Source organism: Symphalangus syndactylus, chromosome 7, assembly GCF_028878055.3.
Source record: "Symphalangus syndactylus isolate Jambi chromosome 7, NHGRI_mSymSyn1-v2.1_pri, whole genome shotgun sequence".
In the NCBI taxonomy this organism is placed as follows: domain Eukaryota; kingdom Metazoa; phylum Chordata; class Mammalia; order Primates; family Hylobatidae; genus Symphalangus; species Symphalangus syndactylus.
In genome coordinates this window covers 132,288,712-132,577,069 of record NC_072429.2, presented here as the reverse complement: position 1 = coordinate 132,577,069, position 288,358 = coordinate 132,288,712, and the positions used below count along the sequence as shown (strand labels likewise).

The following is a 288,358-nucleotide window of genomic DNA, read 5'->3' as shown; positions in this document are numbered from 1 at the left end:
AACTCATTTGGGGGGCTGGGCACGATGGCTCATGCCTGTAATCCCAACACTTGCACTTTGGGAGGCCGAGGTGGGTGGATCACCTGAGGTCAGGAGTTCGAGACCAGCCTGGCCAACGTGGTTAAACCCCATCTCTACTAAAAATACAAAAAATTAGCCGGGTGTGGTGGCATGTACCTGTAATCCCAGCTACTCAGGAGGCCGAGGTAGGAGAATCGCCTGAACCCAGGAGGCTGAGGTTGCAGTGAGCCGAGATCACACCACTGCACTACTGGGCGACAGAGTGAGACTCCATCTCAAAAAAAAAAAAAAAAAAAATTAAAAGAAAACTCATTAACTCATTTTTTGGAGGGGTCAAATACATCCTTACAGTACATTGTATCAATTCCTGAGATAGACCTCAAAGCAAAATGCCGTGGCAGATCATGGGAGAGAGACTGGGGCAGTGCAGTGCCCTAGATCACAGGTTTTGCTGTCTTTGAAATGTTTGAGGAACCCTGAAACAAAATATTTTGATTCCTTTTAATAAGTGTAGAAGGACCATTGTCTTAAGAGAATAAAGGAGGCTGCACTCGTTTCCCCAGTCTCAGCAGCATGTGAAGTTCAAAGGTCTGATTCTGGCCAAGAAACTTGCCCCTCCCGGGGTCATTGACAGTCTCACTGAGGGCTTCCGGAGACAAAATGCCTAGGAAAACAGTGAAGAAGCCCAGAAGCTCCAGTTTGGAATTTTACCAAATTCAGTACCTACATCCACGTACAAACACTCCATCCTCCAACCGGAATAGCTGGATTATCTTGCCCGGTGGTTCTTCAGCCTCCACTTTCAAATATCCTGAGGGTGCTCAACCCAGCTCTGGACAGGTCTGATGGGGAGAATATTCTCTCCCAGTGTTACCTTAAAGATGTGGCTATCTCCCTGTGGTGTCTAGCTCTTTGTCCTTGTTCTCCCCAGATTTCCTCACAAAGCAAGCCTGCTGTTTTTCCACGATAGCCCCTAAGAAGCATGATAATTCCAACTCAGTCCTGTCCCCCAACCACCAGGTGCCTCTTCCCTGGGCTAAACTGCCCTTGTTCTTCAACTGGTTTTTTTTTGTTTTGTTTTGTTTGTTTTTTTTGGTTTTTCGGGTTTTTTTGAGACAGTGTCTCCCTCTGTCGCCCAGGATGGAGTTCAGTGGTGCAATCTCGGCTCACTGAAACCTCTGCCTCCTGGGTTCAAGCGATTCTCCTGCCTCAGCCTCCCGAGTAGCTGGGACTACAGTTGCGTGCCACCACACCTGGCTTATCTTTTGTATTTTTAGTAGAGACAGGGATTCACCATGCTAGCCAAGATGGTCTCGATCTCTTGACCTTGTGATCCACCCACCTTGGCCTCCTAAAGTGCTGCAATTACAGGCTGAACCACCGTACCCAGCCCTTCAACTGCTATTTTAAGCCACGACTTTGAACCTCCTGTTCATCCTGTCCTGTCTTGTGAATATATTTCAGGTGGCCTCTCAAATGAAGTCAGCTTTAAACTGAGAGATGAAAGAACTGAATGAGCAACACTATTGCTCAGGAGGAGGGGAAGGCAGAGGCAAGACCCTGAGGCAGAGGCATGCTCGCAGCTCCTAGAACAGCAAGGAGCACAGTGCCGCAACAGAAGCATAAGCCGAGCAGAGTGCAGTCAGAAATGAGGTGAGAGGGCAGGGCATGGTGGCTCACACCTGTAATCCCAGCAGTTTCAGAGGCAGAGGCAGGAGGATCACCTGAGGTCAGGAGTTTGAGACCAGCATGGCCAAACTGGTGAAACCTCGTCTCTACTAAAAATACAAAAACATTAGCTGGGTATGGTGGTGAGCGCCTGTAATCCCAGCTACTCCAGAGGCTGAAGCAGGAGAATTTCTTGAACCCCGGAGGCTGAGGTTGCAGTGAGCCCAGATTGCACCATTGTACTCCAGCCTGGGTGACAGAGCAAGACTCTATCTCCAAAAAAAAAAAAAAAAAAAATTGAGAAATGAGGCGAGAGGCAGTCACAGGTTAGGCTAGGCTGGGTCTTATAGGTAGACCGGGACCTGGGATAAACTTCCAAGTAATGAGAGTGGCATTATTAGGTTGATTTTTGAAAGACATCACAATGTAGTTTGAGAGGCAGGTGGCAAGAGATGATAGAGCAGACCTCTGAAGCAGTGGCCACTGTGGTCTGGGAGCCTTGACATGGCATGTCCTGGTGCACAGACATTGGTCGTGGTCCCTGCAGGAAGCATAGTTGGGGGGGAACTCAGAGGCCGAGATGGGAGAATCATAACATCAAGAGTTAACTTTATTATTTTTTATTTTTATTTTTTATGCTTACAATGTGCCTGGCACTTTTCTACGTGTTGTACATGCTTTAACTCATGGAATTCTCATGACCATCCTTGGACAAGGGTTTTGTAAGAATTACAGCCCCCTTTTACAGCTAAGGCAACTGGGACACAGAGAAGTAACAACAAACGCCATGGGAAAAATACTGGTGCTGCTGGGAAGAGGTCTTGGGCTTCCCAACTGCCAGCCCCACACTCTTCTGAAGTGTTCTTGTGTTCATCTTTGTGTTCAAAGCCTCAAGAATGTACATTTCCATCCGAGGTCAGCATGGTAGGGGGTGAGGACTGCAGCAGTGTTGTCCACTGAACTAACCCCATTATGTCACATTGGATGTGGAGGAGCAAACCAGGCAGAGTCAGTTCGTGAAGGGCTTCAAGTTGTTCTGCCAACCAATGGGGAGTCATTAATGGTTCCATGGTCCCCCTGGGCCATTGGCATGATGTTGATAATGGAGATGAAGAGATTTGTGTCCTTGATCTCCAAGGCTAGGCAGAGATAGAGCTCATCGCCAGGTTCCAAATTAGCAGACAAGGCCCTTGGAGAACTTGTGGGGCTAATTAGTATTAGGGATGAGTTTAGAGATGAGCTTGTGTGCACACGTTCTTGGGACACTCCCACTGGACCCATCCTTGGTTCTGAGTGTTAATTAAAGCTTCTAACTGCAGCTTGAAATTTAGTAGGAAATAAATTAGCATAGGTTAATTCCATAGACAAAAGGGACCATCCTTCCTTGAAGTCTCATTCTCTTCCATATTTGGGCAGCTGGACAAGTTCCGGGGGCACCACCTGTATCTTAGAGTTCATTCTCCAGATTTGTTATAATCCCTGTAGTATCTCTCTAATTAGCAATGTCAGAATCTTCCTCCTGGCTCCCAAATCTCTTAGGTTAATTGAAGGGCAGAGTGGTGAGAGGAAGTCTGAAAGATTGGGGCTGAAATTCTTGCTCCGGCAGTAACTAACTCCAAGACCTTAAAGTTGCAGAGCCTCTCATAGCCTCAGTATCTCCATCTGGAAAATGGGAATTAAAACAGCAAAATGCCTCCTGGAGTTAGTGTGAAGATGAGAGGACTGAGTGATATCCAAGGAAAAGGCATGAAGTGATCCCTCGGGAAAGGGCTGCCTCCATGTGCACAGTCCTGGAGTGTGTCTGGTCACTGTCCTCCAGGTACCTTTGGAGAGATGCACCCTCCTGATTCTAACCTACAGCAAAAAGCACAGATGTATCTCTAGTGCCCTAGGACTGGTGCTTTATGCAAAGGCACCCTGGTACCCAGAGATACTGGGTCTTTCACTGTGTTGCCAGGCGAGCCTCCAATGAGAAGGAGATGCCAGACACCAAGGGGCGAATCCACAGTAAGGAGGGCTCTGATTGTACTTGGCACTTGGACTTGGTCCAGTAAAGGCAGAGATGATGAAGAAAGCCCTTCTTCTAAATGGTTCCAGAGCCTTCTGCAGACCATCACATATTAGGACTCTGTGGGGGTCATTAGCCAGAACCCTGCCCACCTCACCCAGGGAACTCTGACCATCCAAGGTATGCGGCTCCTAGTGCATTTAACTCAGAACCCACATCGCTCCCTCACTTTGATAAAAGGCTTCCCTGCGGCAGCTGGACCCACTCTGGGGGTCAATGCAATGGGCAGAGTCCCTGGGAACAGCCTTGGGTTGATGGGTACAGGATATCAATACTACAGCTCCCTGGCCCCTGCCTAGGGCCACCCCGAAATATGACCTACACCGTTTCCCGAGCTCCTCTGTGGAGTTGAGCCAAAGTCAACCTCCACGGGCCTTTGCTTGACATCATAGCCTTGCTTGGTCTCCTCCCCTACACAAGCCCACTGCCCCACAACCACACTAGTGTTTTCAGGTGCACACTTCCTAATGCACCACTTTCACATTCATTATTTCAGGATCTGCTTCTGGAGAAGCCAACCTAAGGCAGAAGGAAATTCAGATGACAGGTATTTTGTACCCACTATGTGCCAGTCACTGAGTTATAATGTTTTTCTTATTTTTAATATATTATCTCATTGTATTCTCATAATTAATGTTTGGGGATTTTTAGAGGTAAGGAAACTGGGGTTCAGACATTTAAGCAACTTGCCCCAGGTTACACAGCTGGGAAGGGGTGAGCATCTTAGCCTGGGAATCCAGTTCCCTTGCCTCTGCCTCTTTGCCTTGGAGGGTAGGGTAGAGATGGAGGCAGGAATGCTAAGAGCATCTCCAGGGTGCTGCAAAGCTTCTGTCTCTTCTATATGTTGAAGTTTCTGTGCTATATTTTATTTTTAAAATAGGTACTATTTTAAAAAGAGAAAGTTGAAAGCCGGTGCATTTTATCTTCTGCACGGGACAGCAATGAAGATAAAATGAAATAATGACTGTAAAATGCTCAGCACAAAGCTTGGCACACAGCATACAGCCCATAAATGTCTGCAAACAGGATTATATATGTATAATGTGCACTCACAATTTATATGTGCTTGTCATAAATATGCCATCTATAATTTAAGAAAACATATAATTTACCTATTTTCAACAGATGCAAATACTGTCCATGTCTAGTTAGTAGAAATAAATTATAGAAGCATGCATATATGCATTATTTCTAGCTATGTCTTTAGAGCGAGTGGATACAAATGATTTGACTTGGCTGGACGCGGTGGCTCCCACCTGTAATCTCAGCACGTTGGGAGGCCTAGGCGGGTGGATCACCTGAGGTCAGGAGTTCAGGACCAGCCTGGCCAACATGGTGAAATCCATCTCTACTAAAAAATACAAAAATTAGCCGGGCGTGTTGGCAGGCGCCTGTAATCCCAGCCACTCAGGAGACTGAGACAGAAGAATTGCTTGAACCCGGGAGGCGGAAGTTGCAGTGAGCCGAGTTCGTGCCATTGCACTCCAGCCTGGGGGACAAGAGTGAAACTCTGTCTCAAAAAAAAAAAAAAAAAAGATTTGACTCTAAGTTATGTGCATGTGTGATTCCTCACAGTAATGTAGCGGGTTCTGGAATGTGGGTCCTTAAGAAAGGTGAAAATTGGCCAGGTGCAGTGGCTCACACCGGTAATCCCAGTACTTTGGGAGTCCAAGACAGCTGGATCACCTGAGGTCAGGAGTTTGACACCAGCCTGGCCAACATGGTGAAACCATTTCTACTAAAAATACACAAATTAAATACACAAATCAGCCAGGCGTGGTGGTGCACGCCTGTAATCCCAGCTACTTGGTAGGCTGAGGCAGGAGAATCCCTTGAACCCGGGAGACGGAGGTTGCAGTGAGCCGAGATCGAGCCATTGCACCCCAGCCTGGGCGACAAGAATGAAACTCCACCCTCCCCCCACCACCCCCCCAAAAAAAGAAAAAGAAAGGTGAAAATTGGCCAAGCATGGTGGCTCACACCTGTTATCCCAGCACTTTGGGAGACCAAGGCTGGCGGATCACTTGAGGTCAGGAGTTCAAGACCCAGCCTGGCCAACATGATGAAACCCCCATCTCTACTAAAAATATGAAAATCAGGCCTGTCGCGGTGGCTCATGCTTGTAATCCTAGCACTTTGGGAGACCGAGGCGGGCAGATCATCTGAGGTCAGGAGTTCAAGACAAGCCTGGCCAACATAATGAAACCCTGTCTCTACTAAAAATACAAAAATTAGCCAGGCGTGAAGGCACAAGCCTGTAATCCCAGTTACCCGGGAGGCTGAGGCAGGAGAATTGCTGGAACTTGGGAGGCAGAGGCTGCGGTGAGCCAAGATCACACCACTACACTCCAGCCTGGGAGACAGAGCAAGACTTCAAAAAAAAAAAAAATTCAGCCAGGCATGGTGGTGGGTGCCTATAATCCCACCTACTCAGGTGGCTGAGGTAGTAGCTCGCTGGAACCCAGGGAGTCTGAGGCTGCAATGAGCCAAGATTGTGCCACTGCACTGCAGCCTGAACAACAGAGTGACAATCTGCCTCAAAAATAAAAAAATAAAAAAATAAAGGAAAGAACAGGACAGAAAAGAAAAGAAAAGTGAAAATCAGCTTGATACTCCCACCTCAGCCCTATCCCTACTCTCACCCTCATTGTCTGTGTATTTGTCAAAAATTGAGGGAATTTTCCTCACCATCATCAGCTCATCCCATCCCTGTGCCGCTGTGCACCAGCAGAGAGGACCCACGGACGATTATCCATCCAGGTGTGGGCCACCCCTGCCCCAGACTCAGAGCTCCATGCTGTATCCACCCATCACATGGCAAATACTTGGCAGGACCTATTGCGTGTCATGTTCTATGATAAACACTGGGACAGACACAGCAGAGAAACAGCAATGACAATAATTCAACAGGCACTTCGCCTATCCCCATAGTGGAGGAGATTGATAATAATCAACCAACCGTACACACAAATGTATATGAGCAGCTGTAGGAACTCTACAAGTGCTATGGAAAGAAAACTGTTTCATGATTCTAGGACAGACGCGTTCTCTGCAAAAGAGACATTTGAGAGGAAATCCAAAGATGAACAGGTGTCAGCCAATGGAATGAGAACATCTTCAGATGGAGCTAAGACCCTAAGGTGGAAGGGAGCAGGGGATGCTCAGGCACAGGGCCGGCACCCGGAGAGGGTGCGCAACATGAGGCTGGAGAGGTGGGCAGGGCCATACAGGCCACATTAAACACATCGGGCTGGATTGCCTGTGGGACCAGGGAATTATTAAGTGATGAAGTTCAGAATTTGCACAAAGCACTCGAGTGACTAAACAAAAATGGATGGTGGGAGAATGGAGAAGGCACAGGCAGCTTCCAGTCCAGAAGCTTCCCATTGCTCCATTGTTCAAAATAAGACAGCAACCCCCTTCCCGTTGCTGGCTCACTGGTCTATGATTTAGGGGCATGCCGCACCTGCCGAACCACCAAACATTACCTACTCTCACTCCCACCTACTCCCCTCTGGCCACGTGGACAAATAATAATAGATTATTTCCCAATCCCCAGTTTTCCTTTCATTCCACTTTGATAAATAAAATCAGATTCAGAACATGGAACCGCTTACTAAATATGTAAACTCACTCCTGGCCTCTATGTGTTTGTAATAAAATGTATTTTTTAATCAAAAGAAATTTCTAACTTACTGCAGGGCTCAGTTTGATGAACTTAATCTGTGTGAAATGCCGCTTTTCTATAGGACATGGGCTGGCATCTGGTAGAGAATTAAGCAGCTATCTCAGCTGGCTCTGATGAGCTCTTTAAGAGGCCACACACTTGGGAATACATCAAGATTGGAGGAGTCTGAGGCTCATCACCAAGAAGGTGTTTGGGTCGGATATGTTTGAAAATGGATGAACACCTGAAAAAAGCTTGGCCCGAGGAATGGAATAAGTCGATGTCATTCACTCAACTGTTTGTTCAACAAATACTTATTGGGCTTCATCTATGAGCTTGACTGTTTCAGGCATGGAACGTCTAGAAATGACTCCCGTATGGTTCCAGCCCTCAAGGAACACCCGAACTAGTGGGGAATCAGATAGACCAATCATAACCTGCAACGCAATGAGCCAATTATAAACTACAACACAATGATGAGCGCCCTCAACGAGAGATAGACAGCGGGAAGACAAAGAACAGGAAGAATGAACGCCTCATTTTCCGGGAAGAGAGAAGAGCTTCCCCCAGGGAGGAAGCATTTTACCTGAAACTACTCAAGACCCTTTCTTTCTTTTCTTTTCTTTCTTTTTTTTTTTTTTGTGAGACAGAGTCTCGCTCTGTCGCTCAGGCTGGAGTGCAGTGGCGCGATCTCAGCTCACTGCAGGCTCCGCCTCCTGGGTTCACACCATTCTCCTGCCTCAGCCTCCCGAGTAACTGGGACTACAGGCGCCTGCCACCTCGCCGGGTTAATTTTTTTTGTATTTTTAGTAGAGACGGGGTTTCACCGTGTTAGCCAGGATGGTTTCGATCTCCTGACCTCGTGATCCGCCCGCCTCGGCCTCCCAAAGTGCTGGGATTACAGGCGTGAGCCACCGCGCCCGGCCTCCTCAAGACCCTTTCTGTTGCCAGGGACTTATCCGGACTCAACTTGGCTTTAACGAAAAAAGGGAATTTATTGGCCCAAGTAAACAAGTCCAGAGGTAGAGCTTCAGGCATGGATGGACCCAAGGAACCTGGCTGAAGGAAAGGCCTGTTCGCAGGCCCCAGGGCAGCTCTCTCTCCACCTCCTGGCTTGGCTTTCGCTCTCACCAAGCTTCAGCCTTGGGCACCTTTCCCTAAGTAGTGGTCAAGCAGCCCCCAGAGCATCCAGCAACTCCAGAGAAGAAAAGAGCATATTTCCCAGTAGCTCCAGGAGTAGTCCTGGGCCGACTGTCTTTGTCCTGGCTTAGGTCTCGTTTTTTTAATTTTTTTATTTTTATTTATTTATTTATTTATTTTGAGACGTAGTCTGGCTCTGTCGCCCAGGCTGGAGTGCAGTGGCGCGATCTCAGCTCACTGCAAGCTCTGCCTTCTGGGTTCACACCAGTCTCCTGCCTCAGCCTCCTGAGTAGCTGGGACTACAGGCGCCCGCCACCACACCCAGATAATTTTTTTCTGTTTTTAGTAGAGACAGGGTTTCACCGTGTTAGCCAGGATGGTCTCGATCTCCTGACCTCGTGATCCGCCCACCTCGGCCTCCCAAAGTGCTGGGATTACAGGCGTGAGCCACCAAGCCCGGCCCTGGTTTAGGTCTTGTGTCTCCCTGGGCCAATCCCTGCTACTAGCAGGTGTGAACCCAGAAAATCTGAGACAGGTCTCAGTTAATTTAAAAAGTTTATTTTTGCCACGGCTGAGGACACACCCGTGACACAGCCTCAGGAAGTCCTGATGACATGTGCCCAAAGTGGTCAGGGCACAGCTTGGTTTTATACATCTTAGGGAGACCGGAGACATCAATCTATACATGTGAGAAGTACATTGGTTCAGTCTGGAAAGGTGGGACAACTTGAAAGGAAAGCAGGAAGACTCACAGTGGGAGGGAGCTTCCAGGTCACAGATAGGTGAGACACAAACTGTTACATTCTTTGAGCTTCTGATTGGCCTTTCCAAAGAGGGCAAATCTGATGTGCATCTATCTCAGTGAGCAGAGGAGTGACTTTGAACAGAATGGGAGGCAGGTTTGCCCTAAGCAGTTTCCAGCTTGAGTTTTCCTTAGTGATTTTGGGGGCCCAAGATATTTTCCTTTCATGCGGGGGTAGGAGGTGTTGCCTGCGGTAGGCCTGGGCCATGTGCCCATCCTTACAGTCAGAGGAATAAGGAAGAGGTTGTGCCAACCTTTCCTAGTGACATTTATTCCCGAACATTCATTAAGGAATGTTGTGAGCCAACACTGCCGTGAGAGAAGAGGGGGCACCAGGACAGAAAGAACAGAATTCGCTGCCCTCAGGGAGCTTACAAACGAGTAAAAGACATAGTGGGGCAGATGCAGGAAGCGCAAGCACTCGGGGAAATAAACCAAGCAATGAGGGTGCAGTGCTGGGAGAGGGGCCTAGGCTGCTGTATTAACAAGGGGAGTTGAGGGTCTCACTGAGAAGGAGACACCATTCGTACAGAAGCTGAAGGGGCTGAGGCCTGAGCCAAGTGACTCCCTGGGATAAGAGAAAATTTAACAGAGGAGGGAAGATTTTTTTTTTAGATGGAGTTTTGCTCCTGTGGCCAAGGCTGGAGTGCAGTAGCGCCATCTCAGCTCACCACAACCTCTGCCTCCCAGGTTCAAGCAATTCTCCTGCCTCAGCCTCCCAAGTAGCTGGGACTACAGGTGCCCAGCACCATGCCCGGCTAATTTTTATATTTTTAGTAGAGACAGAATTTCACCATGTTGGCCAGGCTGGTCTCAAACTCCTGACCTCAGGTGATCCACCCACCTCGGCCTCTCAAGGTGCTGGGATTACAGGCGTGAGCCACGGCGCCCGGCCGGGAAGATCCATTTGTAAGGTCCTGAGAGAGCAAGGGCCTGACAGTTTTCAGGAGCAGCAAAGAGTCCCCTAGATTGACCCAAGCGAGTGACAGGGAGAAGAGCAAGTCAAACGGGGGTGGGAAGGCAGGGCCAGAGCATGTGGCACCTTAGAAAGTGTGGGAGAGGTGGCACCCGGGGAAAAATTAAGATTCTCTGATCAGAGACCCAAGGATGGATCCTGGGGAGATGAGAGAGAGGTGCCTTGCTCAGGGTCCAAGAGAAGCATGAACGGACGGGTGAGGAGAGAGTGGCCTTGATACAGGGAATGGCAGGGAACAAGGACAGAGAGATTAAAGACACAGTGCGTTCTAGGAGCCAGCCGCTGTTTGGGCTACAATATTTAAAGAAAGAGACTGCGTCTGGGTCAGGGTTGCCAGGAGGAGACGCAGGAAGGAGAGGGACCAAGTGCACAGCGACGCTTTGCTCCGGGCCCCTGACAGAACTGTGCTGGCATTCAAGAGAGTCTCTGGAGGCAGAAGAGGGCTCACAGAATCAATTGAGCCTCCTAATCTCCTGTCCCAGGAAACCTGCAAATATTAAAATGACCACTCAAGGGGAACATAATTTGATTTCAGGTTTAATTGAAGGACATTGTGCAAATGTGGAGATTTGGAGAGAGAAAATTATTCCTGGAGATGGTTTCATTTGCATTTCTTTCCAAAAACATGGCAAGCTGCGTATTTAAAATGCTAGATGAAGAATGTTGCAAGCAGATAACTATCTATTTTCTTTCCCTAGAAAGGGTAGATGACATTTGGGATCCCCTTGGCAGATAATAATATTAGTGAATATTCACAAAATACTGAAGTTGGCAAAGCACTGTGCACATGTGTGTATCATTAGCAGAAACGGTAGCAGCTAATATAGTGGAGTTCCACCCCACATAGAGTGTGAAGGGCCCAGAGTCCTGGGAAATCTAGTCCCACCCAGCAGACACATGGAATTCAGCAAACTCTTGGGAAACTTCATCAATATGCCACAAACTGGGCCAAGCCCTGGGGGTAAACCGGGTTTCTGTTAGAAGCTAGGACGGTCCTGGAAACCAGAAAACATGAACCAGAAACACGGCCTTCCAGAATAATAAGAACAACTCCATAAAAATGGTCACAAGCACAAGCTCTGACCTTATTTCGGTATTTGTAGAGCATTTTACTGTTAGCAAAGTGCATTCTTGTGCACTAACTTCTTGCCTTCGCAGCAATTCTGTGCAGTAGGATTTGGGCCAGATCTGCATCACTTTGGTGTTTTGGTGAATAGGATCTGATCTTTATCTTAAAATCCTGGACAACCTAATCCAGCACCTCCTTCTACTTGCTTCCTGACTTCTAAGGAAGCCTAAGAGCCGTGATTTTCATTGATTTAATTCTCAGAATAACCTATGAAGTCCCTATCTTCGGGTTAGGACATTGAAATCTAGACTGAGTCAACTGCTTCAAGGTCACTGTCTAGACTTGACCCCAGGCTGTCTGGCTCAGGAAGCTACAGTCTTCACTACTTCCCTATACCACAAATGTGGGTGAATGTGGGTGTACCCAGCCCTATGCTTATTGTCTGAGGGTTGCGACTTGGATGTGAATGCAATTTTCAGCAGAGGTGTTCCCCCTTTTTTTTTTTTTTTTTTTAGACAAAGTCCACTCTGTCATCCAGGCTGGAGTACAATGGCATGATCTCTGCTCACCTCAACCTCCACCTCCCAGGTTCAAGCAACTCTCCTGCCCTTAGCCTCCTGAGTAGCTGGGACTACAGGCATGCACCAGCACGCCCAGCTAATTGTTTTTTTTGTTTGTTTGTTTGTTTGTATTTTTAGTAAATACGGAGTTTCACCATGTTGGCCAGGCTGGTCTCGAACTCCTGACCTCAAGTGATCCACCCGCCTCAGCCTCCCAAAGTGCTGGGATTACAGGTGTGAGCCATGATGCCCAGTCTGAGGTGTTCTTTTTAATGCTCACTACAATCCCTAAAAGCTTGCTCTTAGTAGCCCCACTCTTAGGTCTGGAAATAAAGCCTTAGAGATACTAAACCACCACTAACGTCAGAGTTTATCAAACATTTAAAAGATGCCAGAAGACGGGTCCTGATCCTGCTCAGCCCGACTCAACTCTCTGAACCTTTATCCAGGACTTTGCATCTGTCAAAGGCTCATCTTGTCATCATTTTCCTCTCTTCTCCTCCAAGAGAAGCCCACTTAGGATGTCCCCGAAGGCTCAAATGGGAGCAGGACTCACATTGTCACTCTCAACTTCTGTCATGTCCTGTACCGAAGCTGAAAGACTCCTGGGGGAAATCAGGTCATCGGTATTTCTATGTCCACAGACACAACCAGTCTGACCACAATTCAACTAAACGGATCCACTGTTAATCAGGAAATGACTGCAGAGGACCTGTATTGATGGAAAAGATTGCTGAGCTGATATTCAGTCAATATTGCCTGAAGAACCGGTCAGTTCTGTCGTGACCGGGGAGTTTACTATGGTGGAAAGGATGCTAGACCCAGGGTCGGGGGACCTGGCTTCCCACTCTGGCCTCGCTCAGCTCTGTACCTCTGCTTCCCCAGCTGTGAAATGGTGGCAGTGAGGCCTCAGTGAGGACGAATGTGTAAACATGCCCAACACATCATCTGCTCATAGTAGGTGCACAAAAAACACTAGTGAAACGTACTGGCTGAATTGAATGGAACCACTTTAGTTTGTTAGTTAATAAAAGGAGACCCTTTTTTTTTTTTTTTTTTTATGAAGTCTCGCTCTGTAGCCCAGGCTGGAGTGCAATGGCATCTTGGCTCACTGCAGCCTCTGCCTCCCAGGTTCAAGCAAGTCTCCTGTCTCAGCCTCCTGAGTAGCTGGGATTATAGGTGTGCACCACCACGCCCAGATAACTTTTTGTATTTTTGGTAGAGATGGGGTTTCACCATGTTGGCCAGGCTGGTCTCGAACTCCTGACCTCAGGTGATCCACCTGCCTTGGTCTCCCAAAGTGCTGGAATTACAGGCAGAAGCCTCTGCACCGGCCGAGGGAGACTTTTTAAAGTGACTATTTTTACTGGGTAAATAAATAGTTAATTTTTTTTTTTTTTTTTTTTTTTGAGACGGAGTCTTGCTCTGTCGCCCAGGCTGGAGTGCAGTGGCTCAATCTCGGCTCACTGCAAGCTCCGCCTCCCGGGTTCACGCCATTCTCCTGCCTCAGCCTCTCCGAGTAGCCGAGACTACAGGCGCCCGCCACCACGCCCGGCTAATTTTTTTGTATTTTTAATAGAGGCGGGGTTTCACCATGGTCTCGATCTCCTGACCTCGTGATGATCCGCCCGCCTCAGCCTCCCAAAGTGCTGGGATTACAAGCGTGAGCCACCGCGCCCAGCCTAAATTTTTTTTTCTTTTGTGGACTGGTAGAGTTTGTAGAAGGACCTTGTGAAACCAGTCCTTGCACTGGTCTCAACAGCCTCTTGGTCAAGCTGGTTGTGTTGTTGCTGTTTACATCTCCTGCTCTGAAATTCCACAAAGAAACCCTCTGCAGAAATCCTGAAGGCCACCTGGAGACTGTTCCCTTCTCCAGGGGCTTCTTTTGAGCCTTTGATCCTTTATATGAAGGATATAGTTGGAAGAAGAAAGCAGCTGCTAAGAAGGAGACCCAAGGGGGCACCTGAGAAGTAGGAACTTAGGGCTGGGAACAGGGTGACTTGAGACCAAAACCTCACTCTTCCACTAAGAGGCTGCTTAGCTTTGAAAAGCCACTCTATTTTCCCTCTGGGTCTCTTCAGGAGGGGGAAGGGATGGGTCAGAAATCTAATACTCACCACAATAATTAATTAGAAGAAGAAATATTTTTCTGAGCCGAGAGGAGCTGACCATGTTATTAAAACACATGATAGTCACCATCTCGTCAAATCCTTACCACAAACCTGCAGACTGGGGTGAGCCTCCCCATTTTCCCCATCAAGATATGGAAGGAGAGATGAGGTAGCCAGCCTACTGTCACAGGAAAAGAGGTGGCAGAAATAACTTCGAGGACAAGCCCTTCAGGAGCCAACGTCGAACACGTGGACGCCCTCTTTTGGATGGTCTTTCGTTGGGATGCTCTGTGAGGGTCAACTCTGACATATTAGGAGCTGATGCTTCCAAGTAAAGTTGGAGTTAGTCCCTGCAACATTAACCGCAGTTATGTTTTGCCTTTTAAAGATGACAAGCAGGCCGGGCATGGTGGCTCATGCCTCTAACCCCAGCACTTTGGGAGGCCGAGACAGGCAGATCACCTGAGGTCTGGAGTTCAAGACCAGCCTGACCAACATGGTAAAACCCCGTCTCTACTAAAAATACAAAAATTAGCCAGGCATGGTGGCGTGTGCCTGTAATCCCAGCTACTCAGGAGGCTGAGGCAGGAGAATCGCTTGAACCCGGGAGGCGAAGATTGCAGGTGAGCAGAGATAGTGCCATTGCACCCCAGCCTGGGCGACAGAGAGACTCTGTCTCAAAGAAAAAAGAAAAAATAAAAATGACAAGCATTAAGCCTGACTTTGTGGGAAATTAATTTCAGTGTTTCCATGCAAGTTAGGAGGGGCTTGGGAGGGCAGGCAGCACACATCACCATGAGCCTTCTCCCACCCTCTCTGTCTCTCAGGGCATGGCTCCGTGCTTCCCACAGCCACCCAGTAAGAGACCTCAAGGTCTGCTTCACGCCACCTTCTTCCCACTGAAATCCAGTGAATCACGCACTCCTACCCAGCACTTCAACCCCATTCCCACTGCCTGACATCAAGCTCTGTGTCTGGCTGCAGTGTCAAGAGTGGTAATACCTCCTCTCAGAGCCAACACCTTGTGGTACCAACATTTACAGGCATTCAAATTATTATTACTCTGCTTAGCCTGCACTGATTATTCACAGGGTGCTTCACACTTTGTAAAGCTCATCCACACATATGGCAGTGTTGGGATGTGCTGTCAGTTTCACCAAACTTGGGGTCTTCAGGGTTCAGGAAGCTCCCCTTCCATGGTGCCCCAGTCTCACTGACATCTTCACACCACTCCCTTTGAAAACCTGCAGATTGCCATTGCCCTCATAGGTCAGCTCAAATGCCACCCTCTCTGGGGAGCCTCACACCCTCCCTTGGACTTCTGGCCCTGCTTCCTCTGGAGTTCCCCATCTCACACTGACCTTGGTGCAGCATTTTCCATGTTGTGTTGCAATTTAGTCATCACTGATTCTCCCTGCTGGATGAGGAGCACCACAAGAGCAAATGGTTCAGTTAACACCTGAGGGTATGAAGAGTGAATGAATGGGTGGACGGATGAATGAATGGGTACCCAGCTTCTTATTAGCTAAGCTTATTAGCCCATAGGCTTCTGTATTAGCTAACTTCCCTCCACTCCCTGATTCCCTAAGTCAACACAGTGCCACCCTCACGCTCACCATACAGCATATTTATGAGGGCCTTCTGTGTCCCCAGGACTATGCCAGTTATGAGAGACACAGAAGTGAGCTGGAAAGGTAAGGCCCTGCCTGTCCTCGTGGAGTTTCCATTATGCATGTACACAGGGCACTTCTCACACAGATGTTTTGATATTCGTCGCTCCAAATCTCTGCAAAGACCAGGACTATGTATGGCTCATCTTCATACCCCAGCACCCAGCTCAGTGTATGGTAAATACGAGTACTCAGTGAATGTTTGGGGGATGGATGGGTGGGTGAGTGGAAAGACATCCACCACAAGCCAGGTCCCTTTGCCTGCCCCTATTTCTGGGTTCTATCCAGGACCTAGGAGTAAACTGTAAACATATTTCCTAACGTTCCAGAATTTCAGGCAGCACCCCGAGCAATGAATGCTTTTATTCTTAACCTGTTCATGCTCAAGACAGGGCTATTGGTAAAGCCTGCATGAATGTTTGTGTGTGTGTCCCGCTCCCCCTCCCCGCCCCATACACACACATTCATTTATATCCATCACCAGTTCATTTGCAAAACATGGAACAGAGTCCTGTAGTCAAAACCTACTTTGGTGAAGATTTAGAAATCAAAATAAAGATGAATAGTTGTGTCTGACATGCTGGGACCACTTCAACAATGCTGTCTTTACACACACACATGCACACACACATACACAAACACGTGTATGTATGCACATACACCCCATTTGGAAACAGTCCTCACATTATGGCTCAAGACAAACATTAATTCGTGCCAAGAAAATAAAACAGAAATCTGCCTTCTGCTTTTCTCAGAACTGCCCTGGAAGCCACTGAGGTAAACAGGCAAGGTGGCAGGGAGCTTAATAGGCCTAGAGTCTGCTTGGCCACCCACTAGCTACATTAACATGGGCAAATCACTTCACCTCTTTGAGCCTCAGTCTTCTCACATGTAAATCAGTGTAGGAATAAAATAGACAACCACATTTTACCTACTTGCTGTCACTTATTTTTTTTTTTTTATTTTTTTTTTTTGTACAAAGAGGCCAGGAGCAGCCAGGCGCAGTGGCTCATGCCTGTAATCCTGGCACTTTGGGAGGCTGAGGTGGGTGGATCACAAGGTCAGGAGTTCAAGACCAGCCTGGCCAAGATGGTGAAACCCTGTCTCTACTAAAAATACAAAAATTAGCCAGGCACGGTGGCAGAAGCCTGTAATCCCAGCTACTTGGGAGGCTGAGGCAGGAGAATCGCTTGAACCAGGGCAGCAGAGGTGGTAGTGAGCCAAGATCGAGCCACTGCACTCCAGCCTGGGTGACAGAGTGAGACTCTGTCTCAAAAAAAAAAAAAAAACCAGGAGGCTAGATCTTCAAAACAGGCAGAGGAGTTCAGAAGAAGCAGGCAGCAGGGTGTGCACCAGAAGTCAAACAGGCAGGTGAGTGTTCAGTGAGGTATGACTGGGGCTCTACTTCTGGTAAAAATATAGTCTAATCCAGATCCTGTCTCCTAGCAACACTGTGGCCTTGGGCATGTCACTCCAGCTCTCTAGGCCTCTCTTTCTTCATCTGTAAAGTGGAAATCATAATGCTTTATCTGGCCTCAGGGTCTATAGCTGTCAGGTGCCCTCTTCCTGCCTCTGCTTCCTGCCTCACCTCTCTGGTTTCTGGTCTGCAATGGGTGTGAACTTGTGGTTTCCAGTCCAATAAGGGTGTCTGTGCTAAGCTCAAAAAAGGTTGCTGCACCCTCCAGAATGATTTAAATATAAAATACAGTTACCTAGTCTCAGGGAGGTATGAAACAGATGGATCTGTTAGTTACTGAAGATGGAAACAATAACCCCTTTATGCAACTGTGTGGCAGTACCTACAAAGGTTGAATACACACATAAACTTTGACCAGCAATTCTGCTCCTAGCTATGTTTATCCAAGACATGCACTAAGGTACTCATACCAACACAGCTTCTGGTGGAAATACCCAAATGCCCATTCACTGTAGAATGGACAAATGGATCAATTGTGGACCCTTCACATCATGGAATATTACAGAGCACTGAGGACACAGCTCTGCAACTACACACATCAGGCTTATGAAGAAACCTCAAAAACATAATGTGTGGCAAAAGAAGCCAACACAAGAGTCTACCTGATTCAATGTATATAAAGTACAGAAAAAGAAAAAAACAAATCTATAGTGATGATGTTGGAAGTGAGTGTTGGGGGTAGTTAAGGACAGAACACACTTCTGGAGGCATGGGTCACCATCTGTATCTTTGTTTGTTTGCTGATTTCATGAGTGTGTTCAGCTTGTGAAAGTTCATTAAGCTATTTATACACTTAGGTGCACCTTTCTGTATGTATATTATACTTTACTTTTATTTAAAGACAGAGAGAGAAAGAAAGGAAGGGAGGAAAGGAGGAATGAAGAAAGAGAGGGAGGGAGGGAGGGAAAGAAGGGCCAATGAACTGTGAACTTGAGGGAGGGAGAAGCGAAAAGGAAGATGAACAGAGAGATTCCCTTCAAAGGAATATCAATAGGACTGATAGTTTACTTTTTAACAGAAACAATATGAGCCGGAAGACAATGGAATAACATCTTTCAGTTGCAAAAAAGGAAATAAATGCCAACTAGAATCTTATATAAGCAGTAAAGTCATCCTTTGAAAATGAAGAAGACAGAATATTTTCAGGCAAATTGAAACAGAAAGAGAAGAAAAACAGAGTGTTCATCACACAAGAGGAAAACAATCCCAGGGAGAAACATGAAAATAAGAGTGTGATAGGCCGGGCGCGGTGGCTCACGCTTGTAATCCCAGCACTTTGGGAGGCCGAGGCGGGCGGATCACGAGGTCAGGAGATCGAGACCACGGTGAAACCCTGTCTCTACTAAAAAATACAAAAAATTAGCCGGGCGCGGTGGCGGGCGCCTGTAGTCCCAGCTACTCGGAGGCTGAGGCAGGAGAATGGCGTGAACCCGGGAGGCGGAGCTTGCAGTGAGCCGAGATTGCGCCACTGCACTCCAGCCTGGGCGACAGAGCGAGACTCTGTCTCAAAAAAAAAAAAAAAAAAAAAAAAAAAAAAAAAAAAAAAAAGAGTGTGATAAAAGAACGTTGGGGAGGATAAATAAAAGTAAGTAATGACTGAATAAAGCAATACTTGTAATGTTTTGTGCAATTAAAAACTATGTTGAACCAAAATGCAAAATGCTGAAACCAAACAAATAAAGACAAATGGTGCTGGTGTGACAGAGCTGCCCATCCCCTCTCTTACATGCAAGAAAGAAGCATGTGCCCCCCTCAGAATCACCATGACAAGCAATGACTTCTCTGCTGAGTCATGTCATTACAGCAAGTGCTGTCTAACACATACTGCCAACCCATAAGGCCCTGTGCTGGGACTCTACCAGCAGATTGCATCTTTACTCTTCTCGATCAGGAAGTCCACAGTTGAGGAAACTGCAGGTCAGAAACAGGAAGATCTTTATTCAAGTTTACACAGCTGGGGCTTGCACCTTTGCCACTTTGACTCCAAGGACTCTGCTCCTAACCATTTCATCTAAAACATATATGACCATGATGTATAGTTGGTGTACAGTCTGATACGCTTGGATTGTTAGATGCATTCTATACTTACCTGTGGATTTGCAGTATCTGTTTCTGAATATGTAAGTACAAGGGTTAAACTTACAATGATTCCATTAATTCGGCACTGTTATTCTCCATTAATTGGATGAGAAAGCTGAGGCACAGAGAGGTTCAGTAACTTGCCTGAGGTTACAAAGCCAGGAAAGGGTAGGATGGATCTGAACCAAGCATTCTGCCTCCCTTTTTTCCCTTTCTCTTAGCCAACAAAAAGGCATCACAAAAGCCTAAATCCTAATCCTTCTACGGGGGCACTCTGGAACCCTCTCTCCTCCAGGCTTCATTTCCCCATCAATAAAATCGGGTAGTTGGAATGGATTTACCTCTAATTCTCACCCCCATACCCCACCATGGCTATACCAATTTGGGTGTGCATGCATATGCACAGATTGTATTTAAGTCCAGTTGCAATACAAATGGAATTTTCGTCCAAGAAGTTAAGAGAATTAGATGACACTCCAAAAGATGCTTAACACAGAACAAATGCCCAAAATGACTACCCTGGCAGATCCTCAACTCTGCAAGTGAATTCTTTCAGTTACTCCTTTCCCCTGCTAGGTCCATCCTATCAGCTATAACTGAGGACTCAGATTTGATAGACATTTATTTTTGTGCCACAAGGGTCATGTGTCTGATCTCATCTCATCCTCCTCTCCAGATGAGGATGCTGATGCTGAGGGAGACCAAGACATTGGCATAGGGTCACACCCCAGTAAAAAAGTGAAAGGTCCCTGAAAATCCAGCCATCTTCACACCCCCAGCCCTTCTGCAGTCCTCAGCCATCTCCACAGGCTCCAGATCTCATCCTCTGAAAGGCCTTCTCAGCTTTCTCATTCTGATATCTACCAGGACAGAGGATTGTAATCTTTCTTTTGAGACAGGGTCATCTCTGTCACCCAGGCTAGAGTGCAGTGGTGTGATCCTTGCTCACTGCATCCTAAAACTCCTGGCTCAAGTGATCCTTCCACCTCAGCCTCCCGAGTAGCTAGGACTACAGGCATGCACCACTATGCCCAGCTAATTTTTTTTTAACCGAAATTTTGTAGAGACAGGGTCTCACTATGCTGCCCAGGCTAATCTCCAACTCCTGAGTTCCAGCAATACCCCCATCTCGGCCTCCCAGAGTGCTGGGATTACAGGCTTGAGCCACCATACGTGGTGATTGTAATATTTTTAAAATTAAATCTCTCCTGCTTGTCTTCCAGTTAAGGAGATGTGCCAGACCTTCAGCTGTCTCTTTAAACCTCATCCTCTCATTTTCCTCCATCATTTGATCTTGCTTCAAGACTCGGTTTGGTCCTTCATATTGAAATATTCCTTGCTGGATAGAAATCATCTGACAGTCCCCTCCAAAACAAACAGAGAATGTTATTCTCCCTTTTTCAGTCTTACTAGGAAAAGGGAGACAGCAATCCTGGAGACTTGGGATCCTGACTCTCTCATGGATTGCACTTATTGTCCAGCCTCAGCTGCTCCCACTGGACCCAGGTTTGTAGCTCCCTGGGGAAGGCAGGGTTTGGCACACAGCCCTGGAGTGGAGCTGCACCAGGTGGTCTCCTTTGGCCTCTGCACTTCCACTGCTTTGTCTGTAAAATAAGACTAATAGTGCCTAATTGGGGCACTATTAGGGTTGTGGAAGGAATAAAGGTGGTGGGAGGATTAAATGAAAATATCCAGGTAAAGGACAAAGCCAGGCGGTAAGCAGAGAAAAATAGTAGATGTTTCTGTGGTGGTGGCAATGGTGGTGGCGGTGCTTCTCATGACTGTTGTTTTATTACTACTTGCCAGGTAATACCCTAGGCACTTTACATGCATGACCTCATTTCATCCTATGAAATCTGAATTATCCCCATCCTCCTACCTTGGGCATGCCACAGCTGTACCCTGCAGAGTGAGACATGCTGACTCACACGACACCACGACATCACCATCCCCAGCCACTCTGACACTGTATCAGTGTCTCCTAGTGTCCTCACCATGTCCTCAACCCAACTTTAGAGGCAAGCTGGGCAATAAGGCTACAAGGGCTTGATCCAGACAAGCTTCCCAGATTAGAAGAAAACCTGTTCTTAGAGGGTGTGTTAGTCACAGCTCTCCAGAAACACAGAACCAACAGAATATGTGGAGATGTGTTATAAAGAATTGACTCACACAATTATGGTGGCTGAGAAGTCCCACTATCTGCCATCTGCAAGGTAGAGACCTGAGAAAGACAGTGGTGTTATTCAGGCCAAGTCTGAAGGCAGGAGAACCAATGGAGTTTGTGGTATATATGCCAGTCTGAGGGCAGAAGACGATGAAGGAGATGATTCAACTCAGGCAATGAGGCTGAAAAAAGAGGCAAGTACCTCCTTCCTTCACCTTTAATTCCTCAGGCCCTCAACAGATTGGATGAAGCCCAAATTAGGGAGGGCAATTTACTTTACAGAATCCAATCCAAATGCTGAGCTCATCTGAAACACCCTCATTGACACACAAGAAATAATGTTTAATCGGGGCACCCCTTGGCCCTAGTCAAGTGGATACATAAAAATAACCATCTCAGGATTGTTATGAAAGCCAATTGACATAATACCACGCATTCTCAAAGTTCAGCTGCATGGTAGACTCACGTGGAAATCAAACAAAAAACCCATGCCCTGAGATGTGGGCTGAATTGATCGACGGTAGGGCCTGGGGATGAGCATGTTTAGATTCTTCCCTCTTTCCAAGTGACTTTAATGCACAGACAAGTTTGAGAACGACTCCCTAGATAACATGCAAGTGTGTGTTTCCAGCCCAGTGTCCCGCACAGCGTGAACAGAGTCAGAATGCGACTACTATGGACCTGGGGAGGTGTGGTCAGCCATCCAAGAGGTGGTGTGTATCTCTATCATAGGCACTCACTTGTTCTCTCTGTTTATTGTCACTTTGTACAAACACAATTTGTTATTGTTACACTTTTGCTGAACAAATAGAAGTCCCAGTCGGATTGCATTTTGTGTGGAAATGCACATGGCCAGCTTCCTGTGCCACTGAGCTGCCTACTCCATCCCATTCCCAGAGCCTCCCCGGCCCCTACCTGGGAGGGACTGCAGTACAGTGAGAGGCAGAGCTCTTTCAAACAAGGGAAATCCAGTGCCTGCTCTGTGTCATAGGTTTTCAGTTGAGATCCAAATCTCCCCCCCGGTCCTCATCCTCTGACAGCTCATGTGCCACCTCATTTTTTTTTATTTATTATTATTATTTTTTTAGATGTAGTTTTCACTCTGGTTGCCCAGGCTGGAGTGCAATGGAGTATCTTGGCTCACTGCAACCTCCCCCTCCTAGGTTCAAGCGATTCTCCTGCCTCAGCCTCCCAAGTAGCTGGGATTACAGGTGTGTGCCACCACACTCGGATACTTTTTGTATTTTTAGTAGAGATGGGGCTTCACCATGTTGGTCAGGCTGGTCTTGAACTCCTGACCTCAGGTTATCCACCTGCTTCAGCCTCCCAAAGTGCTAGGATTACAGGCGTGAGCCACCACTCCCAACCCACCTCCTTTCTTCTACTCAGATTGTGCTGCCTAGTCCATGGTCATAAATGTGACCCAACAGTGGGGGCTACATCTCAGCCAAAATATCAATGAACTGAGCAGCAGTTGAACTTGTTCTCAACCAGAGCAGAGGCGGCCTCTTAGGAGCCAAGGAAGCAGGGCTCTATTATACCCATGTAGCAGAAAGGTGAGGTACAGGGAAGGCCGCCCTCATGCCCCAAACTATCCACTCTAACTGCACCCCCGGACATACTTGGAGTTATACCTGCTCAACCGTAAAGTACTACAGTGCAAAAAGCAGGGCTTTGAATTCAGGAAAATCTGGGTCTGTTTAGAAATATAGTATTTGGAAAGTCATCTTGCTCCTCTGAGCCTCAGTTGCCTCAGCTTTCATATGAAGTTATCATTTCTGCCACCTGGGAATACTGTGACCATGTGCAATGACATATGTAATATCCCAGATGTGTGGCAGGTGCTCAGGAAATGCCACTGTCCTTCCCTTGCCCATGCTTAGCTATAATAGCAACTATCAATAACCCCTCAATCTCTGCCTCTGGCCTGAAGCCTAAGGAAGGAAAGGTGCTTTCGAGAAATTCTAAGCCAAGCTAGATCTGCTTTATAGATTAAAATCACCACCTGTGTCTTAGAACTTGATATTACTTCAAGAAGGCTGAACAGAAGATGAGGAAGATAGGGAAGGTAGGCAAGGAGATGGTAAAGGATGTTAGGCACTTTTTCCCCTAGAGTTGGCAGGATTATATCTGATTTTCCACCCACTGCCCGAGCAACTCCACTTCTTCATTTGAATGCACTGATCTGATTCAGGACAACAGTAGTCTCTGTTATTCACCTATCAATTCCTATGTGTTTATTTGAGTGAGCATTGACTGACCATTTATAATCTTCTAAGGTGGGGGTTGGCAAACTATTCTTCTAAAATAGGGCCAGATAGCAAATATTTTATGGTTTTTTTGTTTTTTTGAGACGGAATCTCGCTCTGTCACCAGGCTGGAGTGCAGTGGCTCAATCTCGGCTCACTGCAACCTCTGCCTCCCAGTTTCAAGTGATTCTCCTGCCTCAGCCTCCCAAGTAGCTGGGACTATAGGTGTGCGCCACCACGCCTGGCTAATTTTTGTATTTTTAGTAGAGATGGGGTTTCACCATGTTGGCCAGGATGGTCTTGATCTCTTGACCTCATGATCCACCTGCCTCAGCCTCCCAAAGTGCTGGGATTACAGGCGTGAGACACTGCACCCGGCCAATATTTTAGGTTTTGTAGGTCACAGGGTCTCTGTTGTAAGTGCTCAACGTTGCCGTTTGAGCATGAAAGCAGCCACAGACAATAAGGGTGTGTCCATGTTCCAATGAGGGTTCATTTATAAAAACTGATGAAGGGCCAAATGTGGCCCATAGTTCAGCACTGCACTAGGACATATGCTCAGTGCTTGGAAAACAGAGATGACCAGTTTCCCTTGGAGAAGTTCACAGAGAATGAAATAGCAAATGCAATACCCCCAGGCCTTTAATCCAGAGGTTTCTATAACAAGATGAAGGGTCACCCAGAGAGGAGCGGTAGATGCTTTCTGGGAGGCCCAGAGAAGGATCAACGTGGGAGATGACTTCGATTGGTCTTGAGAGGTCAGTAGGAGTTCACCAAGTCAAGGGCAAAGAGTCTTAAGGTGAGGGGAACAGTATATGCAAAGCAACAGGGCTGGAAAGAATGCTGCAATCAGAAGACTGGGGTCACCCTTGGAGCACCATGTTCCTTCTCTACCTACCTTAGGGCAAATCTTCTGACTGTTTGACTTAAACTACTTCCTTGTGAGTGGGCTCCACCTGTGTAGTGTAAGTTCTGTGAGGGCAAGAATGACCCATAACATGGAGTGAAATGACCCCCTTTATGTTTTTCTAGCACCCTATGCCTGCTAGCACCATGGAATCCACTACCAGTTTGGAGTGATTTTCTGTTCGTGTGTCTACCTCTCCCTCTATGGTGAGCTGCTCTGGGTCAAGACCTAGGTCATCTTCTGCTCCAAGATCAGTGGTTGAGGCTCAGTAGTTACATGTTGTTGGAGGCATCAACGGAAGTCACTCTGTGTAGGGCAAATGTGGAGGTCAGGGACTAAAGCAGAGGTATAGGAGATTGGTCAGGGTGTGGGAAAAAGTGTAGAAAGATGCAAACCTTCTTGGAAGGCTGGAAGGTTTTACAAAATCTTCGGGAAAAGATTTGGCTGAAGGCAGCTAGACTCTCTTATCCAGTGCCCGAAAGCTTAGGTTAGATAACGAGCGGATGTAAAGAAACTGATCTAGATAAGTTGGTTTACTTAGGCCTTGGAACCTGGCCTTTAATCATCCGAGCGCAGGATTACTCTCTCGGAAGGGGGCGGGGGCAGGGGTGGAGGCGACCATGTGAATTGCCCACAAGCGTGTTGACTCAAGGTCTTTGTCATTAAATCTATACTGAATAAATGCCTGCAGCGCTGGCTGGTCAGGGCCATGGCTGCTAACTCTTTACAGCATCCTCCTCGGTGTCTGTGAGTGGCCCCATCCCCTAGCCCGCTCTTTCACTGAATGCCTGTGTCTGAGTGCATTTGTTCATCCCTCATAAGGCTAGGGTCTGTGGGTCAGACTCAGCAGAGGGAATGTCAGGAAGTGAGGCTCGAGAGGGGTCAAGAGCCAGGACACAGATGGCCCTGTGTATCATGGGAAGGTGTTGGAAGGTTGTTCCAGATGTGCTGAGCATGGGTTAGACTGAACAAAACTCAGTCCCTGTGCTCACAGATTGAGGAGACAGTTCCATAAACTGACAATGTTAACACATTGTGAAGACATCGATAGCAACAGTGTAGGGGCTCCTATATCATGAGGAAGGGGTGCCCTGGCTATCTGATAAAGGGTAGGTAAGCATGGTGATGGACTTCAACACCTGTCTTCCCCCTAAACTAGGGGGCAACCACACCTCTCAGGAAAGGGGTATTTACAAACCTGTAACCTGAGGCAAGTTAAATCACTGTGTGGTCCATCTTTCTTCATCCAAAATACAGAAGGAAGCAGAACACCACTGTCCAACCACAGGTTCCCTGGGAAGCAAGCCTGGGGAGAGATGTGGGTTGAGAAGGGGTATGAGGGAGTAGACCCCATCAGCGTTTGTAGGGAGGGAGGAAGTCAGGTTGGGTAGGAGGAGGAGCTGGGCTGCGAAGTTGACTCCTCGGGGAGCTCTGGGTATGAATGGTCCTGCAGGGTTGGGCTGAATTGCGGTCAGGGGGCCTGGCTGTGTGCCCCTACTCAGACCAGTCATTGGATTCAGAAAGCCTGGGGACAGAAGCATGACCCGAGGGGAGGCAGCTCCCTTCAACTACCAGCCATTGCTGGTTGGGAGGATTCAGCTATGAGTTTATGGCTGACAACTCTCTCAGCAACTGAGGGCCAAGAGTCTTCCCGAAGGGGCCCTGGGCAGCCCACCACACCCACTACAAACCTGCTGGGTTGAGCACAAATGTGGACCTCCCCAAAGACCCAGCCACTGTGAATTGAAAACATCTTGTCATAATTTGTCTGACAACAAGTCAGGTGACTGTATGGGAGTGGGGCCATTTCTCAAACACTGGAATGACTTTCTATAGTTTCCCCTTGAAAAATAAAATTGAGAATCCCTCTCCCAATCCCTGCAAAAAAAAAAAGACAGGGAAGCTTGAAATTGTCACTCTTAGGTAATGAGTCTCTTTCAGGTCCTCACACCGTCACAGCAACCAATTCAGCCTCCCTTTGAACACATGGGAAAACTGAAGCCCAAAAAAGAAAATGGCAGTTGTGGATCAGAATCTACATTTTCTGGGACCAGGAGCTGTTGGTCATGCCTGTAATCCCAGCACTTTGGGAGGCTGAGGTGGGAGGATTGCTTGAGTCCAGAAGCTTGAGACCAGCCTGGGCAACATAGTGAGACCCTCTCTCTACAAATAAGCAAAAATTAGCTGGGTGTGGTGGTGTGCACCTGTAGTCCCAGCTACCCAGGAGGCTAAAGCAGGAGAATTGCCTGAGCCCAGGAAGTCAAGGCTGCAGTGAGCGATGATTGTGCCACAGCTCTCGGCTTGAGAAACAGAATGAGACCCCCTGTCTCAAAAAAAAAAAAAAAAAAAAAAGAATCTACATTTTATTTTCCAACAGACAAGTGTCTTTCTATGTCATCCTGCTGGCTTTCCTTTCCACCAAGATTCTCTCAAAGCTCATATCCAATTGTGGAAACAAATTTCTTAATCCTGATTTTTTAAGGTCCTTGTGATATGATCCAGGGATTAAGCGCTCTGGCTTTGGAATCAGGCAGATGTTAATGTGGATCTGGCTCTTTCATCCACCAGCTGCAGGACTCTGAGGGAGCCTCTCACCTTCTGACCTTGTTTTCCTGTCAGTATACTGGGCATGGTAATACCTACCTCATAGACGATTGCAAGAATTTAATAAAATTCAGTGTGGATGAAGTGCTTAGCATGGGACTCAGCACACTAAAAGCACACAAAAAAGGCAGTACCATTATGATGGTGTGGTTGGTGCTGGGTTAGGCACCAAGAGGCTTGGAGGGAGGATATGAAGATGATCTCTCTTTGTGGGATTTATGATAAAGAGCTGAGATTTATAGTTAGGGATGAGTGCTTAAAGGACAAGTAGCAGGGAAGGTATAATTAAGTGATTATATATATGAGAGTGAGTAAAATATATTTTTAAAGAAAGAAGAAGGGGGGTATATTTTAAAATATATTTTAAAAGAAAAGAGAAGGGGCTGAATTCCAGCTGATTATTAGTGGGCATTTGACGTCTTTTTACTTTTTTATTAAAAATGTAGCTTTAGGGTCTGATATCAGGTGCTCCCTTATCTAATCGTCAAAGCAGTTCAGCTAGGCAGCGGAAAAGCATTTCCATCTTACACAACAAGGCACATGACTCAGAGGAACCAAGGGACTCGCCCCAAACCACACAGTCAGAGACTTTCAGGGTTTTTTTTAAATGACGAAAGAGCATTTGTGGGTGTCTTTTAGTTATTGTGATACATTTTTTCCCATTAAGATGAAATTCACATAATATAAAATTAACCAGCCGGGCACAGTGGCTCACACCTATGATCCCAGCACTTTGGGAGGCCGAGGTGGGGGGATCATCTGAGGTAGGGAGTTTGAGATCAGCCTGGCCAACATGGTGGAACCCTGTCTCTACTAAAAATACAAAGAAAATTAGCTGAGCGTGGTGGCACGTGCCTGTAGTCCCAGCTACTGGGAAGGCTGAGGCAGAAGAATTGCTTGAATCCAGGAGGCGGAGATTGCACTGAGCCAAGATCGCGCCACTGTACTCCAGCCTGGGTGATATAGAGTGAGACTCCACCTCAAAAAAAAAAAAAAAAAAAGGAAAAAAAAACAACCATTTGAAATTACAGTACAATTGATTAATATAAAATTAACCATTTGAAAGTATACAATTGGTTAATATAAAATTAACCATTTGAAAGTATACAATTGGTTAATATAAAATTAACCATTTGAAAATGGTATTTAGTACACTCACAATGTTGTACAACCACCACCTCTATCTACTTCCGAACACCTTCACCACTCCCAAAATAAAACCTCATACCCACTAAGCAGCGACTCCCTCTTCCCTCCTCCTGTAGCCCCTGACAACTAGCAATCTGTGTTCTGCCTCTGTGGATTGTGAATTATGCTGTCATGAGCATTGGTGTGCATGGGTCTGTTTGAGTAGCTGTTTTTGGTTCTTTGAGTATATATTTGGAGTGGAATTGCTGGGTCATATGATAATCCTATGTTTAATTTTTTGAGGAACTGCCAGCTTTCCACACTGGCTGCACCCTTTCACATTTCCACCAGCAGCAGATGGGGGTTCCAATTTCTCCACATTCACGCCAACACTTGCTATTGTGTGTGTGAGTGTGTGTGTGTGTGTGTGTATGAGTGTGTGTGAGTGTGTGTGTGAGAGTGTGTGTGAGTGTGTGTGTATGTGTGTGTGAGTGTGTGTGTGTGAGGGTGTATGTGTATGAGTGTGTGTGTGAGTGTGTGTGTGTGAGTGTGTGTTCATACTATTGGAAGGGAAGTGGGATGTCATTGTGGTTTTAACTTGCATTTCCCTAATGCCTAATGATGTTGAGCGTCTTTTCATGTGCTTATTGGCCATTTGCACACCCTCTTTGGAGAAATGTCAATTAAAGACCTTTGCACATTTTTAAAAATGATTGTTTGTCCTTTTTGTTGTTGAATTGTAAAGGTTCTTTACATATTTGGGATACTAGATACCTACCAGAAAGATGATTTGCAAATATTACCCCCCCTTCTGTGGGTTGTCTTTTTACTTTCTTGATAGTGTTTTTTGATGCCCAAAAGTTTTTCATCTTGAAGTCCACTATGTCTATGTCTCCTTAGTTGCTCATGTGCCTTTGGTGTCCTCAGGGCTGGTATTTAAACCCTGGCCCTCTGGCCGCAGATCGAGGTCATTCCTGGTATAACCCAGCAGCCACTGACAGGGCCATGAGGGGAGCTTGTGCCTGATGAACACTGAGCAGTGGGTCATGAGGTCTGGGGGTTCTGGGGCCAGAGACTGGGTGAACAGACAGTCCCAGGTGAGGGATTGGGGCTCCCACAGCTGTTTCTTCCCTCTCAGCTGGAGGATGGGAAGTGGGGTGGTCCCCATTCTAGATGTTTCTGTGGAGCTGCACAGGAGGGGCTTGGAAAGGTACTGCTCTTAAAAGAGGGCAAATCTCCAAACAGAACCTTCGAGGCAGGGAACTAGGGACAACCATGTGGGATGCAGGTGACAGCAAGATAGAGGAGGGAAGGGACAAGGTGGGGAAGAGAGGACTGTCTTGGCCTGAGGAAGGGACTAAAACAGATGTTAGAAAAATAACTGCTTTTCCCAACACTCAAGCACAGACTCAAAAGCCTATCTGGGAGAAATAACGGAGCACGGGCAGCTTGGGGCTCCAGCCTGTGACCCCCAGGGTGCCCTGGCGACGTGTGGAGTGAGGGCTTGCCTTGAGCGGCTGCAGGCTCTGATTAGGGATAAAGAGCAGGTCTGGATCATCTAGCAGGTGCCAGGTGTCTCCACATACATTATCTCATTTAACCCACGCAGCTTATTCCCTGTGGAATAAGTATTTGTCTCCTGTACTTTACAGGTGAGTAAACTGAGACTCTGAGAGCTGAAATAACTTGCCAAATGCCCTGTTATAAATAAGGGACAGATTCAGGCCAAGATTTGGACTCCTCTTACCCATAGCCTTGGATTCTTTCTGCTACAACAGAGCCACAGACGAATCAACAATGACCCTCAGTGAATCCTCGAGGTTACTTAAAAGCAGGGGCAACCTCCACATACAATTGGCTTAGAAAGTGTTGTTACTCAGGCCAGGCATGGTGACTCAAGCCTGAAATCCCAGCACTTTTGGAGGCCCAGGCAGGCAGATTACCTGAGGTCAAGAGTTTGAGACCAGCCTAGCCAACATGTTGAAACCCCATCTCTACTAAAAAACACAAAAAATTAGCCAGGTATGGTGGTGCACGCCTGGTATCCCAGCTACTCGGGAGGCTGAGGCAGGAAAATTGCTTGAACCTGGGAGGTGAAGGTTGCAGTGAGCCAAGATTGTGCCACTGCACTCCAACCCAGGCGACAGAGCATGACCCCATCTCAAAAAGAAAAAAAAAAAAGAAAGCCTTATTACTCAAAGTGTGATCTGTGGACCGGCTGCCTTGTGTGCCCTGGGTGCTGGTTAGAAATGCAGAATCAGGTCCACGCTAGGCCAGCTGAATAAGCAACTGCATTTAACAAGATCCCTGGGTGATCTGTGTGCACACACATTTTAGGAAGCATGCATCTATGGGGTGTCACTTTAGACTTTTAAGAACTTTTGTTTTTAGAAATAAAGATAATAATAACAGTAATCATCATAATCGAGCTTAGCATCCTGATCCATCCACAGACTACTCCAGACTTTCAAAAATATCATCTGAAGAGAAGAGCTTATAAAGTGCTTTGCTTATCAGCCAATGGCTGATCTCAGTACCTCTGGCAAGACAAAACGTTCTGCTCTCCCAACGAGATCAATATTACACTTCTGGTACTGTATTTATTTAGTTATCGTTTCTGACATGTATTACATAAAATGCCCCTCTTCTTTCTGCTATCACTAGTTTATTTGAATTTCTCTTATATTGACCCTAAACCACATGGAAGCTTATGCAACAACCCAAATGGCGTCTCCTCCAAAGTCCTCTCTGCCCCCTGCAGTGGCCTTGGCTCCCTGCCCTCATCCCACAGGCATGACAGCTGTGTGCAGCCTCTGATTCTCTAGGCAACTTTGGGATCCAGCACTGGCTTAATCCTCGATGCCTTCTATTCTTTGAGGATTTTCTGGACTTGATGAAGCTCCTTTTCAGACTCTTGTTCTCAGCTTTGCAGATCTTAAAGACTCATAGAGAGAAGAGGTGCCTGGCTCAGAATCTAAGCAGGAAATACTGAACAGCATCTTCCTCCCATATCTAGATGGGGAATAGGGTGGGCCAGCTGGTAGGTCAGGACCAACCATAGGATCAGCTCTGCCTCTTATTATGTGATATTGGGCAAATTACTCATTCTGTCTGAACCTTTCTGGCCTCATCTATAAAATGAGGATATGATGCCAACTTCTGAGGGTTAAATTAGGTAATGCAAGTAAAATACTGGACACTATGCCTGTTATGGACTGAATGTTCATGCCCTGCCCCCAAATTCTTATGTTGAAATCCTAACCTCCAAAGTAAACATATTAAATGGTGGGGCCTTTGGGAGGTGATTAGATCGTGAGGGTGGAGCCCTCATTCATGACATTAGTGCATTTATAAGAAGAGATCCCAGAGATCTTTCCTGCACTTTCCATCTCATAAGGACACAGGGGCAAAGAAGACATATGAACCAGGAGGTAGTCCCTCTTCAGACACCAAATCTGCCAGCATCTTCATCTTGGACTTCACAGCTTCTAGAACTGTGAGAAATAAATGTTTGTTATTTAAGCCACCCCATCTATGATGTTTCTGTTATAGCACCCAACCTAAGCCAATGTCTGTCACATACAGATATTAAATAAGAGGAGCGTGTATTTTCATTAGAGAGTAAATCATTGAGGGATCATGTCAACAAATACCACGAATCTCTCAACTTTTAAAAACAAAACAATTAAAAAAAGTTAGTGTGCTTCCTGCATAAAATTCCACAAAGGACAACTGAAAAAATAAAAAGATAAATGACTTCTTTAAACACTTGGTGCAATTTCTAACACATGACATATGCAGTGTTGGCAAACAGCAGTGCACTAACCAAATTCATCCATGCCATAGATGTCTATTTTAATGATCCACAAACTGAGAATGAATTTGACATTGTTAAAGATTTGTTTATGTAAGTCTATCTATCTATCTATCTATCTAATCTATCTATCTATCTATCTATCTATCTATCTATCTATTATCTATATGCAATAGAGACCATGTGTGGGCAATGAAGGCTAAATTACTATCTTTCCTTTGTAGAAAATTATTGCTGACTCCAAATTAGAGAATAAACATAAGAAGGGCCCATCCATATCACAGGCACACATGTTGGGAACCTTTATGGATAACATTGTTTAGTCTTCACACTAACCCCGTAAGATACCCATTATCATCCCATTTTACAGCAGATGAGAAACACCAAGCCTTAGGAAGTATAAGTAACTTGACCAGGGTCACAAAACTAAGGACCTGCTGAACCTGGATTGAGTACCAGTGCTGTAAACAAATTACCTTATTGTAGGTCTTCCGAATTGATTCTACAAAGAGTCAAAACCTAGAAAGGAATATCCACAAATGCCAAGGGGCCACTGTACACACAGAAGGAGATCCAAGCCTGTGGCCTTGTCAGGGAGGCTGAGGTCAGTCAGGTCCGGAGTGAAAATGGTCTGTCTGGGTCAAGGCAGGAGCTAAGAGCAGGGAGAGAACTGGGGTCTGCTACCAGTGTGGGCTGCCCCGGTGATGTCTCGGGCACGTGTTGGGATGCTGGAAGACAAATAGGGTCTGGGGAGTAGGCTTTGCAGCTTACTTCCTCAACCCCATTGATCTCAACTCAATTTATCAGTGGTGGGGCCCCACCCACATGCTGGATGTGGTCCCAAGTGCTAAGAGAATGCAAAGATGAGGAAGGTCTACTCCCTACCCTTCAAGGTCAAGCTAGTGGGTAGAGAACAGGCTGCAGAGATCAGGCCCATGCATCACACGCTACAGCTCAAATGTGATAGAAGCATAGGCGAGTCCACTGGCGTCTCCTTTTTCTCTTTTCTCTCTCCCTCTATCCCTTCTTTCATTCCTTCCTCCTTTTCTCCCTGTCTCCCTCCCTTCCTTCTTCCTTTCCTTCATCTCTCTGATATTTTCTGAGCATGATCAAAAGCCAGGTGCTGTGCTTGGTATAAAAGGAAACATAAAGAAGCAGCAGACACATTCTTCATCCTCACAAGCTGGTGAGATGATGAGGAGAAGCATGGAGCAGAAGTCCACAACAGCACGGCAGAGGCGTGTGCAGGCATCAGGGAAGCTGGAGGGGCTGGCAGATGGGGAGGCCCTCCAACAGAGCTTGCCAGGCACAGTCAAGAAGACTTTACCAACAGGGTTCCATCTGATCTGGATCTTAAAGTGGCACAGTCAGAGCAAGGACTCAAAAATGCAAATATACTGAGGCAACAGCCAACTCTGTGAGCTCACCCTCTTGTGATCAAATTATGTGCCCTGGTGGGTGCAGCGCTACACCTGCCCAAAGCAAGTGGGACTTTTTTTCTCCAAAAGTAGCCACTGCACCCCAAGTTGAGCACTGCCCAGCAGATGCACCTTTTCCTAAATGCCTGAAGAATTTATATAAGCCAGCAATGCTCAGACTCTCTGACTGAGGATTTAGAGGGAGCCAAGCCTAAAGGGCCTGGAGAAATAAGGCATCTTACCTTTAAAGCATACCAATAAAAACAAAGCAAACATTGCTCCCTCTGTTTTACAGATGAGAAAGCTGAGGCTCCAGAAGGCAAACCAACCTGTTCAAGGCTCCACGGTTTGTTAGTGGCACCACTCAGAGAACCCTTACTTGTGGCAGTCCTCCCTCCCAGCCCTGCAGCCTCTGAGGGGGTTCCTAGAAATGCAGGAAACAGGACAGGGAGAGCTGACTTCAGGGCTCAGTCCTCAGCATCACAAACAATGACTGGGCCACAAGATGGTGTCATGTCTTTATGACTCCTTGGAAACTCAAATTCCTTGGGGTCGGAAGACTTCCAAGTTCTTTATAAACAGCAATCATCGTATTCATGACTATATTCAACACAGGCCTGGTGAAAATAACAATAGCCGCAAGAGCAGCAACACATTGTGGTAATTTTCTAGTCAACTTCTATTTTCTAATGTAGTGCTACATGTTAAGGTCTTTTGTATCCCTGTAAGTGAGGAGTTAGAAAAAGAGAGTATAAGTGATGGGGGTAATGTTTATTGGCAAGGGGATGGAAAGGGAAAAAAGAGAGTGTCACTTACATTAAGAATTCCCAGAATGTCTGGGCGCAGTGACTCACATCTGTAATCCCAGCACTTTGGGAGGCCGAGGTGGATCACTTGAGGTCAGAATTGTTAGAGTGGAGCAGCGTAGGGTGCTGGGAATGTCGTATAATGTGATTGAGGTGACATTTCTTTATGTAGATACAGACACGTGTAAAAATGCATTGAGCTCTCCACTGAAGATTTGTGCATGCTGTATCAGTCATGCAAAGGAGAAAGGTCCCTGCCATGTACCTTTCTACCATAGGCCATTTCATGCATCATCTGGTCCCATCGTCATGCAGTCCTGTGTGGAATGATTGATAGCTTCATAGAGGAGGGGACTCAGTTCTGACACTTGAACACACAAGCTCAGACAGTCTGCTGGAAAGTCCACTTCATTATCTGAAAGTGACTCAAGTTAAGTTCGATTCCATGGAATCATCTGTCCACCATTGGTCACAATGGAGGGAGCACATCAGCCTCTGTCACCTTCCTCCCCCTCCCTGCCATACTTACTCATCATGCTAATTGATGTGGATGCGTGTGTCTGCTCATGAATGGGATGACAGGCTGGCTGTTGGAACAAGAGGGTGCACTCCATCCAAAGAGTCTTCATGTCTCACTTCTCCCTGTGCCAGCTGTTGGAACACATCATGGAAGGACGGGCATGGCCTCTCCTTCCTGCTTAGTGTAAAATACTCCTTTGCACACTTTGTTAAGCTGTCATAAAACTGTTTAAAAACCCTAGCTGGAAGGCCGAGGCAAGCCTACTGTTTCCATGCTACTTAAAATGAGATCATTCACTGTTAAACCTGGAAAACCACTGTGTGTGTTATGTGTATGTGTACGCGTGTGTGTGAGAGAGAGACAGAAAATGAGATCATTCACTCTTAAACCTGGAAAACCACTGTGTGTGTTGTGTGTGTGTGTCGTGTGTGTGTGTGTGTGTGTGAGAGGGAGAGAGAGAGAAAGGAGAGAGAGAGAGAGAAAGGAGAGAGAGAGGTTAATGCAGAAAGTAAACACCCCAAATCCCTTTTTTTTGGGGGGGAAGGAGTTTTGTTCTTGTTGCCCAGGCTGGAGTGCAATGGCGTGATCTCGGCTCACTGCAACCTCCACCTCCCGGGCTCAAGCAATTCTCCTGCCTCGGCCTCCTGAGTAGCTAGGATTACAGGCATATGCCACCACGCCCAGCTAATTTTGTATTTTTAGTAGAGACAGAGTTTCTCCACGTTGGTCAGGCTGGTCTCAAACTCCCGATCTCAGGTAATCTGCCCGCCTTGGCCTCCCAAAGTGTTGAGATTACAGGCGTGAGCCACTGCGCCCGGCCCCAAATCCCTTTTATCTTAGAGACTGCCTGGTTGTTTTTTCTGCTGAGCTGTTAGTCTGGTCAAAGTACATGGACAAATGTGTATTCATTTAAAATGCTCCTCAAGTGGTTAATTTGTGCAGGGGTTTGGAAGAACTGGTACAATAAGTGCAGAAATTAGGGCAGGGCTGAATGTCATTCATCAGCCCCTGCCTGTGCCCGCTTCAGCCTCATTGTGGTTGGTAATACCATGTTTGTTGAGCTGAGCAAGGAAAAGCTGAAAAACAATCCATCTCAACTGTGTTCTCCTACAGATCAATCCAGGCATGCTCACATCTCATCGAGTCAAATCCCAGCCACCAAGTAATTACTGAGCTGCTATTATGGACCAGAACATATTGTCTTCAGTTGTTTCCTACTTCATTCAGCAGGCATTAGCTATTAAGTTTCTGTATCTATTGGAAACTATGTTGGCTATGGGGCAGTCAGTCACGAAGGGGTAAAACCAGAAGCCTCACCTCAATTAACCCTAGAAAAGGACGGACACATGACCTGATAAATATATGAGTGTGCTGACTCTCCTGGCATGTGCAAAGTGCAGAGAAGCATTTTGGCTGGGGGCATTTGGAAGGCAGACAGATACGTTACAACACAGTAATCTCACTGCAAGTTCAGAAGTTCAGAAAAGGAAAGGGAAGAACACAGGTATTGGCTAAACTCCTCTGTGTTCCTGGAATTGAGTTAGGGGTTATCCACACAATGCCTGTCACTCTTCGAAAGACCCTTGTAAAGAAAGGGATTTTCCTCCTTCTGCAGATAAGGAGATGGAGGCTCAGAGAGGTGAAAATGAGTGTTCAGGGTCATGGAATTAGAATGTAGCAGGTTCAGGAGTTGGACTGTAATTTTCCTGACACAGGCAGAGGGGGCAGAGGGCAGACAGGGTGGTGGGGTTGGGGAGGCTGGCTAGGTAGTATATTCTACAAAGAGTTTGCACTTTGTCCTTCAGGAAAGATTGCAACTTGGCAGCACAGGGGCCAAATTTGGGTCCTCATGAACCTTAAAAAGCAATGAGGAGAAGTATAGAAGGTAAATTCTAGAACAAATGCCTGGTCTGTAATCACAGTTCCACCTCCCACCAGTCGTGTGATGTGGGGCAAGTTACTGAACTTCTCCGTCCTCATTTATCTCCTCTGTAAAATAGAGATATTCACGACCAAATCTGTCTCCCAGGACTGTCTGGAAAGTTGCATGCGTCATAGATGTCACCCCACATTGAGAAATGCCTGGAATATAAGAAGTGCATAAAAATTGCTAACCATTCTGATGGATATACAGCACGGTCTCTGGGAACTAAGAAGCGCTTAATAAATGACTGTTATTCTTATAATACACTTTATCAAAAATTACCAAATGTCTTGAATAATTAGTTAACCTCTTTCACAGTAAGGCAAAGCAGGGGTGTATTTATTATCCACTGATCCCATCTTCAAGCAGGGACATTGGGTTATAAACTGAGTACATGGCTGGGTGAGGTGGCTTATGCTCGTAATCCCAGCAATTAGGGAGACCAAGGCAGGAGGATAGCTTGAGACCAGGAGTTTAAGATCAGCCTGGACAACACAGGGAGACCCCATCTCTATAAAAAAATAAAAAAATAGCAGTGTGGTGACTCACACCTGTGGTCCCAGTTATTGAGGAAGCTAAAGTGGGAGGATTGCTTCAGGGAGATTGAGGCTGCAGTGAGCTGTGACTGTGTCACTGCACACCAGCCTGGGCAACAGAGTGAGACTGTGTCCCAATAAATAAATAAATGTATAAAACCTTTTTTGACAGCTCAGATGTTAGAGAACAAAGAAAACTCATTTTCTTGACTCACTGTGAGCTTGTACTTCTAGATGTGCCGCGGGGATGTGAGGGAGTGAATGGCTATTTGCAAATAGGCTCATGTGGTTTGTCCTGTGGGCTCCTTCAGCGGTGGGCTTGGAGACAGTCAAAAGTTTCTTACTCTGAAATGCTGCTTGAAAAGTATCTCGGGTCCCTGGAACAGCTAGATTTTTCTTTTGGCTCTACCACCAGTTGTGTAATCTTGGACATGTCCCCTTCCAAATCATGCTCTTATTAGATCTTTATACTATTTCATGTAGTAAATGGAAAAGTGATAGAAATTAAGAGATGCATCTCAAATTACAGACAATTAGCCTAAGGATACGATTGGAATGAGGAGAATACACTAGACTGAAAACTCCTGGCCAGATCTGGATGTCGAGAGGATTCTGCACTCTACAGGGCAGGTGGAGCAGACCCCCTCTTCCCCCAGAAGTCCCCTCAGCTCCTCACAGCTTCTCCTGTCTCGCTACCCTGGCCACCCCAGCTGTTGCTATTCTACCCCAACTCTGCATGGCCTCAGGGACCCGCCCCCACCACTACCATGACAGTCTTCTCAAGGGGTCCATCTCTCTGTGGTTGCTGAAGTGGGAGATGCCCAACCCCCAGCCATGGCTGTGCACCGGTACCCTGGACAGGGCAGGAAACGTAATGTCCATGGGGAGAACTGTGGGCTGACGGGAAGCAGGGCTGATGCGAAGTAGCGCAGACATTCTGCTCCCTCCCCCCTCCCACCCTCACAGTCTGTTCCGAGGTGCAGTAGTTCCTAAGCGTCCTGGAAGACAGTCCAGGAGATAGAACAATCAGTGCACTTGGCACCAAATGTGGCCAGCTTGGTAACACGACCTCTCATTTGTCCCCTTTCTTCCCTGCCTACCTTCTTCTCTCTCTCTCTCCAGCTTCTCTGAGATTATTCTCTCTGGTAAAGTAGCAGCATGTCAGGTTTTCATTAGCCTCAGCTTTCTGGGAAAGCCAGGCTGAGACAGATTCTAAAAGAAAGTAATTTCTACTCTCATTATTATTAATTGGGATGGCTAAAGAGAGGGAGGAAGGGAAGAAAGGTGAAGGAGAGAGAAAAAGAGAGCCATTGGCTGTCAATGGATATTGAAGAGATATGGTGAGTATTACAGGAGTAGAAGCCAGTTCAATGCACGGAATTTGGAACCAACTGCCTGGGTTTGCATCCCTCTTAATAATTACAAACCTGTAATTGGGCAAGTTACTTAAGCTGCAGTTTCCTCATCAGCAAAGTGTGAATAATAACCCTAAATGTCATAGGGTTTTTGTGCATTTAAAAAGTGCTAATATTTGTAAAACACCTAGAACACCGTCTGATACACTGTAAGTGTTATCTACGTCTTCATTAAATGTACAAATCAACAAACAACTCCCTTAAATTTATAGGCAGGACTCTGAGGAAGTCAGTGAGTTTCTCTGGGCCACAGTTTCTTCAGCAATAAAATGACAGACCTGAATTAGTAATGTTCAAGTATCTGCCAGTTCTGACCTTGATATTCGAAGGATAACCCAGGCACTAACATGAATTCAGCCCCTTTGTGGTGCAGGAATAGTCTGAAGAGCTTATATATATGGTCTCAAGGTTAGAAATATTATGCTATAATGAATCCTCGCAAGAGCTCTGTGACATTGTGGTGCATTCTCCTGTAATTTGCAGATAAGAAGGAGGATCAGAGAGGTGAAATGGCTTGTCCATGGTGCAGAGTGAACTGAAGGGTTAGGATATAAACTTGGATCTGGTTGAGTCAAAAGCCCTTCTTTGCAGTACAGAACCCACTGATTAAGTAAGACTGGAGATACCTAAGCTTTGGTGTTGAAGATGTAAATAGTGAGGCTGGTTGCATTCTTGGCAATTTTTAGATTATGGAAGGGGTACCCTTCTGCATATTTGATAAATCACAATAAAAATGGTAGCCTTTACCAAATGGTCTGTGGCAGATGTGTGAAATGAGATGGATTCATATTTGTGCTGTGTTATAAGGGTCTGAATAAAGAATAACACACAGGCTGGGTGCAGTGGCTCATGGCGGTAAGATCAGCACTTTGGGAGGCTGAGACAGGAGGATCCCTTAAGGCCAGAAGTTTGAGACCAACCAATGTGGACAACATAGGGAGACCCCATCTCTACATCAAGTACAAAAATGAGCTGGGCATGGTGGCAATGCCTGTGGTCCCAGCTACTCAGGAGGCCGAGGCAGGAAGATTGCCTGAGCCCAGCAGTTGGAGGCTGTAGTCATGACCAAACCACTGCATATCTGCCCACATGAAAGAGCAAGACCCTGTCTCAAAAAAAAAAAAAAAAAGAAAGAATAAAAATCTCCAGAGGGAAAATACAATTTGGATTAGAATCCACTTGTTGGTTTCCCTGCCCGCCAGGCTGTGTGTTAAATCTGGCACATGGTAGGTACCCAGCCCAGGACTCCATGTGGCTGCTGCAGCTTCCCTGACAATTTTGGATAAATAAGGGAATTTTTTAATTAGTTTTTTTTTTGCAAGATGCTGTCTGTTTGTTATCATAAACACTTCATATTTATTAAAGAAACAATTGCATAAAATAAACAATCTATGGTTTCTTTTGTCACCTTCATAGAAGAACCGCCATGAGAGAATTTCAGAGCCTTTGACTTCCTCTATCGGTTTGGAAGGGGAAGATGCTGAGAGGTCAAGGGTGTGGCGACTGAGCAAGAGAGCTGCGCACCCATAATGTCATCTCTTTGCCTTGGGTCCTGTTTCTGTGCACATCCTATCATGTTCCTTCAGTCCAAGCTAACGGCATTTGCTGTGAGTTTGTTTTGACACTGTCACACTGTCCCCAGGGTGGCACTGACAAGCTTTCTTTTCACCTTGGTATCACAGTACCAGATACATTGCTCACGGGTATCAGAATCATTTCACCTTGACACCAAACCCTGGCATCTACAGATTTCAAGTAACAGGCTTCTGCTTCCAGGGAAAGCTCAGACAGTCCCTCATGTTGGGGTGAGCAGAACATGACAGCCCATCTATTTGGCTGAGATTGCCTTTTTATTTAAGGCCACAGTGGGCCTGCATTTACAGAGATATGCAAATATGTGAGTGGATAAATTTGTTATTCTATTTGAATCAGGTTCATTTGAGCATCTTCTTAAGTCACTCATGTTAGGCACCGGGGAACCAGCTAATCAAAAAAAAATAAATAAATAAGACAGTCTGTGTCCTCATGGAGCATGCCTTTAAGAGAAGATGCAGAAATCAAACCAATACTTACACCAATAACCAACCCAGCTAGAATAATGCTCTACCAGCCAGGCCCAGGAAAGAAAAGCATGTCAGAGAGGAACAGTGTGGTCTGGGGAAGATTACATTCGGGAAATATTCCAGACAATTGGGTCTGTGTCAGGGACTAGGTTGACAGTCTGTTCTCAAGGAGGTCACATCTACTGCTCGTAAAAACGGAGTTATGTACCAGGTGCAAATGGGCAGTAGAGGAAGCACTTCAATGACAGGCCTGGGGAAGTCAGGGATAGTTTCCAGGAAAAATAGCATGGAAGCTGAGGCTTGAGGAGAAGTGGGTATTGCCAATTGGCCAAGAGAGCAAGAAGGAAAGGAAATGCATAAGGTATGGAGGCATGAGAGGATATGGAATCTACAGGATGTAGTAGGAGGCTGGTGTTGCTGGAATATGAAATCTGATGGGAGGAGGAGAGAAGAGGAGAAAGATTTGAGGTGGAGAGGTGGCAAGGGCAGTCCATGGAGGTCTGTGAGCATCCTGCTGAGGAGTTGTCACCTTCAGTCCACAGATAAGAGGGGTCATAGAAGAACTGTTAAACGGCAACACCTAGCTGTGGTCCCAGCTACTGGGGAGGCTAAGGTGGGAGGACCGTTTCAGCCTGGGAGGTTGAGGCCACAGTGAGCTGTGATTGCCTCACAGCTCCTAGGTAGCCCGGAGGAGGAGAGATGGTGCTGGTGCTGTTCTCCTTCTCTCCCCCTTCCTTCATTTTAAATTGGCCCTTGTTGAATATATTGTAAAATTACGAGTTTAGTTCCTTGTTTTAATAAGCGATTCTTGTGAACATCATAGGTCCTCCTTGGCTATTTGTCCAGAGTGTGAAGTCACTCTTCTGCACATGACCCTGTGGCCCAGGCCCACAGAGGTAACTGGAGAAGGAAGTCAGAGCCTGTAAACCAAGAAGGATCTCTTAGCATAATTGAAGGCAGTGGGTCTTGAACTGTGTTAGTTGGTGGCCCCTGATCCGTGATCTTAAACTGCAGCAGGTAAAGGGAGGTCAATGAGGTGAGGGCAGGGCTTTTTCTTCCTGCACCGAGGACACCTTCTTTTACACTAGGCTTGCCACACCCAGAAGTCTTTGCTTACAAGGAAAAGAAACCAACCCTAGTTTAAAAAAGAGGCAAAAAGGCATTTACAGAATTGAAAGAAAACCTCAGCAACTAGGTCTTAATAATAAAAATGGTAGTGATAAATAATAATAAAATAATAATAAGCATATATTGCGCACCTCCTGTGTACCAGTTATTCTAAGAGTTTTACATGTATTAACTTACCCTTATAAAAATACTAGACAGAGGATACTATTATGATCCTGATTTTATAGATGAGAAAACTGAGATTCGGAGAAGTTAAGTAACAAACCCAAGGTCACGCAGTGAAGAAGCATCAGAGCTGTGATTTGAACACACAGAATCTGGTTTCTGAATCAGTACTTCTTACTACTATGCTAAACACTGGAAGCAAGAAGGTAAAGTCTAGTGATCTAGGTAGGTAGAAGGAAATAAAGCACAGACTGTTCAAGTAAGTGGCATGGAGGATTTACCTGGCTGGGGACACCGGCCACCCTGCAACTGAGGAAGGGGAGTCTCTTGCCTGACAGGTTTCCCAAATGACTTGGAATGGGGGAGGGTCACTTCTCAAAACAAAAGCCAAACACAAGATTTCACGTTAGATTTACTTTATTTATTTCATTTTTTGAGATGGAGTCTTGCTCTGTTGCCCGGAATGGAGTGCAGTGGTGCCACCTTGGCTCACTGAAACCTCCACTACCTATGTTAAAGTGATTCTCCTGACTCAGCCTCCTAAGTAGCTGAGACTACAAGCACTCGCCACTACTCCCGGCTAATTTTTGTATTTTTAGTACAGATGGGGTTTCACCATGTTGGCCAGGCTGGTCTCAAACTCCTGACCTCAGGCGATCCACCCACCTCAGCCTCCCAAAGTGCTAGGATTACAGGCATGTGCCACTGCACCCAGCCCCATAATGATAATTATTCATTGATTTTGTAATTCCTGGCCTTCTCTCCTACAATGTCAGCCCTCTGAAGAACACACAGTGCCCAGCTGGTATGCCACTTCATGCCCACCATCTAGTCCACGGACTGACATCCAGCAAACATTCAATGAATATGCGCTAAATTGATTGATGCAGATGGGTGTCCAACGTGGAACCCCTCAGGTTCCATAGAGGCTAGTTGGAAAATACTGCTCTAACTCAACTTTCTCATTGTACTGATGAGAACATTGATGTCAGAGAGGGAAACTGTCAGAAGTCAGGTGGCTGCAAAACAGCAGTGTGAGGACTTGAAGCCAGAACATCTTAGCAAAAAGACTGCCTTGTCCCTTTGGGATTTATGCATGGGTGGCTGAGGACTGGACTGTCTGTGAGTGTGGTCAGCCCAGCCCCTACAGTCATGACAGAAGGGACTTGTTTTAAACAGGCAGATTCCTGGACTGCACTGCAGGTCTACTGTTTTAGTCTGTTTGCTCTACTCTAACAAAATACCTTAGACTGGGTAATTTCTAAACAACAGAAATGTACTGCCAACAGTTCTGGAGGCTGGGAAGTCCCAGGTCAAGAGGCCAACTTATCTGGTGTCTGGTGAATACCTGTTCTCTGCTTCATAGATGGCACCTTCTAGCTGTATCCTCACACTGGGAAGGGGTAAATGAACTTGACCTCATTTATAAGGGAAGTAATTCCATTCTGCCTTCACGATCTCCTCAACTCCTAAAAGCTCCACAGTAATATTATTGCACTGGAATTAGGACTAAACATATGAATTGGAATGGGACAAAAACATGCAGATCTCAACGTCTACTGAATGAGAATTTCTTGGAAAAGGGGTTCAGGGGTTTATGTTTAGAATAAGTCTCCTGAAGTGGTTCTTGTGCACATTAAGGTTTGAAAAGCAGAATTCTAAGGTTTCCTGTCTGACTCCAAAAGGTAACTAGAGGCTCAGCCAACTGAGATCCTCTTACATGGGCCTGACTAAAGAATCACTGACCTGGGGAATTAGCTATATAAAGTCATGTTCTTGAATGAATTATTCATTCCATTAGCCTTTCCTGTGAATCACCATGTCGGCAAGACCCCATCCTTGGCCCTTTTTTCATTTTCTGCAATATTCCCAGGCAATCTCCTCCAGCTCATGGCCCCCAGCTCCTGAAAATGCAGCTGCCTGTGGCTGTATGACTCTCTAAAACATGGCCACAGACTCTTTGCCTTTCTCTCCATCAAAAGGAATACAGTTCAATGAAGTAAAGCTACCTTACTTCTGGAGCTAGGCCACAAGAGGCACGTGGCTTCCCCCGGTTCCCTGGGAAATCTCACTCTCACAATCTAGCCCCCTTGCTGCAAAGCGCCCAAGGCATGTGTAGAGGCCACATGAACATGCTCCAGTGGGCAGTCCCTGCTGCATCCAGCCCTCAAGTCAGCTCATTCCTTATCCTACATACATGAGTGAAGAAGCCTCTAGGTGACTCCTGTGAGTTATCCTCAGCTTCAAGTCTTCCCAGATACGGTGGGGCAGAGACATGTTATCCCTGCTGAGTATCATCCAAATTTATGACCCACAGATTCCATGATCATAATGAAATATCAGTTTTATGTCTCTAAATTTGGGGATGGTTTGTCAGGCAGGATTAGTAACTAGAACCAGCTGCAACTAAATGGTGCACAGAAAGTACTGTGACAAATAAAAATGACATTGCCTCCTCTCCTCCATCTTGGCAGGTGTCCCATTCTGGAGATTGTCACCATCCACTGAGTGTCGGTGACGGTTTTACTTGGGTTGCAAGTAACAAGAAACCTCCATACGCTATCTTGAAGGACTAGGACTAGGGCTGAGTATTGTTGCATTTTTTTCTTTCTTTTTTTTTTTTTTTGTTGGTTGAGACAGAGTCTCACTGTATCACCCAAGCTGGAGTGCAGTGGCGTGATCTCAGCTCATTGTAACCTCCACCTCCTAGGTTCAAGCAAATCTCCTGCCTCAGCCTCCCAAGTAGCTGGGGTTGCAGGCATCTGCCACCATGCCTGGCTAATTTTTGTATTTTTAGTAGAGATGGGGTTTCGCTACGTGGGTCAGGCTGGTCTCGAACTCCTGACCTCAAGTGATCCACCCGCCTTTGGCCTCCCAAAGTGCTGGGATTACAGGCATAAGCCACCCAGCCCAGCCACTGTTGCATATTTTCTTTCATAAAACAAAGACAAGATCCCCAGATAGGATACTGCTGGCATCGATTCCAATGCTCAAGAATGCCTTCAGGGATCAAAGAGCTTTCTATCTTTTAACCCCATATTTCTCATGCTGGTCTTGCCCTACTAGATGGATGCTACTAGATGCATGGTATCTCCAGATACCACATGTGTGTTTAAAACAAAACAAAAACAAAACAAAAATAATTCTGTTACCAGAAAGTAGTAAGAGATGGATGCTAGGGGGCAGTGCAATTAGCAATGCCACTGCTTGCTCTCATGGAAAACAGAAATACAAGCTTTTTCCTTCTCCTCCTGCCCCTGACCAAAATGGTTGTGATCTATCTATTTCACCTTCTTTGAAACTCATCTACCTCTTTTTAGGCTTCTGCCACTTTCTTAGGTCAGAGCCCTGGCAGCACTTAGATGATTGAAATTATGGTCTCATTGCTTCTTGTCTGGACATATGGCCACAAGGCTGCCTGAGGTGTCTGCCTAGCATGCAAATCTGCCAATGCTCACCATGTAAAATTCTCTGAGAGCTTCTGACTGCTCTCAAAACAGAGCCAGACTCTGGCTCACGGAGTTCTGCTGGCTTAGGGCGGCACCACACACACTCGGCTTGCACACTCGGTTCTCGGCGAAAGCCCAGGGAAGCTGACCCCAGAGGAGGTCTCACTACACCCACTTCTGCCCAAATGTGGAGAAATAACTGGAAATTAGTCAGGCCCCCACCAAACTGTGGATTCCCTGAAGCAAGGAACTACGTCATGTCCACCTGCACGTCTTCAGCACTTAGCAAAGTATTTGGCACATAGTAGATGCTCAAAATTTTTCTGCTGAATGAATGAATGAAAGAAGGGAGGATTGCACCTCTCCTTCAGGATCTGTCCATCGAACAGGAAGCAGAGCCTAATAAGTAAGTAACTGCAAAGGTGCAAAGTGGTGACGGATTTTAAGGGAGACCCAGTAAGGATAAGCGGAAGGGATAAGGGCTGTACAGGGCCAATAGCAAAGGCCTCATGTGGGGGCAGCCCTTCCACTACCCACCCCCACTGCCCCCGCTGCCTTGGGAAGAGCTGTGCATATTAGACAGGAGGAGATTCAGGTGATAGAGGGCCTTCCAGGGAACTCGTGGTTCATATGCAAAGCCAGGTGGTGGCTCTTCTAGAAGGAATGATGGGTATTCCATTAACTGATGTGTGTGGAATGCAGGTGCAATAGGTATGGCAGGACACTTCAAATATTCATTTGTGGTTTTCGTCCCCTATAGATTCCCATTTCCCCCATTTCAAGCCTGAAGTCAAGCCCTTAATGTTTCCTTGCCTCAAGGACTGCTACCTTAGGGAAAATTAGAAGTTGCTGAAGGTCTAGCTTTCTGGAAATCAAATTTTCATTTACATGAAAAAAAGGGGACAGGAGTCTGCTTCTGAGAACACCAGAAAGAAAAGGATGAAAAGGGTTTCCAGGGCTGCCCGTCAGCTGAAGCTACAGAGAATGGAAACCATCTGCTCCAGAGGTGGGCATGGAGATGTCGGTGTCCCTGGTTTAGTGGGTTGAATAATGTCCCTGAAACATTCATGCTTACCAGGATCCTCAGAATTTGGCCTTATTTGGAAATAGGGTATTTGCACATTTAGCCAATTACATATGTTAATTGGTTAAGCAAGTTGAGATGAAGTCATATAGAAAGGCATGGGACAGTTTCTCTCTGAGCCTCCAGTAGGAACCAACTTTTGCAACACCTTCATTGCAGCCTCCTGAACTATGAGAAAATAAATTTCTGCTGTTTCTGGCCACACAGTTTGTAGTAGTTGGTTATGGCTATCCTAGGAAATGCATATACCTGGGCCAGCTGAACCCTATGACGAGGAAGCTTAGGAACCATGATCCTTATGGATCTCGCAGCCCAGGACAGTGGGAGGCTCTGCAGAAGCAGTGAGGATTGCCAAGAGTCAGAGTTTCCTCACACCAGGCCCTGCATTAGCCCTCTGGACTTCTGTATATACTGGGGGCTTCACCAGCCCGGCAAGATAGAGATCTATGTTGATTTTAAGAACATAACATGTAAGTTAACCAGAGCTTCTGGGCCAAGTCATGCCTGCTAGAAGAGGGTCTGTAAAGAGGAGTATTAGAAGGAAGCAAGTGAGAAACACACGTTAGGACCACACCAAGGAGGGTCTTAAGTGCTAGACTCAGGAATCTGGACTTACATCCCTAGGCAATGGGAAGCCACAAATGTTTTAAGGGGTTTGAGCTTGGAAATGACTTGAGGGAAGGAGAGGGGCTTCGGGAAAATTAATCTGACTGTCGTTATCAAGTGTTTTGTTGCAAGTAACAGAACTATGACCTAAAGTGGAGTAAGCAAAAGAATTTTATTGACTCATGAAACAGAAAGTCCAGGATAGACTTCATGTATAGTGTGATTAGGACTCTGAACCTAATGTCTTTATTTGGCTTTCTTCATGGGCACAAAGATGCCTCCCAGAGCAACTATGTTAAATATGCTCTTTTGTTCATGTCCAGTTAGAAATAAGCTATACTCAGGGCTTATTCTTAGAAACTTTTTTCCAAGAAGACTTAATATATTTATCTCTTCATCTCGATGGTCCAAGTAGGGATTAAAGCTACTTGTTCATGAGCTGATTTTTGACAAATTGATTAGGGTGGGCAGGATGGACTGAGACTAATCAGATGGCTTAGCATAGATTTCGGGTCTAAGACGGTCGGGAGTGGCTTAATGACAGAGATACATTCCAAGAAAAGCATCATTAGGCAATTTAATGGCTGTGCAAACCTCACAGAGTTCACTGTAATACAGCCTCAGGCAGGACCTTCAGGATGTGTTCCAGGGAAAGGCACTGTTACCTTGGGGGATGGCAACTCCATGCAGGTTATTGCCCTTGAAGACCTTCCTGTGGTTCAAGATATGCAGTGAGGCCGGGCACGGTGGCTCACGCTTGTAATCCCAGCACTTTGGGAGGCCGAGGCGGGTGGATCACGAGGTCAGGAGATCGAGACCATGGTGAAACCCCGTCTCTACTAAAAATACAAAAAATTAGCTAGGCGTGGTGGTGGGCACCTGTAGTCCCAGCTACTCAGAGAGGCTGAGGCAGGAGAATGGCGCGAACCCGGGAGGCGGAGCTTGCAGTGAGCCGAGATTGCGCCACTGCACTCCAGCCTGGGCGACAGAGTGAGACTCCGTCTCAAAAAAAAGATATGCAGTGAAAGACAGTGATATTGATGACTGACGCTGTGTGGGCCTAAGCTGATGTGAGTGTTTGTGTCTTAATTTTACTAAAAAAGTTTGAAAAGCAAATGAATAATTTGTGAATAGAAAAAACTTGTGAAATAGGGATATAAAGAAAATATTTTTAGGCTGGGTGCAGTGGTTCATTCCTGTAATCCTAGCACTTTGGGAGGCTGAGGTGGGTGGATCACCTGAGGTGAGGAGTTCGAGACCAGTCTGGCCAACATGGCGAAACCACGACTTTACTAAAAATACAAAAATTAGCCTGGCCTGGTGGTGTGCACCTATAATGCCAGCTACTCGGGAGGCTGAGACAGGAGAATCGCTTGAACCCGGGGAGCGGAGGTTGCAGTGAGCCAGGATGATGCCACTGCCCTCCAGCCTGGGCAAAAGAGTGAAACTCCCTCACAAAAAAAAAAAAAAAAAAAGAAAATGAAAATATTTTTAGTGCAGCTGTTCAATGCGTTTGTATTTTAAGCTAAGTATTATTACAAAAAAGTCAAAAAAAGTTTAAAAAGTGTATACAGTAAAAAAGGTAACAATAAGCTAGGGTTAATTTATTAGTGAAGAAAAACACGTTTTTATAAATTCAGTGTAGCCCAAGTGTACAGTGTTCATAAAGCCTACAATAGTATATGGTAATGTCCTAGGCTTTCACATTCACTCACCACTCACTCATGACTCAACCTAGAGCAACTTCCAGTAACGCATGCTCCACTTATGGTAAGTGGCCTATACAGGCACACTGTTTTTATCTTTTATACTGTTTTTCTATAGTAGATTTTCTATGTCTAGATACGTTTAGATACATACATACATACCTACCATGGAGTGACGATTGCCTACAGTATTCAGTACAATAACATGCTGTACAGGTTTGCAGCCTATGAGGAATAGGCTAAACCATATAGCCCGGGTGTGCAGTAGGTTTTACCATCTAGATTCGCATAAGTACACTATGATGCTGGCACAGGGATGAAACTGCCTAACAACGCATTCCTCAGAACGTATCCCCGTCACTAATAGACTCATAACTATGTCCATGGTGGTTTGCTTGGTTTGTTTCTTTTTTTTTTTTTTTTTTTTTTTTTTGTGCTTTGAAGCTCCAGCTCAAAGGGTTTTTTGAATCTTGGATTTGCTTGTAGGCAGAAAATGCACCATGAACTTTCCTCTCTATTAGTGAAAACCTTTCAGTTTTGGGGTCCATATTTTCAGACTTCTTAAGGAGCTTGTTGGAGTCTGAAAAAGCTTCTGCTAAACCCATCACTGTGAGTGTTCTTGGGAGTTCTTTTTTCCCTTCTCCTGCACTTTCTTTTTTCTTTTACCTCTTCTTCAGCTATGCACTCCTATTCCAGTTCCAACAGCAACCCATTAATCAATTCCTCAGGAACCCCCTCTAGGAATTACTCAGTGTCATCCACATCCATACCCAGGTCAAAGTTGTTTGCCATCTCAACCACAGCCTTCTTGATTTTTGCAACTTCCTCATCCTTGGCAAATCCTTTGAAGTTATTGACAAATCTCTTGGGTGTCTTCTTCCAGGTGCCATTCCTGCAGTCCTTAGCGACATACTCCAAGCTTAAACAAGGTTCTTGATGCTGTTCAGAATTTCATCAGAATCTTCTCAGTGTCTTCCCCCACTGCAGTATGGGACTGGGCAAAAGTCCTCCCTCCTCAGGTAGTAGAACTTAAAAGCTGCTGTAACTCCTTGCTCCATTGTGTGGATCAAAGAGGTGGTGCCTGGAGGAAGAAATATCACTTTGATATTGGGAATGAAGATCACCAGTAAAAAAGAGGACATGTGGGAGCATCATCAGCAATAAGTAAAATCTTGAAAGGTGGATCATTCTCCAGAGTGCTTTTCCTTTCACTGGTACAGCAATGCAGGAGAGCATCCTGGAAAAAGACCTGCATCCGTTATGACTTCTCACTACTCCTGTAGCCCACTGGCAGTATGTGCTCAGTGCTGTGCTTGAAGGCCCTGGGGTTCTCACTGGGTCAGATCACAAAGGATTTCAACTAGTAGCCTGTACCATTTCCCTCAAGCAAGACTGCTACCCTGTCCATTAAAGCCTTGAAACCTGACATTGACTTGGCTTCCTTATAGGTAAAAGTCATTCCAGGCATCCATTTCCAGAATAAGGAGGTTTCATCCATATTGAAGATTTGCTCTGGCAAGTAAATTTCCTCCACAGTCAGCTTATCTACAGTTTCCAAAAATCCTTCAGCTGCCTTCACATCAGCAGTCACAGACTTACCATTCACTTTCATATTACATAATAAAGAACGATTCCTGAGTCCTTTAAACCACCCAGAGCTAGCAGTAAATTCAACATCCTAGTCAAATCCAACCTTTTCTTTCAGCATCACAAACCTTCTGTTTTGGCTGGGATCATTGTGGGGCTGGGTGGAATACACTTGTGTGTCAGTCTAGTCTTCAATCCGGGTCATAAGAAATTTCTCTATATCTGGTATACGCCCTTCTTAAATTGTTGAAAGTCTCATTATCTTCAATGAAGCAGATAGTTTCAACTTTTGTCACTTTGTTCTTCTTCTCCAAGATCATAACTATGAAGAAATTCGACCTACCTGCCTGGCGAGCAATAACCATCACCAATTTTCCACCTCCATGGTCTTTAATCACTGTTAATTTCATTTCCAGCTCAATCACTGATATGGTTTGGTTGTGTCCCCACCCAAATCTCATCTCGACTTGTAGTTCCCATAATCCCCATGTGTCATGGGAAGGACCAAGTGAAGATAATTGAATCATGAGGGCAGCTTCCTCCATCCTATTCTCATGATAGTGAGTTAGTTCTCACAAGATCTGATGATTTTATGAGGGGTTTCTCCCTTCACTGGGCACTCATTCTTCTCTCTCCTGCTGCCTTGTTAAGAAGGATGTATTTTCTTCCCCTTTGGTGGTGATTGTAAGTTTCCTGAGGCCTCCCCAGCCATGCTGAACTGTGAGTCCATTAAACCTCTTTCCTTTGTAAACTACCCAGTCTCAGGCATGTCTTTCTTAGCAGTGTGATAATGGACTAATACAACCACTCAATATGGCTTCTCTTTGGCAACATTAGCCATGGATTCTGTACGCTTAGGGACCGTGAGGAACAAAACAGCATGAGATTAAATCAAGCACGAGAGAAAATCATGCAATCACGAAAAAAATGAGATGAATGAGGCTACTGCCGGTATGACACAGAATACTGTTTTACAGTAAAGTCTTGGTTTTATAAGCAGAAGAAGCACACTCTAAAATGATTGAAAGTATAGTACAGTAAATAGATAAGCCTGTAACATAGCTGTTTATTATCATTATCAAGTATTATATACCGTACATATTGTATGTGCCATACGGGCAGTGCAGTAAGTTTGTTTATACACCAGCATCACCACAAACACATGAGTAATGCACTGAGTTGATGTTATGCCAGCTACACCACTAGGTGACAGGAATTTAGCAGTGCCATCAGTGGGGACCACTGTCATATACGCATTCCTTTTTCGACCAAAACGTCATTATGTAGTGCACGACTGCACATGTGAAGAGTGTAGCTGGGTTCTGCCAAATAGTTCTGCTAACTCAAATGCCTGCCAAGATTCTCAGAGTCAGGACCATGTCTCCTACATTCCCTCTAATGCAACATCTCCTGGGGTACTGTCCTTCTTCACAGTCATTCATGGGATGGGCTTAGGCTGCCTGGGCAGTCCATCCAGTGTTGGATTGGTGATTCATGACTCTGTAGATGAGGCCTGTCAGTCAGATTCCTCTCCTGGAAAAACTAAAACACCTGGTGGAACCACAGTGGGAAGTGAAGCTGAAAAGATTGTTTCCACAATTGCCAGGATGCAGAAAGGCTGGGGCCATAAACATGCAGAAAACTTTAGAACGGACCCCAGGATTTAACAGAGAATCCTGTGGGCAGAGAGAGAACAGAGCAGAGAGTGGGAGGGCAGGCAGCCGTGGGGGCTGGGAGGGAGACAGAGACACAGAGATGGGCTCTCTCTCCTTCTAGCTTGTTTTCAGCTTCAGTCTGCACATCTCTACATTAAAACTCTTTTTTTCTAAAGAAACTTGAGTGAGTTCCTCACAGTTCCAAGACCCCTGTCTAAAACACAAAACACCATGTGCTGTGCCCAGCACCCCTGAACTCATCTCTGACAAGTGAGGCAGCCCTTTTCTTTTCTGCACAATCACCCAAATGGGATCAGAACCCATTAGGATCTTTCCACTCTGCTGTGCCAAGAAATGCGGGTAGGGAAAGGATGAAATCAATTTCCTTAACCATCATTACTGAAAGCTTTGCTGGTGCTCCAAAAAGGTAGAAGGTAGCAGCATGCAGTAAATCAATGTCAGTGCTCCCTGGGGACCCACTGTGAAGACACTCCCAGTAATGACTATGACTCCTTGTTCTCTGGCAGGATGTGATGGGATAAACACTCAGGGTGACAAAGAGGAATGCATGCACACACTTCTGACACACAGCCCCTGGAAAGGGTCCTAAAAGGGGGTGTTAAGAGTGCTACTTGCACGGAATGTCAAAACTCTGGAAAAAAAGGGAGAGGCAGAGGCTGTCCCTGTTACCTGGGAAGAAATGTAACAGAAAGAAAGTGGGGCTTTCAGAAAAGGCCTTGCCCAGGTTAACCCTTCAGAGATCAACTAAAGATGCATCTGATGTACAACTTTTTATTCAAATAACTTGGTGATTTATGTGTGTTTCACCACAATGCCAATTAATAAGGAATTTCCATCTCACTATAGAGTCATCCAGGGGAACTTCCAAGACATGCTCCTGAAGCCTCCCTCCAACCCTGAGAATCTGGGTGGGAATTTGAGTTAGCAGAACTATTTGGCAGAACCCATACAATCTACACTATTCACATGTATAGTCATGCATTGGATAACCTTTCGGTCAATGACGGACCACACGCATATAAGACAGTGGTCTCACAATATATTAATGTAGCTGGAAAACTCCTGTGCCTAGTGATCAGAACATCAGCTCAATGCATTACTCACATGTTTGTGGTGATGCTGGTATAAAGAAAACTACTGCACTGCCAGTATTGCATGTATAGTACGTACAGTAAGAACTCAGCTAAAACTGAGCTACTTTTGGTTTTTGGCTGCAAAGTGGAACAGCTGGATGACCTGGGGCTCCTTACTTGCCAAATCTGATCCTCTTTCCACAAAATCTACTAGGATATAGTAGTGTAGTCTTATATGAGTATAGCATTTTCTATTTTTTGAATATGTTCCCATGCATTATTTGATCCATACAATAAACAACACTTTTGTTATTTCATCCAAAAACTCTTTATTGGCCCAAATGATATTCCCAGCCAAAGCTAAAAGTCTGGTGCATGTTAGAAGCTCTTCCTTTCTGGAAGACACTGCTGCTGCAGAGGACAGTAGCTGATGCTAGCAGAACTCTCTGCCCCCCTCCTCCCATGCACACAAGCAATCTGGAGATGCAGTGAACACCTTGACCTGAGTTTCAGAAACAGAAAAGCCCACAGGATGTGTCCAGGCAGACAAAAGGGCTCATCCCTTCTCTAGGATTCTATCAAAAACCAAGGGCGTCAGGCAAGAGGTCTCAGAGCAGGTCTCGAAGCACCTAAAAGGCTATTCATCTTTTCCTTCCCTTTCTAGTAGTTATTTTTTCTCATTCTCTCTCCTCCCCCTTTTAAAAGCTGGTTTTTCTTCTACTTTTCTCATCTCTGAATATTTCTCCTTTTCTCTCCCAAGTCCCTGAAGTCTTCCCCAACACCCTAGCCCCCATCCTCTAACACAGGTCATCTTCCTGCTGTGGGCAGGGACCTGACACTGGAGAAACCCAGCATCTACACAGCTGACTTACTACATGTCAAAGACAGTTCCAAAGGTTCTATGTGTATGAATTCACTAACTCATCACAACAACTTTATCAGACAAACACTTCTTAGGTCGGTTCTCACAGATGAGGACACCGAGGCACAGAGTCACCTAGGCGGGGAGGTTCAGTCACTAGCCCAAGCTCACACATCCGTTGAGTGGCAGCCCAAGCTCACACATCCGTTGAGTGGCAGTGCAGGATTTGAACCAAGAAGTCTGGCCATGCGGGCCCTGGCCTGAATCCCTGTACTACAGCAGCCGTCTGATGACACAAAGGCTGGGTGACTCTCCCCTTCCACTGCAAAAGGCTGATCTCTCTCCAGCTGGAGCAAGGGGCGCTGGAAGGATGCAATGACCCTAAAGCCAAACTGTGTCTCTTTCCTCTAACATTCCTCCGAAAAGTTGCGAAAGAGGTAGTCTCAGTAAGGGGCTAAGAACCGTAAAACCAGATTTACATGACTTGTGTACTCCATTTAGCATCAAAGCGTTGCACTCTGACATTCAGCAAAATAAGTCTCCACCGCCCCCGCTTCCCTGTAAAAGACAGAGGGTTAAATAACTGCAAGCCTAATCCGCAAACCCCAAGCCCCAGCCGCAGCCTCCGCATCTGGAAGGAAAAAGCGGCCGCAGGCGAGCCAGGGCAAGGGCTGGGCCAGGGGCGGGCCCGGGACCACGGCCGGCCGCAATGCCCGGCTCTGTGGCTCTGCAAGCAGTTCTGGCTGCAAAAGTCCTCTAGCCCACGATCCTCCCTTCCCCCTCCCTAAATCCCACCTCGAGTCCCGCGCCCTTAGAGGAAGTGGGTGACTCTGCCCGGTCGCCATCAGGGGATCGGCCCCTTCTCCCCACCGTGCCCCAGACTCGAGTTCTTCTGGGCACTGCCATCCTCTCGGTGCTTGCCCGTCTTCCTGCTGAAACGGACCCCAGTGGCTCCCAGGCCTCCCGGGCCCTCTTCCTTAGCCCCGCCAGCTTGAGGGCAGCGTCCAGGGAGCGGGGAGCTCCTCTCGGGGCGCCGATCAGGTCCCCGCGCCGCAGCCGCCGCCTCCGGCGTCTCTCAGGCTCGGCCTCTGCCGAGCCCGCTGCGGTCCACGTGGCTTGGCAGAGCTAAATTCGGCTTGCAGGAAGCCCGGAGCCAAGGGAAAGCCGAGCCCAGTCGGGGTGGGCGGGGCCCAACGGAGGCGCAGAGTCGGGAGGGGCGGGCACTGGGCGGAGGAAGGGGAGGGCCCCGGGGCTCTAGCGCGCCCTGGCTCTCGGCCCCGGCCGGCCAGGGAAGGCGGCTGCTCCTCGGTCGCCCCGCCTTTCACTCCCGTTACACCCGGGGGAAGGTGTTCCCGAGCCCTCTCCCACCCTTATCCCGCCTCCTCGCTTCCCCGGCTCCAGCCTCCGCCGGCTGAGCCCACTATGCCAGACAGTTTCGACACTTTGAAAAGACAAAGAGCCCTAGACCGGAGGCAGGAGGAGGAGGAAGAAGAGGAGCGGAGACAGAAGGAAGAGGCGACGTGAGCTGGGAAAGGGGAAAGTGTCTGGGACACCCACACCCCTTTATTCTCCTCCGAATCACCTCATGCCCAGATCCCGGAAACTCCAGCGTGCCTCCAGCCGTGGTGAGTGCGCGCGCGGAGGCGAACCCTGCTCGGGGTGCGCGGGGGCTGCGTCCGCCGGAGTTGGGGCTCGGGCAGTTTCCTGTGGATTCTCGGAGTGGAAGGTTGATTGTCTGGACCCGGGAACTGAAGGGGTGGGGAGGGGACTGGGAGGGTGTGACAGTGGAGCTGGGACTGAAGACCCCAGGATTCTAGTGGAAGACATTCGAAGGGAGACCCCTTCCTTGGCAGCGGCGACCACCCAGGGCTTTGGGAGAGGAAGAAGGTCGGGGTGGAGGTTCGGGCTTAGGGGTCTTCGGCCGACACTGGAGGAGCTGCCTGGAGCTCTGTGGGGAACCTACGCCAAGTCCCGGGCAGCGGTTCCCGAAAGCAGCCCCAGTGACATTGCACCCGGCGCGGGGCTGGGATCTCCTCCGCTGGGGCCGCCCGTGGGAGGAGACCTCGCTGGGTGGCTGGGTTCAGGCGCTCTCGAGCGGATTTGGGGTCACAGGCTGGGACACCGTGCAGGCCGCCAGTGTTCTGGACGAGCGGCCGTGGGACAGTATCCGGATCGAGTCCCCCAATCCGCTGCAAGCAGGCGCAGATCCGGAGGTGGCTATCGGCCCCGCGGACGCCGTCAGCGCGCGCTGCTCCGGATCTGAGGGTGAAGTTGGCACCCGGGACAAGAGAGCTGAACGCGGCGTGGCGGACAGTGGGGGACGCGGGTGGGCCAAGGAGAGCGCGGCCGGAGTCGTGTTAGTGGCAACTCGAAACTCTGAATTCGCCCCAACCCCGTGAGGCGTCGCAGCTCCGGAGAAATAATCTGACAAAAGTTAGCAGCTTGCCTGTGTCTCTCGTGTGTGTGACCTGCGTGAGGGCAGGGAGGGCCACCCCTTCTGGGAGCGCACGGGGACGGACAGCGGTGACACTGGGGCAAGGCGCCCTGGTGAGGGTACAGTTAGTTTGGAATCGGGACGCTGGCGCAACTTTCCGCTCCTCCTTTCTCTGCGCGAGTGTTTAAGCGTGACCTTGCGGGAGGAAGCGCGGCTGAACTTGAGATGGGGGTTGAGCTTGCGCCCCGGCTTGGCACAGAGACGCCGGAGCGCGCCTTAGCCTGGCCTTTCAGCCGGGTCTCCCAGGAAGCGTGTAGTGATCGTCTGCCTCTGCTCGTCTGCTGGAGCCCTGACTCGCTCCTCCCTCCTACGCGAGGGGTCCTCGCCGGCTGTACCACGCGCGGGGCTCGGTGGTGCGTTCGGCGAGGGGACACGTGCGCGCCCAGAAGCGCGCAAGGGGGTGGGGGTTGGGCAGGTCACTGCGTCTCGTGGGCCGGGCGAGTCCTGCAGAAAGGGAGACAGCCGTGACCCTGAGGGCAGTGACTGGCTCGCCGCGTCCTTGCATCAGGCATTCGCCCGGCTTTCTTGTGATTGTTTCCGGGCACCCCTGGCCTCTCCCGACTTCTGCCCCTCGCGGGTCCCCAAGCCCCGCAAGTTTGCGATGAGCTGGTTCTCCAGGGAGACAGCGAGCGCCCACCCCCGCTCTGCGGCTGGGTGTGTGTGGCGAGAGGAAGACACGGGAGGAGGAGGCGAGGCCGACTGGCCAACGAGGAAAACGGGGTGAGAGGGGAGCCAGGTTTTCCAGTAGTCGCCAGGGCGCCTGGCACGTCGTAGGTGCTAAGGCTGTGTTCATTGACAAGGCCCCAAGGTGGAAGGTGCTGGCAGGGGCCCGGACGCCCCCTTCTTCCCTTCCAGTCTCTAAAATGGAGTTCAAATGTATCGATCAAGCCCTTTGGGCTTCTAGACGTGCCTGGAGCACCTACTACGTGCGGGGCTCTACTCCTGGCCTGTTCCTAGAAGCTGCGGGCGGAGCCTCCTGGTTTTCTTTACCCGGCGCTGCCCAAGCGCCCAGAGGCTTCGAAAAGGCAAGATGCACTGCCCCCTGCCGGCTGCTGTGGAAACTGCCGCTTGTCTCTGCGGTGGGGAAGGGGCGCCCAGTGCCGGAGGGGTACCTCACAGTGCCTTCCCGCACCTCCCCTTCCTGCCTCAAACATTAGGACCCCTGCCGGCTGTTTTCTGAAATCCCATGGTTGGCTGAAATGACTGACCAGAGTTCACCACTCCGTGCCCCCCAGCCTCTGCCAATATCTGGGTACAGCGTGGGGCCTCTTCTAGTCTCCCGTCTCTCTGTCTCTGTCTGTCTTACTTTTGTCGCCAGAGTTAACCTCTCGGCGTCTCAGTTTCTATATCTGCAAAATAAGGCCAATAATACATTCTCCAAAATACGTTCTGCATAATAGTGAGTGGCTATAATACATATAATTAAGTGAACATGTGTATGTATAGGTAGTTCATACTTTACATGTGTGTATGTGTATACCTTGACTTCAGGTCTAGGGGAGAAAGTTCCATCGTACACTTTTTGCTAAATAAAGAATGAATAGAGGGCTCCTTCTCCTCCTGCCTTTTCAAAATCCCACAAACCCTGAAGTTTGCTTTCCCTGCATTTTTCTGGGCTGGCATTTGCTGTTTAGAGTCTGACTGGACAAGGCCAGGGCCTTTGTTGCCTACCTCCCTGGCTGGGAGGCCACAGCACCCCACCTAGAGTGAGAGAGAAAAACAAGAAGTGTTGTTAGAAGTGATGGCAGAGGAGGGTTTCTTAGGGAGTGTGGAGTCTGTTCCTCGAAGCTGTGCAGCAGCAGGCGGAAACTGCCTTCTGAGCAGCCTTCTTGCTGATTGTAGACAGGGCTGTACTGCCCCGCTTCCCTGGTGGCGCTCACAGCATTGGCTGTCACTGATCTGCAAGCCCTTCCTATGGGGATGAAGTCGTCTGTGAGCTTGACAGGAAGGAGTCCGTCTAGGTCCTGGGTCTTTGGGGGTGAGGTAGATCTCTGTCTCCCCTCCCCACCAAGCAGCCCCAAGCCAGGAAACCACCCAAAGGCAGGCAGTTGACATTACGCAAGGAGGGGCCCTCTCCCATGTGTGACTCTGAGGCTTCTGGTCAGTTAACCTTGCTTGAGTCAGTTCCTGTGTAGAAGGTTGCTGACTCAAAGGGTTTATATTTGGGTAGAGCTTTGGCCAGGGATCTAAACATTAACCCTCACTCTAGGCCCCTCCCACACCACAAAAAGCAACCGGGAAAGCAAAAAATAAAATCCACCAGTCATCTCGTAAAAGCTTTCCAGTGAGTTCTGCATGCCTGTGTACACACACTCCACAGGCCGATGGAAGAGCTGGCCCGGTCACAAAGAATTCTAGAATAAGACTTACATGCAGCTTCGTTCATTTGTGTAGCCTTCGTGGAAACTTCGGCATCCCTGCTGGCACACCTGAGGAGCTGAGAGCTCTCTTCTGCTCTAATTTGGTCACAGGAGCCCAGACCGGGGCCCTGTGAGAGCCTGCGTTTGAGTCCCAGTGGCGGCTCTCAGTTACTTTGCAACTTGGCTCCCAAACTATTCCAGGCTCTGGGTCTCAGTTTCACTCTCAAAATAAGAGGCTTGGCTGGGCACAGTGGCTCAGGCCTGTAATCCCAGCACTTTGGGAGGCCGAGGTGGGTGGATCATTTGAGGTCAGGAGTTTGAGACCAGCTGGCCAATGTGATGAAACCCTGCCTCTACTAAAAATACAAAAATTAGTCGGGCGTGGTGGTGGGCTCCTGTAGTACCCAGCTACTCAGGAGGCTGAGGCAGGAGAATCACTTGAACCCAGGAGGTGGAGATTGCAGAGAGCTGAGATCGTGCCATGACACTCCAGTCTGGGCGACAGAGTGAGACTGTCTCAAAAAAATAAATAAATAAAAAATAAAGAGAGAGAGGCTTTAGAGTTCTGCTGCCCGTCACTGAGGGTCCATTAAAAGCTTCTCTTTGTGAGGACAGCCACCACCTGATTTATGTTCGCTTCAGCCAACATCACCCTCAAAACCCTCCCGGTATCACAGACAACCCTGGCTTGGGGCAGCTGGACTGTCTACTACCCCATACCAAGGGCATCTCCCAAGAGTGGCCAGGACCATTCAGAGCCCACACCCCCTTGGCAGAGTCATTTTGTAGCAGTTCTCAACACTAGATTTTGAAAGCAGTCCCAGAAGTTTCGGACTCTGAGGTCTGAAACCTGACAGAGCCAGGGTGCCATCTGTGGGGACTCCCAAATGGTACATATTACAGAAGGCACCCCAGTGATCTCACCAGGGCCTGTTTTGCTTCCCATCCACAAGCTGAACATGACCTTAGAAATCACTTTGGTCAACCCCTTCACTTTAATGCAAAAATATTGAGGCTCAGAGGGGAAGTCACTGGACTGTAAAATCAATCTGGGGTTTTATTGTTTATTTGGTCTTGTTATTGGTGGTGGTTGGGTTGTTTTGATTTCGGTTGAGCCAACATTTACCGGGAACTTATTACCTTCCAGAAGCACCATGCGAAGTGCTGAGATACAGAGAGGAAAGAATACTCAGTCCTTGTTCCTTGCTGTCCCAGAGGTCACAGTGCTGTGGGGAGGGGGACAAGGACATACCCTGTCAGGCTGCGTATAGAAATACACAAGTGCTAAGCAAAATGGGAACGGAGAAGGGAAAGGTTCCCTCCGCCTTGAGAGACCCACAGAAGGGTGTTCTAGAGATGGGTGAGTCAGACCGCAAGAGAGCAAAGGTATCTTCTTGAATACATTCAATATCATGTGCCCTGTGTGTGCAAAATGATAATCATCATAATAGTAAAGTAAAATAAAAGATTGGCTGTCAGCCTGTTCCACATGGTTCCGAAGAGGTAAGGGAATTGGGAATTTTAGAGGTTCAATGCTTTGGCGCCGTTTCCCTCCTTAGGTCCTGATCTCTGGTTTGTTTGTGTGAGAGGAATTGTTGCCCTGCAGCCAGCCTGCAAGTTCCTACACCACGAGAGCCTCCAAGCATTGGAATGCCCGTGTATAAAACGGAGAGTGGCTGCTTTGCGTTTGCCTTTTTAAAAAAAATAAAATAAAACTTAGTGCTTTATTTTTAATGCTTGCCTGTATACTTTATCTCAGATTTTCATAGCTGATTTGGGAGGGTGGCATGGCAGGTGGCGGGTAGGAGAAAGCGCCCAGGTTTTCAGGGGGATGCTACTATCCAGGCTGGCTAGGTGAGCTGGAGCGAGTCCCTGCATTTCCGTGAGCCAGGTTTGGGGTGCATGTGAGTGATCACCCCCTGCAATGTGGGGGAGGCAGGGTTCCCAGGAAGATTAAGGGAGAGGATTCTTGGGAGAGTAGTGCACGTGGGAGTCCCAGAGCCTCCCTGATTCCAGTTGCATTAAGTCTGTTTATAAGAGAAAGTGATGGCGTTCCTCAAGACAGAGCCTACCAGAGACAGAGGAGTTGACTGAAGGCAGGAAGTTTTGGAAAACTCCTGGAAAAGTACTTGAAGTAGGAGGAGGCTGATTTTAAGGTAAAATGGTTTGTGAATGATCCGCCTGGAAGCAGTAAGGCCTAATGACTGTGTTGGGGGAGCATGCTCCTCTCATTCCTATGGGTTGTGTCAAACTTTTGGCTTCTTTGTCCCTAGGGCAGGACACAGAATTACTAGTTAGCCAGAACCCTGGCCTAAGAAGCCACCCAAAGCACTGTTACCAGGAGCAGGGACACACAAGGGAGGTGGGGGGCAGCGTAAGATGGTCGGGGTGCCCAGCATCGTAAGCCACCTGGGGGGAGCCCTTCCTATGTGGCCTGGCTGGCCAGCAGGGATGGGACTTGTGTCAAAGTTCAGGGCACCTGCAGTGGACGCTATTGTGGTTCCCACCTGGGACAACTGTTAGAGAGGGCTCTGGAGTTGAGGTGTTTTCTACAGAGTCAGGGGAATCCCTGCAGGGAAACCACTGGCCAAGGACACAGAACTCCTGGGCTCTGGCCCTGGCCCATCTGCTCCAGGCTGGGGACCTTGGGCACATTGTTTAACCTCTTTGACCCTTCGTTTCCTCAACTGGGAGATGGTAGTATAAATTCCCACTCCCTCTATTACAGGAGAGTTAGGAGGACCCCACAAAATGAAGCACAGGAACCTGCCTTATTGATAAGAATTTTAGTAGCATCTACTTTTTATAGTTTAATGTATACCCAGTAGTGCCAAGTATTTTGAACATCTTATCATTCTGGAGTTCAGCAGGAGGCATTGAATGGAGGGTCTGAATAAAGGTGTGCTTCCAGAGTTGGTGCCCGCGTTCAGAGAAGTCAGCAGGGGATGCTCTAGCACCTGGGCCCATTTACCACCCCCAGGAGAATGGCACAGCGGGGAGATGGGCTAGGGCAACCGGGAGAGCATCGCAGTAGTTGCCAGAAGCCTCTGGAAGAGAGAGGCCACAGGCCCCCTCCTCAGCTTGGCAGGAGAAGAGCCAGGCAGATCAACCCTGCAACCTTGCTCTCCTCCGTCCTGTCCTGTGCAACTCTGTGGCATCAAGAGCTGAGCCCACCCAGCAGCCAAAGGCAGGGAGCTCCTTGATGGAACCCCCCAGGGCAGGACAAGGTGGAGGTGGATTAGGAGCAGGCCTGGAGGGCAGATGGAGGACACACACACACACACACACACACACACACAGGCACACAGAACTGTCATCTCATTTGAATCTGCAACAGCCGGGGGCGGGGAGGGGTAGTCGCAAGATTACCAGTTGGCAGGTAAGATGCCCAGGAACTGGAGGGTAACCCCCTTGCCTAAGGCCACACAGCTGGTGGGAGCCCACATTTTAATGCATTGTGTCTTATCAGCCCTAGTAAAGTAGGAAGCTCCATTGTAAGACATTATGAAGACCTTTAAATTGTTACCAGTAGCATCTTAATGAGAAGCAGAATAGTTTAAGTGTTAAGGTTTGCCTGGGTTTCAATCGGAGGTTTATTAGTGATCAAATTACTGACCTTTTCTATGTCTCAGCTTCCTCTTCTGTCATGAAGGCACACTTTGTACACAGTTGATGTGAAAACTAAACAAGTTTATTCAGTAAAGGTCTCTCAACAAATGTTAGTTTTGATTCCTGAGAAGGTCAAGATTTGGACAGGGCGGTGTGGGGGTGAGTGGTACTCCAACATGGCCTTTTAACCTATTCAGCATTCAAATAATATGATTTGAATATTTGTAGGTTAAAAGTTTCTTTCTTCCAGTTATTCTGACAATGTTTGTTTCATTTCTTCTGACTCTCTCTCTCTCTCTCTCTGTGTGTGTGTGTGTGTGTGTGTGTGTATTTTCTCTTTAAAACACATGAAAGTGCCAAAGGACAGAATGACAAGAAATTTAAAGACCTAAATTGGCTTTATTGTGATTCTAGAATTGAGCAACACTTCGTTCCACAAAACAGAATAAGTTTTCCAGTGAGCTGAGCAGAGGAGGTTGGCTTTATAAACAGGACTGAAGAAACCAGAAGCAACAAAGTGTGTATTCATTACATTTAGAGAGAACACTAGAAAAATAACTGATTTTTCATCCGGTTACTTTAGGCTGCCTTTTTTTTTGCTAAGGATTAAAGCCGAGGGAACTTCATGATCATACCAGTTGACAATTTAATCCTGCTTATTTGGGAAATTGACTGTCTCCTGATTTCTCAGGAAGTGAGATGACAACTTAGTTTTGTCGATGGCTGTTGTAAAACCTCAGTTCTTGTCTCCTTAGTTTAAAAGAAATTAAACAAGAGACACACAGCAAAGGAGATGCAGCATGGAGTGATTTGTTGCAAAAGAGGCAGGATATTCTGAAAGTGACGTGCAGAATAGACAGTACACTCTGAGAGAGGATTCAGGGCAGGCTGCTCATGAGGATGGGACAGCATTGACTTACTGGGGAGACTCCCTTGATGAGAGCCTTACATGGTTATTCATAAGGAGGCTGGAAGAGGCGCTAGTAGTAAGCATGTTCTGGGTGGTCCTCGGGGTGCACATGTGCAGCAGCTGTACATGCTTGCTTGTATGTTACATGTCTCATTAACATCTGAAATCTCCACCCAGAAGTGTGTTTTTTACTATTATAATGAGCAAAGGTTCAGTCTGAGGACAGGTAAAATCAAAATGTGCACCCTCTTACGGGGGAAATTCCTTACTGGAGGTAGTTTGGCTTGAATGAACTGGATTACAGTGTGAATGCTGGCGCTTATTGTGTTGACCCTGAGGTCGCCATGCCACAGTTGCCACATCTCGAGGACATGGTTCCCTTTTTGACTACCTATCCTGCCTCAGTTTGGGTTTGGGGACCTGGAACTTTAGCGTGGGTAACTCCATTTTGATTTTCAGTCTGCCCTGTTGGGGCCTAGTGCGGAAACTTAGTCCAAAACAATGGCCTTCTATAATTTTTATTAAACAAATCCTATCTAATCATGTATGATTCTAAAGCCCTTAAGGGAGTATAAAATATGACTTAAAAATTACTTGCAATAATTCAGAAAAGTTGAGAAGAAAAGAACGTTAGCTCCAAATTATTTGGCAGAATTAAAAAGAGGGGTACAAATGACTTTTGGAAAGTACACATTGGGGTGTGCAAATAAAGTAGTTCCTCTGAATTTCATTAGCTACATTAAAAAAAGATCAACCCCAACAGATAGGACTGTAATAGATTTTGCTACATTAACAAAAAATCCATTTGAATCCACAGTGAACTAAAACACCAGAGTGGCTAAAAAGTCCCTTCATGCATATTTACTTAGCAGAGAGCTCTTGGGAAAGACCCAACCAATAAACCCCAACCAAAGCAAATCCAGCTACTTCTCTAGCTGAGAGGGTGGAATGACTCCAAAATATTGTTTCAAGCTCAAAAAGCCTAAAACAACTCCACATAAACAAAAATCTATCTAATTAGACATTTACCTTTTTGGAAATAAAAGGCCCAGTGGAAAAAAAAGAAAGAAAGAAAAAAAAAAAACCCTTTTCTTAGATCCTTAGAAGACCCGACTGGAGCCCACAATAAATCCCCTGAATTAGCCAAGTATTAAAGGACTCTGTTCTCCTTCCCTGCCTTTAGTGCGCTGGAGCCCTAACAAGGGCAAAGAACTCCCAGTGGTCAAGAGCTCAAACACCCGGAACAACCCAGCAACATTCACAGACACCAGCATCTACAGCCCTGACCCCAGTTGGCCCTCAGTTCAACTCTTCTGAGGGTCCTCCTGATTTTGCAGATAAAGATGTGGATTCAGGCAAGGCCCTGTGGCTCATACCTGTAATCCCGGCACTTTGGGAGGCTGAGGTGGCCAGATCACAAGGTCAAGAGATCGAGAACATCCTAGCCAACATGGCAAAACCCCATCACTACTAAAAATACAAAAATTAGCTGGACATGGTGGTGTGTGCCTGTAGTCCCAGGTACTCGGGAGGCTGAGGTAGGACAATCACTTGAACCTGGGAGGCGGAGGTTGCAGTGAGCCGAGATCCTGCCACTGCACTCCAGCCTGGTGACAGAATGAGACTCTGTCTCAAAAAAAAAAAAAAAAGATGTGGATTCAGAGGGGAGAAGTGACTTACTGGCCAAGGTCACATGGGGCCCTGCCTCCAGATCTTCTGTGTGTCTGAAATTATCATTTCTACTTGGTGGGTATCTCTTTTTTTTATTTTTATTTTTGGAGACAGGGTCATGCTCTGTTGCCCAGGCTGGAGTGCAGTATGTGATCTTGGCTCACTGCAACTTCCACCTACTGAGCTCCCACCTCAGCCTCCTGAGTAGCTGGAACTACAGGTATACGCCACTGTGGATCGATCACTCTTAATGAAGGAATAAGCCCAGATCTTCACCAACCTTGCAGTTCTATCACACTCGTCCTTAGTTTATCAATCACCCTTGCCACTCTGAACTGTAGAGAAGTACACAGCGCAGTGAGGTGACTTGATCAACATCAAGTCGAGTGTCTGGGAAATGGCAGATCTAGGCCTCGAGCCCTAGTAGAGCTACCTTGCTTCATTCCTGGCACCCCAGTACCTTACTGCCTCCACCTCACCTGCGTGCTTCCTCCTTGGCTGAGCGTGAGAACAGTGGCAAAAACAACAACATAAATCTAAGTCTACATCCTCAGTAGATCCTAGAGTCAGCTGATGGAGCCCAAATTATCATCACAACAATATAACGTGACACATAACATAATACGACCACCATTTACAGTTCATGTGAAATAGGAGTGAACCAGAACCAGAAGCTGACTTGGCCAATAACCATTAGGATGTCAGAGAGCTCATTTGCCACCTGTGAGACTGAGGGGAAGCAGTGGAGGGTTCTGATGGTGAGACCCAGGTATGTGTGTCTCAGTGGAACCTCCAGAAAGCTCAAGGAATTCACGGCACTCAGAGATATGTAGTTGGGTGGTTTGCCCATTGTTTAGTTATTTTGCATGTAAATCCTTTTCTTGCAGAGGTGGAAATCAGCTTCTAAGGAGATGGAGTCAAAGTCAAGCAACTGAGGCCAGAGGGGAGGAAAATCCTGCAGATAGTTTGGGGACGGAATCGTGCTTGCATATTTTTTGGGGCAAACTGATTAACTGGCAGCAAGCAAAAAGATGGCTGTGGGCAAACCTTGAGTAAGGCTTCACAGAAAATAATTTCAGTTGATTGCATTTTCTAGAAAACTTTAAGAGTTTAACTGTGCATTCCACATGACAGGCTGTCTGGGTGCTGTCTGCCCTCCACCTGGGCTGGGCTGGATTGCCTACTTCCCCTCATTAGTTTCTCATTCATTTACGATGGGAGCCTAATCTTTACAGTGATTCTCTGTAAAGTGTATGTTTCCACTTTTTTCCTAATCCCATTTTATAGATGTGGAAACCAAGGTTCAGAGAGGTTAAGTCACTTAACCCAGGTCACTTAGCTAGAAAGTGGCAGAACCAGGATTTATAAGCGCACCATTTTGGTTCGAAGCCTGAGACCTCAGGCCCCATGCGATGTAATTCCCAGGTCATCCTATATCCCTGGCTCAGTGGGGACTCTGGAAGGGAAGGGCAGCTTCTCTAAGGTTCAGATAGGAAACTGGTCACACCAGTTGCCTGGCCCCCAGCCCAGCCCACGAGATGTGCTCTTACCACCTGTGTCCTCTGGTGACCATGAACCCAAGCTCTGTAACACCCTTTTGGGCAGGAGTTCCTGACTTTTCTCCACCTGGTGCTTTCCAGGTCTCACATCAGCAGCTTCATTCTCCCAAAGCCTGGGGCTCTGAGTCTTCTCCCTGATTCACCATCACTGGGTGAGTCCGTGGGTTTATTTAGCCTGTTACAGTCTGGTTTTTTTTCTTCTAAGCTGCTAAATTCATCATAACTTATTACACAGCAATAGATAATACACATGAAATGCAAACACTTTTTCTGTTATAAGTTGTCATGCTGATGGGAGTGATGGTATTTCAGTGTGTTTTTTTTTTAATAAAACTGACACAGAGTAATTGTACATATTTATGGGGTACATAGTGAGTTTCCATACATGCAATGTAGAGTGATCAAATCAGGGTAATTTGCATATCCATAACCTCAAACATTCATCATTTGTGTTGGGAACGTTCAAAATCCTCTCTTCTAGCCATTTGAAAATATATTATAAATTCTTATTAACTATAGCCACCCTGCAGTGCCACAGAACACTAGAACCTATTCCTCCTATCTGTAATTTTGTTTCCTTTAACTGCTCCACGTCCATCCCTGCATGGCTGCTTGCAAAAACTCATCTTTGTGGCTTGTTGGTATAAATTGAATTCGAAGAGCCCCAAGGTGCCTGGGGATTGAGGGAGGCAGTGAGCCACTTTGAGCCTGCCGGGGGGGTTGGAGAAAGGACGGAGCAGGAAGGCTGAGTGCAAAGTTTGCCATCAGGCATGTAAACTTAGCCAGCTCCCTAGCTAGATGGGAGCCTCTTGGAGGCAACCTGCTTCACGTAAAAGGAATCGTCAGCATCGCTGTTGCAACCTTGAAAAATTCCCTTTTAATAACATCTTCACAATGGAGAGAAAGGTTTGTTGTTCTTCTTCTTACTTGAAAACACTGTTAATCCTACCACCTGGTGGAGAGTTTGATGAATAAAGACCGTTGCTCAGGAAACATATTAGCTGCCACGAATAGGAATGTCTTTGTGAGGTATATTACTGGTTGTTTCTAAAGCATAATCTTATGTTTTAAAATTCAGTCTTTTGGCAAAAAAAAAAGGAAATTAAAATGAAAGGGAGAGATTAAGCAGACAGTACCATCGTTCTTTCTTTCACCACTTGATAGAAGCTTCAAATGGAAAACACACCTTTCAGAATGGGTTGAAGAACTGGTTCCAACCTAAGGTCTGCTGCTATTTTGCTGTTTCTCCCTGCGACCTGGAACAAACTGAGCTCAGCAAACATGATCCTTGGACCACAGTAAGTCCTCACTTAATGACATCGATAGGTCCTTGGAAATTGTGAGTTTAAGGGAAACGACATAAAAAAACTGATTTCACCATAGGGTAATTGATATAAACAAGAGTTAAGTTCCTCTGGTGTATTTCCATTCATAAAAACATCACCAAACTTCTAAACGAAGGCCCCAAACAGCGTCGCAGGTGGCCACAGCCTGTCCCAGTGGCTTAGGACGTGCACATATGCACACACACACACACACACAAAACCACACTCTATCGCCCTGGGACCACATAAACACATCAGTTCACCTGACATGCACAGCTTTTTGGGGTGTGGGAAACTGGAGTGCCTGCAGAAGACCCACGAGGATATGGGGAAAACTTGCAAACTCCACACACACAGTGGTCCCGGCCGGGAATCCATCTTCTTTTCATCAATGTTATAATGAAATGATGTTGAATGAAATGGCATTATTGGAAGACCTGCGGTATAAGATTTTATACATTAAACTGATATTTATGCAATGTCAGAAATCCAAACAAGGAGAAAAAAATATATACTGGCTGTGGAGACAGTTTTGAATGTCAGAATACTTCTGCACTGTCAGGAACCTACCCCAGATGGAGTGAAGGAGGTTTTTCTCTTTTTCTCTGAGCCACGGTGTCATAAACTTTAGTCGCCATTACTTGCAGGAGGACGGGGTATGGTTTGTTGGTTGAATAATTAGTTACAGAGGTTGCACACTTAAATAGTGTCAAAGAATTACAAAATCTTAGCATTTGCAAAGAGCCTTAGCGGTGACCTTGTTCAACCTTCTTCTGTCTACTGAGTCATTCATTGATTCCTTGATTTACTCAATAGAAGTATTAGCTTTGCTACTGCCTAACTGCGTGTCCTTCAGCAAGTTGCTGAACCTCTCTGTACTTCCCTTTCCTCATCCATAAAATCTGGATAATAATAGTACCTACCTCCCAGGAGGTAGTAAATAAGCATTCAATGAGTTAACACTTGGACCGTGCTCAGAAGAGTGCTTGTTAAAGATATGCTGTGGGCAACACATCATCATCAATTACATTCCTGTTCCGCCTCCTTGAGCAGCATTTTTCACTACCTGTGGTAGAGAGCTCTGTGCCCCACACTGTGGCATCTTGACCTCTGGGCAGCTTTGTGGTTTAGAAGGCTCTTTCTCATTCAAAGCTTCCAACCAGAGAGAGCTTCCCGGAGCAGATGGCAGAGTGGTGTTCTCAGGAGCTATCTGAACTTAAGGATGGGAAAGTTGTCTGGACCGTTCATTGCTGGACATCAGAGGCAGAAGAGACATACCTAAGATTTTAGCCATGAGGGGGACCTCAAGACCCTGGCCTCTTTTTTTTTTTTTTTTTTTTTTTGAGACAGAGTCTCACTCTGTTGCCCAGGCTGGAGTGCAGTGGCATGATCTCAGCTCACTGCAACCTCCGCCTCCCAGGTTCAAGCAATTCTCCTGCCTCAGCCTCCTGAGCTCACTGCAACCTCCACCTTCTGGGTTCAAGCGATTCTCCTGCCTCAGCCTCCTAAGTAGCTGGGATTACAGGCACACACCATCACGCCTGGCTAATTTTTGTATTTTTAGTAGAGACAGGGTTTCCCCATGTTGGCCAGGCTGGTCTCAAACTCCTGACCTCCTGATCTGCCTGCCTCAGCCTCCCAAAGTGCTGGGATTACAGGTGTGAGTCAGACCATGGCCTCTTTATTTTACAGCTGAGAAGACAGCTCAGACGGGGCCTGGCTGGTGCGACAGCTCAGCCCATCATCAGGCAGAACCTGGATGGGAGGCCAGCCCATGGGGTGATACTGCCAAGGCCTGCATTACCACTCAGTTCTCCTCTCATCTTGGGCTGCTCAGGGTGCCCTAGAGAACATGCCTTCTGTGCCCTCCTGCACTAGAGCAGGCAGGAAGAGCAGCCTGGACCATGGGTACCAGGTATCCTATGAGGACTCCATTGTGCCAGGCCTTGGTTAACTGGATGATTTCCACTGTGTTTACACTGCACAGTCTCCTCGCTTCCTTTAGACCTCCCTGTGAGCAAGCTTGTATTGTCTTTTGTGAATTCTGGCATCTGCCTCCCCTCTTTTTCTTCCTGAGGTTCCACCCAGGAAATACCACATACTGGTCATTCTAGGCCCATTCACTGTCTAATCAGGCTTTGAGCTCACTAGTGTTATCAGTGTTTTACAGCTGAGAAGGCAGGCTCGCTGAAGACATTGCCTGAATGTCTTCCAGGTTGGGAGGGTCAAGGTGGGGGGTTGTCACATACCCCTTTCCACCATGTCACAGTGTTTCCTTCTAACACATGCATGCACATGATAAAAGGCTTGAGACCCAGTGTATCTGGTCTCCCTGCCTGCATTAATAGCACCGCTGCCAATCTCCCTCCCACTTCCCTCCACTTAGTTTTATCATCTAAGAGGCCAAAAGAACAATATGTCCCCCCTCCACCACACCATATTTCAAAGGGCTATAAATAGGACTGTTAGTGGTGGCACTGTGGGTCACATTTGCCAGGGACAGACTTTATATGATGTCAGCCGTGTCCTTGGGTCCAAGGTTTCCATGGCTAATACTTTTCTTTCTCCCTTCTCTTCCTTCCCATTTTCATTCCTTCTTTTTTTTCCCTCCCTTTCTTCTTTTGTTTCTTCATCCTAAAAATCTTGTTCGAAAGTACATAGCTGTGCAGCCTTCATTAGCTGAGGTTGCCTAGAAGACAAACAGGTCCATGTTTCACAATTCCTCCCAGATCCGAGAAAGGAACACGACTCTGAGCAGACAGAACAGTAAATGCTGGGCCCAGAGGACAGCCGTACAGCCTGCCAGCATCTCACTCCTCTGAAAGCAAATTCAGTCCATCCAAGAGCAAGGCCAAGGGGTTGTCTCCTGTCCAGGAGGCCAAGGCCAGGGGGAGAAGACAGGCTCTGGAGTCACCAGGCCTGCTATTGATCAGTGGTGAGATCTGGGGCAAGTGACTTCCACGTCCGAGCTTAGTGTTACCCCTTGTGCTCTGGGGGGTGACACCAACTCATCTTCCCGGGTGAGAGTGGAGATTCAAAACAAAACAGGCCGGGCACGGTGGCTCACGCCTATAATCCTAGCACTTTGGGAGGCCGAGATGGGCAGATTGCCTGAGCTCAAGAGTTCAAGACCAGCCTAGGCAACATGGTGAAACCCCGTCTCTACTAAAATGCAAAAAAAATCAGCCAGGCGTGGTGGCAGGCGCCTGTAATCCCAGCTACACGGGAGGCTGAGGCATGAGAATTGCTTGAACTCGGGAGGCGGAGGTTGCAGTGAGCAGAGACCGTGCCAGTCCACTCCAGCCTGGGCACCAAAGTGAAATTCTGTCTCAAAACAAAACAAAGCAAAACAAAACAAACAAACAAACAAAAAAAACAGGGGTAGGTTGGGAACAGCCCCAGAGAAGAGATGACCTTCAAGCTGGGACTGGAAAGATGGTGAGCCGTTCCAACAGCAGCAGTGAGGGTGGAGAGGGCACCCCATGAAGGAATCCACTGCCCAAGCCAGGCACCTGCTGACTCCTGTGATTGGAGGGAAGAGGTGGAAAAAAAAGAAACAGGGAGGCCCCAATCAGGTGGGTCCTAAATGGCTTGATCCTTTCGGTAATGAGGTGCAAACAAGGTTTCTTTTCCTTCCTGCAGAGTGGGATTTCATTAGACTCCCCCTCCTTTTTTTTTTTTTTTTTTTTTTAGGAAAGCCATGTGGCCCAGGTTCACAGTGGATGGGAGGGCAGGACGGAATGTCCCATTAATGGTACGGGTGAGAGTCACTGTGAGCCACATTTGGAGTGTTTGCTCCAATGTGAGAATTGGTGACTTTATGGGGTTTGAGAACAGATTGCACTACAGTGCTGAGAAACGACGCATGGAAAGTGACTTGGAGATTTCCAGCCTTGTGGCTGAGAGAGGTGGGGAGCCAGGGATGACAACGGTGGGGGGAGCAACAGAAATCCACACCAGGGAAGTGTGCTGTTCCTCCCATTACAGACCCATTGGATCTGAGATGAGGAAGATGAACTAAAGCCCAGCCAGGCTGAGATGGGTGAAGAAAAAGCAAAGGCAGAGGCGTGAAGCTCAGTTCAATTCTGGAAAGGCTGAGCAGTCCCCTGCGGGGGTGGCCTGCTTCCTCCCCAGGCCGCACAGACACCAGCCAGGAAATTCCTTCCCATTCCCTTGTCTTCCCAGCCCTCAGAGTGAAGTAGAAGAACCCAAGTAGGCCGGGCGCGGTGGCTCACGCCTGTAATTGCAGCACTTTAGGAGGCCGTGGCTGGCGGATCACGAGGTCAGGAGATCGAGACCATCCTGGCCAACATGGTGAAACCCCACCACCTCTACTAAAAATACAAAAATATTAGCTGAATATGGTGATGTGTGCCTGTAATTCCAGGTGCTCAGGAGGCTGAGGCATGAGAATCGCTTGAATCCAGGAGGCGGAGGTTGCAGTGAGCCAAGATTGCGCCACTGCACTCCACCCTGGCGACAGAGCAAGACTCCGACTCAAAAAAACAAACAAACAAAAAGAAATAAAAAAACCCCAAGTAGATGGCTGGGCCAGCACTTAGGAGGAAAGTAGGTGTTCAGTTAAAGTTTCTCCAATCTGAATCAGACAGGCAGTAGCAGGTGTGAAGAGGAGGAAGTGGTGGCCCAGGAGAAGGTACCCTCGCTCACTCATGCTGACCTGGTCATGGGCAGTCAGCACAATCCTAGCCTTCTTGACATCCTTAGTACCTTCAGAAAGGGCCCATTTCCTTTGATTCATAGTTCTCACTCTCCAGCTTTCAGCCCCTCATCTGCCTACACCCCTACATCCCACTGTCGAGTGTAGGATTTTGGAACGCCATTGTCAGAGGATCAGTGGAATGGATCCACCGCCACCGCTGCAGTGTAAACGTGGCTCATTCATGTCATTCACTGCAAGGGAGCATGGGGTTGGGGCAGCCGGAGAGCAGCAGATGGTCATATGCATTCAGGTGTCTTCCAGAGTAGCCTGGTGACTTTGGGCAGGTGATTGCAGACTCTGAAAAATGGGCCTAGAATTTGACTCATGCTCATGGTTGCAAAATTAAATTTTGGAAAAGTGCCTGGTCCATAGTAGGAGCTCAACAATGAGGAGCGGTCCTATTCTCTAAAGACAGAAATCCTCCACCTTTGATGAGAATCTGAAGCTGCTGTACAGCCCTGATTGGGTGGATCTTGTCAAAGGGCTCCAGTTCCAGGGGCTCAGTGCATGGAGTCTGCAGAAGCAGTAAGGCCCCAGACACCTCCCTGTACTCTTCTCCCTTGTGTCTCTTGCTCCTGGCCCCCTTAGCACCCTGCTTACTGGATCCTTCTGGACGCTCACTGTGAGGCCTCTCAGATTTCCCCAACCTATGTTGCAAACTTTGTTCTAGGAACCTGGTATCCAGGCTGTTGGCCATCTCTACTTTAGTCCTAAGATAGATTCCCAAAGGTGGCACAGGTTGCCTGTGGACCTTTTCACTGCATGATCCTAATCACAGCTGATGTTTTCTGGTGCTCCATGCTTTACTAAGTGCCCTCAAATGATGATAACAGAAAGATACTCGCTACCACTTCTCAACAAGCATACGAGGCAGTGTTCTGAGCTCCTGTGTGCATTTTCTAATTCATTCTCATAACCCTATGAGATCAGGGACTTTTATTATCCCCATCACCAAAAGAGGAGACACAGGTACTGAGTGATGGGATAACTTGTCCAAGACCCTGGTCAATCGATGGCATAGCCATTGGCCAAGTCATTATTGTGTTTGTCCCTTATGAACAGCAGGCAAAGTGAGGCTCTTCCTCATCTGTCTTCTTCATGACCATCATCATCAGCATTTCCACATTACAGATGAGGAAACTGAGGCTTCCAGAGGCACACGGGCAAGGCTGGTGAAACAGGAGCTGGGATCTAGGGTTTGGATGCTGGGGTACAGGAACTCATCCTGGGCTTGAAGGTGGAGAGAGCGGGAACTGATTGTCTCAGTTCTGCTTACGTTCTGGCCCCAGTGAATCTGCTCATGAACCATGTGGTGCTGAGAGCTGTTAACAGCAGAGCAGAATGGAGCAGGGAGGGCTTTTTATGCAAACAGGGGGGTGCACTGGGGGTTGGATAGTGTGTGCTTCAAGGTCATGTCAACCCTGGCACCGCCTCTGCATTTGAACTCAATATCCCTTTGAGCACAAAGGGATATTGTGTTCAAGACAGACCTGGCTTTGAGTCTCATCTCTGCCAATTTCTAGCTGTGTGGCCCTGGGCAAATTATACTCTTTCAGAATCTTAATTTCCACATCTGTGAAATGGGGGTAAAACTACCAGCCCCAGAGGACTGCTGTGAAGCTTGAATGAAATCATGCACATGAGATGCTTTGCGTGCTGTTGGCCTCATTGTCCGTACTTAACCCATAGTTGCTATTGTTGATGATAATAGCTCTTCCAGCGAAACAGCCAGACCTCAGTGGTTAGCCTTCAAATTCAGAAAGGCACTTCATTATGAGGGATCCCATGTGTTGAACCCATTTCAGAGAGAGAGGTTATAAGTGAGAACAGCTTTCCCAGTCTAACAAGCACACGTGCTTCCTGCCCAAAGTTCTTCTCACTTTTACTTTCAGATCAGCCGAGTTGGCCCTCGGAGTCCCTGGGTCTCCACAGAGGGAGATGCCACTGCACCCAAAGGGGACCCACCCTCTGAGCTTCCCTGCTCAGTTTGCTCACACGCTGGCATGAGCCATGTCATTCCTGGTTCACACACCCGGAATTTCTGCCCGTAAACCTGGTTCTCGACATGCAGCCCAGCCAACGGCCCTGCTGAGGGCCTTCCAGCACTCACACCATATGTTTCTAGGTCTTCTCACCATTCCTCACTCAGCTTCTTTGTCTGCTCTTGCACTTTCCTACTTCCGGGGCAACTTGTCCCATTTTGCGAACTGATCTGGCTAGACTGTCTCAGTCTTGATCTCCTTCTCTGTCAGTGTCATGTCCTGGATGGGAATCTAGATTAAGAAACCACCTACTTGCACATTCATGAGCCTGCCCTGGACACAGAATGGTGTGGTTCCTTGCTGATGGACCTGTGTTCTCTCTCCCCCTGCAGTGGGCTTTTCTAGGGCAGAGCTCAAAAGTGTACTGTTGTCCCCAGCAGGGCAGAACACAGTGCTTGGCCCAGCCCAGTCCAAGGCTCAGTAAATACTGAAGGGGAGTAAACTGTGTTAGTCCCAGACTTTATAATACAGTAGAGTTAGGAATTAGTTAATCATTCAGGCTCCAGCCTTTATCAGTCATATGACCTTGAGCAAATTACTTAATCTCCTCAAGCCTCCATTTACTCACCTTCAAAATGATGAAAATCATAGTACACACATCCAAGGACCATTGTGAAGATTAACTGAGCTTTTGAATATAAAGGGCTTAGTTTAGCAAATGCAAATGTTATCTGTTATGCTAGTTTAAGTGTTATCTGTTATTGCTGCTACTAGTATCAAAGCGATTTCATGTTGTTTTGTATTCACTTACTTCTTAGCAAAGCCCTGCAAAGTAGTTGAAGCAGAGACAGTTCCATTTTATCAATGAGTAAAGTAAAACTCAGAGAAAGGCTTTCTTTCTTTCTTTCTTTCTTTCTTTCTTTCTTTCTTTCTTTCTTTCTTTCTTTCTTTCTCTCTCTCTCTCTTTCTTTCTTTCTCTCTTGCTCTTTCTTTCTCTCTCTCTTTCTTTCTTTTCCTCATTCTGTTGCCAGGGTAGAGTGCAGTGGGGTGATCTCAGCTCACTGCAACCTCTAGGTTCAAGCGATTCTCCTGCCTCAGCCTCCTGAGTAGCTGGGACTGCAGGCACACCATCACACCTAGCTAATTTTTGTATTTTTAGTAGAGACGGGGTTTCACCATGTTGGCCAGGATAGTCTTGATCTCTTGACCTCGTGATCCACCTGCCTCAGCCTCCCAAAGTGTTGGGATTACAGGCATGAGTCACTGAAAGGCTGTTTTTCTAAAATCACACAGCTTGACTTGACCAGTGTCCCCTGGGGGCACACCTAGAAGCAGGCCACACTGTTTTGGATGGAACATGTCATGCCCACAGGCCTCAGAAAAGATCCCTATAATTTAAAAATGCAGCAATAGTATTTTGCCAGACCCAGTGGTAACAGTTATCCAGATGATTGTTTGCATGGAAAGGAAAAGCTACGATTTATTAAGCAAACTGGCCCTGCTCCTCCAGGAGTGGTATCCAGCTTTACTTCTAGTTTGCTGCTGTACTTCAATAAGACACAAAATTGGAGAATACACTCTTTTATAAGAGTTATTGTATTATATTGTACAGTAGAAAGGAGCCTCAGGTGGCATGAGGGGGCTGTGGATAGTGGAAGTGTGAATATGGGCCAAGAAATAATAATTTATGGGTTCAGAACAGGAGGAATGAGAACATAACCATGATTTGTTTGAGTGGAATTTGTCCTAATCTGTGCTCTAGCTGGAGAAGGTAGACATTTTTCTTGCTTCCAAGTCTCTTGGTTTAAGCCCAGCAGTTCCCTGCTTAGCTCCTAGATTGGTGCTAGTGGCTACCGGTTGGATGGATGGAAATGAAAGGGATGAATGGGCTGGAATAGGACGATCGTAATTCGCCTGGTATTGGGAAGAACATTGAACCCCGGGTCTAAGGCCCTCTGCCCACTGTCCAGCTGCACAGCTCTCCAGCTGTGTCATGGAGGAGCCACTTCTCTGGGCCTTGGTTTCCTCATTTGTGGTCTTGGAGAGTCACGTGAGCTTTTCTGAGCCTCTCCAAAAATGGGGACACTTTCTGATTTGTCTTTCTTGTATGGCTCGTGTGTATGAACACGCTTCACAGATGTTTCAGCGGTAAGAGTTTAGTTGTTGCTCTTAATTGGAAGCAATCTTGGAAGGGTGGGGAAATCGGGACTCAATATAGAAAGAGGCATGACAGCAGAACACGAGTGAGAAGAGAACTGGGACACGGCTTTTAGAAAAGATTTCCAGGGCTCCTGTTAAAACCAAACGGCAAGGAAAGTCTAAGGAGCTCATCAGGCTGTTCCTGGGATCTGGGGCAGAAAGACAGTGGAATGATTGCCTTTTCTCTGCATTTAACACCCCAGTGCTGTATTAGAGAAGCTGAGAAACTGAGGCTGCAAAAGGTGAGCCCCACATGGGGTGCATTTCTAGTTTTGTTTGTTTGTTTTTGTTTTTTGAGACGGAGTTTCACTCTTGTTGCCCAGGCTGGAGTGCAATGGCACGATCTCGGCTCAGCACAACCTCTGCCTCCCGGGTTCAAGCGATTCTCCTGCCTCAGCCTCCTGAGTAGCTGGGATTACAGGCATGCACCACCATGCCAGGCTAATTTTGTATTTTTAGTAGAGACAGGGTTTCTCCATGTTGGTCAGGTTGGTCTCGAACTTCTGACCTCAGGTGATTTGCCCACCTCGGCCTCCCAAAGTGTTGGGATTACAGGCGTGAGCCACTGCACCCAGCGAGTTCTAGTTTTTAAGATAAGCCTCCAGGTTGCAAACTTGTCAGTTGGAATTTGGAATCCAATGCCATTGCCAGCTTATTTTTTTCAAAGCCAACTTAAGACCAATGAAAGAATTGGTTCAAGATGTTATGTGTTGCTTCATGAAGAGTCTTAGGCTTTAATTGAAGATCACAGTTGGCCACAGGTGCCAGGCTGTGGAGTCAGAGGCTTCATGCAGAGCAGGGCTCCATGTTTAATCTGATTCATAGATTACCGCCTTACATCTTATGGCATAGAACAGTTGCAGTATATATCCTGATATAGGCATATATACATGCAGGTTTTTATATTACAAGGATTCTCAACTATTTAGTAAGATGTAACATACATAAGGCCCAAACTCAGTAATTAGCTTCTGCAGAGTTATAAATCAGCCACATCCTGATGGATTCTCTGAGATTTATCTGGCTGTTCACCCATTTATTCATGGATTCACTGGTCATTATTTAGTGCCTCCTACACCCATATGATAGCCAGTGGGGGTGAGAGTGGGGAAATCTAGTGACAAGTAAAATACAGCTCCCCTTCCCCACCTCTCAAGGCTCAGTCTAGTGAGAACAACCAACAGTGGGATTGAGGTGATGCCTGGTGCTTAGTAAATTCTTGCTAAATGAGAGAATGAATGAAGAAACACATGAATGAAGCTGTGGGTGCTCCCGGGTAAGGCCCTAATCCAGCTTCCAGTTTGGAAGGGGGTGTGTCCAAGAAAACATCTTAGAAGTGTGATACCTGTATTGTTTTGGTCACTCTCTCATTCAAGAAATAGGAATAGACTTTCTCCCACATGCCAAGTGGTGTACTGGGTGACGAGGGCACAGTGGTATGTAGGGCAGACACGCCCTTGCCCTTATGGAGTTAACATGTTGGCGATAATGCTTTGTAGGAATATAGGGAACACTGAAAATAAAAAGGGGCAGTCCCCAGCCTCATCCCCAGAGTCAGCGAAGATGTCTCTGGGAAGTGGTGATTACACTGAAATCTGAAGGGTGAGTGGAAAGTACAGAGGGAATGGGGAAGATGTGAGCCAGTGATGCAAGGGAGGGAAGCCTGAGTTACAATTTACAAGGATCCCCCTGGCTGCTGCCAAGAGAGGGAGTTGGCATTAGAGGCGATGGCTATTTTAAGACTGGCTAGGAGGCTGTGGCAGTGAGCATCGTGCCTTAATTCTCATTTCTGAAAAGAAAGGATTTTGTTCCTATAGCTTTCCTGGACCCTGACCCCAACTGTGCTGACTCTGGTCACATTCATGTATCTTCTATGTAAACATCCTGCCCCCATCAGCAGGTGCCAAATAGAATCTGTTTATACTCAACACCACACATGGTTTCCAGAACCAGGCAAATGCCTTTAGATAACTCTGGGCATAGACAGTCACTAAATGCTGTTGTTTCTCCCTCTAAAAGAGCTCTTGAATCTCCCACTCCTCCTTTTGCCCAGGGCCCTGTCTTCTGGCCCTCATTATCTCTTCATAATCACCAACTCAACAGGGGCTGAACTGTCTTCCTAACACACAAGTTTATCCTCATGTATCACCATTGCCAGTGGTATAAAGAAACCTCAGTGGTTGTATCTGTCAGCTTTCTCTGTATAACAAACAGCCCCAAACCCCAGTGCCTAAAACCAGACATTTATGATGTCTGTGGGTTGATGATCTGGTCTGCACTGTTTGTGTTAGGCTGATTGCCTGTGCTGGTCCATCCACACATCTGGGGGCTGAGCTGGGGTGCCTCAGCCTGTCTCCACACATTGTCTATTATCCTTCAGGGGGCTACCTCAGGCTTGCTAATGTGGCAGCAGAATGATTTCCAGCAGCAGCTGGGCATGGTAGCTCACGCCCAGGAGCTCAAGACCAGCCATGGCAACATAGCAAGACCCTACAAAAAATAAAAATAATTAGCCTGGTGTGGTAGCACGAGCCTGTAGTTCCAGCTACTCAAGAGGCTTAGAGGGAGGATCGCTTGAGCCCGGGAGGTCAAGGCTGCAGTGAGTGGTTGTCATGCCACGGCCCCTCCAGCCTGGGCAACTGAGTGAGACCCATCTCAAAAAAAAAAAAAAAAAAAAAAAAAGAATGATTCCCAGCAGCAAGGGAGAGGAACTTTTAGGTATAAGCACTTTTAAAGCCTTTATTTGTGTCACCTTTACTATTGTGCCATTGGCTAAAGCAAGTCTTGTGGCCAAACTTCGATTCTCCCTCATGCTGGGAGGGGAGGCAAAGCCACGCTGCAGAGTGTGCGTGCAGGTGGCCTGAACAAATTGGGGCCATTTCTACAGCAGTGGTTAAGAGTTGAGGGTTTCTGTGCTATTTTTCCTGTCAGATGAAGTCTTCTTCTTTTTTTTTTTTTTTTTTTTTCCTGAGATGGAGTCTCGCTGCCGCCCAGGCTGGAGTGCAGTGGTGTGATCTCAGCTCACTGCAACCTTGTCTCTCAGGTTCAAGCAATTCTCCTGCCTCAGACTCCTGAGTCTCTGGGACTATAGGCATGCGCCATGTGCCACCACACCTGGCTAACTTTTGTGTTTTTAGTAGAGACGAGATTTCACCATGTTGGCCAGGCTGGTTTCCAACTCCTGACCTCAAGTGATCTGCCCACCTTGGCCTCCCAAAGTGCTGGGATTACAGGCATGAGCCACCGCGCCCTGCCAGACGAAGTCTTCAGAAACCCTTTCCTATCTGGCCTCAGCCTGATTTATTATCCTAACCCCGATGTCACACTTTCACGTTCATATCTTACATATTTATTTTTCCTTTCCCCATGTTTTGTGTTTTTACTAAACAGCACCTCATTAGTGCTTTGTTTAGGGAGCAGCTAAAAATATCATCTCCTGTTCAAATTCTTCTTCTACACGGAGTTAGTCATTTGTCCCTTTTGTTTTTGTTTTTGTTTTTGACAGAGTCTCTCTCTATGTCCCTGGCTGGAGTGCAGTGGCGCGATCTCGGCTCACTGTAACCTCCACATCCCAGGTTCAAGTGATTCTCCTGCCTCAGCCTCCCAAGTAGCTGAGACTACAGGTGTGCGCCACCATGCCCAGCTAATTTCTGTATTTTTAGTAGAGATGGGGTTTCACCATGTTGGCCAGGCTGGTCATAAACTCCTGACCTCAAGTGATCTGCCTGCCTTGGTCTCCCAAAGCGCTTGGATTACAGGCACCCAAGCCGCCTGTATTACATTGTCCTGAATTGTTTGTGTATTTTTCTGTTTTCTCCCAGTCTTCAGACTGTGGAGAGGAGTTGTGAGTTACTCACCTTCCTGTCCTGGTGTGTGGCTCTGTGCCTGGAACAGAATAGGTGTTTGTTTAATAGATAGTGCTATATAAATATTTGGGTGAGTGAGTGGAATAAGTGGGTGAATATCTTTTCATTATCTTGAGTCATCCTAAAAAGGCAGAGGATGGACTAATTGTCAAAACTGACTTAAACTTTTCTCCTCTTCTCTTCTAGTTGGTACCATTTTCAGATTTCATCTTCCTCAACTGGAAATGTCAATGAGAGGAAATTAACATCCCCAAGAGCTGCAGTGAGCAAATGCATTGAGCTTGGGTCAGGACAATTCCATTTGGGGACCAGAGATGGACAGTCACTCAGCCTATGGAGGTAAGTGACTAATCTGTCTGCAGCACAAGTGAGATGTGCTGTCTTTTCTGTTTTGTTTTGTTTTGTTTTCCATTGATTATGTTCCATGGAGGATGTAGAAGATATTCTTCTATTTCTTCGTCTCTTAAACATGTCCTGCTTGCCCAGAAACTTGCCATTAAGAGGAGTTCCCATGGAAGGGGAATACGGTGTCCCTCAGGAGAAATATGCAGACTGTTAGTATCTAGCAGCCTTTCTTTTTCTTAAATGGAGGGCTTTCTGAGCTCTCATGAACACTGGTAAGTAAAAACCTGGATTCAGAACATCCTTTGATGACAAGGGCCTGTCATCCTGAAGAAGGCCTGGCATGACACTCTGGTGTGTCCTAGAGCAAGCTTCAGCAAACTGTGGCCTACAGGACAAGCCTGGCCCAGCCTGCCTTTGTAAATAAAGCTTCGCTGGTGCCCCGCCGTGTTCATTTGTTCAGGTGTCAGGTATGGCTGTTTTCACACCGCAGCAGCCCAGTTGAGTCATTACCATAGAGACCGTGTGGCTGCAAAGCCTGACATATTTGTTCCCTGGGCCTTAACAGAAAAGGTGTTGCAACCTCTGGTCTACAGCTGAGCTGTCCACACAGAGCCACTCCTTATGGGGATATTGAAATTTTAATTAAAAGGAAATAATATGAAAAATTCAGGCCTCAGTCATATCACATTTCATGTGCTTAGTAGCCACATGTTACTTATGGGTAACCATGGATAGTGCAGAGAGAGTACATTTTTTTTTGTTTTGTTTTGTTTTGGTTTTTTTTTTTTTTTTGAGACAGAGTCTCGCTGTTGCCCAGGCTGGAGTGCAGTGGCGTGATCTCGGCTCACTGCAAGCTCCGACTCCCAGGTTCACGCCATTCTCCTGCCTCAGCCTCCCGAGTAGCTGGGACTACAGGCGCCCGCCACCACGCCCGGCTAATTTTTTGTATTTTTAGTAGAGACAGGGTTTCACCGTGTTAGCCAGGATGGTCTCGATCTCCTGACCTTGTGATCCACCCGCCTCGGCCTCCCAAAGTGCTGGGATTACAGGGGTGAGCCACCGCGCCTGGCGAGAGAGTACATTTTTATCAGTGCAGAGTTAGCTTGGGAAAAATTGAGATCACCCTGGATGTGTCACTTCGCTCTCCTGGTCTCTAACCCAGCTTGGGGATAATTGCAATCATTGCAGAACAAGAAGGAAGGCTGATGTCTGTGAGTGTGTAGAGCTGTTTTCTGTATGATTATTGGCAAGGACCTCTCTCTCTCTCGTGCGCACTCTCTCACTCTCTCTCTCTAGTATAAGAATGGAGTAACTTTTAAAATTTCTTTGGGAGCCATCTTGTGGTCTCTCTATGTGATTCCATGTAAAACAAATCCATTTGGGCCATGGGGTTTATTAGTTTTATTTATACAAGTAGATATGGATGTGAGCTTGAGCCCTTCTGGTGTCACAGGTAGGTCAGGGGCCGTGTGGGGCCTCCTCTAAAGGGGAAGAAGCAATGGCTTCTGTGTTCCCAAGGGGTAAATATATGGGCAAGAGTGATAAGAAACAAGGAGAGGAAGAAAATGAGCTGAAGATGTGGCATGTGTGAGTCTTAGAAGAATGAAGAAGAATGGAGACAAAAGACAATATGGTTCCCGGTTATGGTCATAGATTTACTTTGAAAGAGCATGTTGAACACAGTAGTGATGCTTGGGAACATACCACATCTCAGAATTGTGCTGAACACAGCCGGTTCTATACGATAGACAGGTTGGGAAGAGCCTTGGACCTGGAGCTAGCTCACCATCTTAGATGGGACAAGACTAGGGGCATGGCAGGAGGTTCTGCTTGGTGCATAAGCCAGTGCGAGTGGGAATAACAAGGGCTGATCATTGAGATGCACAGTTTGTATGGAAGGGACCCAAGAAGGAACAGAGAAGAGACTCTAGATGGCCAACAGGTCTGGGCAAAGGCCCCAGATTTGGCATTTAGAAGTGGGGCTTTCTTATCTTTGGGTTACCCAAGCACAAGCAAGAATAAAGCAGAGACTCCATTGATGAGAAAAGATCCAATTGATATGTATTCTCCACATCTAGATTTGAAAATGGCCCCCTGCCTCTTTCTTTTGGTTGGTCTTCAAGCACCTCACCGTTACAGAGGAGTGCTGTATGCATTTTAAGCAGGCATTTCTATAACAAACCTTCAAACAATGGAGTTTAATGCAGATATGAAGTAATTATAAGTAACACAAATAATAGTATTAATTTTTTAGTTCTTTATTAGAATCAAGCATACCAAGAACGATGATGATGATGATGATGTTAACAGTGATATTTTTTGTCCATTTCCAGCTTATTATGTGCCAGGTGCATGTTCTACTAATAATTATTATTACTTTACTTTTATTATTATTACTAATAATTATTATTATAGCTTTAAATTATTGGCACATACAATGCACTAAGTAATATATTGATTTTTTCTCAATCTCATGAACCCAGAACATTTGTTTCCATTTTTAGTTTTTTTAATTGTTTTATTTTTATATAAATGCAAATTTATAGAAAAGTTATAAGAACAGCCAACAAATTCCTGGACTCCCTTCGTCCAGATTTTCAAATGTTTGCATTTTATTATGTTCATTTTTTCTTTTTTCTCTATATTTTTTCCTGAAATCAGAAACTTGTATCTTAGAGTACAACTTTCTAAGTCAGAAACTTAACATTAATTTGACTATTATCTAACCTTCTGATTTCTCATTCAGATTTCATCAGTTGCCCCCGCTAAATTCCTTCATGGCAAAAGAAAAGCCAGTTGGCATGTGTCTTTCTTGGAAAACTTTCTTAATCCTGTATTTCAGCATGTTAACCTTTTTGACAAGTTCAGGCCAGTTATTTGATAGAATGCACTCAATTTTGGCTTTTCTGATGTTTCCTCCTGATTAGGTTGGCAGGACTAACCCAGAGCTGATGTGTCCTTTTCAGTGTATTCTATCAAGAGGCACCAGTGTGGCTGTCTCCCATTACTGGTGATGTTAGCTTGGAGCTCTCAGTTAAGGTGGTGTCTTCCAGGTGTCTCCACTGCAAAGTTATTGTTTCACCTTTGCAATTAATAAGCATCTCGTGGGGAGAACTTCTGAGATTGTGTAGATTTCTGATTAGTCCTCAGTCTATCAGTCATTAGTTTTAGCATCTTTTGATGATTCTTGCCTGAATAGATTTATTATTATCATAGTGGCCAGATGGAGATTTTTCTAATTTCACTGTTTCTTTTTCTTTTATTAGCTGGTTTCCTACTATAAAGAAGAAATTTTCTTCCTCTGTGCATCTTTTTTTTTTTTTTTTTTTTTTTTTTTTTTGAGATGGAGGAGTCACTCTCACCCAGGCTGGAGAGCAGTGGTGCAATCTTGATCTTTGCCCACTGCAACTTCTGTCTCCCAGGTTGAAGCAGTTTTCCTGCCTCAGCCTCCTGAGTATCTGGGATTATGGGCATGTACCATCATGCCAGCTAATTTTTGTACTTTTAGTAGAGATGGGGTTTCACCATGTTGGCCAGGCTGGTCTCCAGCTCTTGACCTCAAGTGATCTGCCTGCCTTGGCCTCCCAAAGTTCTGGGAATACAGGCATAAGCCACCATGCCCGGCCCTTCCTTTCTTTATATCAGTGTGGATTCATGGATTTTAACTTTATTCAATAGGTTGCAGTCTTTTGTGATCATTAGTTATTTTGACATTTACGTTGCCCCAAATCTGTCCACTAGGGCCTGGCTCCTGTGTCTGTAACATTTCTCCATCGTCATTTGAGCACTTGCTGCCTTGTTGTCACAGCAAGGTATCCCAGCCTTATCTTCTACCTTTCTCACCTCAGCGGTGGAATCAACATAGGAGCCCTGGTTCCCTTTCATGGAAAATGGTGTTTAGAAACCAAGATCTGGCCACTAGGTGTGCCCATTGTTCCTGGGGTAGCATTGCCTCTAGGCTCTCTGAGCAGACATAACTGGGATGTGTGTGTCTGTGTGTGTGTGTGTGTGTGTGTGGTGTATCACACAGACACCCACATTTATATACATACATAATCACATCCACATGTACATTCACACATCATTCAGATCATTTTCAAATTGACCTATTAAAATCACCATAGGTTCACACTAATGATGCTAGGACATTCTGGAAATTCATGTCTATCTGAATGATGCTGAACAGTCATTCTACTCTCACTGTCAATGCCGCCACCAACTGCATTTATTAAACCATGTTCAGGCCCAGTTTCAGACCCTTTCCCTTGCTGTTACTTCTGACATCAACTCAGTAGCCCAAGTACAGATGAGCAACCCAAGACCCTGAAAAGCTAATCAGCTTGTACAGATTATACAGCTGATAAAGCGGCAAGCTTATAACAAGCACCTGTTTGTCCGTCGGCTTTTGATCAAAAGGCCTAGGGAGAAACCTCTGTCTCAGGACAGAAACAAGAGCAGAAGACCGGGAAAGCATTTGTCCCTGCTGACAGCAGTGTCTGGCCCTCACAGTGCAGGCCAGCCAAAACATGTGGACCATGTATATGGTCTGCATCTCTCAGATGGATTCCTGTTAGGAGGTGTGTGTAGATGCATGTGGTGGTGTGTGAGTTGCATGTGGGAGAGAGAGTTTCTGTGGGGGTTGCAGGACTGCTGTCCTGTCCTTGTGAAGACCTTGATCAGGTTGAGGGTGTGATTATAGAACTGGGCCTCTCTGCAGAGGGAGCATTTCTTCTTTTGCAGGGTGGTTTCCTGGGAGAGCTGCTTCGGTGTGGAGGCCTTAACTTAAACATGTTTGTGTCTCTAGCTCCCAGCAAACAGGCAGAATGTGCACCAGATAAATGTTGGTTTCAGGCAGGCATTGACAAACATTTCTGAGCTTCTTCTGTGCCAGGCACTGCTCTAATCAGACAAAGATCCTAGCTAGGGGTGAGAAAGAGGAAGAGATACACAGTCTACATATATATACATATATATATATATATATATATATATATATATATATAGTGTGGGCAGGGGCAGGGAGTCCCAGGGCAGGGCATAGCATGGGTGTGGTGGTCAAGGAGTGTCTCTTCCAGGAAATGTTTCTAGAACCAAGTCACATGACGGACAGGAAAGAGCAAATAGGGAGGTGAGAAGGAGAGCAGGGGCTGTTGATCAAAGGACACAGGGACTGATTCAGTCTTCTTCAGGGGGCTGTGGCCTCCCCTCAGAGAACCAGGCCTGTTTTCCTTCTGGGCAGTGTCACATGGGTGGACACTCCCCCTTGGAGCTAAAGCATTTCCTCCAACAACAAAAAAGTGTTATCAGCTGGCCCAGAGACCGACTGCAGGCCACGGCACTCTGACTAGATAAGAGGACATCCTGGCAGTCGTTCAATATTCTGATGGGCAGCAACAAGGAGCTGTTGGAATTTCCGTTGCTGATAACCTTTAAGAGCAGCAGTGGCAGAAACGGGTTGTTTGGGGTGGGAGGGGAGAGGAGACTTGGGAGCACTCTGGAGTATCTGAAAGTCTGATGGGGAGAGAAGGATTAGCGGATTAATGTGTAGAGGGTGATTTTGAGGATGGATCCAAGTGGCATGAGTGAAATGAAGAGCGGGGGAGCTTCATTCAGGCTGTTTTTCCTTTCTTCTTATTCATTCATTCATTTAGTAAATACTGAGTGCCTTCCAGCTCACTGGCACTTGGCTGAGCACTGCAGGTAAAACAGAATAAGATGAGAGCTATGTCCTCAAGATGTTAATAACTTGTTTGTTTCCTTATTTTTTTATTTATTTATTTTGAGACAGAGTCTCACTCTGGTGCCCAGGCTGGAGTCCAGTTGTGTCATCACAACTCACTGCAGCCTTGACCTTCCAGGCTCAAGCGATCCTCCTGCCTCAGCCTCCTGAGTTGCTGGAATATGAGCGTGCACCACCACGCCTGGCTAATTTTTATATTTTTTGTAGAGACAGTGTTTTGCTGTGCCGCTCAAGCTGATCTGGAACTACTGGGCTCAAGCAATTCCCCAGCCTCAGCCTCCTAAAGTGTTGGGATTTCAGGTATGAGCCACCATAACTGGCCGACGATAATAATTTAATGGGAGAAACAGATCAATTAATGAATCAGTGGTATGTTTAGGTGCAGTTCTGGTTCTTTGGGTCCTGAAGCTTATACAATTTGGGAGTTTTCTTTAAGGAAAAATAATGCAAAGTTATGACTTTAAAATAAAATGCAAGTCCTAGATAAGTGGGGTGCAGCCCAGGGGCTGCAGCGTCAGCTTCCTGGACGTGCTCTGGTTCTTTGCCCAGTTTGCGAGCTGCAGTGTCAGTGAGAGTGCCTTCTCTTACCTGCTGCCTGCTGGGTGAGCTGGCCACAAGGGGAGTTGGCGGTGGGAATCCTGGTGCTCCATGGTACAGTGAATTTAGTTGCCTTCTGGATCCTCTGAGTCCTTGTGCCTGGGCTCAGGGAATAGAGCTAAAGAACTTTGTTCTTCTTGGTTCTGCTGGGATTTTCGAAGGCACTTTCCTTGAAGTTCTGCAGGCTGACCTGTGATCCCACATCAGGGACTGCATTCTCAGGAATCAGCTGAGCTCAGGAGTCCTGGGGCTGGGGGAGTGTTTGTGAGCACTGTCTCAGGGCTGGCTGTGGCTCTTAGGCCTTTCTAACAACCCCACACACATAGATTTCACCCCACAGCCTCCCTGGCAGCCAGCTGCTGTCATTTCCCTTTTTTACGGATGATGAAACCCAGGCACAGACTGGTTAAGTAACTTACAATCACACAGCTAATAAGTTGGGGGGCTGCGCTCTGAAGGCTTACAGCGTCTCCAGAGCCCAGTCCACTTGCTGCCTCCCCATCATCCTCACTGCCTAATGCTTTTCAGCAATATGCTGGAAATACCTGCAATGTCAAGATTAGGAGATGAGCTAAATCCAGTACAGCCGCAGAATGGAATAATATGCATTTGAGCCACACAAGGAGTTTTTAACCAGCATGGTGGAATGCTCTGATTTTTGGTGTGAAGGTAGGATGTCTAATTACATATGCACAGAGAAAGGAATACCAAGTGCTAACAGTGCTTGAATTCACTCAGCCTTTTGCATCCTTTCCTGGGCAGCTATAACACTCACTCACTCACACATGCATTCAATAGGTTTTATTTATTTATTCATTTATTTATTTATTGAGACAGAGTCTCGCTCTGTTGCCCAGGCTGGAGAGCAATGGTGCGATCTCAGCTCACTGCAACCTCTGCCTTCCGGGTTCAAGTGATTCTGCTGACTCAGCCTCCCAAGTAGTTAGGATTACAGGCTCCCACCACCATGCCCAGCTAATGTTTATATTTGTAGTAGAGATGGGGTTTTGCCATGTTGGCCAGGCTGGTCTCAAACTGCTGACCTCAGGTGATCCCCCCACCTCGGCCTCCCAAAGTGATGGGATTGCAGACATGAGCCACCATGCCCGGCCATTCAGTAGGTTTTAATTCAATGCCTTTGACATGCTGAGTACGGGGGATACAGCAGCAAAAAACAAAAACATGGTTTCTGCTGTCATGGAACTTAGTCTGGCCTGCTGTTTGCTCCTTCTGCCTATACTTTCTCCCTCCAGCTTTCACTAGAGAGATCTTTCCGAAGCCCTCCATGGTTCCCCAGTGCTCTCAAATGCAGTCCCTCCCTGCCCCTATTGTCTCATGTGTAAAATGGACCAGAAGACGCACAGACCTTCCAGACCTCGGAGTGTAGCTCTTCTCAGTTGATGGCTAGAGGCTTTGCAGTCACAACTCTCATCATTACCATCTTCTAGAAAGGTCAGGCACCGGACAGCTGAAACCATGGCAGCCGGCAACAGGAAGTGCCCTCCCTGGGTGCTCAAAGATCCAAGACAGCCGGGCCCTGTGTTTGTAGGAACAAGATTCCAGATGCCTCTGCCGCTTGCCAGCCTCGTGACCTCCATTCATGCAGGGCCTTGTTTTCTTGATTCAGTGGGGCCAATCCCGGCTCCCAGGGGAGATGGATGCTGCGGGGATGTGCAAGCTGTAGAGGGTTCCAGAGAATGGGCCTGGCATTCTGCAAGCCTGGCATCCCTCCCGGATGCTTTTCTCCAGCCCTTGGAGCTTGGGCAGTGTGGTGTTAGGATGATTATTGGATTTCCTCCACAGTTCCTGGCTCATTCTTTTGTAGCCCTTGTTACAGCCTTTTGTAATAATATTGGGTGTGGCAGGCCTCAGGACACAGGATCTCTCCAACTTTCTCCTGCCTTCCTTCCCCTGCCCTAACACAGGACTCTAATCTTTCCCCGCCTTTCTGACTGTGGGTCTTCAGATCCTCCCCAGAGAGAGTCCTGCCCTGTACCCCGGGAGAAGGAATGCTGATGTCAGGAAGCTTCTATAAAACCCCAGAAGACTGAGTTGGAAGAGCTTCTAGATAGCTGAGCCCTGGAGGTTCCTGGAGGGTAGCACACCCCCTTCCCCCATACCTCCCCCCATGCATCTCTCTATCTGTATCCTTTGCACCAGTAAATGTGTTTTCCTGAGTTCTGTGAGCCATTCCAGCAAATTAATGGAGCCCAGAAAGGGGGTCATGGGAACCCAATTTGAAGCAAGTTGGTCAGAAGTTGCAGAGACCCGGACTTGAGACTTGTGTTTGGGGTAGGAATTGGGGACAGTCTGGGGCACTGATCTCTCAACCTGTGGGAACTGACACAGTCTCCAGGTAGATGGTGTCAGAATTAAACTGGAGGACACCCAGCTGGTGTCCACTGCGTGGTGTGTGGGGAAGAATCCCCATGCTTGTGGGCACAGAAGTCTTCTGTGTTGACCGTTAGGGTGTGAGAGCAGAGGATAGGCGGGGTTTGAGAGATTTTATGAAACAGGTGGCAATAACACTTTCTGAGGCTTAGTTTCCCCATCTGTAAAAAAGGAAGTAATAATAGTATCCACTTGGGAGAGTTCTGTGAGGATTAAATGACACGAAGACTCAAAAAGCTGGGTACAGTGTCTGGACCATCGTGAAGGCTAAGTAATTGACAGGTGCATTTATCACTATGGTTCCTCGCTGGGCCTGTGATAAATGAGCCTGTGGCAGGACATGAGTGAGCTGCAAGAACAGGAGCCAGGCCTCCCACCTTGCTGGCTCGGGAGACTGTCTGGCTGAGCAGAGACATTCTTCCCAGAAAGAAGGGGCTTTCCATGGTGAACCACTGTGGCCAGGCCCAGAGGCCTTTACAATGCCAATGTCCCAAGAAGAGAGGGGCCATCAGAAGGATGGAAATTTTCTATGTGCTTCTAGAAGTCAACCTACAGATTGATCCCTTCTCAAAAGACTAATTTTTATTCTAGTCATGCCCAACTATAAGCACTTGGGCATTTACAGATAACCTTTGTTCCTGAAGGGCATCCGGGTATGTCCTTCGTCCTTTGAATGCCCACGACACTTACTATCCTGGAACAGAGTCCACATTGCAGGAAGGACAAGGCTCACCACGGTCAGGGCCCCATTGAGATCCCCAGCCTCATCTGTGCTCTCCCAGTCCCACCCCACCCCACCTTCTGCTAATCAGAGTCATCTTCACAGTGTGAACCCTGAATACAGATTGACCTGGGTTCAAATCACACATCTGCTTCTTTTGCCACCTTGGATACAGTATCTTCTCCTGATCTCAATTTCCTCATCTGCAAAATGGACATAACAGATAACAACAGCACCAAACTCCAGGATTGAATGAGTTAACACAGATGTGGAGATATTTCAGGCTTGGTTCCAGGCCACTGCAATGAAGTAAGGATTGCAGTAGAGGAAGTCATACAAATTGTTTTGGTTTCTCAGTGCACACAAAAGTTGTATTTATACTATACTGTACTGTAGTCTATGAAGTGTGCAGTAGCATTATGTCTAAAACAACAATGTACATATCTTAATTAAAAAATACTTTTTTGTATTTTATATTCACTCTCTACCAAAAATACTTTTTTGTATTTTTTAATTAAAGCCATGCTAGCTTATGCTCCTAGCACTTTGGGAGGCTGGGGCGGGCAGATCGCTTGAGGCCAGGAGTTCCAAACCAGCTTGGGCAACATAGCGAGATTCACTCTCTACCAAAAAAAGTGAAAACATTAGCCAGGAGTGGTGGTGCATGTGCATCTGTAGTCCTAGTCACTTGGGAAACTGAGGCCAGAAGTTCAAGGCTGCAGGGAGCTATGATCAGAGCTTGACAGAGCAAGACCCTGTTTCTAAAAAAAATTTAAAACTACTTTCTTGCTAAAAAATGCTAATGGAATGAGCACATACTGTTGGAAAAATGGTGCCAGTAGATTTGTTCAACACAGGGCTGCCACAAACCTTCAATTAGTAAAGACAACAACAACAACAAAATAATGCAACATCTGTGAAGCATGATTAAATGAAGCATGCCTATGTATATGAAAGTGCTTAGAACCCTGCTAGACACAGCAATCTCTAATAGCCAGTATTCTATAGAGAATATGAAGCCAAAGATGTGGCTATGGATATAGATATAGATATAATGTAGCTGTAGCCTGAGCTCATCACCCCAAATGAAGTACCTGCCATGTCTGCAGGACTTGGTCTGTGAGGTTTGCATGTGTTCTTCTCTACCTGGAATGCCCTTCTCTTGCTTTCCTGGGGAGCCCTCAGCTTTAGCGTTGTCTCTTCTGGGACTCCTCCTCCCGCTTTCCACTCCATCCTCAGCTGCAGGGCTTCTCCCTCGTCAGCCCTTAAACCCCTGCCTGTGTCTGCCTTCCCTTCACTGACCACACTGTCTTGTGAGGAAGGGCCCATGTACCTTTCCTTTTCCCCTGCTGCACTGGGAGCCCCTTGAGCAGTGATAGCCTATGCTTTATTCTTCACTGGACTCACAGAGCACCCTCTGGGCCAGGCATGCCTTTCCCTCACCAGCACTGAGACTGGTGCTCTGAAGGCTGGTGCAGTGTGTCCATTTGTGTCAGCCACACAGAGCCAGCCCAGCTGCTGGTTTGATAGACATGACGTCCAGCTAGCTGGCCTTGCTACTGGCCTGGACACACGCCTGGGCCCCCTTGGGGATTACTTCTCTCTTCTTTAGCTCCTCCGACTTGCCTCCAGCCTTTGGAGAACTGGAAATGGGCGGACCCCATGTCTGTGCGCTCCTGGTCATTTCACTTTGCGATCCACGCCTTATCTGCGTTCCATGCAGGCCAGAATACAGAATACCTGCTGTTTGCAGTTCTGTCTGCCTCCAATTAACTTAGGCAAACACACCCTGCCAAAATCCCACAGCCCTTTCTGATATGGATGGCATGGGGTGAAGGAGCAAGGAGACGCGAGTGAACCCAAAGCCAGTGTGTCTGAAATCCATTTGGCAAGCATTTGTGCCATGACCTATAATATATAAATATCCATATATAGATTATAATATATAAATGTCCATATATATTATAATATATAAATGTCCACATATATTATAATATATAATATATATGTTATATTATATAATATATAATATAACATATATATTATATATAATATATATGTTATATTATATAATATATAATATAACATATATATTATATATAATATATATGTGTTATATATTATATATTATATATAATATATATATTTATATGTCCAGTGCCTGTGTGGGGAAGTCACTTCACCATTTTTCTCAATGGCAATGAAGAAATGGCATTCATGTAAACACTTTCTCACAGTCTCTAAAAATATCCTTTGTGCTGGAGGATTGGCTGTCAGAAAAAGAGAAAGAAGGGAAGGCCTTTGGGTCTGGGGAGATGATTTGCTTATTCTGTTGGTTGAATAGAATGGAATTGGCTTTCTGCACTTTGCAGCCTCAACAGATGGTCAGTCATCTAACTGGAACCTCCTTGGGGGCGGGGCCTGTCTTTTTCCCCATTGAATCCCCAGTACTTTGGTGGAGGAGAAGTCACTCAGGGAGTGTTCTGGAATTGCCCAGAACAATTATGCTATATGGTTGTATTGTGTTAATATTTCATCAAGAGGAAGTGCCATACTTAAGTACTCATCTCTCCCTGTTGCTGCATATTTGCATATTAGTGTATGTCATCATCATCATTATCACAAACACTGCCGTGTTGCCTTTAGCATTTTCTGTCATTTGAACTATGTCCTTGTGATAAGTTTCCAGGAGAGAGATACTGAAAATGCTTTGAAGGTTCTTGCCACCTATTACCCATTGTGACTTTGCTGTGAAATTAGGAGTGGAAGGGAGATGGGGGAACAAGAGCTGGAAGGGGATCCCTGTTGAGGCTGGGACAGGGACCAGTACAAAGGCCAGGATACAACCACAGTGGGATTGTTCGACAGGCAAGTGGATCTGCCTCCAATGGGGCACAGGGTCAGGGAGGAATGAGGAGCTGGGAGGGATGGACACACGGATGAAAAGACAGGAAGTTCAGACAGAGGAACTCGGTCCTGATGGGAGAGAAAGCCCATTCTCATGCCTCTCATTTCTTTGGGGCTAATGTGCGGTGAGTTGGTGGGGAGTGGGGTGAGCTCTCACACCCGTATGTAGGCTGCTCTAGAGCCCATGCCTGCACTAGAGCCCATGACTCACCTCAAGTCCATTTGAAAAATTAGGGTGTTGGTAATTCACACGGGAAAAATAGCACAGACAAGGATCATGAGATCCTGGGCGTCTGCAACACCTGCACACCATTCTCTCTGGTCCTCAGGGTGCCACAGACTTAAGGAACTTTTCACAACTCTGAGGTTTGGAATTCTATGGGTCTCCACGGAATTCAGAGTGCCATTGGACTGCAGGGGTGCTGGGGGACTAGAAGGCCCACATTCCATGGAAATCTAGAGATTCCCGGAATTCCAGCATCCAGTGGAAATTCAGAGAACCATGGCCCCTGAGTAATTCCTCTGAGGGAAACATAAAGAAAGACAAATCCATTTACACCTACTCCTTCAGCTCCAGCCCGCACTTAATTAGTACCTTAGTGGTTTGAATGAATGAATATGGGAAAGAGTGAGAGAAGGGGTGAAGCAGAAGTTAGCCCTCAAAAGCTATGCTTCTCGTCCCCAAACAATCACCCCCTCCACGCTAGGGAGGGGCATGTGGCTGTCCTAGCACCTGTAGACTCTTCTGGCATTTTGTAGATGAGGGCTAAGGATGCTATAGATTCTGCACAAGGGCAGGAAGAACACTCCTGGCAAATTGCTAAACGTGTCCTCTTCAGAACACCACTGGACATTCGGTACTGAAGAACAGCAGTGTATGGCATCACACGAGCCGCCCCAAAGTTTTTGCTCTCGAGGATGATCCTTTCACGCTATTACTATTGATTGGTCCCAAGTAGCTTTTGATGTCATGGCTTTTATCTGTTAATATGTATCATATTCTATATTAAAATCGAGGAATTATTTCAATATTTATTTAGTACTTCATTTGAAAAATCACAATAATGAATCTATCAATAATGAATCTATCATATATCTATCATATAAATGTCTTTTTTTTTTTTTTTTTGAGACAAGAGTCTTGCTCTGTTACCCAGGCTGTAGTGCAGTGGCACAATCTCAGCTCACTGCAACCTCTGCCTCCCCGGTACAAGCGATTCTCCTGCTGTAGCTGGGATTACAGGTGCATGCCACCGCACCTGGCTAATTTTTGTATTTTTGGTAGACACAAGGTTTCACTATGTTGGCCAGGCTCGTCTCGAACTCCTGACCGCAGGTGAGCCACCCGCCTCAGCCTCCCAGAGTTCGGGGATTACAGGTGTGAGCCACTGTGCCCATCCCATAAATGACATTTTCATGAAAAAAATAACTACTTACCCAAACAAACATCAACGACAAAAAAATAAGAAGAGTGGTATTATTTTACAGATCCCTTTACTATCTGGCTTAAAGGAAAACAGCTGGGTTTTCATCTCTGCCTCTGTATTCAGTCTTTCGTGAAATCAGATGTCATTTGTCTCTGGGGAGCTCTACTGTATGTGCAGGAGAGAACGAAAGTGAAAGAGTAAATGAAGCCTTCATCTCATTATGAAAATGGCTTTGATATCATGGATTCCTCAGAAGGATCTCAGTGACTCACAGAGATCCATGAAACGTCGTTTTAAGAACTGCAGTACAGTGGTTAAGAACATGGCTTTTTTTTTTTTTCCTGTTTTTAAGTTTCGGGATACAAGTGCAGAACATGTAGGTTTGTTACATAGGTATACATGTGCCATGGTGGTTTGCTGCACCTGTCAACCCGTCATCTAGGTTTTAAGCATGCATTGGCTATCTGTCCTAATGCTTTCCCTCCCCTCGCTCCCTGACTGGCCCTGGTGTGTGTTGTTCCCCTCCCTGTGTCTATGTGTTTTCTTTTCTTTTTTTTTTTTTGAGACGGAGTCTCGCTCTGTCACCCAGGCTGGAGTGCAGTGGCGCAATCTCGGCTCACTGCAAGCTCCGCCTCCCGGGTTCACGCCATTCTCCTGCCTCAGCCTCTCAGAGTAGCTGGGACTACAGGCGCCCGCCACCACGCCCGGCTGATTTTTTTATATTTTTAGTAGAGACAGTGTTTCACTGTGGTCTCGATCTCCTGACCTCATGATCCGCCCGCCTCCGCCTCCCAAAGTGCTGGGATTACAAGCGTGAGCCACCGCGCCCGGCCTATCTATGTGTTTTCATTGGAGAAGAACATGGCTTTTCAAGCAGGCTGCCTGAGGTCAGGGAGGTGGTAGGAAGGAACTGCATCCTGGTTCCACTTGTAGCCCATTGGGTTACCATAGACAAGAGATTTCACTTCTCTGCATCCCACATCCTCTATAAAGTGGGATAATAGTAGCTACTCATAGGATTATTGTAAGAGTTACATTAGCTAATATTTTAAAGCTCTTAGAACAGCCAGGTACATATTAAATGCTATACAGGTTATGTATCTATAGCTACACACACATATCACATACATACTATATATGTACATATGTATATATGTACACATACATTATATATATATACTATATGTGTGAGTATGTGTGTGTACTATATATTCATGTATATTTGTGCTATATATATATTACATATACTAAAACCAATTGAAAAATCACAAATGTTACTATAGCAAAAGTCACCCATTTCACATTATTTCTAAAAATATGAATGTGTAAGAGCCATTTCTTAAGGCAGCTTTTCTATCCCCTACTAAGAGCAGGGACAGCCACTGCTGTGTTTGGGGTGCTGCAGATCATAATCATAAATGTAGGAGTCCAGATACAGGTCAGCTGTTAGGGCTCCAGGAGTCTGCGGACCCCTGCCCTCACCTCTTTGTGTCCTCGGAGCTCCGGATTAAGGGCTTTCTGACAACTCCTGACCACATTCCTCATCTTCTTCCCTCCCTTTGCTGATGAAGCAACTGTCTTCATTTAGCTGCCTGATGGAGAACATCTGCCTCCAGGCACCACAGAAATCAAAGAAGGAACCCACGACGCTGGCCCCAGGAAGTCCCCAGAAACCCCAGGCTGCTCCTCCTGTCACACGGGATGCTTTTCCCGAAATGCTTTTTGTCTGGAAGCTCTCCATGTGAGCTTTACAAAGGCACGTGCATTTGCTTAGCCTTTGAAAACGCTCATAGGTTCAAGAACAACAACAACAAAAGCCTCGGTGTCAGTGATCTGAGCACAGCATTGGAGTATGCTAAGAAGGCATCAGGGACTGGGCGCGGTGGCACATGTCTGTAATCCCAGCACTTTGGGAGGCCGAGGCGGGTGGATCACCTGAGGTCAGGAGTTCACCACCAGCCTGACTAACCCCATCTCTACTAAATACAAAAAAGATTAATTCAGCGTGGTGGCACATGCCTGTAATCCAAGCTACTTGGAAGGCTGAGACAGGAGAATTGCTTGTACCTGGGAGACAGAGGTTGCAGTGAGCTGAGATGGCACCATTGCACTTTAGCCTGGGCAATAAGAGCAAAACTCCGTCTCAAAAAAATAAAAATAAAAATAAAGAAAAAAAAAGAAGAAGGCGTCAGGACACCGGCTCCTTGTCCTCTGAGTGCCTGCTGTGCGGCGAGGTCCTCAGTGTGACGCTCACCTGGAAGGCATTCTGAATAGTACGAGACCCACCATGTCACCCCCCTGCTCTAGTTTATTCATTAATTCAATTATCAAACATCAGTGGAATGCCTACAAGGGCTGGGCAGGGTTCAGAACGCTGGGGACACTTCCATAAACTCACAATCAAACGTTCCTTGCGAAACCTACAGTTCAGTCGGGGAGACTTCTGATAAAAAAGTTCACAAATAAGAAATTTCATGATGTGTAGGAGGACAGGTGCTAGAAAAGAGTGGGCGGGGGTGGGGGCTGGGGAGTGCTGGCAGCAGAGGGGCCCAGGGTCAGCAACACTGAGAAGAGAAAGATGAGCAGAGACTTGAGGAAGGCAAGAACCTTGTCCACGTGGGTGTCTGGGGGACGGCCCTCAAATGGGGGGTACAGAGCTATGCCTGGTGAGTCAGGGAACTGAAAGTCTGGGAGCCTGGGCAGTGCATGAGGGGCTAGTGGGTGAGTGAGATGAGAAGGGGGTGGCCAGACCAGAGGGGTTCTTGTTGACCTTTGGTGACATGGCATGCCTCCAAGGTGAAACTGCCCCTTGCTGGACTGCAGTGACTTCCTGTTGCTGACTTCCTAGGCTTCTCTGGCCATCTACCCTAGAGCCTACCATGGGGCCCGGAGCCCCTCCTCTGGGTCCCCTGATATTCCATGTCAGCTCTTGCCTGGCGTCGTCACCTTCAGGTGGGAGTTCATCTGTCTGCCTGTCTGTCTCCCCTGTTAGCTGGGCATTTCAATTTTCCGTCCCACCATAAGGGACAGCCGGCAGGTCCTGAGTTTTACGACCTTGTACATTTGTTCGGTAGCAGCACCTTCAATCTATAAGCTCTTAAGGCCCGTCTCTCTCCTTCATCAGAACTGCTGCATCCTTTCTGGCCCACTTTCTGTCTGGCATTTGCCTGACATATTCCTCCAGTAGATGCCAAATTCCACAGGGCGAGGACCCAGTCGGCCTCCATCTGCGTCACCTTGAGCACTGTGGCAAGAGGGCTAGAAAGCCTGTCCCGTTGGTGAGAGGACCCATCACCACAGGGGTTGGCCCGCGAGACCCGTATGCCTGGCCCTGCCCAGCTGTCTGCAAATCTGTGTATGCTCTGCTCAGTCACCGCTGGTTCACTTTGTCCCACCTGTGCTGTGTTTCTGTACTGGTTTGTTAGTTGCAGAGCCCCATGTGTCTTAGCACAGTCTGATTCCTCTACCACAAATGCCATTTTTCTGTTTATTCATCCAGAAAGTGTATTTACTGGCCCTTGCTAACTCATTGGAAGGACCATCTCCATTGGGAGGCTGATGCCCCGTCTTGTGACATGTTTTCATGTGGTCACATTGGACTGCGAATGCGATGCCCTGGGGTGGAGAGGGGAAATGTGGTCCTGCCCTTGGAGCCCTAATACCCTAGCTTCAGGGGTAGCAAATGTTTTCTGTAAAGGGCCAGGCAGTAACTATTTTAGATTTTGTGGGCCAAATCATATCTCTCATGACTATTCACATTTGCTGTTGTAGCACAAAGCAGCCATAGACAAAACATAAATGAATGAATGTATTTGTGTTCCATAAAACTTCATTTACAAAAATAGGTGGCAAGGCCAGGTTTGGCCTGTGGGCTGTCATTCAATGACCCCTGGTCTTGACTCAGTGTAGGCCGTAGAGGGAAACAGCTTGTATAGCTTAATGTACTTGTTAATTGCTAATTACTAGTGTTCCCATCACTGGACAGAGACTTCCAGGGCACAGACTGCCCTGCAGTCAGGATCGTGCCCTCAATGCCTAGCACGGTGCCTGACACAGGATAGGCACGCAGGATGTGTGAATAAATCAATGAGCAAGTGAATGGAAATTATGTGGGTACTGAGCTTAGCAATCTAGGCTAGGCCCTGCTCCTTCCCTGCAGGCACAAAGTGCTGGCAAGGGGCTTGGTGTGGTCTCTGGGGACCCTGGGAGTGAAACTAAATAGGCTTCTCCAAGTGCGCCATTTCTGGGTAATTTTTTTTTTCTTTTATTTGAGATGGAGTCTCGCTCTGTCACCAGGCTGGAGTACAGTGGCGTGATCTTGGCTCACTGCAACCTCCGCCTCCTGGGTTCAAGCAATTCTCCTGCTTCAACCTCCCGAGTAGCTGCTACTACAGGTGTGCGCCACCACACCCAGATAATTTTTGTTTGTTTGTTTTTTAGTAGAGATGGGGTTTCACCATGTTGGCCAGGATACTCGCAATCTCTTGACTTCTGTCTGCCCACCTTGGCCTCCCAAAGTGGTGGGATTATAGGTGTGAGCCACCACGCCCAGCCCATTTCTGGGTAATTTTAATGAACTCTCCATGGGAATGGGCTCAGTCCCCTGGGGTGGCCAGAGCCCATCTGGATTGACTTCAAGGAGCTACGATGCGAGCTGGGGTAGGTGGAGACCTTGCAGTCTGGGACCCCCCAGCAAGCAAGCTGTTCTTCCTTCCCCCAGATCTTCTCCAGCTCTGTGTGGGCCATAGGCTGAGTCCTGGCATATAGTTTTCCCGTGCCTAGGATGAGCCAAATGTTATTCTGACGGTTGTACACACATGATCTCATTTGTCATGACAACCTAGGTTGTGACTATTATCATTATCCTCATTTTACACAGGGTAAACTGAGTCACCGATATGCGACTTGTCTGAGGTCACACTGTAGCTTAGGGCAAAGTTGGGATTTGAACCTGGCAATCTGATTCCAGGGTCCTTGCTCATAACCATCATTATTCTAAGCTGACCTGCAGTGTAAAGGATTCAGACTTGCAGGGACCAAGAGTGGACACTTCTCACCCCACCACCTCAACCCATTTTCTCCCGATGCTGACACTGTTGCACAGAGAACTAAAGTAATTGGCCCAAGACCACATGGCATTAGTAGAGGCAGAATTTGAAGCTGGGTGATTCGATTTCCAACTCAATGCTTTCTCCACAATCCCAAGCCCCTCTTTTGGCTTGGCATCTGTAGGCAAACAGAGGCAAGTCTCTCCCCTCTTTCTCTCTGCCTCCCCTCCCCTCAGAGTAGAACAACCTCTCATTTTATCCTTTGTTAAAGAGCAGCCCCTTCACAAAGAAGTGACAGTACGAACTTGCACCTTAGTTAGCATGGATGGGTGCCCTGGGCCTGGAATCAGTCAGATCAGGGATCAGGTGAGCTTGGGCAAGTCTCCTCACCTCTCTGACCCTCTGTTTTCTTGTCTAGTGACTAGGGGTACAAGGCCTGACTTGGCTGAGTTGTTCTGAGAACTGAGTGCAGTGATATGTCTCAGTGTCTGCCTGTCACAGCCCTTGGCCTTCAGCAAATGTGGTTTCCTGTCCTCCTTCCTCATCTCTCCCCACAGCTCCCTCCCCCACTCTGCCCCAGGAACAACAGTGCACCCCACCCACTGTACTCAGCTGGAAAACTGCATCCAATGACCTCTCTTTTAAGCAACCACTCTGACGTCACCTTGTGCAACATTCTAGGTCCATCCAGGAAGCAACTTTGGGTTATTTCTACCCCAGGCACTGTGGCAGTTCACTTTTTTCTTCTTGCCCTGTAATGACAGGGTTTTGCAGTGGTTTCTCTGTTGCCTAAAAGTCCCAAAATTTTCTTTGTTTCTCCCTGACACATAATTGTATCTCAGGAACCCACAAGCCATTAGGTCCCTGACCCTCAATGGATGTCCCTTTCTATGGAGACAGACATCTAGATCAAAAGAAAGATGGTGGCTGGTTGGAGCAAACTACTTGATTAAACAAAACCCTTCATGAGGCCTCTACGTGGATTTTGTGGCCCTGGGTGGTTGGAGAGACTTAGGAGTCTTCATGAACTTTTCTACTTCCCCTGTTTTTGATGTAGAATTATCTGCAGGAGCCCAGGTCCCAGACTGTGGCTGGGGAATGAGTATGGTAGAATAATAGCAGAGGGTGGGGGCTCTCGTGTCTAGGAGACCCAGGGATGGGTAGAGTTGCCATGTTTGCAAAGGTGGGCATCCTCAGCTCTTGAGCTTGCCTGAATGCAGGCTGCCTGGAGCCTGACCCAGCTTTCCTAATTCATGGCTACTTTTGTGAGCTGAAAGAATTGTCAGTGATGGCAGCAGTGGCCTGTCTGGAGCAGCTGCTGTGGGGATGCCAGCTGCAGCAGGGGAGGCGTAGCTGGGGCTGCATGCTCCACAGAGCTGGCAGGGGCCAGGAACAGGTGGGAACCCTGCCTTCTATCAAGTTGGCAGGGCAGGAGCCCTGAGCTCCCAGGCACAGCTGCAGCTACCTACCCACAGCTCTGGACCCAGGCATCCCTCTGCTCTTGGGGGCCCAGGAAGCCCCCCTGTCATGCAGGCTTGTCATTGCCTGCTCCTGCTCCCTGGCATCTCACCACTCCCAGTGCCCACTCTGATTTTTGGAGCAAAGTTGAAACTGAGTCTGGGTGCTGTTGCAACCCAGCTGGGTGTGTATGTACTCTGGGTGGTGCTGACATGCCAGACCCCTGTCACCTTGGCCCCCTATAGACTTTGGTCTCCGACAGGCACAGGAGGGAAGCCAAGAGGAGACGGAGGGCAGCTCAGTGCAGGCCTGCAGGCGTCCCTCAGCACGCACAGCCTGGGTGCTGTGGATGCCATGTTGATGGTAGCAGGAGGCAGACAGGCTCCTGGGCAGAAAGGGGCAGGTCCCAGGTGAAACACCACCTTCAACCCAAGGACAGCCTGAAGCCTGGGGGCCAGGCTGCCAGTTCCGGGGGGAATAAGAACTTATGGTGCTTTATCCAAGCCCATCCATGGCCATCCATGGACCAATCAGCACACACTTCCTCCCTTCTGAGCCCATAAAAACCCTGGACTCAGCCAGACATGCAGGTGTCAGGACTACACCTGCAGGAAGGAGCTACCCACTCTGGGTCTCCTTGACTCTTTGGGATGACCTAACTGCAGAAAGGAGCTACCCATTATGTGTCTTCTCTGCTGAGAGCTAGACGTTCACTCGGACGACCTGCCTGTGGAAAGGAGCTACCCACTGCAGGTCTCCTGAAAGCTGTTCTGCCACTCAATGAGGCTCCTCTCTGCCTTGCTCACCCTCCAGTTGTCTGCATACCTCATTCTTCCTGGACATGGGGCAAGAACTCAGGACCCGCCGAATGGTGGGACTGAAAGAGCTGTAACACAAACAGGGCTGAAACACGCCTTCCTCCCTCCGTTCACCACGTTGCAGGTGACAAGAAGGAGAGAAGAGCTGTGGCCCGTTGGGGAGCCCAGATCTAGGGGCTCCCCAAGCCAGGGCTGTGACACCCTCTTTGGGACTCCACAATTCCTGGTGTCTCTAAGCTTCCAGCTGCCACCATATTCCCTTAGAACATTTCTAGATGTGTTACTTAGGAATGTGGCAGCTGTCTTGCTTCTTCATCCAGACGTGGGTCCAGAAATGGGTGCCTGCAGCAGAAGCCATGTGTGGTACATCTGGTCCAGCCACAGCCTCACACAGAGCTGGCACCTGTGCCAGTGCCCAGAGCTGCCCATCCTGTCACAGCAACCAGTGTACCTGGCTGTGCACAGTGGCTGGACCCTGCGCTAGCTCACCCACACACCCCTTGCTGCTTCATGCCTGGCTTGCCCTTAGCAGGTGTGTGATCTAGGCTGGTAGCATAAGCTGAGCACAACCTACTGGGCCAAGTGGGTGAAATGAGCCCAGCAGGCATGAGCAATACTCAGGTAGAAGGCGCTGCTGGCCACAGAGGTGTCTGGCTGGCAAAGTGACACCAAAGGATCCTGTGACATCAGGATCTGCTCACCTGCAAAATGTTGGTCTCACCTGGGGCTGTAGTGTTGCCTGGTTGTTGAGAGCTCTGTCTCTAGGGGACAATGCCTGGGTTTGTGTCCTGGCTCTACCACTTTCTAGCTGGGAGACCTTGGACAAGTTCTTAACTCTTTTGTGTTTCACATTTTCATCTGAAAAACTGGGGTAATAATAGCTCATTCAGTCTTCATTAAAAGCTTAAGAGGTAGGTTTTTAAATTATTGTTCCAGGCTTTGCTTGAGCTGAGAGGGCCAGCCAGAGTCAAGGTATAGGAGCAATTGAGCAGAGAGGTGTATCAGTCAGTTTTTGCTGTGTAACAAAACCATGAAATGGCATAAGAGCATTCATTTATATTTCATAGGTCTGTGGGTCACATGTGGTGGTTCTGGCTTAGCCTTTGAGTTGAGTTGGCCCTGACTGGAGGGTTACAGGCTGCCTGAAGCATGTTTTTCTAATAAAGGAGGTCAGACGCTCCCCAAAGGACACAAAGCTCTTATGATTATGGTTCTGAACTAACATCTTGGCACTTCTTCCCACATTCCATTGGCTGAAGCATGTCACAACATCCAGAGGGTGAAAAAATACACTCCCACTTCGAGCGACGAGGACAAGGGATGGAGACCCTTGTGGCTCCCATACCCAGCCTTCTGCCAGTCCATTTGTACTTGTTCTCCAGCAAGAAGCTCAACAGACATTTCTCAATTAGTCATAAATCTGGTACCTAGGGATGGTGCTGACCTCTTGCAGGCCTTCAGGGAGGTCCTGAGAGTCCCATGAGAGTTGACTTTGCTTTGTCACAGAGCAGGACAAGTGGCCATTCCATCTACAATAAGACCCTTCTAAATGCTCTGCAGGAACTCCTGATGCATCCTTGCAGTGCCCCTTTGAAGTAGCTGCCAGTTTAAGCATCACCATCTTCACTTTACAGAGGAGGAAATGAAGGCACAGAGAGGTTGAGTTACTTGCCTGAGGGTGCCCAGCAAAGAGTGGGCAGAGCCAGATTGAGGCTCAGGTGGTTTGGCTGTGGAATCTCTGTACTGCTTCTAAGGGTGGAGAGAGCAACAGCTGCACACCTCTGTGACTTGTGCTAGGACAGAGGTGTGCATGGGGGTGTGGCAGTGTCTGTGAATCGAGACCTGGACCCTCCAGTCTCCCATGTGCTCTGTGGTATTTGGGAGATTAGCAACCCCCCACAGAAGAGTTAGGACCCACTTCCCCTGCTCCCAGAAGCCATGCAGCTCCCCTCTCAGCAGGGCAGAAGGGAGAGGCCCCTTGCTGCTCGCCAGGGCCCTGGGCCAGTTAGGAGTGACAGAGCGCAGCCCCATCTGTTTGAAATTAGAAGTGAATTGAGCACAGTTGTCCAGAAACTCCATGATGTTTAGAAACACCATGCTGAATGTCTCCCCCAGCAAGCCTGTCTCTTCTTGAGAGATTTCATCCCTGTCCCTTCCCCACAGTGCTCATTTTCTCAGCACCTTCTCTGTCCTAGGCTCTGGGGACAGAGACAGTGAGATGAGCCCCTTCCCTTGCCTGGTGAGGGTGTTGGGGGCACACCAGGAGGCCAGAGAAGGATTGTACTCCAGGGAGGATAGTGGTGGCAAAATAATGACAGTAATTAGTGTATCCATTTAGTGTGTGCTTGTGGAGTGCCACGTGCTTAACACTTTGCCCTTTAGGCCAGTGTTATGTTTGTCTTCAGTTTTTGGATAAAACCCAGGCTCTCAGGGGTTAACTAGCAAGACCCTGTGGCCACCAGGTGACTCTGCTGGATAGGAACATAGGCTTTTCTGTGCCAGCACCTCAGCACCCTGGACCAGCTGGAGTACAGGGTAAAGTACTCTGAGAGTCAGATGTGAAGGCTTAAGGTCCCACTTACTGCTCTGCCCCACACAGGCTGTGTGGCCTCAGGCAAGTCAGTTGACCTCTCTGAGCCTCAGACCCTCAGCTATGACTTGGAATTGCAACACATTTCCAGAGGGGTAGAGATCAAACCACACTGTGCCTGTGATGGGGCTTTGAAGTAAAGCTGGGAACCTTCTGTGCCTGGGGAGCCTCAGCATCTAGGGGCAGTGTCCTGAGCCACCATTCCAGGGAAGCCATTTGCAATTTTTTTTAGATTTTTTAAAAATGTTGCTGGGTCTGCATTTTTCTATATTCTCTGAACTTTCCTTCCTGCTAGCTTTCTATATTGCTTCCTACTTTTTCTCTGCTTTGGGCATAAGCTTCTAGAAATAGAATTTTAAATCTTAAATGGCTTCCCCATTCTATATAGCTCTTGGGAGTGCTAACGTCAAAGACTTCTGGGAGGCTTTCTGCCGAGAGTTGGGCGCTGGAGAAGATTATAAAGGCACCACCATTTTTAAGGTTTTTGTTTTGTTGTATTTGGAAGTTTGGAAGTTTCATTTTAGAATCAGAAAAGTAGCCCATGACCACTGAAACAAATCCTGAAAACAGAGAAAAGTATAAAACCTCAAAACAAAAACAAAAAATCCTACAGAAACCACTCTCCCAGAAAGTACCTATCTTAGTAGTTCATACTGTTTTCTTTCACGATATTTTGGTTCCTCTAGGTTGACATATACTAAAATTGGAATTACGATTCTGAAATGCTTTTCTCTTTTCGTTTCCAATTTAACAGTGTAGTAGATATTCCTCCATGTAATTTAAAATTCTTCATGAGCATTATTAATGATTGAAAATTTCTGTCCTGTAACAGATATTTTAACATATCATGATTTATTTAATAACTTCCTTAATGTGGAGCATGCAGGAGGAGCTCTCTAACATTTTGCTGTTAAAAATAACATGATAGGCCCGGGGGCGGTGGTTCACGCCTGTAATTCCAGCACTTTGGGAGGCCGAGGTGGGTGGATCACGAGGTCAGGAGTTCGAGACGAGCCTGGCCAAGATAATGAAACCCCATCTCTAATAAAAACACAAAAATTAGCTGGGCACAGTGGCAGGCGCCTGTAATCACATCTACTCAGGAGGCTGAGGCAGGAGAATTGCTTGAACCCAAGAGGTGGAGGTTACAGTGAGCCGAGATCATGCCACTGCACTCTAGCTTGGATGATAGAGCAAGACTCTGTCTCAAAAAAACCCCCAAAAAACCCAAAAATTAGCTGGGTGTGGTGGCACACACCTGTAATCCCAGCTACTCTGGAGGCTGAGGCAGGAGAATTGCTTGAACCCAGGAGGCAGAGGTTGCAGTGAACCGAGATTGCACCACTGCACTCTAGCCTGGGCAACAGAGCAAGACTCTGTCTCAAAAAAAAAAAAAAAAAAAAAAACCTATAAAAACAAAAATTAGCTGGGTGTGGTGTTGCACACCTGTAATCCCAGGTACTCAGGAGGCTGAGGCATGAGAATTGCCTGAACCTGGGAGGCAGAGGTTGCAGTGAGCTGGGATCGCACCATAGCACTTCAGCCTGGATGACAAAGCGAGACTCTGTCAAAAAAAAAAAAAAAAAACCCACAAAAAATAACATGATAAACATCTTTGGGCACACAACTGCACATTGAGCCATTTCCTGGAATAGACTCCAAAAAGGGGAATTATGTATGCAGTAGAAGCAGAGAGCACTTTTTGAGGTTTTTGATACCTCAAGCGAATGTCCTTTTGTTCTAGACTGGAAGCTGTGGTGGGGTGGGCTGCCAGAGACCCTGCTTCCCTGCCAGGGGCTCATGTTTCTGCTGAACAGGGGTCCAAACCTATGAGCTCCTGACTCAGGAAAGGTCCTAGGTGGGCCCATACCCAACATCTTTTCATAGTGACTTGTGAGAAGCTCTAGGAGTCCTGATGATCTAAATTGTTTCAGTTGAAAGTGGAGCAAGTAGGAGCATTTTGAAGGCAGAAGTGTCAAGATGCGGAAACTTCTGTGGTGCCAGAAGAGGGGGCTGCCTCCATCAAGATGGAATTCACCACGGAATAGATACCAAGGAGCGTGTGGGCAGGTGCTGTGCACACCACACCCCACTGCGAGCTGTCCCTGGCTCCAGCCTCTCCACGTTCCTCCCTACCGGCTGACCTCTACACACTCATTTCTTTGCATAGTCTCTGCCTCCCATAGAATTTCAGCTCCCTTCATCTGTTTTGTTCCCTGCTGTAGCCTTAGCCCCCCAAAACTACCTGGCCCATTGCAGCTGCTTAGTAAATATGCGTGGGCTGAAGGAATGATGAGTGGGGAAGATTGTAAAGACCTGCTCATAGGTCCCAAAATACGATGCTTGGAAGTAACAATACTTGCCCACATTCCTTTACTGGGTTCATTTTGTTTATTTTGTTTTGTTTTTGAGACAGAGTCTCACTCTTTCACTCAGGCCGGAGTGCAATGGTGCAATCTCAGCTCATTGCAGCTTCTGCCGCCCAGGTTCAAGCGATTCTCGTGCCTCAGCCTCCCGAGTAGCTAGGATTTCAGGCAAGTGCCATCATGCCCTGCTAATGTTTGCATTTTCTTTTTTTTTTTAGTAGACATGGGGTTTCACTATATTGGTCAGGTTGGTCTCAAACTCCTGACCTCAAGTGATCCACCCACCTCGGCCTCCCAAAGTGCTGGGATTACAGGCGTGAGCTCCCGAGCCCGGCCTCCTTTACTGAGTTCTTAATGTGTGCCTGGCATGTATCTCTCGGACACCTCCAAGGTAATTCTGTTATGGATAAGGTGACTACTGTCGTCCCATTTATTTGCTGACTCGTGCCAGCTTGACATTATAATAAAGCATTTCCCTCATGCTATTTTAAATTCTTTGTGAACCATAATTTATCTTCCTTTAACATACATAAGAACATTCTGGAATTTGTTCAATAGCTTGCACAGCTCTAGTATTTACCCAGGAATGGAATTGCTGGGGCCTAGGGTGTGCCTGTGTGTAACTTGCCCCGTACCGCCAAGGGCACCTAGTGTGGCTAATGAGTCCACACTTTCACTGGCAGGGCGTGAGGCCCTGTGTCTGCACATGCCTGCTAACACTTGGCATCACAGTGCCTTCTTGGCATCACAGTGCCTTCTAATTTTTGCCAGGCTAGTAGGTGTCAAGGATGTCTCATTCTGTTTTTATTTGCATTTCTGATTGCTAATGAGGCCCTAGACCTTCACGCCTGCCCTGCCTGCCCTCACCAGGCCCCCTGTCCTCCCTTTCTGTACCCCACCCTGACCTCCATGTCTTTTCTGCCTACCCTTCAGAATTTAACATAGACAGACGTTTGCACCTCCCAGGGGCTCTAATCTCAGGCCTCCTCTCTTCTCTCCATGGGCTGCCCTTGTCAATAGCAGGCTGAGGTCGTGTTTACAAATTCTCCTCCAGAGCCTTGCACTGCTGGGATCAGTCTGCTCCAGCACCTACAGGCTCTGTGGCATTAACCAAGGGCCTTAATCTCTCTGGGCCTCAGATCCTTACCTGCAAGCTGGGGATTAAAAATAGCACCTCCTAGAAGACTTTTCTTGAGAATTAGGTGGGATAATTTATTCAAAGTGTTTGGCGCATAATACGGCTGAGCAAACGGTAGCTTTTGGGTTTTAGAGTCCTTGCAGTCCTTCCTGGTCACTGTGTTTACCTGACCAGCCTCTAAGCCTAGGGAGGCTTCCTGGGTGGGGCTGTGTTTGCTGCATTTTTGTATTCCCAGCTTCCAGCAGTGCTGTGCAAACCTGAAGTCCTTGACCAATTCGTATGTGTCAGTCTCGCTGGATAAGATTTAAGCATCAAATGAGGTGTTGCTCTAGATGCCCTTTTAAAAGTCTTTTCCAACCCTGAAATTCTCTGATCAGGAAATTATCAAAGAAAAAGTTCTCCTTGCAGGATCCTTTCTAAGATTTCTAAATGGGGACTTTATTACACGGGGCAGGTAGTTACAGGAGGCTGCAGCTGCAGCAGAGAGCTTCACACGGCTGGTGGCTGATTGGTGCATTTGGAGGCTGTCATCTTTGTTCTGACTGGGGGATTGGAATCCTGGCAGAGGCAGGGCCTCTCCCTTAGCAGTGCAGTGGAAGGCAGCCCTGCGGGACCCACCCTCAAGCTGGTCAGCCCTCCATTGACTGCCCCAGGGGATGGCAGGCAGCATCTGGTGGCATGTGAATATCAGACAAGTCATGGACAGTAGGAGCAGAGGTGACCGTTGGAACACTCAGCCCAGGAGTCAGTTTCATATATCCCCAGGGGCCACGTGGGTAACACAAATGGGTTGAAACATCTGGGCAAGACAGTAGAGAGCAGTGGGGTCTGCAGTGAATTGTAAAACTGACTAGGTGCCAACCAAAGGAGATTGTCCTATGGATAATGTGAGCTCAGGGTTCCTGGATCTTCCCCACCTTTTTCAAAGGTAGCCAGAACTCTAGATTTCTATGTAAAACTTTCTGATTATTGTTGCACGTAATTCAAAGTTTTGTTGTGCTCTGCAGTGCAGACAAGACGTGCCTGTGGGGCAATTGTTTTCATACCTCTGATTTAGCCCAGTATTTGACAGGTGGGGAAACTGAGGCTCAGCAGTTAAGAACTTTCCAGAAGTCCCCAGGGAGTTAATGACCATGATGGACACAAAAGTGCACAAGTCTGGGCTGGGCGCAGTGGCTCATGCCTGTAATCCCAGCACTTGGGGAGGCCAAAGCAGGCAGATCACCTGAGGTCAGGAGTTCAAGGCCAGCCTGACCAATATGATGAAACCCTGTCTTTACTAAAAATACAAAATTAGCCCAGCGGGTTGGCACACGCCTGTAGTCCCAGCTACTTGGGAGGCTGAGACAAGAGAATCGCTTGAACCCGGGAGGCAGAGGTTGCAGTGAACTGAGATTGCACCACTGCACTCCAGCCTGAGTGACAGAGTGAGACTCTGTCTCAAAAAAAATAATAAAATAAAAAAGTAAAAAAGTGCACAAGTCTGGGTGAGTTATCCACCAGCTTGGTGGCCTCTTCCCCAGCACCTTTATTCAAGGCAGGGACTAAAGTTTAGAGGAGTAAAGGGACTTGCTCAAGGTCACATAGCTTGGAACAGCAGAATCCAGAGAAGGACTGGGGCTTGCTGGCCCTCGTCCATGGGACTGTCCAGCCACTGTGTTACTGAAAACGTCCCTGTAATGGTTTCAATAAAATCCTAACCAGGAACTTGGCACAGGGCAAATTCTAGCCTGCTGCCAACCAGCAGGAAAACAGCTCTCATGCCAGTGGGCAGGAAGCTGCCAAGGTGTCACTTCTGCTCAGAGAAAGTGGTTTGTGTATTTGCTGAACTAATATGTTCACCCTGAAAGTACAGAGATCAACTCTATCTCTTTCTGAAGGGTCCCTCCAGCTGGATGCCTGGAGTCTGATTTAAGGACATTCCTCTTGCCCTTGACCTGGTGTTTTTAGAGAGCCTGCCTATAAAATCTCATAATCAGTGAGGGATGTTGATTCTTCTTTGTGATCGGGCACATGACTTAGGAAACGAACCTGGGCTTAGAGTTATGAGGGTTGTAAGCAGTCCCAGCTTGCAGTGTTGTAGCTGTGACATGGGGCTGGCCACTTTTATAACTGCTGCCCTGCCAGCCTCACAGAGCTATTGTGAGACTCTGGTTGAGTGGATGGATCTAAATTGCCAAGAAAACAGCTAGAGAAATGTAAACTGGTTTTGGCTTTATATTCCTCCTCCTTGAAGGATGACATTTGAGCTGGGACAGGAATGATAGGAGGGAGCCAGAAAATTCAGCAAGTGCAAAGGCCCCAGGGCAGGAATGAGCTTGATTCCCCAAGAATGGATGAGGATTGTATCAGTCTGTTCTCTGTGTTGCTATAAAGGAATGCATGAGGGTGAGTCATTTATAAATAAATGAGGTTTATTTGGCTCACAATTCTGCAGGCTGTACAAAAAGCATGGCACTGGCATCTGCTTTTTGTGAGGACCTCAGGAAGCTTCAAGTTGTGGCAGAAGAAGAAGGGGAGCTGGCATGCCCCATGGAGGGAGAGGGAACAAGAGAGAGGGGAGAGTGCGCATAATAAATATTGATAAAAGTATACCTTCTAGGCATAGCAGGGAGGATCAGTAGGCTTACCCCCATTAAAGGCATAATAAGGCCCAGTGCAATGGCTCATGCCTATAATCCCAGCACTTTGGGAGGCCGAGGTGGGTGGATCACCTGAGGTCAGGAGTTCAAGACCAGCCTGGTGGGTTTAGTAGAAACTCCGTCTCTACTAAAAGTACAAAAATTAGCCGGGCGTGGTGATGGGCACCTGTAGTCCCAGCTACTTGGGAGGCTGAGGCAAGAGAATGACTTAAACCTGGGAGGCTGGAGGCGGAGGTTGCAGTGAGCCGAGATCGCACCACTGCACTGCACTGCACTCCAGCCTGGGTGACAGAGCAAGACACCATCCCCCGCTACCAGAAAAAAAAGACATAATAAAAGCTAACATAATATTTATATAAATAGAGGGCATTTGGTAATTATGATTTATCATAATCTAATGAGTTGAAATCATTTGTTTTGGTTTAACTAAGTACCAATTCAATTCATTCTAACCTCTTTTGGGCTCACTCATAGGCTAGGCCTAGGATTAAAATAATAATTTGTATGACAGCTGTGCTAATTATTAATTTTAGGTTGCTTGTCTGGAAAATTCATGGTAAGGGTAATAGTAAGAAGGTTTCTCCGTCAAAGAGGAGAAATGTCATGGCTTCTAGAAAAAGCTTTATGGAAAAGGGGAGGTGGCCAGAGCCTACTGGGTCAAAACCACATTCGTAGGGGCTCTTTTAAACAATGAGAACCCTTGAGAACTAGCAGAGTGAGCACTCACTCATTACCCTAAGGACAGCGCCAAGCCATTCATGAGGGATTTGCTCCCCATGACCCAGATGCCTCCCACAGGGCCCCACCTCTAACACTGGGGATCCCATTTTAAGGTGAGATTTGGAGGGGACAAATATCCAGACTATATCAGGAGCTGACATGACTGAAACAGAGTAAGGGAGAAAGCAGGAGGACAAAGCAGAGCGGGGCCAAAGTCCTGCCAGGAGTGGGGTGTGGGCCCAGGAGGCCTGGCTGCCTGGCGTGGCATGGGAGCGAGCTCTCCTGCAAGATGGCGGTGAGGACCTCGTCCTCGGAGGCAGGCCTTTACGCTAAGGCCAGGACCATGACGGGACAGCAGAGAGGTCCAGAAAATGAAGAAGCCGCCAGAGGGTGGGGGAGTTGGATCACCCAAAGACATCATCAAGAAGGGAGGGGCAGGTCATCTGGGCTGTGAAATATGAGTAGGGTTTGTCTGGGCAGCGAGAGGGAGATGGACTTTCCAGAGGGCTTGGCATCTGCCAGGGGAGCAGGGGGCCGGGGCTGGGGGTGGCACATGGCAATGTGCGGTGTTGCTTCCCTCCTGCCTTGGAAGCTGTGAATGCCCCCACAGGATTGAACTGAAGGCCTAGAACCCTGGATGGGAAAAACCAGGAACCCAGGAGATCTCGAGGGTCTTAGCAGGCAGACCCATGTGATGTCTGGACCCTGACCCTCCCCACCTAGCGCCCTAGGATTGCAGGACATCTCCTTCCTTGTAGCCTTGCTCATTTGCTCAGAAGTCAAGGCCCAGGATGGAATCTCATTGCCTGAGAATGCAGGAGTACGAGGAGATTCTAGGGAGCCCTTGCTTCTGTCGTGGGAGGGCAGCCTGTGCATTTACCATCCCACAGGGAGAGCATGCGGTGGAGGAGAGGTGCTCCCCAGGAAAGGACTGGCGGCTGTGAGATGGGAGCACAGGATCCTTTGGGAGCAGGGCAACCGCAGCCCACCCTCACCATCTTGATTCCTGCCTGTTCCATTCTCTTCCATGGCATGGAAGGAGCCCTCACCCCAGGCTCCTTGCTGGAGATATGACGGGGAGCAAATAGCTGTGACACTGGTCCATTCTGAGCTCCTGCAGTGATCCTAAGCCAAAATGAATAGTACCCACTGCCTGTGGCCAGGGAGCTTGCTGTACTGGGTGGGAAATGGTCCTACGAAGAATGAACTAGGGGTGGGTCATTGGTGTTAATCTTAGATCCCCATGAGTAAGAAAGGACATACCTTTGTTGTCTGTGTCACTTTGATTATTAGCGAAGTAGAACTACTCTTTGTAGCCTATTGGTTGTGTGCATTTCTTCAATATTGATTTGTCTTTTATCTACTATTTTAATAGATTTGTGTTGTGTGCATTTGTGATGATCGTTTTGCAAGAGCTCTTTGTGTTTATTATGGATATTAGCCAGGTGCCCGACATGGGCTGAAAATACGCTTCCTGGTTTGCCATTTAGTTTGCACTGTCATTCAGGGTATTTAGTCTCTTAGCACAGGGATCAACACTTTTTCTTTTCTTTTTTTTTTTTTTTTTTTTCCGAGACAGAGTCTTGCTCTGTTACCCAGGCTGGAGTGCAGTGGCGCAATCTCAGCTCACTGCAACCTCCACCTCCTGGGTTCAAGCAATTCTCCTCCCTCAGCCCCCCGAGTAGCTGCGATTATAGGCGCGAGCCACCACTCCTGGCTATTTTTATTTTTGTATTTTTAGTAGAGATGGGGTTTCACCATGCTGGCCAGACTGGTCTTGAACTCCTGACCTTGTGATCCGCAAGCCTCAGCCTCCCAAAGTACAGGAATTACAGGTGTGAGCCATCATGCCCAGCCAAAACCTTTTTCCAGAAAGAATCAGATAATAAATATTTTAGGCTTTGAGAGCCGTGCCATCTCAGTTCCATCTGTTTGTGCCATCGGAGCACAAAAGTAGCCGTGGACACTGTGTACACAGATGTTCACATTTCTTATGTGTTCAGTCTTTTCTTCCATATAAATATGGGAGGACTTCCCTACTACAAAATTAAAAGAAAGAAAAACAAAAAACTAGAGAAGAGGAAAAGTCCTCAAAAGTGGTGTAACTGTAATGCCCCAGCAGTGACGAGTGCTCACAGAAGATGTACTGGCATCTCCTTGGATCTCGGTAGGTCTTTAGTCCTCAGGAGAAGAGGCGAGGGTGGGCACTGCTGCAGACGGGCAAAGTCACGAGTGAAGGCCGACGCATCTGGGCCTGGGGGAGCTCTTCAGCAGGGCCAGGGTGAGGGTGGCACTCCAGAGGGGCGTCGCCTCGTACTGTGCCTCTCCTCTGATCTTTATTCTCTCCACTGACATTGATGACCGTGTTCTTAGAGGACACTGGGCCCGTTGTGTCTTGAGAGACATGTTCAGCCAACCAGCTGGTCTTTGTCAGTCCCAGTGAGACCCCAAGTGAGACCCTCCAGCTTCCTTCTATGGAAGCCATCGGGCCCCTTCCTCCCCTCTAATCCGGACCCTCCCAGAGACTGGATTGTCAGGTCTGATCTTAAGGAATCACATGTGAATTTTACACCTAGCTCCTCTACCCTTTTCTTTTAATGCTGTTTCAAAGATGTTCTTAAACCCAGTGCTGTATTTAAGATATAAATTTCCTATCCTATAACTTTGAATGATAAACTAAAAAACCCAGCTGGTTTTGCAGAGGGTTTTCTGAGTATGAGAGGGTCGGATGGATGTTCTCCCTGTCTCCTCCTGACCCTCAGTTTGGTTGGTCTCATGACATACTGGAGAAACAGGCTTGGGCCTGGACCAACCCTGTGCAGACTCACAGACTCACAGCTGGCCGTAGGACCTGGGACAGGCCCTTCACCTTTCAATGGCCTCCGAGATGATGGCATGTGTGATGCTTAATATTGACCGTCAACTCGTTTGACTGAATGATAAAAAGTATTGTTCCTGGGTGTCTTTGAGAGTGTTACCAAAGGAGATTAACCTTTGAGTCAGTGGACTAGGAGAGGCAGACCCACCCTCAATCTGAATGGGCACCATCTAATCAGTTGCCAGCATGGCTAGGATAAAAGCAGGCAGAGGAACGTGGAAGGACTAGACTGGTAGACTGGCTGAGTCTTCCGGCCTCCATCTTTCTCCTGTGCTGGATGCTTCCTGCCCTCGAACATCAGACTCCGAGTTCTTCAGCTTTTGGACTCTTGGACTTACACCAGTGGTTTGCCAGGGGCTCTTGGGCCTTTGGCCGGAGACGGAAGGCTGTGCTGTTGGCTTCCAACCTTTTGAAATTCTGGGTCTCATACTGATCCACCACTGGTTTCCTTGCTTTTCAATTTGCAGACGGCCTATCATGGGACTTTACCTTGTGATGGTGTGAATCAGTTCTTCTTAATATTTTTGTTTTGTTTTGTTTTGTTTTGAGACAGAGTCTCACTCTGTTGCCAGGCTGTAGTGCAGTGGCTCATTCTCAGCTCACTGCAACGTCTGCCTCCCGGGTTCAAGCGATCCTCCTGCCTCAGCCTACCAAGTAACTGGGACTACAGGTGCGTGCCACCATGCCCAGCTAATTTTTTGTATTTTTAGTAGAGATGGGGTTTCACTATGTTGGCCAGAATTATCTCAATCTCTTGACCTCGTGATCCACCCACCTCAGCCTCCCAAAGTGCTGGGATTACAGGCATGAGCCACCGTGCCTGGCCTTCTCCTTAATAAACTCCCCTTTATATATACATCTATCCTATTAGTCCTGTCCCTCTAGAGAACCCTGACCAATAGTATGTGACTCGAAAGGTCTCTAGTGAAGGTGCAGTGAGACAACTTAGGTAGTATGTGTTGGTGTGACATGTTGGCATCACTCCAGAGCCTGGTGACCTAGGTTTGGGTGGCTGACTTTGCTGCCTACTAGCTGTATAGTCTGGAACAAGCAACTTCACCTCTTTGTGCTTGTGTAAATACGGGGCGATGATAAGGCACCTAATAATAGATTGTTTGGAAGATTGAATGGCTTAATCCACATCAGGTGTCTGAAACAGTGGCACATCTACGTAGTTGGGAAATGTTAGCTATTGTAGGCCAAGTGCCAGTCACATAGTAGGTGTTCAATAAATACAACAACGCTTCTGTTATTAGATGTGCTGGAACAATTCCATTACACTAACTTTTGCAAGAACTGCAGGTTTAATGCCTATCTACCTCCCCCTAAGCACTGTTAATTAAAGCCCCCAAGCCCAGATAACCTTGCTTTTCTGTCCTTTGCAAGCTTTGGCTTGATAAGAATTTTTAAAATGTGTTTGTTGATCTTTTAAAACCCCTAAGATGAGTACTTACTGCCAAAATGTGCAAGTGTATCACAAGGATTTAATTCAGGCGCTAGATAATAATGCTGGAGATTTAAAGAAGGAAAATGACGAGGTTTTCATTTCTTTGCCCTCTATCTGCTATGGCTATGAGCACTTCTGTTTATCATTTAAAATCCTATTTGAAAAGGTCACTGGTTTTTTGCGTGAATCACAAGGTGTGAGGACTTAGGAAAAAAGAGCCAAAGATTGGCCGCCGCAGTCACCTGCTTCATTCCCTGTCCTTCCCCCGTGATGGAGTTTGCTCCAAGTCTCTGCTGTTGTCAGCTTACGGTGGCCACCACGGGGTACAGGAGGACCACTGGGTCCAGGCTACATGACACTGTCAGTAATGATGAGAAGACCAGACACTGCTCAGAGTGCATGGAGTTTGTAAATCCACTTGAAATTGGGCTGGTGCAACTGAGGAATGGTGCTTTAAATTTTATTCCATTTTAATTATTAGCTAAGTATTTTAATTAGCTAATTATTTTAATTAGCTAATTTAATTAGCAGCACTAATTAGTTAGTTAATTAATGCAACTGAAAAACTGCATTTTAAACTGAGATTTTCAATCCACTCTCATTTTTACTTGCATTCCCATTTTGCAGATGAGAAGTCTGAGGGTCCAAATGCTTTAGCACTGGTTTAGAATTGCCCGGCACGTATGTAGTGGACCTGCTGTCTTCAGATAGGTGCAGACTATCTCTGAAAGATCACTCTGTCTCTGTTCCTCTCTAACGATGTTCAGCAGGTATTCTTTGAGCTTCCGGTAGCCTGTGTTTCACATGATGTGAGGTGAAGGGGCGATGGTATATTTATTGGCCTCGTATCTGATAGTTGCCTGCACATTGTGCCCAGAGAAGCACTTTGGGAAGTGGAGCTGGTGTTCAAAAGGCCACTAATTGGCTTATTCCCAAGGATTCATCTTCAGTTGTTGAACTTTCTTTTTTGAAAGACTTAACCTGGGAAGTCCCCTGAAAACAGGTGTGTGATGCAGTAGGGACAGCGGGAAACCAGGGGAAGTTTCCAGAGAGAAGTGTGAAGAGCCATTCTCCATTGCTATTTTTTTTTTGAGACGGAATTTCACTCTTGTTGCCCAGGCTGGAGTGCAATGGTGTGATCTTGGCTCACTGCAACTTCTGCCTTCTGGGTTCAAGCGATTCTCCTGCCTCAGCCACCGGAGTAACTGGGATTACAGGCGTGTGCCACCAAGCCCGGCTAATTTTTTGTATTTTTAGTAGAGATGGGGTTTCCCCATGTTAGCCAGGCTGGTCTCGAACTCCAGACCTCAGTTCATCCACCCGCCTTGGCCTCCCAAAGGACTGAGATTACAGGCGTGAGCCATGGCGCCTGGCCCTCCTTCACTAATTTGCTGGGTTACATTCACTGCCCTCCAGAGGGGTGTGATCCGCTCTGCTTCCCTCACTGACCTCGTCCTGTAAAATTATCCCTTTTACTCAGCACACCTGTCCCACACTGGCTGAATACCACCGGCTCCCTTCCACCCTGTGATCTCCCACTGGCGTGTCCCTCTGCCTGAGCTCCACTCTCCTCACATGGTGATGGCAAGCGGCTCACTCAGGAGCTCAGTCTCACGGTCCCCCTGGTGCCCTATGCCCTGTCATTTGCAGTGGTGTCCTGTGATCCTCACAGGAGGCTTATGAAGTCAGTCCTATTCTCATTTTACAGACAAACCTTAGAGAGGCTCCATAGCTAAGTCAGAGTCTCACGGCAAGTGAAACACAAGGGTGGAACCCACGTCTGTCTGGCCCTAGACGCTGTGCCTCAACTGCGCAACCAGTATGCTCCGATAGAACTTTCCCAGTGATGGAAATGTTCAATATCTGTACTGTCCAGTTCAGTGGCCGCTCACTGCATGAGGCTACTGAGCACTTGAAATTTGGCTGGTGACACTGAGGAACTGTGCTTTAAATTTCATTCAATTTTCGTTAATTAGCTAATTATTTTAATTGATTAGCTAATTTAGTTAGGAACACTAATTAATTAATGAGTGCATCTGAGGAACTGCATTTTAAACTTAAAATTTAATTTTAATTGGAAATAGCCACATGAGACTAGTAACTGTAAAGAACTGTGACAAGCCTGAGATGTCTCCCTATTTGCGAGCTGACAGATTAGCCTGCTGACAGATGCTGGCAGAAGACAGGAGCTTCCTGGATCAGAGACAAGGGACTTCATTACTCAAAGCACTGCGGGCAGCCTGCTTGAGTTTCATACTTGCATCATTTCTGCTTGCCTCCAAGTCTCATGGGGTTTTGTGCAAAAGCATTTATCATTATCTGCACTGTTTTGTATGATGCACAAGCTTTCAGAGAGAGGGACTATATATTTCACTCCTCATTGTATCTCCAGTATCCCAAAGAGAGCCTGGCATATTCTGGGAACCCAACGAGTCTTTACTAAATGAGCAATGGCTCTGGTTCCTCGCAAAAGCCAAGAGTCTGGACCCGATGGTTATTGAGGATCCTCCAGGCTCTTGAGGAAGGTCTCTGAATTTGAGCAAGTGCCCTGCTTCTGAGGTTGTCTCTTCCTTACAGTCGCTGCAGAGATCAGCCTCAAACTGGGATCTCAGTTTCCTCCCTGTAGAGCCTGAGTCTGGGACTCCATGCACGTAGATTGCAGAGGAAGTGTTCCAGGGAAAGCGTGGGGGACACAGGGCTACACAGGGCAGCTGCTGAGCAGGGGTGTGCTCCCAGCTAGAGTCAACCTTCAGCCTGATCCCATGGCCAACCCCAGGGCACAAACTGCACCATGAGGCTGTCCCACAAACCTGAAAGTTTGGCCTGGACCCAGGGACATTTGACAGCCTCAGAAGGTTATAGGCAGCAGAAAGGAAAGACAGGAATCCGAGAATTCCACATAAGAAACGTGTTCTGGACTCTGGAGCCCAGGTAGTTTGGTGTTTGACTCAGACTCCAGGTGGCAGTAGGGAAGAGAAGTGAGTGTGCTTCCATGCTGTTGGAGAAAGATGCCTTTTTTTCAACTCTAGTACTTACCATCAGCGGGGGAAACTGAACGAAAAGGCAAAGGAGGCCAACTCTGTGTAACCCCATGTCCCTCCATCACTGTCTGTGGGCTGCCTAGGGTGTGGGGGGTGAGAGGGTGGGCACCTCCCAGGGGAGGCAGCTCCTCTGTGGCCAGAGGCAGTTCTCTGGATCAAGGGACAGCTGTGAGCTGTCAGCAGCCAATAGTCACAGCAGCTGAGGGGTGGTGGCCCAGCCAGAAGAGGCCCCTGGGCAGAGTGCCAGCAGCGTCTACTCTGCAGGGACCCAGCACCTTCCAGGCAGCCTGACCCCAGCTAAGGAAATGAAAACCTGAAACCTGCCTTTCCAGGTGAAGTGGCTCCGAGGGTCACCGGGCGTAATTTGCTACCTAAGGAAAGTCCAGCGGTTCTTGATTACCATCCCCTGCCCTCCATGCCGCTCAGGTTTCCTGCTGGTCCTCTGGGCCGGCCTGGAGAAGAAAGAAACAATATGTCTTCTTTTCTTCATGTCCCTACAATGTGCCAGGAACTCTTCAAGAAACTTGGCCTATATTATCTCATCTAACTTTCCCAGCAACCCCGAGAAATGGGCCTTGTAATGTCCGTGCCTGCAAGGTGGAAGCTGTGGCTGGCAGAGGTGAAATACTTTCCCAGGACCACACAGCTAGGAATGGCAGTGCCAGGACTCGAAGCCAACCCTCCTGGGCCAAAGCCTATGCTCTTCCCTACCATCGCCATGGGCGTGGGTGGGGGAAAAGATGCATCACAGAAAGACTGTGCCTTCCTGTTCTTTCTCTTTCTCCAGGCAGCACCAGAAAGCAGAACTTCGGGGAGCAAAGAGGGACGTCAAGAACCCTATTCTGTGGTTTCCCCTACTGATGAGTAGTGGAATTGACAATGTCCATCTTTCCCCAACAGCATGGAAGCACACTCATTTTTCTTCCCTACTGTCACCTAGCATCTGATTCAAACACCAAATTACCTGGACTCCAGAGTCTAGAACACGTTTCTTATGTGGAATTTTTGGATTCCTGTCTTTCCTTCCTGCTGCCTATAATCTTCTGAGGCTCCCAAATGTCTCTGGGTCAAGGACTAACTTGTAGGCCTGGGTTTTGATGTCCCTCTTCAGTTTGCCAAGTTTCCTTTTATTTATTTTATTTTATTTATTTATTATATACATATATTTTTTAGTAGAGACAGGGTTTCACCATGTTAGCCAGGATGGTCTCCATCTCCTGACCTTGTGAACCTCCCACCTCAGCCTCCCAAAGTGTTGGGATTACAGGTGTGAGCCACCGCACCCAGCCCAGCTTTCTTTTTTTTTCTTTTTTTTGGGACAAAGTCTCTCTCTTGTCCCCCAAGCTGGAGTGCAATGGCATGATCTTGGCTTACTGCAACCCCCGCCTCCCAGGTTCAAGCAATTCTCCTGCCTCAGCCTCCTGAGTAGCTGGGATTACAGGTGTGTACCACCACGCCCAGCTAATTTTTGTACTTTAAGTAGAGACGGGGTTTCACCATGTTGGCCAGGCTGGTCTCGAACTCCTGATCTCTGGTGATCTGCCCGCCTCAGCCTCCCAAAGTGTTGGGATTACAGGCATGAGCCACTGTGCCCAGCTGCAGTTTGCCAAGTTTCTTTCAATCAGTCCTATCTTTCAAGGTTGCCCATCACCATCTCCCACAGTAATACAAAGGATATCTGCCATTTATTTGCTTAATACCTAAAAATATTTGCTCTTATTTAGGGAGCCCTTGCCACATGCCCGAGCTGGGCAGATCACTTTGCACGTGTTGTCTTGTGTGAGCCTCACAAGGACCCCATCAGGTCAGTCTTGTTGTTCTCATCTTACAGATGAAAAATTGGAACTCAGTGAAGTACAATAACCTATTCAAAGTCTCAAAGCCAGTGGGGAATAGAACAAGGGTTAATGCAAGTCAGTCTGGCCCAGACCCTGTGCTCTGTACATCTCAGTCAGCACTCTCCAATAGAACTTTCCCGATGATGGAAATGCTCTATGTCGGTACTGCTCAGGTCAGTAGCTGCTAGCCACATGAGACTGTTAAGCACTTGAAATGTAGCTGGTGCAACTGAGGAACTGTTCTTTAAATTTTATTCAATTTTAATCAGTTAATTTAATTAGTGGCATTAATTAATTAATGAGTGCAACTGAGGACTTGTATTTTAAATTTAAAATATAAGTTTAATTAGAAATAGAGGGTGAGTGCAGTGGCTCACGCCTGTAATTCCAGCACTCTGGGAGGCCGAGGTGGGTGGATTGCGAGGTCAGGACTTCAAGACTAGCCTGGCCAACATAGTGAAATCCTGTCTCCACTAAAAATACAAAAATTAGCCAGGCATGGTGGCGCACAGCTGTAATCCCAGCTACTCAGGAGACTAAGGCAGGAGAACTGCTTGAACCCAGGAGGTGGAGATGGCAGTGAACCAAGATTGCACCACCGCACTCTACCCTGGGCGACAAGAGTGAAACTCCATCTCAAAAAAAAAAAAAAAAAAGAAAGAAAGAAAGAAAGAAAGAAAAGAAATAGCCACGTGAGGCTAGTAGGTATAAAGAACTGTGACAGACCTGAGATGTCACCCTATTTGCAAGCCAACAAATTAGCTTGCTGGCAGATGCTGACAAAAGATAGCAGCTTCCTGGATCAGAGCCAAAAGACTTTACTCCAGCACAGCAGGCAACCTAAGTTTCATGTTTGCATAATTTCTACTTGTACCCCAAGTCCCACGGGCTTGCTTCATAGATGAGGAACCACAATCTTTTATTATAATGGACTGCAAGTGAACCTACTCAACTTTTCTCTTGGAGGGAGGCATTATCTTTATGATACTGGAGAGTGAGCACACCTGAGCCCTGCTCTGGAAGGAGACACTATCTCTATGTTCCATGCTCTGTGCCTCCTTAAAAAGGTAGTTCAGAAAAGAAGCCTGTCAGTGCTTCTGCTTGCAAGACACACAGAAGTGCAAGAGACCCATGAAGAATTGTCTGTCAACCATGGATGCTGCATTGGATACTGCAACTCCAAATTGTCTGCAGTGCCTATTCTGGGATGTTTCACATGTGTTGCATCATTGACCACCCCCAGGTGTCTGCAGAGTTAGCTTGTCTTTTCTGTTTAGCAGATGAAGAAACTGAGGCTCACTCCCACCCAACTTCCTGAACTTCGAGATCATGGATTCTCCTACCCATTACCAACTCTTTCTACTTCCCCTTAGTTCCCCTGAAAAAACAGAAATCTGGAATGTTTGTCCTCCTCACTCCTTTTCAAAACTTTACCCTCCAAGGCTGGAATTCCTTTTCTCTTCTGCCTTGTCATCTTCTTCCCATTTTCCAGAAGAGTTGCCAGTCTGACCTCCTCCCCGAAGCCTTCCCTGCCCAGCCCAACCTATGCTGAACTCCCCTGTCTCCTCTCAACCATAGAAGGTCCTATCTCATACTCTTGAGTGACAGCTCTTGAGGGCAGAGCCTGTACCTTCCCGTGGCCGCTCTCCCCCAACATGGCCTATCTGAGGACTTGGGGGAAAAACAAACCAACAAATAAGGACTCAAAAAACTAAACCAGAAACAAGCAGCTATTATTTTATGCCTGGGATTGACTTCCCACTTCACTACCCACTTTCAATTCCAGGTCCCAGGGAGTGGGTGAATGGGCTTGATTCTTTTCCCAGAAAGGGGAGATGTTTTGAAATGACTCAAAGAAAAGCTGATTGGATTGGATTGAGTTTTGGTAAATCCACCCACAAGAGTAGAGAAACTTGACATTTGCCTTCCAAGCCAGCAAAAGGGGTGAATTTCATTTCCTTCTAACTGAGCAGGAGGCGATGGAATGATGACTGAGCAGGTCTCAGGAGACTGGGTTCTAGTCCAAGTTCTGAGGCTGGCTGGCTCCATGACCTTGGGGAAGGCACTGCCCTTTTCCAGGCCTTAGTTTCTCATCTATGATGCAGGACTGGAGGAGAGGGAGAGGAGTCAGACTCTCCAGATGCCCTCCCTCCCTACCTTCCATTCTGGGCTTCAGTGATCCTCCAGGCCGGGAAAGCCCAGCCTTCACTTCACAGGAACCCATTGAAGTTCTGCTCCTCCCAGTCTACTTCCTGCCACCTCCCTGAGCAGGACCGGCCTCCCCTCTTCTCCACGTACAGTGTAGACATCCCACACTGCCTGGCTGAGGGATCACCTACTGTAAGGCTGTGCTGAAAGAGCAGCACTTGATTCTAATCCAGACTCCTCTGTCTTCAGCCCTAATACATCACCTCGTAGTAAACATAATTCACAGTGCCACCATCGCTGCCTTTCAAGGTGGGCAGTGCATGTTTTTTTTTCTCCACTCTCGTTCAGTTATTTTTAGGAAATGCCATGTAGTTCCATACACTTGACATGTACCTGCTCTCACTACATCTGGAGATATTCAGGAAAGTCCTTGTTAACGATAAGGCCTAGGGTGGAGCTGCGATGTACTTGCCATTTGTAAAACCCAGGCGGAAGAGTCCCTGCAGGTTAAAGACACAGATAAAGAAAAACAATTGATCAAAGAACAGTTGGCCCAGCTAGGGTGGAGTTTCTGGAGGCAACCAGGAAGTGGGGGGCTGGACAGAGGGAGGAAGGAAAGGAAGGAGGAGGGCCTTCAAGGAGGGGTGGCGGGGATGGGGCGGAGGGGGAGCAGACAGTGGATCCTAATTGTTACAGGCACTGTGCTGAGAACTCTATCACCTCTCACTGAATCCTTGCAGCAGCCCCAGGACGTGGGGCTGCTTATTATCCCTGTTTTGCAGATGAGAAAACTAAAGTTCAGAGATGAAATGGCTTATCCATGGCCACTGAACTGCAAAATGGCAGAGCCTGAGTGGAAGTCAGATTTCCTGACTATCTACTCAGTTCTTACAAATCAAACATTTGTTGGGGGGGGATAGAATACTTGCAAAAGGAACTCTGTGTTTGTCAGCTTTGCTGCATAACGAAATCTTCCGAGCTCAGTGACTTGCAACAGATGTTTATTTCTTGTTCATTCCAAGTAAAAATGCTGTGGGTAACCTGCAGTTCAGCTGTGGCTCAGCAATGCTCTGTGAGTTTTCTCAGTTTAAGGTCCAGGGTGAAGGCAGTCGCTAACCAGGACATGCTGTCCTCTAACCAGAACGGAAAGAACTATATAGTCAGATTTCAGCTTTCCGCTCAGAGATGGCACATGTCAGAACCGTGCACACTCTATCAACCAACGCAAGTGACATGGCCAAGCCCAATGTCAGTGAAGTAGGGAGGTATATTGTCTGTCCTCCCACAGTGAGAGGTGGAGGGTGCTAGAAGGGGAATAAATAGTTGCATAACGCAGTTGGCCACGCTGGGCTCTGCAGACAGATGCATCGGTCTGACTCCTACTTCTGTCACTTAATAGTTGTAGTCATATGGCCGTCAGCAAAGTGCTTGACCACACTGCGCCTCAGCTTCCTCATCCGCAAAATAGGGATGATAATTATAGTCCTGCATTAATTTGCTAGAGCTACCATAACAAAATATCACAAACTCAGTGGCTTAAATGACAGAAATTTATTTTCTCACAGATCCGGAAGCTGGAAGCCCAAGATCAAGGTGTCATCAGGGTTGGTTTCTGATGAGGGCTCTCTTTCTGACTTGCAAATGGCAGCCTTCTAATTTGTCCTCACATGGCTTTCTTATGTGCATATGGTGAGAATGCTTTCTGGCACCTCTTTTTTTTTTTTTATAAGGACATCAGTTCTAGCAGATTAGGGCCCCACCATGATGACCTCATTTAACCTTATTACCTTCCTAAAGGCCTTATCTCCAAATCCGTCATCTTGAGGGTTAAGGCATCAACATATGAATTTGGTGGGGGTGTGGGGGACAGTTCAGTCCATACCAAGGGCCAATTCTGCAGAGCTCTTGTGATGCTTTAAATGGGTTAGGACAGTGTCTGGCCTACAGGCAAGCACTGAATAAGAGCTAGGCTGCTGTTAGTGCCCCGGTGGTAGCAGGTCCCACATTATCATGATTGGCCATTCCCTGCACTGATAATGCCTCATTTGCTTTCTTTGTCCTTTGGTGACCTCTCCCAATTCCTGGCATAAATGAGGTGACCAGGAAATGGATGCTTGAGTCCCCTGGTGAATCCTAAGGCAGTTGACAGAAGGCATGCAGGGTTTGAGGTGCCCCGGGCTGCACTCCCTGCTGCGTTGCTGACCTGCTTGGAGACTTTGGCCAAGCCACCGTCTTCTGCCAGCCAGGATGCATCTCATTAAGACAAAGCTTGTTCTGCCCACGAAATCTCAGCAGATTTCATTTCCCTGTAGCCTTTTGTGGCTATTCCTAAGTAATGGGTAGTGATCAGAGCCAAAGTGCTAGAGATTTTTTTTTGTTTTTGTTTTTGTTTTTTTTTTTGAGACGGAGTTTCACTCTTGTCACCCAGGTTGGAGCACAGTGGCGCAATCTCGGCTCACTGCAACCTCCACCTCCCGAGTTCAAGAGATTCTCCTGCCTCAGCCTCCCGAGTAGCTGGGATTACAGACGCCTGCCACCACACCTGGCTTATTTTTGTATTTTTAGTTGAGACAGGGTTTCACTATGTTGGCCAAGCTGGTCTTTGAACTCCTGACCTCAAGTGATCCTCTCACCTCTACCTTCTGAAGTGCTGGGATTACAGGCTGAGCTACTGCACCCGGCCAGAGAGATTGTTTCTTTTACATAAATGTTCTTATAGATTCCAAATTGACAGTACTTCTCCAAACCCCCTCCCACAGCTACTGCTCCCCACCTCAAGAGAGCACCTAATGACCCTGCCGGATAGGGCCAGGCTGGACGGGCATAGGAGAACTTACTCTCGCTGCCTGCCTCTGGGGCAGTTTCTGGGTTATGACTGGGAGCCTGAGTGTTTTCCTGCTCTTGAGTAGCCACCCACAGACACAGAACCACCTAGGCTTGGGGTGAACTCTTGGGATTCCATGGCAACACTGAGAAACCCTGCGCTGATTTTTCTATCCTCGCTCATGTTACCTTTCCCACATCTGGCCTTGCTTAGAAAGAACGATGTCTGAGGCTGTTTGTTTAGTAGAGAGCTCTGTTAGCTGAGGAGAGACAGATTAAAGGCCGTGGGGACAGCCAAGCCTGTCCAAGTCCCCTTGCCTGGTGTGGCTCAGCCCAGCAGCGTTGGGAAGGAGAGCACCAGGTGAAAGTTATTGGTGTCCTCCCAGCTCACTGCTAATTCATTATTTGTATGATGACTAATTCAGTGTGTTTTTGACCCTCTCAGTCTCAACTTCCTCATCAGGGAAACAGGAACAAAGATACCTTCTGTGAGATGTACAGCATCTGGCCCAGAGTAGAAGGTGATGATGATGACGAAGATGATGATAGCTCAGCTCTTAGGGAGCGTGGCTGACAGGCCAGGCATGCTTTAAGAACTCCATATTCATTGATCCTCTTAATCTTCTTGGCAACCCTAGGAGGCGGGGACTGTTATTCTTTTTCTTTACAGATGAGGAAACTGAGGCACAGTGAGGTTAAGTGACTCCTGGCAGTATGTACAGCCAGTGAATGACAGGGCTGGGAATTGGACCCAGGCTGTCTTGCTCCATAGCCCCCCACCCTCATCACTGCCCTCAGACCCAGGCGACATTAGTTGTGTTAAGCTGTGTCTCCTCCCTACAACCTTCCCTGCAGTGTTGGGGGAAAGGACATGAAGAGCAGGTGTTGCTTGTTCTGAAAAGTACTTACTTTTAACTATACTAAAAATGTCCCTTTCGAGTTGTTTCTCTAGAGAGTCAGAGGCAGGGCAGCCCCGCCCTAGGCACCTCCTCCCTCCTTCTGGCCCCCGTGGGCCTCTTGGTGTGATATTAACGTCTGAGGGCCTCTGACTCATCCATTATTGATGGGGCATGGGGAGAGGGTGAGAACGAGGCCCAGGCGGTCTTAACAGCTCAGAAAGTTCTTTTTATCCCTGTCCCTGGTGGAAAAGTGCATTACAGGTGACAGGAGCAAAAGCAGCTGCCAGCTGTGGGTAGAGCATGATTATCATTTGTTATTGCCCTGAGCACCCTCTTCTCATTCAAGATTTAGGAAAAACATTACAACAATGACAACACCACTTCTCTGATCTTGAGTCTTAGATTCACGTCTCTCTGTTCCTTCACAAAATACCTAGCTGTCTAGTTCCTGCCAGTTAGAAGAATATGCCAGACTCAGAAGTACCTCCCACCCCTGCCCAGTGAGATCTGTGACCTGCCCCCAGCCCTGTTGCGAGTGCACACGCTTCCTTGGGGATGGGGCTGGGTGAGAACAGCCTTTGAGCTGCAGACCTGGGTTCCAGTCCCCTTTCTGCCCTGCTCGCCTTAGTACGCCGAGCTGCTCAACCTCCGAGCTTCGGTTTCCTTCTGTGTGTGGTGGCGAGGCTGGAGCTACCCCAAGGGACTGTCATGAGGCTAAATAATGTATGTGAAAGGCCTTAACCCAGTGCCAGGAACACAGCAGGTCCCAGAAAAAGGATGTGCCATCCTCTCACTTTCAGTCTACCCCACCCGTCCTTATCCTTCAGGGTTTGAGCAAGAGCCCTTTGTCCTGGCCCTCTTTGACTCATTCTTTCCCCATTTCGGTGTTTTGCACGTTGATTAAAACTCTTTGTGGCAGGCTCTCCAAATTTAGCATTTTTACAACAGGAAGTGGTCTTAGAGATCATGCAGTTCAGAGCTTTCTGTTTGCAGTTTGGGACAGGAAGCTTCTGCACGTAGGTCCCCTGGTTCCCATCCAGTGCTCCTTAGGTGACTCTCTTCTCTCCCCACACTGCATGGCTTGAAAGGGCTCAGAGGCTTTACATGAGCACTTAACATTTACTGTGTATATCTGAGCCAAGTAGGGACAGAAATTGTCTCACCGATCCTCACGCCCTCTCCCCATGCTAAGTCTCCTGAGTATTTTCTTCTGTTTTTCAGATGAAGAAACTGAGGTTCAGAGAGGTTAAGAGACTCCACTGAGGTCACACAGCCGGTAAGTGGCAGAGCTGGGATTCAAACCCAGCTCTCTTTCATTCCAGAACCTGTGCTCTAAATTGCCTTGCTTTCTTTGCCTAAAAAGGGGAGAACTGCAACTTTGTTTTCTGTTTTGATGGTGCTCACACAGATTCCTGGGTTGAAAGGAGAGGACCCCTAGGTCCAAGAATTCAGAAGGGTGGTGGCATTTGAGAAAAACATCCCCATTCCCAGTGGGTACCGTGGCCGGGACAAACCCAGAGCTTCAGCGCACCTGGGTTCAGGATCGAGCCCACTGTGGCCAGCAGGGGCCTGGGTCCATTCTCCCAGGAGAGTTGCTCTGAGGCCCCAGGATCTCTAGGAACCAGACCCCTGGGACCCCACAGCAGGGCCCAGGTGCCTCTTCGTGTGCTGTGTGCCTCACATTCTGCCTCAGCCACAGAGGATCCTGGCAGGCAGGACTCAATCTCACTCAGCACCACTCTAGATGGTTGCATAGTTACACGGTGTGGTTTGTAGTATTTTTGGTTTTGTTGTTTTTGCAAAAGCCAAAGGAAGTCTGTGGGCTGAGTTCTACCTTCCCTTCTTTGAGGATAGTTGGTCTGCTCAGTCAGGGGCAAGCAGAGCTCAGCTAGAGAAAAAAAAAAAAAAAAAAAAAAAACCTCCAAACACGAGGTTCACAGATCAGAGGGCACCTGCCCTAGCTGGACACCAGCCCTGGCTGTTCATGGGCAGGGCTCATTGGAAGTTTCGTTACAATCATCCCATTTTCCAGATGAGGACACTGAGGCCCAGAAACGACCACACCCTCACCTCTTGGGAGGCACAAATCAGAATGAATCTTTGCTCCCTGAGTGCTGAGCGCTTTGCTGTTTCACAGCTCGCTGTCCCTGCAGTCCACACATACTCATTGAGGGCCTACCACTGCTCCCAGCAGGCACACAGCAGTCAGGGAGTCAGACGAACTGCCTGCCTTCTGGTGGGAGAAGACAGAGAGACAGACATTCAGTCCGCTGTCGAGCGCTAGTTCCTGATGAAGGCTGTGAAGGGGAATGCCACAGAACAAGTGGCAGAGACAGCGATGCTATTTTAGGGTGACCAGGGAAGGCTTCTCCAAGGAAGGCATTTGGACAGAAACGTGAATGCAATGAATGAGCAAGCCATATGGATTCTGGGGTAGGAACAGTTTTGGTAGAGGGAACAGCAGGTGCAAAGGCCCTGGGGCAGGGAGCGTGCTTGATGTAACATCACGCTGTTTGAGTTTGATTCTCTGGGTGTTTGCTGCCACACCTCCCTACCATCACAGTGGCTGCTCACTTCTACTATCCCTTCCTTAGTCACCTCCAAGTGTCTGCAGGAGTGTGGCAGTGGGGGTGGGGGTTGTGTAGCAAGAAAAATCCAACAAAATTGCATGGGAGAGAAAAAAGGTGTATCTCTAATAGGAAACTACTTGTCTTAGTCCTTAATCCTCTTTGCACAATTTCTGTCTTTGATGAAGTTTGCAATGGTTTTATCTTCTTGCTTTGCATGTGTTCTCAAAATGTCTTCTTTAACTAGGGCTGTGAGTTCTCAGCACACTGCAGTCCACTATGTCAGGCCCATCTTTCCAGGCAGGGCAGGAATCTGGATTCAAAAACCACAGAAATAAGAGAAGAAATAGTTTTGGAAACTATACTGCTGACCTTGTGCTGAGCTGAGGGCGGGAGGTGCAGCAGGCAGACAGGGCCCGGGTGGGGGTGCAGTGGCTGACAGACCTCTGTCTTGGCACAGCCATTAGGCTCAGGCCCCTGTGTGCGGGCTCATCACAGGGTGGCACTGGCACCAGCCTGGGGGAGCAGTTCATGGGGCTGGGTGTGCTGGAAGAGACATGCTGAGAAGTTAGGGACCCCAGGTTCTCTCTGACTTTGTTTTCTGTTTTTATTTTGCTCACATAGATTTGTGAGTTGATAAAAAAGAAGGGTTCCTGGGGCCAAGAACTCGGAAGAGGGGTGGTATTTGGGAAAAACAGCCCCATCCCCCTTGGGTGCTGTGGCCTGGACAATCCCAGAGCATCAGCACACCTGCGTTCAGGATTGAGCCCATTATGGCCAAGAGAGGCCTCAGTCCCCGTCCCAGGAAAGTTGCTTTGAGGCTCCAGGCGCTCTAGGAACCAGAACCCTGGGCCCCACAGCAGGGCCAGGTGCCTCCTCATGTGCTGTGGTCTCATCTTAGTGCCACCTCGGCCAGTGTACAACCTTGGGCTAGTCACGCCCCCTCCTGGAGACTCTGAAAATGGAACAGAAAGGTGTGGTCATCTGTGTGTTCCTCTGTGATCTGGAAATGCTACAACCTTTGCCTCTAAGGCAGGTAGTAGCCAGGCATGGGGACGGTGCTTCTGTCAGCTCCCCTTTGATTTTGTAGACCTCTGGCTCTTAGCAAAGAGATGTCCTGGGAAGCAGGGGCAGTACCTTGGTGATCCTGTCTTGCACATTTAGACCGGAGCTTCAGCCCATTCTCACCTCTCCTTGACCTGAGACCTGTGGCTGCAGAACCAGAAACTCATTTCCAGAAGCAGCAGAATGTCTCTCTTTCCACAGGGCTCAGAAGTATTTATTAAGCCTTCCATTAACTGCATCTTACTCAGCTGGAAAAATGATACTCAGAAAGCAATTCTGTCTGGTTTCTGGCCTATAAGCTCCTGAAGGGTTCTCGTAAGAAAGCCTCAAAAAACTCCTGCGCTGTGTGACTCGGAGCCCAGCCCTGTAGCCTCCCTCCAAGGAGCAGGCAGCTCAGTGGTTGACCAGCAAGCTCATCATCATTCAGCACCACTGGGTTATCCATCTGTTCGTCTGTCAATTAAACAAGTGCTTATGAGGGCCTGGGGCCAGGGGCACATACCGAGAGTACTAAGAGTAAATAAGACACAGTGTGTGCCCTCCACAGCAGTTCAGGCGCAACCTGACCACTTTCTCTATTTGATAAAACTCCAGAGAGTTCTTGACTTTATTATTTGCAGTTCAAAAGCAGCATGAACTTTTGTGTCTGCTCCCCTTCACCCGCTAAGTGCCATGGCGGGCAGGCAGAGGGCCCATATAGATGCCGCATATGCTATAGGTTACAATATAGGACAGGAACACCGAGCTTGGGGGATCCACCATCTTGTGACAGACAGCAAGCAAGCCAGCTTTTTGTCCCAGAGGGAAACATTACCTCATGTCTCAGGATTGGTTGCTGCACACCCAACCCAGGTACAGAGCAGTCAGAGCCTTGCATTCTTTGTCTACCCAGCAAGATGTGTAGGAATGCAAGAAACTCATGGAGAAGTGTCTCCAAACAATGCATTAGCATTGCACATGTCTGGCTTTGAATCCTACGTCTAACAATTTAAGTGCGAAATTAAGTGCGAAATTGGGTAAATTGCAATTGCTGAACTTCTCAGCCTCGGTTTCCTCTTCTATAAGATGGGGATAATGCCTACTTTCCAGGTGACTGTGAAAGAGAGTGTAAGGTCACTCCTCTGGGAACACAGTAGGGAACTAAGAAAGCCCTTGAGTTCAAGAAACTTAGTTGCATGGGGAATCATTTCAGCTATATATTAAGTATGCAATGCCAGTTAGTCATGTGTGTGGAAAAGAATAGAGGAGGCTGGGCACAGTGGCTCATGCTTGTAATCCCAGCACTTTGGGAGGCTGAGGCAGGCGGATCACCAGGTCAGGAGATGGAGACCATCCTGGCTAATATGGTGAAACCCCGTCTCTACTAAAAATACAAAAAATTAGCTGGGCGTGGTGGCACACACCTGTAGTCCCAGCTACTCGGGAGGCTGAAGCAGGAAAATTGCTTGAACCCAGGAGGTGAAGGTTGCAGTGAGCCAAGATCGCACCACTGCACTCCAGCCTGGGCAACAGAGCGAGACTCCGTCTCAAAAAAAAAAAAAAAAAAAAAAAAGAATAGAGGAAAAATGCAGAGGCCGATACATATCATGGTTCAGGGAGAGTTTCTGCAAGGATTTGCCATTTGACCCAGCACCCTGAATTGAGTAAAGGAACGACCTTACTACTACCTGTGGGAAGAGCATTCTGGGCAGAGCAGATAGCCTCTGCATAGGTCCTGTGGGTGGCCTGCTTGAGGGACAGCATGGAGGCTGAGCTGGAGTGAGCAAGGAAAAGGTGTGAAAAATGGAATCAGAGAGTAGGCAGGGGCCAGTTCATTGGAATCAGAGAGTAGGCAGGGGCCAGTTCATGTAGGATCTTGCAGGCCTGGAGGAGAGCCTTGGATTGCATTGTGGGTGTGGAAAGAACCCACTGGAGGCATCAGGTAGGCAGGGGCATGAGCAGAAAATAGCATGGAGGAGGCCGGGAGAGGGTGCAAGGTCTGGGATTTGCTTTTATCCTGCTGCCACTAACAAGTTAGCCTGTTAGTGTTTCGTGGATCCTGGCAGAAGACATGAGATTCCTGGGTCAGGAGTGTTGTAAAGTGGGAAAGATCTCACTGCTTTTTGTGCACAAAGCCTGAGCTCAGAGGGAACTCTTCTGAGTTTGAAGGGGAATGATAACTCAGTCAATACTTTCAGAAGCTGAGCCTCGGTCAACAAACAGGAATGAGATTCTTGGAACAGATTCCAGGGCACAGTGTATCAGTAGGCTCTTATTCTCTCAGCCTGCATGTCTTACCTGTAAAATAGGGAGAACGTTGCTTCCCAGGCATATTGTGGGGCCTTATAAATAGAAATTGAATCTGAAGACCCTGTGCTTATTCTGTGCGTTAATAAGAAACAGCAAATTCTTCCTAATAATTTATCCTTCTAGGTTTTTGATTATCCCTTTTCTTCACTGAGAAGCTATTAATGTTTGCTTTGTAGCTCTAGTGCACAACACACATACACTCAGACATGCTTGCAAAATTTGCCTGCCAGCGTCTTCCTGGATAAAGGGTGGTGTTGGTCATTTAGGGGAGAAGGAGAGAGAAGAAAGTGAAGAGTCAGAACCCCAGAGGGGCAAGAGAAAATAGCTAGGGTGGCCTCGCTCTCTTTTTTTTTTTTTTTTTTCCTGATACAGAGTCTTGCTCTGTCGCCCAGGCTGGAGTGCAGTGGCGTGATCTCAGCTCACTGCAACCTCCACCTCCCAGGTTCAAGTGATTCTCCTGCCTTAGCCTCCCGAGTAGCTGGGACTACAGGCACTTGCCACCATGCCTGGCTAATTTTTTATATTTCTGGTAGAGACAGGATTTCACCATATTGGCCAGGCTGGTCTCAAACTCCTGACCTCGTGGTCTACCTGCCTGGGCCTCCCAAAATGTTGGGATTACAGGCATTAGCCACCGCACCCAGCCAGGGTGGTTTTTCTGTAGATCACGTTTCTTCCTCCCGCCCCATGCTGTACATCTGAAAGGAGCTGAGGCTTATTATACACAGTATCCCCCACATGCAAACTCATGTGCACCCTCCACGCCCCCCAGGATGCTCAGCCAGCTGGCCAAGCATTAGAGCTGGAATTCAGATGGCGGTCTCTAGCCAGTGCTGGGCACATTCTGCCATCGCCATCCCTAGACCTCCTGCCCTTCCTGTCTTCGTTTCTCTCCAAGACCCAAGCAGTGCAGCCAGCCTTGGCAAGGCCCGCCTCTTATCACTGCATTGTGGGAGGAGATAAAATGACACTTGTGTGTTTTAATGTTGAGCAGAACAAGATGTTTTTAAAATGCTGTGTTCCCTCTGTGGGAGGCCTTCTAATGGGCAGCTGAGGACAAGGCGTCCAGTCCTCCCACCCCCGGGAGGTCCCGGAAAGGACTGCAGCGTGGGATGGGAGGCACACTCTCAGTGTTGGATGCCTACCTGGTGGCCAACTCAGACAGAGCTGGGACAGAGCTGTCTCTAGCACCTCTGGCCATGAGAGTGTTTGGACATTCCCAGTAGTCATTCGGCGTAGCTCAGTTTACCTCTCCTGCCAGAGTCGCCTCCTCATTGGACGGAGGGTGAAGAGCACTTGTGATCACTTTGTAGGGAGGGTGGGTGGAGTAGGGCTGAGTGGAGGTGAACTCCCCCTGAGACGCTCCCCCAGGTCGGGCATGGGCGCCATCCAGAGAGACCAGCTGAGGCCGAAAGGTAGATTCTTAGCATGAAGAGCTGGACCTCTGGAGCCGGGCTGCTTGGATCACCTTTTATCTTATTTTATTTTTTTGAGACAGAGCTTTGCTCTGTCACCCAGGCTGGAGTGCAGTGGTGTGATCTTGGCTCACTACAACCTCCACCTCCCGGATTGAAGCAATTCTCATGCCTCAGTCTCCTCAGTATCTGGGATTACAGGCACATGCCACTATGCCCAGATAATTTTTGTATTTTTAGTAGAGACAGGGTTTCACCATGTTGGCCAGGCTGGTCTCGAACTCCTGACCTCAAGTGATCCACCTGCCGCAGCCTCCCAAAATGCTGGGATTACAGGCGTGAGCCAGCACGCCTGGCCCCATTTCTTCACTTTGAAAGAGAACATATCACCCTTTGGTAAAGCTGTTGAGGTCAAACAAGCAACCTAAGAGAAGTGCTGACTCGGAGCCTGGCGCAGAGTTGGTACACTTTAGGGACAGGACCCAGTGCTTTCTTCCCCAGCCATCTCCAGGACTCATGAGCTGGGGGTGCACTTGGGGAGACATCAATACTAGTATCTCGCTCTCTCCATGGTCCATGTCTCCTGCCCCCCAGGGACAGGCTCTGGGAATGCCTCCTGGTCAGAACTGACCTCTGCTCTCCCACCTGCTTGCTGGGCCTCTGCTGGCCCAAGCTGCCCATTGTCCCCTCGTATCTTCCATCCCGAGCCTCACCAGGGCTGCCAGGCCTCAGCTGCTCTGAACGTGCCCTGGCCCCGTGGTGCCAATCCTTGCCCATCTGCTCCGGCCACCCATGCTCTCGCTCCTCCCAGTGGACAGCTTGGCAGTCCCTTGTCAAGAGGGCAAGGTCTCCCTCCTTTCCTGACTGCTGGGCCCTTTCTGATGAGAGCTACCCTTCCTCTCCTCTGGGGCCCAGGGATAGGGGTGGGGCTGAGCCTGGGCCAGGGCAGTTTAATCCTGTGATCCAACTGAACACCATGACACCCCTCCAACCTTCAGTGTCTAGGGATGGGATGGTTCATCCAAATGCCTGCTGTCGCCTGACGCTCCCACCCATCCCAGAACCCTGGAGGGTGCTGCACGCCTCGCCATTGTAGCAGCTGGGTTTATAATGTCATCTTAATCCCCATTGTGGACACCACTAGAGGTTGCCCCTCAGCTCCTTCAGGCACCTCCTGGATGCCCCCGAAAATCAGTAGCGTTAAAATATTTCCATGAAGTCAGGGGCTAGGGAGAAATGGGCCTCCTTAAGCCACATGTCAGACTGTGAATCTCAGCTCCAGAGTGGCCACACCTCCAGCCCTTCCTTTATGCTGAGGGTTTTAGAACCAGCGATAGATGCCTGAGGGCAGGTGCAAGGGGCATTAGGAGCTCTGAATTGTCTCTTCTTTATCAGCCTCCTGCACCACCCAAATGGGGGGAAATCCTTTCTTCTGGGACAGGTGTGAGCCTGGGTGCGCATATAGTGCAACCCCTTGAATTCCCAGCCACATGACACGCTTCTGATGTCATTTGGATATCTTAGGACTCCAAATTTAGCGCTCCTCAATCCACACACATAAGAAGATTTATGGATTTAAATTCTTTTTGTGAGGCTGTGAATATGAAAACATATTCGCCTCCTTCTCATGTGACCCTAATCCTGGTTAATCGTGTTTCTCTGGGGCACTTCTCCACACTGCCTACTCTGAGCCACTATTTGTGCTTCAGCGGCATCTTTATTTTCCCCAACTTCCCCAGCAACGGAACAAGCAGGAGGAACTAAGGTGCAAAGAGGAAGATTTGCAAGCACAACGAAGGGCTCTCCCAACCTGCTGGCACTGCCGGGCTGTGGGGGAAATGGGCAGGCGTCGATGCAGAAAGGAGCCGGGAAACAGGCTCCAAAGGAAACAGACTTTCCAAGTCACGCTCTTGGAGACTGGGCCACTTTCTAGATTCCCACAGGGTGTCCTGTGCACCCGTCTCCAGTCCAGCCACGATGTGCCAGGTGCAATCACTGCTGTCTGCTGCTCAGAAGCCAGCCAGGCTCCCCTCTGCCTTCAGTCCCCAAGTCCACGTTCCTCAGGACTTCCACAATCCAGCTCCACCCACAGCAGCCTCTCTGAAGGGCGCCCTGTTTTCTGTAACATACCAGCGTCTCCATCATCACCACCATGTGCTTTTTTGGGCACAGGCCTGGTTTACCCTCCCCCTCTGCCCTCCTCCATCAGTGCTATGCCCCCTGTCTCCATGGCCACCCGCCTTACACACCCTTCCCTCTCCCTTTGGTTGTCATTCACCTGCCACTTGTGGATCACTAAGGCCCTTGGCGTCATGTCCTGGGAGGCACTGGTTCTTCATGAGCAGGTTTATACGTGTGAACTGCCCTGGGCTGGATCCTGGAGCTGGCCTAGTCTGTGGCTTCGCTATCTAGCAGTGAAGATACGCATGCCGCCAGCTGTGTTCTTGAAGCATCGCAGGCATGCTTGGGTACCTGGGTGAGAGGTACGGCAGTGGAGCATGGAAGAGCAGGCTCAGGAATCAGCCCTCGCCCCTTCCTAGCCACGTGACCTGGAGTAACCTACTGATGCCCAAGGGCCTCAGCATCCCCTTCTGTAAAATGGGATTATGATGTCACCTCCCTCATTGGACCTGGAACTGTACTTTAGCTAGTCCCTAAAATACTGCATAGTCTCTCAAAGCCGAACTTCCTCCTCTGCCCAAAGAGCAAATGCCTGCCTGAAGAGCCCCTGGGGACTTCAGCCAGGCATCCACACAAAAGAAATGTGTTAGCTATGGATGGGTCAGGCATGCACAGATAAGTTGGGGAGGCAGTGAGATGGGGAGAAGGAGGGGCGGACCAGAGGCCACTAGATCTAGTTAGAGATATTCCATGACCTTTTGTCTGCAGGCTTATCAAACAATGAGGATTCTTTGATATTTAAGCCTGGCAGGAGTCAGAGAACAACAGGAGAGGACCCAGCAGATCAAACTCCAAGAGGTGCCCAGGAGTGGGTGGTGGTCAAGCCACAGGCACTGATTGGAGCAGCCATGGGCGGGCTACGGGGACCTTGCCCTCTGGCTCTACTGGTGTTGACTACATTTCTATGGGAGGGACTGATGCTGTCATCAGGGAGCTTGGGGGACAGGCTTCTTGGAGTGTCCCCCTGGTGGGACCTGGAATGTGTTGAACTTGGCTGAGTGGTGCAAGGGATCCCCTGGTGCCATCCCTGCCAAAGATCCTATCAGTGTCATGAGCCTGATGATGAAATCTCCCGATGGGTGAGTGCCCCAGCAGCAGTTGGAGCAGAGTTTGGGCAGATTCTAGAGAGAGCAGCTACCCAAGGTGGAGGGGAGGCCTGGGCTCAGGGCATCCAGCTCACCCACACGCTTCTTGCAAATCCTCTGAGGTGGCCAGTGCCTCAGAGGGGTCTCCGGGGTGGGGCAGGAGGCATGGCTTTCTGTGGGGCACAGCTCCTAGGGCACTCATTGCTTAGACCACATTGTCAGCTGTGCCCCTTGGAGTTAGGTCTGCGGGGTCACCTGGACTGGTCATGGTGCTGGCAGGACACAAATGGTGCATTCAAAGTGGGCAGTGGAGGGGAGCTGAGTTGAAAGGTTATTCACAAGGTCATAGTGTGGTGTGGGAAACAGCAGGTGTGGTGCAGTCCCTGGGGCTGGAAATGGTGGGACTGTTTCCAACCCTAGGGCTGAAGGGACAAGAGGCCAGAGACTTACTGAGACCCCCAGGACACAGCTAATGTGTGGATGGGGTCATTTGACAGGAGCAAGGGGCCATCAGCCCTTGGCTGTCCCACAGGGAGGGCACCAAGGGAGTCACTGCCTGTCCCCAGTTCCCTCTCTCCCTCTGGCCTTCCTCCAGGTTTTCCTGTGGCTCCCAGGAGGTTGTCCAGACCTTAGTGGGCCACCAGACCTTGCCTGGCCCACCCCTGCCTGCCAGTGCCGCTGCAGTCTTCCAGTCCACTTGACTTTGTTTCTTTCAGTTCCTTGGACTCACCTACTGTCCCCACAGGTCTTCACACCTGTAGCTTCCCCTGCCTGGGAAGCTCTCACACTCCCTGCCCAATCACCTGTCCACCCTGTGGACCCTCAGTCACTACCACTTCCCCCAGACACCAGCCAGTCCCTCCCACGCCCTCTGCTCATGGCACTGAAGGCTGCCCGTCAGGGCTTTCCAGAGGAGCAGAGCCTATCCCATATTTGTGTATGCATATTAAGAGATTCAACTTCTGGAACTGGTTCAGGCAGTTGTGGAGGCTGCCAGGTTCAAAACCTGGTGGGCAGGCCGGAGGGCTGGAGTCTCAGGCAGGACTTGATTTCTCTGTTACAATCTTGAGGCAGAATTTCTTCTTTTCTAGAGAACCTCAGTTTTTGCCCTTAAGGCCTTCAACCTATTAGATGAGGCCCACGTACATTCATCTCGTTTACTTAAAGTTAACTGATCGTAGAGCTTAACCACATCTGCATGCTACCTTCCCTGAAACACCTAGACAAGTGTCTGTCTGACCAAACTACTGGACACCATGGTCTAGCCAAGCTGGCCCATTACATTTATTTATTTACTTAGAGATAAGTCTCACTCCCCCAGGCTGGAGTATGATCATAGTTCATTGCAGCCTTGAATTCCTGGGCTCAAGTAATCCTCCTGCCTCAGCCTCCACTTAGCTGGGATGACAGATACAAGCCACATGCCTGCTGATACATTACATCTAACCATCACAGCTGGTCTTTTGTGCGATTCCTTAGTAATCTCAGCCTCTGTCCCGCCCTGTGATGTTGTTTTCAGTAAGCAAGGACGAAGATCATTCTACTTTCTCTCTCTCTCTCTCTTTTTTTTTTTTTTTTTTCCGACAGAGTCTCGCTCTGTTGCCCAGGCTAGAATGCAGTGGTGCAATCTCGGCTCACTGTAACCTCTGCCTCCTGGGTTCAAGCAATTCTCCTGCCTCAGCCTCCTGAGTAGCTGGGACTACAGGCATCTGCCCCCACGCCCAGCTAATTTTTTTGTATTTTTAGAGATAGGGTTTCACCATGTTGGCTGGGCTGCTCTCGAACTCCTTGCCTCAACTTATCCACCCTCCTCAGTCTCCCAAAGTGCTGGGATTACAGGCATGAGCCACCGCACCCGGCCATTCTACTTTGTCTAACCATTGTTTTGTTCAGCACTTGACAGCAACTGCTAGATGGCCAGTGCCCAGTAATTGTCAAATGAAGGAATGAAAGCAAGAAAGAGAATCCACAAAGGGGCTTGGCAGTGTCCAGGTCAGAGATGTTGCCAAGACAAAGTGAGATGCTGTATGTAAAGTGTCTGCATGTAGTAGGTGTGAAACTCACACTTGCCATTTCTTCTTCATTTTCAACCCCACCAGCCACTATCCACACACACATACATGCAGTTCTGAATTTCTCAGAGGAATGATGATCCTGGGTAGGTGACATTTCCCTAATGTTAATATTAATGTTAAATATTCTTTTGTGATGGTCGGGAATAGTATTGATTCCAATGTGTGTTAAATATTCAAGATGATTAGTAACATGATTGTACGGCATGGTAGCTCACGCCTGTAATCCCAGCACTTTGGGAGGCCAAGGTGGGCAGATCATGAGGTCAGGAGTTCAAGACCAGCCTGGCCAACATAGTAAAACCCTGTCTCTACTAAAAATACAAAAATGAACCAGGCACGGTGGTGCGCATCTGTAGTCCCAGCTACTCGAGAGGCTGAGGCAGGAGAATCGCTTGAACCCAGGAGGCAGAAGTTATGGTGAGCCGAGATGACACCACTACACTCCAGCCTGGGCAACAGAGCGAGACTCCATCTCAAAAAAAAAGAAAAAAGAAAGTGACTCTCGGGACTAACCAATATTCATTAATTTGTTCAATTAGCTGAGTCTAGGTGAGCAGGGGCTGGGATCATTGTTGCATTTTACAGATGAGGAGCTGACTGGCCTCGGCTCGTGAAATGGCCCAAGTCACTCTGTGCTCTGTGGCTGCTGTCCCAGGGGTTGGGGGTGGGTGTTCTCTCCTCTCCTGGGAGGCGCAGGGAGCCTCAGAGCAGCACAGTTGCTGGCTGGCTTCATTCGAGACTGATTTTTTTAATCGATAGAAGGAGAGAAATGTCCACCCCAGTCCTGCCATTGACAGGGAGGTTGTCATCACCTGTTTACCTTGCAGTAGCCAGGGCCTCCTCTCAGGCCTCACCTCACTGTGGCCCTGTTTCTCTTGGACGATGTTTTCTGGAGGGAAATGGGTCTGGCTCCCCTCACGGCTGATCCTTCCTGACCCAGGAGAGGAGAGCAGCGTTGAGTGGGTCCAGGCCTGGCTCGGCCATGAGAGCACAGCTGCCAGCTTCAGGGGTGACTCAGAGCGGGTGGAGCCGAGCTGGAAGGAGAAAAGAAAACAAAACAAGGGAAGGGAGGGCTCACACTCGCCCCTGCCAGGCCCCGAGCTGCGCCACACGCAAAGCCCACTCAGTGCTCACACTGCCACCACGGAGTGGGGATAGTCTGGTCCCACTTCCACAGCTCAGACAGCAAGGAGGCCCAGGGCAGGGGCCGACCTCAGCCTGGCCTCATCCACTTCACACCAGTAGGCGTGAAGTTGGGATTCTGCATTGGCCGTAATCCTGACTTTACACCTACCGGCCGAGGGCCTTGGGTAGGTGGCTTGACCACTGCGGGCCTCTGTCCCAGCTCTGAAAGCTGGAGATAATACCCAGTACCCTCATCGGGAGCTTGTTGTGGGCCCAGCCAATGTGCACCGGTATTGTGCTTAGAACAGGGTGTAGAAAAGACAAAGGCGATGGTAGGTGTCCTCGATGTTGACACATTACTGCTCTATGCAGTCACCTCAAGTAGGGATGGTTTTTAACCGCCGCTTTATGGATGAGGAACTTGAGGCTCAGCAGCCCATGTAACTTCCTGGGGGTCACCGCAAACAGCCCCCCACCCCTTGTGGCAGCAGCTAAACCAACTCCCAACCTTCTCTCCTCCCCAAAGCTCCACCCTCTCTCTCTTTTCAGTTGCAGCCCATGACATCTCCTAAGATCCTGCCCCTGGGAATGGGAAGAACACCTACTCCGGGGTAGCCACCCTGTAGAATACAGCAGGTTCTTTCTAAGGAGTCAAGCGGGTCCTGGGACTTGGGCATCTGGTTTTCTTTAGCCCTGGTGCACTTTTCCCGTGTATTCTTGGAAAAGTGACTTCCCGTTTCTGAGCTCAGCTTCCACATCTGTGGATTGAAGTGAGGCAGCAGCTTGAAGCATGAGGATTTGATTCAGGGATTCAGGTGCTTATGAAGTTCTTGGACGGGCAGTGAGAATGGGGACCCTCCAGGGTTTGGGCTGCAATGCTTCAGGTTGAGGCCCACAGGCCACAAAGCTTCAGGAAGTCAGGGCAGAATCTGCAGCTGCCCTGCTGCCTGGAGGTAGAAGAAGGCAGGTTCTGGAGTCCGGATTCTGGGGCAGCTACACAGCAGCTTCTACCACTGCCAGAGGGAGGAAGGGTCTTGCCTCACCTACCTGCCAGTCCCAACTATCACTGGTCAGATCTCAACCATTTCCAGAGCACTATGGACAGGGATGCTGGGAAATGTAGTTCCCAGGCTTCCAGCCCCTGCAATTAAGGGAAGCACACAGCAGGTGGGAACAAACCCTCACTCCTGTAGACAGTGGCCAGCATAGGAACCCCTGCTGGCAGCAAGAAACAGGGTGCCCTGAGAACCCTCGAAGGCAGGCAGGATTGATGCAACTCTCAATAGGTCATTTGAGCCGTGTGGATTGCAGATACCACTCTAGCTTCTAGCCTTATTCATTGATCATAGATACAAGTTTGTTGAGTTCTTAAATGTTTCTGAACAGTCTCCGATCACGATTCCCAGTATGTGATACCCAGGGAGCAGGGAGGGTTAAGGACATCAGCAAAGAGAAGGCTTCATCACCCAGGGTCAGTGGTGTCAGGCCAGGAGTACCCCTTAGCTGCAGGGGGATGGACAGGTGGCAGGAATCCTGGGGCAGGGGTGGGCTTGCTAAAGCCCAGCAAGGCTTCCAACCAGGTGCCTCTAGCTCTGACTCACTTGGCCCAGCTTTCTTATTAGGCTGATTCTCCGAATGAGGGATTAAAGTGGAGGTCAGACACACTCCCTTGTAATAACACAGGGGCACAAGGGACTGTGCTGGGAGAGTTCCATGTGGAAGTTCCACACACTCAGCTTCCAGGGACTGCATCTTCTTCCTGGGGACCCACGCCGAGCACAGAGTATGTAGGAAAGGAGGGAAGGAAGGAGAGAGGAAAGAAACGTTTAGACATTGATCCCAAAGATACAAAAGAACTGGTCCAAGTTGGCTCTACCATCTCCTGGTTGTTGTAACTCAATCCAGGTGCCTCCCCTCCCTCAGCCTCAGTTTCTTTGTCTGCAAGTTGACAGTGAAGGTAACTCCCATGTATTGAGCATCTGTTAAATGTGAAGCATTTATGTACTTAACTCTCATGTGAACCTTTGAAGAGATGTGATTTTCCCCATCTTGCTGGTGCAGGCCCTGAGCCTGATGAGGTAGATGAGGTCCCTACCCAAGACCTCTCAGCTAGGAGGTCGGAAATTCAGGATTCAAACCCAGATCTGGCTGACCCCCAATACCCGTGTTCTGTTCACCACCCAGTGAATGGGGCTGCTGAAAGGGTCAAATGGATGGCAGCTGTGACTGTTTTGGCAAACTATAAAAAACAATGCAAAAAACGAGACGACCCCCAATTCAAGACTGGCAGTCGGAGGTTGTGAGGTGGCCAGGCTTTCCTGGGGATGTGTAAATCTTGGATACTTCAGAAGACAATGCATCTGCCTTTCCAAGCATGTGGGAAAAAAGACTGATTGGAGAGTGAAAAATTGGAGCTATCAGAGCAACTTTGAGGAACCTTTTCCTGGGGAAGGTCAAAGCTGGTTGCAAACTCGGGTGGGCCTGACTCCTTACATAAGCCTCTGGGACCAGCTGCCTCCTGACCCAAGGCATGGCTGTTGCAGAGTCTGGGTCTGGGAGACCCTGGGAACCCTGACATTTCCCCCAGTGTGTTAGGAGCTCCTTCCTGCAGGTCCTGGGAGGTCTTGGCCACGGGAGTAGAAAGCATGAAGATTTAGCTGTTTAGCACATCAAGGAATTCACACAAATAATGAATTCGGCCAGAATCACCATTTGTGTAATACCACTAGTTTGCATGATTTGATGCCTGATTTCATTTGGTCTTTTAAATAACCCTGCCAGTAGGACAGGCCAAGGGTTCTGCTGGACTTTTTCCTTTTTGTTTACAAATGAGGACCTTGAAGCTTAGTGGCGAGAGACAGAATTGACCTTTGTGGTCATCTACTCTGTGGCAGGAACTGAGCTGTTCACTTTTGTGCAAGGCCTTTTATCCCACAGCAACCCTTCGTGTGAGCATTTTTGTTTGTTTGCTTTTTTGAGATGGAGTCTTACTTTGTCGGCCAGGCTGGAGTGCAGTGGTGCGATCTCGGCTCACTGCAACCTCCACCTCCCAGATTCAAGCGATTCTCCTGCCTCAGCCTCCTAAGTAGCTGGGATTACAGGTGCCCGCCACCACACCTGGCTAATTTTTGTATTTTTAGTAGACACAGGGTTTCACCATGTTGGCCAGGCTGATCTCGAACTCCTGACCTCAAGTGATCCACCCATCTCAGCCTCCCAAAGTGCTGGGATTATAGGCATGAGCCGCCATGCCCGGTCTGTGTAAGCATTTCTAATCCTATTGTGTAGATTCAGGAATTGAGGATCAGAGAGGGCAAGTGCCTTGCCTATGAACACACAGCCAGGAATGGGAAGAGTCAGGATTTGAATGCAGTTCTCTCTGTGCCTTTATTGTTGTTGTTCAGACAACTGTTGGCCATGACCCACTAGGAAATTCTTCACAAAACCAGAATAAATGGGCTCCAAGCGCCCAGTAACCAGGCATGGGCCGGAGAGCAGTTCAGAAAGGAGTCATTCTTCTTACTGGAAGGTTTGAGGGCCATTAAGTATCCAAGATTTACTGGTCAGGTCTTACTTGGTCCCACCCTGTGCCCATACATGAAGCCAGCCAGCCAGGATCCCAAAGGCCAGGACATGGGAGGATCTGTTTTTCAATAATGGGAAGTCCCCGGATGTGTTGCATTGGAAGTCATCCTCGCTGTCTGTGCAGAGCTGGCCTGGGAGCAGGATGTTCTGACATAAAGTGAAAGCAGATGCAGTGGGACCCCTTGGGTGGGGCAGGGAGGTGGTGGCTGTCGTGGCTACAGCTGCAACTTTCCAGCCTGCAGATCTGCCTCTTTCTCCCACCATCTGTGCACTTGGCTGGTGTGAGGAGGTTTGCCTCGGCACCTCTGGGGACTCTCTGGGCCCCACCCTCTTCTCTGAATTTGCCAAGCCCCTGACACATGCAGGCAACCACTCCAAGAACAGGAACATGGAAAGGCAAAGGAAAGATGCTGTGACTTCTACTTCAGGCAATGGCAGAAGCTTGTACCAGATCTTTTCTCCCACCGAGAACTATAAAAGCTGGAAAAACTTGAAATCCAGCTCTTTGAAGGCATTAGAGAACAACTAAAGCAGCCAGGACTTGAGGTGCAAAGACCCGCAAGAAAAAGGAAATAAGTTGGGGGACACCCAATATTCTCTGCTCCTTTTCTGCACAAGGTATGTGCTGATTTTTGCAGAGGGTTCAGAGGATGAGCAGAGAGCAGCAGTTCAAAGTGTTTGGCAGTCTCGCAAGGTGAGAAAACAAAACAGAGATAGGTAGGTAGGTAGAGGGAGTCTAGTCCTACCTAGGACTACTAAGTCAACCAAAACCCAAGGAACCAAGAACCTAGAGCAAAAAGAACCACAAAGAAAAGAACGTGTGCTCTGTGCCTTTTAAAATTTGCCTTTCAAGCCATTTGCCAGCACTTAAGTTTCATGGGTCCAGAGTCTAAGAAACCAAGCAGAAAACAGCAGATGAAAAGCTGAAAAGACTGGGCATGGTGGCTCATGCCTATAATCCCAGCACTTTGGGATGCCGAGGTGGGTGGATCACCTGAGGTCGAGAGTTCGAGATCAGCCTGACCAACATGGAGAAACCTTGTCTCTACTAAAAATACAAAAGTTAGCCAGGCATGGTGGCATGTGCCCATAGTCCCAGCTACTTAGGAGGCTGAGGCAGGAGAATCACTTGAACCCAGGAGGTGGAGGTTATAGTGAGCCAAGATCACGCCACTGCACTCCAGCCTGGGCGACAGAGTGAGACTCTATCTCAAAACCAAAAACACAACAACAACAATGAAAACAACAAAAAAAAAACTCTAAACAAACAAAAAAGAAAGGCTAAAAAGTTAAGCTAAGCTTATGGTGATCTCATAGTACAGGGGAGACAGAAATTGGAGATAGGAGCCTATAAGGAAGAGTCACCCTGATAAACATCTCAGTTTACCTGTTGAGAACGGCTATGCCCCAGGGGTAAGAGTAAACCAGAAATAGACCAGTCTTCATGAAAAGTGAAACACAGCTGCAGTTAGAACAAAGTAATGTGCCACTTCTGTACCTGCTCATCAGGAGACAACCAGTCCTCTCTGAAGGAGGACAGCCTCATCCAGAGCCTCTGCATTTTTGTCATACACAATACAAACAGCAACCAGGCCTGCCAAGGACAGAACCAAATAACCAAAGAAAGAGAGAGCAATCGAGAAAATAGACAATAGAAATAGACCCACATTATCCAAGTATCACAGGATATCCAGTGTGGGCTTTAAGATGGCTGTGGTGAATAATTGCACAAAGATAGATGACAAGGTGGAGAAATTCACCACAAAGTAGAACCCGTCAAAAAATTAGGTAGAAATTCCAGAACTAAAAGACACCACTGAAATGAAGAACTGAATCCATAATTCAAATAGAGTAGGCACAGCAAGAAGTGGGGTGGGTAAACAAGGTATTATCCAACATAAGAGGCTGGGAAGATGACAGTAAACCAAGTCCAAGGAAGTTATCCGAAAGGGAATGGGGAAGAAAGGGAAGATAAGAGCAAGTATTGATGGAATTGAATGATGAGCCACAGCTACATAGAAAGCCACAGGAGAAGGCAGGAGTCTGTGCTACCATTTTGCTGTGTGACTTTGGATAAGTCACTTGCCTTCTCTGGGTTTTAGTTTTTCATTTCAGGGAGACAAGCGTAAGGGTTACCCACCTCTCCCTTGGCTTGGGGATTACATGGGGAAAGTTGTGCCTGCTCTGTATTGAAAGCGTCAACTTTGCCAACAGCCTGCACAGTTTGCTCAGGCATTTCTCCGGTGACCATAGTGCCAGGGGCTGTGTGAAGGGATGGGAGGGCATCCCAGCCTGTGATGGGTATTTACTACCATCCCATTCAGCCGGTATTTACTACAGGTTCAAAACCCCGTGCGGTTCATTCATTTGTGTTTCCAGGAGTTTCACACAGTTCTCTCAGTCTCTGGTCATTGCCCCCCAACTCCCTATTGCCAGAGGAGTTTATCTTCACTAGGGACTCTCCTTAGGGAAATTCTTACTTTTCAGTCCCCAAAAGTGTGCTGACATTTGTCAGTCTTGTGCTGGTGACCCCACTAAGCTCTGTTGTGTGCAGGTGCTTCATGCCCCCTCGTATTGAGCATGTGGCTGGGAAATGACTGCCATTTGGCAGAGGACAGGGAGCCAGCTTCCCTCCTTTCCCATCCTTCCCTGCTCCCTCTCTTCTTTCTCCTTGTTCTGGGAGGCCAGGCCTCCCTCACCGCACACTTGGCATGCACAGATCTTTGGTCTGTGGCGTCTTGGCCCAGATTTCATTTCAGGGAGCCAGGGCTGGCGTTCCCCCATGCCTGCAGGCTGCCCCACACTTGCTAGAGCACGGAGAAGACATGCAGTCCTGGTTTCTCCCCTGCAGCCAGGGAAGGGGTGGAGCGGTGTTCTTGCTTTTCCACTGCAGTTTTATCCAGGGCTTTGGAAAGAGCTAAATAATACCAGCTCAGAAGCCTCTGATGGTTATGGGGAGTGCCTTGGCCTTGGAGGTGTGGCTGCAGGATGCCCCAGAGGAGAGGAGGCTGTCACAGTCCCACAGCCTGTGCAGCACAACCTTGCCCTCTGCCCTGCCTCTCACCCCACCCTTAGCAGCAGCTTAGAGCATTAATATCTCTCACGCAGAGGCAGGACATCGTAGGAAACCTGACCTCTCATCCAGAGCCTTGTTTGATCAACACGGTTCAACAGTCATCTGTTTCAGGGAACTCATCTCTGCCCTGGCATTAGGGGTGCAGAGGCACTAAGGGCAAGGGTGTCCTAGGCCCTGCTCATTATAAAGGCAAATGTAGTAAGACCATGGCATTCCTCTGCTCAGCCCCACCAGCGGGTTTCCATGTCACCCAGAGAAAACTTAGTCTTGACTGTGGCTTCTCTGGCCCAACACACTCTCACCCCAGCTGCATGCTCAGATTCCCTCTCACCCCCCACCCACTCCTCTCCTCCACACTGTCTGATCCAGCCATACAGACCTCCTTTGTTCCACAGGGTCTGGGGCCCTATTGATGCCTGGGAGGCCCCTACCTTAGATCCTTTTACGATATACCCCAGCAACCTTGTCCAGGGCCTGGAGAACGCAAGGACCAGCAAATATGCAGTCAATGAATGAGATGAATGGACAACCTTGATGGGCTGATGGCCCCAAGAAAGGAGCAGAATTTGTGTTATCAATCCCTTTTTCCCATTGAAGTGATGGTTCAGAAGGGCTAGGTGACTTGTTCATGGTCACACAGTGAGTAGAGTGGGACAGGCTGCTGAGAATGGAAATGTGACTCGGAGTCTGTGCCTTCTTTCTCCGATCTCCCTCTAGACTGTTGGCCATTTTGTTTCCCTTCATTCATTTCTGGGTTCCTTCATGACCCAAGCCTCCACTGAGCATTGAGTGTGTGCACGGGTGACAGGGTCACTGCCATAGCGAGGCTGAGTTTCCATCCTCACATTGCTCCCAGTCCAGGGAGGAGACATATGTGTGAAGAGCACAGACAGAGTGCAGCCAGGACCCTGGGGAACCAGGAGAGGCCCCTAACTCACCCCAGGAGAGAGCAGGGCTTCCTCCAGGAGTCGGCACCAGCTGAGCCCTAGAGAATGAGTAAGAGCCATCGGCCAAGCAGGGTGGGGTGGTTTTCTGGACAGTGGGGACAGCCTGAGCAGGGGCACAGAGGTAGGAGCAACTGTGACCCGTGAATCAGTCATGTTGCTTCAAGTTACAAATAACCTACTTTACCCCATAAAGGAGATTTATTCCCTCATGTAACTGAGGGTGGGGCTGCAGGTTGAGCAGGATCAGGGACTTAGCACCATTTATTTGGGTTGTTCAGCTCTGGTCTCTTCTACACACGCTAGCAAAATAGCCAGCAGGATGTTCCACGTGTCAACAACAAGTTAGCCAGAGCAAAAGAAAGTTTCTTCCCTCCCTACAGAAGCTTGGCTGGATGAATTAAGGCACATGCCCATCCCTGGATCAATTACTGGGGTAAGAGGTGGGAACCCTCTACCAGTCAAGTGAATTGTGAGCCTACCTGTGATGATGCAGAAGTTATTCTTACTTAAATTACAGAGCTGCTCCTTGATGGGGGCAGGTGGGGAGAGAATTGGATGGGATACCTGTGGACACCACTAGGTTATAAACAAAATCTAGGTTGTCATGAAAAGTGAAAATTGGAGCAGAGGCCGGATAGAAATGACGTTGCCAACTGAGCTGCAGAGCTCAGACCTTGTCCTCCATACGTTGGGCTTCTAGTTCTGGAAGCTGTAGAGGATTGCACCCTATGCATCTTGGGCCCTGGATGTCTCCAGAAAGGCACTGTGGATTTAATATAGTTTTGGAGCTACCCCCCTTTCTACCAAAAGGTGATCAATCTCCTTTCAACTCAAATTTTCCTGGAAAAAAATATACCCTGTTTATTGACGATCTACACCTTGAGGATGGGGAGGAATCGATCAGATTCCTTCCATTCTTCAGCATTCCAAGCAAAGACCAAAGAGACCATGCTCCAGGGCAGAGGTGTAACCACAGTTGTACCATACAGAAATCCCAAAGTGTGGGTGAGAGCCAGGGGGTCTCCAATGGGCATTTGAGAGGTACCCATTTGCCTTCTTCAAAAGAATACTGCCCCCTTGCTCTATATCCCTCCAGCCATAGTAATCTGAAGACCAGTTAACAAGTCAGGTGTCTGCTCCAGGGTAGAGCCCCGCAACTCCCTGTTCCTGGTCCCTGAACCCCTCCAGATGCAAGGAATCAGAGGACTGTGGATTTGGACTCAGATCCTGCACCTTCCTTTCCTTAGGCAAGTCATCTAAGCTCTTTGAGTCTCAGTTTCTTCCAAGACAAAAAGAGAAACTAGTATCTAGCTGGCAGTATATTCTGAGGATTATCTGAAGAGATACGTATGCATGAATATCTCATCCTCTCAGCTCTTAGTGGATCATCAGAGAATATTGATTCATTCACATGTTGAAGAAGGAAAATTAAAGTTCAGCAATGGCCTAATAGATACCAGAAGCCCAGCATACATCATTTTATCTTATCTTCATAACCATTCTATAAGTAGGTGTTGCAGAAGAAGAAACTGAGGGTCAGGAAGGTTGAATAACTTTCCCAAGGCTCCACAGCTGGGAAATCACAATTTGAACCTGGCCCCTTTTTATGGAACTGAGGCCAATTGGCAGAGCTTGAATGCCCAGGTAAAAGGAACCCTGGGCCACTCTAAGCATACCATTGTTGTTGTGCTTGTTGCCGAAATCCAAAATCTGGAAGAGAATGAAGTAGAGAGAAAGGCAAATAACATGCATTTAACAATCCCTGTGTGTATTGTACCTACATGCATCACGAGCTCTTTGACAAATGTTTGTTGAGTTTGTCAGTGTGCTAGATTCTTGTTGGAAACATGGAGGGGACACCTTCTGCATCCCATAATAACCTTGCAAATAGATGATAACATCCATTGTATGCACGCACTGAGGCTCACAAATGTAGATAAACCATCCAGAGCCACCTGCCAGGTTGGCATGACACCAGAAGGAAGACCACGGAATACATCCTGGTGGAGATGTGGAGAGAAACATTTTTTATAGCAGGATCACAGAATCTCACCCTATTTTCTTCCTCCTTTTCTTTGCAGATGACAGACAACCTTCTGTGCCTTCATCAAGCTGGTTGCATACCCACCATGTCCCTGGCAACAGGATGGGAAAGAAAAAGCCCTAATTAAGGATCATCAGAAACCACAGTTGGAGGAGGACGGCAGAGACAGCTTCCCTCCGGGCTATACCAAGACCCTTTCTTCGAGGTCGTCGCTCCTGAGGGACCCTGGACTGTCACAGAGATTAATGACCCCTTATCTTCTCTGGATGGGAAAGGAAATCGCTGGTTAAAGCTTGATGAAGAGACATTATCAGCTCTTTAAGGATTGAAGAAGAATAGGCTACTTTATTTTCTGAAAAGGTAAATATATGCAAGCAAAGCCAACATGCCACGAATGGCCTTGGTCTACCACACAGCAGTGTCTGGGACACAGTTGGGGGTCATCCCCCAGTGGGAGTGAAATCGAGCTTAGCGGCCCTTGTGTCCTCCCTTGGAATTCCCGCCATCCCTTCTAATTGAGCCTCCACCTCTGGGATTTTTCTTCCGTTTTTCTCCTCTCTTAGGAGGGAGTTCCTGCTACCCATCGTGGGAGGCCACCATCAGGACTGCGAAGATGGTGACCCTGCGGAAGAGGAGCCTGAAAGTGCTCACCTTCATCGTGTTCTTCATCTTGGCCACCTCCTTCTTCCTAAACTACTCCCACACCATGGTGCCCACCACCTGGCTCCCTAAGCAGATGGTCCTGGGGCTCTCCGAGAACTTCAAGAGGTTTATCAAGCACAGGCCTTGCACCTGCACCCACTGCATCAGGCAGCGCCAGCTCTCGGCCTGGTTTGACGAGAGGTTCAACCAGACCATGCAGCCGCTGCTGACTGCCCAGAACGCACTCTTGGAGGACGACACCTACCAATGGTGGCTGGTGAGATGCTGCCTGGGCGCGGGGTCTGGGCTGAGAGTTGGGGTGTGGACTGAGAGCAGGGTCTGGGCTGAGAGTTGGGGTGTGGACTGAGAGCGGGGTCTGGGCTGAGAGTCGGGGTGTGGACTGAGAGCGGGGTCTGGGCTGAGAGTCGGGGTGTGGACTGAGAGCGGGGTCTGGGCTGAGAGTGGGGATCTGGATGACAGTGGGAGGCCTGGCCTGAAAGTGGGAGTCTGGGCTGAGGGTAGGGGTCTGGTAATGAGAGTCAGATGCTCCCAGAGTTAAATGCTCAGTCCCTGTGTACACCTGGGGCCCTGCCAGGCAGTTAGTAGGATTCAGATTATTGTCCCACACTATTTATTGAGGATCTATTATATCTAAGTCAGAGCAGGAAGCACGGCTTTAGTTTCCCGTGGCTGCCATAACAAATTTCTGCACAATTCATGGCTCAAAACACCAAAAGTGCATCCTCTCGCAGCTCTGGAGGCCAGAAGTCTGAAATCAAATTATGGGCAGACTTGGCTCCTCCTGGAGGCTCTGAGGGGGAAGCCGCCCCAGGCCCGCTCCTGGCTCCTGCCGGCTGCCGGCAGTGCTGGGTGTTCCTAGGCCCAGAGCTGCAACAGTCCAGCCTCTGCCTCCACTTCCACGGGGCCTTCCTCCCTGTGTCCCTTTATGTCTCACATGTCCCTCTCCTTTTCTTATGAGGACACCTGTCATCAGGTTTAGGGCCCACCCTAATCCAGGATGATCTCATGCAGAGATCCTCAACAATTTCACCCGCAGAAGCCCTTTTTCCAAATGTCATGCTCACAGATTCAGGTGACTAGCACTTGAACATATCTTTTTAGGAGCCACTATTTCACCCACTACAGCTATTGAAATGCAAAAGAGAGAGAGATCCTTATCTCATGGAATTTTATTCTGACTAGGAGGGGAAGATAAGAAATAAACAAGGTAGGCTCACACAGAAGTGCTCTGAAGACAGATCCAATGAGGTTTATCATAGAAACTTAGAGGGGGGCTTCCGTAAATGGGGTCACCAGGGAGTTCTCTCAGACAGCAGGACTCAAGTTGAGACCCACAGGCAGAGAAGGCAGCGGCCATGAGAAGAGCAGGACCGTGCACTGCAGGTGTCTGGGACAGCGGGTGCAGGAGCCCGAGGGTGGCCTCTGCTGGATGTATTGGGGAGTAGAGGAGCTCCGCACGGCTGGGGGCTGTAAATCAGGGGAGGTGCAGTGAGACGAGGCCTGAGAGTCAGCAAGACCCAGGGGAGGACTCTGGGATTTCTTGTAAGTGCAACAGGAAGTCACTGTAGAATTTTTGTCAGGGGGTTTCATCTGATCTTATCATTTGAAAGGTCATTCCCATTGTTAAATGCAAAATAGATCGAAGAAGAGCAAGATATATGTGTTCATTTCTTATTTATTGAGCACCTACTATATGCTAAGCATCACTACATTGAGATGGAAAAGATAGAGTCTTTCCTTTCTTGGGTTGCGGGAGTGATGGGGAGAGAAGGGAAAACAGACAAACTCAAGCCAGGATGATAGGTGCTGTGCAGGAAGTGCGCGCAGGAGCGATGGTCTTCATGTCCAACTCCCCTTGGAGCCTGGGGTTATCACAGAAGGCTTCCCACAGGAGGTGATGGCCAGGCTCATCATGAAGGATTCAGAGAGGTTATCCAGGTAGATTCTGGAGGAAGGTCTATTGGAAGTGTACAGAAAACATGCGTGAAACTTAGAAGGGTCGAACGCCCTGGGCTATGCTTCCGAAGGCCTGGCTGAGTCCTGGTTTGCTAATCTGTGTTGAGCACCACTGTGTGCTGGTCCTGGGGTGGGCTCTGGGGAGGTGACAGAGAACCGGGCAGGTAGGGTCTTTTCCCTTTCAAAGATCCAAGGGTCTAGGGAAGGAAGTGGTGAGCCAGGCATGGTAAGGGTTAGGGTCTGCTCTCAGCCTCGGCACTATGTACTTGTGAGGCAGGATCAGCCTTAGTCACAAGGGCTGCCCCGTGCATTGCAGGATGTTTAGCAGCATCACTGGCCTCTACCTACTAAATGGTAGGAGTGCCCCATCCCTAGTTGCGATAGCCAGAAGGTCTCCAGACATTGTCAGGTGTCCCAGGTGGGGTGTGCGTGTGTGTTGGTGCACATGCATGCACAAAGTTGCCCTCCCTTGAGAACCAGCAGGGTTGGGAAAATGACACATTGATGGCAGAGGTGGCTTCACACACATCCCATCTCCTCTCTGGATCTGATTCCCCCTGTAGCAGCAGTTGCTGGGACCACATTAAGTACAAACTTCCTCTTTAGAGCGTGGAGTCTGTGATACTCAGTGTCACCATGGGATTCTGTTTGCAAAGGCCTTTTGGGACCAACAGGGTGCTACACAGCCTGGATATAAATCAAACAGGAAGGGACCTTACATATCAGCAGGTAAAGGAGAAACTTGGGGGCCTTTGTCTTCATTTTACAGATAAGGAAACTGAAACTCAGAAAAGTTAGGTGACTTTTGCAAAAGAGAACATCAAATCCAGCCTCTGGAAATACCGTATTAAAAACTGTTATTAGAGAGCATCACCAAGACAGTATCGATCTTTCTTCTTGGGGAGGGTGGTTTCTAAAGCTCTTAGGCTGGTGTCGCCCAGGAGGGTTAAAAAGGCATAAGGGAAAAACATCAGCTTCTGGATATAACCCATGTGTCTTCAAAGAACACAGGCTATAATGTAGACTTAGGAACTGGGGCCTGGCATCAGCATTCCTAGGTTTTGTCTCAGAGTTTATAGGTCCCATCAGGAGTAACTTTGAAGAAGCTCTTCATCTCACTGAGTCGCAGGTTCCTTCGTGTTACATGGGAGAAACAAGTTACTTCACCAGGTTCTCTACAACCCTGCAAACATTCGTTTTAACAATTGTATTTATTTTTGTTGGTTTAATGGGCAAGTAATACTGAACTTAGGTTTTTTTTGGTTTTTTTTTTTTCAGTACTAATTAAGGCTGAATATATTTCTACTTAGTTGTTTCCCATTTACCAGATGTCTTGCCCTACCTGCAGCCCTTCTCTGCAGTCTTTTTCTGAAGTTTAGCCTCTGGTGGCTAATCCCAGGGTAGCCACTTGGAAGGAATGGGGCTTCACCCTCTGGAAATCAACAGAAAGGAGCAGGGCATTAGAGCTTTGGGGTTCTAAAAAATGCATAGATAATACAGAAACCACATGCTTTGAATAAAGAATCAGGATACAGGCATGGAATATTTGACATCAAAGACATCCTGGGAATTCCAGGCTGCGCCATTGCTCTGCTTAAAGGCCCCCCTGCAGGCAGGACTATTTCATGAACGGAACGGGACTTGGGTCCTGATACGGTTTGGCTGTGTCCTCACCCAAATCTCATTTTGAATTGTAGCTCCCACAATTCCCACATGTTGTGGGAGGGAACCGGTGGGAGATAATTAATCATGGGGGCGGTTTCCCCCTTACTGTTGAGGGGGCTGGAAGAATCTTAGGTGAGAATGTGAGGTCCTGAGCTCCCATCCTGCCCTGAGCTTCATAGTCCTAATCAGTCAAGTGGGCATCACAATTCCAGCTCATCCCAGCCCTGGCAGGAACAGGGACACAGGAGCAGTCACCCGGGCTCACTCTTTTAGTTGAGTTGAGTCGAGTTGAGTTAAATTGTGTTGAGTTGAGTTGAGTTGAGTTGAGTTGAGTTGAGTTGAGTTGAGTTGAGTTTACAAATCAGCCCCATGCCCTGCAAGTGAAGAGACTGCACCACCATCCCAGGCTGGACCTACTGACCCCTGTGACCCTCTCCTCGGGTCTCTGTCCCAGACACCCAGGAACAGGGATTCCTTCTTCCCCAGTCCCCATGTCCAATTCAGAGACAAGCCATGTCAAATGCTGACTCTGCCTTCTCTACTTGTCCCCAACTTGGGAAACCATTCTGTGATATGCAGGGAACATTCTCAAGGAACAGAAAGAGTGCAACCCTCCCCTGATTTCCGTCCCCTGCCCTCCTAAGGCATCTTCCCATCCCAGACATCCATTCCCAGTGCCCAAATGTAAAATAATACCATCATACTGTCCACCCGGCACCTAGCACCAACTCTGACCAGGTCCTGGGCCCAGCTTTCCAGGTACCACTGCCTTGCCCTTACCACCCCCACCGCCAGGAGGGTGTAGGTATCTCATTGTCCTCACTTTGCACTTACCAGTTCACCCGCTGTCAAAGGGCACAGTCAGATCCCCTTCTAGTTAAAGGACATGATCTGGAGTCTGGCCCAGGATATTCAAACTGTCTTGGTCCTGGGAAACTCACTTCACCTCTGTAAGCCTCAGTTTCCTCACCTGTAAAATGGGTCTATAAGATCACCTTTCTCATACAACCGTTATAGAAACTCAGTGAGAAGCTGCCTATCAGGTTCTCAGCATAGGGCCCTGCATAGAGCAACCATAGAACATGCGCTTCTGCTCAGGGTGAGCCATCTGAGTCCTGCATGAGCCGTTTCTAAGCACTGCCTGTCACTGCGCTAACCTGTCCACTCCACACGGCACCGGGGATGTGGTAGGGGCTCAGTTGTGATGAGTTGAATGAATGAATGTGTGTTAGCTTTAGCAGTTGTCATTCACTTATTCAATGGACATATCTTGAGCCTGTACTACCTAGCATGCTTGTGTCTGCTGCTTGAATGCCAAAGGGGCCAGGGAAACCAGCAGCAGCTGGGGATTGGAACGAGGCCTGTGGTGAGGCCCCAGTGGTGCCAGCCATGTGTGGAAGGCCAGAGACTGATATTTCCAGGGTCTAAGGGAGGATGCTCAGAAGGCAGTGCATCATTCACTGGCCATGGAAGGAGGAAGGAGGGTGGGAAGGGAGCGCGAGTACCTCTTCCCAACACTCTCGGGACGGGTGTGGCCTGTGGATAGGGACGACTTCCAGCCATTGTGCCTCAAGACAGGACAAACTGCCACAGCACGTGCTCCAGAGTTCCTGTGTCTCATGCCCGAGTGCAGGGTGAGGTGAGGCACCCAGGGCTCCAGCTTCAAGGAGATGCCTGCTCTCGGGCCGTGCCCCTGGGCATGAGTGGGCTTCCTTATCCCACTTGCCCGACTCCTCACTTGCCTCGCCCACCGTCGCCCCCGGCCTGCAGTGCTTGACTTCATGGAGACCTCCCCTTCCTTCTCCTGCCTTGCTCCTCGTCCCTCTCCAGACAGCACCCACCATGGACACCTGCATCGGTGCCCCAGCCTCTGCTTCCAGGGAAGCCGACCCAAGGCCCCGTGCTTCTACAAAGCGCTCAGGCCACCAGGCGGCAGGCATTGATTGAGCGATGATTGTATACAGAGACATATACTTGGAAACTAGTCAGGAAGGCTGGGGAGGGCGTGTCCCTGAACCTCCAAACACTCTGTCCTGTGTTCATATCAGTAGCACTGTCATACTTTTTTTTTTTTTTTTTTTTTTTTGACATGGAGTTTCGCTCTTGTTGCCCAGGCTGCAGTGCAATGGCGCGATCTTGGCTCACCACGACTTCTGCCTCCCGGGTTCAAGTGATTCTCCTGCCTCAGCCTCCCGAGTAGCTGGGATTTCAGGCATGCACCATCACGCCCAGCTAATTTTGTATTTTTAGTAGAGACCAGGTTTCTCCATGTTGGTCAGGCTGGTCTCGAACTCCTGACCTAAGGTGACCCGCCTGCCTTGGCCTCCCAAAGTGTTACAGGCGTGCGCCACCGCGCCCAGCCAGCACTGCCGTTCTTTTATTGTCACCGACAAAATGCAGAGAAAACCAGAATATTTCTTTCCCAAAACAGTGATGCCACGTGGAGTAACCTGCCTGCTCCATCTCAGCTGGTGTGGGGAGGACTTACTATGATAATCTAGAGAAAGAGCCAGTTTCCCATCTGAGCTCTACCTGGCCCTGCACTCACTCTGTGACCTCAAGTGAACGCTTTCCAGGGCCTAGGCCTCCGTTTCCCCTTTTGCCAGTGAAAGATTGGAACGGATCTGAGATTTCTGAAGTGTGGGGCTTGTGATGTTAGGTGAGGCAGGGCACTAGAGAAAGTCGCATCACAGAGCCCATCACAGAGGTCATTCCTGCCGTCCCTCCTTCCTGCCTGTCTCTGCAGTGCTGGGGCTTCAGTTTGGCCTGGTGTCTTACTTTGCACCTTGTCAGCGCTTGTCAGCCTTGTTCTAAGGGAGACGAGAGTTTGCCCCTGGGCAGGCAGCAGGGTAGAGCTGGAACCGAATACAGTAGTTTTGTTTTCATTGCATTGTACAACTACCATTTTACTTCTGCCAGGTAATTCTTGCTTTCTACTTGTGGTAGAGATGAGAGATTTCCTTTCTAATAAATTTATTTTTATTTTTTGGCCAGGCATGGTGGCTCACACCTATAATCCCAACACTTTGGGAGGCTGAGGCGGGTGCATCACCTGAGGTCAGGAGTTCGAGACCAGCCTGGCCAACATGGTGAAACCCTGTCTCTACTAAGAACACAAAAATTAGCCAGGCACAGTGGTGCACACCTGTAATCCCAGCTGCTTGGGAGGCTAAGGCAGGAGAATCCCTTGAACCCAGGATGTAGAGGTTGCAGTGAGCCGAGATCGCACCACTGCATTCCAGCCTGGGCGATAGAGTGAGACTCCATCTCAAATCAATCAATCAATTTATTTTTCTTAAATGAGTCATTAAAGAAAAGTAAGTCTGTAAGAGTCCAGTGAGATGATGTGGTGCTGTGTGAAGCAGGCAGCAAACTCTCCACACACGTCCATGGCCGACCTTGAGTCCTGGCTTCTCAGGCCTCTGTGGCACCCAGTAGACACTCAGTAAATGTCACTGCATGATGGATACACGGTGCCAGCCTCCCAAATCAAAGTAGCGGCGTGATGGAAGGCCACCCCCTGGGCCTGGGCACATCTTCACAAGCCTAAGGGGCACAGCAGCCCTTGCTGGTTGGAGACCTCCGTGGAGGTTCCTTCAGGGGAGTCTGGCTGTGGTCCCCTACCTTGGGGCTCTCAGAGTGTGGTCGCCCCACCAGCCCTGGCAGCACCATCGCCCGGGAGTCTGTTAGAAATGCAGGATTTCAGGGTCAGCTTGAACCTACTGAGTGAGATCTGTGCCTTAGCAAGCCCCTGGGGGGGTTCCGCATATTCAGGATCATGGAGCCGCCCTGGGCAATCCCATCAGAATCAGGCATTTTATCTGGATATCACATTTGCATGTGTGACAACATATTCATAATATTTATCATTTTAACCACTTGTGTGTGTACAGTTCAGTAGCATTAACTATATACAGCGTGTGTAACCATCACCACTATCTATAACCATAACTAGCAGATTTTTGTCATCCGAAGCAAAAACTCTGTCCCCATTAAACAGTAACTTCCCCTTACTTCCTCCTCCTCCCAGCCCCTGACAGCCACGCTGCCACTCTCTGTCTCTAGGAATTTGACTACTCTAGGTACCTCATGTAAGTGGAATCATATAATATTTATCCTTCTGTGTCTGGCTTCTTTCGCTAATCGTAATAGTATTTTCCAGGTCCATCCATGTTGTAACCGATTTCAAAATTTTCTTTTTATAGCTAAATAATATCCCATCATATGTCTGGAACATATTATGTTTGTTTATTCATCCATTGCTGGAGACTGGGTTGCTGCCACCTTTTATCTATTATGAATAATGCTGCTTTGAATATGGGTACACCAATATCTGCTTGAGACCCTGTTTTCAATTTCTGGGGGTATATACGTAAGAGTAGAGCTGGTAGGCCACATGGTTGTTCTGTTTAACCTTTTGAAAAACCACCTGGTTTTTACCTCGGTTGCACGGTTTTACATCCCCACCAGCAATGCACGAGTTCGTTCTCTCCACATCCTCACCGACTCGATGTTTTGCACTTTTACTTATGATAACTGTAGCAGTGGGTGTGAAGTGTGGTTCAGATCGTGTTGCTCCCCATGACGTGTCTAACAGTCTTAAGCCAGAGGAGAGGCTGCCTGGGTGTAACTGGAAGAGCAATCTGGTTCTGCTTGTGTGCCTCCCCTTGGGGCATCCGATTCCTTCCATTGCAGTGGGGACTGGGTGCCCCGGGATCTCCCTACATATGCCCAGGTCACTCATCTTCTGGACAGTGGCCAAAGCCACTGCTGGTCACTCCTTCCTCTCTCAGCCACTCCTTGCCCCTGGGGCCTGGAGTAACCGATGGAAACCACCCCACAGCTTATCACCCCTACCCCAAAAACCAAGGTCTGGGCTTTCCAAAGGCCAAGATTCCAAGAGCCAGAGTCAGGGTTGTGTTGTGGGAGAAACCTGCTGGTGGGTTTCTAGAAGCCTGGATTCAAATCCTGGTTTGTATTTGGGATGAGTTGCTTACCTCTCTGGCCTCAGAGCATCCTACCTCACCCACAGTGAAATGACACAGCACTGTGGCATGGGGACAGGGTCAGATGCAACACTTTTATGAAACCTCTCCAGGGTTTACCACGAGTGAGGAAGGCTGAGGCACCAACAGGCATCACTACAAAGTGTGGCCAGAGCTCCACCTGAGGCGGTGGACGGGCCTGGGCGTGCAGCGGGGGCCAATAGTGAAACCACCGGGGGCCATTAGTGAAACCAACTCATCCTGGTTTTAGCACTGAGAGTCCTGCATCTAGGGAAACCCCTTAACCTGGGCAAATAAGGATATTTAGTCACCCTGGGAGTAAAACTAGCATTCAGTCTGCGAGCAGCTGACCCTCGAGCTAGGTCTTTTTTTTTTTTTTTTTGAGTTGAAGTCTCGCTCTGTCACCCGGGCTGGAGTGCAGTGGTGCAATCTTGGCTCACTGCAACCTCCACCTTCCAGGTTCAAGCAATTCTCCCGCCTCAGCCTCCCAAGTAGCTGGGACTACAGGCGCCTGCCACCATGCCGGGCTTTTTTGTATTTTTAATAGAGACGGGGTTTCACCATATTGGCCAGGCTGGTCTCAAACTCCTGACTTCGTGATCCACCTGCCTTGGTCTCCCAAAGTGCTGGGATTACAGGTGTGAGCCACCGCACCTGGCCCAGGCTAGGTCTTAAAAGATGAAAACAATTTGCTAGGCAGATCGCAGAGGCCTTGTGTGTCCAGCAAACTGCTGATTCTTCAATCTGGTTGGAGCCCAGCAGTCCTGGGGCCGGGGGAACTGAGGGTCAGGCAGGAAAGATGGCAGACGTCCCTACTGCTCTGTCCCCCATCCCTGGCCGGGGCTGGAGAACTGGCATTTCCACCTACTCCTTGCTCTTCTTGTTAAGGCTTGAGTGGGAGCACGCAGCCCCTGGGCCCCGGTATCTGAGCAGGGTGGGAGTAACACACAGCTAGAAGGCTTCTGCTATTTTTCTCTCTTTCAAGTGGTGACACGTAGGGGGATGGAGGGCCTTTCAGAGAGAGGGGAGCCCCCAGGGAGGAGCAGGTTGGAGAAACGCTGATGACATGTAGAGTGGGAGGGGCCTTTGAGGCCAGGTGTGGCTGGATCACCCAAGCAGCTTCAGCAGTGCCTGGCACATAGTAGGTGCTCAGTAAACACTTGCAGAATACATGAATGATCTCTTTACTTCCTGAGTATCCCTTAGTCTCCTTGAAGGAGGAAGTGGAGGTGTCTGTGTGTGAGCCGCCTCCATCTCCAGGGGCCCAACAGAGAGAAGGGTGAACAGGAGGCCCCAGTAAACAACAGCAGGTAGCTCAGGGGCTCTGCTGCCAGGAAGCCGGAGCGACAAAGCCAGGCTGACCCCTTCTGTCCTCTGCCCACAGAGGCTCCAGCGGGAGAAGACCCCCAATAACTTCAACAACACCATCAAGGAGCTGTTCAGAGTGGTGCCTGGGAACGTGGACCCCATGCTGGAGAAGGCGTTGGTGGGCTGTCGGCGCTGCGCCGTTGTGGGCAACTCGGGCAACCTGAGGGGGTCTTCTTATGGGCCTGAGATAGACAGTCACGACTTTGTGCTCAGGTGAGTGCCAGACCCTCTCCCAAGCCTACCATGCTGCACCCAGAGGCCCCTTGGAGCTGTAGGAAGTGTCTTGGCTTAGGCTCAGGAAGGCAAGGTTCAGTCCTGGTGTCTCTATACTTATCCAGGGACCCCAGGCTCCACACTGCACCCCCTGGGCCTCAGCTTCCCCATCTCTGCATCATTGCAGGATGGGAATGGACTAGAAGGGCCTCTGCGTGCAGAGAGGAAGCCACACACGGGAGGTCCCCTGTTGTTGGGAGCGTGGCACATGGAGGCCTGGGGAGAGGGCAAAACTAATGTGAGGACTCTTATCTTTAAAATTCATCCCTATTTTGTAATCTAGACCATAATAAAACCACATCTTTTATGTAAAATACATTTTCCCCCGTTGCCAAGTGAAATAGGTATTTCAGGAAGATGCCCCAAGTCTGTCCTGGGTCGCTTGCCATTCTAACCACACCACTCATAAGTGCTCCATGCTGGGAAGTGCAGGGGTGGGGGCTGGCCATCCCCAGCAGCCTTCTAGAATAGTCTTTCCTGTCTGTGATTCCTGACTTTAGTCCTTAGACCACTTACCTGCCTCTTGGAGCCTCAGTGTACCAGGTGTCCCGTGGGAACGTCCATGGTAAGGATCAGAGTCAGGTTTCCTTGACTGCAATAAAAGGGCTGTGGAAATACCCTTTGGATGAGATTGTCTGTGACAGGCGGACAGCAGTGGTGATGGCTAGACTCCCTTGAGGTCATGAAAGAGAGAAAAATAGCAGAAACCTTCCAGCTGTGTCTTCATTGTCTCTATTTTACAGACGAGGAGAAGGAGGCCCGGGGAAGGCAGGTGACACCCCTGAAGTCACACTGGACGCTCACTCTCTCGGAGCGCTCAGGCTCTCTGAGAACAGGTGCCCATGCTACGAGACTCAGCTTTCTCCCCTTCTCTCCCAGGATGAACAAGGCGCCCACGGCAGGGTTTGAGGCTGATGTTGGGACCAAGACCACCCACCATCTGGTGTACCCTGAGAGCTTCCGGGAGGTGGGAGATAATGTCAGCATGATCCTGGTGCCCTTCAAGACCATCGACTTGGAGTGGGTGGTGAGCGCCACCACCACAGGCACCATTTCCCAGTGAGTCCCTCCTGTGGCCCCACCTCGCTGCTCTGCCCCCTGCAGTGGCACCCTGTCCCCCAGCCCTGCTGTGGTCCTGCTGTGCCTCCACCGGGGTGCCTCCCCTCCCCCAGCCTCCTCTGGCATGCACAAGCCCAGTTCCCGTGGCCGCCTCCCCGACTACTCCAACTCTTCTCTCCCTGTGACTTAACAAACCACAAGCTTTAGTGTCGTCTTGCTAACAATTCCTAAAGGGACCTCCACGCACCCTGGAGACTCTTCGGGAAGGGGCCGCCACTAGAGAGGGTCGGCCCATGTGAGTTCAGCCTCCCTTTATTTCTGAAGTGCAGCCTGACAAATAACAACACCTTGCTTTTCAAACTTATGTGAGCCTGGCGGGGTGAGGGTTCCTAAGAAATGAGGAGTGGGGAGTGCAGGTGCAGCCTGGGCACACCCCCCACCCCGGAGCAGGCAGTGCTGAGCAAGGCGGCTGTGGCTTCCCTGACAATCAGGAGCCTAGTTTCCTGAGCAGGCACCGCACGTGGCACTTGGCACATATTATCTCAATGAATCCTCACAATAGCCATTATCATTAGGTGCTTCTCCCAGTGAGGACCCTGGAGCTCAGCCAAGCACCTTGCCCAGGGTCGAACTCGACACAGAGCCTATGCTCTCATCTGACCCTTACTGAAGGGAAGTGCTTTGATGTCCAGATTTCCACCAGCCGACTTGTCTTCGGCCAGGTTTTCTAGGAACAGAGCCAGTCCTGGGATGTGGGTGCACGAGACGGTGGGGCTGTGCTCTCAGGAGACCGGGAGTGAGGGAGGCAGACCGGGGTGGGGTGGGGTGGGGTGGGAGCCAGGTCCAGGTGTGGCTCAGCTGCAGCCTCTCCGGGAGCAGGAATCGCACCCGTAGGACCAGCTTTGGCACCTTTGCACTCGGGGGCATGCAACTGCCCAGGTGAGAAAGGGGCAGCCGCGGGCCTCACCAGCCAGTGCCCCAGCAGCTGGGCAAGGGTGCTCTGGCCCTGAGAGGTGGAGGCACCACGGCCCCACTCCACTCCTTAAGGCTGTGCTTGGAGCAAGTCCTCCTCAGCTTTTTGGGGAATAGGGGCCAAAACCCAGAAGAATGCCCTCAAATTAGGAAAGGCCGCCCTCTGCTGTCTATCGGGGGTTGCTGTGGGCAGAAACCTGGCTGGGGTAGGGAGGTGGGGGTCCCTGAGGGAAGGTGTAGGGGGCAGGAGAGGCTACGCCTGCTCCATTCTCTAGCCACTACCCCCAGAACTGCGTGCCCAGGTTCCTGGGCCTGTCCCCTGCCCCCTTAACCAGCTTCTCTTTCTCCAACTGCAGCACCTACGTCCCAGTTCCTGCAAAGATCAGAGTGAAACAGGATAAGGTGAGTGGAGGCCCCGGCCCCTCTGTTCTAAGTTCAGGCTTCCTCATCTAAGGCTCTGCTCTAAGGTACGGCATTGAGTTGCAAGACAGCCCCCAGATTCCCAGGCCGCTGGAGGTAGCATCTCCCACTTAGCTATCCCCCTGGGGGAAGAGGTCAAACACTGGGAGAGATTCTCAAAGTGGGGTCTCCCGGGCCAGCAGCATCACCCAGGAGTTTGTCACAGATGCACATCCTCAGGCCCATCTCGAAGCTACTGAATCAGAAGCACTGGCCGCCCCGCATTCTGGTTTTAACACGTTCTCCGGGGACCCCTGTGTTTGCTGCGGTTTGTGAATTACTCTCAAAGCCAGGCTGCACCTCCTGCTTCTCCATCTGTTTCCATGTCTCCATCTTCCCCAGCAGACCCCTGGCATGGGGCTGGCCAAGAGATAGGCAAAGGGCAGAAGAAGGAGGGAAGTGAGGTGCCCACCACACTGGCCTTTTGCATACTCTGTCAAACTTAGATAGGCTCAGAGAGGTCAGGAAACTTGCCCAGAGACACACAGCTAGTTCTGGATAAGGCTAGAATTGAAGACTCCCCGTGCCTCCAGCATCTTGCCCTTTGCATTGGGCTGTGCTGCCTCAGGGAAGGAGCCACTTATGTGTCTCTATAGGGTGGGGTTGGTGGAATGGACAGCCTCCTAGAGATGGTAGGAGGCCACACTGAGAGGTGAATGGTTTACCAGAGACCCACAGAATCCACCCTTCCAGTCCATTCCTAGGGGCTGGAGACTGGCTTTCTGTATATGCACGCCCTCTCCTGCCTGAGAAGTCCCTTTCATTGTCCTCAAGGCAGGCTTTGGGTGGTGGAACCAGGGCCAGGCCTGATACTGGCCCCCTCCCAGCTCAGCCACTGCTGGCTGTGTGACATTGGGCAGGTCACTTAGCCTCTCTGGGCTTCAGTTTTCTTATCTGTAGCATGAGGAGAGGGAAACCTGGGACGTGAGGTCATTCTAAGGATTGGCAATGGTTCCAGCCATCATCAGGTGGCTTGGTGCAGATGTCTTCACTCATTGGCAGTGTCCGGTCCCACCTCACGCTATTCCCTGGAGCCCCCTTCTCCTGAGCAGCCTCCCCTCTCACTCCCTGGCCTCCTTGGATTTTTCTATGTGTCAGCTCAGCGATCCTCCTCCCATGGTCCTGTAGGGCCCTCCTCTGCATCATTGCTCTCCATAGCACTTATTAGCTCAGCACCTCTGTCTCACAGTGATATGGATGAGTGTCCATCTTTCCTACGAGCACGGAAGCCCACGAGTGCACGGGTATCCATCAGGCTCATGGCTGTGCCTGCATGGCCACAATAGTGTGTACATCTGACAGGCGCTCCATGTCCTTTGCCCACCATTACTCACTAAGGGCCATGTCTTCCCATCCCCGCAGATCCTGATCTACCACCCAGCCTTCATCAAGTATGTCTTTGACAACTGGCTGCAAGGGCACGGGCGATACCCATCTACTGGCATCCTCTCGGTCATCTTCTCAATGCATGTCTGCGATGAGGTATGCCACCCTCCCCCTGCCCACAAGGAGCTCACCGTCCTGTGTTCCCAAGAGAAGCCAGGGAGGGGGAGGGCAGGTAGACCTAGCCTGCCTCTTCTGGAAGCTCGGATTCCCTGTCTCTATGACAGGGCTTGCAGCGTGTGTCTCCCAGGGTGTTTTAGTGAATAACAGTGCTCTATGAGGAAGTTCTCAGGAGCAAGAGTTCTGGCACATTCTGTGTGAGTGCCCACGACCATGGTGGCAGAAGCTCGGATCTAGCAGCAGATTCCGGATACAGGAGCAGATTCTCATAGTGAGAATTGTCTAAGGCTATCATTCTCAATCCCACTTGCTCCTCAGAATCATCTGTGGGTCTAAGTTCCAGCACCCAGGCCACACCCTGGCCCAATTTTACCAGAACTAATGGGAGCCAGGCACCCAGGGGTTCCACTGTCTACCAAGGTTGAGAACCAGTGATCTCGAGAAGCATGCATTTCCCTTCCGATGTCCTTCGCCGTCCACCAGGCTGTGTTCGGGTTTCCACTTATGCTCTGAGAGGTTTGCTGCCACCCCAGGAAGAGGAGCAGGAGGTCAGGCCACACAGCCCCCACTTCCTCCCTGACCCTGGGTGCAGGCAGCGCCCTCACGTGTCCCTTCTTGTCTCATCCAGCCCAGCCCCAGCGCCCCCCTGCCTGGTGCCTGGTGGAAATCCCAGGAAGGGTCAGAGGCGTTGCCAGGCAGGTCCCCAGGCTCAGCCCTGCCCTGGTGTTCCCAGGTAGAAACGTGGGTGCCCCTGTCATTTCCCCACCCCCCGCCACCTCCAGCCAGCTGGTCCCGGACCCTTGCTTGGGGTTCTGCTGAGAGCCCTGTCTCCCATCGCCTCCACCTGTTTGGCCCTAATGTCCCTGCCCTGGAGCAGGCCCATGTCCATGTTACATCTCCTGAGAAAGCCACATGTGGCATGGAGCTGTCCCCTGTCCCCTCTTTGTCCCCACCCCTCCAATCTATCTTCCACATCGCAGCCCAGATAGCACGTCCTCCCCCTGGAAGCCCCTCCATGCAATTCCTTCCGGTCATCTTGTACTCATTTTCCAAGACCCAACTCACATGCCACCTCCTCCAAAGAGCTTCCTCTGACCTCTCAGGGCATCAGCTCCTCCCTCCTCTGTGATGTGGGAGCCCTGAATTTAGCCCCATTTCCAACAAGGACCACTCAGTCAGTGACTCCAAGAAGCTATAACTCCAAGTCTGCTTCCCCCATCAGGTGCCCAGCTGTCATCTGATCAAGCTCTGCCTGAACTTCAGTACAGCCAGCAGGGTGCTGGGCTCAGAATAAATGCACAGCGTTTGTCATGTATGTGAAAGGCCTGGCCTAGTGGCCCTGAGGGCGCCTGGACCAGATGAATGTTGGTCTCAGAGAAGAAAGGGATCAGCCCTGCCCTCTGCCTCATTGCAATTGTGATTCTTGGACCCATTTTCCAGATGAAGAAAGTGAGGCTCGAACAAGTGATTTCACATGCCCAGGGCACCATGGAGTGGCAGAGCTGGGATATGGGGCAGCTTGCTTGGCCCCAAAGCCCTGCTTTCCTTCCAATGTCTTCCATTCCATGCCCTCCTTCCTATTCCTTCCCTCCGTAGCTCCTCAATCCTGGGAGAATAGGTTGCACTTGCTGCAGAGGTAAGACCCAGACCCCTGAGACCACCCACATGCAGTAATCTCTCAGGGTGCTTCTGGCATTGGACTTGAGTTTTACTTAACTTGCATTTGCTTCGCCAAACCTCTGAGAGTTCCAGGAACATAGAGAAGGGTTTTAATGAAGGGTTAGTCAGAGTCCTTGGAAATGCTGTTTATGGTCCTGTGGGATTCCAGGAACGCCTACAGGCTTCCTTTCTCAGAGTTGCCACCAGCAGCCCTGCTGTCTGGTTCTCATCTTTGCTTTGCCCCCACAGGTGGACTTGTATGGCTTCGGGGCAGACAGCAAAGGGAACTGGCACCACTACTGGGAGAACAACCCATCCGCGGGGGCTTTTCGCAAGACGGGGGTGCACGATGCAGACTTTGAGTCTAACGTGACAGCCACCTTGGCCTCCATCAATAAAATCCGGATCTTCAAGGGGAGATGACGCAGTGAAGGGTTGAGGATGGACGCACTGTCACACCCTCTGCGTTTCTAGCCCCAGCATCTTGCCGGAGTCATTCCATCCCGGAGCTTGGAGGGGCAGCCCCAGGTGTGTGCCCGGGCAGCGCTCGCAGCCTCTTGCACCCAGCCGTTGGCAGCATCTATTCAGCAAGGTCACTAAGCTCTGCCAGTGTGGCAGAGCATGTCTCGGAACCTGTCTTGAGTGGGGACAACGTCCCCCCACTGCTGCCCTAGAGCTGGGGAGATGCTGGGAAAGGTTCAACCTCCACATACTAAAACCATTTTGGCTCCTGGGGTGAGCTTGGGGAACAAATGTAGAAGACGCCTATATTCTGAGAGACAGGACAGTTTCCCAGGAAGATGGGCAGAGACTTGAGTGGCGATTACCTCCAGCACAGAGACAGGCCAGGCGGTGCTGGCGCTCGGGGCGAGATGCTGCCCTTCTTTGCACGAAGCCTGGCCTCTCACTTGGCGTGGTAACCCTGTCATCTTCCCAAAGCTCATTTATGAGCCACCAGAGGCTCCTACCCCAAAGATTTTCACAGAAACTTGAGGCAAGGTGCCATGGCTCACACCTGTAATCCGAACATTTTGGGAGGCCGAGGCGGGAGGATCACTTGAGCCCAGAAGTTCAAGACCAGCCTGGGCAACAGTGAGACTCCTGTCTCTACAAAAATAAAAGATTTAAAAAAATTAGCCAGGCATGGTGGCACACACTTGTAGCCCCAGCTACTAGAGAGGCTGAGGAGGGAGGATCTCTTATGCCCAGGAGTTCGAGGCTGCAGTGAGCTGTGATCACACCACTGCATTCCAGCCTGGGCAACAGAGTGAGACCCTGTCTCTGAAAAAAAAAAAAAAAAAAGAAAAGAAAAAAACCCCCAAACTTGGCGCCGTGTTTCCGACTCCTGCAGATGCCTCTTCCCAAGCAGATGTTCCTTTGAGTAGTCAGTCTCGTGGTTCTAATCGTGGCGAGAGCGGATCTGACCACTTCCATGTGCCTTTGTATTTGGGAAAGAAAAGCATGCATTGGCTGAAATGACACAAAAGCCCTTATTTGGGAAAAGGGACCCCCCACCAGCGGCCCTGCTTGCTCCATAGCTGGGAACATCTTTTCTGGTTTCCTGAGCCAGCACCTGAATTGCAACAAAGCTCTGAGGATACTCAACACCACCCAGCAGTGCGTCAGAATGGAACATACATTCTCATTCTCAGACTGTTCAATATGGTGCCCATAACCTCCAAAGCCACACAGGAGGCTGCCAGCAGCATTTTCCCCGAGGGCCTGAGCTCAGGGTCAAGTCCCTGCTGGCCATCTTGGGGCTGTCACTGGGGGTCTGGGCCAAGGACATCCCCGGAATGATGACTGCCACATACCTCATCTTCTTACTCCCCAGCTACTCTCTTTTCCTCGTTAGCCTTCCTGGTTATTTATTGATTTTTTTTTTTTATTCAACTGACATTGTCTGTGCCCTGGCTCTGTTGGTGGTCCTGGTGTTTTAATGAAGCTTGCCTCACCCAGTAGCTGGGAAATGGGGGGGGCTTAAAGGAGGTTTGTAGGAGTCCTCGGACGTGGGATATTGGGGGTATGAGGGCTTGGATGGTTTGTAGAAAGTCCTCAGCATCCTCCTGTTCCAACCCAACCTTCACAACCTTCCTCACTGTGGACTTGGATTTATTCTCAGGCTAGGAGTCTCCAAAACTCCGTGAAACCTTATTGCTGCTGGGTGTGGAGTGGAGAGTGACAGGAATGTGGGGAACGGTGACTGTTGGCTCCAGTTACTAATGTTTAAGCAGAAAAACCACTTTCTTGTTGAAAATATCCCTGAAAAGGCCGCTGCTGCTTTGAGGAGGCGTGACTTTTTCCTGGTGGAGTGTGACGGAGGCGTGGGGCCTGTGCTCCCAGGCTCGGGGGAGCCCCCTCTGCACACGAGGAGGGAGGAGCTTGGGGACATCAGTTATGGGTCACAGGTGGCTTCAGGCCATTCACAAGAGTCCCCGGAAGTTGCACGCCAAGTTTGGTTTTTTCCTTGAATCTCTGCATATGAGCATTTTTCTGGAGAGAGGTTCCATAGCTTTTATTAGATTCTCAAAGGTTCAGAATGGGGAATGTGTTAAACAAACAGAAAACCTGTTTCAGCTTTAAAATCCTCCAAAACTTTAAAGACTTTTTTTTTTTTTTTTTCTGAGAAAGGCTGGTAAATCGCTGAGTCATCATTCAGAACATACAGCCTCGAAGGGCAGAGCTCACACCCATATATGACATGAAAAGCTCAACAGACGTTTGTTGAGTGGCTGAGTGACCCCAGGGGCAGACTCCAGATCATCAGACACTGATACAGAGAGCGATGCTATCTCCTCAACTCTCCCCCTTCTCCTAAAAGCTGAGTCTATACAGGGATGACAGGCTCAGGCTGAGCAGTCGACTTCTCTGGGTTTTGCTGTGTAAGAATATGTCCCTCAACATGAAGATGTGTCTGTGTCTGAGCCAGATGCTGCCTGGGTCGGTTGCCTGGCCTCCGTCTGGCCTCCCTCCCTCCCAGTAGGATGGTCAAGCTGCGAGATCTCTTCCAGCCTCCAAATCCAGCTTCCCCATTTTACTGATGAGAAAATCAAGGCCACATTGCAGCTGGGTGGGGAGTGGAGAGTGACAGGCACGGGAGAGGACGGCGACTGTTGACTCTAGTTACTGATGTTTAATCAGAAAAACCACTTTTCCTGTTGAGCACATTTCCTAAAAGGCTGCTGCTGTGTAGGGAGGTGTGGCCTTTTCCTGGTGGAGTGTGAAGGAGGGAAGTGACGGGCAATTGTGAACGGTCTGGGACAGATAGCACAAGTCAGAGTTTGAGCAAAAATAGGGTGTTACCGGCGCTATGTTGAAATTGTCTGGAGGCGGGCTTCCCCAGCGAGTCTCCATTCAGCATCTGGAAAAAGCGTAACCAGAATGGAGGTGTCTGACTCTCCTGTGCTCTCTCAGCACCGAGCTCTGTCCGCAGGCTGCCTGGGTGGCCCTCTCACACCCTCCAGTGCAGGAGACCGCGTTTCTCTTTCCCATAGCCCAGCAGATAGCTCTTATGTCTCATTGGCTTAGCAATGGGCACTTAACGGAATCCAGCTGTTGCAGCCAGAATTAAGTGCACCAGTTTGGCTTAAACCAACTGGAATTCATCCCTGGGGTGAAGGTGGCTGGGAATTAGACAAGAGTGTGTGTTAGCCAAAAGGCACATGCATGCTGTCAGCAGGAGAATGAGGAGCACTCGTTCTGGGCAGGAAGTGGCAGGGGCTCCCTCAGGCCCCTGAATCCCAGCCCACAGCTCTTTCTACTCTGCAGAGAGTTCCCTGGAGACTGGCCCTGCGTTCAGGCAGGGAGCAGAGGGGTCCCTGCCTGCAGCACCCAGAGCTGAACCTGAAGCTACAAAGATGGGCTGACGAGGTGGCCCATGAGGTGTCAGCAACATCCCAGCCCCCTGGGGCTCCCCAGTGAGTCAGGGCACTGATTTGCTATAGCTGGAGCTACATGCACCTCTCCTCCCCTCAGCCACTTTTTAGGGAAGAAAGCAGGGCAGATTTGTAACCTCTGGTTCTCTGCAGGGATCCTGGACTGGAAGAAAGTTCATAAATGGATGAATGCCTTTTAAAACTCCGGCTTTTCGAAGCATCATTCAGCAAAGCATTTGGTTAGGCTTAGAGAGAATAGCCGGATATGAGAAAATAGAAGGTAAAATAGGGGAAAAAAGAAAAGAAGGTGGAGAGGGCAGTTAAGATCTGGGTGACTCTTTAGGGAAAGGGCTGGTTGAGAGGCTTTGATGGAATCCCATTCTCTGCTGTGGCCAGAAGGTGGTGCTAGAGGCCAGTCCCACCTGGGTGTGACCCTGGCCTCTTTGCCAGGATTCAAACCACAAAAACATTTGGAACTGGGATGTTTGCTTTGAAGTAGCCCAAAAACAAGTAAAAAGGAAACCAAAAGAACTCTCTCTCCCTCCCCTGGCTAGGATCAAAAATACCTTGTGCAGGGAAGCCCAAGCCTTGAGGGGCCACTGCCTGGCTAAAGATGACTGGACACCAGCCATGCGCCATCAGGAACTAGCATCTGTCCTCGCCCCTAAGAAGGGTATCATTATATGCATCGTAGACATCTGGTTTGCAGCAAATGTGGCTACATGCCATCAGGATTATCCTGCCCTGTGGACTGGGCTAGACAGTTTTGAGATAGAGTCAACCTCCCCATTTTTGTTTGTCATGAAAACACCAGCTCCTGCACCCCTGGGGTGCTACCTGACACCTGTGCAAAGAAAAGGAGGAAAACTTAGAAGAAAAGGCAGAGACAGGCAAGGCAGCATCTCACAGCTTGTCAGGATCAGGGCATTACCAACTTTTTTTTCTTACCAAAAGAGCACTGAATTTCCTACGGGCGGGTGAGCTGCCTTTACACCTCCCGTCCTCCCTCCCAGCCCATCAGGCGATCCCAACACCAAGCCTCATCACTCAGCTTCTTCCTAGTACAAAACTGCCATCGGTTGTACGTCCTGAGCTGTGGGACGTCAGCTTTAACCCTAGCCTGTGTCAGGGCCTCCCCCTCCAGCCCCCCGCCCCTTAGGGTGATCTTGGGTTTCTTCCCTTCCTCCTGCACTATCGCTTCCCTTCACTGAATTCCCTTCAAAGCCAAAGTTTCTTGAGCACTTTTTCTCGTGTGCAGTCTTGTGTGTCTGGCTGTTGGCGTTTTCAAATTTGCTTTCTATTCCCCCTCGCCTCTCTCCATGTCGTTACGCAGCTGAGCACTGGTTGGGATGCATTCGAATGACGTTAGCAAGATCCTGCTTTCCTCAGCCCCCGCTGTTTTATTTATTGTTTAATATTTCCAATGATCTAAATCAAAGTGAATAAACAAAGAGCTATTTTATTGTTTGGGTGTGTTTGTTGTTTTTCTCCAAGGGTCATGCATTTGCGCCTCCTTCAACACTGCAGCCCAGAGGGCCTCCTGGGTTGGCGTCACCACTACCGAATGGCCAGAATTCAGGACACAGAGGAAGGCCCCAGCGTAGGCCTTGGAGAGGCCTCTTCTCAAGCCCAGGAGTGCCATTCCCTGCCGTGTGACTGGCGAGTCACCTAAGTTCTCTGAACCTCAGCTGCCTGTCTCATGTATCAAATGGGCACAACAACAGTGGCCGTCAGAGGGGATGTGAGATTAAAAACAAAAGCATCTCCAGAGGCCCAGTAGACATGCACCACCTGCCTGAACGTTTGCTGAGTGAATTTACCTTGGCCAGGGCCTGACTGGGCTGGGCTAGTGCCTGTCCTCCCCCGACAGACGGGCACACCCAGGGATGGAAAAGAGTTTGGTCCAAAGTTGGCACTAATCTCCCTTTAAAAAAAAAAAAAACAGATTCAGAAACCCAATGTTGGGAGCCTGTAAGATAAAATTGGTATACACAGTAACCAGGCCTCCCGGTTTGCATGGCACACAGTGCCTCCCTGGGCGTGATCTTTGACTCTCAGAACAGCCCTGCAGGCTGCTGCATGGCTGAGGGTGGAGGTGGGTTCACAGCCAGGCGCCTCTCTCCAGTCCTGGGCCTCCTGTCTGCTCTGCCGCCTCCCTGTCACTGTGCTTAGCAAAGACGTTTCCTGAGTTATTTGAGACACTGTCTGTGGGGACCTTCTGAGGGCAGCCCCAGAGGAAGGATGGGGCAGAGACTCACGCAGGGGCTCTGGAGGCAGGCCGCCCTGGGTCCTGCCTATTAGCTGTGTGAGTCTGAGCAAGTTACTTAACCTCGCTGCCTGATCTCCTGATGGTTAAGTTTGGAATGATATAATACCTCTATATAAATACACACAGAGGATTAAGTGAGTTAACACACGCAAAAGGCTTACAACAACAAATGTTAGTTATCAGCACATCAGACACGGGAGCAGAGAAGGAGCCGTGTGCAAGACTGAAATGAACGGCAAGGCTCTGCTGGGGAGCCCGGTCTGTTTCCCTCCTCCCATGCCTCTGTCCTGCTCCTGCCCCCTGTCACGGGCCTTCATGTTGCCCGTGTATCTTCTCTTACATTGTTTCCTCAACTCGAGTTCCCTTTCCTCCTTGCCCCATCACTTCTCTGTCGTCTCCCTACAGTAGGGCCCTGCCGTCATCTGAGGCTAACACGCGCTCCCACCCCTCCACTCTATGGGAGACACAGCCTCCCCCACATTCGCTCCTGGTTGGCCTCACATCACAGCTGCAATGTGGACCAGCGGCCACGAGGTGGTGCTATGCTGCAGTCGGCCCCGCCGCCCACTTTTCCAGGCCAGCTCTGTAGGGCTCCAGCGCCTGGCCGCCCTGTCCTGCACATCACACCCTGGTCTCAGGCTAGAGCCCATGGCCAGGGAAAGAAATTGTCAGGGCCCTCCTTGGAGGGCCCTGAGGGCCTAAAGGCATTCCTCCAAGACACCCCGGCACCTGCCTGGATGCTGGGACCAGAGCCAAGGCCCATCTGCTTCTGCACCCCCGCCCCTCCCCCAAATGCAGGTCCTCCCAGGATTTGGCCTGGGAGCCCTGGGAAGTCCTGGGAATAACTGCGAGGCTGCTCCAAACACATGCTTGGCCGTCAACAAAAAGCGAAGGGACTAAAAAGAAGTTCCTAAGTGGAAACGTCCGATTTCCTCTTGGCTTTCCCAGGATGTTTAATGTGCACGGGGATTGAAAGGAGAGTGTGGCGACCCTGTTGGCTCATTCTCTACGTTCAGCCACGGCTGGTGTTTCCCACCCATGCCCCCTCGTTTTTCTTTTCTTTCTGGTTGTCGACGGCCCACAGTGACCAGGGGTGAGGCTCAGAGGCTGCCACTTTGCCCCTGACTGTGAGTGAGCACCTTCCCGGGGCAGCCGTCCTGCCTGACCGCAGTGTCACCTAGCAGGGTAGGGGGTGAGGATTGGCCCTGTCCTCCAGCGTCCAGTCATAGGGGCCTCCCCGCTTGTCCTCCCAATGCCTCTAGCAGGTGGTTTATTCACACAGGATTCACCGAAGGTCCTCATGTCACAAAAGGAAATTGTCTGTGTACCCTCAGAGGCTCCTCCCCTACTAGGGGACAGAGGCTATCTGAGGCAAGTCCAGGAGGCCGATGCTCTAGGGGACCTGGAGAGGAAATGTGTATGATTCTCCAGGCCTTCCTCACCTGCTGGGGAAGGGCCAGCCTCTGCTGCTTTAGTTGCTTCATTCAAGGACTCTGGGGGTCATGTTCAAACACCTGTGGGATATCACCCTGATGACATTCCCTATCGCAATGATGGTAACAATGTAGCTATCTGCCCTGCCCCCTCCCTCCCTCTGATGCCTGCCCTGGGCCCATCCATTCCTGGAGAAGGAGATAAAGCTTCATCCACGTGTCAGAGTCAAAGCCCTCCTGGTTATTTTCAGCTGGAACTTGAAGTCCTCATAGTTCAGCAAATTCCAGGTTACCTGCTTCTCAGAGATGCGGCTGTTATGTGCCCGTATCCCCCCAATATCTTGTGAGTGCTTGATTCCAATCCTACTGCTAGAGACTGAATTGTGCCACCCCCACCCATGTATATGTTGAAACCCTAAGACCCTGTTGGGGTGGTATTTGGAGATGGGGCCTTTGGGAGGTAATTAAGGTTTGATGAAGTGATGGGGGGCTCTTATGATCAGGTTAGTGCCCTAGAAGAAGAGACCCCAGAGACTTCTTTACCATGTGAGGCTGCAGTGAAAGGCAGCCATCAGCAGCCAGGAGGACGGGCCTCATGAGAACTCCACCACGCTGGCCTCCTGATCCCAGACTTCCAGCCTCCAGAACTGTGAGCAAATACATTTCTGTTTAAGTCACTGATCTATGGTATTTTTAAAATTGTAGCCCAAGCTGATTCACATGCCCACACTAACACTGCCACCATTTCACAGGGTGAGGTACCTCAGGCAGGCAAGGGACTTGGCCTCTTTGAGCCTCAGTTTCCTCCCTCAAAATATAGAAGTAATAATAATACCTGCCCTGAAAGGTTGCTGTAAGGGGTAGACTAATGACCCATGTCTGCCAAGCAGGGGACATGGAGTAGCGGGCCGCAGATGGTGGTCGAGGAGGGAGCTTGGTGCAGGGAAACATTTTCTCCCTCTCCCCAGCCCTAAGCCCCCCGAATATGGCAGCTCTGCCCTCCTCTGGTTCCCTTGGACCTGCATCTCCTGCAGGTGGAAAAGACTCAGCTGACTGATCAGACCCTGGGGCCCTCAGCGCAGTCACCTCTCAGCTCAGCTGTGAAAAGCAGAGGCTTCCTGTTTTCTGGACCCCCACGTGGCTGCATGTGGCTCACCTTCCAGGCTGACGGGGCTGCCGCAAGGAGGGGGCTGTGTTTAGGTATAGAAAGTCAGTTCAATTGGATGAGATAACGAAGAGGGATATTTTACTGCAATTCTAAGCCACATGCCCCAATTCAGCTTGACTCAGAACACAGCTGCAGGTGGTTCCTGAATCAATCCCTCCTTTAGCTCAGAGCCCATACTGAGGGTAATGGGATTGAGGCCCTAAGACCCCAGCCACTTGGAGACAGAAATCTGGGCCTTGTCAGGCTATAGATCACGAAGCCCTGGGTTTGGATGTGACCTGCAGGGAGTTGAATGAGATGATCCAAGGAGCAAAATACAGGAAAGGAGGTTAGAAGCAGCAGCCAGGGAGGCCACAGGTCTCTGGCTTTGCAGTGCCTCTGAGGCTATAGCAAGGTCACTTCAAGGAGACTGAGGCCTCGCCCTGGTGATGCCTGTCCCCAGAGGTGGTGAAGGGGCACCATGCATGGCCTGGGTAAGAGCAGGCTCTCTTTGGGATGGAGGTGGAAACTAGGCTGGAATCGCGTAATAGCTACAAAGACCCATGTATAAGGAGTGAGCAGGGCACTCCAGCAGTGTGCCAGGAGAGAAACAGGGAAGCGCCATGTGGGGCGGGTGCAGGGTTAAAGGAGAAGGTCACATATTTGAGGAAGGATGCTTTGTCTAGCAGCAGAGACTGCAGTAGACTTAAATGCTGTCCAGAAGGAGCCAGTAGAGAGAGGAAGACGCAGCAGAGAGAAGGAGTGTGGAGCGGGGCCCTCAAGAGGGAAAGGGCTTGGAGGGACCCCCACCTCCATCACAAGAGGATGGTGAGGGGCCAGGGTGGGGACCCAGGCAGGGACAGACAGCTTTAGTGGCACGAAGCTGAGGTCATTGACGTCTGATAGCTTCCTTTTCCTCTAGAGTTGGGGAGATAAAATGCTGAGCTGAGGCGAAGGCAGGAGGAGAGAACGATTGAGGAACGTTTTCCCGTGGACCTTGGACCATCGGAGAAAATGACTGTGAGTACAGGCAGCTGGCGGCTAGGGTGCAGGGTGGGGTTGAAGTTAGGGAGGATGCGTTAGATGGCGCCATCTGTGCAGTCAAGTGCCTTCACTCAGCAGCTGCCTGGGTGCAGGGATCGAGGTGGGCGGCTGGCCTCCACGTGGGGGTGGAAGCTGGGTGAAAGAGGAAAGGCAGGAGAAGATGCAGGCCCCGTGAGCGGATTCCTGCTGGTGTCAGGACACAGAGTCTTCCCAGGAACCACCTGGGGGCTGGGAGGCTGGGCAGCCTGGGCACAAGGAGTGTGAACAGCAGTTTCAAGATGGCGCAGTTCCCAGGGATGGAGCAGGGCCCAGGGAGAGGCGGTGCAAGACATCCAGGGTCTCGGAGGGCAGCGGCTGCACGTGCGCACCACAGGGACACCAGAGTCATGTAAGATAAGGGCACAGGTTGGGAAGAAACACCTTCACCGATCTGCAAAGTCTGCCATGAGTGAGGGAATGCAGGCAGCAAGATGGTGGGTGCTGGCGACAGGAAATTCAGAGCAGTGTGTGGCAACGAAAGGTCCTAAACACCCACGTAGGCCACGGAAGATGCAGACCTCACCCCAACACTGCTGTCAGAGCCGAACAAGAGAGCTGTGGGCTGGGATGTTGGCAGGGGACACAGCCCCCAGGTTCTTGTGCTGGTCAAGCAAGAGCCTGCCCCTTCGCAGGCTGGGGGCTCCCTGGGATACCACGGTGCTGGGCACCTCCTGGCATGCAGGGGACCCTAGGCAGATATCAGAACTCTCTCTTCTGAGCCCTCAGGAGGGTGTCTCCGTAAAGCCAATTGCCGTGGGAAGTGGGGGCTTTTTCACATGCGCAGATACCCAGGCCCAGCTTCCGGTGGGTACCTGTGCACTCTGAGAACTTGCCCCCTATGTTTTGTAAGTTTGGGATGGGCTTTCCTGAAGCTATGTCCAAAATAGGGAACAATCATTTGCATAGATTTACAGGTGGCTGGAAGAGTTCTTCCTTTGTCAGCCACCCAAGAGGAGGGTATGACTGGGTCATGGACACCCATGGACAGCCACAGGCCCCAGCAGTCAAAGACCGGGGTCCACAGATAGACCGTCTCTGCAAACCGGGAACAGTGATTCGGGGGTGTCTGCCTCACAGGACTGTGATAAGCAAATGTGCTTTATTATATATTTCACTTGGCAAATACGCACTGAGGGCCATGGGGACTAGAGACACGGAGATGGGCAAGAGAAGGTCTCTGCCACCAGAGGGTGAGAGTTAATGGGGGGACAGGCGAGCGGGCAGCCAGACAGCGGCAACACCCACGAAATAAAGGAGCTCGTTAATGACTGCAGCTGGTTCCTTTTCACACACCGGCAACGTGGGCTGAGTGCTTTACTTCCATTAAGCTCATTTAATCCTGCAACAATCCTTCCAGGAGGCACTGGTCTCTCGAGAGGGGAATTTAAAGAGGAAACTGATCCCCCCTCAAGGAGGTTAAGTGACTTGCCAGGGGGTTAGGGATGTAGCCAGAACTTAAATCACAAGGGCTGGGGTTCCTGAGTCCTGGGTAAAGATTGCAAGCGCGCCATACTCCCCAGGGGTGTGGGGACAGGGGACGGTGTTGCTCAAGAGAAAAGCACTTTGGAGATGAGTGCCCATGGCTGTCTCATGGCCACAGAGCTGGCCCAGCCCAACAGCCAGGTTTATTCATTAGGACCTTGGCCAAGAGCGCCTGGTGATAGTGGCCACCAGAGGGCGCAACGGACCCACCTTCCACCAGATTCAATATGGGGTTTGGTTGGGAACCAGACACAAGCTGAAAACCTAAAGGGAAAAGCCACACACCCACGTGTAAGGCCAGAACTTAAAAGAACTTGATCTTAGGTAGTAACAAGGACAACGCCTTCCAGATGAGGAGATTATATCTCTGTCATCCAGTTAAGAAAATAGACTGAGAAGAAGTCTGTGACCAGTTGAAAAATGTCAAAGCCCCAAGCAAGGGTGAGTGTCTGACCAGCTGCCCACGGCTTCACAGGGCCACGTGGCGCCACCGGCTCCTGCCTGCCCAGACCTCCACACCTTGGTGTTTCTACTTGGCCTCCCTCTCCCACCCCTTATCCTTGACTCTGCAGTGATTTCTTAGCTGTGTGACCAATGGGGAAAATCTGACTTCTTTGAACCTCAGTTTCTTAATCTATAAAATGGGTATAAGGTGACATAGTATATATTAAGGAAAGACAGCAGGCAGCCTTTTCTGAGTCCTTTCTGTGTGCCAAGCATTTCACACACATTTTCTCCTTTAATTCTCACAACAGCCCCCATGAATGACATGGGGGTGGTGTCCTAATGGAAGATCTGAGGCACAGAGACTGTTAGTTATGTGTCCGTAGCTACAGTTCATAACTGATCAACCAGGATTAAAAACCAGATGTGATTCTGTCTCAGTCAGGACAGAAGAGGCTGCTGCTACAATACTGACAACCCCCCCCCCAATCCCAATGACCTAAGATGGAACAACAAAGGTTTCTTCACTGCTGGGTCAAAGTCTGATGGAAATTGCAGTATCCTACATGAGCCCCGCATATGGCGGCTCAGGCTACCCAGCTGTTTTCATCTTGGGACATTGCCAACTTTAACTTCAGCATGTGCCCTTCAAAGTCACTGCACGAGGGGAGAAGGAGATAAAGGTGGCTTGTTGGCTCCTAACTCTCCCCCTGGAGTCGATACCCATCGCTTTCATTCAAGCTCTGGAGCCAAAACTAGCTACATTGTCCAACCGAAGCTGCAAGAAAACTGGAAGGTGCCTCGGAGCCTCTGGAACAGTGGAGGGGCGCTAGCCAGCTCCCCTCATGCCTCTCCTCCATATCACAGGCCTGGACTTGGAGCCTGTGTTGCCCTTCTCAGTGCTGAGCGAACACAGGCTGAGTGCTCCATTCTGCAGGCTCAGTGGGACAGACCAAGGCAGACCCTCAGCAGGGACTCCAAGGGACAGGAGCGCTGCAGGCTCAATGGGGTGGACAGCCCAGGGCAGGCCCTCGGCAGGGACTCCAGGGTACAGGAGCGCTGGGATCAAGGCTGTTCACCCCAGTCTCAATCCCTGCCTCTTGCTGTCTGAACAGCTGGTGTGCTGGAGAGGAGCTGAGTGTGCTCTTGGTGGCCTCTGGCTCCTTCTGCAAAAGCCTGTTCCCACTGTAGACTCTGTGATGGCTGGACTGCTGTCTCATGGGGAAGTGAGCCCTGTCCTCAGAGCCACACGGGCAAAGGCTGGAGAGTTGCTTTTTGGAGATGCTATACAGCAATTTGGACGTCAGGGAAGAGACAACGGAAAGAGAGTGGGTTCTGCTAATGAATCCAGGCCATTTGCTATTTTGCAGACAGGTGGCTGCTTCCCTACACTGGCTTCTGGTGCCTCCGTTTCCAAATCTGTACGTTGGAGGGCTTGGAAAAAATCAATCTGTCTTACAATTTTTTGCCTAATTGCTCACTTCCCAGGATAGTTATAAAGAAGTTCACTGAGGGTAGAAATGGTGTTCTTTTTTCCCTTCTGAATGTCCAGCACCTAACACAATGCCAGGCACATGGTAGGCGTGCAAGTAAAAATCCTGTTGATTGACTAGTAGGCCTTTTGGAGTTTATTCTATTTAAATAGAATGAGAGCTAACATGTGCTGAGTATTTCACATGTTTCAGCCCATTCTCAGTGTTTGCATGAGGTCACCCATCTGCTTCTCACATGACCCTGGGGACAGGGAGCCTCACTGACATGCATGTTTTACAGAAGAGAAAACAAGTGCTCTGAGAGGTGGACCACCTGGCCCAGAGTGCATGGCTGAGCAGCCGTCACCCCAAATGCGAACCTGGCCACCAGGCTCAAAGCCTGAGTTCCAAACCGTATCACTGCCGCATCCCTGAAACAGCCATTACACGTGCCTTCAAGACATCTGATGCTGTGTTAGCACCAGCAGAGATCGAGCTTCTGGAGAGAAAATGTGCCTGAAATGATATGAGCCCTGGCTAGTGATGATTCGCACTCCATCCCCCACAAGGCTATAGGGATGGAGACTTCCAGCTTTGCTCCAGAGGCACTTCAGTGGTGGCCCCTGTCACCTGGTTCATCACCAAGGAGCCAGCCCTGTCCGGGGAATACCAGAGGATGCCAGAAGATTCTTTTGTCCAAGAGCACTGAGCAGCCCCAAGTGGAGGAGTGTAGCAGGTGGCAGTGCGAGTGCTCATGCAGCTCGGAGAAGAGAGTGTGGTCACATAAGCTGGGTGCTGAGGGTACAATAGGAGTTGACCAAAAAGGTACCCTCCAGTGACTTCCAGGACATGCCTCTGTCCTTGTTTGTTGTTTTCTTCTCTGATTCCTTCTCAATCACTTCGCAGGTCCCCCACCATCAACACTGCCTTCAACTAGCTGCACTCCCCAAGACTCCATCCCTGGCCCACTTCTATAAACCACAGTCACACCACACTCTTCCTGGCAGTGGGTGCACAGCTCCCCATTTTCCCGTCTTTCCTTACTCTGGTTCCCACATCTATAATCTTCTGAATAGCTTCCCTTGGGTGTCTGAAAACTCTCAACAACCACAGGCCCATGCCACCATCCTCATCTTCCCCTTTCCCTTGCTTCTGGTCCATGCATCTCTATTGCAGCATACTGACCCCCCTGGTATGCCAGGCAGAGGCCAGCTCGCCATCCTGGATGCTCCCTCTCTCTGATCTTCCATGGCTGCCCCATCACCAAACTCTGTCCATTCTGCTTCTGTAATCTCTATTGCTCAAACCTAGTCTTCTCCCCAACCCCCTTCCCTCAGCTCTAGTTTAGGTTCTTATCTTCCAATGAGATTATATCAAGAACCTGCTAACTACAGATTTCCTTTTCTGCTACTTATCTTCACATTCCAGTCCATTCTCTACACAGTGTACAAATGAATCTATCTAAAATCCAAATCCGATTGTATCTGTCAGCTATTTGCCATGGTAATGCTGCATAACAAACTATGAGACTAGTTACCTGAGAAGGCTCTGCTCCAGGTTTTAGCTCACTTGGACTTACCTTCGGCCTGCAAGGGCATCCAGGTCTTGTCCACTCATCACTCTTTGTCCAGAACATCCACAGAAGGCAGGAGCACAAGGATGCAAGTCCCACTGCTTAAGCACATTTAAGCCTTTGTGTTATGTCCTCTTAAATCAGGTGAGCTGAAGAAAATCACATGACGAGACAGATTAAAGATGACCACAATTTCTCTGACATTCCTCCCATCAAGAGTGTTCCTTCAGATTCCCTTGAATCTGCACAAGCTCCTTTGACTCCTTCAACTAATACAAAATGGCAGAGAAGCCTATGCCAGTTATGGGTTCAGGCCTTAAAAGTCTGGAAGCTTCCAACTTCTGTTTCTGGGGACACTTACTCTTGGGACCTGGCCATGACAGTGCAAGAAAGCTCCAGCAGCCCCATAGAGAGGACCATATGGACAGGAATCAAGGCCAATACCAACTCACCAATCATGTGAGGGTGCCATATTGGAAGAGTATTCTCCAGTCCCCGTTGAGCTGCTCCAACTGCTATCATGTAGAACAGAGATGAATTATGCCCACCAAGACCTATCCTAATTGCAAGTTTGTGAGCTGGGCAAATTAGTTCTTTGTTTCGGTTAAGTTTGTTCTTTTTTTGGGCCACTAAGGTTTAGAGTAGTTTGTTACATAGCAATGGATAACTAGAAAAGATAGCTAAGCCCAGTGTCAGTGATGAGGAAAGACTCTCTTTGCACTAAGAAGCCATGGCAAGGGTATAGCTGTACGCCATCACGAGGGAGCGAGACACTGGGGCCACTCATTTAATTTACTGCAGTGACTGTATTGTTCATATGCTCAAACTTTCACTGGCTCCCCCATCGAGATGAAGACCAAGACTTGCACACTCTTGGTGGGAATGTAAATCAGGACAGCCATTATGGAAAATAGTAAGGCAGTTCCTCAAAAAATCAAAACTAGAACTACCATATGATCCAGCAATACCATTACTGAGTATATATCCAAAATACATGAAACCAGAATATCAAAGAGATACCTGCATTTCCGTATTTATTTCAGTACTATTCACAGTAGCCAAGATATGGAATTAACCTAAGTGTCCATTGACTGGTGAATGTGCAGAGAAAATGTAGTATATATTCACAATGGAATACTAGTCACCCTTTAAAAAGAAGGAAATCCTGTAATTTTTGACAATATGGATAAACATAGAGGATATTATGGTAAATGAAATAAGCCAGGCACAGAAAAACAGATACCACATGATCTCACTCACATGTAGAATCTAAAAAAGTTGAATTCGTAGAAGCAGAGAGTAGAATGGTTATCAGAAACTAGGGGTGAGGTTGACTAGGGGCGTTGGTCAAAAGATACAAAATTTCAGTTGAATAGAAGGAATAAGTTTACAAGATCTATTGTACAATATGCTGACTATAGTTAATAACATTGTATTGTATTGTTGAAAATTGCTAGGAGAATTTAGTTTTTCTCACCAAAAAAGGTTTTCTCACCACACACAAAAAGATATGAGATAATGCGTATGTTAACTATATATTATATGTTTATATATTTATATATAAATATGATAAAAGCATATACATATATTTATGTAGAAATATAATAAAAGTATATAAATATACATATAATTTTCTCAGGTACAAAAACATGTTTAAAAGATGATAATGGACTTCTTCTCCCAGCATTTCCTTCATTCAACAAATATTTATTGAGTGTATGCTAGTTTCTATCTTAGGGTTGGCGATATGGCAATGAATAAAAGACAAAAAGTCTACCCCCTTGAAGCTTACATTTCAGTGGAATTTATCTGTCTTCAGTACATTCATTAAAGGACAGTGACATGGTGGCAGATGTAAAGGCTTTGCAGCAGATCACTTTTTAGTCCTGGTATCTTTACTTAGACTTCATATTCTTAGCTACAAAATAAGGAAACTTATACAAGGGGTATTTAAAGGGTTGATTACAAGCAATGTGTGTATACTTAGTAGATATGCAAGAATTTACTTATCTTGATAGACATTACTTTCTTATCTAATACTGAGGAAAAAGTAAAAACCAAACTCCAAAGAGAGCCAGGAGCTGGTTCCAGCCAACCTTCTTCCTCACCGCATTCCACAGGCCCCATCAGTGAGGCAACAGTCCCTGAGGGCCCATGTTGCACTTCACCTCTGGGACTCAGTGTCTGCTATCAGTATTTCTTAAAGCGCTCTTCTCATTATCCTTGGATTGGCCAACCTTCTGATCCGAGATTCGATGTCATTTCCTCCAGGAAGTCTTCCCTGATTTCCCCATGGGAGCACAGAGACCTTCTAAAGGATCCCAAGCTTTCTTATCACGTGGTTGGAGTCATCTCAGTACTCATCCATCTCTAACCTTAGCCTGGGGCCCCTGAAGACCAGGACCCAGTTTGTATTTTGTACAATGTCCTCAGAGCCTGGCACGTGCTTGGACCAGAAGGGACACTTGAGCAACAGGAGTTGTAAATATCCAGTGAGCACCTGCTCCACCAAGCACTGAGCTGGGTGCTTCCAGGAACCACCTCTAGTCTCCATAGCAAGTAAGAGCATTGTTCACCTCATCCTACAATGAGGCCCTGATGGAGCAAGGCTACAGGCACCAGGGGTCTGGCACTGCACATGGAGAAGGAAGTGTGCCGAGACATCCCCAGGCCTTACCCATCTCAGTCCAGGCCAGGCTCCATCATTGCTCTGTTGTTTAAGCCACGGCGACTAACCTTGAGTCCACTTTCTCTCACCAACTCCCAACCTTCAGTCCATCCCTATAAGCTATGAGATCATCCTCCACAAGAGGCCATGTGGTTTTCTCTCACTGTTCCAGCCCATTGCAATCTTCTGTCTTACCTGTCCTGTGCCAGCGCATGAAGTTCTTGGAACCTTGCCTTAGTGCCTAGTAGGCTCTCGGCGGATATCTGTTCCTTCCCTTCGATGATGGAAATAGGAACTCAGAGGGCTGCTGTGAGGATGAAGTGAAGAATGGTCGGTGCTTGGTGCATAGCGAGCACCAAGCTCACTATGTGGTGGTGGTGAAGGTGGCAGTGGCAGCAGTGATATTGTTCATGAGATGAAAAATGAAAAGAACAAGACTCAGAAGGCTCAATAACTGCCCAAATTCACAGAGCCGGTGTGTGGCAGGGCTGTGAGCGAGACCACGTCTGCTGGATCTCATAGCGGAACTCCAGCAGAAGCAGAGGACGGGGGTATAGCTGACATCTTCTCTTTCCCTCTGGAGCCCACATGTGACCAGACTTCGTAATCCAGGGTAGTGGGATGCCACAGGGGTTGGCAAGCATTTCGTTCCCCCAACAGAAGAGGCAGAGGAGGAAATAGGCTGCGTGCTTCCTGAGCTGGGCCTGGTGGGGGGTGGGGCAAGGGCAGCAGTATTCGGGTGATCTCAACTCTGGCCTGTGTGAATGGACTGGATGGACAAGAGCCCATTGGCTTGAGGACAGTGGACAGGAGGCTGGAGAGCTGTCAGCTAAGAAGGGGACTTGCCTCCTGCAACCACCAACCACCTCCCTGCACATGAGTGCCTCAGTCTTGGCTGCAACCTCTGGGGTAGATAACAGTTGGTTTGGTCCTTACCTAAGGATTCAGATGCCCCACAAGAATCTGGGGATAGCTACCACACTTATTCATTCCACCCAAGTTCATTGGTCTCAGCACTGTAACAGCTGTCAGAGGCTCTTACTACCCTGATAAAATCCTTGCATTCTCCCAATGGAGGTGGCCAAACTAGCCACCAGAAGACAGTGTGACAAGTGACCAAGGAAGAGTACAGAGCCTGAGCTTGCCTAGAGAAGTCATGGAGGACTTCCAGGAGGAAGAGGCCATTAAGCTGAGACATGAGGGATAAGAGTTAGCCAAGCACGGAAGAGGGAAGAGGGTGTGCCAGGCAGACGGAAGAGCACCGCGAAGTCCCAGTGCCAAGAGAGAGTAGGGCACAATCACAAGGCAGATGATGTTTGCTCCAGCGACCCTGGGGGCAAGGGAAGCAGTGGCAAAAGATGGGAGCAGGGGTGCAGGATCCAGGTCCCTTTGGGTCTTTTAGGAAAAATGGGCTTTATCCCAAGAAAACTGGGGGCCACCAAAGGGTGCAGAGTGAGGCCAACAGGGAAATCTGAAGGGCCATCGCAAGGAAAAACCCTGGAGTGGTAGTTGAATGTGTATTTAAATAACATGCACATTTTAAAAATGTCTTCGCATTCTTGCCCTCCGTTGAGCAACATCCCACAAGGAGCAACTAAGCCAGCATGTGCTCTGGCAGTGAAATATCTGGCCCCATTCCACCAGAGACTTAGGACGAGCGAGCCCGGGTGCAGTGTCCAGCCTCTACTCCTCACACTCTCCAGACAGTCCAACTTGTACTGTGATTAAGGGAAGACGCGTGCGTCTCCCCAGATGGCCTGGAGATCCCACAAGACCAGGACCACCCTGGATCCCCAGAGGTGAAGGGAGAGCCTGGTTCAGGCGCATAATGTGTGTGAGGAATTGAACGGGTTTGGACTAAATCAATTTATAATAGAAAGGCCTGGCCAGGCGCGGTCGCTCACGCCTGTAATCCCAGCACATTGGGAGGCCAAGAAGGGTGGATCATTTGAGGTCAGGAGTTCGAGATCAACCTGGCCAACATGGTGAAACCCCTTCTCTACTAAAAATACAAAAATTAGCTGGGCATGGTGGCACATGCCTGGAATCCCAGTGACCTGGGAGGCTGAGGCAGGAGAACCACTTGAACCCAAGAGGCGGAGGTTGCAGTGAGCTGATATCATCCTGTTGTACTCAGTCTGGGTGACAGTCTGTCTCAAACAAAACAAAACAAAAAACAGAAAGAAGGAGGGAAGGAAGGAAGGAAGGAAGGAAGGAAGGAAGGAAGGAAGGAAGGAAGGAAGGAAGGAAGGGGGAGGGAGGGGAAGGAAGGGAGGGAGAGAGGGAGAGAGAGAGAGAGAGAGAAGGAAGGAAGGAAAGAAAGAGAGAGAGAGAGAGAGAAAGAAAGGCCCAAGTTCAAGTTCAAGCTCTGGGGCCTTCTTTTGTCACAAAGACTTGGTCAGATGTTAGCTGCACTCCCAGGTTCAATGCCCCCCAGGTGGGCAGTGGGCACCCAATCGCTTCGAGGACGGCCAGCTCTATTGTTCAAAAGAGGACAGTTTGCGATGCCTCACCACTAGCCACCTGTGCATCCCGAAAGAGCCCAAAAGCTCCAGAAGTTCTGACTGGATTCTCTTACAAAAATACAAGGCCATTCCACTTTCTCTTTGAAAAAAGAAAGAGAGAGAGAAAGAGAAGAAAAGGAAAGAAAGAAAATAAAAGAAAAAGAAAGAAAGGAAAGAAAGGAAGGAAGGAAGAAAAAGGAAGGAAAGAAAAGAAAGAGAGGAAAGAAAGAGAAAGAGAGAGAAAGAAAGAAAGAGAAAGGAAAGAAAGAAAGAAAGAGAAAGAAAGGAAAGAAAGAAAGAAGGAAGGAAAGGAAATGAAGGGGAAGGAAAGGAAGAGAAGGGAAAGGAAGGGAAAGGAAAGGGAGAGAAGAAAGAAGAGGAGAGAAAAGGAGAGGAGAAGAGGGGAAAGGAGGGGAGGGGAAGGAAAGGCTGGAGGGAGGGAGAGTTAAGAACCCAGTAGGTGGTTCTTTCTTCCCCCTCCTTATATATGCAGGTGTATTTTAACAGAGTTGCAATAACAGAGGGTGATCTATTTTTTGGATTTTATTTATTGGCTTGTTATTCTATAACCATTACTCTCCACACTGAAACATTTCCCAATCCCACTTCAACAGCAGTGAGCACCTTCATCTAGGAGATACACCTTACTGAACATCCACTGTACACTGCACTGCATTCGGTGTTATGGAACACGGAGAGAGGCCCTTGGTCCTGGCAGTCAGGGAGTGGGGGGGTTGGTGGATGCTTAGTTGGGGAACATTATCATTGAATGAACAAGCCTGATAGAAAGGGGGCAGGATGCCTCAGGGACCCAGAAGACACCTCTAGCTGCTAGAGGAAGCCTAGGCTGAGGGAAGGAGACAGAAGGGCTGGGCGAGATGGGAAGACAGCAGTAGTTAGCCAAGTGAAGAGGCCAGAGAAGGGTGCCCAGGCAGACAGGAAAACATATGCAAAGCCCTTCTGCTCCTTCATTTCCTCATCTTTAAAGTAAAAATGACTGTACCTCCAGAATAAATTATAAAATACATGTAAATGTTTTGGGAGGCTGAAGCAGGAGGATCACTTGATCCCAGGAGGCTGAGGCTGCAGTGAGCCGTGATCATGCCACTGCACTCCAGCCTGGATTACAAAGTGAGACGCTGTCTCAAAAAAAGAAAAAGAAATAGAAAGACGAGAAAGAAAGAGAGAGAGGGAGGGAGGGAGGGAGGGAGGGGAAGGGAAGATCACATAAAGCTCTTAGCACAGTTGCTAGAACATAGCTAGTGTCCTAAATAAATAAATAATAAACAGTAAGTAAGACAATACAAAAGCTTCTTATACACACCTTTTTAAAAAATTATTTCTAACTAGTATTATAAATAATTTTTAAAAAGACAACCTGCAGAATGAGAGAAAATATTTGCAAATCATATACTTAATAAGGGCCCAATATCCTGAATACATAAAGAACTCTTGCAACTCAACAACAAAAAGGCAATTGAAAGTGGACAAAAGTGTCAATAGTCATTTCACCAAAAAAGATATATAAATGGATGACAGGCAATTGAAAAGATGTTCAACGTTATGAGTCATTAGGAAAATACAAAACTACACTTAGGTAACACTTCACACCCACTGGAATAGCTATAATAAAAAAGACAGAAACTAACAAGTGTTGGTGAGGATGTGGAGAAATTGGAGTCTTTGTGCATTGCTGGTGGTAATGTAAAATTGTGCAGCTTCTGTTTGGCTGTTAAACATAGAGTTCAAAAAGTTAAACATAGAGTTACCCATATGACCCAGCAATTCTACTCCTAGGCATATACCCCAAATAATAGGAAACAGGTACTTAAATAAACATGTACACTATTCACAATAGCCAAAATGTGGCAGCAATTAAAATGGCCAATAGAAGAATGGATAAACAAATTATGGCATATACAGTCATCACCCAGTTTCTGTGGGGAAGTGCTTCTAGGATACCAAAATCCATAAAAACAAAATCCATGGATACTCAAATTAGCAAATTCTCAAGTCCCTGATATAAACAGCTGTAGTATTTGCATACATTGCAACCTATGCTCATCCCCCTGTATACTTTAAATCATCGCTAGGTTACTTATAATACCTAATACAATGTAAATATTATTTAAATAGCTGTTATACCATATTGTTTAGGGCATAATGAACAAGAAAATATGTCTGTACATATGTAGCACAGATGCAAATTTTTCAAATATTTTCAATCTGTGGTTGGTTGAATCCATAGATACAGAATCTACAAATAGTTAGGGCCGACTGTACCATAAGATAGAATATTATTCAGCCATAAAGAGGAATGAAGTACTTGTACATGCTGCAGTGTGGAGGATCCCCAAGAACATTATGCAGAGTATAAGAAGCCAGGTAGGAAAAGTCACATGTGATATGATTCCATTTATATGAAATATCCATAATTTGTAAATCCATAGAGCCAAAAAGCAGACCAGACCGGTGGTTGCCAAGGTTGGGGGAGGGAGGGGTGTCATGGGTTGGGGAGAATGAGTGACTGCTTAGTGGGGACAGGGTTATATTTGGGGTGGAGGCAAATATTTTGGAGCTAGATAGAAATAGTGATTACACATTCTGAATGTACTAAATGCCGCTAAGTACTGCGCTTCCAAATGGCTAATGGTATGTTATACACATTTCACCTCAACTTAAAAAACAACTAAAAATAATAAACAAATATTTATATTTATTATATTAAACACGAATCTTACATTATTATAATATTCATCTTATATTATCAATATAAATATTATATTAAAATTTTATCTATTTTCTGATTTGATAATGAGCCCTATGAGACAGGCAGAGTATGTGTTAATAATCCCTTTTCATGGATGTCAAAACCTTGGCCCAGGGTGGTTAAAAGATGTGCTCAGAATCTCACAGGGCATTAGCAACAGTAGAAAGCTTAGATAAATCTAGCCCTCTTACTGCTTTTGGGGAGAATGTAGGGGTCAAGCATCTCCATTGCTGGGCCTCAGGGCCAGAGGTTGGGGAGATAGGAGCCGGTTGCAGGCTGAGTCTCCGGGCAGCTGTCCAGTCCTGTGCTCGATGGGTGGGAATTCTTCTAGAAGCCCAGATTAGGGGGTACAGGTTACACATTCCCAGCAGCAGGCCTTTAGAATGGAAAGGAGCAGAGGAAAATAAGGAGGGAGGGTCAGAACAGAAACAACGAAAGAGAAAAGCTGAGCCCTTCCATTGTCCATTGGCAGAGGTTTCATTTGCGTTTCTAAGGAAATCGGAGCCCACAGAATTGTTCCACAAATAGAGCTTTGATTGTGTTGCACGTCCTGGAAATCAGGCTTCCTGTTACATAAACGTGGCTTCCCTTTACCCGCTGAACTTTCCGAAGTAAGGTGGAAAATGCAGAGTGCACCGCCACTCTAGGCCATGATTGCCTGGACAGTGGGAGTCTCATTGCCCTGGCTCACGTAGACACAGTGAGGGTGGGAGTGTTGGAAAAAGCAGGGCTGATCAGATTATCCCTCTGGCTGAATTATTCCCAGAGCTCCCAACCCCTGCAAAATCAAGTTCAAGCTGTAGTAAAAAGGCCCTAACTTCTTCTCCCCGAGGGCCCTGTCCCCAGCCCTGCTGAGCTAGTTGCTGTGGCTGCCAGCGATTGTCTCCATTTCTGCTACTGGACTAGTTTGTCCAGGATGTGAGCAGCCTTCCGGTCTATTGGAAAATCATCCCCTGCCCGTTCCAGCCTTGGCTGGAGCATCAGTCACCTCCTTCTATCCCTTATCAGGCTTCCAGAGATGCCAGGACCACTATTGCTCTCATTTGATCAGAACTGTTTCTCTGTTTCTGTCTACCTCCTGTAACGGGGAGCTTTTAGTTAGAGATGTGTGAGTTTTCTTTGTGTTCTCATGTGTTCTCAGTGCCTGACACAGTGCCTGGCATCTGGTAGGAGCTCAGTAAGGGCTGGTTGAATTGAAAAGGGCATCGCTTTTTTAAAGTTGGATGGATAGGTAGATGGGTAAATGGAAGAAATGGAGCTGAGTGCAAATGAAAGGGGACTAGGGGTCAAGCTCAGAGACCCCTTCCCACATCGATCCCAACTCACTGGGAAGCCATAGGACCACCCTGTTTCTCCTTGGACCCCAGGTCTCCCATCTGTAAGATATGGGGTTTAGGCAGCATGGTCCCCCAAAGCCTTTCCTATTCTGATCCTCTATAAGATTTGGAGCCCATGTTCCTCAGTGGGATGGAGGGGACCCTACCAAGGCCAAAGGCTCCAGTCAGGGAGTTTTGGACAGTTGCCTTCCACAGAAGGGTCCACCTGGGGTAGGGAGGAGGATCAACCTAGATCCCTGGGGTTCTTTGCTTTAGACTTGGATTCTGACTTTTCCCTTATACTTTAGTGTCCACCATTGTATCTACTTTCTTTGACTCTTGCAGAGAGCCAGGGCGCAGGGGCCACCAGCTCCACATTTAGGGACGTGCAGTTACTTACCCAGGGGCTCCCAACAAAATAACACTGCTGTCCTTCGTTGGACTTTGAAGGTATCTGTTGAAATGCAAAACTGATCTAGGAGAAGGAGCTCAGTAAGTCCGGGTGCCCAGGACCCCTTTGTGTAAGTTACCTAGCATGCTCTCCTGAGCCCCTAGCAGGGCACGGAGGGTTGAGAATAGAGTTCACATACGTTTTGAAGGGGTCAGGCTGGGCTGGGAAGCTCCAGAATGCAGTGTCCTGCCAGTTTGGGTGCTATTTGAGGGCAAGAGGTCCAAGGAGTGGCAAAGTGAAGGATGAGGGTGGACGAGGGTGTGGGGGAGTAGGAGGAAAACAGGATTGGTACCCAGGGGTAAAGAAAGGCATCAGGAGAGTCATTCCTTCCAGCCTGCCCCCTCCTGCCCTTCCTACCATTGCACAAGCAACTTCCCACCTTTGAAATCTTTGATAAGCCAGAGGTCCTCGTGAGATCCACAATATTTGCCTCTTGTTAACCTCTCCCAGCTCTGTGGCTCACATCGCCAGCTTTTCTCATCTCGCCCCTGCTGTGCCCCACATCTCACCATTCTCTCCACTTGTATGTCTGCCGTGCCCTGTGCTTTTCTCCCGGCTATTCTCTGCCTCTAATGCTCTTCCCCACACTCTCTACAAGATCAACTCCTCCTTGTTGAAATATAATAGAAAGGCCAGTTCACCCCTCAGTCAGAGCTGGTTCCTTCTGTCCTCTGCCCACCTTGAGACTAACGACGGTGTGCAAGTTAGAACTCAGCATAAGACATTAAAATAGTGTGGTCTCTGCCACCTCTTACCTCCCCATGATACAACACACAAGGGCTTTTAGCTTTGTGTCCCCATGCTTAACACATTATCCTGCACTTAGATTATTCTGTAATATGCGTAACAGCCAATATGTGTCAGGTGCAGACTAGGCACTGGGCCAGGACTTCATATGGAAGAATTTATTGAACCTTCACATCTATGCGCAGGGCTGTGGCTGGCCCCAGACACTCAGAGGCACCCTTGAATGGTGAACAACCTGTGTGACTGTCCGTGGCAGGCCTGCCTGTCATGTAGACATCATCATCATTATCATCATCATCAACACTATTGTTGGCATCACCAGCTGCACTGTAAAAAATGAGTAATAAGAGGCTCAGAAAGGGCCAGGCGAGGTGGTTCATGCCTGTAATCCTAGCACTTTGGAAGGCCTAGGCAGGCAGATCACTTGAGGTCAGGAGTTCAAGGCCAGGCTGGCCAACATGGTGAAGCCCCGTCTCTACCAAAAATACAAAAATTATCCAGATGTTTTGGTGGGCGCCTGTATCCCAGCTACTCAGGAGGCTGAGACATGAGAATTGCTTGAACCCAGGAGGCAGAGGTTGCAGTGAGCCAACATTGCGCCACTGCACTCCAGCCTGGGGGACAGAGCGATAATCCATCTCAAAATAAAAAAGAGGCCCAGAAACCTTTAGTATCTTGCCAAGAGTCACAGAGCTAGTCAATTACTAGTAATTGACTAGCTCTGTGATGACAGAGTAGTAGTAGTAGTAAATGACAGAGCCGGATTTGACCTGGACATCTGACTCTAGAGTTCAAGCTCTTAACGATTATACTATACTTTGCTGTTTTCTACCGTGCTTGGCTGCCAACATGTACGATCTGAATGTTGGAAAGAAAGTAGTACCTTTAAGAAGGGAGAGCATTAGATGGCATTTCAGGTACAGCATCAGCCAAAGCACATGGGCACTGTGGATCAGGGCAGTGTCATTTGTAGACCCAGCACCCTATGATGAATGGATGCTTTCCATGGTTCTTTGACTTCTAACCTTCCCCAGCCTGCCCACCATGCTGAATCACCCCCTGCTGGTGCAGCAAAGACCTGACCCCACCTTATACATTTTATGTGAGATTTGGGGCAGATTTCTTTTATTTTTTATTTTTTTTAATTTTTTGAGATGGAGTTTCGCTCTTGTCACCCAGGTTGGAGTGTGATGGCGTGATCTCAACTCACTGCAACCTGTGACTCCTGGGTTCAAGTGATTCTCCTGCCTCAGCTTCCCGAGTAGCTGGGATTACAGGGGCCCACCACCACGCCTGGCTAATTTTTGTATTTTTAGTGGAGACCGGGTTTCACCATGTTGGCAAGGCTGGTCTCGAACTCCTGACCTCAGATGATCCAGCCACCTTGGCCTCCCAAAGTGCTAGAATTACAGGCATGAGCCACCGCTCCCAGCCTTGGGGCACATTTTCTTAATTTATCTGAGACTCAACATCCTCACCTGTAAAATGTAGGGGAAAAAAATAGCGCCTTCCTCATTTGGTTAAGGATTGAGGGAAGTAAGAGTTTGCTTAATATGGAGCCACAAATATTGGGAGAGCTCAAGAAATGGCTGTAGAAATCTGATATCACATTTTTGGTAAATATAGTGACACAGGATAGATACTCTGCCCTGGTCCTGCTCTGCCTGGGTCCCAGAGGCCTGACTTCTGCAAACTACATTTCCCAAGCTCCTTGCCAATGGCTTGTGGCTGGGTTCAACCAATAGGAGACACTGAGGGGAAAGATGAGGGCAGGAGGAAGGAAGAAGTTTGGGCATTTTCTCCTCTTGCTGGTCTTCAGGCAGCATCTCTGCAGTGGCTGCACCTCCTCCCTGGTCCCAGCCTCTGTCAGGCAGCCCCTGCTGGGGTTCTAGCTCTACTAACTCTGGGATACTAACACCCCATCCTCCAGCCCTAGCAAAGGAAGCTTCCTGCTGTTCTAATCTCTCAGTTGTCTCAATGTCCTCCTTGTGAGTAGGATTACCAAAATTAGCAAATAGAAACACAGGAAGCCCAGTTAAATTTGCATTTCAGATAAACAACAAACCTACTTCCAAATATTACAGGGGACATACAATTTCATGTAAAAAAAACATTGTTTATCCAAAATGCAAATTTAACTGGCAATTCTGTATTTTATCTGGCAACCCTACATAAAAGGCTTCTCAGTTCTTCCAATACCATTGAACCTAATTCTCTGGATTAAATTTCCTCTATTAAACTTTCAGTAGAACCTCTTTGATTGCTGGATCCTACTTGCTACAGATGCTGAGTTCAATGTGAGCCAATGCATATTTCTGGAATCCTGACATTATTCCCTATTCCAGCCTTCTACTCACCTTCCCACTCCCCATGAGTTCAAAGAAGAACACGGAATTTAAAACCAACATTCATTAAGAGTCTTATGTGCAAAGTACTAAAAAACTTGGTAGAGATAAAACACTTTGTTATCTTAATTGCTGGCATCAGAGCACCTCCGAGCTTTGTTTAAGAAAATACCTTCACAAGCCACTTGGGGTAGAATGTGAGACCCTGAGGGCAGGGACTGAGACAGCCAAACAAAGAACCCACTGCACAGCTCTGCTGAGGAAAAATGAAAGGAATTTTTTCTTTGCCTCTGAGAGAGCAGGGAAGAGATGTTACTGTTGCTATATTGCTGTAGAGCAAAGATCCTAAAATTTAGTGACATAAAACAACTATTTTATTGTGCTCACGAATTCTGTGGGTCAGGAACTGGGACAGTGCATGGCAGGGGTGGCTCGCCTCTGCTCCAGGGTGTCTGGGACCTCAACTGGAATGATGACACTGAAAATTAATAAATTCATCAGGAAGAAAAGCAAAGTGCCAGAACCCTGAGCCCTTGAACCCAAGTCCTTAGAAATGAGTAGACACTTGAGGTGGGCTTTGGATCTCCATAGAACATAGAACTCCATAGAACATTCATTTATTCATTCATTCAGCAAGCTTCGGTTGTGCACCAGAGACTGCTAGTTGCTGAGGCAACAATAGGGGCAAAAATAGCCAAGGACTGGCTTCATGGAGGTTCTACTTTAGTAGGAAAAGACAGGCAATACATCTGAAAGAAAATATAATACAAATAAAAATGTCAGGTTGGCTGACACCTGCAAAATCTCAGTGGCTTAACACAATGAAAATGCATTTTTTTTTATCAGACAGAAACTCAATATGGGGGTTTATTAGGAGGTCTTCCTTGATATGGGGGTACAGGCTCCACTATCTCATGACTCCACCGTCGGCTAAGAACATCTAGTCCTCGCTGAATTCTCTGTGCCTGCCCTTACAGATAGGAGTAGAGAGAGCACAGAGGACAACGTGGAAGATTTTTTTCAAACCAAGACTCAAAACAGACCAGACTACTCTCACTCACATACCATTGACTGGGGCATCGTCATAAAGCCACCCACACCTCACTGCAAACAAGGCTTGAAATGTGGTCCAGCAGGGTGCCCAGGAGGTGGAGGTTGAGGAGGAGGAATGAGACAAATGCTATGAAGGAAATAAAGGAGTTATCAAGACTGGGAGTACTAATTCATATTGGATTAACTAATTTATATTGAGTGGCCAGGTCAAGACTGAGGAGTGGGATTTGGGCTGAGATCTGAAGAGGAATCAGACAGCTATTCAAATTTCTGGGAGAAGAGTATTCTAGAATCAAAGGAAAACAAGGACAAACCTCAGAAGTGGGACTTTGCTAAGGTTTAAATGTGTCCCTCAGAAGCTCCTATGTTGGGAAATTGATGCTACTGTGACAGTGTTAGCCCTCATGAATAGATTAATGTTGCTATCATGGGAGTGAGTGAGTTGCTGTAAAAGTTTGGCCCCTGTTTTTCTCCGTCTTGCCTCCTCTCTCCCTTCTGCCTTCTGCCTTCTGCCTTGGAATAACCCTCACCAGATCCTAACGCAATGCCCTTGGACTTCCCAGCCTCCAGAACTGTAAGAAATAAACTTCTTTTCTTTTTAAATTACCCAGTCTGTGGTATTCTTTTATAGCAACAGAAACTTGAATAAGACAATCATAGTTCGGTGTGTTCAGGGAACAAGAAATAGGTCAGTGTGACTGGTGCCTGGCAAGCCCAAGAGAGGATGATTTTGGGTGAGATCAGAGAGGTAGGCAGTGGTCAGATCATGCATTTCCCACAGGCTCTAGAAGGGGCATTTAGATCTGAATTTTAAGTGCTATGGGAAGCCACTGCAGGATTTAAAGCAGGGGAGTGCTAGTATCTGAGCTGTGTTTTTCAAACATCCTGATTCCAAGGGCCAAGGAAACCTTCACAGGTATCTGAGTTATATGGCCACCATTTCAATCCATCCTCACAACAGCTTAGGAAAGAGATGATACTGGGTTTTTTCATGCCTGCGAAGAAATGGAGGGTTAGAAGGAGACTATAATCACACATGACCTTGGCACAGTTAAGTCTGATTTCAGACCCAAGCCCAGGAGAGGAAATGTGGTTGAGAACAGAAACCAAAGCTCCATCAGGATCCAAGGGTGGAGAAGTGCCCACAGGCGTATTGCTGAGGCCCCAAAGCCTGGCAGCATGAGAACCTTCCCACCTGGAGGCTCAAAGGTGCACCTTGCCTTCCTGAGGGAGGGGTCTCCAGTGCCTACTCCCTGAGCCATGGGGAGAGAGCCCCACGCAAGAAGTCTGGGATGCCTGTGCTTTTGGGTCATTGGGAGGCTTGGTGACCTTTGGGACAAAGGGTCTGTCCATGCTTGCTGTGGAAAGAGCTCCAGCCACTGTGGTTTGCTGAATAACGGCACCAATGTCCTAATCTCCAGAATCTGGGAATAGGTTACCCTGCATAGCAAAAGGGATTTTGCAGATGTGATTAAACTAAGGATCTCAAGGTGGAGATACTACCCTCAATTATCTGAGTGGGCCCAATGTCATCACAAGGGTCCTTATAAGAGGGAGGCAGATAAGGAGATGTAATGACAGAGTGATGTGGGGCCCTGAGCCAAAGAATGATGGCAGCCCCCCAGAAGCTGCAAGGAGCAAGGAAATGGATTCTCCTCTGGAGCCTCCAGAACAAATGCAGTCCTGCCTCGATTTAAGCCCATGGAGATGCATTTTAGGCTTTTGACCTCTAGAACTTTACAATAACAAATTCATGTTGTTTTAAGCCACTGAGTTTGTGGTTATTTCCAACAATCCCCATAGCAAACTCATACACCCAGCAACCAAGACAGTGACGGGGGGAATATCCAGAACTTTTTTTAGTTGTTGTTTGTTTCCTCTGGCAGTCAGTCATTCTCCCTCCCCTCTCTCTGTTTCTCCACAAAAATTATTCATGAAAAATTTGAAGCCAAGAACAATAGTGGGCTTATCTTGGCACCAAAGAATGTCACCAGTGCCCCTGACTTCCGTCCACCCCGAGGACCACAGCAGTGGTGGCAGCTGAGGCTCTGAGTCCAGTGGGAGAGAAGACAGTCAAGCCCCCCAGATGTCCCTGAGGAAGGCGGGAGGAAAGCGCGTTTCCCCATTTCCCCTCAGTGAGCCACTTGAGGTCAGAGGAAGCAGGACTCAGAGACAACTTTCCTAAAATCACCCAGCAACGGGGCCTTTAAGAGGCTCTGGGAGTTGGCACCAAAGTCAAGGGCTCCTTTCCACTGCCAGATTTTCAGATTCCTGGTGATCGAGGCCTAGCAAACAAGCCCAGCGTTTGATGCTTGGCCACCTTGGCAGAGGCGGTAGTTTTGGCCCCTCCATGCTGCTGGGCAGCTGGCAGGCCTGGAAGGCAGGGCCTTGGTTAATCAGCAAGGCTCTTGTTTGTCTGGCTTGGCCTTTTGGTGACTTACCACCCTTTGGCCTATTTATGAGAGTTTGCGATATCAGCATTTAGTACAATGTAATGAGTAACTAGGGTCTGGAGGCTTCTATACCTGCCTTTTATAAACACAGCTGATTAGCCTTAATCTCCCTGGGGACTTTGAGCTCAGAGTTTGGAAGTGGGGGTGCAGGGGTAAATTCGATGCGATTGAAGATGTGTGGCTTCCTCTGGGGATAGGGTCCTGAGTCCTGAGCCAGCTAGCCTTGGATTCAAGTCCCAGCTTTCCTTATCCGCTGTGGGGTGGGAATGTCAACCAGCCTCTTAGTGCCTCCACTTCCAACTCTGCAAGAGACGTGTCTTTGTCCACTCAATAACAAGTACGGTTTACTTATTAACCATAAACTCTGCAACCTGTCTTAAGAGACATGTGATACAATGGAGCAAAGCAGATGTGAGATTTTTTTTTTTTTTTTAGCACTTAGTATTCAATAATTGAAAATCTTTCTCTGAGTCCGTGGGTGTAGATGAAGGTAGTGAGAGTTTTCTCCCAAGGGCTCCCAGAGACCCAGGTCCTCTAAGAGAGAAGTGTAGAGTGGCTGGGGGCATGCTTAAGGTGAGAGTGGTGCAGAAGTTGCCCTCCCAGTGAAATCAGGTTGGGCTTTGTGTCCCGACCAGCATGTGGCACAAAGCAAGGTACTCAGGCTCAGGCATCCCTGAGGTACATCCTCCAGCAAGTGACCCAGTGCCTCTGAGCCTCAATGTTCTCATCTCTAAAAGGAGGATGATTAGTCATGCCTCCCAATGTTACCAGAAACGGGTCCAGATCCAGACCCCAAGAGAAGGTTCTTAGATCTCACACAAGAAAGAATTCAAGGCAAGTCCGTCGAGTAAAGTTAAAGCAGTGGTTCATGCCTGTAATCCCAGCACTTTGGGAGGCCAAGGTTGGCGGATCACCTGAGGTCAGGAGTTTGAGGCCAGCCTGGCCAACATGGTGAGATCCCATCTCTACTAAAAACACAAATATTGGTGGTGTGCACCTGTAGTTCCAGCTACTCCAGAGGCTTGGACAGGAGAATCGCTTGAACCTTGGAGGCAGAGGCTGCAGTGAATGGAGATGGCACCACTGCACTTTAGCCTAGGGTACAGAGTGAAACTCCATCTCAAAAAAAGAAAAAAGGAATAAGGAATGGCTGCTCCATAGTCAGAGCAGCCCTGAGGGCTGCTGTTGCCCATTTTTATGGTTGTTTTTGATTATATATATAAAGTAACTTCCTGATGTTGCCATGGCATTTGTAAACTGTCATGGAACTGGTGGGAATGTAGCAGTGAGGATAAACGGAGGTCACTCTCATTGCCATCTTGGTTTTGGTGGGATTTAGCTGGCTACTTTACTGCAATTATCAGCAAGGTCTTTACGACCCGTATCTTGTGCCTACCTCCTATCTCACTCATCCTATGACTAAGAATGCCTTAACTGTCTGGGAATGCAGCCCAGGAGGTCTTAGCCTCATTTTACCCAGCCCCTATTCAAGATGGAGTTGCTGTGGTTCAAATGCCTCTGACACCAAGATTGTTAGGAAGATTTGGTGAGATGACTTGCAGACAGCTGTGTCCAGTGTGACTGGCACCTCCTAAGGGCTTAGTAAGAAGTTGGCCCCCTTTTCTCCTCTCCAGATTCGTTGCCTTTGCCCATGCTCTCAGAGCCCCCCAACAATGGAAAGCTTCATTCTGTATGGCAGGGAGCTCCCCATAAATAGAAGCATCTCAGCAGAAATTGGACTTCTGCATATGGAGCATTAATGGTACTGGAAAAGGGGTCCCAATCTAGAAGCTAAGAGAGGGTTTTTGGATCTTGTGCAAGAAAGAATTCAGGGCAAGTCCATAGAGTAAAGTGAAAGCAAGTTTATTAAAAAAGTAAAGGAATAAAGAATGGCTACTCCATAGGCAGAGCAGCAGCTTGAGCTGCTGGCCTAAAGATACCTATTGTTACTTCTTGATTATATGCTAAACAAGGAGTGGGTTGTTCATGAGTTTTCTGGGAAAGGGGTGGGCAACTCCTGGAACTGAGGACTCCTCCCCTTTTTAGACCATATATGGTAATTTCCTGATGTTGCCATGGCATTTGTAAACTGTCATGGTGCTGGTGGGAGTGTCTTTTAGCAAGCTAATACATTGTAATTAGTGTATAATGAGCATTGAGGATGACCAGAGGTCACTCTTTTTGCCATCCTGGTTTTGGCAGGTTTTGGCCAGCTCCTTTACTGCAACCTGTTTTATCAGCAAGGTCATTATGACCTGTTTTTTGTGCTAACCTCCAATCTCATCCTGTGACTTAGAATGCCTAACTTACTGGGAATGTAGCCCAGTAGGTCTCAGTCTTGTTTTACCCAGCCCGTATTCAAGATGGAGTCACTCTGTTCAAATGCCTCTGACATTAAGAAAAATTGACAAAGATGGCCACCTTCAGTGGCCTGAGATCCAACTGAGCCACAGGGAGCTACCAGGATACTCCAGGGTAGCTGACCACTGGGGAGCCAGGAGCCATGAGGACAAGAGAGCAGTGGAGCTGATGGGTCACAAGGACTCACAGCTTGTTCTCCAGGTCCAGAAGTTTGCAAACATCAAGGACATTTCGTAGAGTATCCACTCATATAATTGGAACATGTTAAAGCTTGGAAGAAGGCTCAGACATGAATGGGTCTAAACCTTTATCCTACAGACTAGGAAACTGAGTTCTCAGGGGATGAGGACTTGCCCAAGGTATTAGCCAGGAATCTGAGCAGTTCTTCATAACCAGAGCCAACCTGCCACTTCAACCATGCCAGTTTTAACCTAACAGGTTTCCCTCCAGTGTCTTCAGGCTCCCCAACCACCCAGATGGAAAAAGGCCCCATAGTCCATGCTGGGCACTGGCAGCCAGAATTATTCCAGAGCCCATATGTGGGAATGTGAAGATGCCTTGAATTAGCCACCAAGGCCAAGGGCAGAAAAAGACATCAACACCTCCAGAAAGCTATGGCAGAGCCACTGTGGGGGTCTCCACAGGGGGTGATTGTGAGGATAGGAAGTAGGAGGGTACTGTGTCAGAAAGTGACAAATTATTTGAGCTGAGATAGTAGTAAGATTTGGCCCAAAGAACAAAGCAAGGGAAATATTAAGTACCATGTATTGAGTTATTAAGCACTTTCCATACAGTGGACATTGTGCTATGTCCTTTAAATATATGGTGTCACTTCATTCTTAAATATCTCTTCTTTAAAGAGGCCTCCTATTTCAAATAGTTATTCCTATTACTTTTTGTATTAGTTCATTTTCATACTGCTATAAGGACATACCTGAGACTGGGGAATTTATAAAGGAAAAGAGGTTTAATGGACTCACAGTTCCACATGGCTGGGGAGGCCTCACATTCATGGTGGAAGGCAAAGGAGGAGCAAAGGCATGTCTTACATGGCAGCAGGCAAGAGAGCATGTGCAGGGGAACTGCTATTTATTTATTTATTTATTTATTTATTTATTCAGACAGGATCTCACTCTGTTGCCCAGGCTGGAGTGCAGTGGCATGATCTTGGCTCACTGCAACCTCTGCCTCCTGGGTTCAAGTTATTCTCAGCCTCCCGAGTAGCTGGGAGTACAAGCATGAGCCACCATGCCTGGCTAATTTTTGTATTTTTAGTACAGACCAGGTTTCGCCACATTGGCCAGAATGGTCTCAAACTCCTGACCTCAAGCGATCCGCCAGCCTCAGCCTCCCAAAATGCTGGGATTACAGGCATGACCCACTGCGCCCAGCTGGAACTTCCCTTTATAAAACCATAAGATCTCCTGAGACGTATTCACTATTACGAGAACAGCATGGGAAAAACCCGCCCCCATGATTCAATTACCTCCCACCAGGTCCCTCCCTCGATTTGTGGACTTATGGGAGTTACAGTTCAAGATGAGATTTGGGTGGGGACACAGCCAAACCATATCACTCTTCATCTCAGCTCTTAACTTCTGATTATTATGTTTGTTACTAAAGACATTCATTTATTCAACACATATTATAAGGTACATAACGATCTGTTAGGGCTGAGGATAACATAGCAAGAATATGTTTTCTTAAAAAATAAATTGTCCCTTCCATCACAGAGCTTCTAGGCCAGAGGTAAGACAGGTATATATTAAGCAATTACACAAATGGCACAAACTGGTTTCCTCCTATTGAATCATGTACTCCATGAAGACCAGGACCAAGCTTGTCTTCTTGGGACAAATGGTGTGCTGATGTTATAGAGATCCCAAAAGCTGATTGTCAAATACGCAGGACTCTTGCCAACCAGTTGAACTTTGGTAGCTTGAAATTGGCCTGAGTGGGAGTATTTACAACATGAGAATTGGCAAAGGCTACAAATCAGGGATTTTTTCTTCTTTTGCAGAGTGTGGTTTCCCAGCACAGCCTCTTCCCCTCTGTACCAGGCCCACTCACATAAAGAACTTGGTAATACACATCTGATGAATGCTCTCACAATCCAGTCCTTTGAGAGGGTCATTGCATTACCTCTATGTTTCAAATTAGGAAACTGAGCTTTAGGGAGTTTAGCAATCTGCATAGTTATTAAACCATGTAACTTGTGAGTGATGAAGCTGAAATTCAAACCCAGGTTTCCAGCTCCAAAACTGTGCTCTCAACTGTGCAAGGCCCAGCCTTTTAGAAAAGCACAGTCTTCAGGGCTGAAAGGAAGAGGGAAGGAGCCGGGTGTCCTGGGAGACTAGGGGCTGCCCTGAGAGGCCAGGCCGGGCCGACCTGGTGTGGAGTGTAAGGGAGGGGTTTATGAGAGTCCATTGTGGAGTCAGATCTGAATCTCCAGAGTTGGGACCAGGCTCCTGAAAAGCGGAGCCAGAAAATGCTTTTGTCTATTGTTGGTCAGCTTTGTTTTCAAAACTATGACCGACCTCCTGAGAGGCCTGGAGCCCTTCCCAGGAAGGCATGTTGGAAACCTGTGCTGAGGTGAGGTCAGTGCCACACCAGAGGCTGATCACTGAAGATGCAGCTGTTGGTAGAGCTCTACAGACAGACCTGTTTTTATCCTAAGACCTTTCCTTAAAAAGATGGTTCACTAAAGGTTGTGCGTGACTGGGCCAGCCACAGCTTTCACCTCCTCCACAGATCTGACGGCTCCTGGAAGGAACTCACATCAGACCTTAATTGTCTCTGTAACTCCCGATTTTATGAGTGCTTACCACATAGTAGGCACTTGGTCAATGTAATGAATGAGTGAGACAGTATAGCTCAGATACAGGTGAAACAAAGAACACCTATATTTATTCTGATTTAAATGTAACACAAACTTAATGTAATGTTATTTTGGAAAACACAGATAATTATAAGGAGAAAATTCAAAACTACAACCCAGGCTGGGCGAGGTGGCTCACGCCTGTAATCCCAGCACTGTGGGAGGCCAAGGCAGGTGGATCGCAAGGTCAGGAGTTCAAGACCAGCCTGGCCAAGCCTCCACTAAAAATACAAAAATTAGCTAGGCGTGGTGGCAGGCACCTATATCCCAGTTACTCGGGAGGCTGAGGCAGAGAATTGCATGAACCCCGGAGGCAGAGGTTGCAGTGAGCCGAGATCACGTAATTGCATTCCATCCTGGGCGACAGAGTTAGACTCCATCTCAAAAAAAAAAAAAAAAAAAAAAAAATTACAACCCAGTTACAGAGATAACCATGCTTAACATTCTCGTGTATTCTTTAAAAAATATGTGTGTGTGTACACCCATGTATATGTACATATGTGCATGTGCGTGTATTCTTATTGAATCATGTAGATTCATACACATTTGAATCTTCTTATTTTCACATAATCCTTCATCAGAAAAAATGTATCGTGTTAACAACGTATTACAAAACTTTCATTTTCTAGTCAGTCTCTTTAACATAGCATCACATAGAATTACCAACATGTGTTTATTTCACCCCCGATGTTTGACATTTGTGTTGTTGCTTATTTTCTATTCTTATAGATAACACAGTGATGATTTTTCAACATTAATAATTGTCCAGATGCCTGTTTTGTTTTATTTTTCTTTTTATTATGAGTCCCTAGAAGTAGAAATAGGGGCTCAGAGGGTAAGAAGTTTACAAAGGAATACATAAGGCTAAGTTGAATTGTAGGAAACTTGTTCCGGGAACTTCAAGAGTGATGAGTATTAGCATTTTTTTTAACTTTGGGAATTTGCTTCGTAAGCAATGTGTTTCTTTGACTGCTAGTGGGGGAAAAGCTTTTTCCATTTATTCATGAACCATTCACATTTCCACTTGCTGTCTTTTGTGCCTGTGGGAGCCAACGATGTAGACCTCAAGCACTGACTTTGGAGAGGGCCTTGGCGGCTGAGTCTGGACAGTCTGCCCCGAGCTGCTGGGTCTCAGCACCCTGCCTCATGCTGCCTGCTCCAGGGAGGCAGATCAGTGCAGCAGCACGGAACTTCACCTGGCAGAGTGGGCAGGCAGATTCCAGAAGAATCTGGCACAGCACAAAGGTTTCTGGGAAAAGCCACAGCCCACCTGGCTAGAACCTGAGGCTGACTTGGCACCCCACCACCTCCTTTCCTCCGTGGGAGGCTTGGATGGGGCAGGAGAGGGGTAGCCTTGAGGAAGAGGCAGCCACGCGGCCTGGCTGGCTCAGGGAGCTGCCTCCCAGCTCACTTGGCTCCCATGAAGCCTGTTTTCCTTAGTGCTGATGGCTTCCTCGTGAGGAAGGAAGGAGAAGAGAAGGTGAGAAAATGTGGAAGAGGAGGAAGAGATTCTTGCTTCTGGGGCCTGGATTAAGGAAGTCCTAGGAGCATTCTAGATTCTCCTTCAGAATTGATACTAAAATAGCCAGCCAGTGAGTCTCTGGATCACAGAGATACAGGTTTCTAGATTTCTTTTATTCGTGGGCAAGACTAAGAGCTGGGGCTCTGGAGCCAAACTGCCTGTGTTCCAATCACCACCTGCCACTTACTATCCAGGTGACAGTGACATCACTTCCTTCAGCCTCCAGGAGCTGAACGCAATGTGTGGAACATAGTGGAGGCACGTAGGAAGGCGTCAATCACTGTTAGCTGTTCCAGAAGATTTAGTGAACATCTTTTCACATGCAGCATTTAGCTGCCAGAAATTGTGGATGTGGTATAATAAAAATTGTTCAGTTGGCAAAATGGCCTAGGATTAAGCAACTGAGTTTTGGTCATTTTACACATCCAACATCGCATTGGCTCATATGGCACAGGGGATATTAACTGATAAATGGAATGTCTTTTAAAAGCTCTTTAAAAATCCATAGGAAAATTGATCCAATTTTCTAATATCTTATGTAAAAGCTGCACATATAATTGTTGAAGCATAAAGAAAGACAATATCTTAGCTCTGCCTCAGTCATCAACCCCTCCCCTCCAAAAATGTGAGCTGTTACCATTTGCGTTGGTTTCCAATTGTTGCTGCAACAACCACAAGTTTAGTGCCTTAAAACAGCATGAACTTATTATCTTACAGTCCTGGGGGCCTTATTATCTAACAGACCTAGGGGTCAGGCACGCTCAATGGAACTCAATGGGCAAACATCAAGGTGTCAGCATGACTACCCTCCTTCTGGAGGCCTTGGGGAAATTTCGATTCGTTGTCTTTTCCAGTTTCTAGAAGCTACCTGCACTCTTTGGCTGGTGGCCCTTCCTCCATCCTCAAAGTCAACAATCACATCTTTCTGATATCTGCTTCCATCATCACATCTTCACTGGCTCTTCTGCCTCCTTCTTCTAACACTTTAGGACCCTTGTGATTACCTTTGTCCCACCTAGATAATTCAAGGCAATCTCCCTGTCTTAAAATCCTCAACCTGGCCGGGTGCAGTGGCTCATACCTGTAATCCCAGCACTTTCGGAGGCTGAGGTGGGCGGATCACGAGGTCAGGAGATCGAGACCACCCTGGCTAACTTGGTGAAACCCTGTCTCTACTAAAAACACAAAAAATTAGCCAGGCATGGTGGCAGTCGCCTGTAGTCCCAGCTACTTGGGAGGCTGAGGCAGAAGAATGGTGTGAACCTGGGAGGCAGAGCTTGCAGTGAGCCAAGATCACATGACTGCACTCCAGCCTGGGTGACAAGAGTGAGACTCCATCTCAAAAAAAAAAAAAAAAAAAACCTTAACCTAATAACACCTGCAAAGTCCCTTTTCCATGTAAAGTAACATATTCACAGGTTCTGGGGATTAGGTCATGAACATCTTTAGGGGCTATTACTCTACCTTGTCATACTATTATGTTTTAACATATATTTATTGAGTGCCTACATTTTGCCAGGTGCAGTGTCTTACTCTGAGTTGAATAAAATCTAAGCCTGTTTTCTGAAGGAATTCACAGGCTAGCACCAATGACAAACAGGTAGACAAATAGGCAAGCTAAGGAATTGGAGGGGCAAAGATGTAATTCTATATAAAGAAACAAGGAACAAAAGGATGAGAGAAAGAGACCTGGCAGAGAAGTAAGTTCCAAGTACAGGAAGCAGAAGCATAAAGATTGGAAGATGCCTGTTAAAGGCCACGTGAGGGAGTGTAGCTTAGAGCATGTAGATACTGTTATATATGATGCTGAGTCAAGGGCAGGAGTTGCTCTGAGAAAAGAACTTAGGGAGGAAGGAGGAAACAAGGTCATAGAGCACATGATATGGCACAAGAAAGAGCTTGGACTTTATCTACTAGGTGATGGAGAGAAGATGGAAGGTTGAGAGCATGGTGTGACACTGTGAGATTTCCAGTTGGCAATGATAGAATGGACCCTTCATTGTAAAGGGTGACACTGCACAAGAGACCAGCTCGTTGACTGCCTTCCATCCATTCACTCATGCATTCAACTGTCTACACATTCATTCTTTAATTCATCATCTATCCATCCAACTCTTCATCCATCTCTTCTTTAGTTTATCCAAAATACATATACGCATTCATCATTTCATTGCACTTTGCAGTGTTGTGCTTCACAGATACTGAGTTTTTTAACAAATTGAAGGTTTGTGTTGAGCAAGTCTATCAGCACCATTTTCCACAGCATGTGCTCACTTTGTGTCTCTGTGTCACATTTTGGTAATTCTCACAATCTTTCAAACCCTTTTATTACAATACATACACAAGTATATGCAATTAACTAATCTGTCTATTCTTTAATTTCAACATCCTTCTTTCCAAGAGTCCATTCATCCATCTATTCATTCAACTATTTAGCCACTCTTTAATTCATCATCCATCTACCCACTTATTTTTCCATCTGTTCATCTGTTTACCCATCCATTCTTCCCTTCATTCATTCTCAGTCCATCCATCCATCATCTCTCTATTCAATAAACACTTGTCTATTTATCTTTCCAGGCTCTGTTCAGAACACAAGTGCATAAAAGACATAATCCCTACCTTGAGCAGTTCAGCTTCTAAAAGAATTGAAAGTTGAATAAAAACAAATTACATTAAGTGTGATAAGTATCAGAATAGAAAAATTCTCAGGGATAGGAGGAGATGTGGTTGAAGGAGGCACATTAGCAGGATACCTAGTTACCCAGAGTGTGAAGTCAGCAAAGACTTTCTGGAACAGGTAATGCCTAAACTGAGTAAAGTTGAATAGGAGTTAACAAGGCAAAATAAGAGAAGGTTGGGAAAAATGTTCCAGGTAGAGAGTACACTTGGAAGCATTAACAAGCCTGATGGGTTCTGGAGCTTTTCAAGGGAACCATAACAATAAGGTAAACTAAGCAAGTTGCAGAAATTACCATCCATGTACCCACTAGAATGTCAGCTCCACAAGGGCAGAGACTTTGCCTCATTCATGGTTTTGACGACAGCAGGGTCTGACACATAGTGAGTGCTTAACTAATAGTGATTGGTTTAATAATGCTGAAAATGGGTGGCTGGATTTGAAAATTGTTCAGGAGGTAGAGTCTACTTGACTAACTCAATATAACATGTGCAAACCTGTTACTGATTTTCTTTTCCTTATGAACTCTCACTTTCCTCTGTTATCAGCTCCTTCAACCCATTGGGGGAACTGTTATCTCACTAGTCCATGTAATTTCTGTCAGAGTTTTCTATCAGATTATCTCCCAATCCACAGGAGTGGCCACATGACTCAAAACCACTGTAAATAACAGAACAGCGACCGTATCTCCCCACAGGTTGATGAGAGAACTAGATACTGTCTAGAGTCTCTTCTCATTGTGGCAACAGTGTCAGCCTGAAAGTTCAAGATCTTGTCACCTTATTCAGGGGAAGAGAAGGTGAGACTACATCCTCTTTGCTACCCTGGCCTCCAAAGTCACGCTGCATTCCTCCTGCCACATCCCATTCTCTGAGGCAATCACAAAGACTGACCCAGATGCCAAGGCCCTGGGAAAAACAGACTCCGTGTCTGAATAGACTTTTTAGGAAGATCACATGGAACTGGGAATTACATTGCAGTCTTTTCTTAAGAACTCACATCTTGAAGTAAGCTTTCATATTTTGTTTGATTGTAATATAAAGCCTGTGAAATAGGATGGCAAGATTATAATTTCTGAAAAAGCAAAACTGTGACCCATTTAGATCAATTCGTTTTCCAAGGACTACACAACTAATAGGTGACAGAATGGGAACTAGAGCCTCAATATCCAAAGTCATAAACAAGAGAATCTCCTCATTACCAAGAGATGGTAGAGATGGGATTGTTCCCATTCATGAGGGATCTGCCCCCACGATCCAAACACCTTCCATCAGGCCCCACCTCCAATATTGGGGATTACGATTCAACATGAGATTTGGGCAGGGACAAATATCCAAACTATGTCAGGTGTGATTTCCAGAATCTTTTTAAATAAAAAATGACAGGGATGACATTAGCCAGGTCATAACTCAAAACAAGGGTAACTTCAAAGTTCACTTTCAGCCCTCACAGTCCTCAGAACAGGAGCCCCAAGATGTGGGGAGGTTAGGCAAGGCTAGGACCAGATAGCCCCTCTGACTAAAGCTGGGGTCCTCTCCACAACCCCATTGCTCAAGAGACCACAGACTACCTCGGTGCTGGAGGATTGGGTTTCTCTGGACCGCCCAGTCCACCTGTCCTTCTTATGCAAATGTCATGCCATGCAAATGTCATGTCATGCAGTTCTCTAGGCAAGCCAGACACTGCAAGGAAGCAGACAGGCTGAAACCAGCGGTGAGCATTGAGGGTTCCAGGTACAGAAAGACATTGGTGTGGTGGGTACCTGGCCGAGGGGAGGGGCAGGGGGACACTTTATGAGTCAGTGAGGAATGCAGAAGAGTCATCTCCAGAAGGAAGGGGGCTCTCCAGGGAGGGGAACACTGGGGAACGCACTGGGCCCTGTCTCTATGGCTCTATTCCAGCAACATAGGGGGCCCGCGGGTGTGTGCTGGGACATAGGGCTGACATCCTCTCATCAGTGCCCAGACCAATGCCTGTGTGTCAGGCTGAGGTCTTTGAAAATCTGGAGACCAAGCAGTGTCAAACAAACAAATAAAAAGGCAGTTTTGTGTTTTCATAAAACTTTTTTTTTTTTTTTTTTTGAGAGACAAGAGTCTCACTTTGTCACCCAGGCTGAAGTGTAGCAGTGTGAACTGAGCTCACTGCAACCTCCACCTCCCAAGCTCAAGTGATTCTCCTGCCTCAGCCTCCTGGGTAGCTGGAACTACAGGTGTGTGGCAGCCCACCTGGCTAATTTTTGTGTTTTTAGTAGAGAAAGGGTTTCACCATGTTGGCCAGGCTGCTGTCGAACTCCTGACCTCAAGTGATCCACCCACCTTGGCCTCCCAAAGTGCTGGGATTACAGGTGTGAGCCACCACGCCCGGCTGGTGTTTTTGTGTAACTTATGTATGCTTTTTCTTTTAAGTTCAAGCAATACTGTAAAGAAGAAAGAGATGGTAAAAGGTCATCCAAATTCCCACCACCCAGAAGAAAAACTGTTGTTATTTGGTAAACATCATAGCATACAGTTTATGAATGGACAGCAAGTACTTCCTATCCCGGAGACTCCACAGCAAGTGCGACCGGGGAGAGAACGGCTGTCTGCCTTGTTCCCTAGGGCATCTCCAGCATCTAGAACAGCACACAGGACAGAGCAGGTGCTGAATACATAGGTGTTGAATTAATAATAGAAGTACTTTGACAAAAATGAGATACTCTAGATCACTAGAGTATTCCTTCAAATTTTAAATTAAAACAAAGAAAAGGAAATAAAAATGAAACTCAGGAGAATGCAGAACTTGATAAAAATTTTTACAGCAAAAGATGCTATTTTCTTTTTTTATTATTATTATACTTCAGGTTTTAGGGTACATGTGCACAATGTGCAGGTTTGTTACATATGTATCCATGTGCCATGTTGTTTTGCTGCACCCATTAACTCGTCATTTAGCATTAGGTATATCTCCTAATGCTGTCCCTCCCCCCTCCCCCCTCCCCCCACCCCACAACAGTCCCCAAAGTGTGATGTTCCCCTTCCTGTGTCCATGAGTTCTCATTGTTCAATTCCCACCTATGAGTGAGAACATGCAGTGTTTGCTTTTTTGTCCTTGAGATAGTTTACTGAGAATGATGTTTTCCAGTTTCATCCATGTCCCTGCAAAGGACATGAACTCATCATTTTTTATGGCTGCATAGTATTCCATGGTGTATATGTGCCACGTTTTCTTAATCCAGTCTGTCGTTGTTGGACATTTGGGTTGGTTCCAAGTCTTTGCTATTGTGAATAGTGCCGCAATAAGCATTCGTGTGCATGTGTCTTTATAGCAGCATGATTTATAGTCCTTTGGGTATATACCCAGTAATGGGATGGCTGGGTCAAATGGTATTTCTAGTTCTAGATCCCTGAGGAATCGCCACACTGACTTCCACAATGGTTGAACTAGTTTACAGTCCCACCAACAGTGTAAAAGTGTTCATATTTCTCCACATCCTCTCCAGCACCTGTTGTTTCCTGACTTTTTAATGATGGCCATTCTAACTGGTATGAGATGGTATCTCACTGTGGTTTTGATTTGCATTTCTCTGATGGCCAGTGATGATGAGCATTTTTTCATGTGTTTTTTGGCTGCATAAATGTCTTCTTTTGAGAAGTGTCTGTTCATGTCCTTCACCCACTTTTTGATGGGGTTGTTTGTTTTTTTCTTGTAAATTTGTTTGAGTTCATTGTAGATTCTGGATATTAGCCCTTTGTCAGATGGGTAGGTTGCAAAAATTTTCTCCCATTCTGTAGGTTGCCTGTTCACTTCTTGCTGTGCAGAAGCTCCTTAGTTTAATTAGATCCCATTTGTCAATTTTGGCTTTTGTTGCCATTGCTTTTGGTGTTTTAGACATGAAGTCCTTGCCCATGCCTATGTCCTGAATGGTATTGCCTAGGTTTTCTTGTAGGATTTTAATGGTTTTAGGTCTAACATGTAAGTCTTTAATCCATCTTGAATTAATTTTTGTATAAGGTATAGGGAAGGGATCCAGTTTCAGCTTTCTACATATAGGAGATTCTGGGTTGAAAATTCTTTTCTTTAAGAATGTTGAATATCGGCCCCCACTCTCTTCTGGCTTGTAGAGTTTCTGCAGAGAGATCAGCTGTTAGTCTGATGGGCTTCCCTTTGTGGGTAACCCGACCTTTCTCTCTGGCTGCCCTTAACATTTTTTCCTTCATTTCAACTTTGGTGAATCTGACAATTATGTGTCTTGGAGTTGCCCTTCTCGAGGAGTATCTTTGTGGCGTTCTCTGTATTTCCTGAATCTGAATGCTGGCCTGCCTTGCTAGATTGGGGAAGTTCTCCTGGATAATATCTTGCAGAGTGTTTTCCAACTTGGTTCCATTCTCCCCATCATTTTCAGGTACACCAATCAGACGTAGGTTTGGTCTTTTCACATAGTCCCAAATTTCTTGGAGGCTTTGTTCATTTCTTTTTATTCTTTTTTCTCTAAACTTCCCTTCTCTCTTCATTTCATTCATTTCATCTTCCATCAGCGATACCCTTTCTTCCAGTTGATTGCATCGGCTACCGAGGCTTCTGCAATCTTTGCGTAGTTCTCGAAACTTGGCTTTCAGCTCCATCAGCTCCTTTAAGCCCTTCTCTCCATTGGTTATTCTAGTTATCCATTCATCTACTTTTTTTTCAAAATTTTTAACTTCTTTGCTATTGTTTTGAATTTCCTCCCATAGCTTGGAGTAGTTTGATTGTCTGAAGCCTTCTTCTCTCAACTCGTCAAAGTCATTCTCCGTCCAGCTTTGTTCTGTTGCTGGTGAGGAACTGCGTTCCTTTGGAGGAGGAGAGGTGCTCTGCTTTTTAGAGTTTCCAGTTTTTCTGCTCTGTTTTTTCCCCATCTTTGTGGTTTTATCTACTTTTGGTCTTTGATGATGGTGATGTACAGATGGGTTTTTGGTGTGGATGTCCTTTCTGTTTGTTAGTTTTCCTTCTACCAGACAGGACCCTCAGCTGCAGGTCTGTTGGAGTTTACTAGAGGTCCACTCCAGACCCTGTTTGGCTGGGTGTCAGCAGCGGTGGCTGCAAAACAGCGGATTTTCGTGAGACCACAAATTCGGCTGTCTGATAGTTCCTCTGGAAGTTTTGTCTCAGAGTAGTGCCCGGCCGAGTGAGGTGTCAGTCTGTCCCTACTGGGGGGTGCCTCCCAGTTAGGCTGCTCAGGGGTCAGGGACCCACTTTAGGAGGCAGTCTGTCCATTCTCAGATCTCCAGCTGCATGCTGGGAGAACCACTACTCTCTTCAAAGCTGTCAGTCAGACAGGGACATTTAAGTCTGCAGAGGTTCCTGCTGAATTTTTGTTTGTCTGTGCCCTGCCCCCAGAGGTGGAGCCTACAGAGGCAGGCAGGCCTCCTTGAGCTGTGGAGGGCTCCACCCAGTTCGAGCTTCCTGGCTGCTTTGTTTACCTAAGCAAGCCTGGGCAATGGCGGGCACCTCTCCCCCAGCCTTGCTGCCACCTTGCAGTTTGATCTCAGACTGCTGTGCTAGCAATCAGAGAGACTCTGTGGGCATAGGATCCTCCGAGCCAGGTGCGGGACACAATCTCCTAGTGTGCCGTTTTCCAGGCCCATTGGAAAAGCGCAGTATTAGGATGGGACTGACTCGATATTCCAGGTGCCGTCTGTTACCCGTTTCTTTGACTAGGAAAGGGAACTCCCTGACCCCTTGCACTTCCCGAGTGAGGCAATGCCTTGCCCTGCTTCGGCTCGCGCACAGTGCGCTTCACCCACTGTCCTGCACCCACTGTTTGGCACTCCCTAGTGAGATGAAACTGGTACCTCAAACAGAAATGCAGAAATCACCCGTCTTCTGTGTCGCTCACGCTGGGAGCTGTAGATCAGAGCTGTTCCTATTCGGCCATCTTGGCTCCACCACCAAAAGATGCTATTTTCTGAATATTTTTTCTACTAAAGTTAAAATATATGTCAATAGGCAAAACAGTGAGGTTGCATTTCTTTTTTCTTTTCTTGGTTTTGGCTACATGCTCCAATGTCAAGCAGTAGCATTAACTTCCCACTACATAAAATGAGAAAGTCTGTGCCCCTACCTATGTTTATAATATTCCTCCGTTTCCATCACCTAGTTATTGTACTTTTTATTAGCGATTTTTAAAATTACTTGCAGTCTGTTTCCAAGCCGTGAGTCCCACTCTTGTTTTGAACTACTTGAACATTTGAATGAACTCAGTGTTCATCATTAGCCTATTTCTGGCGTTCTCTCCACCTCTATGTCCTGTGCTGACAGTTGCCTTTCCTGTGTCCCTGGGGTAAGGTATATGAGGAGCTAAGAATGTTTATGAGGCTGCAGCAAAGCCAGTGAGAGGTGTCAAATCTTATGTAGAGCTACCCAAGAATCAGACTCTAACACAGGGATATGTGGACATAGTTTACTCAGGAAAAGATCTCAGGAAGCACCAGGAGCAAGAAAGTGAGGCAGGGAAGAGAACGCCAATGCAGAATGCACCAACGAGCAGGTTACTACTGTGAGCACCATGGCTCAGTCCTATTGGGTGTCTCTGGGAGACAGCAGAGAGCTTGACTCAGCACTGGTGGGTGAAAGAGCTGTACCTGTATCCACCAACTCCTATCTGTTGTTGTCTATGGGCTGCTCCAGGGCTCCTCTGGTCTGCTCTCTGCACAGGCTGAGCAAGCTTCTGCTCAGACACACATGCAGGTGCTTTAGGAAGGAAGCAACAGGCCGCTGAGGGCATCTGGACAGGACATTGACAGCTGCAGGCAGGATGCAGAGATTTTTTCCTAGGTTGCTATTGCCCATGGGTGAGCATCACGTGGGCCCTGATGGATTGCGTATCATCCTGCCCCAGCCTCAAAACAACTCTTCCACTTCTGATCATTTTGGATGCAATGGGAAGAGTAACTCTAGCCTAATGGGCTCAGAGACCCTCCCCCCTTGCAAGCTGATGGTTTTCTGGGAGGAATGCTCATTTTTCAGCTTGACAGAGGGAGCCCTGAAGCCAGCTACCACTGCAACCATGTCTCACTCATGCAGTTCCCCGTCAGTGCAAGTGGATGTCTTTCTCCTCCATTTTTATGACACTAGAAGTAATCCTTGCCAATTATGTAAAATATAGGAAACATAAAAATATGCAAAGAAGGAATAAAATGCACCTGGATCTCATCAGCCAAATATAACATTGTAATTATTTTTGTAATTTATCTTTCATATTATTTTTATTGCACATATGCTTTACATGATTGGGGTCATTTTGTACATACAGTTCTCTGCCCTATTTTTTTAACCTAATGCATCCTTGTTGTTGCTATTATACAGGTTGAACATCCCTAACCTGAAAATCCAAAATTGGAAATGCTCCAAAGTCCAAAACATTTTGAGTGTCGATATGATGCCACAAATGAAAAATGCTACACTTGACTTCATATGATGGGTCACAGTCAAAACTCAGGCACACAACACATAGTTTCTTCAGTGTCCCCAAGGGAAAAAAGATCCTCCCAGCCCTGTTTAGCCATGATGTATCTTTTCTGAGCATGCCCAGATTTTCTCATGTAAGCAAGCACACAAAGGATAATTACCTGACATGTGTGCAGGCTGGAGGCACCAGTGGCAGATTCTCCATGATACCCCACGTGGGGCCAAGACCATCATGCATTACTCGTGGTTTGTTTGCTTATTCTCTGTTCTGTGGTGTAAAGACATTGATGAAAATGTCAACAAGGCCTCCAGATACCCCCATGGATAAGAATGATAAGAAAAAGAGAAAGCATTTACGCTTATAGCATAGAAAGTCAAAGCTGTTGGAGAAACTAGACAATGGTGTAAGTGTGAAACATCTTACAGAAGACTGTAGTGTTGTAATGTCCACCATATAGAACCTGAAGAAACAGGCTGACAGGTCATTAAAGTTCTATGCTGAAGGTGATGAACATACATTTAAAAAATAGAAAAATACTAAATTTTTAGCATCAAGCTAAAAAGGAAGGTCTCAGTTATGTTTTGAAAAAAATGGATCTGTCAGCATTGCAGTGAACACATGCCACTTAATAGTATGGTGATCATGAAACAAGAAAATATCAATCCCAGTGAACTGCAAATCGAAGGAAACTGTGATAATTCAACAAGATGGTTGCAGAATTTGGAGAAAAGACATGACATTAAATTTTTAATGATTTGTAATGATAAAGCATCTGCTGATGATGAAGCAACAGAGAAATTAATTGATGAGTTTGCCAAGGCCATTCCCAATAAAAACCTGATGCCAGGACAAGTCTGTGAAGAAGACTATACTGAAGAAACATCTTGGTTTTGGTGTTATTGCCCAGAAAAATATTAACTATAACTGATGAGACAGCCTCTACAAAAATTAAGGATGCCAAAGACAGAATAAGTGTGTTGAGATGTGCTAATGCAGCAGGCATACATAAATGTAAACTTAGTATGATAGGCAAAAGCTTGCATCCTTGCTGTTTTAAAGAAGTGGATTTCTTACTAGTCTATTATTATGCTAGGTACTTGCCCAGTTGAGCCTCTGATGAGAACACAGCCAAGGTCACCTGGATTGCAGCTTCATGAGAACCTGAAGTAGAGAGCCCAGCTAGGCCATGCCTAGACTCCTAACTCACAGAAACTGATGTAATACAGGCATGTTGTTTTAAGTTGTTAGGTTTTGGTAATTTCTTATACAGCAATAAAAATTGTGCATAAAACTTCCAGCAAGTTACCTTGAAGGGAAAGAGTGCCCCTTCTGACCTGCCCCAAACTGCTGTTGATGTGGAATGTGGATGTTATCAGCAGGGCTTAGAACAGTGCCTAATATATGTTTGGCTGGAGCTATATAAGCTATGTAAGCCATCTTGGGCCATGACACCTCAAAGACAGAAGCTGTATACTGAGGGAGGCACACAGAAAACAGAAACATGGGCTCTTGGTGAAACTGCTGTGTGGCCAGGCCAGCCTGGGCTGCATTCCTTTGGGCTTCATTTGCATAAGAGAGAAATAACTTTCCTCCTGTCTAGGAAACTACAACTTGGGGTTTTCTGTTACATGCAGCAACCCCTAATGCTAACTGATGCAATGGTGAGGTGGGTTAAAAACTCAGGCTTGGAATTGGCTGACCTGGACTTGAATCCTGGTCTGCTATTTTCCATTTGGGTAAATTTTAAAATTCCCTTTACTCCTTTGAACTTGGGTTTCCTTATGTGTAAAATAGAGATAATCATAGTCCCTATTTCATAAGTCTGTGGTAAGAATTAAAAGAAATAATGTAAGTAAAGAGCTGCACACTGCATCCAGCCCAAGTGTTCAATAAATATTAGCTACTATTATTCTCATCTATAGTATTTGTTTAATAAAATGCATGGAATGGCTGCTAAATGCCAGGCACTATACTAAGTAGCTGGAGAAATGGCAAAATTCCTGTTCTCAAAGAACCACAGACTTAAATGAAATATTGAGATGAAAGAAATACAACAGTCTAGTAGCTCAAGTGCCATGCTGGGCGATGGGCAGGCTCTGAGGGCACAAAGAACTCTCACAGTGAAAGGGATGGTTAAAGAATGTTCCACATGGATTAAACTCCCTAACCAAAAGACATAGATGGACCAAACAGATATTTTTAGAATAGGATCTAATAATATGCTGCCTATAAGAGACTAACTTAAGATCTTAACGACACACACAGGCTGAAAGTAAAAGGATAGAGAAACATATTTTATGCAAATTGTAACCCAAAGAGAGTAGGAGTGGTTTACTAATATCAGACAAAACAGACATTAAATCAAATGCTGACACAAGAGAAAAAAAGAAGGACATTATATAGTGATAATGGGGTCAATTCAGCAGTAAGACATAACAATTATAAATATTTGTGTACCAAACATGAGCGATCCTAGATATATGAAGCAAACATTGGCAGAACAGAAGGTGAAATAGCAGAATTCAAAGAAGTTTCCATGGAAGAATTAACATTTGAATGCAGTTTTGAAATACCAGAAAATATTTTCTTAGCTAAAGAAATGAGATAGCAACTAGAATATCATATAACACATACCAGGCACTGTTCTAAGCCCTACTTATAAAAATTCATTAAAACTTACCCCTGCCCTTAAGAAGGAGGTATATTATTTTCCACATCAGAGCAATGATGAAACAAAGGCCCAGTGAGGTTAAGTCATGTGTCCAAGACCACACTGCTAGGAGATGGAAGAACTGGGATTATGACCATTAACGCATGCCCATGTAACCATTGCTCTCTATCATCTTAATGGGCTTGGCATGGTGGGCAGAGGAAAGGGTTGGAGAACAGGAAATCCAAAGTGGATCGGAAGCAAGAGACATCTCACGTGGCTGGAATAAGAGGGGGTGTCAGGGGTCCATTGTGGGAAAAGGCAGGGATGGAGCTGGGAAGGCCTGGTCAGTCATGCTTAAAGGCTGAACCTTTAGCCTGAGATCAATAGAAAGCATTCATGAATGTAAAGCAGGGGAGAGTTAATGTTCAGCAGCCTAGCTTCTTAGATCACTCCTGTTCCAGAGGAGAAGAGTCTGGAGGCCAATGGAGAAGGGTACAGGTAAAACGTAAAGATGGTGGCAGGGCATGATGGCTTATGCCTGTATTCCTAGCACTTTGGGAGGCTGAAGTGGGAGGATTGCTTGAGCCCAGGAGTTTGATACCAGCCTAGGCAGCATAGGAAGACCCCATCTCTACAAAAAGAAAAAAAATTAAAATTAGCCAGGCATGGTGGCACATGCCTGTAGTCCTAGCTACTCAGGAGGCTGAGGTGGGAGCATCACTTTAGACTAGGAGGTGGAGGCTCTAGTGAGCTGTAATCGCGCTACTGCACTCCATCCTGGGTGACAGAGCAAGACAGTCTCAACAACAACAGCACGACAACAATAACAAAATGAAACAAAATGAAAACGGTGATGGGGAAGACAGGAAAACATGATTTCCAGAGATATGAGTTAAACAAATAACTGAAGGCTCAGACGATTAGCACTATGAATGCCTTCATGGAAATGAAAGCAGTAACAAAATCAAAGCCAAAGGGAGCGGACTTTGCATGAGCTCTCTGTATCACACGTTCTGCTCTCTTCAAACCCTGAAGTCATAAACGGGCTGGCCTCTGTGATCTATGAACTACCATGATGCATACAACTGTGGCCAACCCTCTCAGGAAGATTCCAGGCTCTGCTCATCTTTCTCCTGTATTTTCTCTAACGTTTTCTTAAAGGCAGCTTAAGGAACCTGAAAACTTGCATTTGTTACATGCAGCATAATATTCTTCCTGTGAGTGTTTGCAACAAGTCCAAACAAACATCATCAACATATGCCTTATCAGCTATTATGAGTCAGAACTGCCAACTTAAATGTGAAATAAACAACCAAAGGAGCAACCATGTGGAGCAAACAGCACCACACAGGGTGGAGAACATGCTCAGCTGGGGAAAGCACAGTAGAGCGGCTCTTCAGTGGAGCGTGGGCAAAATGCAATATCAGGAATCTTGCAGAATCAAAGAGAAGGCCGGACAGGCAGGCTCAGGAAAAGGCTGGAATCAGGAGCCCCAGGGCTTCAGTGCCAATGTCTCATCAGGGCCTACATTAGCTTCCTCTTGCTGTTGTAACAATTACTGCAAATTTGGTGGCTTGAAGTAACACAAATTTGTTCACTGATAATTCTTCAGGTCTGAAGTCTAAAATCCAGATGTCAGCAGGTTTGCTTTCCTTTTGAGGGCTCCAGGGGAGAATCTATTTTCTGCCTTTTCCAGCTTCTAGAGGTTGCCCACATTCTTTGGCTCATGGCCCCCATATCAAATGCCCTTTTCGCCCTTGCTTCCATCATCACATCACCTTCTTCTAGCTCTGACTGTGATCCTCCTGCCTCCCTCTCCTAAGGACTCTTGTAATTATATTAGTCTACCAGGTCAATCCATATAATTTCCTCAACTGCTATAGTCTGAATGATTTTGTTCCCCCAAAACCCATGTGTTGAAACCTACTCCCTACAGTGGTGGCAGTAAGAGGTGCAGCCTCCAGGAGGTGATTAGATCATGAGGGCTCCATCTTCATGGATGGGATTCATAAAAGAGGCTTGAGGGAACCCGTTTGCTCCTTACACCATGTGAGGAGACAGCTAGAAGTTGCCACCTATGAATCAGAAAGCAGACCCTCTCCAGACACTGAACCTGCTGGAGCCTTGATCTTGGACTTCCCAGCCTCCAGAACTGTGAGAAATACATGTATGCTGTTTATCAATTACCTGGTATCAGGTATTTTGTTACAGCAGCCCAAATGGACTAATACATCATCTGAAATCTTACCCTAATAACATCTGCAAAACTTTTTTGCCACTTATTTATTTTTTATTATTTACTTTTTATTTTTTTTGAGACAGAGTCTCACTCTGTCACCCAGGCTGGAGTGCAGTGGTGCAATCTTGGTTCACTACAACCTCTGCCTCCCAGGTTCAAGTAATTCTCCTGCCTCAGCCTCCTGAATAGCTGGGATTACAGGTGTAGGCCACCACACCCAGCTAATTTTTGTATTTTTAGTAGAGATGGGGTTTCACCATGTTGGTCAGGCTGGTCTCAAATACCTGACCTCATGATCCAACAGGATCATTTGGGAGCCCACCTCAGGCTCCTAAAGTGCTGGGGTTACAGGCATGAGCCACTGCACCCGGTTTTTTGCCATTTAAAATAACATATTTACAGGTTCCAGGGATTAGAAACATGGATATCTTTGGGGGCTGTATTCAGATGACCATGGGGCCAATCACTGGAACAAACGACCTCTGTTCATTCTTCCATCTCATATATTTCTGCCAGAGATTCAAAGTCTGGTAAGATAGTGTAAAGGGCCTGGCTTTGGCCAAACACCAACAGCTCATCCAGGGGTGTGTAGCCCATCCTGACTTATGTCCCACCAAACTGGCCCACAAGTGAGGGAGAATAACTCTTTAAACAAAATTCTTTTTTTTTTAATCCTCTAATGAGTTATGTTTGCCTCACGCTAATAACTTTTATTTCACTCAAATTAGAGCAGTAATCTTCCATACGTAAGTATATTCCCTGCCCAATAGTTCAAAGAAAAAAAATCCAAAGTGATTAGTAAAGAAAAATATAAGAATTAACAGACCTGGCCGGGCGCTGTGGGTCGCACCTGTAATCCCAGTACTTTGGGAGGCCGAGGCAGGTGGATCACGAGGTCAGGAGATCGGGACCACGGTGAAACCCCGTCTCTACTAAAAATACAAAAAAAATTGGCCGGGCGTGGTGGCAGGCACCTGTGGTCCCAGCTGCTCGGGAGGCTGAGGCAGGAGAATGGCGTGAACCAGGGAGGCGGAGCTTGCTGTGAGCCGAGATAGCGCCACTGCACTCCAGCCTGGGCGATGGAGCAAGACTCCATCTTAAAAAAAAAAAAAAATTAACAGCCCTTTTAAATTTGTTTTAAATATTTTGAATATTTAAAAAGTGTTTAAAGTTTGTAATTCCTAATAGGAAAACATTATCTGAATGAATACCCGAATGGCAAACCACTGTAAAATGCTTCAGCTGCATTTGGGGGAGAGGGGTAGGGATTATCTTCAAAGCACCCCAGCTCTCTTGATGAGAAGGTCAGAGGTACATTGGTTTGTATCATTGCAACATCCATAAGGTGATCTAGGTTGCTTTTCCTTCAGCAAGGGCTTTATTTATCAGAAGGGCATTACGCTTGACCTCCAAATTTGGCTGACAATTTACTGATGAGATTCATAACCTTTGGGTTGCTCTGGTATTTTGACATATTTGCTGGGTTCCGAACCACATCCTGGAAGGCCACCATAACTTCTGGATCCTGCATGGCTGCAAGAACCTCTGGATCACTAAGAATTTCATTGAATCCAGGCATTCCGGCCATTCCAGGCATGCCCCCGGCCATTCCAGGCATGCCCCCTGCCATTCCAGGCATTCCTCTGGGAAAATTACCAGGCATTCCCCCAGGAAAGCCACCTGGAAAAGAGCCATACTGAGCTCTTGACTGTCGTCTGGCTTCTTCCTCCCTCTGGGCTCTCTCATGCTCTTCTCGAGCCTTCTTAACTCGTTCTATTCTTTCTTTGATCTCTCGCTCTTCACGTTTTTGCTCATACTTTCTCCGATGTTCTGCAATTTTCTGTGCCCCAGGTTGAACTTCTTTCAGCATTGCACTAGCATCTTCATCATGATCCAATTTACAGGCAAGGGCAAGATCATGGGCTGCTTCTTCCCAGTGTCCTAGAAGTCTGCGTGCTTTCCCCCGCCATTTGTAAGGCTGAGCTGAATCAGGATTTATTTCAATGGCTCTGTCACAGTCTCGAATGGCAGCATTTGGCTTCTGTAATTTGACAAAGACACTGGCCCGCTTGGGATACAAAATGGCCAAGCAAGGATTCAGCTTGATGGCATCTGTGAATAAGTCAATGGCTTTCTGGAGTTCACCATTATTTAGGGCTTCCATAGCAGCCACTTTTTTATCATTTGCCTGATCCATCATCTCCTCCGTTATCTCTGCATTTTCATCTCCCATTTCTTGAGGAGCATCAGTGTCTGGTTCAATCACACCTTCTTTATCAATTTCTAGATCACTTTCCTCACTTGATGGTTCGTCTGCCTTTAAGTCTTCCTCCACCTTCTTACTATCAGGTTTTTCTTCCTTGGTATTTTCTTCTGATTTAGCTTTCTGAGTAGCAGGTGGTACTTTACCTCCCATGCTTTCCACCCACTCCCTCAGGAAGCACATTTCCTCGGTGTGCAGAGCGCTCGGATCCTGCTTACACATTTTCACAAAGGCCCAAAGCTCATTCACTTTGCGGGGGTCCATGGTAGGGAGGTGGTGGGCGAAGCTGGGGGGCTGCGGCCCGGTTCCAGGCCCAGGCACTGGCTTGGCATGACCTTGCAGAAGAGGGCGGCTGCCACGAGGCAGAACAGACTAGAACCTCCCTGGCCGCTGGCTCCTCCCACCCAACGGTCTCGTGACCCCGGGTCCTCCGCCTGCTCATTCCTACTCCCTCTGTGCTGCTCCTGCGTGCTCCCTAGAATCTTCTAGAAGCGTGGCCGTTCGTGCTGTTGCCTGCCTCCCTTCGCATACATTCTCATATTCTTAACTAGGAACCAGCTCCCTGGATGGGGCAACCCCGGAAATGGGCGCCTTCATGGAGGTGGGAGATAACACCCCCTCTAGGGAGCCACGACCAAAAGCACATTGTGTGGCTGCGTGTGCTGAGCAGAGCTCAATGCCCAGACCCTCTAAACAAAATCCTTGTCAGACTCTAGGGGGAATGGATACTGAAGAGCCAAAACATGCGCTGCCTCCATTTGGGTTGGAGAAGAGGAAGTTAACGTGTGAGGAGAAGGACATTATAGCTTTCTGAAAATATGCAAAGGCCACGTTGGCTCTGAGGATGTCACAGCTGAACAACCCCTCAGAGGTCACTAAGCCTCTGCTTGTTCAGGGGAGAAAGTTGTGGCCCAAAGAGACCAGCAAGTGAGCAGCTCAGCAATCGTGTGGTGAAGAAAGAGAACTTTCTGGATGAACACAGAAATAGCTCTAGAGCCAAGGACTGTTGCAGGAAGACACTGTGGCAGAGTGTGAGAAGGGCTCTCCACAGCAACAACAACCAGTTCTGTCACACTGTGACCACTGACGTCATACCAAGAGCTGTGCTGCATGCTCTCCGGCATGGCTCACTTGCCCTTCAACACAGAGCAGGAGCTTTATCACTGTACCCATTTTACATGCAGGAAATGCGGAAACTGAGCTCAGAGGGACTGAAATATTTTACCCAGGAGACCCAGTTAGAAGACAGCCAAGTGCAGAAACCCAGCTTTGAGAGACTATAAAATCCATGCAATAACTAAAGCAAATGTTAGGCTACATTGTTTTTTTCTTCTCTATTTTGTTTTCCATGAAATTCAAGGCTGGGTGGGTAAAGAAAGGAATTTGATAAACTTGCTCAGGCCTGGAACTTTTCCCAGAGCCCTGGGGGCAGAGAACTAAGTTGTGTAGACACACCCTCTTGGCCAGAAAGTTCTTTTAAACAGCCTTTCCAGCCTGCTCAGTTCCTGTTTGTACCACTGGGAAAGGACCGCCTTGAGTTTGAAGTGGAATGGAGGAAACTGGCTCTCATGGAGGATCTGTGCTTCTCCTGACTCCAGGCAGGGTGGGGCTTCTCTTCTGTGCATCCCTGAGCTGGGAGTGCCAGAGACTGCAGAGAGGTTAAGCAACCCACCTGAGGTCACATAGCAGGGAAGAGGGGATCCCAGGACACCAAGGTGATTCTTCCAGAGCTCAGAGCCTGCATAGCCTGCCTTCTGAAATGACTCCCAGAATAGAAGTGGCCTTGGGATCAAGGAGCATGAACCAAGGACTGGATCTAGGGGGCTGGAGGGAGACACCCTCATTCTACTCCAGACCCAGAAAACATCTCTCTTCTCTGGCTTGTGACGGCCTGAAGTTTAATGACTCAGAGGGGCCCAGCAAGAACTCTGCCCCAAGAAATCTCAGCTTGTGAGCAGAACAAGAGTCTACACAACATATTGTTTTTATTGTTTTGTTCCCAAACCAACAAAGCAAAGTTCAGCCGGCAGCCCCAGCTTGCTCGTTTGTAGAATGAGAGCTTTTGGACTGGGAGAACTGCATGCAGGGGCTGTTGGCTAGAAACAGCGCAGGATACCTGTAGGAGTCTCGTGGCTTGGATCTTGACTCTGCTACTAACTCACTGTGCGACTTCGGCAAGTCATGTCCCTTCGCTGAATCCAGTATCCTTACGCATTGGAGAGAGGGGATGGGAGAGGGTTCAGGAGATTGTCCTGTAAGTGGAGTCTTCTCAGAGTCCTGGTCTGAAGAAGCCTGCCCTCTGAAGAGGTCAACTCTGATTGTCCCCATGACCCTTTGTGCCTTAGCATGAAGAAGTTCGTAGTGTCTCCAGCAAAAGCATATTTTGATCTGGGAAAATAGGTAGGGTCTGCCCCTCTATGGGACAGGTCACCAGACAGAAGCAAATCCTGGATCAGGGGCTCCTGCTGTTCCAGTGGGTATAGCAAGGTCTCCCCCAGCCCACCCAGTCCACCTGTCAGCCTCAGCCAGGGTCCATGTCACGTCTGCCACAATAACTTCTTTCAGTTTCTCAAACTACTTTCTCACCTCTGGGTCCTGCTCCAGGTGATACAAAAATCCAGAGTCCCAGTCCCTAGATTCCTCATGTGACCCAGGCCTCAGTTTCCTTACCTGTTCATGGGGCACTTGGGCCAGCTGCAACTACGACATCATGCTCATATTAGAAGACCCCATTACCCAAGGGGAGGAGGCAAGAGAGAACACAGCAAGCTCCTTCAGTCCCTTCCCAGCCAGTCCCTTCTACATGGTGGCTCACGGGGCCCAGTGCAGGAGGCACCATTTTGCTGTCATTACTGCTGTGACATGTGGTGTGTTTGGGCAGAGTCGCCAAGTGAGAAAAGTCATAGGGCTTAAGTTCCAAGACTGCCTTTAGGAGTCTGGTGAAACCCACTGACCCTGTGGGTCAAAAATATAGCTGCCTGGAACCTCAATGGAAAAACCTTTATTTGGAAAAAGTATCTTTGTAGATGTAATGAAGGATCTCATGATGAGATGGTCCTGGATTTAAGGGTGGGCTCTAAATCCAAAGTCAGTTCTCCTTGTAGACGAAAGGAGAGGGAGATTTGAGGCACAAAGAGGGGAATGGCACATAGAGATGGAGGCAGAGATTAGAGTGGGTGGGCTGTGTGTGCACAGTGTGGTATGTGCGTGTGGTGTGTGTGGGTATATGTGTATGGTGTGTGCAGTGTGTGGGGGGGTATTGATGTGGGGGGTGTGGTGTGTGGTGTGTGTGGGAGGGTATATGTGTGTGGTGTGTGTGTGGGGTGTGTACTGTGTGAGTATATGTGTGGGGGGGGTGTGTGGTGTGTGTGGTATACGTGTTGGATGTGTGTGTGTGGTGTGTGGTATGGCATGTGGGTATTTATGTGTGGTGTGTGATATACGTGTGTGTGTGTGTGTGTGTGTGTGGTGTGGTATGTGTTGTGTGTGGTGTGTTGTGTGACTATTTGTGTGTGGCATGTGTGTGGTGTGTGGGTATATGTGTGTGGTGTGTGATGTGAATGTGTGGTGTGGTGTGATGTGTGTATGGTGTGATGTATGTGGTGTGGTGTGATGTGTGTGTGGTGTGATATGTGGTGTGGTGTGTGTGTGTGGTGCGGGTGTGTAGACTGAGAAGAGTGGAACACAAAGGCAGGCCCAGCTGAAGCCTCGTCTGTGCTTCCCGCACCTCTCCCTGCCCCCATCCACCCACTGTCAAGCAAAACACTCAACCACAAGCCTGGACATTGTCACCCATCAGTAGCTGTCACAGGGGACAGGAACACAGTCTGGGAGGATGGAGGAGAAGAGAATGTTTGCACAGCCCCGTCCCAGGCCCTGAGCCTCGCTGGCCTGTGGTCTTCGTGGGCACCATACAACACACTATTTTTCCTTCAGGCTTGTAGGAGGGAGGACTGAAACCCTAGCTGGGACACCACTGAGGATCCCAGAGTCTGGCCTGGCCTGGCCTTGGTGTCTTATGAGGACATCTGAGTCACTCCAGCCAGCCCTGGGCCGGGGTGAGCAACTGCAGGCAGCTTTCTGGTCACCAGCTGCCCCTACTTGGGTGTCTGCAGGATCCAGAGTGGGGCTAGGTCCCAGAGAGGTGCCTATGACCAGCGTCCACCTGACCAGGGCCTCAGCCAAGCAGGAAGAGAGGAGTGTTTATTGCACTGTGTCAAAATTACTGTGGGGAAGTCACACTTCCCTTTCTCTGAGGCAGCCGTGAGGCCTGGCATGAGCCTTGACATCTCTGGAGCTTATGCCCAAGGACAAGGGATGTGACCAGCTTGCTGCACGCCACCCACCCCCCCGCCCCCAGCCCAGCAGGAAATGGGAAGCTTCCCAAAGGACTCCATTTCACGTCCCTGAGCAATGGGGGGGGCCCAAGTGCCTCAAATAAGCCCAAGCTCCTCTCCACAGGCTCTGAGGCCCTGTGGCCTGGCCTCCTTCTCACACCATCCTCATCCTGGGGAACCCTCCCCTTTCACTTCTCCCTGCTACGTGGCCTCCTTTCACTTCTGCAGTGAGCCAGTCCTTCCTTCTCTGGCCCTCTTATACTCTGTTCTGCCCTCTCACACACTGTTCTACCTTCTCACACTCTATTCCACCCTCTCCCACACTGTTTCACTTTCTCATACACTGTTCCACCTTCTCACACTCTGTTCTGCCTTCTCACACACTGTTTCAGCCTTCTCACACACTGTTTTGTCTTCCCACACACTGTTTTGCCTTCCCACACGCTGTTCTGCCTTCCCACACACTGTTCCTTCCTCTCACACACTGTTCCACCTTCCCACACACTGTTTCACCCTCTCACACTCTGTTCCGCCTTCTCACGCACTGTTTTGCCTTCTCACACACTGTTCCTCTCACACTCTGTTTTGCCTTCTCACACACTGTTCCTCCCTCTCACACACTGTTCTGCCTTCTCACACACTGTTCCACCTTCCCACACACTGTTCCACCTTCCCACACACTGTTCCACCTTCCCACACACTGTTCCACCCTCTCACACTCTGTTCCACCTTCTCACACACTGTTCCAGCCTTCTCACACACTGTTCCATCTTCTCACAAATTGTTGTGCCTTCTCACTCACTGTTCCAGGCTTCTCACAAATTGTTGTGCCTTCTCACTCACTGTTCCAGGCTTCTCACACTCTGGTTCACCTTCTCACACTCTGTTCTGCCTTCTTACACTCTGTTCCGCCTTCTTACACTCTGTTCTGCCTTCTGACACTTTGTTCCACCTTCTCACACACTGTTCCAGCCTTCTCACACGCTGTTCCAGCCTTCTCACACAGTTTTGCCTTCTCACACACTTCTCCACCTTCTCACACACTGTTCCACCTTTTCACACTCTATTCCACCTTCTCACACACTGTTCTGCTTTCTCACACTCTGTTCTGCCTTCTCACCCACTGTTCGGCCCCAGGATGCTTTGCTTTTGCTCCCAGGCTGCCTCGGCTGTCTTCCTTCCACCCTCCATGTCTTGGCTTCCACTCTTCCTTTCCAGAGAAGCTTGCCTTTAACCACGTGATCTGCATTGATTCCCCTCTTTCCCAGTCCCTCTCATTCCTCATTCCTTTTTCAGTCCAATTCTTTTCTTTCACAGTATGGATCATAATTTACGTGCTTATAAGTATACATTTATTTGTTCACTTGTTTTATATTTTGTTCTCAAAAGACTGTGAGCTGACCAAGGGCAAGGATTGTGCCTTTCCTATTCACTGATTTATGCCCAGTGGATATATGTCTGGCACATAGTAGGGGCTTGTATCTGTCAGGATATAACAAGTTATGATGCAGTAACAAATATTCCCAGATCTCAGGGACTTCAAGCAACAAATGTAGCTCTCGCTCATGCTACAGGTGCAACATGTGTGACAGAGGGCTTAGGGGATGGAATTTGATCATCCCAGTCATTTATGGACTTGGGGTCATGGAGGCCCCCATTGTGATCCTCTGCTATCCACAGTAGAAGGAAGGAAAAGAAGAGAATCACACACTGGATTTTTAAGTTTTTACCCAGAAGTGCCATATTTCATTCACTCTAATTTATTGACCAAAGCAGCTCACACAGCCCTAAAGAGCCAGACAGAAATAGAAGCAAAATTTTTGAACGGCCCCATGGTAAACTAAAAAAGTGACTACAATTGTCCAGCCCTCCTGCATCCATGCCTTTTGGCACTGGGATTTTGTTGTTGTGTCCGTCAAGAGGTAGAAGCTATGTACCCACTCCTAGAATCATGGCCAGCCTTGGAACTTGCTATGGCAAAAGAATGTGGTAGAAGTGATGTAGAGCTTGAAACCTAGGGCTCAGAAGCTTTGAATCATTTCATCTTCTCTTAGAAACTTTCCTCTACCATGTAAACAAGCTTGGACTAGCCTACTGGAGGGTGAGAGATATATGACCCAGCCACCTTTGTCACCGCAGCCCACAGCAAGCCAACTGCAGAACATATGAGTGAGGCCCTTTCATGCCAGCTGCTGCCAGCTGATCTAGCACAAAACCCAGCCAAGATCAGCCAAGCCTGACTAGTTGACAACAACCACCCACTGAAGGACCCATAGTGTTGTGAGCAATAATAAATACTTATGGTTTAAAGCCACTGAATTTTGGGGTGGTTTGTTACACAGCAATGGCAAACATTACAAACTTTAATGACAATATGGTTTTTAGTAAATAATTTTTGAATTAATGGAGAGCAAAACAGCTTCTTTCCCTATCTTGGCCTTTCTACCAAACTGAGGCTCAGCTCCCAGGAACGAAGAATCATGATTTAAAATATAAGGACTCCTGGGAGTTGGTGGAGAAAAACTGTAAAATGGAAGGCCTAGGTTTCATTCTAATTCTGTTACAGGCTCACTCAAATAGATCCTTAGCTAAGTCCCTTTTCCTCTGTGCCTCGGTTTCCCTGGAGGAAAAATGGGCCAGATGTGATGCTTTTCAATGACCCTGTCAACGCTGTAGGCTGGAAACTTTGAAACTATTCCCTGCAGGCTGAGATCTCCTGGAAGAAGGACCACTGAAGGATGAAACTTTCCAATGATGCCTTGGGAAAGCTGAATTAAATTGGAAGCCATAGCTTTATCCAGGGAAGTGAGTATATGTTGCCCTTGTGTTAACCCAGGAGAAGGAGATTTCAACTTCTCTAGGGGCTTCATCTACCCGTTAGTGGCCTCTCAGCCAAAATCAAACTCCACTAACACTTAAGCAAGCCTCTCCACTGAGCCACTCCTGGGGTTAGCCCCTCAGGGTACAGGGATGGTTATTCCCAGTGCCCAGATTTTCAGGAGCCATTGGTATACTACAGGAGACAAGGGAGATTAATCCTGAAGTTAGGATTATATTCCAATTCTGCTGTTGAGCCCATCGGTGGATGGGGTTTTCATGTCAGATTTTATAGTTTTTCATTCTAAAATCTCCATCTGGTTCTTCTTTATATCTTTTACTTCTGTTAATCCAACAGCCTTCTCTTCAGTCAGGACATTCCTGCAGAGGGCTTAATATTCTGAGTATTGGCCCTGATACTTATCATGTTTATGTAGTTGGATAAGAAAAAGTCTTTAAGCTACAGTCGAGTGGAGTAAAATCAATAGGTACACAAATAGCCATTTAGCAGAAAAGGGGCGATGAGGTATATTGGAGAGGTTCCGAGTGTGACGAAGACCTGGGGAGGAGAGAGAGGGACTGATGGGAAGGAAGGGGAATTTCGAGGGTGAGTTTTGGGTTTCCTGGGCTGGGGGATTAATTCATGCTGAGTGTTTTGGGAGGTAAACTACTTCCTCCTCCTGGTTTGCTAGGTTTTTTCCAGCTGTGTGTCAGAAAAAGTCACAGAAGGTCTTGGACCAGGGGGTGGGAGTACTCCAAGCTGCCATTAGCAGGGCCCTGCAGAGGACGGGTCAGCAGTGGGAGAGGCCATCGCCAGCCATGCCAGCCAAGGGAGGGAAAAGAAAAGTGACAGGAGATGAGGCACAGACAGGTGGGCCAGAAACATGGGGAGAAGGCAGGATGGGGGAGATGGCTGGTCCAGAGGCAGGCCAAGGAAAAGAACATGGCAGGAAGCCATTTGGCCCATTGGGGAGGAGACCCATTTGGACATGCTGGGTCTGCAGAGCCTGAAGACATGCCAAAGAAGATGGCAGGAAAGGGCCAGGTCCTGGAAATCTACAGCTTAAGAAAGCCTGGGTGGCTGCTTCCAGAAGAGGGGTTCAGGGCTGCTGGTAGTCCCTGGCTTCTTGGCTTCATCAAGACCTGGACACCCAGCACTGTGTCTGGCCACAGCAGCTGGAAGGTGAGTGGTCCCCAGCCCAAGGCAAGCCCAGCCACCATTTCCGGTTGTCTCCCATGGGCCCTGTCGGCTCCTGCTCTGGACACTAACCTGGCTTAGACCCTTGACCTGTGGGAGCCTTGACTTCTCATGGATACCAGTTTTTGAGTCCTTATTTGAAGGGCTCCTCTATTTTGTCTACTTCCCACTTCTTCCCCTTACCCTTGACTTCCCCCTACCTCAGGCCTCCTGGACTTTGTCTCCACTGAGCCCTCAAGGAAAGACTTTCTGTGATCACCACCAGTAAAGACACATGCATGGGTATGTTTATTGTGGCACTATTCATAATAGCAAAGACATGGAATCAACCTAAATGCCCATCAATGATAGACTGGGTAAAGAAAATGTGGTACATATCCACTATGGAATACTATGCAGCCATGAAAAAGAACAAGTTCATGTCCTTTGCAGGGACATCAATGGACCTGGAGGCCATTATCCTTAGTAAACTATCATAGGAACAGAAAACCAAATACCACATATTCTCACTTATGAGTGGGAGCTAAATGATGAGAACACATGGACACATAGAGAACAACACACACCGGAGCCTTTTGGAGGGTGGAGGGAGGGGATCAGGAAAACTAATGAGTAATGGGCTTAATACCTGGGTGATGAAATAATCTGTACAACAATCCCCGTGACACAAATTTACCTATGTAACAAACCACACTTGTACTCCTGAAATTAAAATAAAAGTTAAAAAGAAATAGTAGTTGCCATTTAATGAGTGCTCAGAACTGATTTCTGTCAAGCACTTTATTGCATTAGATCATTTAATCATCACAGCAGCTGTGTGAGTGAGTGAGCTCATCTGCATTGACAGATGAAGAAAACTGAGGATTCAAAGATGAACTGGCTTATTGAGGGTCCTGATCTCTGTCCTCAAACAATTCATGTAGCGGCAGAAACAGATAACATGAATACCTACAATGTCATCACATTCCGAGTGAATCCAAACCGTGTGATTTTGATGTCGTGCAACGTAAAATGAGAAAACATTCTCAGTGTGCAAAATCTGAAGTATTTTAAATTTCCCACTCCAGCCCCACCATATATGAATCACACAATATCAAAGTTGGCACGTGGAGTGCGCTATGAGCCGTGTTTGTGCTGCCCCACATGGCTGTGCCGCCCTAGCTGGGAACAGACATGCTCATCCCCACTCTTTGCAGCACTGCTCTTGAATTCATTTCCTACGTTTACAATTATGAGTGATCTTTATGAACACATCTCTCCGATGATATCCTGGCAGTGAATGCTGCAGATGTGCTCTGTGTCTGCACAGGCCATTGTGGGTGGTGGGAGAGTGAGGCCATGCCTATCTGGGAAAATTGGGGAAAAATGTTAGCTAGCACTTACTGAGTAATTAGTATGTATCTGCTTCTTTGCATGCATTTTCTCTTATAAACCCTTGCCCAGCCCTATGACTCGGGTGTTACTGGTATTTTATAGATGGAGAAATTGCACTTCAGCTAGCAAAAATGACTAACTTGCTGTGTTGGTTTTAAAATATGTCCACAAATTCTTTGATCCTCCTTTCTTCAAAAGGTGGGGCTAATTCTCCTCCATTTGAATGTGGGCTGCCCATGGTGACTGTAATGGATAGAATACAGCAGAAGTGATGGTGTTAAAGACTGACTCATAGACGGCGCTGGGCTTCCACTTTGCTCTCTCTGCTGGATCTCTCATTGTAGGGATGCCAGCTGCCATGTCATGAGGATAGCCATGCAGCCCTTTGGAGACATCAACATGGTAAGGAACTGAGGCCTTTTGCTAACAGCCATGTGGATGAGCCTTCTTGGAATCCATGGTCAAGCTTCTTGGTGACTATAGCCCCAGCCAATGTCATGATTACAGTCCATTCCATGAGAGATCCTGAGCCAGAATCACCCAGCTACGCTGCCCCCAAAATTCCTGACTTGTAGAAACTGAGATCATAAGCACTTGTTGTTTTTAGCTGGTAAGTTTCAGGATTATTTGTGACACAGCAACAGATAACCGATATATTTTGCTAGGTCACACAGCTAGGAAGCTATGGCGCTGCGGTTTCAGTTCATGTTTACAGGCCTCCAAGTTCGTATCTTGACCTCTATGGCAGACATGAGTTGCCCTTCAATATCCATTCTCCCCTTCTTTTAGAATTGCAGAATTTTTACCTAAGCAGAACACTCAGCTAAAATATACATTTCCCAGAGTCCTTTTCAATTTGATCATGGGACTAAGATCTCATTCATGGGATATGAGGGGAAATATTATGTGCAACTTCCTCTTTCCCCATGTACATTAGATGGAATATGATAGATGGAACTGAAGCAGCCATCTCGGATCATGAGATATAAGTTACATATTGAGAATTCTAAAACAATGAGACAGACGAAGCTTGAATGCTGATTACTATAGAGTCACTGTATGAGCCCTGGGTCACTTGCCCCAAACTTTTTTTTTTTTGAGACAGGTCTCACTCTGTTGCCCAGGCTGGAGTGCAGTGGCATGATCATGGATCACTGCAGCTTTGACTTCCCAGGCTCAGGTGATTCTCCCACCTCAGGCCCCCAAGTAACTAGGACTACAGGCATGGGCCACAATGTCTAGCTAATTTTTTTTTTTTTTTTTTTTTTTTTTTTTTTTTTTTTTTTTTTTTGTAGAGATGGGGTTTTACCCAGGCTAGTCTTGAACTCCTGACATCAAATGATCCTCCCAGCCTCCCAAAGTGCTGGGATTATAAGTGTGAACCACCACACCTGGCTCATCTACCCAACCATTATGGGAAAGATAATTAAATTTAAATTTCTGCGTTATTTAAGCCATTATTATTTTAGGACTTTATGTTACAGCAGCCAAACTGATATGCTAACCAACACAATCAGTACATTCTACTGACCTGTGGCTAAGTTTGCCAAAGCGTTAGAGAGTAGTGGAAGGGGTTCCTAAAGCCATATTCTACCCGGCGTGACATGGACACTAAATGAACCTTTTCTCCCACAAAATGTACTACCAGTTTTCAAATATACATAGGTACGACTAGTCAAGCACTAATTTATTTAGAAGTGCCACTGAATTCAAAAGTCTGCAAGAGGAGCAGATGAGAAAAATAATGTAAGAAAAGCACCTGACATAGAATAAGCCTTCAATAAAGAGTATCATTATGAGAATATAAACAATAATGCTTCCCAATCAGCATTTGGTTCCATATGAGGGTTAACAAAGTGTATTGGTAACAAAGGTAACAGAGCTACCTTACTCCAAGGACTAGAGCCGCTGTACCTAGGCCTAGCTGTTGTAGACATCATCTGCAAGAGGCTCTGTTGTTGCAGACATCAGCTGTTTATCTGAGATCTTCAGTAACCCACACTCACCCGAGCAAGCAGAGATCTTACAACCTGGACTCCTCCTGCTCTGCCAAAGCAGAGATCAGGCTGCTAATTGATCACCAGCATGTGATAGGCCAAGCCCATGGGGGGCCTTAGGATTCTCATAAAAAAAAGAGCGAGACCTTAAAAGGCAAAGGTACAGCCTGATGGGGGCTGAGGTTGAACAAGGGCCGCCTAGTATTCTCTCCACAAAGCAAAGGCAAAAAACTCAACTCCCTGGTGTCCCTTAGATGGGTTATTCTCACCACCTATGCAATTTGTCCCTATGAAACCTTTACATTGTTAACACTAAATAACTTTCTGAACCGTTTCATTGTTGCTTTCCATAGAATTTGTGAAGAATTATTCAGGGAGGCAAGAAGAGGGTTAATACCCTCATTTTGCACAGCAGGGACCTGATACTCTGGTTAACTGACTTGCTCCAGGTCACACAGGTCACCAAAGGCAGAACCAGGACAAGACCTCAGGTCCCTCCTCCTTTTTTTTTCCCTAAATCCATTGCATTTGTCCTATCATCTATTAGCTTATATAACATGCAGTCAGCCAAATATAGGATAGAAGAATCCAAGCTGTGGCCCAGACCCCTGGCTTGGTAAGCTTATGGACCATCTATGCATCACTGGATTTGGGCAAAGGCCCAAGAGAGACTGTCCCAGTCAATTCAGGCTGCTATAACAATATACCTTAGATTAGGTAATTTATAAACAACCAAAAATTTATTGTTCATAGCCCTGGAGGCTGGGAAGTCCAAATTCAAGGCATGCGGCTGGGCATGGTGGTTCACGCCTGTAATCCCAGCACTTTGGTAGGCCTAGGTGGGCAGATCACCTGAGGTCGGAAGTTTGAGACCAGCCTGGCCAACATGGTGAACTAGTGAAACCCCATATCTACTAAAAATACAAAAATTAGCCTGGCATGGTGGTATGCAGCTGTAGTCCCAGCTACTCAGGAGGCTGAGGCAGGAGAATTGCTGGAACTCAGGAGGTGGAGGTTGCAGTGAGCCGAGATCACACTACTGCACTCCAGCCTGGGCAACAGAGCAAGATTATCTCAAAAAAAAAAAAAAAACAAAAAAAAAAGCACCAAATGAACAAAAAAAAACCATGAATAAATTAAAAAATTCAAGGCACCAGCAAATTCAGTGTCTGGTGTGGGCCCATTCCTCATCAATGGAAACTTCTTGCTGTGTCCTCACAGAGTGGAAGGGGCAAAGGGTCTCACTTGAGCCTCATTTATAAGAGAACCAATCTCATTCATGAAGTTGGAAGCATCATGATTTGATCACTTCCCAAAGGCCTTAACTCTTTCCTTTTTTTTTGAGATGGAGTCTCGCACTGTCTCCCAGGCTGGAAAATGGCATGATCTTGGCTCACTGCAACCTCTGCCTCCCAGGTTCAAGAGATTCTCCTGCCTCAGCCTCCCAAGTAGCTGGAATTACAGGTGTCCGTCACCAAGCCCAGCTAATGTTTTGTATTTTTAGTAGAGACGAGGTTTCACCATGTTGGCCAGGCTGGTCTCGAACTCCAGACCTCGTGATTTGCCCGCCTCGGCTTCCCAAAGTGCTGGGATTACAGGCGTGAGCTACCGCGCCCGGCCAGGCCTTAACTTTTAAAACTACCACATTGGGTATTAGATTCCACCATATACATTTTGTGGGGACACCAACATTTAGACCATAGCAGACACTTTGGACCCCTGAGAACTGTGTAGAGTTTTGTGCCTTTTCTGATCCACATTCTTCATGTATTATTTTCTGAAAATTAAAGCAGGACCTCAGCCACCCAACAAAAACAGAAAGAATGTTCTGTGTATGTGCCCAAACTATGACAAGTGGAAATACAAGCAAGGGGAAAGTCCACAGGCACTTCCCACCACCAGTGGGCTAAGCACTTTATAGAAGTTATTTATTTTATTTTATTTACTCTCTTGCAGATACCTTTTATGTAGGTACCATTCTCTCCTCTTTCTACAACAAGAAAATGAAGCTGCAAGGAGAAGTGACACAGTCAGATTCCCCAGCCACAGGTGACAGAGTTACGATTCCAACTCAATGCCCCCTGATTTATAACTCATGCTTTTTCTACACCAAAGTAGTACCTGCCTGCCTTTTGCCATTTAAGATTTAATTTCTATAGATTTCAACCATTCATTTCTAACTTTTATTTTGCCACTAAATTACCTAATGTTTCAATAAGAGGAAATTTTAATTGCTGTAATCTCTCTTAGTAATGACCAAGTCAAGCAGACTTTCTTAGAATGTTGGGAGAGAAAAGCAGATAGAGCCTGTGCTCTTTCAGGTTCTTTTCTAAATTCTCTGAGAGAGAGAGAGAGAGAGGCAGGGACTCATGAGAATGTGACTCTTTGTGCTTTTGAGTAAGGAATATTTCCAGAAGAAGCAAATCAACACTTATAGCAGAATTGATTTCTTCCTTTGGGTGGGAACAGGCTGCCCTCTTCCTCATCCAACTTCATTTCCAGTTATTTCTCTCAAATGACCTTTTAGCCCCACCAGCATGCTTTCCTCTCCTCCCTCCAAACATCCCTCTCCTCCCTCTGAACATTCCTCAAGTAGTGCCCTGTGGCCATTATTCTGGGTTCTCAGATCACCCCAAAGCTGAGTTTGTCAGAGGATGAGCTACCCCTCTGTGAGATGTCCTCCAAACCCTGGATAGTAACTACCTTGAGGTCAAAGACCATGTCTTATTCTTCTTTGCATCCTCAGACCCATGCTCCTTGCCTAACCAGTAGCATACACTCCATATGTGAGAAGTGTGGAGCGCCCCAAAGAGACAATCCTCAATGCCTTTATCACCAAGTGCCTGCCTTCATGAGTCTTACCTGTCCTTTGGGGAAGTAGATCAGTTCTCCAGTACCCCAGAAGTCAGAACAGAGACTAGCAAGTGGAAGTTTCAAGAAATTAGATTGCAACGCAATGGAGGAGGAACATTCTAGCAGTTGATACTCTCTATTTCATCAGATATGTTCAAGCAGAGTTGGTGGAACAGCTTTTAATAAAGATTACTAGCATATTCTTTCAACAAATATTTACTGCTACAAAATACAGGAAAATATGGGCGTGGACCTCAGATTCTAATCAGGAGGATTCTGGAGGCATTGTTGGCTTTGTATTTCTCTGTTGTCTTTGGCACACCATCTTTCAGGACCTCTCTTGCCTCATCTATAAAAGGAAGGGGTAGAGGAGACGTAAGAGTGAAAAGAGCTAGTCACCCCACTGTGGACGTCTGTGCTAAAAAATAAAAGCAGTATTGGCAAGGCTATTTGTACCAAGTGTCTATTGTAGCAAGGTTTATGTTAGTTGAAAAACAACTAGAAACCTTCTCAGTATAGCAGTAGGACAATTATTGAGTGAATTACGATGTGTAATTGGCTTATCTGTATCGTAAGAGGAGATGGGACCTAAATTTCTGGTCAGCTCTTTCATTACCATTTGTTGGAGTTCCGGTTTTCAGGCTCTTTCTGGGCTAGAGAGTTCTTTCCCGGCAATCTTGCGGCAATTTGAAAGTCTGATACCGGTTTCCGCTGGGTTCCAAAGATCCGGGAGGAGCTTAGTGCTGTGTCTAGATTGCCAATGGACCCATCACAGAAGTTTAACTCAACCTTGATCCCAAAGCCTTCAAAAATGCTCACTGAAGAAAATTCCCAGGACAATTCAGGGCCTCTCATAACTTCTGCTCTGAGACATTGATAAAGAACCTTAAACTTGATTCTCAGCTCTGGTATCAAATTCCCTTCCTCTCTACCAGAAGGTTCACTCCAACAACAGGAGAAAAGAAAAATGATCTTCCAGGACATCAGAGATGGCTTACCTTACAGGAGGGAGTAACAACGTTGCTAACTGTATGGAAAGAAATGATGCTAAAATGTAGACACGTGTCACTCAGCAGGTTTCCTAGGCTTGAAAGAAAACAAACACTGGGCTTAAGGGAGTTCAGAATGATCAAGAAGTGAACCACTCAAATGTGGCTGTGGTTTCTGTGTGTATCACAGACGGGATTCTTCTGAGAATGCTAGAATAGGGAGTTATGGCACTGAACCAATTCAGCCAGAAAGCTTATTCTCATACTTTTCTTTCTTGCTGGCAATTTTATGTAGCAGGCTGAGAAAGCTACTCTATGCTAGCATGGATTGTATACAAATAATTTTGATAATGAGTTCTATGAAGTATTTTTCTTCTTGTTTTTTTTTTTTTTCCTTCCTAACATGAAATCAGTAATGTATGTAATGTATGTAGTGTATGTAGTTTGAATGTATTTGGATAACCTCAGTATACCTTACCTTTACTCACTGTTTTGACCCAAGGAAATACCAAAAGGACATAAGTATTCCCACATATTTTAGAAGGCTGAAGTCAGTGAGATGAAACCCAATATCAAGAATTTGATGCAAAGTCAATTGTGGGGAAAGAATGTAATGAAAACATTGGGTAGTTTGGCTAGAGCATAATAATTAGATTTTCTGGTTTTCAAAAATTTGGATACCAATAAAAGGAAACTTTGATGTGCTATTTTTTTTTTTGCAATATTCAGTATCAAATAAATGTGTGTATAGAGAAACAATAAAATTGACATATTTGAGTAACTTAAAAAAATAAATTACGATGTATCCATACTATAATTTTATAGCCTAATGTTAAAAGGATTAGGTTAGAAATTTTCATACCCTGATCTGGGAATTTTACCTTGATATGTATATTACTAAGCAGTGAAAAAGTATGGTATAGAGTGTGATACCATTTTATACATGTGTGTACATAAAAATATCTTTGCTATGAGCATAAAGAAACGTGTAGAAAAACGCAATTGTTAATGCCTGTTATGTCAAGAGGTGAGACTAGAAGGAAAAGACATGTCATCAGTTATAATTAGATTCAGGTTCCTACAATAGAAATCCCTAAAATAAGTGGCTGAAGTAAAGAGGAAGTTTAATTTTCTCTTGTAAAGGAAGTTCAGAAATAGATGGTCCTGAACTAATATGGCTGCAGCTGTAGGTCATCACTCAGGCTCTGTCTGCCTTTCTGTTCCACTGCCCTTAACCACAGCCTTCCATCCTCAAGCCACCTGTGGTCTAAGATGACAGCCAGTGCTTGCAACATCATGCCCAGGCAGGAGCATGGAAGAAACAGTTTATGCCTCTTTTAGGGAGCTATTCCAGAAGTCCCACCAACCATGCCTAGCTGCAAAGGGAGCTGGGAAATGTAGTTTTATTTTAGCTGGCCACAGTAACTGTGTTATATTGTATTGTATCATGTTGTATGGTACAGTATTTGGGCAGCCCAGATAATATAAGAGTTTTATTACTAACACAGAAATGGATAATGGATGTTGGATGGCCAAATAGCATTCCCTGCCACAAAAAGTTTATCAGCTTTTTTTTGGAAATAGACTTTTGTACTGTTTAGCTAAATACGATGAAAATTATTTCACAATTTAAAAAATCCAATTAAGAAAGTTTCTTAAAAGAAAGGAAGGAAATAATTTTGTTTAAAAGCACTTATCATGAGCCAAGCTCATTTCCTGAGCATTTCACATGCAATCTCATTTCAGCCTCCCATGATCTCATGGACAGGTGTGACTGCTCCTTCCCTTTCACAAGAGGAGGAGCCAAGATGCAGAGGGATGACACAGCTTTCCCAAAGTCTTGTTGTCACCAAGAAGCACTGCCATTATTGAAATCCAGGTGCGCATGTGATTCTAAATCCTGTGGGGGCAATCTCTAGGGTCATTTTCAGGAGGGAGGAAAAAGACAGCAATTCATGTATGATTCTAGAATCCCACATTTGATGGAAGCTATATTCCCTAACCAGATCATTGAGCTGAGAACAGGAAAGTGAATACTGGTGCTTCTCCAGCTGCCTGATCTCTGATGGATATTATCCAGTGGGTAGGCTTACCATGCCAGCCTATCTTTCTCCTTAAGATGTATTCATTTCCCAGCGACATGAATCAATCTTTCTTTCCTTTTTTTCTTCCTTCCTTCCTTGATTCATTTTGTTATTTTTCATGCAAACATACTTACTCATGCAGAGAAAAGGAGACAAAATTTTTTAAAATTCTTTTTTCTTCATTTCTTAACTAATTTAATCTAACTTCATAAGAGAAAGAAGAATAAGATCAGGGTCTTACATAAACACTGAGCTCCTCTTGGATTTTCATGAGGGTGAATTTATGAGGAAATCAGGGAAGGAGCCTACAGAATAATATTATCCCAATCAAGATGCTGTCTGCTGCCTGCTGCGTGGGGAAACATGAGTGCCTTGGGTATTTTCCTTACAGCACTTTCAATTTTAGACAGGACAGAAACAGACGCAAGAAGATATTGCATTCCTTCGTCCTGAGCTAACCTGGGGCTGGATTCTTAGTCTCTCTATACCACCAGAGATACACTGTAGTCCCTGAAACACAAGCATTCCTCAGAAGTACATGAGCTCCCCTCCATGAAGTCTTCTCCATATTAGATCTCTGTTTGTCCCCTCGAAATCCCAACCAAGGCTGTAGTCCTCCCCTCTGGAATCCCAGAGAAGAAGGCAGAACTTCTTCCCCTCAAGGGTCCATCAAATATGAGCACACGGCTGTCATGTCTGCCAAAGTACATTCTCTAGTGGCTTGGGAGCGTGGAAAGGAGGCAGCCTGACCTGGGTCAGAATCCCAACTTTAGTCCCTGCCCGTGGGACCTTGGGTTGATTTCATGCCTCTCCTGATATTTCATCATCTGTCAAAAGGGGACAGTGAAATTATGGCTTCATTTTTCCTTCTTCAGTAGAGCATAAGTCCTTCAAGGGCCAGGGAAGCTATCTTACTCATCTCTGGACCCATATAAAGTTGCTTTGAAAATTCAGAAAAATAATAACATTGAACAAGGAATGTTCGTCTATTAGTACCATGAAAATTGATTCCCTTAACCACAGAAGAATTGGCTAGAGACTGGCTTGTGGGAGGCAGCAGGGAAGGAGGGTTACTAGAGAACACTATGAAACCAGAAAGTCCAAGTTCAAACCCCACCCAGCTCCACCGCCTGCCAGCTGTGTGACCTTCAGCAAATTATCTGACCTCTCTGTACCAGTTTTCTCATCTACAAATGGGAATAAGAATAGTGATTATCGGGTGTGGTGGTTCATGCCTATAATCACAGCACTTTGGGAGGCCGAGGCAGGCGGATCACTTGAGGTCAGGAGTTCAAGACCAGTCTGGCCAACATGGTGAAACCCCACCTTTACCAAAATATACAAAAATTAGCTGGGTGACAGAGTGAGACCCTGTCTCAAAAAAAAAGAATAGTATTTATCTTACCCAGGAGCTGACTCATGCAATGTGCTTAAAACAATCTTAATAATAGATTTTATCGTCATAGGCTGTTGTGTGTTATTATTCCTGAAGCTGCAGAGGGAAGGGTGAGGTCTCGCCCTGACCACATTCTCTCCAGGCAATAGCTACTCCCAGAAAACATGGTGCTTCTGTGGCCAGAGCTCAGAGTTTCAAACCAGTGAGAAGTATTGCCAGGACTCAGCCTTCCCCTCCCAACTGTGCCTATGGTGGTACTTCAGGCTCAGACAAAACATCAGTTGAGTAAAGCAAACAGCCTTTCCAACCATTTTTCTCAGTGGGAAAGATGTTCTTGGACTGGATTTTCAGCCCCTCCAGGGCCAGGTCAAGACACTTGAACTTGATGCATTTATTGAGCATTGTGTGCTGTTGGATTATGCATGGCTTTATCTCAAGAAAATCTGCCAACAGCCCTAAAGGTCAGCTCCTTTGAGGAGCTACACACTATTTATTAAACTCCTACTGAATACCACACCCTGCATTAGGTTCTATATATACATCACTTCATTAAACTCTCTCAACAGCCTCAATTGAACGTTTAATTCCATCAGTTTGATAAGTAATTCTTGAACACAGGTAGTACCAGTGTAGTGGGGTGGTTAAGCTGGCAGATTCTGGAGGCATCAGCCTGGCTGTGATTTGATGGCCACCATGTCCTAACTCCATATGGGGCATGCTGACTTCCCCTCTCCAAGCCTCTGCCTTGTCACGGGTAAAATGGAGATACTAACTGGGCCAGTGAGGGTAACATGAGGAGGTCCTTGTGGGGTACCTGGCATGCACTGTGCACTCAACAGTGCCAGTAAATGGGGTAACTGGAATGGCCCAGGCCCTGGGGATAGGGAAGTGATGGAATTGCAGTCTGCAGTGCTTAGATGCTCAGAGTTTAGGGGGAAAGGCGGTGAAGTGAGCCTGAAATCCCAGTGCTCTCCTTTTACCAAAGAGGACCTTAAGGCTCAAAAGCCTCAGCAGCTTGCCCAAGACTATCCGCACCACCAAGTGGAGTACTAAGACCTAGTACCCTTAGAGAGCTGTATGCTGACCCCGTCTTCCCAATGAACCAACCCTGAGTCCCCAGTTACACACATTCTCCACCTATTCCTGCCCTCCTCCCCACCCCAGAGGGGGAGCATCACATGTGCAGAATCTCCTTGGGAGACCCTGCCTGGTTGAAGAATAAATGCTTTTCTGGGCATGCTTCTCTCTGAGTCTGGGCGAGCCCCCAGGGTGTGGTCAAGGCAACTGGAGAGGCCTTGGCACATTTGCCTTTGATATAGGAGATGGAAAGAAATTATTTAGGCAGATAGTAAGGACAAAAGAGTCCCCAGCAAGGTTTCCCTTTTAACAAAAAGCAGCCCCCAAATCATTTCTTTTCTAACAAAGAGCAGCCTGAAAAATTGAGCTGCAAATGTAGATAAGCAAGCTGCAAACTTGCACAGGTGAATGCCAGCAGCGGTACCAATAAAAAAGGGCTGCCTGGAAGCCAGGTATGTTCAGCATGGAGGCTCCATCTTCCCTTTTCTTTGTCACCACATGCACAGTAAAGGAACAGGCAACATAGCACTGACCCTCCACGATAAAAGATTAGGTTGGGGTGGCCAGCTTCTTTGTGCGCAATGCAAACAGCACACCTAGTCCTAACCAGTTTTTCGTGCACTATGCAAATGGCACACCTGGTCTGACCAATCTTTTGTGCCTTATGTAAATCAGACACCACCTCCTCAAGCTCATCTATAAAACCTTCTGCCTTTCACTGCCAAAGCAGCAACCCATTTCTCCAGGACCCCTCTCTCTGCAGCAGAGAGATCTCTTATCTTTCTTTCACCTGTTAAACTTCCACTCTGAACATCACTCTTTGTGTGTCCTCATCCTAGCTTTCTGTGGCCTTGAGACAAAAGATCTCAGGTATTTATCCCAGACAACAACGCCATTTCACCTTTATCAGGAGGCGTTGTGTTTTGCACAGCACAATGCTGGCAGTCTATAGCCCCACTGCTGTGCCTCATTGCTTTGGAAGAGGGAGGGATGGGGGATGGGAAGGCTCCATCAGAAGAAAGCAGCCAGTGAGGCTGGCCTTGTGTGGCAACAGAAGGGGGCTCAAGAGAAATGGAGAGGGATAGTTTCTAGTGTTCACTGATACTTGGGCCACATCAGCCCAAGGCTTCTGAGTGACTCAGGGATGCTTATTATGTTGGTTTTGGCAGGGAAACAGAAAAGAAGGTACAGGTGCTGGCATCAAGACTTCCTCAAACTCCCTCAAAGTCTGCAAGCCAACCAAGTACATCAGTTTGCCCTTTGAGACATCTTGGCACCCAGCCTTTCTCTGCCTCTGGTCCTCACAAATCTGAATGTGTGGAATGACCTGAAATTCTCCAGCTTCCTGACTTCCTCTGGTCATTATCCAGGCTCATGACTTCCCAGCTCTACCTCCATCCTATCTGCACGCCAGTGTGGGACCTTGGAAAGAAAGATCCAACCCCCATGCCAGCTCTAGTTCCTAGCAGTGAGATGCCCTTGGGCAAGTTACCTAATTTCCTTGCATTTTAGTGGCCCCACCTGTAAAATGGTAATAACAACAGCATCTCCCTGAGCTGTTCTTTCAAAGATGAGAAAACATGAACAACTGGACTCTCTTGCCCAAGCCATGGTCTCAGTGTTTCCTAAGAATTAAAACATTTCATCCTGAAGACAGACTCTGAGGTAGGCAGGATTGTTGGTGTCTGCATTTTACAGAAGAGGGGAGTGAGGACCAGAGAGCATAGGAGCACTTAGGTGCCAGTGGTGTGGTAGTAAATAAAAGGATGATGGAGCTGGAAGCTGAACTGGGAGGTGCAGATACTGATTCTTGATCCTCACCCAAGGAAGGAGGGTACTGAGCCTGGATCCTCACCCAAAGCAGGAGGGTACTGAGCCTGGATCCTCACCCAAGGCAGAAGGGTAGAAAGTCCAGGGGTCAGATTCAACCACTGTAACTGGAAAGGCACTGAGCTCTCTATGCCTCAAGCTCCTCATCTGGTGAGCAAAGTGGAGCCTTCAGGGGCTTCAAGCTAGGTGGGGACACAATCTTAAGTGTGGCTAACTCGCCCGGCCCTGAGGGGCTGTTGTGAGGATTATCTGCCTAAGCCCAGCATGGTGCCTGGTCTTTGTTAAGGGCTCCCTAAGGTCAGTTCAGCAGACAGGTTGTTTTTCCAAGTAGATGTGGATCAGTTGAAGACCTGGCTTCTCTTTTGATCCGCAAATGCTCTCTGCACTTGGCTGGAGGAGAGATGAGCAATGCTCTGAAGTGCTGAAGCCCTGGGCTCTTGGAGCTGCCTGCCCGAGGCTGAGCTGTGTGGGAGGAGAAGAAGAACAGAAACAGCCTGGGGAGACAAACACACAAACAAACCTACAAACAAGGGATGTGTTTGTTACTGAAATAGAAAGGGCCCATTCAGCTCTAGGCCCTAGATGCTCAATGCTTCCTCCAGGCCTGCAGCCCAGGCAGCTGTCACATTTATCTATCCCCAAAGCCACCTGTGACCCCTGGCTGCTGCATGGGAGGTCCCTGAGCCTGCAAGGGTGGGGCTGGTGACCCTTTCCCTCAAGACTCATGGGTTGGCTCCTCAGGCCCTGTCCCATGGCCTGGGTGGGGTCTCCTTCTCCTTCCACTTCCTCCACTCGGTCGTTCTATTCTTATCCTTCACCTCTGAAGTCCCAGGGACAAACAGTGGGGCCCTCTGGATGAAGAGAGGGCTTGAAATGCTGATGGTTGGAATGGAGAGAATTATTCCAACCATGCTGGGGTGAGAAAGAGGAGAAGGCAAAGTAACATTTTTTGAGCAGCTACTATGTGCGTGACACACTGCTGAGCCGTTTCATCTAATACTTCCAGCCAAAAGCAGTGGAGGCTCAGAGCTCGAGTGGCTGGCTCTGACTGACAGTGCATTCCCTTTCCAGGAAAAGATCCACCCCATGGGGCTGTGATGTTAAGAAACAGGACAGGGAAGCATAAAGGCTACAGTGAGTGAGGGAGCAGCTGACACACAGTAGTGTTCAATAGATACTGTGCCCCCATCCTGAGTCCCTATGCGTTTTGTAGAAGAATTGTTTAATGGAAAGGAAAAAACCGTGCTATAACTGATCCATTTATTTTATTCAATAAATATTTACTGAATACCTACTATGTGCCAGAAACTGCGTAGGGCCTGAAACACATCAATGGCCGAGATGGAAACTGAGAAAGTGCCCCTGCCCTTGTGCAGTTTGCATTCCAGTGGGATGGCCAGGAGAGGGACCCTTCACATGCACTTGTCCAGCACAGCTGTGTTGAGCACTGACTGTGTGTCGGACTCTGTTCTCTGCATGGTGTTCTTCAACCTGAGTGTCAGGCTAGGAAGCAGCACTGCCCTGGGCTGTACTGAGCCTCCATGGGGATTTCAGAAAAGGTGCTCTTTCTTCTGACACCTGCCAGAAAAATATCTCTAATCAGTATGCAAATTGATAATGATAATGACATATAAACACCAGCCTCTGGGGTTGTGCAGTGAACAAACTGCCCAACTGTCCCCAACAGGGCTGCTCAGAACCACCCAGGAGCCCCTCCAACCCTGCGTGTATGTCCCTCCAGTGTTCTTCCACACACTGCAATAGCTCCATCATAATGCATACGAATTGTGATTAAAGAAAATAAGAGCTTCCATTGGCTGAAGACTCACTAAGTTTCCATAAACCACGAATATTCCAAATTCCCAATTCCATTCAGTCCCCGCATTCCCCTATGAGGTAGCATTTATGGGTTCAGTCATGTGCCCCCAATATTCATATGTTGAAGTCCTAAGCCCTGACCTTGGGATGTGACTGCATTTGGAGATGGGGTCTTTGAAGGTATATATAACTAAGGTAAAATGAGTTCATTAGGGTGGACCCTAATCCAATGTGGCTGATTTCTCATAAGAAGAGATTTGAACACAAAAGGGTGCAGAGGGAAGACCAAGTGAGGACACAGGCCAGCTACAAGCTAAGGAAAGTGGCCTCAGAAGAAACCAGCTATGTAGGGACCATCCCTTGATCTCGAACTTTTAGCCTATAGAATTGTGAGAGAATTAATTTCTATTGTTTAAGCCACTCTGTCTGTGGTACTTTATTGTGGCAGCCCCTGCAAACTAATACAGATAGATTCTACTATTTCCCCCGTTTTTACCAATAAACACACTGAGTCAGTGAGAGGTTATGTACCATGTCCAAGGTCACAAGCTAAGAAGTAGGGAGATGGGGTTGGAATTCAGCTCTGATTCCACACCCATGCACTTAGCCCCACTGCACTGCACAGATTTTTCCTCTTTGATCCCTTTTTGGCCCCTTCAGAGGGGCGTGTCTTAACTGGATCTCTGCAGGGTGAGCATGTCAAAAGAGAGGTTGGCATTGAGACTCCACACAACCCCAAACCCTTACCCTGGGCCGACCCTGCAGAGCCCTGGGCCATGGGCTGTCTGCCTAGGCATCTGGGACAAGCTAAAGAAGTTCTCTACTCATTCTGTTTTATTTTCTAAACATTATTGGTCTTTGGAAGTAGTGACCTTTGAAGAACAAAAGAAAAATTCCAGATATTCCAAAGATGGTGAGTAATCTCTGCAGTCAACCCTAGACCGGGGAAGAGCAAGGATTCTCCGTGAAGAGCCAGACAGCAAACCTCCCAGGCTCTGCTGGCCAGAAGCGCGTGGCAGCCACTCTGCTCCGCCACCTCAGCTCAAGGCCGCCATAGGCAGTGTGAAAATGAATGAACACGGCTGGCTTCCATTATAACTTTATTTATAGATGCTAATATCTGGAATTTACATCATCTTCCCATGTCATAAAATATTCTTTTGTTTTTTTTAACTATTTGAAAATGTAAAAACCATTCTTAGCTTTCGATCCTTACAAAAAAGGGCTTTGGGCTGGATTTGGGTTGGTGTCGATTGTTGTATTTATCATTTCTGAGAAGCAATTTTTAGACTCTCACAGCTGGGAAGGCCTAGTGACCCAGTGAGCCCTAGTTTGGTTTACAGATGGAGATGCAGATGCTCAGAGCTCTGGTGACTTCAGGATCATGAGCTCTTGAGGGCTGTGGTTCCACCTCCAGTCTCATGGCCCAATCCCTTCTTCCCACCCCGAGAACACAGGCCCCACCAGGAGAGTGAGGATGTTTCTTTCCAAAATAAACTCTAAACCCAGGGGCCCACCGGCTCAGCTCTTATCTGACAAATTTCCTGAAGCACTACTTCCACTTGCAAACTACAGCCCTTGCAATTCCACAAATTTCCACCACTAAGGCTGAAAGGCAGTACGTTATAGCAGGTCGATGCTGAGAGTGGTGCGAGGTGCACAGCATGTCCTATGTACAGGTTTGTGGTGACGTCAACACAGTAACTCAGGCTGAACTCACAACCCACGCTGGGCTCTACACAAACACCTCCTGGAGCATTATTGCATCATCACCATTAATCCCACTGATAACCCTACAAGGTGAGTGATGTCTGTTTTACAAATAAGAAGATCAAAGCTCAGAGGTTAAGTCACTTCACCAAAGACACACAGCTAACAAGTGGCATCTCCGGCCTCAAAACATTATTGCTGGGTGTTCAGGGGTGACAGGACCAGGCCCCCCTCTGCCCTGCTAGCCCCAGGAGCATGTTCCTTCCTGTCAGACCACCAGGCCTTCTGTTGGGGGTGGTCATGTGGTCACCCTCGCCACAGGGCTGATGCAGGTGGCATGTTCCCGGTGTGTTCACAGGGATATTTCTCAGAGAAGATGAGTCATGCAGAATTCCATCACTGAGACGCCTCTACAGGCAGGAGACTCAGAAGCCAAGATGACACCACCACCATCTTCCCTCTCTTCTGCCCAGACTGTTTAAAACTGATCCTGACAGATAAACAGTCACGTAGGAAACCACACGCATATGGGGATGTCTGTTGTTGTGTTGTGTCTGAAAGCAACAACGTGAAATTAACCCAAATGCTAAAAGAAGCGCTGAGTTTGATGAATGATGGTCTATCCAAATGGCAGAACAATGCACAGCCATTAAAGTGTTCCCAAGGAATATTTGTATTTATTGCCCTGGAGCAACAGTTACGGTATATCAAAAGATGAAACTGATTATAAAATCATATGTCTGGTAGAATGTCATTTAAATGAAAAAAGTATGATATATGTGCATAGAAAGTAACTGGAATTTGACCAGGCATGGTGGCTCACACCTGTAATCCCAGCACTTTGGGAGGTAGAGGCAGGCAGATCACCTGAGGTCAGGAGTTCGAGACCAGCCTGGCCAACATGGCAAAACCCTGTTTCTACTAAAAAATAAAAAAATTAGCTGGGTATGATGTCAAGTGCTTGTAATCCAAGCTACTCTGGAGGCTGAGGCAGGAGAATTCCTTGAACCTGAGAGGCAGAGGTTGTAGTGAGCTGAGATTGTGCCACTATACTCCAACCTGGGCGACAAAGCAAGACTGTATCCCTCACCCAGCAAAAAAATAACTGGAATTGTATACACCAAAATGTTAACACATTATTTTGGGTGTATTTATTTCTTCATTCACCCAACTAACATGTATTGAGTTAACGGCCCATTTACGTGCCAGGAAGCACACTAAGTGCTAGGAACAGAGTAATAAATACAACCAGGGGATGGGATTATGAGTGATTTTTTTATTAGACTATTTTTTAGAGCAGTTTTAAGTTCACAGCAAAGCTGAGAGGAAGGCACAGAGATTTCCCATATACTCCCTACCCCTGCATAGCCTCCCCCATTATCAACATCCCCCATCAGAGGGTACATTGTGACGGCTGATGATCTTACGGAGACACATCATCATCACCAAAGGCCATCATTTACGTTAGGGTTCACTCTTGGTGTTGCACATTCTATGGATTTTGACAAATGTATAATGACATGGATCCAGCATTAGAGTATCACGCAGAGTTTCACCATCCTAAGCATCCTCTGTGCTCTGCTTATTCCTCTATTTCCTTCTTATTCCTTATTTCCGCTCTAGCCCCTGGAAACCACTGATCTTTTTACTGTCACTAGTTTTGCCTTTTTCAGAATGCCACATAGTTGGAGGCATACGGTATGTAGCCTTTTCAGATTAATTGCTTTCACTTTGTAATATGCATTTCAGCTTCCTCCATATATTTTCAGGCTTGATAGCTCATTTCTTTTTAGTGCTGAATGATATCCCACTGTCTAGATGAGGCACATTCTATTTATTCATTCACCCCCAAAGGACATCTTAGTTGCTTCCAAGTTTTGGCAATTACGCGCAAAGCTGCTACAAACATCTGCATGCAGGTTTTCGTGTGGACATTCGTTTTCAATCCTTTGGGTAAATACCAAGGAGCACAGTTGCTGGGTAGTGTGGTGTATTAGTTCATTTTCACACTGCTATAAATACCTGAGATTGGGTAATTTATTAATAAAAATAAAAAAGGTTTAATTGGCTCACAGTTCTGCAGGCTGTTCAGGAAGCATAGCGGCTTCTGCTGGGGAGACCTCAGGAAACTTTTACTCAATTTTGCTGGCAAAGGGAGAGCCAGCATTTCACATGGCCAGAGCAAGAGGAAGGGGGATGCCACGCTGTTTTAAACAATCAGATCTCATGAGAACTCACTATCACGACAACAGCACCAAAGGGGGATGGTGTTAAACCACAAGAAGTTGCCTCCATGATCCAGTCACCTCCCACCTGGCCCCAGCATTGGGGATTACATTTCGACATGAGATTTGGGTAGGGACACAGATCCAAACCATATCATATGGTAAAAGTATGTCCAGTTTTGTAAGAAACTGCCACACTGTCTTCCAACATAGCTGTACTGTTTTGCATTCTCACCGACTGATAATGGTTTGGCTCTGTGTCTCCACCCAAGTCTCATCTCCAACTGTAATCCCCATGTGTCGGGGAGGGACCAGGTGGTTGGTGATTGGATTATGGGAGCGGTTTACCCCACGCTGTTCTCATGATGATGAGTGAATTCTCGCGAGATCTGATGGTTTTAAAGTGTGGCACTTCCTCATTCTCCCACACACTCCCTCCTGCTGCCTTGTGAAAAAGGTGCCTGCTTTCCCTTTGCTTTCCGCCACGATTGTTAAGTTTTCTGAGGCCTCCTAGCCACACTTCCTGGTAAGCCTGCAGAACTGTGAGTCAATTAAACCTCTTTCCTTTATAATTACCCAGTCTCAGGTGGTATTCTATTTATTTATTTATTTATTTATTTGAGACAGTTTCACTCTGTTGCCCAGGTTAGAGTGCAGTGGCATGATCTCTGCTCACTGCAACCTCCGCCTCCCAGGTTCAAGCAATTCTGCCTCAGCCTCCCAATTAGCTGGGCTTACAGGTGCCTGCCATCATGCTCAGCTAATTTTTTGTATTTTTAGTAGAGACGGGGGTTTCACTATGCTGGCCAGGCTGGTCTCAAACTCCTGACCTCAAGTGATCCGCCTGCCTTGGCCTCCCAACGTGGTGGGATTACAGGTGTGAGCCGCTGCGCCCAGCTTCGGTAGTATTCTTTATAGTGTGAGAACAGACTAATACACCAGCAACGAATGAGAGCTCCTTTTGCTCCACACATCCTCTCCAGAATTTGGTGTTGCCAGTGTTTTGGATTCTGGCCATTCTAATAGTGACATCTCACTAGACTTTAGTTTGCAAGTCTCTGATGACTTATGATGTTGAGCATTTTTTATATGCTTATTTGCCATCTGTGTGTCTCCTTTGGTGAGGTACCTGTTCAGGCCTTTTGCCTGTTAAAAAAAATTGTGTTGTTTCTTTATTAAATTTTAAGAGTTCTTTGTATATTTTGGATAACAGTCCTTTATCAGACATGTCTTTTGTAAATATCTTCTCCCAGCCTGTGGCTCATCTTCTCATTCTTGTGATGATAGGTGATTTTAAATTTCTTCTTCTTATCTCATTTTAATAATTGTTTTGCGATACGTGTGCATCACTTGATTCTTGATTATTAATCTTTTTAAAAAGAATTTAAAAGTTGAGCTCAAAGCAGGAAAGGGAAGCTTTATATGTATGCCATTTAATAATATTTACATTAGCCCTGTGAGGCAAAAATATATCACTCTCGTGTGCGTGTGTGTGTGTGTGTATGTGTGGGCACATGTTCATGCATGCACAGGTGCAGAAAACCAGAGTCTAGAGAGGAAAGTACCTGGCTCCAGGTCACACAGCTCGGAAGGGCCTCTGGTAGATTTGAACGTGGTCCTGTCTGACTCTAGAACTTGCGGCACTTGCTTTACACAGAAGCGCATTCACAGACGAGATATGGCTCTGCTGGCCCCTCTGTGGCACAAGCTGCCCCTTCTAGGACTCTGCATCCACCATGACCAGCCTGGCATTGTCTTGCCTCTTGCATCTCATCACTTTCTTCTCAGCTCTAACTCCTAGAAATGATTCCAGATTCTTTGCAGTGATCAGCCCACCTTCAAATCACTGATGACTGTCTCCAGGGCAAAAGGGGAAGCTCAGTGGAGTGGGGGAGAAGCAGACGGGAATGGCCAGCACACAAAATAGGCCAGAAAGCCCCTCCCCTCCCTCCTCAGGGCAGTTCTCCCTGCTATTTCTGCCAACAGCCGGGCTAGCCCGGCCTGCAGCAGGCAAACGTGCTCATCAGCTTGCTCATGGCCTTAAGCTGAGCTTAATGTGCCTCACCTGAGACCTTAGCTGCGCTAGCCAGATACTGTGACTTAGCAGACAATGTTCTCCTCACCTGAAACCTCTCTCAAGCCCTAGCCCAGGGCCTGGTCCCTGGCAGCCTCTGAATGCATGTCACATGCACAACACCCGGTGATTGGCTGGACTCAGACGCTTCCTCATCTCCTTCCATGGGTGCCACGTTATCACTGTTGCATCGTTGCTTTCTTGTTGCCACCCTTTCGTTCATTTATTGGACAGAAATGTATGGAGCACCTGCTACATGCCAGGCACAATTCTAGGCTCCGAAGTTTCAATGGTGAACAAGAAAGTCCAAAACATTCCTTCTCTCGTGGAACTTACTTTCCAATGGAAGAAGATAGACTTTAAGCAAAATCAATTTGCATCTTACATAAAGCTGCATATGAAACCCTGATCAGTGCCACAAAGGAAGAGAAATGGGAAAGAAGAACAGGGCATGAGGTGTGTGGGAGGTTTGTAATTTTAAATAAGTAGTTCCTTTAAATAAGTATTTCTTTGTACTGTTACCCAATAAAGCTACTTTTAAGCCTTCTTCAAAGTTAATCATATGTAAGCCTTTTACACGGAATCACCTGACGCTTTTTGTTTGTTTTCCCTTTAGGGTTTTTGTCCCTCTCTTAAAGTGAATGTTCACAGAGCCATGAGCCGATGGAAGATGCAGGTGGAGGCATCTTCCCTGTCACCATTGGTATGTCTGGTTGAAACCTGCAACAAGGTATGTTTGGTGTCCTTGGTTGGGTAAGAGGCTGCAGCTGCAGCTTGGAGTTAAACAGGAGGCCTCAGGCCACCAAGGGCAGAGCCATGTGGCAACCCTGTGCCCTGGAGCCTCCTGTCTGCAGTCTCTGTGTCCTCCTGCTGGGTCGCCGGCCCTGGGCAGCAGCCTGCGGCACCATGGGGGGCTCCATCCACAGACCCCCACCTACTCCTCACCATGTACCTTTGCCTCTGGCCACGTTCTGCATGGGCCTTCTTGTTCCTCCGTGTGGCAGTGCAGCTGCCACCTGGGATTCCAGGCTGTGTCCCTTCCCTATCTGTGCTGGGACAGCATCCTTGGGCAGCCTGGCTTTGCAGCCAAGTCCTTTAACTAGTCATTCTGTTTTTTTCCTTTCTGTGGCCAGTGCCTGGCTATTGAGCAGTCTCCCCCTGCGCCCCCTGTCCTGAACTCACCCCAGCTGTCCCTCCCCAGACCTCAGCAGAGCCCTCTCCTGAAGCCCCATGGTCCGAGCTCAGCACCTCCCAGTGGCTTCCCAGTGCTCAGATACTCAGGCATCACCCAAGGTGCTCAGCGACAGGAGCGTTGCTGACTCCGCATGCCCCACACACCACTCAAAGGCCGCTCATGCAATAACAAAGGTCGGAGTCCAGCTCCAGAACCTCAAATGCAAACCTCAGCTCTGCTGATTTCTAACCAGGCAGCAGTGGGCAAGGAATTCAGCTTGTCTGTGTCTCCTCATCTTAGAACTTTAACACTGGTGTCCTTTTCCCCTGGGGAAGTGGATGGAATCATTGAGGTAACGCAGGCATAGCACTGAGAGGTGGACCTGCCATATAAGCACTTGCGACTGTGACGAAAGCCCAAAGTGGAAAGGGATTTGGCAGACAGGGTGGCCAGGTTCTCTGGCGTTGCCACTTTCTGGCTGTGTGATCTTGGGCAAGTCTCTTGACCTCTCTGAACTTCACGTTCTTCTGGAATGTGGAGATGCGGGTCTTGGTGAGTTTTGAGAATCGAAGGAGCAGATGGAGGCTAAAAACTGCTCCACAAGTGCTAAAGCATGCTGCAAATGACGCTGTATGTCTTGAAATATATCAACTGTAGACAGGATTGATATTTTACATTTAAAATAAAATCAAATGAGATATTCAGTTTCTTTGTCACATGTCAAGTGCCCCATAGCCACATGTGGCCTGTGGCCATCACGCTGAAAGAGCACACCTGGCACCTACTCATTCATTCACCACACATTCCTAGGGCAGGGAGTCTGTCACAGTGTCAGCCACAGTGCCCTTGGGACACAGCCACCGTTCTGTCCTAGGACAACATTATGCTGGTTCCTTCCCTCCCCCTCCAGTCACCTCCCTTCCCTGTGCCTCAGTCTTCCCTCCCCCTCTGTAAAATGGGCAAAAGGGGGTAGAGTTTGTCAATGATCCGACCCAGCATGGCTCATGAGAGAGAAATCACACAGCCTTCGGGGTTAGGCTGAGCTAGGTTTGAATCTCAGTTTCTTGCATAAGTCACAAACTGTCTCTGAGTCTCGGTTTCCCCACTTGGTCTGGCAGGATTGCAGAGAGGATGGCAGGAGGTAGCTTCTGAGGCACCATCAGCACAGCAAACCACCAGTCCTGTGTTTAATGCCTGTAGAGCGAGGTGAGGGTTGAATGGAGGCAGGAGGAACATGTGAGGTCCCCACGAAGAAGAGGAGAGAGATTGGGAGGTAGAGGCAGGGGCGGCTCTGTTGCTGCCGGCTGAGCTGCTGCAGGGGTGCACGTGGCGGGTGGCACGTTCCCTCCACCCACTGGGCTCTGCATCTGGCAAGAGGCGGGGCACAGCTGGGACAGCTTAGCTCACGTGTTGCTGAGTCACCTCTGGGCCTTGAGGGATTCCTGGGAGGGGCGTGAGGCGCTGCACGTCTCCATGTGGGAGGGAGATGGGAGGTGGCTTCCAGCCTCAGCCCTCCCTTGCCTTCAGCCTTCCCACTGCCCTCCCCTTCTCCAGCTTGGAACAGTGGCCTTGGGATTGTGCCAGGCAGTGACAAGCACCCATGGCCTGGGCAAGCCCCGACGGGGAAAAGACCCTGGTTTCCCAGGCCCCAGTTAAGGGCCCACTTGGGGTTTAGGAGTTGAACCCAGACCCTGCCCCAGCCCTCCTGGAGCCCAGCTCAGTGGAGGAGACAGGCCTATAATTCTGCCCCGAGGTGCATGAGTGTTAGGTGCCAGGCCCTGCTACCAGCAACAGTAGCCCTGGGTGGGACTCTTTGCCCTCTGAGCCACAGCTTGCAGGTCTGAAAAATGGACACGAACACCTTCTCTGCCCAGTCTCTTCTGGACCTGAGGGCGTGTGCTGTGCAGATGGCAGGGCCTCCGTGAAGTCAGAAGCTGAGGCTCAGAGGAGGCTGACTGCAGCGGGCCAGCCTGGAGCAGGGAGGGCACCGGATTCTTGCTGGGGAGAAGCCTGGCTTTGCCATTCAGAGGATTTGGACGATGGAGGACTTGGGACCTCATTTAATACCCCCGGCTTAATTTGCTTCTCCCTGTTAAGGCAAAGTGTGTGCTGAAGGTGAGGAGAGGATGGCTGTGAGCAGCAGGGGCTTCCTGAGTGCCCAGGTGATCTGGCTTCCCCCTTACATGGCAGGTGCCTGGGTAATTTGTGGAGTCATATGGTTTCTTACCTGGCTACTGTGTGTCTCCCGTCTAGACTGTCAGCTGCCTGAGGGCAGGGCCCTTGAGGCCGTTTGCAGCTGTACCCCCAATTCCTGAGCCCTCAGGAAATGCTTGTTGGATGAATAAAAGGGAGTGAATAGCAAAAGACATGCTGAGAGTAGGTACACCCCCACCTCCTTGCCCCAGGAGGTCTTGTGTTTCCATAGGGGCAGTAACAAGGGTTGCTGTGAGACCCCAGCTGGGCACCAGATCCCAAGGAGGTGAGTGAGAACAGAAGGTGGGTGAGAGCAGAAGGTGGGTGAGGGATCGGAAGTTTCTAGCAGCCCAAAAGCACTGAAAAAAAAGAGACTCATGTTTTCTCCCCAGGAGGCCCCAAGGAGTAACTGTGACATCGGGGGCGGGGGGCGGGCAGTGCCAGTGAAGGACCCACCCCTGCCTGCAGAGCAGGACACTGGGCCAGCTCAAAGCAGTCAGAGCCAAGGAAGGGCACAGCAGACAGGCCTGGGTCTGGCTACATGACTCCACCTGTGCTCTGCACCTCACCACGTGGGCCTCGGTTTCCTCCTCTGTCAAATGAGTGAAGATTGAGATGAATGAATATTATTATGGCACAGAGAAGACAGCTAGTTGGGTTCAAATGGCAGAGTTTTGCGGCCATGAATTATCCCTGCAATAACTGCTGTTTAATTGAGGAATGACTCACCCAGAGAGAAAAATGCACAGAGTGTGTACATCTGAAGTGGATGTACATCTGAAGTGTGAGAATTTTTTACATATGTACACATGATGAAGCCACCACTGAAGTCACGAGAGAGAACACTCCCCGGCTTCACAGACTCCTGGTGCCCCTTCCGGGTCAGTATCCAGCCCTTCTCTGAGAAGCAACCCCAATCTCTCTTTCCATGAGCTTGTTTTGCCTGATCTTGAACTTCCTACGAAAGGAATCCCATAATGCCTGTGTGTCCTTTGTGACTTCTGCCTTCTTTTTCGCCAGCCCATCTCCCACCCCCCTCTTTCTTTGGTAAAGGGACATCGTTTGCCTTTGGGTCCTGTCCCTCCTTCGCACTCACTCCATCTAGTTTGGAGGACTAGATGGGTCCCCCAGCCCCACCTCCAGAGATGCACACGTGAGCCAGCCTGGTGCATGAGCTTCCCACAGCTGCTGTAACAAATTATCACAAAATTAGCAGCTTACGATACCACCAGTGTATTTTTATTTATTTATTTATTTTTGAAACGAGTCTTGCTCCGTCACCCAGGCTAGAGTGCAGCGGCGCCATCCCGGCTCACTGCAACCTGCGCCTCCCAGGTTCAAGTGATTCTCCTGCCTCAGCCTCCTGAGTAGCTGGGATTACAGGTGCGCCAACAGTGTGTTTCCTTAGAGCTCCAGACATCAGAAGTTTCAAATGGGTTTTGCTGGATCAAGAGGTGTCAGCAAGGCCAAACTCCCTCTTGGAAGCTCTAGGGGAGAATCATTTGTTTGCCCTTCCCGGCTTCTAGAGGCTGCTTGCATTCCTTGGTAGAGCCGTTTTCTCCTTCTTTAAACCATGGCTCAAATTATGCTTCCAAGGCCACCTCTTCTCTCTCAACCTCCCCTGATAAGGACTATTGTGACTATACCAGGGCCACCCACACAACTGGGGAGAACGTCTCCATCTCAGGATCCTTAATTTAAATCTATGTGTGAAGCCTCTTTTGCCTTAGAAGGTAACACATTCCCAGGTTTCAGGGATTAGGATGTGGACATGGGGAAGGGGATGGTGCGTAGACATTATTCAGCCAACAAGCGCATCTGGCCATGGCGAACATTCCACTCCCTGGTCATTGTGACTGACTCTAATTGGACCATGACCCAAACCAGTCCAATGAGAGTTGCCCAGAGGGCTTTTGCTGAAACTCTATAGGAAATGGTAACTGGGTAAGATACAAGCCTGAAGATGCTGCGAGACGGAAACTTAATCATTGCTTGGGAAGTTTGCCTGACATTGAAGACAACATAAAGGAGAGCAGAGCCATGGCACATGGACATGGATACATGCATGAGCACGTGTGTGCACACACAGGCACACGCATGCACACACACGTACACACATGTACGCACACACACATGCTAGTCTGATGACAATGTCTAAATATCTGAATCCAGCCCTGCCTGAAGCTCGCAGCCCTTCAGAATTTTGGGCCACATGAGCCACAGTATTTTCCTTGTGTCTTAAGTCCATTTGAGTTGAGTTTCTGACACTTGCAATAGAAAGAGACCTTAGAAACACATACCTATGATTCTGTTTCCCCAAAGACTCTGGAATTCAAAATGAGAACTTCTCAGACTGTGGCACTAGCCACATCGTCTCTGATGCTCAGAACTTTCTGCCGTGCACTTTCAGGCTCCCTGGTTTGTGGATTTCTCCCCTGCACTCCCCACTGCCAGAGCTCCTTCCTGCTCCACAGGTCACAGGATCACCCAACAAATCCCATCAGCTACACAACTCCCAGCAAGAGGAGCTGCACATCCTGGGCTGCATTTACACATCTCTGAGCTGTCACCCTGCTGCTCACAGGAAAAGAGCTACCGTTTTCCTAGCTCCCTCCCACCTTGTACCCCAAACTCTGCTTCCATCATTTCATTTAACCTGATAAGGTCCCTGTGGCTTTGGAATTACTAGTCCTGTTTCATGGTGGAAGAAATAGAGGCTCCAAAGGTCCTAGTAGCCTGCTCAGTCACACAGCCAGCTGTTGCCAAAGCCAGCCTCAGAATCTGATCTGGCCCACAGCTGGGCTGCCCATCACGGTGTGGTACCGGACCCTAGGCAGGTGCAGGTTTCCACCAGCAAAGAGCCTGCTGAAAGCAGCTTCTCCGGCCGGGCTCGGTGGCTCACGCTTGTAATCCCAGCACTTTGGGAGGCTGAGGAGGGCGGATCACGAGGTCAGGAGATCGAGACCACGGTGAAACCCCGTCTCTAGTAAAAATACAGAAAAAAAATTAGCCGGGCATAGTGGCGGGCGCCTGTAGTCCCAGCTACTCGGAGAGGCTGAGGCAGGAGAATGGCGTGAACCCGGGAGGCGGAGCTTGCAGTGAGCCGAGATCGCGCCACTGCACGCCAGCCTGGGTGACAGAGCAAGACTCCGTCTCAAAAAAAAAAAAAAAAAAGAAAACAGCTTCTCCATGGCCGACTTGCATCAGCCACACAAGAGCCTATCTGTGGGCCTGGAACAGCGGCACCAAGAAACAAGGCCCTGGGAAGCCAGAGCTGAGCTGGAGAAAGAGCTGCCCAGGGAGGCACATTTGAACCTCAGTCAACCCTGTTTTCACTGTGCGTTTTATACACATTAAGCTTCCTCCTTCCTTTCTGCTCTTCCTTTTCCTTCTCCTGTTTCTCCTCTCTCCCTCTTCCTCCTCTTTGTTTCTCTCTTTTCCTCCTTCCTCTTCCTCCTCCTTCCTCTTCTCTTCTCTCCTCCCTCTCCTCAACTTTCCCAGGCTATGGCAATCCCCTGCCCCTCTCCCTCTGCATGTTCCCCTCCTGCCTATGCCCCCAACCTGTGGTTTGGAAACTGTCAGCCTCAACCTAGTTGTGGCTAGGAAAAGTCTGGCTAATAGACACAGAAATGGTTTTTAAAATATTTTAAAGTGAGGACAGCCCGCTAGGGAGATGAGGCAGAAACCTAAATGACTGTGACCCAGGGCAGAGCGCGATAAGGTCTGGTAGATAACAGACTTGCCTCTCAAGTCAAGGTCTTGGACTTTGGGCAGTTCCAGGTCCCGGGAATGGAGATATAAACAGGTAATTAATGGTGGTTTTCCAAAAGGCCGTAATAGAGCCATGTGCAAGGTCTGCGGGAGCTGAGGGGAAACCTAAAACTCCGCTAGGGCCTACGGGAAGCCCTCTCGGGGACGGCCCTGTGAACTGAGGCCTGCAGGAAATGCTGGAGCTTGAAGAGCCAGGAAGGACACTCCAGGAGCAGCAGCGCGGGATGCACGGATGTGTCTGGAAATGGTCCAGGCACCACGTCTGTGGAATCGAGAGGCTTGGACTTCATACTTTTTGCTGCTCCATAATTTCCGGGTGGCCCTGGACACACTACCTCTGTGTCTATACAACTGGGGAGGATAATAGCCCCCTCAAAGCAACTGCTGTAATAAGGGCATGGGGGCTGAGTGTGAGGTGTGCGCGAATGCAGGTGGACGTGTGGCCACAATGGTGTCTACGTTTTCAATGGGACCAGCTGTCTCCCTGCAAAGGAGCAAGTTGCTAATACCAGGGCCTCCTGGGCTGTGGGATGCCAGCAGAGATACCCTATAATGTCAGAACTTTCCAGAGCTCTCAGACCTCTTCATGTCTTAAGGAATGACGACAGCTAGCATTTATTGAGCACTGCCAGTATACAGGGAACTTTGTGTGCCTTATCTCTGACCCTCACGGTAACTCCGAATTCTCATTTTGTAGATAAGGCACAAAGACAAGCTATGTGTCCCAGGTTGCACAGCTGGCGAGAGACAGAGCTGGGAGTGGAAGCCAGCCTCATCTTTGCCTGGCACCCAGGGGCACTCAGCGAATGCTTGCAGACTGATTGGCAGTGAATAAACAAGGAGGTAGACACCGAATTCGGGCATTAGACCCTATGAGGATGGAGACTGGAGGTTGGCTGATCCCGATTCTCCCTGGCCATCTCTATCTTTCCATGGTCGATCCTTGATTACCTTTAGTGATGGGAGACTCAGTCTGGAAACCTAACTTTCAGGCCTGGTGGGACCTGAGGGACCTTGAGGAAGGCCCCTTTCCTTTCCAATCTGAGGCACTGTGGTGTAGATCACTCCAGTTATCGGGCCCTGCCCTGCTGGAATCCGGGTGTGAGTAAACGTTATTGTGGGCAGGGTACCTATGGTTATCAAGGCAGCAGCCTGCTTTGGCCCTGGAAAGTGGGTCATGGGAGGAAGGAGAAAGTGCCTTTTGTTTCCTTGCGGGTAGGGTGGAGAAGGGAGGGGAGGGTGCAAAGTGCTGAGAGGCAGGTGCAGGTCACTGGTGTGCAGTGTGAGGGGCAGGCAGAGGGGCCCCCGCTGGGTGCTCAGGTGGCCAAAGGCTTGGGGTTGGGGGATGGTTCAGGGAAAGATGCCCCTGTCTCTGCCGGGCATGGAAACTTCTACAAGCTCCCTACTATAGGGAGGAGGCCAACTTCCTCTTCCTCTCCTTCTGCTCCTTCCCTTCTTACTTTCTCACTCTGGCAAAACCGAAATTCTGTGCCTCTTTATCTCTACACCACAGGCATGGGGCTTCCTGCTCCCACTCCAGCTGTCGGGCTGCCTGGGATACATCCTCTCCCCTTCTGCCCCTGGTTAGTCCTCCTCTGTCTGCCACTTCCTCCAGGAAGGAACCTGGGCCTCCTCTGAGCCTCCCCATCCCCTTGGGCCTCTGCCGGTCAGAACTTTGGCTCCCTGCAACTGAACTGAAGTGTGTGTGATATCTCCCTCCCTGCGGGCTGCATCTCTCTTTCTAGGGGCGTTCTTTCTGAATGTCCAGTCCCTAGGCCAGTGCTAGGGAACCACTGCCAAAGTAACCCATGGACACAGAGAGCAGGGGGCCTCCACGGCTCCCACTGGGGAAGTGGTCCCTTCACCACAGGGACTGAGACACGCGTGTCCAAGAACCGTGCAGTCTCCTTGCAGACTGTGGGAACTGGCCTCAGCTGGCCCATATGGCATGAGAAGAAAACCAGCAGGGGAACCACTGAGTTCAGGGAGCCTGTGCCAGTTTCCTGGGCTTTCCCGGCAGTGCTGTGTTTCTTCTTTAAGGCTAGAGTTTAAGGCCCAACAGCTGTGAAGTGGGAGGCAGTTGAAACCAGCTTGGCAGAGGAGATTCTACGTTGCCATGGGGCAGGGGGAAGCCTCATGGTGGGGACCCCTTGGACTCAACCCCTGCCCATTTGCCTGTGGCTGCTGGGCAGAATGGGACGCAGGGGACATTGCTGAACATATGGCATCAAGGAAGTTGTACTTTATGCAGCAGTTAAGTTATAACTGGTTATACTGAAGTTTTGTATAATCAAAATTACCCTTGGGAAGCTTGTAAGTTGCCCATGCCATGCAGTTTGGGGAAACCACACCGTGCAGGGATTTCCCATGTCTGTTCTTATTGCCTCATTACTACCTCTCTGGGACAGGCTGCCATCTTCCCATGCCTAGGGTACTGCAATTGCCTCATACTTTGAGTCTTCCTGCCTCTTCTCTTTTATCTGTTTCCTGGTTGTAGCATGGAAATTCCCATATGCCAGGAATTGTCTCCATCTTGCACAAACTGGGTCAGCTGGTCACTCTACACCACATCTTCTCAGGGTTAAAACCAAGTCCTATTGTAGCCCCTAAGACCCCAAATGCACTGATGCCATCAATGCCCCATGGCCAACCTAGACCCTCTCCAACCTCACCTCCATACCTTTGGCCTCACATCTTCTGCTCCAGCCCCACTGGACTCCCTGCTGGTCCTCAGTTATGCCAAGTATGTTTCTGACTCAGGGCCTTTTGCACCTGCTATTCCCTTTGCCAAGAATTTTGTTATTTTTTGAGATGGAGTCTCACTCTGTTGCCCCGGCTGGAGTGCAGTGTTGCAATCTTGGCTCACTGCAACCTCTGCCTGCTGGGTTCAAGTGATTCTTCTGCCTCAGCCTCCCATGTAGTTGGGACTACAGGTGCATACCACCACACCCAGCTAATTTTTTTTGTTCTTGTATTTTTTTTAGTAGAGATGGGATTTCGCCATGTTGGCCAGGCTGGTCTTGCAATCCTGACCTCAAGTGATCCACCCACTTTGGCCTCCCAAGTGCTGGGAATACAGGCATGAGCCACCATGCCTAGCCTGCCTAGAATTCTTTCCTCCCACATATCCATATTGCTGTCTCCCTTACTTTTTTCTGGCCTTGATTTATATGCACCTTTATCAGTGAGGCCTCCCCTATATTAAAGAGCGCCCCTCTGTGTGAAGGATAGTTTCCAACAACGGCTGCCTCCAACACCTTCCCTCCTTGTATGTGCATGCCACTCCTTATAGCAAAAGGCAGCAAGATTTTTCCCATCCTTTGACTCTGGGCTGGATTTTGACTCCATCCACCAGTACATGTGGTGGAAATAACACTGTACCTGCCCATGTCTCACACTGAGAGCTTCCCCTTCCTCCCTCTTGAAATCCAGCTGCCACATAAGAAATCTGCCACTCCTGAGGCCACTGTGCTGTGAGGAAGCCCTAGCTAGCCTGGTGGAGAAGCCACTTGAAAAGAGATGCCCAACAACCCCCGACTGTTCTAGCTATCTCAGGTTAGGTGCCAGACATGTGAAAGGAGATGCCCACTAGGTTGGTGTAGCACCAGCAGGCTCCACATGGAGCAGAAGAACCACTCAGCTGAGCCCAGCCCAGATGACAGAATTGCAAAAAGCAATAAATTGGTGTTGTTTTAAATGATTACAATTGGGGTTTGTTATGTGGCAATTGATAACTGAAACCTCCCTTCAACCTGACTCACCAGATCTCCCTTAGTCTGCTTTATTTTTCTTCTGAACTAACTTCCAACTAACAAGCTGTTTAGTTCCTTGTTTATTCCTTGTGTTACCTGACTCCCCCTGTTAGAATGTGTGCTCCCTAAGGACAGGGTCTTTGCCACTTTGTTCCCCCTATAACTGTTCAATGGCTCTGCACAGTTATACACAATACATAGCAAAAATGGTTTATGCCACATTTTATCAAAATACACTTGGCTAAATCCTGGAGCAGCACTGGTGTTGTGAAAGGTCCCATACCATGTGAGCACTTGGAAACTGAGGGAACAGGCTCTCATCTCCATTTCACACCCACCGGGGGAAGGAAGAGCAAGCAAAACCACCCACATAATTCAAGTGGCAAGTGTGGATTATTTTCTCTCCTCTTCTTCTATAAAGCAGGTGTTGTTTAGGTTATTTTAATGCGTGTACAATGTGTCTTCACTCTACATATGCAGATGAAAATATAGATTAAAAACTTTATATGCCCAGACATTGTACCCATCCAGCCTTCTTCCTTGGAGATTTCCTTTGCTCCCAGCTTCCCTGGGTTCTTCAGTGGTAATTGTCTCCCAGGCCTGCTGGGAGGGCCAAGCTTGATGTTGATGATAGAACTGGAGCTCCCCAATCACATGCATCACCCGGCAGCTTGTTAAAAATGCAGCTGCCCAGGGCCCACCCCCTAAACATTCCAGTTTTGTATTTCTGGGGTGGAGCCTGGGAATCTGAATTTTGGACACACATTCTAGGTGCTATTTCAGAGCAGTAGACTTTGGGAGGCTGGGTGTTCTCTCGTGAACTCTAACTGTGCTAGGCAATGCTTACATTCATTTTCTAGAGGTGCTATAGCAAACTACTACAAACTCTGTGGCTTAAAACTGCAGAAATGTTTTCTCTCACAGTTCTGGAGGCTAGAAGTTTAGAAATCAATTTCACTGTGCCAAAATCAAGGTGGCTTCAGGGCTGTGCTCCCTGCAGAGGGTCTAGGGCAGAATCTGTTCCTGCCCTCTTGCAGCTTCTTGTGGCTGCTGGCACTCTATGGCATGTGGCTGCATCACTCTGATCCCTGTATCTGTGGTCACATCACCTTTCCTTCTCTGCCAAATCCCCTTTGCATTATAAGGACACTTATGATGACAATTAGGGCTCACTTGAATAATCCAGAATGATCTCTCCATCACAAAATTCTTAGCTTGGCCACATCTGCAAAATCCCTTTTGCCGTATAAAGTATCATTCACATGTTTAAGGGCTTAAGACCCAGATGATCTTGGGGGCCATTACTTGGCCAAACAACCCTTTTCCCCATTCCTCAGGAAGAACAATGGCTCAGAGAAGCTAAGTGACTTTCCCAAGGCTACACAGCTATTGAGAGACCCAGTTTGAATTCACCTTCATCTACACCACAATCAATTCAAATGTGACTGAATTTATAACCCCAAGGTATTTTAGTGCAAGATTTCAAAGATTGTGCAAGCTGTGTATAGCAATGGGATAATTCACAATAAAGGCTGATAAAGATAAGGCATTATCAGGAAATAAAATATATTTTCATTTTCAATAAAAGAATACGGACACCAAAAGTAATTACCCACCCACCCTCAAACAAAAATAATCATCATTACAAAGGGACTAAAGCTTCCTACCCTTGGACAAAGTGAAGGATCATATTCAGACCAGTGTGCATGTAGCTGACTCTTGAGAAAGAGATGACTATCTCCAGGGTTCACACTTCACCCAATTCTTGCAGGGCCATGTGAAGTTAGAGCTAATTTCAGGAATCACCCCATCTTAATAAGATGTTCTGCAATCTTGGGCAGTGACTCAGAGAAGCAGCCAAAAAAAATAATAATAATAGTAATAAAAATAAAAAGAGAAAGAAAAAAAGCAGAAAGCTTATATACTAGCACCACTGACTGCCCACCCCAATCAGCTCCACCTTCAAGAAAGTAAAAAAAGGTTAGATAGCCCCCTCCATAATACTGAAGGAGGCTAAGGATTTCTGTGCCCACTTAAGACCATCCATGGTTTTCATTTTAACTTGATTTTGTCTACATAAAAATGCTGAGGGACAGATATGTTGGTGGCATGCATGGTTTTCTGAGCCTGGCAGTCTCTAGGGCATATGGTAGCTAACTTGAGCATGTATCTTCTATATTCCAGAATCTACTATAATATCTCACAAAAGCTACAATGGTTTTAGCTATAAGAAACAGCATATACATACAACAACCAGACTAGATGATGAAGGAAATTTGTTGGTGTAAGATCTGAAAATCTTGGCAGTTAGAAAGGGCTTCAGGAAAGGCTTGATTCAGCATCTCCATGGCTATCAAGGCCCAGTTTCTTCCATGTCTCCATCCTTCCCTCCACTGTGTTGGCTTTATCCACAGGCTCTTTCCTTTCTGATCACACAGTGGCTGCCAGCTGCAATCTGGGCTGCATTCTTCATCTTTCACATCCAGTGGGGGTGAAGCATCATCATCATCTGGGGTAATACCCAAGGTTCATTCCCTCATGCCAAGGAAATCAAGGATGTGGACACACAAGGAGTGAGGTTAAGAGCAGAGGTTTAATAGGTGAAAGAAAGAGAAAAGCTCTCTCTCCTGCAGAGAGAGAGGCTCCTGAGTGGGTCTTCCAGTCTGCAGCAAAGTGCAGGAGGTTTTACAGATGAGCTTGAGGAGGTGGTGTCTGATTTACATAGGACACAAAAGATTGGTTGGAGCAGGTATGCCATTTGCATAGTGAGGGAAGAACTGGTTTGGACTAGGCGTGCCGTTTGCATAGCTTGTGAAGAAGCTGGCTGCCCCACCCTAATCTTTTATTATGCAGATGGGTTCTCTGCCTGGCTGACGCCATGTTGCCTGCTTCTTCACTGTGCATATGGAGCCTGAGGGGAATGTTTCAAGGAAGAGGGAACAAGCAAGTCAGCATCTGGAGGAATGGGTATGTGAACAGGGATGCAGGGAATGGAAGAATGATTCTGTCTTATCCCAGTAAAGGGTCATTTGGGGTATTAACCTATAAACACAGACTATTAAATGGATGCATATACATACATAAATAAATACAGAAAACCCACTATAATTAAGGGCATACAACCTTTGTAGAGGGAAGTTAAATTACAGCTCCAGATAATCACCAAAGAATCTTTTGATTCCCCCCTTCTTTTTGACATTGCTGTTTAAACCTATCTTCCTTCCTCTCCCACTACAGAGAAACTTGCTGTGGATTGCATCTTTACAGGACACTTGGTGATCAATTATCAAAGAGTTGACACCTGAGGGCCAGTAGGACAGAGGCTCCATTTCAGAGGCAGTGTGGCAAGCACTTATGGATGCTGAGTGTTTATGTCAGGCCCAGTTTTTATGCACCCAATACTCAGCATTTCAATGCATACCTTTGCACACCTCCTGTTCACTATGGCTCAACTTTCAGCTCACTGGCCAATAGCCGAAACCTAATATTTTAAGGGAAAAGAACTAAACCTGGGCAATGAGTGGGAGCTTTACAAAATTCCTGATGCTTCAACCCTACCACAAACAAATTAAATTGGTTTTTCTGGCAAAAAGGGTGGAACATCAGTATTAAGAGCCTCCCCTATCTTCATCCTCACCCCTCCAGTGATTCTGCTGAAAAGTTAGAATTCAGAATAATGGATCTAATTCTAGAAGGTTTGCAGAGAATTTTGATGGGGTAAAATAATTGTCCACAAGGAAATATCTGTATCGCTTCAATAAACAAAGGAGGGAGGCAAGGCAATGGAGTAGGACATCTTAGAGAGAATGGCTACACAAAACTTACTCTAAAAGAATGAAGTAAAAGAGGATAGATTGCATTCATTAAGTGGCTGGGGTTCAGCTGAATACAAGACTGCCAAGAAAAAAGATCACACATCCCTACCTCCATTGCAGCCAGCTAAGGCCACAGGATGGTTTTGGTCTGTGGTTTGTGAGCAGAAGTGAGGTGCACAGCCTCCAGGGTGAGCCCTAAAAGGGAAGGGATGTCCTCTTCACACTCCTTTCCTGCTTCTCTCCTCACAGAGGCAGCACTGTGTTGCATGGCTCCAGAGAGCACCACTCTCCTTGTGTTCTATGCAACATGCCCACGAGTTATGCATTGGGGCACCTGGCCGTAAATCGTCACCAACCCTGTGGGTGAAGCAACACTCCAGGGAGGGTGGAGAAGTACAGGGGAAGGATCAAGGGACCCCATGAAACAAACATTTCTTCCAGGAATTTCCCAAGCCCAAACCATGGCATGAAAAGAGAAATAAAATACTCTTTTTGTTTCCATTCCATTGTTTTTGGTCTCAGTTGGAGCAGCCAACCCTATATTGCAACAAACAGACTCAATCACCTTCATTATTAGGAAAGTCAGCTCTGCAGCAATTCTTCCCTTAAACACCACAGGGTGTTTTGGGCGTTAAAGGAAAAACCTTAGAAAAACTAAATATAACATAATTTAATTGAGTGAAAAATGGTTCTTGAATTGGGCAATCCCCAAAACACAATAGGTTCAGAGATGCTTCCAGGCTACCACGTGGTCGAGGATGATTTATGGGCAGAAAAAAGACAGTGACATATGGAAAACAGAAGTAAGGTACAGAAACAGCTGGATGGGTTCTAGCTTGGCATTTGCCTTGTTTGAACAGGGTTTGAACAGTTGGCTGTCTGTGATTGGCTGAAACCCAGAGATTGGTACTAGAGTTGGCTATAGCCTGTTTACACATCCAGTTAGGTGATAGTTCACTATGTATGAAGAAACATTTAAACCAAACTGAATTTAACATGGGTAAGACAAGGCCTTTCATTAAAGGGCCATGAGGTTGAAGGCAGCTTTCACCTCCAGAGCCCCTGCCTTCTGTGCCTGGATGCCCAGAGGGTCATCAGCCTGTGACGTCACATGGAATGTCATCCATCCTCCTCTGAGAGCCCCAGCAGGGTAAAGATATGGCAAAACCCAGACTGTTGTATTCATCGCTGTGTACCTAGAGTCCATCACTGTACTAGCACACAGTAGGGCTCAGAGGTGCTGCTTGCTCAGTAAAGGACTAAATGAACACATTGATGGCTATAGCCAGTGAGTGATGCACCAGGCGGGTGCTCGCATTCTTCCATGCTTTGGCTCCATCCAACCTATCTGCTTCCTCTGCAACGTCTTCTTCCCGTGTGGACCAACAGCAGCAACAGCACATGGGGACTTGTTAGAATGCAAACTCATAGGTTGCTCTCCAGACTGCCCAAGTTGGGAGCTCTGGTGCTGGCACGGGGTGCAGTAGTCTGTGTTTTAATGCACCCACCAGGCGATTCCAATGCTAACTCGAGTTTGAGATCCACTGCTCGCCATGACTGTTTCACAAATTGCACAGCACAGCCATTCCTTTGTTGTTCCCTCTACCTGGGATGCCCTTCTCCCTCTCTCTGCCAGTAGCAGGCTCACTCATGTTTGGGGGACTCTGAACATGCCACCTCCTCCAGAAAGTATCCCCAGATCCCCACAGTCTGGAGGAATAACTCCCTGGGGATATCCACAGGCTGTGCTGGTCTCTTCAATCCCTGGTTTGTTCAGGCCAGAGCTTCCTGCCGCCCCAACTGGGATGTGAGCTCCTTTCTGCAGTACCAGTTTTTCCTCAACTCCCCAGCCCCTAGCTCCACCGAGCCAAACTTACAATGGTATTCAATAAATGCTGTTGGTTTCTTTTTCTTTTTTTTTTTTATTGAGACAGAGCCTCGCTCTGTCATCCAGGCTGGAGTGCAGTGGCCCGCTCTCCACTCACTGCAAGCTCCGCCTCCCGGGTTCACGCCATTCTCCTGCCTCAGCCTCCTGCATAGCTGGGACTACAGGCACCCACCACCATGCCCAGCTAATTTTTTGTATTTTTAGTAGAGAAGGGGTTTCACCGTGTTAGCCAGGATGGTCTCGATCTCCTGACCTCGTGATCCGCCCGCCTCGGCCTCCCAAAGTGCTGGGATTACAGGCATGAGCCACTGCGCCCGGCCTGCTGTTGGTTAGAATACCACAGAGCATCAGTCTAGTCCGCTTCTAGATATAGACTCACAAAGAAGAAAGCCAGGTGGCACACAGCGATTTTTGTCATGTTCTCAGGAGCGACCTCTTACGAATGCATGTCTCTTCAAAGTGCATTTCTGAAAAAGAAACAGATAAAATTACTCCTAACAGTGAAGAAAGGAAAAAGATTAACATAAATCAAGCATTGCCCATCTGTCAGCACTGTCTTTGCTTTTTTCTGTCTTATTATTCCTCACCACTCAGGTGGATATGTGTAATTATTCCTCTTAAAGACAGTAATACTCAGAGATGATAAGTGACTTGGCTGATGTCACACAGCCCAAACCCAGACACCTGTCACTGTAATGTTCTTCCAACATGCCAGACCATGTAAAAGGGATGGATACAGTAAGATGAGAAAAAAAAAAGCTTTTGGGAGGCCGAGGTGGGTGGATCATGAGATCAGGAGATCGAGACCATCCTGGCGAACACAGTGAAACCCTGTCTCTATTAAAAATACAAAAAATTAGCCGGGTGTGGTGGCGGGCCCCTCTAGTCCCAGCTACTCGGGAGGCTGAGGCAGGAGAATAGCGCGAACCCGGGAGGCGGAGCTTGCAGTGAGCCGAGATCGCACCACTGCACTCCAGCCTGGGGGGCAGCAAGACTCCATCTCAGAAAAAAAAAAAAAAAAAAAGTTTTGCAGGAAAGGACTTTTTCCCACCCTTGTTTATGTCATCCCCAAACTACCATCTCTTTTACAAAGGGGCAGTTTCAGCCAATGGGAGTCATCATGTGCAGCCATTGCTGGCTAACAGAAATGTTTGTCATTCCATAGGCTGTTTACTGGGTCGGGCCTTATCGGTTAGACTCCAACTCGGTTTAAAGGTGAGAGTCACAAAACAAGTGCTGGTGAACAGTCTGTTACTCACTTGGCATTAAGTAAACTCCAGCAACATTATAAACAGCCCAGGGGCAGATAGCTCAGGGGAAAACGACATGGACCCAGGCAATGCCTGCCCTGAGTCTGCACTTCTGAATTCTCATGTAAACACTCCAAGTTCGTGGGCTGTGCTGTGTCATGAACTAAATGGTCAAATCTAGCATTTACACATGTCTACCGACTCACCGGGTTGAAAATCCACTCACAATGCAGTTCTTGCGTTGTTCGGAACTTCAGTTTTCTGATCGGGTAGCCATGATGACAGAAACGGGATCTACTTCTGGGTGACTGTGAGGATTTGGGATATGCATTAATGTACCTGTTCCACTGCCTGCCCTGGGGCAAACTCAGTCAATCTTCGCTGCTGATGTCTATCCAGTGCCCAATCTGAGCTAGGGTTTTTACACATGCTGCTTCCAAATTCTCATAGCAAAACCATTACTGAAATGCGATTCCTGAGGCTCAGGGAGAGAACACAGACAGAGGCAAAGCTGGCAGGTAAACGCACCTCTTCTGACTTCACGCCACTGCTCCTTCTCTTCCAGGCAAGGTCTTCAGGCCGGTGAGGGTTGGTGTCATTTGTGGGACAGAAGAGCCCAAATCAAGCTGAGTTGAGGCAGCAAATACCCTATCCTGCTTCCAGATCAAAGTCCTTATTTAAAATGCATATGACATGTGTAGTAGGGCAAAGCCCGCCGACTCCAATGCCTCTCCTGTTCCCCCAGCAGTGCTATGAGAGAGGTGGCAGATGTGGCATGGTGGCCCGCATACACATTTGCAAGCTTGAGTTCTGATGTCAGCTCTGCTCCTTGTCTTCTGTATATCCTTAGGCAAATGTCTGCACCTCTGAGTTTCCACTATTTCCTCCCCTACAAAACGGGCAGAAGGAGAAGAATCAGGCTTCCTTGTTCTGAGGATCCGCAGGTGCAGAGCAAGGGAGAGCAGACACTCAGGAATGGTGGCCAATTGTCCCCCAATTCATGCTAAGGAGTGAAAAGAAAAGCAGAGATATTAAGTGCCTTGCCCAAGGATATTGGCTTAGTGAGAGGTGGGACTAGGAACTAAACCCTGGAACTGTTCCATGATAAAGCCACAACTCCAATGTCCCCAGTCTCACCATGTGCCAATGCTCCCACCCCCATTACACCAACCTCTGCCTCTAGGAAGTTGCCAGTCTCCTAAAGAGAATAGAAGCAGCTCACAGATGGTTGAAGTACAAGTGGAATCAAAGCACCTGCAAAAAAAGCACAAGCTAAAAGATGTGAGAGGTCTTAGCAGGGAGTAATCCTAGTTTGGAGAAAGGTTCTAAACTTCCAGGAGGAGGTGGTGCAAGTGTTGGCTCTTGAATGAGCAAGGTTGGAAGTGCAGGAATGCTGGCCTGGCATGTGGGAGCCTGCCAGGGGCTGGGCATTGGGACGGCCCTGGGGCAGGCCTTGGAGAGGTTGGCAAGGCTGCACTGGGAACAAAATGTGTGCTTCTCTCTGGATTCTTCCACCTCCCACCTCCCTCCTGGGGAGTGACCCAAACCCTCACCTTCCATCCTGTGCTGACTCCTAGTGCCCTGAATTGGGAGAGAAACCGGTATCCACTGTGCAGTTCCTTGCCAGGGACACTGCTAGTTCTCCAATACAGAAACAAACCTCTGCACAGTAAAGATCAGATCGGCAAAGGGAGTTGCTTGCAGTCACAAGGATGGAAGGGAAAGAAGCTGGGATTCCAGCTCCATTATCTCGGGTTCCCAAACCCAGCATCTTTCCATTAAAACATGCTACCTTGAAAGCCCAAGAAAGTCTTTGTATTTGGAGAAAAATAAAGCCTTGGGGCGGAATGGTAGGGCCTCCTTAAATAATGGCACAGAAGGATTATTAATTGCTTAGCAGCAAACATCTATGGAGTGTTTATTATATGCCAGGTACTCTTCTAAGGGCTTTTGATATTTTAACTTAATTCCTCACTGCTGCTGCTGTGCCCTACAAGGGAGGCACTATTATTATAATCAGCTTCTATTTCACACTAGGAAATTGACACACACAGTTTAAGTAGCTTGTCTAAGGGCATATGGTTAATAGGATTTAAAGATTGGATTTGAGTCCAGGCGGCTGGGATCCAGCTTACAGCTCTAACTAGAATAATGTGTGAGGTTGGTCAGGCTGTGCACTGCACAAGGGCGCCTGGCCATGGGGGCACAGAGAAGCTGAAATCCAGCCGGGATTCTGCTCTCTGGGGCTGCTTAGAGGAAGAGGCACCACTGTGTAACTTACACACAAGAACTGCCAAGCCACGACTAGCCTCCTGGAAATGCCAGCTGCTGACTACACCGTGGCTTTTGCTGATAGCATGATTGATTTTTTTTTTTCCTTTTTAGATCGTGACCTTCCCAAACCCATCTAGGAGTACAGATAAAAATGCACAGTGCATGAAAACTGTGAAATGGGGTCCCGCCACCAGCCATGGTGGGGAAAAGACCTTAAACACCACCGGCTCTGACATTCTTTCTTTAGGTGATGAAAATGAGCCCTGGAAGTCTTTGCATGGGGCTTTGGGCAGGTATGCCAGGGCGTGCACGTGCACACCACTGACCCAGCCATCCCTCTTCTAGGAATCAGTCTTCATGCAACTCTCAGCAACCTCTGCCGAGATCTCTGTGGAAGCATTGTTCGCAAGAGCAGATAATCAGAAACCACCCAAAAAATCATAAAGAAGACATTGGGCAAATCAATAATGGTATGCTGAGATTTGGATTGCCAAATTGACGTTGAAGTGAAGGAGGCAGATTTGCTTGTGGTAACAGTGAAAGTGATACAAGATCTACTTGAAGTGCAGAATATCCCATTCACCGTGAGACGTTGGTAAATAATGTTTTCGTGTAAGTACATATATTTAATCATTAGGTTGAAGGCAGCAAAGAGTGTGGTTAAGTCCACGTGTTATGGAATAAGACTGCTTGAGTGCATACCTTGGCTCCTACACTAGCCAGGTGAGGATGGGGGAGTTACTGGACTAATTTTTTTTTTTTTTTTTTTTTTTAGTAGAGGCAGGGTTTCACTGCGTTAGCCAGGATGGTCTCGATCTCCTGACCTCGTGATCTGCCCGCCTCGGCCTCCCAAAGTGCTGGGATTACAGGCGTGAGACACCGTGCCTGGCCTTTTTTTTTTTTTTTTTTTTTTTTTTTGGAGACAGGGTCTTGCTCTGTCATCCAGGCTGGAGTGAAGTGGCACAATCATGACTCACAACAACCTCAAACTGCTGGAATCAAGCAATCCTCCCACTTTAGCCTCCTGAGCAGCTGGGACTACAGCCATGCACCACCATGCCCAGCTAATTTTTATTTTTTTCTGTAGAGATGGTGTCTCTCACTGTGTTACCCAGGCTGGTCTTGAACTCTTGGTCTCAAGTAATCCTCCCCCCTCAGCCTCCCAAAATGCTGGGATTACAAGCCTGAGCCACCATGCCCAGCCAGGCTTGACTTCTTGCCTCTCAGGATTAAGGGCTTGGAGGGAGCCTGATATCCCGGGTTTGAGTCCTGGTTTGCTATTTCCTTCCTACCTGATCTGGACCAAGTGACTCATTCTGAGTGTGTCTCAATTTCTCTGCGTGTAAGCCGGACACACAGACGGTTCTTACCTTAGTGAGCAGTTGCATGCTGCCTTCTTAAGAGGTCTGGGGCACAGTAAGCCCCCAGGAGTGTTAGTTATGCTGAAGCCTGCAAGAAAATGCTGAAGAAATGCACACAGCCAACATTGGTTAACTCTGAGGAATGTTTACTGTTGGACTCACACATTTCATAGCATTTAAGATTTTTGAAAGGAATAAGTGAGCCTTGCAATTAGGAAAAAAAAATCACGAATTACAAAAGAATACTTTTGCAAAAGGCCCTCTTGAAGAGGTAACTATGTCCTTCTAGCACATTCCCCAGAATAAAGGGCTGGTGCATTCAAGCAGCCTGGCGGCCACCCCTCTGCATCACCATCTCTACCCTACAGTGCACTGGGCTTTCCACTGTCACTGTTCTTACCCCTGGGGGCTGTCCCTTGACAGGTCAGCCTCTCCCACAGTCCTGAGAGCTGTCCAAGGACAGGGATTATAGCTAATTGATCCTCTCTGCATCTCTGGGGCCTGGTGCAGTGATTGGTATACAATAGTAGGTGCCTAATGAAGGTTTGCTGAGTACTTGAGGGATTACTGAAGGAAGTTACTTCTGTAGCCTGACAATAAACACGCTCCCTTCTGACCCCTCAGGAATGCTCTTGGCACCCGTTCCCAAGTCAGGCCCTAAAAATGAACACTGTTAATGACAAAACAAAACAAGACATTCCAGACTCAGCCTTAGGCGGCCGACTCTTGGGGCTGCCATGCCTTTGGCCAGTGGCTTCAGAGGCTGTCCTCAGGGAGGGGACCTCCAGCCCTTCCAGTCCAGAGCCACAGCCTCCTGGGACAGGCAGCAGACCATGAAAATTAGGAGTGCAGCCGTGGCCACAGATTCACTTTGTATATTAACAGGAAGAGTTTTCCTTTCCATACATGCATCAGTGTGCCCTCCCCCAAAACAAACAAATAAACAAGCAAAGATAAAAGAAAGAAAAGAGGAGGGACAGAGGGTGGGATATGAGAGGGAGGGAGGAATGGAGGGAGAGAAAGGAAGAGAAAGAAAGGAATAAAGAGAGAAAAAAGAGAAGGAAAGAACAAGGGAGGGAGAGAGGAAGGAAGGAAGAAAGGAAGGAAGGAAGGGAGAGACAGAGGGAGGGAGAGAGGGACATGTACCTTTTGTAGACAGACCCTCTATCTGACTCCCGCTGACATTACTTTAGAGAGATTAAATAATGAGAATTACTCCTCTTTTGTAAAAAACACTAGGCCAAGCTTGTGGGCCATATGATGCCTGCGAGTTCAAAATTCCTGAAGCTCTTTTCCATTTTACAGATGAGTAAACTGAGGGGCTACAGTTTGCCCAAGGTCACTGGGAGTGAGTGAGTGTGGCCAGAGAGATTTCTGATTTCCCAGTCCAGACCCTTCCCTCTGCTCTGGCCCTTGAGGCCAAGGGTGTGAACATCCCAGAGGCAGGATCTCTCACGGGAGCAGCCCGGCCCGCCTGCCTCCTTCAGATCCCCAGTCCCACCTCTTCCCAGGAGCCCACTGTCATCGTGGGAGTCCACGTGGCCTTCTTAACAGATGCTGCCAAAAACAGTGCTTCCAGCCCCAGGAGGGAGATTAGGGGTGAGAGACTCAGGTTACCGCAGAGATAGTGGGGTCAGGGAAGACTGGGGCTTCTCTGAAATTGTAGGTCAAGGGCAGGGATACTGATGCTGACGTCAGCATTGGAGCCAGACCAATGCGAGTGGGAATTTCAGTTCTTTTTCTTCTCAGCTTGGTGAGTTTTGACAAGTTATAGAACCAGTCTGGGCCTCAGTATACTAAGGTCTAAAATGAGCTAACACACAAGGCTGTATGCAAAATCAACTTAATATAAATGAGGCCCTAGTCCCAAGTAGGTACTCCTTGGCACGCGGCTTTTGTAGGAGAAAATTGAGTTCTGTGGGTTTAGGAGGTGAGTCAGCATTTGGTTGTGGGTCAGTACGAGGAGAAGTTCCACCCTTCATGTCAAGACAAAGAAAGGCCAGCTCAGGCCTTATATACTCAGCTCCCCAGATGTGCAGGCGAGGGAGAGGGGGGTTTTGGAGTGGGGGGGTTTGGGGGAGGGCTTTAGGCTAGGGTTCTTTCTAAGAACATAGGCCCAGGAAACAAGGCCTCTGGTCTTGCCTCTACCTCAATTAGCTGTGTGACTTTGGAAAAGTCACCCAACCTCTCTGAAACCCAGTTTTCAGAACCATAGCAGGGAAAATAGCATCTCGCAGGCTGCTTGTGTAGAGTAACTGGGTGTGGACAATGCTAGTGCATAGGGAGCCCATAACAAATGTGACTCCCTTCATTGGCTCAGCTCCACCAAGTATTAGCTGAGAGGACGCCCCTTCCAGGCCCTCACTTTCTCCCTGCCTGGATTCCTGTTTGTGTCCAAGTAATGTTTCCCAAATGGTAGTTTTTTGTGTACCACAATTATGATTTTTGACATAATCCAAGTACACTTTGTAAAACTCATTCCTCTATATTTTTGAAAATTTAATGGATTCCTTTGTATAAATTGAAATATAAAAATTAAAGGAAAACCAGTGTATAGCTGTTCTGAGTGGAGAAGCAGTTTGGCTGGTCATAAATCAAAGGCCTGGGTAAAAATAAACACAATCAAAAGCAAACAAGATATTAACTTCCAGCTAGGTCTAGCTGCTGGGGGAGGTGCCCAGCCCAGACGCTGCTCTTTCCTGGTTAAAAGGAGAGCAGAGGAGGTGTTAGCATCTGCCCCGGTGCAAAACTGAGGCCTGCTCCTCGATGTAACCAGAAGGATGCAAGGAACTGGGAAGAAATTTTGTCTGCTGCGGGTTGATTTTATTTAACACCTTATGCATGCGCCTCAAGAATGGTGTTGGGGAACCCCAACTTCATCCTCCTAAGGCCCCTCTCTAGGATACGCAGGCCTTGGTGGTCTTGTTGGTCATTTCCTGTGTAAAAGGTGAGTGGGTCTGGAAGGGCCTCGTATGGGGTGGGGCGAAGGGGAAGGCAGAGTGGAATGGAAGACATAAGGGGTGTGTGGTTGGTAAGGTGTGGTAGGGACCACCTAGAGTTCAGCTCCTTCCCTAGTACGTCCCAGTTGGCAGAGAGTTTCCTCTCAGCAGAAGCCTGTGGGCCAAGCAGAGCCTGATCCCCATCAAGTCTGTCCTGGGCGGCCATGATGCTTGGCTGAGGGAGTCAGGAAGTGAGTGGGCGTCAGGCGGAAGTCGTTCTGAAGGGCTGTAGAGTGGTATCCATGACAGCCATAACTCACAGTAACAAGAGCCGGACAGAAACACTGAGATGCTGGTCACATGAAGAGTGTGCTCAGGGAGGAGATGACTAGGACCCCAGCAAAGATAATAACCACAACCAGTGATCCAGCCAATGCCTTCACTGGTGGCATAGGCACGGTCTAGGAAATAAAACTGCGAGATCCACCAAATCTGTTTTTCCCCATCCTAAAGCTTGCAAGAAGCAAGCTTTTATTTTCTCACAAATAGATTTTGATATTAAAATTGTTGCCCTTTATTGGGTCCTGATCGTTGTATGAACTCATCTTGTTTACTCTTCATGGCAGCCTGTGATTTGATTATGATTATCCTTACCTTATGTCTGAGGAAAGCAGGACCCCAAGAGGTGATGTGACCAGCCAGGATCACACACAGTCTCTAAGAGCCAGGGCTGGGATTCAAACCTCCAGGCCAGGCGTGGTGGCTCATGCCTATAATCCCAGCACTTTGGGAAGCTGAGGTGGGAGGATTGCTTGAGCCCAGGAGCTCAAGACCAGCCTGGGCAGCATGGAGAAACCCCGACTCTACATAAAATAGAAAAATTAGCTGGGTTCACTGTTGCACGCCTGTAGTCCCAGCTATTCGTGAGGCTGAGTTGGGAGGATAGCTTGACTTCCGGAGGTTGAGGCTGTAGCCTGGACAACAGAGCAAGACCCTGTCTCAAAAAAAAAAAAAAAAAGCAAATACAAATCTCCAAATCTCTCATTCCATGGTATCCTGCCACAGGATGGGAATAGAACAGGGGGCTCCCATACCTGAAGGGACGAATGTGATGTGGACTTGCTTTGGTGACTCAGAGAGATAAAACTGAGAAATAAGGGTGGACATTGCTGAAAATCAAACAGAGCATCTGGATGTTGGAATGGACTCCCTGGGAGGCACGGGAGATACCCCTACAGGGAGTGGATCACCCCCAATGTGGATGTCGGGCCCAGTGTCTGGCCTGGGGGGCACATATCAGATGCTCAGCATCACTACCCATGAATGCACCTCCAGGGACACTTTCCACACATTACTTCCCCGTCTGCCAGTGAGCTGTGCCTCCTGATTCAGATTTTACAGACTTCTCAGCAGGACCCCAGAGACATCAAATCACCTCCCCAAAGTCACCTCACCACTGTGAGGCTGAGCAAGACTTGAATCCAGTTTTCCTTTATATCTTCTGTCTCTCAAATCCTCCATCCACCCACTTGTCAGCAGGACTGTCATTTCTATCTCTAAACTTACCCCGCTCCAGCCACTTCTCCCCACCTTCCCCATCCTGCCCTGGTCTGGCCACCATCATCTGTCCACTGGGCCACTCCAAGGGCCTCTTCTTTGTTTCAACCCTTCACCCCCTGGAAGTAGAGTCACCACACAGCAGCCATGGGGATCTTTTTCAAAAGCAAATCTAGTACTTTATCTTTTGGCTGAAAGGCTTCTGCTGGTCTCACAGCAGCTTAGAATAAGGTCCAAACTCCCTCTGAGGCTCTGAAAAGCCTTCCAGGCCCTGCCTGTTATGGGATAAACTGTGTCTCCCAGAAACTCCTATGTTGAAGTCCTAAACCCCAGGACCTCAGAATGTGACTGCATTTAGAGAGAGAGTCTTTAAAGAGGTAATTAAGATAAAATGAGGCTGCTAGTATGGGGCCTAATCCAATATGACTGTTGTCCTTATAAGAAGAGACCTGGACACATACAAACAGAGGGAAGACCCCATCAAGGCACAGGGAGAAGATGGCAAACAAGCCAAAGGGACAGGTCTCAGAAGAAAACAGTCCTGCTGATACCTTGGACTCAGACTTCCAGCCTCCAGGACTGTGAGAAAATAAGTGTCTGTTGCTTTAGCCCCCAGTCTGTGGTACTTTGTTACAGCAACCTGAGCGGACTAACACACCGCCCTGAGACTTTCTCTTTGCTCTCTGCTCCAGCCACACACTGGCCTCCGCCAAGTTCCTACTACTGACTGTGAACACTCCTGCCATGAGGCCTTTGAATGGGCTGAACCCTCTGCTGGCCTTACCCTTCTGTACACAAACAGAAAGGTACTCTGGAAGCAGGATGTGGAATGCATTAAGAGAGAAAGTTACATGGATTTAATAAATATTCCCTCAGCACCCATCTTGGGCCAGGCACTGAGCCAGCTCCAGAGTTGCAGAGAGAGATGAAGAGGTTCCTGAGCCCCTGAGGAGGGTGCTCAGGACCCAGGGAGGAGACAGACTGATTTTGACAATAGAATGGGAGGGGTGGGATGGAGATTTTGCAGTTGGGTGAAGAACCAAAGAGGCACAAGGTATACCCCAGTCTTGGAGTGTGCAATGGACTGAATGTTTGTGCCTCCTCCAGATTTGTAGGTTAAAGCCTGAATCTCAATGTGATGGTGTTTGGAGGTGAGGCATTTGAGAGGCAATTAGGATTGGAGTAGGTCATGAGGCTACCGTTGTGACGTAACTGTCCTTATAAAAAGAGGAAGAGACACGAAATCTCTGTCTCCTCCATGTGAGGACACAGCAAGAAGGTGGTCACATGCAAACCGAGAAGCGAGCCCTCATCAGACACCAGATCTGCCAGTGCCTTGATCTTGGACTTCCCAGCCCCCAAACTTGTGAGAAATGAGTGCCTGTTCTTTTCGCCACCCAGTCTGTAGCATTTGTTTATGGCAGCCTGGGCAGACTAAGCTGGGGAGGATAAAGCCCACAACTGGCTGTCAGGAGACTGAATTTACATCCCTATTCTGCTATGGTGACACTAGGCAAGGGTTTCCCTTCTCTGGGCCTCAGTTTCCCCATCTGTAAAGACAAGACAATAAACCTTCCCTCTAAGCGTTTATGCCCTGACTGTAGAAGATTTCTTCACCTCAGCTGTTCAGTGCTGAGGGTCTGGAGAAGGTTTCTTTCCAGCAAAAGACGGATCCTGCACCTTTCAGGCTTGCGGCTGCTTGGAGACACCCCCAGACCACAGTGGTAGGGGACAGGGAGGCAGATGCAGGCAGATATCTCACACAGCACTTTTTCCAAGTACCCGGGGTCATCGCTAGGGCTGAGTCGTGCAGGTGTGGAGAAGCATGGGACTTACCCATCCCCTCCCTGGTTAAATATTTGCCAGCTTTGGCCCCATCTCCAGAGGAGTTCGACCAACCAGCCTAGCGAATGCATCTGGATATGGCCTTGTGCGCACGAGGGCTTAGGGCTTAGGCAGCACTTTTGTTATTTGAGTTTTTATTTAACTAGAAGAGAAAAAAAAGCAGATACTGGTTCTCTCCCTCCCGTATCCCCCACCTCACTGCGCAGCTGACCTTGGCTCCTCTCAGGCCCAAGGTTGACCAGGGCTGGCCAGACAGCCCTTGCAGAGGAAAGAGCAGCAGTTTTTGTTTTGTTTTGTTTTGAGACAGAGTCTTGCTTTGTAACCCAGGCTGGGGTGCAGTGGCACAACCTCAGCTCACTGCAACCTCCGCCTCCCGGGTTCAAATGATTCTCATGCCTCAGCCTTCCATGTGTCAGGCATGTGCCACCACACCACATCCGACTAATTTTTTGCATTTTTAGTAGAGATGGGGTTTCACTATGTTGGTCAGGCTGGCCTCGAACTCCTGGCCTTAAGTTATCCACCTGCCTCAGCCTTCCAAAGTGCTGGGATCTCAGGCATGAACCAGCACACCCAGCCAAGAACAGCAGGTTCTCATGCAGAGAATGCTGGGTCAAAATTTTTGCTCTGCCACTGGAGTCATGCATCTTTGGCAATTCCCTTCACTTCTCTGGGCATTGCCCCACCCTGAGCTAATGGAGGCTCCAGGCAAGAGCCCCTTAGGTCTCAATCGTCCCCCTCTGCCCCACGACATCTCACCCTTTCCCCTGCTCTGCCGTGCTCACTGCAGCTCTGATGGGCTGTTCTTTCCCTTCTCAGCTTTTGAGTTTCTGTCTTAGTTGCATCTGCCCCTTCCTGATTGCCTGATGGTAGTGACTGGACTCAGCATCAGGCATCTGGGTGCAGATCCCATCTGCATCATTTTCTTCTTAGGAAAAATTACCCCACCTCTGTCAACCTTGATACTCTGTCTGTACAATGAGGGCTGAGAATTAAATCTTGTTGGAGTTCTTAGGAGAATAAAGATGACATTGTATGTGATGCATTTTCATGAGCAGGAACCTAAAGACCAGCACTTCTATTAATTAGGCCATCCTGTCCCCCTGCCCCCTTCCTTCCCTTCCCTCACACTAGGTTAGTTAAGATGCTGACCCCTTATTCCCCCAGTGTCATACCTGGCTCTGCAAAGCACACACCACTGTGGGCATTTAGCGTCATGCTTGTTTGTGTTTGGCCAGAAGTGTCTAGAGGGCAGAGACCAGGTCTCATTTATCTTCCAACCCCCAGGTCAGCAAGCACTTGATCAGAGCCAGTTTCTTGAGTGAGTGAATGCATGGGTGAATGAATAAATGAATTGCCAATGACCTTTTCTGCCCTGTGAGGAAATGCTCTTGGTCTTCACCAATCAATAGTGATCTATGTCCCAGTTTCTAAGTCATGCCCTAGAAAACGATCACTGGGCTTCAAAGGCATGAAACAGTGTTGAGTAGACCGGATGTTGGCAGGGTAGGGAAGGGAGGTCACAGAGGTGGTGTGGGCCAGCCTTGGCACCCTGGATGCTTCCTGCAGTGGGAGAGGAGCATCACACACATGTGTCTTTTCATACCCACATGTCTTTTCTTTCTGCCCACCCTACTAGTGGACTTACGGCACTTCCAGCCAGAGTTGGCCCTGTCCCTTGGAGAGGGTCCTTAAATTACATCTGAGGGCCACCCCGCATATGTTTGTGTGAATCACAAGACCTAGAGTTCAGATCCCATGAGAGAATACTATACCTAGGCCACTGACCCACTTTGAAGCTCAGCTCTGGAATGGACCAGCACCCTGTAGTACCACAAGGTCAACTGGCCTCTTCTTAAGGAGCTTAATAAAATTCTAAATTACTAAAATAATAAGAGGATTCCAGGAGATTATATCTAAAAGCACGAACAGCATCACAAAAGTTTCCAACCAGATTTGTTTTTCTATTTACTGTTTCCACTTTAATTTGTACAACCCATATTTCCCAAGGGCCTACCAGGAGCCAGGCACTGGGCTGTGCTCTGAAGATACACAGCCCGGTGAGACTCGGCCCATTGGTGGCCAAGAGACCTCTTGGGGGAGAGGGGGATGCTGCTGAGGCCAGCCCAGAGAGAAGAGCTGCCCTGGGGACCCCTGCCCTGAGGCTTCTGAGTTACTGGGTCCCCCTCAAGGCCAAGCTCTGGGCCATGAGCTACAGCTTTTGTCTCCTGAGTTCCCACAGTTACTTCACAAGGTTGAGAGCAAATGAATCTTCTCCATGAGGAAAATGAGGCTCAGAGAAGTTAAATAACACACCCAACTTCACACAGCAAACCCATGGCCAAGTCACCAGGAGCTCAGATCCTGGCCAATTTAACTCCAAATTCCATGTTCTTAACCTATGTGGCCCAGAGAGGACAGAAGTGTTGAGTGAGGGAGGGGTCATTTATTGGTCCTCTCAGGTCCAAGAAAATTTCACAAGAAAATGGGGCAGAGAGCAGGAATCTTATACCATCCCCAGTCCATACGACATTCTGAGTATGTTGGTGTTTCTGCTGACATTTTTTGGAGGACATTTTGGTGTGGGGGTTTGACATAAGACAGTTTTTGGTCTGAGCATCTGCTCTGCCATTTTGTAATAGGATGACCTTGGACAGGTGACTTAATCTGTTCTAACCTCACCTTCTTCACCTGTAATGTTTAATGATAAGGATTCCTAAATGCTGGGAGTGTGTCACAGATTAGCTGCTATATTAGTTTGCTTGTGCTGCCATTAAGACATAACACAGACCTAAACAACAGAAATTTCTGTATTTTCTCACAATTCTGGAGGCTGGAAGTCCAAAATGAAGGCTTTGGCAGGTTGACTTTCTTCTGAGGCCTCTCATCGTGGCTTGCAGATGGGCTGCTGATAAAGACATACCTGAGACTGGGCAATTTACAAAAGAAAGAGATTTAATGGACTTATAGTTCCACACGGCTGGGGAGGCCTCACAATCATGATGGAAGGCAAGGAGGAGCAAGTCACATCTTACATGGATGGTGACAGGCAAAGAGAGCTTGTGCAGGCAAACTCCCCTTTTTAAAACCATGAGATCTCATGAGATTTATTCACTGTCACGAGAACAGCACAGGAAAAACTCGCCTCCGTGATTCAATTATCTCCCACCAGGTCCCTCCCCCAACACATGGGAATTCAAAATGAGGTTTAGGTGAGGACACAGCCAAACCATATCAGATGGCCTTGGACAGGTGGCTTAATCTGTTCTAACCTCACCTCCTTCACCTATAATATTTAATGATAAGGATTCCTACATACGGGGTGTATGTTAAGGATAATCAGCTATATTAGTTTGCTTGTGCTGCTGTGAGAAAGTACCACAGAGCTAAACAACAGAAATTTATTTATTTTCTCACAATGCTGGGGGCTGGACTTTGAAATTAAGGCTTTGGCAGGGTGACTTTCTTCTGAGGCCTCTCATCGTGGCTTGCAGATGGGCTGCTGATAAAGACATAACACAGGCCAGAGCTGGCTCTGAAAATGACCATGTCCGAACCCAGCTGGAAACCAAATGCAGGTGGATGAGGAGGCGGCAGACGATTCTAGAGGAGACATTCTTCAATATGTCTGGCTTCTCTCCACCAGGACAAAAATACAAAACAATCAAAGTGCAGGCTGGAGACATGCCTCCAGGTTAAAAGAGACTTACAGTGCATCACACACACAACGTACTGCATGAATCTTGCTTGGATCTCACCTTGATATCTAGCCATGATAGTTAACTTCTGACAGTTAACACAAATCTTCATCTGTAGAATTCTTACACAATGTAAGTGTTTTGGTTTTTTAATGGTAGTTTGGTGTGTAACAAACTACCCCGAACTAGTGGCTTGAAATGACAGTTGTTTTACTTATTTGCTCTTGATTCTACAATTTGGACAGGGGGTGGCAGCTCAGGTGGCTAAGGGAGGCTGGGGGACCCTCCTCTGAGATGGCTCACACACGTGGCTGGCTGCTAGGAGTTGAGGCAAGGCTGTTGACTGGGGAGTCAGCATTCTCCCTCGTGGTTTCTCCGTGTGGCTGCTTGGGACTTCTCATAGTCTGGGGGTGTGAAGGTAGCTGGGTGTGGTACGTGGCTGCTGGCTTCCAACAGAGCAAAGGCGGATGCTGCCAGGCTTTCTGAAGGTTTAGCCCTGAAACTGTCCCAATGTTACATCTGCCACATTCTATCAGTTAGAGTGGGTTACCCAAGCAGCCTGGCCAGATTCAAGGGGGAATGGAACAAGGGCACACACACGAGGGGATATGGTTCCTTGGAAACCCCACAGTGACATTCTGCCAGGAAAGAACTAAGGCAAAATCCCAGTGGAAAAATGGACCATGGAAATGAACAAATAATTCCCACAAGAAATACAAATGGCCAACACGCATGTAAAAGTGTGCTCAACAGAACTAATAATTGAAGAAACACATGTCTACATTTCACATGATTTTTCCCTGCTCAAGGATGGAACAAGGTATGGCAAAGATTCAGAGGTCCCTGTTGGAGTGAAAATATCTGCAAATCTTCTAGAGGAAAAAATCGATCATATATATATCGAAAACTTCTAAAAACAGTGAATGTTTGGATTCAGCAATTTGTCATTTAGGACTTTCTAGAGCTATTTTATAGGAAAATACTCGGAAAAGTACACAGCATTGTTTATAATAGTAAAGGATTGAAAGGAACTTAACCAGCCATTAATAGAAAGTGGATTAAATGAATTGCTTCATTGATTTGGTGGAATATAATGCAGGAAATATCTTAATCAATTGGGCTTTTAAGCCACTGACCTTGCTTCAGAAAATATTTGCCAACCCTTCCCAACTCATATCATCCAGGTTCGAGCACCCAGATATTCATTTACCCATTCATTTCAGACATGTATTTAGTGCCACATGAGAGCAGTAATTGTGTATGATGTTGTCCCTGCCTCTGAAGTATTTTCAGAATGGTTGGCAAAAATATTTAAAAACATTAATTATTAAGTAAACACAATGCAAATGGAACAGTTGAATGCACATTGACTGACAACACCATCTCTTTCATCCAGAAGTCACCAGCAAAGTCCAAAAGGAATAAAAGAGTACCTAGTGCTAGTGAGGATGAAGGCTAAGAAGCCCTGGAGTTGAGAATATTAATTGGCATGACATCCTTGTCTTCCAATAGAAGCTTGGCCAAATAAACTATTATATATACGTTAAAAGGAACTCCATAACTCTGAATAGAAAATGATGTGGAACGATCTCCATGATATTGTTAAAAGAAATGAAAAGGTTTCTTTTTATTTTATTTCTTTTATTTGAACAGTTTGTGCAGCATGCCTGCAGTTGTGTAAAGAATGTAACAGGGAAATGTCTCAAAACAGAAGAAGACACCTGTGGGCAGCACGTTCTGGACAGTGATCCTGGGAGCTGGAAAGAAGACTCACTTTTCACTTTACAACCTTGGGCACTGTAAGGATATTTTGGGCTTGGTATGTGTGTTTTTTGTTGTTGTTGTTGTTTGTTTGTTTTATTATACTTTAAGTTTTAGGGTACATGTGCACAACGTGCAGGTTAGTTACATATGTATACATGTGCCATGTTGGTGTGCTGCACCCATTAACTCATCATTTAACATTAGGTATACCTCCTAATGCTATCCCTCTCCCCTTCCCCCACCCCACAACAGGCCCCGGTGTGTGATGTTCCCCTTCCTGTGTCCATGTGTTATCATTGTTCAATTCCCACCTATGAGTGAGAACATGCGGTGTTTGGTTTTTTGTCCTTGTGATAGTTTGCTGAGAATTATGGTTTCCAGCTTCATCCATGTTCCTACAAAGGACATGAACTCATCATTTTTTGTGGCTGCATAGTATTCCATGGTGTATGGTATGTGTGTTTTATAAAAATAACTTAATGAGACATTTTTAATGTCTCAGAGATAGTGTGTTCATGACAGTTCACCTCACTAGCATCTTCTAAATCCACTCATTTCTTCATCCATTTGTCCATTGATTCAGCATTTTGGTGGCAGTCATTTTAGGAAGGAAGATATGAAGGCAGAGAAGACAAGGCCCCCACTTCCAGGACAGGATCCTCAGAATCTAATGGGGAAGCCCATGGGAGCAGATGCTGAGAAGAGGAGGTCACCCCGGAGCTGAGGAGGGCTCAAGAGACAGTGACTGACCTCACCTAGCTGCATGTGTGCAGTGGGGGCATGGCTGGGCAGCAGGGGGGGTCCAAGAAAAGGGACTATCTAAGCTGGGCTTTGAAAGTCACATGAACTTGGGTCAGATGAGGAAGGCCAGGCAGGAACCTTGGCATCCACCAGAGCAAACAATGAATGTTTCCAACTCAGCCAACCTATTTGGCAGGAATGAGAAATTCACGAGCCAAAGGGAAGAGTGAAGGAAGGAGGCATTCAGACTGGCAGACTATGGGAGAGATTTTATGGTTTTTCATGGAAGAAATCACACCTTGTTTTATTATTTTTGATTTTCATTATGTTTACAGAAAAAAATCTCTACCCATCTTCAGTCACATGGCAACCAAAGACCCTGCTGCTCAGAGCAGTGAACTTTGTCTCCCCTCTTCCAAAGTAGCTTATGATGCTACAGGGTCCAGTCCAGGGCTGCCGGGAAGACAATGCACAGTCTCTCTTAGACGCTGAAATACATTTCAGTGGCACAGCAGCAGGCCACCGAGAGCTTCTGGTAGGGCTTCTCAAACTTCTGTCATTCAAGGTCCCAGTTAATATAGGGCAGTTGTAGTCATAGCTGGATTCCTGGAGGTATGAACTTGGGCAAGTCACTTTCTCTCTCTGAAAATCCAACATCCCAAAGCAACCAACTTTCAGTATTGGCACAAAGACTAATGTGACATTGTCCTACATCAGTTTCCCATCATCATCTTACAGCCCAAATGCCTTAGGTTTATCCTCTACGTGTCTGGGCAATATTCCCTGCCCAAGGACTTGTTGACAGCAGCCACCCAGGCTGCCCTCTGATCTCTCGTTTCTCTTCTTCCTCCTATAGTATCGTTCAGATCAGTCTTGCATTGACTCCCATAGCCACAGTCGTGGTTCAATTTTCATTCTCTCTCGCATTTTCTCCCTGACTTGGTGTTTCCACACATAGTGGAAGACATCAAGGTCTTTTGAAAACACAGACCTGATTATGTCAACTCCTGTTTCTAATTCCTCAATGGCTCCCAGTTGCCCAAAGGCAAATCACGACTACTCATGAGAGTATACAAAGGCCTTCCTGGCCAGCCTCTATCTACTCAATCAGCCTCAATTCTAGATTTTCCAAATCCCCTATTTTATGCCCAACAGATGTGATTATTAATCATTCCTAAAACCCACCACATTTTCTCTTGCTTCCATGCTTTTCACAGGCTGTTCCCACTGCCTGGAACCACGATGCTTTCCAAACCCTCTGTTTATCTAGAAGTATTGTGCCTCCGTGGCACTTCTCCAGACACCTATGTGCCCCGGCTGGGTTAGGTGACCCTGCTCTGTACTCCCTCTTGTAGTTGTCTGAGCTACCTCAGTCATCATAGTTAGCACAGAGCCTGGGCTCAGCTTTTTTCTGTACCCACTTCCTTTGTTGACCTAGAGTGGCCTAAGTGGTGCACACAGCACGGAGCATGGTTAGAGAGAACAGATGTGAGTCAAATGAGAGAATGTATGTCTCTGGTGCTAACCCAGGGTATGAGTGACAGCTCTTTGCCTGTGTTTCAGATACAATGTCCCTTGTCTGAGAGCTTCCACGGTATGTGGAAATGACCACCATCACCTTCCACTAGGAGACTATTTCTTCCAATGCAATTCCCAGACATGTGGAACAACTGGGGCTTAACTTCTTTCCATCACTAGAATATAATGTATTATGGCTCTCCAAAAAAACAGAACCAATAGGAAAGACAGATATAGATACAGATATAGATATAGATATAAATTAATGGAAAAGTTGTGAGGAATTGACTCATGTGGTTGTGGAGGCTGAGAATTCTCATCATCTTCTATCCACCAGCTAGAGACCCAGGAAAGTGAGTGCTGTAATTCCAGCCTGAGTCCAAAGGCCTGACAACCAGGGAATTTGATGCTATAAGTCCCAGTCCAAGGGCAAGAGAAGACGAGATGCCCCAGCTCAACCAGGCATGCAGGAAGCAAAAGGGATGAATCTTTCCCTCCTTCCTCTGCCTTTTTGTTCTATTCAGGCCCTCGATGGACTGGATGGTTTCCACCCACATTGGGAAGGGCCATCTGCTTTACTAAGTTCTCCCACTTGAATGCTAGTCTCATCCAGAAACATCTGCACAGATACACCTGGAAAAAATTGGCGAATCAGAGCATTAACCCGTTGGCCCAGTCAAGTTGACACAAAATTAAACCATCACAGAAACTATCTCTTCTGAATAAATATATTTCTCCTTTCCATGGACAAATCTACCTTTAATTAATTTTACAGGGCTTCTGTGGGCAAAGAACCCTTAGAGTTCATCTAGTTAGTTCTGCCCCGTGCCTGCTTTGCAGATGGGGAAACTGAGGCTCAGAGAGCAGACCTGGGTCCCAGGGCCTGCTGCGGGGCAGAGCCAGTCTGAGCTCTTTCCAGCACGCCTTGGTCTCCAGTGAGCCTGATTTATTCTTTCTAGGGGCTGTGGTCTTGGCCCTCCTGGGCCTGCTGCCTTGTTTTCCTGTGGCCCCTTACAGAGCTCAAAACAC

General features: G+C 47.7%; 2 protein-coding genes and 1 long non-coding RNA gene across 7 annotated transcripts; 2 read left to right on the top strand and 1 right to left on the bottom strand.

Annotated features, from left to right (window-relative positions):
• Window positions 1–55,448: 55,448 nt before the first annotated feature.
• Window positions 55,449–172,248, top strand: ST3GAL1 (ST3 beta-galactoside alpha-2,3-sialyltransferase 1). Of its 5 annotated transcripts, XM_063643559.1 has the most exons (11): window positions 55,677–55,817; window positions 81,074–81,226; window positions 87,180–87,272; window positions 128,091–128,145; window positions 150,361–150,683; window positions 150,887–151,242; window positions 160,998–161,194; window positions 162,134–162,313; window positions 163,642–163,687; window positions 165,107–165,226; window positions 167,156–172,248. In XM_063643559.1, exons 6-11 carry the CDS (start codon window positions 150,937–150,939, stop codon window positions 167,327–167,329), a joined length of 1,023 nt encoding a protein of 340 aa, XP_063499629.1. In that variant the 5' UTR covers window positions 55,677–55,817; window positions 81,074–81,226; window positions 87,180–87,272; window positions 128,091–128,145; window positions 150,361–150,683; window positions 150,887–150,936; the 3' UTR covers window positions 167,330–172,248. The 5 variants fall into 5 exon arrangements, with proteins under 5 accessions (XP_055143298.1, XP_063499629.1, XP_063499630.1 ...); XM_055287323.2 differs by lacking the exon at window positions 87,180–87,272 and having other exon boundaries at window positions 55,449–55,817; XM_063643560.1 differs by lacking the exons at window positions 55,677–55,817; window positions 81,074–81,226; window positions 87,180–87,272 and adding an exon at window positions 124,718–124,836.
• Window positions 172,249–221,088: 48,840 nt separating this feature from the next.
• LOC129486840 (hsc70-interacting protein-like) lies at window positions 221,089–222,348 on the bottom strand. Its single transcript, XM_055287322.2, has one exon. It carries the CDS (start codon window positions 222,272–222,274, stop codon window positions 221,144–221,146), a length of 1,131 nt encoding a protein of 376 aa, XP_055143297.1. The 5' UTR covers window positions 222,275–222,348; the 3' UTR covers window positions 221,089–221,143.
• A 27,793-nt stretch (window positions 222,349–250,141) lies between these two features.
• On the top strand, window positions 250,142–288,075 carry LOC129486843 (uncharacterized). The gene is made up of 5 exons (XR_010121953.1): window positions 250,142–250,241; window positions 252,406–252,519; window positions 272,252–272,518; window positions 284,960–285,105; window positions 285,654–288,075. It is a non-coding gene; the product is annotated as an uncharacterized lncRNA (long non-coding RNA).
• Window positions 288,076–288,358: the final 283 nt, after the last annotated feature.

Coding starts and splice junctions, on each gene's coding strand:
- ST3GAL1 (XM_055287323.2), top strand. CDS start 150,937: ATGGTGACCCTGCGGAAGAGGAGCCTGAAAGTGCTCACCTTCATCGTG. Junction 162,314..163,641: donor ACCACAGGCACCATTTCCCA/GTGAGTCCCTCC, acceptor CTCCAACTGCAG/CACCTACGTCCCAGTTCCTG. Junction 163,688..165,106: donor TCAGAGTGAAACAGGATAAG/GTGAGTGGAGGC, acceptor CCATCCCCGCAG/ATCCTGATCTACCACCCAGC.
- LOC129486840 (XM_055287322.2), bottom strand. CDS start 222,274: ATGGACCCCCGCAAAGTGAATGAGCTTTGGGCCTTTGTGAAAATGTGT.